The sequence below is a fragment of the Camelus bactrianus genome, chromosome 3 (assembly GCF_048773025.1).
Source record: "Camelus bactrianus isolate YW-2024 breed Bactrian camel chromosome 3, ASM4877302v1, whole genome shotgun sequence".
Taxonomy (NCBI): domain Eukaryota; kingdom Metazoa; phylum Chordata; class Mammalia; order Artiodactyla; family Camelidae; genus Camelus; species Camelus bactrianus.
The window spans coordinates 105,540,959-105,794,031 of record NC_133541.1 but is presented as its reverse complement, the minus strand read 5'-3'; the positions used below and the strand labels follow the sequence as shown (position 1 = coordinate 105,794,031).

Sequence of the window (253,073 nt, the reverse complement as noted above, 5' to 3'; positions counted from 1 at the left end):
TGCTGTGGATGTAAGCCCTGAGATGTGCACTTATGTATCACCATGGCTAGGTAAGCTAGTCTATTCTTACCAGACTCAGGTAAAATGAGGGAGGAAAACAGAAGTTACACAAAGTTCAACAATTCTAGTTGTCAACAAATATGCAGGTTACGAAATGGCCAGAATCAAGACAATCTTCACAGAGGAGACGACAGTTAAAATTATGTAAGTCAGGAAATAACCAGGAAAGAGATGCTTGGAACAGAGACAATGTAATGCACAGAAATGATCTGACAGACAACAGGAGACCTAAAAAATCAAACAGGTGATGGTGAGGCAACCTAGAAGTTGATGACGGCAGGAAATCCCTAGACCCTCAGCTGGAGAGACAATGAGGAGATGGTACAAGCAGAGCCCAGGAAATGGAGTCACCTGGCAAAAGTTGCAACCCACACAGATCCATCTAGCAGGGCTTGGCGGCTCAGACATAGTGCAAGCACTTCCAGAGACTTCTCCCAAAGGGAGACAGCAAGGAGGCCACACTCTGGCCTTGCCCCTTTTCCAACCTCCTATCTCCTGCCTGGGCCTCACAGCCCAAAGCTCAACTGACCTGGGAACCTGAGGAAAGAAACCTGAGGGATCAGCATCATGTCCCCTCCCTTTGCCCAACATTGAGCTGAGCACGGGGAGCACAGGGAACGGACCTGAGGACAAATAGTCCAAGGCTGGAACAAGCCCCAGGTTGGAGGCAGACCCGGGACGACTTTCCAGGAGGGAAGAAACTCGATTGTTTGTTAAGGCATGAAAGTATTAGCAGCAAATAGATTTAGTTATCTTTTCAGCACGGCTAGAGCTGGAGCACACATGAAGAAAGGAGTCTTGATGAGGCTAGACATGGAAGCAAAGGCCAGATCTGAAAGACCTCGGATGCCATGCTGAGGAGCTTGAAAACTATCTTCTATGGGGTTGTATAGGGCTAGAATTATGTCTTGGAAAAGATAATCCTGGAATCACTGTAAACGGTAGCATGGGGGAAGGGAAAGGACATTTCAGAGCCCATTTGCCGGAGAATGACTGGTAGCAGGGTCTATGAAGCCTTGGAGTGGCCCTAATACAAATGCAAACTTAACAGGAACCTGCATACTGGGGATGTAGACTACGAACCAGTGAGGTTTGGAAGAACTTAGTCAGACAATACTTTGAAAATTCTATTCTATTTCATGTTTTAACATTTCTGTAGGCAAGGTCTAATAAGTCAGACAGAGAAAAACAAATAATGTATGATATCACTTATATGTGGAATCTAAAAAATACAACCAACTAGTGAACATAACAAAAAAGAAACAGACTCACAGATGTAGAGAACAAACTAGGGGTTACCAGTTAGGGGAGGGAAAGTGGGCAGGGCAACATAGGGGTAGGGCCCTAAGAGAAACAAACTATTATGTATGAAATAAATAAGCTACAAGGTTACACTGTACAACACAGGGAATATAGCGAACATTTTATAATAAGTATAAATGGAGTATAATCTTTAAAATTATGTATCAGTATATTGCACCCCTGAAACATATAATATTATATATCAACTGTATGTCAATTAAAAAATTTTTAAATGTCTTCTGAAGTAGGGGAATAGGCATGTGAGGAGTTTGGAAACAATGTCAGATAAAGAACAGTTGATGAAAATGGAGATGTTCGAGTTAGAGACAAGGGGAGGGAAAGAATGATACATCTTACTGAAAATGCGAGTTCTCTAGAGTTTATGACCCAAGGAAAAGATTATCTGGTTATCCCCTTCTGAACAGAGCCCCCCAGATGAAAACAGGACAAACTGAAATCACTTCATTGCTTTATTCATTCTCTACGAGGGTCACTACATTTGAAGAAGGAAGGAGAGCGCCATCCCCTCCCACCTCCGCTCCTGCTCTGTTCCGCTGTCACACCAGATACGAGAGGGCCTCCTGAAAATCAAAAGGACAGTGGTAAAAACAAGACCAGTTTACCTGTTATTAGCACCTTTCCAGAAACAGTCACTATCCTATTTCACCACCATGTCACTGACAAGGAAAGGGAAGCTCTGAGTGGTTCAGTCCCATCCAGAACCACAGAGCTGGGAAGTGGCCCACATTTCACAACTAGAACACAGGTCTCTCTCCTTCCAAAATCCCTTCTACAAGTGTGGACACTGAGCTTTCCTTGAGATTCCAGGACATGGAAATTTTGTGTGAGGAGAGTCAGCAAAGGGGAAATACAGGTTCACAGATGAGGACAGGGTTGAGTGGGAGTCAGGGGAGACGGTGGGCGTTCAGGGTGACTAGGTCCTGCCCTTTGACAGGTTAGCCTCACAGGTCATAGTTACCAGCAGTTTCTTCACGGAATCCGCAGCCTCTGGTCCCAGCTCATTCACACATTTCCTCAGCCCGTCCAGAAGATGCTCAACAGAAATGCCCAGAGTTTCCAGAAGTAGCTTTAATGGGCTCAAGCTGGGGAGAATTTTGTCCACAGGTAAAGGTACGACATCGTTGACAGGAGCTGCCAAACCACTGAGGAGGAAGGCGGTGGCTGCAGAGCAAAAGAGACCCCGCGTAAAATAAACTTCTAGCTCCGGTGACCTCAGCTGGTCCACGCTGTCCATCAGTGGCTCCATCCCAGCCCCACTCATCTTGATCTTCCAGGAAAACTTCTGCTTCGGGACCTTTGCACGTGCCATTCGATCCGCCTAGAACGTTGCTTCCCCAGATAGCTACACATCTTTCTTCCTCCCATCATTCGGTCTCTCCTCCAACGTTACCTTCTCAGGGACGTACCTACAAGAGCATCACCTGTCACCCTCTGTCTCCCTTTTCTCCCACCACTACCTGAAATATCAAATCTTTGGTTATTTCTGTATTTTGCTTCATCCTGCCACTGGAATGTAGACCCATGAGAATAAGGAATTAATGTTTTATTCACCACTGTACTACATGCCTAGATCAGACCCTGGCATGTGGGAAGCACCAGGTAGATACTGGAGACTGACCGGCCAGGGATGCACTTTGCACGTGGCTGTCTTCACGGCCCACAAGTTTGAAGCCAAAGGGGAGAGAATATAATGAACCTCCACTTGCAGACAGGTCTTAGCCCCCCTGCCAGACTGTAAGAACCTTGAGAACAATATTCACGTCTGATTCAGGTCTGAATCGGCCAGTTTCTATCCAGCGCCCAACAGGTTATAGCCATTCAGTCAATACCCACTGATTGTGTGAGACATGTGGCCATGTCTCAAGGCCAGGTCACCTTGGCAACCTGACTAGAGATGAGAGCAAGAACGACTCCATACAGTTACAGACGCATAAAGGAAAGAAGGTACAAAGTCAGATCCAGACTCAAAATTAAGAACAATTAACGGTGACCAGTGTTCACTAATGAAGGGTTTGCTGACGCTCAGCGCGAGCTGGGTAACTTCTTGTGTAGGAGCCACCAGGGAGACTTGTACTGGGTTAGAGCTTGGAGCTGGGAGTGGGGGCAGCTGAAATCCCTTCCAACCTTACCATTCTGTGGTTCTAAACTCCCTCCACCATGTTCCACTGGGAGCCGAGGCTTCCTAGTTGTGTTCCTGTTAACAGAAAAGTCGAGAAATACCGTATGTTCCCGGCTACTTACCAGAGTAACTGCAAATGCTGATGGCCACCAGCAGGAACACAGTGACCAGCTTCATGGTACGTTACCTGGGCTATTTACCTGCAGTTTAAAATTAAACTGGAAAACCTAGTGAACCCACCGAGCCAGTGGTTCCACTTGCTGCACCAAGTGTGGCAGCTGCTCTTGCACACACACATATTTATACGCCCATCGAGGGCCTGAGTTTCAATCACAACCACTTGACTCGCCCCAGAGTTGAAGAGCGTGAAGGTCACGTTTCTCACTAAACAAATTGGCGTTTTTTTCCGCTTTCCCTCATGTTCTCATGAGAAATAAAGCCCTAACTTACAGCACTCTCAAGGACCTCTGGCACAAGCTCTTCCCCAGAGATGACGGTGGGAAGCAAAGAGCATTAAGGCCTTCTTTTGGAAGAATTCTGAAAAGAAGGGAAGGTTATATTGCGATTAAAGGGAATGAAAATTCTGGTGCTTCCTATTCAAAGTTTGGAGAATCACACGACCTGACAGGCTGCCCAGTTGCAGGATCAGTCCCGAGGCCCCTTCAGCCCTGAAATAATACAGACTCAGCTTAACGGCATTTGGTGCCATGTCTCTCTGGAACTGACCTCTGCCCACCCCATCCCTGCTCCCACATCTACTATAGCAAGACTTTTACCTTTTCTAGTGTCTCCCATTTTTGGGGGGAAAACCCAGGGTCATGTTCTCATATAGAATAACAGGGTCAGAATTTAAAATCAAAATGTCTTTTTGAAAACGTGGGATTCAATATTGACTCTGTAAATTTGAATTTGACCTTTTTAATCTATAGTATTGTTCTCCTCATCAAAAAGAGGTCATTTGACGGCTAGAGGCAAAATGGTCCCAAAGGTGTGTGATGCTAAGAAAACAGGTTTTTTTTAACAAGACCTCATCTCTATAATCTGAAAATATGAATTTCAGAACCCTTCTGTAGTCCAATCCCTTGCATTATGCAAAAGATATACTGTGCTGGCCACAGGAGCATTCTGCTTACAAGGCTGCCCTTTTGTAAACAGCCTTGGGGCCCCAGGATGACACTTTTTGAAAGCCCTTGGGGTATCTGGTGCAAGAAAGAGAGAAAAAAATGAAACTTCAATGCATCCCACTATTCATAGCAGGACTATATACAATAGCCAAGACACGGAAGCACCTTAAATTTCCATGGACAGATTAATGGATAAAGAAGATGTGGTATATTTATACAATGGAATACTACTCACCCATTAAAAAGAATGAAATAAAGCCATTGCAGCAATATGAATGGACATAGAGATTATCATATTAAGTGAAGTAAGTCAGACAGAGAAAGACAAATATGTATCATATGTGAAATCTAAAAAAAAATTATACAAATAAACTAATTTACAAAACAGAAAGTGACTCACAGACACAGAAAACAAACTTATGGTCACCAATGGGGAAAGGTGGGGGGAGGGGTAAATTAGGAGGTTGGGATTAGCAGACACACATTACTATATATAAAATAGATAAACAACAAAGCCCTAGTGTATGGCACAGGCAACTACATTTAATGTCTTGTAATAAACTATCATGACAAAAAATGTGAAAAAGAGCAAGTATATATGTGTGGAACTGAATCAATGTGCTGTACACCAGAAACTAACACAACATTGTAAATCAACTATACTACAATTTAAAAAAAGTAGGAAGGAACGTTGAAGGGGAGAAATAGGGATCAGGGTCCAGGTGGGTCCCAGTCCCAGCTCCGAGCTCCCTGACCAAATGGCACTGCCGGCCGAGCACCCCAACCTCTGAAGACGTGCTCGGAACATTCTGAGGAAGATCCATCGAGGTGCCAGGCCAGGAGCTGGGGCCACCCTGGATGGTGTGCTATTGTTAAGAGGATTTAATGTAATTCTGTAGATGGAGGATGAAACTGTACCAAACCAAGATTAATACATGCTAAGTGTCACCTGCTGTTAATTTCTATACATCACCGAGTTGTAACTGCCATTCCTTGATTTTTCTGCTGCTTTATAAACGGCATGAAGGAGCTCACGTATCACCCCCACACGCAGACCATCCTGCCACTTCTACTGCTTTCTCTGCTAGAGGTGGGGCTTCGATTTTTCTGGAGAATGATCACCTCCAAGGACGCTGATGTGCCAAAACTCTCAGGGGCCAAGGTTGGGTGGTGGTGAGCCGACACCATCCTTCATTTCTGTGCCGTGACCTTTTTAAGGGGCCAAACCAGCACTGCCCTCTCTCTGCTCGTCGTTCCCACTTTGCTCTCCGATCCTTTCCGATCCTCTCCATGCACGACCCCCGCTCTGCTCTGCACTAGAGGAAGCTGACTTTCCCAAACTGTGGTTTCCAGACCTCCTTGCCAACTGCGATCTGGTTAGGATCCACTCGTGGGAGGCCCTGGTAAACCATCAGATGGGAGAGGAGAGAGAAGGAAACATCAGGGGAGTCTCCCTCCGCCTGCTTCAGGAGACACCTCGGGCAGTGACTGCCGCTCCTCCACGGTTCCAGCTCCTTCCAGAACAGCCCTTCGTCTGCGGTCCCACACCAGCCAGGCAGCCCCACCTTTGTTCGGCTCCTACTGCTCAATAAATATTTGTTAAACGGCTAATTCAGTTTCAACGCCTGATTATAAATTAAATTGCCACAAAAATTCATTTGAAAAGCACATTGAAAAATTAATTTCCCCCCTGCTCCCGCGCCCCACCTGCTCTCCCTGTCCTCCCAGCCAAGAAAAAGTAGCAGCTGCTTGCATTTCCCATCTCAGGCTGGACGCACCTGTCCCCTGGTTGCTGTCACTGAACTTCTAGCACCTTGTAAATGATCCTTCAAGTTAAATTCTTCCCATTTGATCATCTGGTATGGTTTTTGAGTTTCTGGCTGGCCTGGACTCTAACACCTACGAAAACATACTAAAGTAAAGCATCCTAAGATATAGTAGCGCTGTTGGTAAAAGCAGATCTTTCAGTTTTGAAACGCAGGCTCTCTCTCACAAGTGCCACGTTGTGAGTCCACGAGGGGCTGGACCAAGATCCAAGAGAAACAGAGGGACACACACAGACACACGCCTCTCCCTTTCAACCCCAGAGAGTGTGGTACCGGTTCCAGCTTGTCTGCTGGTCCCAGAGGTGAGTTTTTTCCCAGGAAGCCCCTCAGACCCCCGTGCTAAGAGAGTTCTGGTGGGCCCGCATAGTAGCCGGCCACACATGCAGTCTTGACCAAAGCCTAGTAGTAAACAGCTAGAACCTCATCCACACAAAACTCACACACACACACACACACACACACAGACTCTCTCTCTGTCTCATTTACACACACAAATGTCCACATGCTTACACATATGTGAACAGTCATGTGTCCACATGCACAGACACAGACCACACATAACCATCAAGCATTACTGCTTTCATTCTTTTTGTTCCACAAATATTTATTGAGCCTCTACTGTGTGCCAGGCACTGTCAGGAACGAAGACTAGAGCAGTAAACCAGACAAGCAAATTTGTTGCTTCTGTGGGGCTGACAGTGTAATGGGATAAGCAGACAAGAAACAGGTAAACCAAGAAAACAAGCAGTGGTAAGAGCTATGAAGAAGCAAGTCGGGTGCTTTGATGGTAGAGAACAAGAGGATGGGGCAACAGTCAGGCTTGAAAAGAGACTCAGACGTGGCTACTTCCACACCTCCTGCCACCTGAATTTAAGTATTGACATTTTGCGGCCTTGCTGACCCTGGAGGGACTTCCCCTCTCAGGGCTCGCTAATCCTAGAGATGGCAAATGCTCACCTGGGAGTGCACCTGCCGTATGCAAACCAACCATCCCCACACTGCCAAGCACCTCCTTTAGGGAGCCCTTACACTAGGCCACTGTCCATCTGCCTCAATCACCCCCAGGGCCCGGTACCAGACACCTCGGGACAGTCCCTACAACCGAGCCCAGTAGAATTATTCAAACCAGACTATTCTAGTCCTGTTTACCCGGTCTTCCCATCCCGTCCCATGGAAACCACAGTAAAGTCTCCTGCCCACACCCCTACCCCACCCTCCTGACAAACCTGGTGCTTCCACGTGGCTCTACTGCCCTGGGGTGTGACGTGCCCTGTTCTTGGGATCTGGGAGTATAACAGACTGTCTTTACAACGACACTCATCTCCTGGTCTGCTGGCCTGAGTAATGAAACATACTTTAAAACAGCCATCTAGCCTTCTTCCCTTGTGCCTTTGTTATGCTACTGACACTGTCTTTCTTTGCAGCATAATTATTTGTATTAGTGTCTTCTTTTCCTGGACTAATTTGCATACATCTCAAGGGGGTCTGTCCTGTTCACGTTTGGATGCTAACAAGAGAGTCCTACATACTTGATAATACTATTAGGAACTACCAACCGGTGCCAGGCATACACTTTGCATATGGTTTCCACTTCATGCTCATCAAACGCCTGATGATAAGAGCCTTTATCCCATTTTATCAATAAGGAGTCTGAAGCTGGAAGCAATAAATTAATTGCCAAGATCACTCAAATAAATTAATGTGGCCAGAATTTAAATCCTTTCAAATTGTCAAAGTCCTTTTTTGCTGATTTGTATTTCTTTAAACACTTAATCGATATGCATTTCCAGTAAGCATTTGGTAAATAAATTAATTCATGAAAAGAAATGAAATGAAAAGGAAATGAGTGCCAGTCTTTCTAAATTAATTTTTCAATGTGCTTTTCGAATGAATTCTTGTGGCGATTAAATCTATAATCAGGAGTTGAAATTGAATTAGCCGTTTAACAAATATTTACTGAGCAAGTTTGGTGTACCCAGCTCTCTGGGGGATTCTGGGAATACAGCAGGAACAAAGCAGGCATGTCTCCTGCCTCGTTTTTGTTATATTAAAGACAGCTGGTAGAAACAAGTCAGTTTTTTTGTTTCTGTGAGGAGAATGACAGTTGTAAAGAAGCCAGCTGAATGTAGATACAAGGCATAGATAGAAAAAGAAAGAATCAGCCTGAGAGTTCATCTCATACTGTTCCTTCTGGCTCAAAAAGAGACAGTTTCGGAGAAGTCACATTAGAAACGTCATACTCGAGCATCACTGTCTTCTCTCTTCTACTTCCTGCAAACTAGAGGGTCAAGAGTGGCCTAGACTGGAGCCCATGTAAGAAGGAGAAATAGTCTTCAAAATTGTCTTGAAAAACAAAAGTACATAGGAATCAAATGTCAAAGCATAGAGTTTGGAGAAAACAAAACAAAACAAAAAAATATGTTCCTGGCTCCCTTCCCTTCTGATCAAATCCTATTTAGTGAAAATCAGTCCATTGTTATTTAAGGTTAACTTTCAGCCCCCTTTCCAGGCACTGCAGGGAAAGCCAAGTGGAATATTTCACCAGGAGGGTGAAGCACAGGAAATGACAGGAAATCAGGCCAAACTGAAGCAAAAATCTAGGGAGCATCAGAAGGGGAGGATAGCAGTCTGTCCAGGCTGGGTTTTTCAAAGAAGACTTCATGAATTTAAAGATTTGGATAAGCAGATAAGATGAGATAAAACTAGAATTTGTAAAGTTTTGTTCAGAAACCAAACTGAGACAGGCAGTTGAACTAAAACGAAAGATGTGTACATGGTGTCTCTTCCATCCTTCTGTGCCCAGCACTGTTAGTTCACAGGGCCTGACCCCGGCAGGTTTCAAACAAATGTTTAGCTTACAATCAAACAATCAGAGCTGTGTCAGATGAGTTCGATGAGAAGGCAGCTATAAGAAACTAAACAGATGGCCTGAATGAGACTAGCACTTTATATGGTAAGACTTGATCAATAGTGAGAAATACAGGTTCTTGAGTAAGGGCAAACCTGGTCATAGGTGTTTCTAAAGCAGATTAATGAAAGGGAAGCAGAAAGGCCTTTCAGCAAGGAGGACTCTGGACCTAGATGGCCCCATCCTCCCAATCCATGGCCCACCCCCACATGCACAGGTAATGTCACTGTCGTGTTAGGGGACCAGAAGAGCATCTGATACACCTTCCTTCCAGCCAGGATGTCAGCCCTCCCAGAGGGCAGCTCTTCAGTGTCCAAGAGGCATTCTCCATGCCATGATCCTCTTCTAAGTCCTGCCTTTCAACTGCCCTTTGTAGAGGAACAACTTCACCATCTCACTGGGTAAACTTGCAGGGATCCACACAGGCAACGGGTCAAATCACAGCTTATCTGAATCTTGGGGGAACACCTTGTGATATTCCTGGAACCTGAGAGGATGGGAGGCCTGCAGGAGCTGCTATGAGCCATTTCCCATGTGCCTCCCCATCTCTCCGGGGAGGCTGTCATAAGACAGTTTCTCATTTCCTCCCTGGTCTTATGAGGTGTGGGACTTTCTGCCCAAACCCTCAGAATGGAGCTGCAGAGTGTGAAAAACCAAAGCCTCTCAGCTGCAGTCGAGAGCTGGCTCCCCAGCAACAGGATATTCCACTAGTGTCACTGGGGTCATCCAGGCCCTCCTGTTTCAGTGTCGTCCTTTTTCATGTGCAGGACGAAGATGACAGGGAGCTGACACTTTCGGCCTATCCTCTTTGCTGTCTATGTAAAGTGATAAACTGTCTGAATCTGAAAATGGCTCATTATATCTTTAGCAAGTGAATTGGTCAAGGTCTTGGCCTTGCCTTCTCTTGAACATGTGAGCTGTTAACACCCTTCCAAGAAACAGCCAACTTGCACGTTCGCCACGTCGCACCTACTCAAAGAACATGGAAAGTTCATGGCACAATTTGCCAAGTCACAGGTCCTCACTCAGTGCCTCCTTTTCAAGTGTTTACACTTCTGACCAGAAGTACAGGGAGGGATAGGCCTTTTTATTAAGATGAGTGGGTCCCTGGCAAGCCTCATACAAATGCGAATAGTCGATGATGTTTGTTCAATACTGTCTCCAACTTCTCCAAATCTTCCCAGCTCTTTTGTTCCTTGAAAGCCCTTATTCTTCCTGTAGCAAATAAGAGCATAGGTCCTGGGGCCAGCCTGTGTGGAGTCACATCCTGGCTCTTTCACTGGGGAGGTTACTTCACCTCTCTGCACCTCAGTTTCATCAACTTCTAAAGTGAGGCTAACAAATTGACTTCCTTACATTATTGTGATGAGAAATAATGAGTTAATATATGCAAAATGCTTACAGAAATACTACTTCAGGATGACCATTCAATATGTTAGAGATTATTATTATCATTATTGTTATGATGATCCTCTCCCTCTCTACTATTTGTTTTCCAGTTTCGTAACTGTAACTTTAAATACAGCAGCCACCATTACCAACAACCTCATAAACACCACTTCTCAATTCTTTAATTTTGAATGATATTTGGGGATTTTTATTTAAAATTTTTCCTTTAAAGAATTCCACATTTCTTTTGGCTTGCTATATAGAATAGAAGGAGGGTAACTGGGAATCACTGCATCCAGTAAACAAATAATGGAGGTTTTTTAGTAGAAGGTGTTTAATTTGAGACAAATTCAGACTTACAGGGAAATCTGAGTATGGTACAAACAATTTTTTTGGAATCATTTTTTTGAATCATGCCTACTATGAGCAAAGACATCCTCCTACATGATCATAATCAATAATTTAACATGGTACATTACTACCATCCAAGACTTAGACCTAACTCAAGTTTCATTGATTGTCTGAATACTGTCCTTTACAGCAAAAGATTGCAGTTTAGAATGATGCACTACAATTAGCCAATATGTCTTTTTAGTCTTCTTCAGTCTGGAAGAGTGGCTCAGTTTGGCTTTGATTTTCATGATCATGACATTTTTGAAGACCAAAGACCAATCTGTTTATAGGAAGTTGCTCAATTTGGCTTCATCTGTTGTTTCCTCATTGCCAGGTTCTGGTTATGCAAGAAGTCAGGCTGTGTTCTCAGTGGACCCTATCAGTTGGCACATAATTTATTCACTTATAGACTTTTATTATTCATCTTGATTCTTTGATTAAGGTGAAGTCTGCTAGGCCTCCACTGTGCTCATTTTCCTGTTTGCATGTGTGTTTAATTGAAGTATAGTTTACAATGATGTGTTAATTTCCAGTGTAAAGCAAAATGTTTCAGTTATATATATATATATATATATATATATATATATATACACACACACACATACACATATTCCCTTTCATACACTTTTTCATTATACGTTACTATAAGATACTGAACATAGTTCCCTGTGCTATAGAGAAGAAACTGGTTTATCTATTTTATATATAGTAGTTAGTATCTGCAAATTTCAAACTCCCAATTTATCCCTTCTGACCCCTTTTTTCCCCTGGTAATTATAAGTCTGCTCTCCATGTCTTTGAGCCTGTTTCTGTTTTATAAATAAGTTCATTTGTGTCTTTTTCTTTAGATTTCACATATAAGTGATATCAATATGGTATTTTTCTTTCTCTTTCTGGTTTACTTCCTCAGAATGATGCTCTCTAGGTCCATCCATGTTGTAATGAATGGCATTATTTTATTCTTTTTTATGGTTGAGTAGTATTCCATTGTATAAATATACCACAACTTCTTTATCCAGTCATCTGTCTATAGATATTCAGGTTGTTTCCATGTCCTGACTATTGTAAACAGTGCTGCTATGAACATTGGGGTGCATGTATCTTTTCAAATTAAAGTTCCCTCTGGATATATGCCTAGGAGTTGGATTGCTGAATCATACTGTAAATCTTTTTTTTTAGTCTTTTGAGGAATCTCCATACTGTTTCCCATAATGGCTGCACCAAACTACATTCCCATCAACAGTGTAGGAGTGTTCCCTTTTCTCCACACCCTTTCAAGCAGTTATCTTTTTGTGGACCTCTTAATTATGGCCATTCTGACTGGTGTGAGGTGATAACTCATTGTAGTTTTCATTTACATTTCTCTGGTAATTAGTAATATTGAGCATTTTTTCATGTGAGTATTGGCCATTTGTATGTCTTTATTGGAGAACTGCTTGTTTGAGTCTTCTGCCCATTTTTGGATTGGGTTGTTTTTTTGTTTGTTTGTTATTAAGCTGAATGATCTGTTTATATATTCTGGAAATTAAATCTTTGTCAGTCACATCATTTGCAAATATATTCTCCCATTCTGTAGATTATCATTTTATTTATGGTTTCTTTTGCTGTGCAAAAGCTTATACATTGAATTAGGTCCTACTTGTTAATTTTTGCTTTTATTTCTATTGCTTGAGTAGACTGCCCTAGGACAACATTTGTCAGATAATATTTTGCCTATGTTTTCTTCTAAGAGGTTTCTAGTGTCTTCTCTCATGTTTAAATCTTTAGGCTATTTTGAGTTTATTTTTGTGTATGGTGTGAGGGAGTGTTCTAACTTTATTGATTTACATGTGGCTGTCCAGTTTTCCCAACACCATTTGTTGACGAGACTGTCTACTTCATTATGGATTCTTGCCTCCTTTGTCAAAGCCTAATTGACCAAAAGTTTGTGGGTTTATTTTTGGGCTCTAGATTCTGCTCCATTGATCCATGTCTGTTTTTGTGCCAATACCATGATATTTTGATTACTGTTGTCCTGCAATACTGTCTGAAGTCTGGGAGGGTTATTCCTCCAGCTTTGTTCTTTTTCTTCAGTATTGCTGTGGCAATTCTGGGTCTTTCGTGATTCCATATACATTTTAGGATTATTTGTTCTAGTTTTGTGAAAAATGTCCTGGATAATTTGACAGGGATCACATTAAATCTGTAGAATGTTTTGGGTAGTATGGCCATATTAACAATACTAATTCTTCCAATCCAAGAACATGGGGTATTTTCCATTTCTTAAGTCATCTTTAATTTCCTTAATCAATGTTTTATAGTCTCTGCACATAAGTCTTTCACCTCTTTGGTCAGATTTATTCTTAAATATTTTACTTTGTTGGATGCGATTTTAAAGGGGATTATTTCTTTACTTTCCTGCTCCTGATATTTCATTGTTAGTGTAAAGAAATGCAACTGATTTCTGTATGTTAATCTTGTATCCTGCTATCTTGTCAAATTCTTTTATCAGCTCTAGGAATATTTTTGTGCAGAGCCTTTAGGGTTTTGTATATAGTATCATCTGCATATAGTGACAATTTTACCCCTTTTCTTCCAATTTGGATCCCAAATAAATAAAATAAAATTCTTTTTCTTTGCTGATTACTACAGCTATGACTTCCAATACTATGTTGAATAGAAGCGGTGAGACTGGGCATCCCTGTCTTGTTCCAGATTTTAGTGGGAAGTTTTTCACTGTTGAGTATTATGTTGGCTGTGGATCTGCCATAAATTTAAAAAGCTTTTTCTGTCATAAAAAGCTTTTATTATGTTAAGATATGTTCCCTCCATACCCACATTGTAACAGTTTTTATCATAAATCAGTGTTGAATTTTATCAAATGCTTTTTCTGCATTAAGTTGATCATGTGATTTTTGTCCTTTCTTTTGTTGATATGGGGTATCGCACTGATTGATTTGCATATGTTGAACTATCCTTGTGTCCCTGGGATGAACCCAACTTGATCATGGTGTATAATCTTTTTCATGTGTTGTTGGATTCTGTTTGGTAATATTTTGTTGAGGATTTTTGCATCTATGTTTATCAATGATATTGGCCTGCAGTTTTCTTTTTTGGGAATGTCTGTCTGGTTTTGGTATCAGGACGATGGTGGCTTCAAATAATTAGTTTGGGAGTATTCCATCCTCTTCAGTCTTTTGGAAGAGTTTGATAGGTATTGGTATGAGTTCTTCTTTGTATGTTTGGTACAATTCCCCAGTGAAGCCATCTGGTCCTGGACTTTTGTTTGCAGGGAGATTTTTTTTATTGCTGATTCTTTTTCACTTCTAGTGATTGGTCTAGTCAAATGATCTATTTCTTCTTGATTCAGTTTTGGTAGAGTGTATGTTTCTAGAAACTTGTCCATTTCTTCTAGGTTGTCCAGTTTGTTGCCATATAGTTGTTTATATTTTTCTCTTATGGTTTTTTGTATTTCTGTGGTGTTGGTTGTAATTTCTCCATTTTCCTTTCTTATTTTGCTTATTTGTGTCCTCTCTCTTTTCTTCTTGGTGAGCCTGGCCAGAGGTTTGTTGATTTTGTTTACTCTTTCAAAAAAACATCTCTTGGTTTGATTGATTTTTCTATTGTATTTTCAATCTCTGTTTATTTCCTCCCTGACCCTTATAATTTCTTTCCTTCTGCTTACTTTAGGTTTTGTTTGTTCTTTTTTTTCTAATTTTTTTTAGGTGGTAGCTTAAGTTGTTTATTTGAGATTGTTCTTGTTTTCTGAGGAAGGCCTGTATCGCTATGGACTTCCCTCTTAGGACTGCTTTTGCTACATCCCATAGATTTTGTGTGGTTGTTTTTTTCACTGCCATTTGCCTTGGGTATTTTTTCATTTCTTTTTTGATTTTTATCATTGACCCATTGCTTTTTCAGTAGCATATTGTTTAGTCTCCATGCAGTCGTTTGTTCTCTTTTTTTTCCCCATGATTGATTTCTAGTTTCATGCCATTGTGTTCAGAAAAGATGCCTGAAATAATTTCTATCCTCTTAAATTTGCTGAAGCTTCTTTTGTGTCCAAGTATGTGGTCTATCCTAGACAATGTTCCATACACACTTGAAAAGAATGTATATTCTGTTTTGGGAGGGATGTAATGTCTTACAAATACCAAACAAGTCCAACTGTTCTATTGTGTCATTTAGTATTTCTGTTGCCTTATTGATTTTCTGTCCAGCAGATCTGTCCAATGATATTAGTCGGGTGTTAAAGTCCAACTCCAACTATTATTGTGTGCTCATCAATTTCTCTCTTTAAGTCTGTTGGTATTTGTTTTATTTAGGTGCTCCTACATTGGGGGCATTTGTATAAATGAGTGTAATATTCCTTTTTTTGCTCCTTTTACCATATATAATGTTCTCCTTTATCTTTCTTTATGGCCTTTATTTTAAAGTCTGTTTTGTCTGATATGAGTATTGCTACCCCCACTTTCTTGTCATTTCCATTTGCATAAAATATCTTATTCCATCCTCTCACTTTCAATCTGTGTGTGTGTCCTTCACACTAAAATGGGTCTCTTGTACGCAGCATATTGTAGGTTCTTGTTTTATTATCCAATCTGCCACTCTATGTCTTTTGATTGGAGCACTTAGTCCATTGACATTTAGGGTAATTATTGATAGATGTGTGCCTATTACCATTTTAAACTTTGTTTTCCAGTTGATTTGGTATTTCTTACTTCTTTCTTTTTGTTTCTTTTTGTTTTTCTTTTTGTGTTTTGATAATTTTCCTTTGTACTGGGTTGGTTTCTTTTTGGTTTTTGTGACTCTACTGCCTGCTTTTGATCTGTAGTTACACTGTTTTTCAAGTATGTTAACCCATTACTATATCTGTTTGCTTTAGACTGGTAGTCATATAGGCTCACACACCTCCAAAGAAGAAAGAAAATAAAATTTACATTTACTTGCTCCCCTCTCACACATTTTATGATTTTGTTGTCCTCTTTCACATCTTCATGGTTATTCTCTTGCAGCTTACTGTAGTTATTGCCTTTCCAATTATGGTGTTCTCTTTTTGATAGCTTCCTTCTTTTCTACTTAGAGAATAACTTTCAATATTTATTTTAGGATAGGTTTAGTATTGCCAAATTCTTTTTGTTTTCACTTGTCTGTGAAATTCTTCATCTCTCTCCCTATTTCAAAGGATAGTCTTACTGGGTGGAGTATCCTAGACTCTACCTTGCCATCCCTTCTGGCCAGCAGTGTTTGCATAGAGAAATCAGCTGAAAGCCTTATCGGGGTTCCCTTGTAACTCACTCTTTGTCTTTCCCTTGTTGCCCTTAGAATGTTTTCTTTATCTTTAAATTTGGCCATCTTAATTATAATATGTCTTGGCGTGGGTCTCTTTTGTTTTGTTTGTTTGGGATCCTCTGTGCTTCCTGTACTTGGATATCTATTTCCTTCTTTAGGTTTGGGAAACCTTCAGTCATGACTTCTTCAAATACCTTATCAACCCCCTTTTGCTTCTCCTTCTGGGAACTTTATTATGCATAGATTGGCACACTTTATATTATCCCATAGGTTTCTTATATTGCCTTCATTGGTTTTGATTCATTTTTATGTCTGCTGTTCTGACTGGGTGATTTCTACTATCCTCTTTTCTAAATCATTTATTCATTCTTCTACATGATTAGTTTTTGACTGCCTTTAGCTCAGCCTTTATCATAGCAATTATGTTTTCTGATTTTAATTGGCTCCTCTTTATAGTTTCTATTTCCTTATTTCATTTTTTGGTATTCTGCATTTCTGTTCATAATCTCTCTTATTTCCTTCAGTGCTCTTATCATCTCCTTTTTGATGTCAGGATCCAGTAGACTGTCAAGGTCTACTTCATTGTTCGTTCTTTCAATGGACTTCTCTTGTTTTTTTTTTTTTTTTTTTTAATTGGGCATGGTTCCTCTGCTTCTTCATTTTACTTATATTTTTGGCTCTGTGAATTTAGGCATAATAGTTATCTACCATGGTCACAAGGGCTGTTTTTTTTAAAGTGGGAGCATTCCTTCTTGATTGTGCACGTCTAATAATTTTGTCACGAGGGCTGTTTTCAGTATATATGGTTGCCACGTATTTCTTCCATGTGTGCTGGCTGTTATTCCCTTGATTAGGGGTGTGGCCTGTGTTGTGGTGACCAGAGCCTGCCCTGGTTGTTGAGAGGGGCCTCTTCTTTGGTCTGTGGATGTCATAGCCCTGACAGGGGCCGGGTTTGCTCCCCTCTGCCTTTGGAGTGCGGCTTCCAGTCCTATTTCTGAGCTGTAGAATGCGGCAGACAGAACTGGAGTGCTTTCACTAGAAGAGGAATCGCTGAGTGCTCTTCTGCAGGAGATGTCCACCATAAGTGTCCTCTGAGATGTCTGCCACTTGTTATGCGGCTTACAAAGTACACTTTGTTGACACTGCCCTTGTTCCTGCCCCAACTGTGGGAATATAGGCAACATGCTCTGGTGTCCCCCAGGTTCTGTACTTGCAGAGCAACCAGTGCACATCCATTGACATCAAGCACTAGGACTTGCCATAATGCACATGCAGCCACACTCTTGGATTCACCACACACCAACGTCAGCCCAGTCCTCAGTCCAGTGTCCTTGTATGGTACACAGGGCCATTGTTAATGCCAGACCTGCCTGCACCTTGCACCAGAACTCTGCTTGTTTGTCTCAGAGGCACAGGTCCACAGAGGCACGAGCAGAGCAAATCTGTCACAGCTGCCTGGGGCTAGAATCAAATATCAGTCCTGTCTACAAAGTTGAAGGACCCCATGGGTATGGGTTTAGTTTTCAGCCCCACCTCCACCTGGGAGCCTCGTACCAGCAATTGTGCCCCTCTAGAGCAAGCTGAGAAAATGGCTGTTTCTGAACCTGGCCTCTCTTCTCACAAGAATTCACACCAACAATGGTGCTGAGCAACACCTCCTGGGCTAGTGGAGCTGGCTGCAATGGCTGAGCTGCATTGAACCCCTCCTTGCACGCACACCAGCATTGACGCTTCCTATGGAGGGGCTCAGGCTTATTTGCCCTCTGTCCCAGCCTCAGCCTGCATTTACACTACAGCTGTCTGAGGCTGCCTCTGTGCAGTCAGCCCTAGTCCTCTTGCCATGCTTATCTGTGGAAGCCTGGGCTCCAACAGCCAGTCCTGGCTGCTCCTGCCGGCTTGCATCTCAAGCTAGGGATTGCAGGGACTCTCTGTGCTGGTTTCTCCCAGTTCTGTCTGCCAAGTCGGTGCTGCTTTCTCTTCCGAGTCTCAGAAGCTCCCCTTCTGTCCCTGCCGAACTCCCTGCTTGAGAGCGGGCTTCCCAGAGCAAGGGTGCTGTTCCTCCTTTGCCCTTTCACCCTGGGGGACAGGTCTCTCACTGATTTTCTTTCTTTTTTTCTTCCTACAGTTTTCTGAGGATTTCCAATGTCAAAGATGTTCTGATAAAAGTTCAGTGTGTTTTCTGTGTGAATGTTCTGTATGTAGGTGTAGGTTTTGCTGAATTCATGGAAGAAGGTGAGCTGGGCATCCTACTATACCACCATCTTGGCCGAGCCCCTGAATTAATTTATTTCACAAATGTTTACTAAAAATGCATATCAATTAAGTGTTTAAAGGTCAAGAAAAAAAATCAGTAAAGAAAGGACACAAATTTATTATCTAAATGACCTTGGTAATTAATTTGTTGTTTCCAGCTTCATACTCCTTATTGATAAAATGGGATAAAGGCTCTTATCATCAGGCGTTTGAAGAGCATGAAGTGGAAACCATATGCAAAGTGTATGCCTGGCACCGGTTGGTAGTTCCTAATAGTATTATCAAGTATGTAGGACTCTCTGTTAGCATCCAAACGAACAAGACAGACCCCCTTGAGATGTATGCAAATTAGTCCAGGAAAAGAAGACACTAATACAAATAATTATGCTGCAAAGAAAGACAGTGTCAGTAGCATAACAAAGGCACAAGGGAAGAAGGCTAGATGGCTGTTTTAAAGTATGTTTCATTACTCAGGCCAGCAGACCAGGAGATGAGTGTCGTTGTAAAGACAGTCTGTTATACTCCCAGATCCCAAGAACAGGGCACGTCACACCCCAGGGCAGTAGAGCCACGTGGAAGCACCAGGTTTGTCAGGAGGGTGGGGTAGGGGTGTGGGCAGGAGACTTTACTGTGGTTTCCATGGGACGGGATGGGAAGACCGGGTAAACAGGACTAGAATAGTCTGGTTTGAATAATTCTACTGGGCTCGGTTGTAGGGACTGTCCCGAGGTGTCTGGTACCGGGCCCTGGGGGTGATTGAGGCAGATGGACAGTGGCCTAGTGTAAGGGCTCCCTAAAGGAGGTGCTTGGCAGTGTGGGGATGGTTGGTTTGCATACGGCAGGTGCACTCCCAGGTGAGCATTTGCCATCTCTAGGATTAGCGAGCCCTGAGAGGGGAAGTCCCTCCAGGGTCAGCAAGGCCGCAAAATGTCAATACTTAAATTCAGGTGGCAGGAGGTGTGGAAGTAGCCACGTCTGAGTCTCTTTTCAAGCCTGACTGTTGCCCCATCCTCTTGTTCTCTACCATCAAAGCACCCGACTTGCTTCTTCATAGCTCTTACCACTGCTTGTTTTCTTGGTTTACCTGTTTCTTGTCTGCTTATCCCATTACACTGTCAGCCCCACAGAAGCAACAAATTTGCTTGTCTGGTTTACTGCTCTAGTCTTCGTTCCTGACAGTGCCTGGCACACAGTAGAGGCTCAATAAATATTTGTGGAACAAAAAGAATGAAAGCAGTAATGCTTGATGGTTATGTGTGGTCTGTGTCTGTGCATGTGGACACATGACTGTTCACATATGTGTAAGCATGTGGACATTTGTGTGTGTAAATGAGACAGAGAGAGAGTCTGTGTGTGTGTGTGTGTGTGTGTGTGAGTTTTGTGTGGATGAGGTTCTAGCTGTTTACTACTAGGCTTTGGTCAAGACTGCATGTGTGGCCGGCTACTATGCGGGCCCACCAGAACTCTCTTAGCACGGGGGTCTGAGGGGCTTCCTGGGAAAAAACTCACCTCTGGGACCAGCAGACAAGCTGGAACCGGTACCACACTCTCTGGGGTTGAAAGGGAGAGGCGTGTGTCTGTGTGTGTCCCTCTGTTTCTCTTGGATCTTGGTCCAGCCCCTCGTGGACTCACAACGTGGCACTTGTGAGAGAGAGCCTGCGTTTCAAAACTGAAAGATCTGCTTTTACCAACAGCGCTACTATATCTTAGGATGCTTTACTTTAGTATGTTTTCGTAGGTGTTAGAGTCCAGGCCAGCCAGAAACTCAAAAACCATACCAGATGATCAAATGGGAAGAATTTAACTTGAAGGATCATTTACAAGGTGCTAGAAGTTCAGTGACAGCAACCAGGGGACAGGTGCGTCCAGCCTGAGATGGGAAATGCAAGCAGCTGCTACTTTTTCTTGGCTGGGAGGACAGGGAGAGCAGGTGGGGCGCGGGAGCAGGGGGGAAATTAATTTTTCAATGTGCTTTTCAAATGAATTTTTGTGGCAATTTAATTTATAATCAGGCGTTGAAACTGAATTAGCCGTTTAACAAATATTTATTGAGCAGTAGGAGCCGAACAAAGGTGGGGCTGCCTGGCTGGTGTGGGACCGCAGACGAAGGGCTGTTCTGGAAGGAGCTGGAACCGTGGAGGAGCGGCAGTCACTGCCCGAGGTGTCTCCTGAAGCAGGCGGAGGGAGACTCCCCTGATGTTTCCTTCTCTCTCCTCTCCCATCTGATGGTTTACCAGGGCCTCCCACGAGTGGATCCTAACCAGATCGCAGTTGGCAAGGAGGTCTGGAAACCACAGTTTGGGAAAGTCAGCTTCCTCTAGTGCAGAGCAGAGCGGGGGTCGTGCATGGAGAGGATCGGAAAGGATCGGAGAGCAAAGTGGGAACGACGAGCAGAGAGAGGGCAGTGCTGGTTTGGCCCCTTAAAAAGGTCACGGCACAGAAATGAAGGATGGTGTCGGCTCACCACCACCCAACCTTGGCCCCTGAGAGTTTTGGCACATCAGCGTCCTTGGAGGTGATCATTCTCCAGAAAAATCGAAGCCCCACCTCTAGCAGAGAAAGCAGTAGAAGTGGCAGGATGGTCTGCGTGTGGGGGTGATACGTGAGCTCCTTCATGCCGTTTATAAAGCAGCAGAAAAATCAAGGAATGGCAGTTACAACTCGGTGATGTATAGAAATTAACAGCAGGTGACACTTAGCATGTATTAATCTTGGTTTGGTACAGTTTCATCCTCCATCTACAGAATTACATTAAATCCTCTTAACAATAGCACACCATCCAGGGTGGCCCCAGCTCCTGGCCTGGCACCTCGATGGATCTTCCTCAGAATGTTCCGAGCACGTCTTCAGAGGTTGGGGTGCTCGGCCGGCAGTGCCATTTGGTCAGGGAGCTCGGAGCTGGGACTGGGACCCACCTGGACCCTGATCCCTATTTCTCCCCTTCAACGTTCCTTCCTACTTTTTTTAAATTGTAGTATAGTTGATTTACAATGTTGTGTTAGTTTCTGGTGTACAGCACATTGATTCAGTTCCACACATATATACTTGCTCTTTTTCACATTTTTTGTCATGATAGTTTATTACAAGATATTAAATGTAGTTGCCTGTGCCATAGAGTAGGAACTTGTTGTTTATCTATTTTATGTATAGTAATGTGTATCTGCTAATCCCAACCTCCTAATTTACCCCTCCCTCCACCTTTTCACATTGGTGACCATGAATTTTTTTTTTATATATGTGAAGTCTGTTTCTGTTGTTGTTTTTTTTTTTAATTGAAGCACAGTCAGTTTACAATGTTGTGCCAATTTCTGGTGTACGGCATAATGTTTCTGTCATATCTATGTATGTATTCATACATGTATTCATTTCATATTTCATTTTCATATTGTAGATTACTACAAGATATTGAATATAGTTCCTTGTGCTAAGAACCTTGTTGTTTACTGTTTCTGTTTTGTAAAAAGTTCATTTGTATCACTTTTAATTCCACATGTAAGTGATATATATGTCTTTTTCTGACTTACTGCACTTAGTATGACAATCCCTAGACCCACTGATGTTACTGCAAATGCCATTCTTTCTTTCTTTTTTCTGGCTGAGTAGATTTCCATTATATATATGTACTACATCTTCTTTATCCAATCATCAGTCGATAAGCATTTAGTTTGCTTCTATGTGTTGGCTATTGTAAACAGTGCTGCCATGAACACTGGGGCGCACGTAAGTTTCATTCTTTGTTGCAGCAGATACCCCAAGTAACTGTAGAACTTGGGCTTACAAAAAGGGCCATCCTAGGGCCTTCCAGGAGAAGGTCTCAGCCCTCTTTGCTTCCCACCGTCATCTCTGGGGAAGAGCTTGTACCAAAGTTCCTTGAGAGTGCTGTAAGTTAGGGCTTTGTTTCTCATGGGAACATGAGGGAAAGCAGAAAAAAACTCCAATTTGTTTAGTGAGGAAACGTGACCTTCACGCTCCTGTTCCCTGAGGCAAATCAAGTGGTTGTGATTGAAACTCAGGCCCTCGATGGGCGTATAAATATGTGTGTGTGCAAGAGCAGCTGCCACACTTGGTGCAGCAAGTGGAACCACTGGCTCGGTGGGTTCACTAGGTTTTCCAGTTTAATTTTAAACTGCAGGTAAATAGCCCAGGTAACGTACCATGAAGCTGGTCACTGTGTTCCTGCTGGTGGCCATCAGCATTTGCAGTTACTCTGGTAAGTAGCCGGGAACATATGGTATTTCTCGACTTTTCTGTTAACAGGAACACAACTAGGAAGCCTCGGCTCCCAGTGGAACATGGTGGAGGGAGTTTAGAACCACAGAATGGTAAGGTTGGAAGGGATTTCAGCTGCCCCCACTCCCAGCTCCAAGCTCTAACCCAGTACAAGTCTCCCTGGTGGCTCCTACACAAGAAGTTACCCAGCTCGCGCTGAGCGTCAGCAAACCCTTCATTAGTGAACACTGGTCACCGTTAATTGTTCTTAATTTTGAGTCTGGATCTGACTTTGTACCTTCTTTCCTTTATGCGTCTGTAACTGTATGGAGTCGTTCTTGCTCTCATCTCTAGTCAGGTTGCCAAGGTGACCTGGCCTTGAGACATGGCCACATGTCTCACACAATCAGTGGGTATTGACTGAATGGCTATAACCTGTTGGGCGCTGGATAGAAACTGGCCGATTCAGACCTGAATCAGACGTGAATATTGTTCTCAAGGTTCTTACAGTCTGGCAGGGGGGCTAAGACCTGTCTGCAAGTGGAGGTTCATTATATTCTCTCCCCTTTGGCTTCAAACTTGTGGGCCGTGAAGACAGCCACGTGCAAAGTGCATCCCTGGCCGGTCAGTCTCCAGTATCTACCTGGTGCTTCCCACATGCCAGGGTCTGATCTAGGCATGTAGTACAGTGGTGAATAAAACATTAATTCCTTATTCTCATGGGTCTACATTCCAGTGGCAGGATGAAGCAAAATACAGAAATAACCAAAGATTTGATATTTCAGGTAGTGGTGGGAGAAAAGGGAGACAGAGGGTGACAGGTGATGCTCTTGTAGGTACGTCCCTGAGAAGGTAACGTTGGAGGAGAGACCGAATGATGGGAGGAAGAAAGATGTGTAGCTATCTGGGGAAGCAACGTTCTAGGCGGATCGAATGGCACGTGCAAAGGTCCCGAAGCAGAAGTTTTCCTGGAAGATCGAGATGAGTGGGGCTGGGATGGAGCCACTGATGGACAGCGTGGACCAGCTGAGGTCACCAGAGCTGGAACTGCCTGTTTTACGCGGGGCCTCTTTTGCTCTGCAGCCAGTGCCCTCGTCCTCGGCGTTTTGTCACCTGTCAGCAGTGTCTCACTTGTACCTGTGGACAAAATTCTCCCCCTCTTGGGCCCGTTAAAGCTACTTCTGAAAACTCTGGGCATTTCTGTTGAGCATCTTCTGGAAGGGCTGCGGAAATGCGTGAATGGGCTTGGACCGGAGGCTGCAGATTCCGTGAAGAAACTGCTGGTAACTATGACCTGTGAGGCTAACCTGTCAAAGGGCAGGACCTAGTCACCCTGAACGCCCACCGTCTCCCCTGACTCCCACTCAACCCTGTCCTCATCTGTGAACCTGTATTTCCCCTTTGCTGACTCTCCTCACACAAAATTTCCATGTCCTGGAATCTCAAGGAAAGCTCAGTGTCCACACTTGTAGAAGGGATTTTGGAAGGAGAGAGACCTGTGTTCTAGTTGTGAAATGTGGGCCACTTCCCAGCTCTGTGGTTCTGGATGGGACTGAACCACTCAGAGCTTCCCTTTCCTTGTCAGTGACATGGTGGTGAAATAGGATAGTGACTGTTTCTGGAAAGGTGCTAATAACAGGTAAACTGGTCTTGTTTTTACCACTGTCCTTTTGATTTTCAGGAGGCCCTCTCGTATCTGGTGTGACAGCGGAACAGAGCAGGAGCGGAGGTGGGAGGGGATGGTGCTCTTCCTCCTTCTTCAAATGTAGTGACCCTCGTAGAGAATGAATAAAGCAATGAAGTGATTTCAGTTTGTCCTGTTTTCATCTGGGGGGCTCTGTTCAGAAGGGGATAACCAGATAATCTTTTCCTTGGGTCATAAACTCCAGAGAGCCTGTTCTGATAAAGAGAACTCGCATTTTCAGTAAGACGTATCATTCTTTCCCTCCCCTTGTCTCTAACTCGAACGTCTCCATTTTCATCAACTGTTCTTTATCTGACATTGTTTCCAGACGCTTCACGTGACTATTCCCTACTTCAGAAGACACTTAAAAATTTGTTATTGATGTGTATTTGATGTACTATATTGTATGTTTCAGGCATACAATATACTGATTCACAATTTTAAAGAATATACTCCATTTATACTTATTATAAAATGTTCGCTATATTCCCTGTGTTGTACAGTGTAACCTTGTAGCTTATTTATTTCATATATAAGTTTGTACCTCTTACATCCCCACTCCTATTTTGCCCCTCCCCCTCCCTTAAAGTGTCATTTAAGCTGGGACTGGAGGTTGTGAAGAACCCATCTTGGCCAATGAATATTCTGGGTTGAGGTTCCTGAATATGCAAATATCCTGAGGACAAGGAGAATTTGATTTCTCCAAAGAACTGAAAGCGCATCCCTGTGGCTGAAACCCATGGACAGGCACAGAGGGATGTGAGATGAGGCAGGATGGGTAGGCAAAGGTGGAATCATGCACTGGGTGTCATGGGAACAGGCACTGGTTTTATCCTAAGAGCCAGGAGAGTCCAGTATCCCCATCTCCATGAATGGCACCACCACACATCCTCTTATATTAGTCAGACACCTGGGAGTCATTCTGAAACCTCCATTTCCCTGACAAGTCATATCCACCTCATCACCTCATCCTATCAAGCTCATCTCCTGATATTTTCTTGAATCCTCCCCTCAGGGCTCCATCTGCACCAACACTCCCTCATCCAAGTCTCTCCAATCAGTTGCAAGAGCTATTTAACAAGCTTCTTATTTCTACCCTGGACCCCTCAGTTTTGTCCTCACAGCAGCCAAGCGATCATTTTCATTCTAATGCTTACAGAGGTCATATTGAACCTTCTCAAACTGTTCCAAAAGAGTCAAGAGGAGGGAATAGTCCCAAACTCATTCTATGACGCCACTATCACTGTGATAGTAAAACCAGAAAAAGGCACTGCAAAAAAAAAAAAAAAAAAATGATAGGCCAATATCATTGATGAACATAGATGCAAAAATCCTCAACAAAATATCAGCAAGCAGAATCCAACAACACATACAAAAGATTATAACCATGATCAAGTTAGGTTCATCCCAGGGACACAAAGATGGTTTGACATATACAAATCGATCAATGTGATACATCACATCAACAAAAGAAAGGACAAATACCATACAATCATCTCCATAGATGCAGAAAAAGCATTTGATAAAATTTAACACCAATTTATGAGAAAAACTCTTACCAATATGGGTATAGAGGGAATATATCTCAACATAATGAAAGCTATTTATGACAAACTCACAGCCAGCATAATACTCAACAGTGAAAAAGTGTAAGCCTTCCCACTAAAATCTGGAACAAGACAAGGATGCCTACTCTCCCCAGTTCTATTAACATAGCCTTGGAAGTCCTAGCCACAGCAATCAGGCAACAAAAAGAAATAAAAGGGATCCAAATTGGAAGAGAACAGTTGAAATTGTCACTATATGGGGATGATCTAATACTACGTATAGAAAACCCTAAAAGCGCCACACAAAAACTACTAGAGCTGATAAAAGAATTCAGCAAGGTAGCAGGATACAAGATTAACATACAAAAATCAGTTGCATTTCTTTACACTAACATAAATTAGCAGGAAAATAAAGTAAAGAAACAATCTCTTTCAAAATTGCATCCAAAGCAATAAAATACTTAGGAATAAATCTGACCAAGGAGGTGAAAGACTCACACATAGAGAACTAAGAAACACTGATTAAGGAAATTAAAGATGACTTAAAGAAATGGAAAGAGATCCCATGTTCTCAGATTGGAAGAATCAGTATGGTTGATATCGCCATACTGCCCAAGGCCATCCACACATTTAATGCAATGTCACAGTGAGATGACAGAGTGAAGGGATCCTAAAAGAAAAATCCTATGAAGTTGCAAGAGATTCTTGATTTCCAAAAACAGGTGTCCCTGCTGCTGCAGAGAGGGATCTGTCTTATTGGAGGGTGGGAAAAGAGGTAACAGCGTAGGGAGAGGAAACATGCATAGTAAAGCCACTAGGAAATCTTCAAAATCTCTCTAGGTCAATGGAGATCTCAGACTGGTATTTCTTGGAAGTGCACCAAATCCTGTACTGACTTGGTACCAGCTTTTTTGTTGTTGTTTGTTTTGTTTTACTCTATCACCAATATGCAAGAGTGATTTCAAGTTGTACAATAAACAGATGAAGATACAGACAGAAGGTCTGGTAGGGCGGGTCTCTCTCACACACCTCCAAAATCTGCCTGCTGGTTTTGGAGGGTCCCCTGGGGAGGTGGGGGGTGGCTATGGCTTACTCCGGGGACATGAAGGATAGTGGCAGACATTCCGAAAGTGTTCATCTATATGAGCTTTCCTGGAGGCTGACATCTTGCTTGGGTCATTGGCACCAAGTCCTGGCCCCACCCAACAGCCTGTAGGCTAAGTGCTGGGAAGCCTCAGGCCAAACAACATAGTGAGTGGGAACACAATCCCACCCATCAGCAGATTTCCTGAGCCCACAGCCACCTCCAGACACCCCTAGGCACAACCCTACCCACCAGAGGCCAGGACCCAGCTCCACCCAGCAGTGGGCAGGCATGACCCATCCTGCTAAGAAACCTGCACACCAGATACCAGAAGTAAGAAAATAAGAATCCCACAGCGTGTGGAAGGAATCTGCAAATGCAGGCCAGACTGTACCCTAGGACCAGCTGGACCCTGGCCTTCGGGTGACAAGAGGGGACTGCACTGCTGGGACACACAGGACATCTCATACAGAGGGCCACTTCTCCAACGTTAAGAAATGCAACTAACCTACATAAAAATACAAAGGCAACAGAGGAGAAAAATCTGCCCCCGCTGCCTGGGGCAGAATCAAATCTTGGTCCTACCTACGGAGTTGCAGGACCCCTGGGTATGGATTCAGATTTCAGCCTCACCTCCCCTGGGGGGCAGGGGTGTGCTGTGCACTAGCCATTGTGCCCCTTCAGAGCAAGGCCAGAAGATGACTGTGTCTGAACCCTGCCTCTCTTGTCGCAGAACAATGGTGCCAAGAAAAACCCTCTGGGCTAATGGAGATGGATGCTATGCCCTGGCTGCAGCTGAGTTGTGCCCCTCCTCCCATGCACACCAGCAATGGTGCTCTCTATGGAGGGACCCAGGCTGATTTGCCTTCTCTTCTAGCCTCAGCCTGCATCACACTCCAGCCATCCGAGGTTGCATCTGGGCAGTCAGCCCCAGTCCTCTCCCTAGGCTCATCTGTGGAAGCCAGAGCTTCAGCAGCCAGTCCTGACCTGTCATTCTTCATGCATTTGCTTACTTTCTGGTGCTACAAGATGGTCCAAATCATCTTCAGTACTCTTCGCCCCTGCCCTGGAATGAACCTTTCCTCCAGGGAGTGACCCTCAGTTCTTTTTTAGAAAAAGAGTAATATTGTGGAATCATCCAGCCACTAGGTTACTCATTTCAATCAGGGTGTCCTGCTCCAAGGCCCTCCCAGTGGACAGAGCTAGAGAATCTATGTACACGCATGTATGTAAATGTAGATGCCCTCGTCTCTCTGCAAGGGCTCTGACCTTCTGACTATTAAGCGGCCCCTCGGTGGATACTGTTCTTACTCTCCCTGGGCCTTGACTCCCAGTGCCAGGCCAAACACCATGGATGCCCTCACCTCTCTCAGTGAAATCAGTTCTCCACTGAAAAAAGTTGTTCTGTTCTTATCCTGTGTTCGTGCCTCAGTTTACGCGCTTCGACCACTTTTATTGTTGATGAAACAGAACAGTTGCCTAGGGTCAGAGAAGTGTTAACCAGGCCCTATTTATTTCACTTAATTCCCCTAGGAAATCAATTCACCTCTCTGATTCTCAGTTTATTCACTTATAAAGGAGAATCACATATTAACCACACATGGTTGTGTGAATTAACTGAGAGTGAATGTTCAGGTCATTGTTTTACACACAGGTTTTACAAAAATTAAAATAATATTTGTTATCATTCCAACGAATCTAGAAAAAAAAATCAGAACTCACTCCTTGATTTCCAGAAGAGGGAACTGAGAAATAAGACACAGAACTAATTTCAACACTCTTCCTTTATAAGTCAGCATGAGCAAAAAGTGTTCCGGTCTTAGAAATCATTTCAAACTCCATAGGCTATGAAAATACAGCTGTAAAAATCTACCAGAATTATATAAATATGGTAGAAAAACCAAAGAAGAAAAAAATCTGATTTCATTACTCATTATTACTCATAGTCAACATATTTAGATCTGAATTTAATACTCTGAAGCCATTTGCAACCTGGACCTATCAGTTATTTAAGGCTATGTAACAAATTACTCTGAAACTTAGTGGCTTGAAACAACCACAGTTTATCATTCTCATAAGTCCTTGAAATGACTGCATTCTTCTTCTGCTTTCTGTTTACTAGGGCAGTGGATATACAGAAAATCAGCATTTGTCATTGGCTTTGGTCAGAAGCCCAGCGCAGGCTGTCTGCAAGAGACCTTTGTTGTCCATGAGTTCAATAAAGTATATTCCAAGATATGAAATTCAAAACTGTAGATGTCCTAGTGATTAGCCTCAAAAGATACAAAGCATTTTTCACACTGCATTCTATTGTTCCAGTCAAGCCATAAGACCACTCCAGATCTGAAGGGAGAGGAAACCCACTCTACTTCTTAGTGGAAGGAACTGCGAAGAATATTTAATCCTCAACAAACCCATGTTAAAAGGGGTATCCAGGTTTTTGAAAGATCATATGAGAGACAATTAATGATTATGGGAACATGAGCCTAGAAATAAGATGAATTAAGAAGACTTTGAGATATTGTTCAAATACTTGGGGACCTATAACAACGAAGGAAGAATAGACTTGGATATAAAAAAGAATTTGAGAGTTCTTTTGAAATGTGATTAGTAATGACAAGAATGTAAAGTTTAGTGATTCAGTACTGAAACCCACAAACAAAGGTTAGCTAATGTCACATTTACTGTAGAAAATTTCTTATAATAAATAAGAGGATGGATTATATCACCTTTCACCTTTATTACCCTTTCCAATTCTGTGATCAGAGACTCCAACATCTTCCTTAACCTAAAGCTTAATTCAAGAAGAAAGTGCTCAAGATTGCAATAAACCACTTTAAAATTAGTTAAGCTTTCTTACCACTATTTCTAGGACTCTATCACACTCCCTGCTTTAGAAGCCCCATAACTGTGTGTTTTATTTCTTCTAGGGAGGAATAAGTCCAAACCAAGGGAAACCATGAGGGTTTGTGAGATTTAATGTTGAACACAAATCAATTTTCAGAATGGTTCACGAGTGCCCCCTTGTGGCCAATTCAAAGATTGTGCTACAGTTTGTCTATGAAACAAAACAAGGCAAAACAACAGGCAACAGATTAGTGAATACCTTTTTTATGTAAGGGCCTATGCTAGAGGAAAATAATGAATTGCAAAGTTAAAGGTGGGAGAGGAAGTCGGGGATTATTTTTTCTGTTTTTTTTTGTTTTACTTCTCAAATGATAAACCAGCTAAAAGAAACACTATCTCAAATGTAACAGAAGGTTTGGAAACTATTATTCTGGATTTGGGAATATGGATAGGTGTGTGTGTATCTAGCGGAGAAGTGCAGAGTGATGGCAGAGAAGTCACTCTAACTAATGTCCCTGGAAGCCCTGAAAGCCTCTAATTCTCAGAGATTTTTACAGCATCCCTATTTAGCAGTGTAGGGCCATACCTTCAGGATTTTTCTGTCATGCCAGAACGTAGATAAATAAACAGGCACTTCAGTGAACACAAACTGCATTAATATTCAATCCTCCCTCATTCCTTATTCCATAGGCGCCAAATCCAGGATTTACAAGATAAGGCCATCAAAAATAGTAGAAAGCATTTAGAAAAGCTAGAGCTGTTTTCCAATTCCACATATAAGCTTCAAAGTCACTGCTCTATTCTAACAAGCAAAAAGCTGGACAGACTAAAAAATCAACAACACTTCTTGGATCCATAGGCAAAATGCTGCCCCAGGACCAGAGAGACAGTCAGGCCGTTACAGGGAGTCATGCCGACCAGCACAGACTCATGGGTGGAAACCACCTGGAAAACCAAAGCTGGGGCAGAAAAACCTGAACTGTAATCGACGAATTGCTGGAAGCTCGGGGTAGACAAGTCTGAGAGTTAAACGCTCCAGAGGGACTCAATCATGGAGGTGGAAGGGGAGGCAATACTGTGAGGTTTAGCTCTAGGAGCTCAACAAGATTCCCGGAATGAATGTCAGAGAAAAATCCCTGACACTTGGCAGAGGAAGAAGGAAAAGGAATCAATTTGAAATACACCAGACCACTCTGTTCTTAACAAGGCTTGCCCTCAGAGAAGGTTAGTTAACCTGAGCCTAACCAGCTGGAGTAGCATCAGAGCCTAACTGATCTGGGGAAGAGAAATACTCAACTCCAGGACACTCTAGCCATCCTGTCCCTCCTAAATGGGGAGAAAAAAAACTAAGAAACACTTGTGAGGTTCACAGTCCGGAGGCATAAGCTCACTAGTCTGAGACCTAATCAAAGGACTACAGTACATTTCCTCACTCAGCACCTCATCACCACGGTACTAACGGACAATTTACAGCAGTTCCCTTTACCCAGTACATCATATGCAGCTATTAAAAAAATTACAATGCACACCAAAAAACAAAAAACACAATTTGAAAAGACAGAGAAAGTATCAGAACCAGACATGACAGGGATGTTGGAATTATCAGACCAGGAATTTAAAACAACTATGATTAATATGCTCAGGGAGCTAACGAATAAAGTAGCATACAAGAACAGATGGACAATGGAAGCAGAGAGATGAAAATCCTAAGAAAGAACCAAAAACAAATTCTTGGGGCCAAAAAAACACTGTCAAAGTGAAAAGAATGCCTTTGATGGGCTTATTAGTAGACCAGACATGACTGAGGAAAGAATCTTTGCGCTACTGGATATAGCAATACAATCCTTGAAAACCAAAAAATAAAGACTGAAAAAACAAAAAAGCAAACACAGAGCATCCAAGGACTCTAGGACAACTACAAAAGGTGTAATACACATGCAAAGGGAATACCTGAAGGAGAAGAAAGAGAAAGGAACAAAAGAAATATTTGAAACAATAAGGACACAATGTCCCCAAATCATCATCAGACACCAAACCACAGATCCAGAAAGCTCAGAGAACACCAAGCAGAATGAATGCCAAAAAATGACACGTAGGCATATTTTCAAATTACAGAAAATTGAAGACAAAGAAAAAATTCTGAAAGAAACCAGAAGGAAAAAAAAATCTTACTTAGAGAAGAACAAAGATAAAAATTATATCAGGCCTCTCCTCAAAAACCACACAAGCAAGAAAGGTGGACTGAAACATTTAAAGTGTTGAGGGAAAAAAAATCTACCAACCTAGAATTCTGTACCCTGTGAAATTATCCTTCATGAGTGACTTTTATCCTTCATAAAGACTTTCTTAGACAAACAAAAACAGAGAGAATTTGTGGCCAGTAGACATGCCTTGCAAGAAATGTTTTTTATTGTGCTCTACACTGGAATTTGACACAACATTGTAAAATGATTATAAATCAATAAAAAGTGTTTAAAAAATGTTTTTTGAAAGTCCTTTAGAGAGAAAAACAATAACATAGGTCAGAAACTTGGATCTCCATAAAGTAAGGCAGAATATCAAAGAAGGAATAGGTGAAGGTAAAATAGAAACTTTTATTATTTTTATTCTTAATTATCTAACAAATAGAGGTTTGTTAAAAATAATAATGGCAACACTGTATTCAATTATGTATGCTTATATCCATATATACTATATATTTATTTATGTATGCTTGTATATATATATATTTATGCTTATCTGTAAGTGAAATGAATGTCAGCAGTCATACAAGAGATAGGAGGGCTTAGAATTATTTTGTCATTATAAGGTATTCACACTACACATGAAAAGGTACAATGTTATTTAAAAGTGGACTTAGATTAGTCATAAATCTATACTGCAAACTCTAGGGCAATCATTAAAAAAGTAACAAAAAGAAGTATAATTCATATGCCAATAAATGAGAGAAAATGTAATCATATAAAATGCTCAATTAAAACTCCAAAAGGCAGAAAATGATTGGAAGACCAAATAGAAACAAAAAGAAAATAGAAATGAACATGGTAGATATTAATCCAATTACATTAATAATCACTTGAATATCAATGGCCTAAACGCACCAATTAAAGGATATGGATTGTCACAGTAGATCAAAAAACATGACCTAATCATATGTTGCTCACAAAAAACCCTCTTTAAATACAAAGACAGTTATAGATTAAAAGTAAATGGGTGGGGGAAAATGTCCCATGCTAACATTAATCAAAAGAAAGCAGGAGTCGCTATATTAATTTAATCAAAATAGACTTCAAAGTTAGAAAAATGATCAGAAATAAAAAAGGGTATTACATAATGATAAAGGGGTCAATTCTCCTAGAAGACAGAACAATTCTTAATATGCATGCATCTAACCACAGAGTGTCAAACTATGTAAAGCAAAAACTGACAGAAGTGCGAGGAGAAATGGATGAATCCACTATTGTAGCTGGAGACTTCAACATTCCTCTCTTAGAAATGGACAGATCCAGCAGGCAGAAAATCAGTAAGGACATAACTGAATTTAACAACACCATCAATCATCTGGATATAATTGACATCTATAGACCAATTCATCCAACAACAGCAGAATATATATTTCTCTCAAGCTCACATGGCACATTCAACAAGACCACATTCTGGGCCATAAAGAAACACATTTACAAATTTAAAGGAATAAACATCATACAATGTCTGTTCTCAGACCACGATGGAGTTAAACTGGAATTCAATAATAGATAACTGGAAAATCCCAAAATATACTTCTAAATAAAGCATGGGTCAAGGAAGAAATCATCAAATCTAAAACTATTTTGATCTAAATGAAAATAAGAACACAACTTATCAAAAATGTGTGTGATGTAGCAAAATAGTGCTTAGAAAGAGATGTAGAGCATTGAATGCACATATTAAAAAGACGAAAGTTTTAAAATCAATAACCCGAGTTTCTGCCTTAGGGAACTAGATAAAAAGAGCAAACTAAATGGAAAGTAAGCAAAAGAAAAGAAATAACAATTAGAACAGAAATCAATGAAATTGAAAAAAGGAAGTCAATAGAGAAAAATCAATAAAACCAAGAGCTGTTTCTTTGAAAAGATCAATAAAATTGATAAGCCTCTATACAGGCTAACTAAGGGGAAAAAAAAGAGCAAAGACACAAATTACAAACATGAGAAATAAATGTGGGGGCAGCACACAATATAGAACAATACAGGAATACTATGAATAACTCTATACCCACAAATCTGATCACTTAAATGAAATAAATCACTTGTTTGAAAGCCACAATCTGCCAAAACTCACACAAGGAGAAACAGATGATCTGAATAGGCCTATATATACTAAAGAAACTGAAGCAATAATTAGTAACTTTCCGAAACAAAAAACATCAGGCCCACTATGTTTTCCTGGTGAATTATACCAAACATTTTAGGAAAAAATGATAACAATTCTCCACAATCTCTTTCAGAGGATAGAAACAGAGGGGATACTTTCTAACTCATTCTATGAGGCCAATATTACCCTAATACCAAAGTTAGACAAAAATATTAAGGCAAAGAATACTACAGACCAATAGTTCTTATGATCATACATGTGAAAATCTTCAATAAAAGGTTAGCAAATCAAATCCAAAAAAAAAAAAAGTGTAAAAAGAACTATACAGCATGATCAAGCAGGATTTAACTCAGGTATCCAAAGCTGGTTCATCATTTGAAAATCCATTATTGTAATTCACTGCATGATGGCAATTTCTCAAAAAATTAAAAATAGAACTACCATATGATCCAGCAATTCCACTTCTTGTTATTTATCCAAAAGAATCAAAATCAGGGTCTTAGCTATATTAGCTCTGCCATGCTTACTGCAGCACTATTCACAATGGCCAAGATGTGGAAACAATCTAAATATTTATCAACAGATGAGTGGATTTTTTAAAATGTGGTATTTAACTACAATGGAATATTACTCAGCCCTAAAAAGGGAAGGAACTACTGCAATATGTGATAATGCATATGAACCTTGAGGACATTATGCTAAGTGAAATAAACCAGTCACAGAAGGACAAATACTGTATGATTCCACTCACATGAGCTATCTAAAATAATCATACTCTTAGAAGCAAAGAATAGGAGGTGGTTGCAGGGGCTGGAAAAAGGGGGAAATGGGGAACTGCTAATCAGTGGATATAAAATTTCAGTTATGCAAGTGAGTAAGTTCTAGAGATATGCTGAACAACATTGTGCCTATAGATAACAGTACTGTACTGAACACTTAAAAACCTGTTAGGAGAGTAGATCTCATGTTAAGTGTTCTTACTACAGTAAGAAAAAATTTTTTAATTTTTTAAATAAAAAAAAAAAGTGTGATCCCTTAGATGTGTAATCATGGTCATTTGTGATGATGTAATGCAAAAAGCTTTGTACAATATAGATTATTCCAACCTGTTGCTAATAGGAATATGCCAGAATCACATTCATAATTTATAGTCATATGTTTATATTCAATATTTAAATTCAGATTTATGTTCAACTTTTTCCTTCAATGGTATCCTTTCCTCTCTCTTCTAATTTTAACACTCATCCTTCAATCTTCCCACAAAGTTACCCATCCCATCTTTGGGGAGGTATCCAGTTCTGACTTTCTGCACCCAGGGTAGGTCCCTAGATGTTCCTACGATGACAATGAGTGAGCCATTCCAACCGCACCAAGACCAGTGGGAAGCTCTCTGGGCTTCAGTGTTTTTACCTACCCAAGTGTCCCATGAGGATGATCTTTCCAAATACTAACATTACATCCTTATAATGTCAAACTATTTTAAACCATAATAATTCATATATTTGTATTATATTTTCTCATTGTCAAATTACCTTCATTAAGCTAAACTTACTTAAGCTATAAGAATTTATATTAATTTCATAGCTAAGGATCAGTGAAGTCAAGGTCATTTTACAACTCGGTCTGAAAATTAGGACTCAAAACTAACCCCTTGAAATCCAATGACTTCGTTGCCATCTGTGATGAAGCAGTCAGCCCTTCCAGTTCCATAAGACATATTCTGATGACATCTTTCAGAATGCTATTGTTGCATGTTTCTGACGCCAAAGTAAAGGACAACAGAGAGGTTAAAGATGCCCTCTACCAAGTCCTCCATGAAGTAACAGGTGAAAGGCGTCACCTATTAATCACTTCAACCAGTACGACCCATGGAATGAAATGCAGCAGAGTTATGAGCTGTGGAGGGAGATCATCATCCCACAGACCGAAAGCTGATCTCCAGCCATTTTGTCGTTGGCTTCATTCTGCCTCTGACCATAACCACCTGCTGCTCATCCTTGTAGCCTTGAAACTAAGCCAAAGCCAGCTGGCCAGGTCCAGCCCACCCTTCTGGGTCCTTGCAGCCATAGTGAGTCTTCCTCTGCTGGTTGCCCTTGCAAGTGTCCCTGTCTGGACTTTGCCTCCTCTCAAGAGAACAGAGGGGACCTGTACCGGGTGGCCTTACTCAGAAGCCCTCTCACCTGGTCACCTGGTCTATGGCTTTTATCAACAGCTGCTTCACCCCAGGTCTCTATGTCTTCAGTGGGCATGATTTCAGGACCATTTGTTTCACCCCCTGCCAGCTGCCTGAGAACAAGTACTCTGTGAAGAGCCAGGCAGGCCTGAATCCCAGCTCCCAGACAACAAATACTTCGTGACATGACCCAGTTTCCCAGTCCAGCTGTTCACAACTCATTCCATCTTCTTAAATAGGTCTACAGAAATCCAAAATCAAACAGAATTTTACAGAATAAATCACACCTTGTAAATGGGCTCCAGTCCTGGACTGTGTTTCAGAACTAGAACTTGAGGTGCCTGGGAGGCAGGAGCAAGAAACTGGACTCATTTATAAAAGGAAGACACATTGAACATGTCGAGAATAATGCACATGGATAAATAATAATCCCAAGGTTAGAGCCTATGCCAGGATTGATAAAGTCTTAAAGGATAAAGATTTGCAATACATGATTTCAGAGACTAAGGAGAAGAGTTCCTAGTGCAAATTAAGTAGACTAACTAGCAGATCATGACAGCTGTTTCCAGTTTATTCCCAATTCAGAGTTAACTTATTGCTAATAAAAACCAGGAAAGACTATCAGGAGCCCTTGACCAGATAAAGGACATTTTTCAGAGGGCAACAGGAGATCTGCTACAGGCAACACCCCTAACAACACTAAAAGAGGGTGGCGCTTGGAATGATGTTGCTACAAAAGAGAAAAGCAAAATTATGTTCATAGGTTTTTTCCACAGACAATCGCTTTTAAGGAAATCAGTGATAACCAGTTGCATAGGCAATCTTGGACACAATTCAGACACTTAAGTTACAATCTAGATAAATTCTTTGAGTGTTTGTAATTCAAAGTTGCAGAGACAGAACGAAATCCTGAAGAACTAGAACTTGGAAATGGAGCACAGCCAGCTGTCTGTGCTGGGACGGGACTCTGCATAAGTGGCCCCCCGGGGTGGGAAGATGAGGAACACTGGTAATGTCTGGGGAAGTCTTCATGGAGAGTGGGCACTGAGGCTGGGCCTAGAGGAATGGGCCCAACCTAGGAATTACAAGTGGGTGAGGGCAGGTGGTATGGCAGGAAGAAGCCAAGGAAGGGAGAGAAAATTCCAGCAACGCTATCTCAATAAGCTTCCATGGAAACATCACCAGAAACTCAGGTCCTAGTGGGGTCCTATATTCTGTCCAATTTGTGCCAGAAACACCTGAACAACTAAAATAATGGTATTTGGTAACCAGAACACTGGCAGGGCTGGTATTAGGGTGAAACTAGTAAGATACTCACCTCAGGTGCAAAATTTAAGGGAACACCAAAAAACTCAGCTTCAAGATAAACAATACCTTGATGCAATAATTACTTACAAATCATATTAATTCAGAAAAGTCCATGATAAAAAAAATATAAAATTTTAAATAAAGACAGGGTCTAACTCTGCACTTGATGATTTGACCTCACTCCCCTTACCCTGATTCCAGTTTCAAACAATATTCTAGTGTTTCATCATCAAAGAAAGAGGAAACTAAGCTCATTAAACTCTGCGCAGTAAACAGGAACAAAGACTAATGCATTTTTTTAAATACTGTTTCAACAAAGTTTGAAAAATAAAAATATTAAAAGAGATAACCAGCATTGAAAGGTCATGTGTCTGTCAATGAGTTTTAGGAAACAGTTTTAATGGTGATAAATAAATGCTTAATAATAAATGCAAAAGAATCATCAGTTAAAATGAGTGCTATGAACCATGACACTGGGCATTGTGGCAAGCATTATGCCAGAGGACCGGGGGTGGGAGTCCTTGCCTCTAGTAACTCACTGCCTGGTAAGTCAATGTTCAACTTCTCAGATGCAGAGGGACAGTGACAGTGGTGGTGCTAAAGGGCTAAGAACCCAGGAAGGGAGGACTAACTCCATCTGGGGACAAGAAAGACTTCATAGACAAGGCAGATCTAAGTAAGATACGAAAAGTTCAACAGGACTTTCTTCGTTAAAAAAAAAAAAGTGGGGAAGGGCGTGAACATTGGCATGGAGGTCAGCTTCATGAGAGACTTGAGATTATTAGAAACACTGAAAATTCTAAAATTGTAGGAGTTCAAGGTTTTGGTGGAAAATGATAAAAGAGGAAGAAAGCTAGTCAAGGGCTGTATTTTATTTTTGCAAAATTATCATGTTATTCATGGTTTGAATAATATAAAAACGTTTATTTATCCTTTGAGCACTTCCTTATGTAAATAAGAGCAAATACAAATACATTATTTGATTCCCTCTCTTTCATACCCAAACAATGGCATGCATCTCTTTTTCCCTCCACTTAGCAATATACCCTGGAGCTTTTCCCTGTTGATACACAGAGAGTTTCTTGACTGCCCTTTCTTCAGTTGTGTATTTTTCCATTTGGGTAATTCCAGTTGTGTAATTTAACTATTAAGGGCCAGATTCTGGATATTGAATGTCTTAATTAGAAGTTCCCACGATTTTCTTAGAGGCAGTAAAGAGCCATGAAAAGTTTTTAGATTTAAGTGGTACAATGAGAACCATGTTTTTGGAAAATGTACCTAACAACACTGTGGCCTGCAGTGGGGTGGGGTAGAATGGTGGCGGTGGTTAGAGACAGCATAAGACAGACAACACGATTAGAAAAACGCTCATAATTTCTAGCTTCATACTCCTTTGAGTCAGGAATTGGATGATTTAAGTGCTGTGCATCCATGAGGCTGCATGATGCTGTGGAAAGAACTTGGGAGGCAGGGCAACTGGCTTTGAATCCCTGCTCTGCTTGACAGTAGCTGAGTGACACTTGGCCAAGCATTCTTTCTGGGCAGAGGATTCAAAGGAGGGGTGTTTAATTGATGATTTCCAGTCTCCTTCCAGCTCTGACACTCTAAGTATCTACAGTGGTATCTTGACTCCCCTGACCCAACACTCCTTCCTCTGAGCTTTTCCTTTGGGATCAAGAAGATGGGAGGCCTCTCAAAGGAGTGAGTCGTGCCAAGGCAGAGAACCAGGAGCCACAGGTGCCTTGTGGCAGGTAACTGCTGGTGGCAACTGCTAACTTCTAAGTTCCTATCAGTTTTTGTTCCTGCAACTTTCTCCAAGATCAGCTGCCCTGCACAAATTTTCCCCACTGAGACCCATTATTTCATAAACTCTGGACAAAACACTTGGCAGCAAGGCTGACATGCCTATAACACTTCTAGAATAATTACTCCTAGTTGGATAAGAGCAGCTAGGCTAGTCCCTAAATTCCCGCAGCTGCTCAAAATTCACCAACTCCTTGAGTTTCCTTGTGGCAATACACATAAAACATAAAATTTACCATTTTAACCGTTTTTAAGTACACGGTTCAGTGGCATTAAGTCCCCACACACTGCTGTGTAACCATCATCACCATCCATCTCCAGAACTTTTTCATTTTCCCAAATTAACAATTTGTACCCAGACAAGTTATTACTCCCCAACTCCTCCTCCTCCCCAGCCCCTGGCAACCACCATTCTTTCTATGTCTTATGAATTCGACTACGCTAGGTTCACACAGATGGAATCATACAACATCTGTCCTTTTGTGACTGGTTTAGTTCACTTACACAGTGCCATCAAGGATCATCATGTTTCAGCATATGTCAGAATGTCCTTCCTTGCTAAGGCTGAATGATATTCTGATGAACGTATATACTAGCTTTTGCTGATTCATTTATTTTTCAATGGACTTTAGGTTGTTTTCCCCTTTTTTGCTATTGTGAATGCTGCTATGATTCACAAGACAAATATTATATTGGGTGTACAAATATCTGTGAGTCCCTGCCTCCAATTCTTTTGGGCATATACCCATAAGAGGGATTGCTATATCATCTAGCAATTCTATTTTTAATTTTTTTGAGGAGCCTTCATATAGTTTTCCAAAGAGTCTGTACCATTTTACATTCCCATTAGCAACAAGCAAGGATACTAATTTTTCCACATCCTGCCAACATTTGTTATTTCCCATTTTTTTCCACATATTCTCTGGATCACTCTTAAACCTACTACATCAGAAGCTCTGGCCTGCAGGCCAACAATGTGCAGGTTAGTAAGCCCTCCACGTGACTCTGATGTATGCTAAAGTTTGAGAACCTTTGATGTAGAAGAAAGAACACTTGTCTTAGGATCAAATAGACCACAATTCTAGACAACTTGTATTAATAATGCTGTCTTTGTGCTGGATACTTCATTTTAGTTGCTCTTTATTCTTTAAAATTGGGAAATTAGAGTCTCAGTGTTGGTGAGACTTAAATGAGTCATGTATTTGAGGACATTTTGTATGTAAAAGTCTTTCAGGAAATGTAGAGACTCATGATTCTGCTGGATAGACTGAGCCTCAGGATGGCTGACAGACTGATGGAAGGCGGCTGCCTCCCCCACAGCTCCTGTTTACTAGATGCCCACGAGTTTCACCACAAGATCTCAAATCACTGACTCTAGAGGATTTATCCAGGGACCAAGCACCTAGCTCCAGAACAGACAAGCTACAGGCTGGCATGAGAGCTATGAACTATGGCATGACCTGGGGCGTGCGGGTACACACACACACACACACACACACACCATGAGCTAGGTCAGAATTTGCATTTTAGAAACATGAAAGTTAATACACGAAGAAGAAGTAGTGGGCTGCAGAAGCTGAAAATTAAAGACTGCTCTGAGTCAAGAGGGATCATGGCAAGGGGAAACTCAAAAGAAGCAGAAACTTTAAGGAAAATAAAGGAGAGAGAGAAGTTGCTATCAAAAGAGGAAGAGTAGAGCAGAGAGAAAGCAGAGAGAAAGCAGAGTCACCTTAAAAGAACACAACCTTGTGACCCACAAGAGGGGAAAGAGGAGTTGATCCTGAAAGAAAGCACTCTCAGCCTCTGATGGCGTTCTAACGCCCATCTGGATACCTTCTAATGAATGACCTTTTCCCTTGAGTCGGCCCATGTTCCTTTAAAGCCAACATCCTCAACTCAACCCAGTTTCATTATTACTACCACATAAGATCCAGCCTCGCAAGGAGGTGGGCGAGTGGGTCACTGCCTTCAGTTACATGATGGGTTATCATAAAGATAAGGTAGCAGGCTTGTCCTGTATGTCTCCAGAAGCCTGAGTCAGAACAAACAAATAGAAGTTACATGATCCATGAGGGCTTAAAAAGGATGTCTTTTCTAACAACAAAATTGCCTCTTTATACTGCTTTTCTCTAACCAAATGTATCATGAGCATGTTTTATGGTTTAAAGTCAAAACCCATCTTAAAAAATGTTTTTAAATGTTGGATCTTTCCTGTGAACTTTAGAAAAAAGTATTTCCTTTGGTAAACATTGTATTAGCAGTCAGTGTTTGTTAAAAGTCCCAGTGTAAAGTCCAGCAAATGACTTACGGGATTTTAAGACTTTAAATTGGCCCCGGTCCCTAACCTGAACTGAGTGGACACTGTACTGTTTGACCAAGGGACTTCCCCGGGTGCTCAGATTCCAACCTAAGGAACATGCTGTTCTTTAGCGATTTCCTCCTTCATCTGTGTCTAGTATAAAAAAGAACAACCTGCTCACATGCTTAAGGTATATCCTACTTTCCAGAGACACACACAAATGTTTCATCTGCACCAGTTTCTTTGATGGAGCACGTAGGTGCAGAAGATGGTTTCTAGTGTGTTTAAGAATGTGATTGTGGATTTACTAGGATCTGTGTTTAACTGTCACTGCTCACAGTACAGCCTCAGTGTGACAAGCAGGATTCTAAACCTACACAACCTCAAGTTTTCTCATCTGTTAAATGGGGATAGTAACAGCCCCTAACGTGTTTTGTAGCATCAGATGAGTTTTATGGTGTACAGCACAGTTCTTGGTAGACAATGAGTGCTTTTCATTATTTATTTTGTATTATTTATTATAGATTTTATTGCTATTGTTGCTTTTATTAATAATTATTTTTGGCTTTGCCATTCTTATTGACTGAAGAAAAGTTACTTTTGCCTTCTAGATTAAAGAGTTACCAGTAATGCAAGCTCCTTTTTCAATCCTTCTGCCTGGTAATAACATACCCACAGAGCTAGACATTTTCCAAAACTCACTATATGTGATGATTTAACTTTGATAAAATCTAAATCAAGAACTTTACTAGCTTCAGAGACCACCAGTGCCAGAGAACCATTCCCCCTTAACTCTGATAAAACCCAAATTTAGGGGAGAAGCCAAATGAGTGGAGGTTGAACATATAGCCAACAAAAAAGCTCCAAAACCTTTCAAAATTTACATTTTTAGGTACATCCTTTCTCTGCATGTTTCCATCAGCTCGAAGGGGAAAATACTCTATTGGAAAAACCCTTAAGACCTTAATCCAATGTCTCATCCATACTCCTGTAAAATTATTTTTGTCCTGTGGCCACCCATCCCATCCCAAGTACCTCAGGCAGTCCATTACATGTTTGGACAGTACTGGCTATTGCCAAGTAATTTTAAATACTTGCCTAATAATCTATCTTCTTTTACTCATTGTTCCTACTTCTACTTTCTGGTGACACAAAGGAAAATGGTTTTCCATTTTACTCAATAACCCTTCAGCTATATCTTCTATCCTCTCATATCATTCTTGCATGTTTTAAATTATTACTTATTTATTCAATTCACGTAGAAAAATATATTTACCTTCTACCCTGTTAGAAGCTGTCCTTGGCACTAGGAGAGTGTAACAGGAGGGAAAATGATGCAGTCCTCAACCTCTTGAAGCTCACATTACCGTAAGCCTTTTCTCCAGGTCAAAATTTCTCATAATTGTTTTATTTTCAACTCAATACCAAAAACAAAACAAAACAAAACAAAACTCCCAAACAATCCAATTTAAAAATGGGCAAAGGATCTGAATAGACAGATCCAAAAAAGATATCCAAAGAGCCAACATGTGCATTAAAAGGGGCTCAACATTAATAATCATCAGGGAAATGCAAACAAAATCACAGTGAGATATGACCTCATACCTATTAGAATGGCTCTGATCACAAAGACAAAAGATAACAAGGTTGGCGAGGATGTGGAAATAAGGGAAGTCTTGTGAACTGCTCGTGGGAATGTAAACTGGTGCAGACACTATGGAAAACGGTATGAAGCTTTCTGAAAAATCTAAACATAGAACCACCATGTGATCCAGCAATATCACTTCTGGTATATATCCAAAGGAGATGAGGATAGAATCTTGAAGAGATATTTATACCCCCATATTTATTGCCATATCATTTACAATAGTCAAGACATGGAAACAACCTAAGTGTCCATCAATAATCAATGAATGGATAAAATATATATATATTTTTTTATACACACACACACACACACACATATAGGAATAAATATTATTAAGCCATGAGAAAGAAGTAAATTCTGTCATTTGTGACATGGATAGACCTTGAGGGCATTATGCTAAGTGAAATAAGCCAGAGAAACACAGTAAGACAAATATTGCACAGTATCATTCATTTGTAGAATCTAAGAAAAAAAAATCAAACTCATAGAAACAGAGTGGAGAAGTGTGATGCCAGGGTTGGAGGGTGGGGGAAATATGGAGAGGTTGGTAAAAATGTGCAAACCTTCAGCTATAAGATGAATATAAAGTCTGAGGATCTAATGTAAAAGATGGTGACTATAGTTGATAACACTGTAACTATAATCAAAATCTGCCTAGAGAGTAGAACTTAAATGTTTTCACGAAGGAAAGAAAGAAAGCAAGAAAGAGAAAGAAAGAAAGAAAGAAAGGAAGAGAAAGAAAGAAAGAAAGAAAAATGTGAAGTGAGAGATGTGTTAATTAACTAGATAGAAGGAATCCTTTTGTAGGGGAACAGAATTTGCCACCCCAAAATATATCTCTTTGTAATATTATAAGCTGGTTATTTTCTAAGAAGCAGGAGACATGGGGAAAACTGAAAGCCAAGTGGGAATTATCTTTTGTAAGAAACATTTACATTTGTAAGACGAATCTCCAATTCTAAAGGTATCTCTCTCACTGAGTCTGCAAGAGGAGGATGGCCAAACCTCTAGGAACTCTTATTAATGGAGAAGTCAGTGACTTAAATCTGTATAACAACCTTACCCTTGTTCACTGTGCTTTTCCTGGTAGCCTCCCTCTTGTCTTTAGCTGAGGACAGTATTGACGGTGAGGGCTTTGGCCATTTTGTCAAGTTATTCAGTTTTCCTGGGTCTCTCCCATGTATACGTGTTATTGAACTTTGATTTTCTCTTGTTAATCTGTCTCCTATCAATTTAATACTTGACCAGCCAGTAAAATCTATAGAGACAGAGGGAAATTTCTTCCTCCCCAACACTTTCACAATGTATACACATATCAGATCACCACAATGTATATTTTAATTATCTTATAATTTTATATGTCAATTATACTTCAATAAAGCTGAAAAAAATAGTTTTTTCCACCAATTACTTATTTAGCACAATTTCATTCCTCTGTCCTCCTTATAGGACTCCTTTCTGAATGAGCTCTAATGTATCTGTTTCTCTTCAGGTTGGCATATAGACTGGTCTATTTATGGTCTGGTCAATGTAAACAAGTGAACATGAGCGGGTCCACTTCCTCTCAGTCAGTTCCTCCTCTGACTCTTAAGTTCTCTGAGGGCTAATCACCAAAGCATGAACCCCTGAGAGTCTATCCTATCCAGATTCAATTAGTGACCACATCTTTTTTGGGGTTTCCTTTTGAGATAGTTCTATTGCTTTCTATTCCTATGACATTGGCTCTAGTTCAGATGCCAATAGCCCTTGTTACATTATTTCTCATCTGTGTATGGTCCCTCCTAATTCTAATCCTGTCAAACTACCACCAAAACATTATTCCTAAAACATAACTTTCATCAGGTATCTCTTAGGGGAAAAAAAGAACAAAGAGTGTCACTCATCACCCCCTAACACAAAGGGTTAGGTCACAACCCACTGCTGTCACCGACTAACAGTGCACTCTGAGGGAATTCAGAATGGAAAAAAAAGCATTCTACGCTTTGGATACAAGGGCTTCTAGATAGTTAAGATTCATATCTAAAGAGGAGTTTCAATGACCCCAGATTCTTGTATCTTCCTATACACAGAAAAGCACTAAAATCATTAACTTGAGATATCTGTGCTTTGTGATTGTAAGTAATATTTTAAAGCTTGACTATACATATTTCCCAGCCAATTAATCTCTATATATACTATATTCCTACCCTTGGAGCAGTTCCTCAGAGCTGTGTGAAAGGCTATCTCCCAGGCTATAGTTCAGTAGGTTCTCTGGATAAAACTGAAACTCACAGCTCTCCCATGGTGCAGTTTTATTTGTTGACAGTTTTGGCAACCATCAGGGGACCCAGAGCAGTCTTCTCTCCTTTGCCCGAACACTACGAGAATCTGGAGAGTTTGTGACTGCAAGAGCCCCTTGTACCTTTCTGCCTCCTTGGTGAATTCAGACAAATTTGGGTTAGTCTCTCCTGATCTTGGATCTCCTGTCTTGGCTGACAATTCTGAGTTTTATTTGGTGGTGAATAAAAAAATATATCTGACTTTCCAGGTGTCAGATATTGAGAAATTTCAGATATTTTCAAAATTCTGACTCTAAGGAAACAGGAGTCCTTCTAGGAGGAGGTTACATTTCTCTTCCTGTGCCTTTGAGATTTAAGTATTTTACCAGGGCTCTTAGGAACTCATCTCACTCTTATCTAGACCATCTCCAATTCCTGAGGCTGAGGGGAAAAGAGGGGAAAAAGATCTTTTTAACCTCAAGCAAGTAAACTTGGCTTATTCCAACAGTTATTTATAAACCAGTGACTTTTATATTGTAATATTGATTCATGACTAAAACTTTAAATGAAGCTATGAGATCTGTGGTTGTGTCTGTCTCTATGTCTGTGTGCATGTTAGAGATATGATATGTCTCAAACTCCAGATAGTATTTCCAAAATTAATTTTTAAATGAGCTCTATTTAATTGGCTTAAAGGAAATTAAGTAAGCACTTACATAAATTCTCAGAAATATAAAAGAAGCTAGAATGAATTTCAGGTTCACACCATCTGGGAAGTATTTCAATATTAAACCAATGTTCAGTACTAAAGCTAATTTAAGTTGTTGGTTTAGTATAGGCATGTCTTAAGAGTTACCAAAATTTCCCCTACACCATACACAAAAATCAACTCAAAATGGATCAAAGACTTAAACATAAGACAAGATATAATAAACCTCCTAGAGGAAAATATAGGCAAAACATTATCTGACATACATCTCAAAAATCTTCTCCTAGAAGAAATAAAAGCAAGAATAAACAAATGGGACCTAATGAAACTTACAAGCTTCTGCACAGCAAAGGGAACCATAAGTAAAACAAAAAGACAACCTACGGAATGGGAAGAAATTTTTGCAAATGAAACCGACAAAGGCTTGATCTCCAGAATATATAAGCAGCTCATACGACTCAATAAGAAGAAAATAAACAACCCAATCCAAAAATGGGCAGAAGACCTAAACAAGCAATTCTCCAAGGGAAGACATACAAATGATCAATAGACACATGAAAAAATGCTCAATATTACTAATTATCAGAGAAATGCAAATCAAAACTACAATGAGGTATCACCTCACACCAGTCAGAATGGACATCATTAAAAAGTTCACAAATGACAAATGCTGGAGAGGCTGTGGAGAAAGGGGAACACTCCTACACTGCTGGTGGGAATGCAGTTTGGTACAGCCACTGTGGAAAACAGTATGGAGATTCCTCAAAAGACTAGGAATAGACTTACCGTATGACCCAGGAATCCCGCTCCAAGGCTTATATCCAGAAGGAACCCTACTTCAGGATGACACCTGCACCCTAATGTTCATAGCAGCATTATTTACAATAGCCAAGACATGGAAACAGCCTAAATGTCCATCAACAGGTGACTGGATAAAGAAGTCTTGGTATATTTATACAATGGAATACTACTCAGCCATAAAAACCAACAACATAATGCCATTTGCAGCAACATGGATGCTCCTGGAGAATGTCATTCTAAGTGAAGTAAGCCAGAAAGAGAAAGAAAAATACCATATGAGATCGCTCATATGTGGAATCTGAAAAACAAAAACAAAAACAAACAAACAAAAACAAAGCGTAAATACAGGACAGAAATAGACTCACAGACAGAGAATACAGACTTGTGGTTACCGGGGGGTGGAGGGTGGGAAGGGATAGCCTGGGATTTCAAAACTGTAGAATAGATAAACAAGATTACACTGTATAGCACAGGGAAATATACACAAAATGTTATGATAACTCACAGAGAAAAAAAGTGACAATAAGTGTGTATATGTCCATGAATGACTGAAAAATTGTGCTGAACACTGGAATTTGACACATTGTAAAATGATTATAAATCAATAAAAAATGTTAAAAAAAAGTGACAATGAATATATGTATGTTCATGTATAACTGAAAAATTGTGCTCTACACTGGAATTTGACACAACATTGTAAAATGATTATAAATCAACAAAAAATGTTAAATAAATAGATAAATAAATAAACAAAAAAGTTACCAAAATTAAGTAAAATTAAAAGTTAAATAAGATCATGCTATCTCTTATAAAATATGTCAGAAAGAAAAGTAACTTGGGATGAGAGTTGACTTTGTCTAATGTCTCATGAAGTTTTTATGGGTAATCTAAATATAATTTTGGGAATAAGTGATTTCAATAGATACAAATGGGGTAAGAGTTTTTCAGGTGAACTAGTAAGAATAATTATGTTTTACAGTATGTCTACTTAAAAGTAATTTCTCCAGATTTTTGGCGACCTGAAAATTTAGAATTTTACTAAATTAAGTTAAATGATGAAAGTCTATTGAATATCTAGTTCATTCCCAAATAAAGTAAGATACTGAAGTATTACTGAACACAGACTTCCTCTCATAGAGAAACTAAAGATATTTAGTTAGGACTATTAATAAAAATGTTTGGTACCACACAGACATTTTTGCTATAAGAAAGCACATGTTTTTAGAAATTATAAACAGCATTTTTAAGTTTGTCATTCTACAGAATGCTAATGTAGAAGACAGTTCATAATTGCTTACTTTTTAGTTTTTTTTAGAAATTAAGGTTTTTAAAGGTTAAGGATTCTAACTAAACATGAAATTAATAGGAAATAATACGGAAAACACTATGCAAACAAAAGGAGGAGTAAGGAATGGAAATGCATTTTGTTAAGGGAAAATAAGGTGATTTTGTTCTAAAAAGAGGTTAAAAAGAGAAAAAAAGAGAAAAGGATGGAATCTGAAGGTGAAGAGGGAAGTTACGGAAGTTTTGGGGAAAAGAAATCCTGTGAAAGGAATTTTATTTGTGATCAGAACTGGCTAGGACTGGAATAAATTTTAATATTAAAAGTAGAGTGGTATAAAATTAGAATTAGGTTTTCTCTCTGTTAAGAGAACGAAGTTTTCTTGGACTACTGATCTGCTTTTGATAACAGAATGTAAGGTTTCTTTATCGTTTAAGTAATCTTTTATAATTTTCTGTATTTGCCTTTGAAATCTTTTATTGTCACTAGGCTAAATGAATAAATATTATTTCACAGTAACATATGATCCTATTTGACCAAGTGTTTTAAAACCTTTTGATATTTTTGATAAACTTCTTTAAATTAAATTCTAAATGAAGATCTTTTGACCTCCAGCTAACTTTGAGATGCTTCAGAAGCCACTGAAGCATCCCAGAGAGATGTTAAACTAATTAGTCTTATTTAGTATATTAAATTACATGGGACACATTGTCAAATGCACGGTAATAAACCTTCTTAGGTTTTATTTTATGAGTAAATATCATTAATATAAAGGTTCTAGAAATTATACGGAATTTCTAATAATTGTATGTGTCCTGGTATAATGTTATCAGTCATAATTCTACCTAATATTTTAATATTGTATGTCATAATATTGTATGTCATAACCAAATTCCTTTGACAATTGCATAGTAATCAGCTCTTTAACCATGACTTTTTAAGTCTTTTGTCATTTATAGACAGTTACTATTTTACTCTGATGATTCTGCAAAAATGCTTCATCTTGAAGAACCATAGAAAGGACTTTCTGATAAATACTGGTTTCTGATAACTTTCAGATCATACTTCTGAACTTGGTGATAAATTAAAGAATTCTAATGGAAAACCTGGTGGCTTCATAAAACTGTTAACAGAAGGTCAAGATCAACAAGAATTAGTTACATAGGGCTGAATGATAATTTTTATGACTTTTTTCCTGAAATATTACTGGCTTTAATCTTTGTTCCAGATACAAGGAAACCTTTCCCCTTAAGCTAATTATGGCTTAAAGCAATTTGGTAAATTACACCTCTGTAAGCAGAATTGAAACTGTCTTTTCTCTCTACCTGATACCTCAACAATTTAGAAACTGTTAATTATTTTCATGGCAATACAGTTATTTGCATAAGTTTAGCAAGAATCTGTTTTCCTTATAACAGGACATAACTGGAAATATTGGTCATATTACCATGGCTTTGACTGTAATGTCTTATTTGAGAATGTGCATAGAATCAGATAAGACCAGACAGCTTTAAATAACTAAAGTGGATTTTATGGAGCCATAAAGCCTGTTGGAAAAACAGCCTGGCACATTGCTTACTGGGTTCCCAGAAACCTTACTAGGTAAATAAGAAAGGTTACTTTCCGGCAGGTGCAGGAACCTCAAAAGATTTCGAGAACCTTGAGAAGAGAGGAACTCACCCAAATCTGTAGAAGTTGCAGGTGAAATCTGATAAGTCCTTGGCATGGCTCTCCAGGACTTAAGAGATCTTTTAAAAGTTCAATCTGAGATTCCTTATGAAAAGTTCTAGCAATTAAAAAGAGCCTATATGATCAATTACACTTATGTAAATAATCAGACCAAGTTTATTAAAAGACAGAATTATTTTGCAAACAAATTAGTCTTATATATAATCCTTTAATTTTCTTGTAAGGTTAGTGATTATGTCTCATCTTTCTTTTTGGGGGGGTGGGATTAGGTTTGTTTGTTTATTTGTTTGTTTTAATGGAGGTACTGGGGATTGAACCCAGGACCTCGCACATACTAGGCAGGCACTCTACCACTGAGCTATACACTCCCCCACCAAACAAATCAGTCTTAATTTGGCTATATTTGGTAGAAATGAGGGTAATTTTAAAGAGAAGAAAATTATGTTTCAGTGGATATTAAATTCTAGTTTTAATTGTCTTTGAGAGTTTATCTGCCTATGGCTTACTTCCTAGGTAGTTTCTTATTCCTATGTTGTATTATTGTAAAGTTTAATTGAATTATTGAAAGGACATTCTGAGCTTATTTCTGAAGATTATCACATTAATCAATCTTTGGATGAAGACCAGATGCCCCACAACCTGCAACCAGGAGATTATGTGCACTGGAAAAGGCATCATTTAAAGGAATGTCTTCCACCCAGATAAAAGGACCCCTTATCAGGTACTCTTAACTAACTCACGAACAGCAAAACTGAAGGGAATTGACTCATGGATTCAAATTTTTCACTTAAAAAGGCCCCTGCACTGGACTGGTTTATAGAGAGGACTGATGACCTCAAACTCACATTGAAGCAACATCCATACCAGGATGAGAAGATAACATCAAAAATAGACAGCTATCCCAAGGTGTTGGACCTGAACTGTACGACCATTTAGACTGCTTTCTTGACTTTTTGGAGAAAGATAGAGAGAAAGAGAGAGAGAAAGGAGACAGCATGCCGTAGAGCTATCGGAGCCAAACTGAAATTACCCCCAATGGCAAAACCTAGAACGATTTGATGAACAAAATAAATAGCATATAGTATTGGATTATAACCAAAATATAACATAAATATCCTTGAGACTTTGTACTTATTTATATCAGTATTTAGACTGTTGGGGCTCAGGGCAGGTCATCCCAAAATATGCCATAATGGCAAATTGATTGTTTTGAATTACAGTTACTTAAGAAATGGCCATTCAAGAAGAACACTTTGACCCTCCTCTGTCTCCCTGAAAGCAGGAAATAATCTCCCATGTGAAAGGTGCATTTCCAGCATCTGGAAGTAGAAGGACACCCTTATCACCAGAGATAGGGAATTTGGGCCGAGAAGCCTATGTAAATAAACCTCGTTACTTATTTACCACCCCAAGCCCAAGCTCTGTTTAGATTCTTCACTAATTGGGTACCCAAGACCTAAGTTTCTTTGTCTTGTCAATTCTTCACAAATTTATTGTTTCTTTGCCTAAAAAGTATAAAAGCTGCCTACTTTGGCCATCTCTTAGGTTCCATTTCTATGAGACCTCCATGTACATAAATTTTGTTTCTTTTTCTCTTGTGTCAATTTTATTATTGGTCCAGGCATAAGAACTCAAAAGGGACAGAGGGGGAGATTTCTCCCTCCCTGACAGTACTGATTTAAACTAATTATAGGATACACAAATGAAAAAATATGAGAGAAGAAACAAATATTCCTTATAGAGGAATTCAATATAATTTATATAGATTATTCCCCTTCAAAAAAGATCAAACTTCTCTTCTCCCTGTTGTGGGCTGCACTTAATGACTTTGTTCCAAATAATAGACTATGAAAAGGGGGTAAAAGATAACTTTGTAGTTGAGGAAATTGGCAGGCACTGCCTGAACCAGGTGACCATGTTCAACATCACGAGCAGTAAGTCATGTTAGTAGCATGTACCCACAATATGCAGTATGTGGTGAGAAGGGTATCTCTGTGATGCTTTCCCTAAAATCCACAGCTCCAGTCTGACCATGAGAAACATACAAACGAACCCAAACCGAGGGACATTCTAAAAAATACCTGGCTAGTCCTCCACAAAGCATGGGCAGGAATAAACCAGGTATACTAACAAGGAATAACTGAGGAACTGTCTCAGACCAGAGGAGATCAAGGAAACATGAGTAGTAAATGTAATGGAGTATCCTGGACAAGACCCTGGGACAGGAAAAGGACATCAGCAGAAGAAAGTCGTGAAATCTGAATAAAGTCTATAAAGTTCAGTTAATAGAAACAATCCAGTGCTGTTTCTTAGTTTTGACAAATGTATCAAGATAATGTAACAACAGGGAAAGCCAGATGAGGGGTACACACGGACTTTGTACTGTCGTTTCAACATTTCCTTATGTCTACAACTATCCTAAAATAAAAAGTTTGCTTAAAGAAATAGCAGGATGTATTGGGAACAGTGAGGAGACTCTTTCAATGAGTTGATCATGGTCTGAATTAGGGATGTCTCCACAGAGAGACACAGGGTCAGAAGAGAACAGAGTCAAGATTTGGAAACTTGGTTCAACATGGCTTGGTAACTGTGTTAGGGGACAAAGGAAACTGGTAGGACAGAGAGGGGAAAGAAATTACATTTTTTTTGTTTATTTTGTTTTTGTTTTTTTGTTTGGTTTGGCTTTTTGTTTGTTTTTTGTTTTTAACTGAAGTACAGTCAGTTACAATGTGTCAATTTCTAGTGTAGAGCACACAGTCCCAGTCATGCATACACATACATATATTCAGTTTCATATTCTTTTTCAAAAAGGTTACTACAAGATACTGAATATAGTTCCCTGTGCTATACAGAAGAAATTTTTTTTAAATCTGTTTTTATATATAGTGGCTAAAATTTGCAAATCTCAAACTCCCAAATTAATCCCTTCCTACCCCTTTTCCCCAGAAATTACACTGTTGATGAGTGGATAAACCAAGTTATAATCTAGGTCCCATACTTCTTTAGAACCATTAGTTGCACAGCATGCAGCAAACAGGAGAGCCCATATAAAAGGAGACCCGGGAATAACCCAGGCATGAAGCAGAGTGATAGAACAGAAACAGAAAGAAGGATGTGGCTAATTGGTGGTTGATTAGATCAAGGGCCACGGGAGATAGGAATCAAGGGTTTGAAGCCTAGGATTTGAAATAATGATGATGGTGCTCTCAGGAGAACAGAAATAGGGAAAAGGCAGGTTGACAGGAAAGATGATCAGGTGTGTTTGGTAAAGTGTTTGAAATGATGTCAGGGCATCAATGGAAAAGTTCCATGGTAGAATGAAGCCAGGTAAAGTCTAGAGACATAAACCATGTACGCAGAGATGTGGAAAAGACTAAGTAAAGGTTATTTGAATTAGCAAGAATGAATTCATTAATAAAATGTGAGAGGTTAGTTTGAGAGTAGTAGGACCAGAAGCCAGAATCTACTCCAACTGTTTTCATTTCCTTCACATTCTCTCCTTCTTCCTGTGCTTGTTCCATACCTACCCTACGTTTCCTTATTTGAAAAGTGGTTAGTTATGTATTGATCTTGTGTCCCTAGATACATGTATCTACCATTAGCTATAGCTTTTTCCTTTGGTTTCCATGTATCACAAGAACATTTTCTTCTCTTCCGGTAAGCATTTACATTTTTCAACTGGAATGTTTCCTCCTCTCTTACCTGAGCATTTAGTTAATTACTGCTGGAGAGGAATCAATTCCAGGCTGGGAGAAGAGCAATGCTGCAGAAAAGTGAGACTCGGGGCTCTATCAACGAGGAAACGTGGATGGGAGGTGGTCACAACCACTCTGGGCCCAACAGAGGCGGTCTCCAACACTGATGGCTTGCCTCTTTTTAAAAAAAGTTAGTGCAAGAGCAGTTCAGAAGTTTCCTATAAGTTGGAGATAGATTTTACCAATCATAGAAAAGAGAAAGGGTGAGAAGTTGGCCCCAAGTTTGAGGTGAGCTAGCGTGGAGGCAGCAGTAGTAACAGTAACCATTTACTCAGCCTTTAGCATCATGATCTGAGCTGAGCTTCACACGCATTAACCTCTTTATTCTTCACAACTCCATGTAGGTATAGGTCCACAGTCCCAAATTCATAATTCCAAACCAAACAGAGTTATGAAAATCAAAAGTTTATTTTTTTTTGCTTTACTTTGTAACTTATGTGACAGTAAAATCTGTCAAGAGATGATTTCAGGCTATTTATTTTCTTTATGTGTTTTGCTGCAGGATTACTAGTGGGCTTGACTCGAGGGTGCTGCTCCAGACACCACTGAGCTTTCTGTAATGAACAGTAAGTGCATCATAATGACTCTCCTAAAATTAAATAAAAATTCTGAACTCCAAAACTCATCTGGCAGTCAGGGGTTTTGGAGAAAAAATTGTGAAAACTGAGGGTGATAGATGTGAAGTTTAGCTCAAAGCCACACAGGCAGAGATTTGAAATGAGGTCTGTCATTCTCCAAAGACCAGAATCTCAATCTTTACGTAACATTCTGGAAATGCGATTATCTTAAGAGCTGGCACCAGAATTTATCTTAGCAGAAAAACTGTCTTCATCGGGAAAAGAATTTGCTGGGTGTGTATCTTAAGGATCTAGGTGTCATTTGGTCCTGTTTTAACCAAGGAAGGAAGTTGGTAGTTTTGTTCTTGAGTAGAGGGGGTAGAAAAGAGAAGGAGCAACCAAACACTTGTGGATTAGGCTTCTGTTTGGGAGAAAATGGCCAAGAAAGACACCCGAGTAAGGCTGGTTCTAAAGGCCTATGTGTTGTTTTGCAGCATTTTGTCGTCTGGTGTGTGATGTGATTCCCTCTACCCTTCCTTTGCAAACTTATGCAAGTTGACTAAGCCCACAAGGCTTAGCGTGAATGGATTAGCCCCGTTTTATCAGGTGCTTCTAGACTGAACAGTGTGCTTGTCTCTGGAGACAGGGGGAAGAAAAGAAGTCATGACCTCCAGGAGTTTAGTCTAGCAGGAGAGAGAAGAAAAATGAAAAATTAGAATTTGCAGTGTAATGTTCTATAATAGACGTGTGCATAAGTGCAGGGTTTGCAGAGAAAAGCGAGCAACTCTTTCCGCCTAGCAGAGCACCATTAATCTAGCTATGTATCCACAGTGGCAGCCAAAGCAGGAAGACTATTCACACGACACTGAAAGGTGCTTCTTTAATAACTGTTATTTAGAAATATCCTGCTAGGATTCCCAGTGCTGGAAGAAATTTCCTCTTGAGTTCAGAGGGCCTTTTGATCTAAGAAGTCCTTTATCCAAAAATATGATTGTCTGGAAAGTTGCTAAGAGAGTAAATCTCAAAAGTTCTTACTACAAAGAAAAAAAAATGTGCAAACATATATGGTGACACATGGTAACCAGACTTACTGTGGTGATCATTTTGCAATGTATAAAAATGTGAAATCATTGTGTTGTACACCTGGAACTAATATAATGTTGTATGTTACTTACACTGCAGTAGAAAAAAGATTATCTCAATTGTTATTCTTCCTTTACTACCCAACGCTAAATACTTATCACTTGCCTTTCATGTGTTGAATACTGGAAGGCTCTATTAGAGGGTTTGTGACATTGTTTTCTTGCTATTCTGGTAAATGATTTAAGGAACTAATCTTTTGAATCTGCAGAAAAGAGTGTTCAGAATGGGCCTGATAGTTGTATTCAGAAATTCATATTTAAGTACATTATTTCCAATCTTAAAATCTTTTTGACCCCGTGTCCACTTTCAGGAACAGCCCTATCTCCTACTCTATTTAATGCAAAACTTCTTGAGATGTCATTCTCTTTGTCTCCATTTTTCTCACATTCTGCTCACTTTTTAACTTACTTTAAATGGAATTTACATATCCCTTCTACCAGCACCTAACACATAATGAATTTACAGAAGTATTTGGTGAATGAAAGATTATACCAGTTATAAAATTTCAATGTGCTAAGGAAGTGGTGAGATTTTCCCCAGATGAACTGATAGTCTGAGTGTCAGCCAAAGGACAGCCTTTTTTTTTTTTTTTTTGAAAAAAGAAACTTAGAATCCTATGAGGGGGGTAAAGATTCAGGTAAATTTTGTGTGGCAAAGTAAACAGAAGTATAACTTTGAGTTGGAAGGTAACCAACAAGACTTTAGACATCACTGTGTCTAGCTTAGTGCATAGAGTGAGAGGGAGGTAGCAGTCCCACAGGCCACTGCAGTGGTTAAACCACCCTGGAGTAGCGTTCCTGGTAACCCCCTTTAAAAAGCACACAGACAAAATGGAACCATCTGGAGGAAGAAAAATGTGAAGCAATACCAAATGAGTAGTTGATGGACTGGGTTATCTCACGGAAGAGAGTATTTAAAGTGGACTACAGTCAGTATTAACAAATATTTGAAGGCGGATTATGGGGATAATAAAGCAGAACTGATCTGAGGTCAAGCAGGAAGATAAGTGGAGGGAAATTCCAGAAGAACAGGTTTCAGCCCCACAGAAGAAACTGCAGATCCCTATCTGTCACCTGAAGTGTTTAAGCATTGGCTAGATTCCCATGGGTAGAGAGACGAGATTTAAACATCAGCGTGAGAGATGGAACAGGTGTTCCTTACCCTTCCCAATCCATGAGGAAGATGGTTATTCTCAGGAACAATTACAAACCCTTAAAACACATATTGAGATAATCAGCTGACATTTACTTTGCCTTAAAACTTTGTTAAAAAAAAAAGTATTCATGCTCCTTAACTATGAGACTTTGATGATGATGATGTTAAAAAACCAGTTGACTGGAACACTGAGAAGTACGTAAGATCAGTCCCTCACTGATGCCTAAGCACCAAGGTTTTATCTCCACGGCCTTCAACATTCTTTGACTATTAAAAAAAAAGCCCAAGAAAGAGAAGAATATTTCAACTCCAGTTAGATGCTCAGTGGTATCAGTTAAAGACCTATTTCAATGAGACCAAAGTAGCGTGAGAGATGGGTCAGGGTGGATTTCCCTCAGCTATAGGATGGGTCTTTACAAAGTCATGAAACATTACCCAAGAACAAAAACAAGACATAACAGAGTGGAAGACTGCCATCAACTGTGCATATAGAAAACAAAGGTATGCATCTGTGAGGGGCAAGCAGGTGTTCGTTACATAGGGAGAAAAACACATTACATAAAAAATTCAGTCTGGTATCTAAGCAAGGATAGACAGAAGAGAAGAGGATACAAAAACTTACCCACAATGGTTTCTGGCCAATAAGAGTGACACTGCATTGTGATGGGGGAAATGGTAGTTTCAATAACTGAAAATGGGCTGCTGTCCACAACAAACACATGAAAATAGATCGAATCTTGATGCCTAGTTACATCATCCACAAAAATTAATTACCATGGATTGTAGAGCTTCTAGAATTGTATAGAATATCTTCATAATCTTGGGGCAGGTGAAATGTTCTTAAACAGGAAATCAAAAAAAAAAAAAAATCCAAAACAAAACCCCACTAACAATAAAGGAAAAGATCATTAAATTAGATTCTGGTAAAATAAAGGACCTTTGTTCATCACAAGATATCACTGAGAGGCTGAAAATATTATACACTCAGTAGGAGAAAATACTTGTATATCTAAAGGAAACTGAAGCTAGTAGAGTAAAGAGACCTTGCAAATCATACAGGTTGTTGGTGGCAATATTAAATTAGGAAACTAGGAACCGAGGCCTCTTGAAATTTAAGCTAGTGCTCTAACCATGACACTAAGCTCAAATGCACAAGTAACTACTTCAAAGCGAGAAGTGGTGGGACATCAAGAAGTGTATTAGGAAGAACGAACGAGATTTTAAGCCAGATATCAGATATACATTATACACACATATATATCTACACATATACATATACACACAGATACATAGATATACATGTGAATATATATAGACATATATATGGTAGTATTTGATCTCTATGACCAGAAAAACTGAAATTTCTGTGCCTCGGTTTTCTACTTGTAAAATGGAAATAATAATGCTGTTGGGTTTTTTAACAATGGAAATAAGAAATACCACAGTGCCTGGCATAAAAGTTTTGAAAATTTTCAGCCACGGTAGTTATAATTATACTGATGATGATGATTTAATTTTTAAAATTATTAAGTGATGGCTTTACGAATGGCTGTGAAAGATAAAAAGAGGACAGAGAATCATTACTGGTTGAATCAAGCATCCCAGATATTTTAGCCAAGCTTTAGAGAATGGGTACAATTAAAATCATCAGAGCCTGTATGGAGAATAAGCAGTAAAAGGAAAAGAAGGGATCATTTAAGAAAAGTCATAAAGGCTGGGTAAAGAAGATGTGGTATATTTATACAATGGAATACTATTCAGCCATAAAAACCAACAACATAACACCATTTGCAGCAACATGGATGTTCCTATAGAATGTCATTCTAAGTGAAGTAAGCCAGAAAGAGAAAGAAAAATACCATATGAGATGGCTCATATGTGGAATCAAAAAAAAAAAAAAAAAAAAGAACATAAATACAAACCAGAAACAGACTCATAGATATAGAATACAAACTTGTAGTTGCCAAAGGGGTGGGGGGTGGGAAGAGACAGACTGAGATTTCAAAATGTAGAATAGATAAACAAGATTATACTGTATAGCACAGGGAAATATATACAAGATCTTGTGGTACCTCACAGTGAAAAAACAGTGACAATGAATATATGTATGCTTATGTATAACTGAAAAATTGTGCTCTACACTGGAATTTGATACAACATTGTAAAATGACTATAACGCAATAAAAAAATGTTAAAAAAAAAGAGTCATAAAGGTCCCTGAATAATAAAAAATAAGATTAAAGAGTTAAGATGCAGCTAAGTCAAAGAAGTCTTCAAATGTCAGGCTAAATATACTAGACTGTATCTCCAGTTTCTGTCGTTTTTCTTATTAGTCAAATCTTGGGCATAAGGTGTGAAAATCAACAGATGCCCAACCAATACTGCCATTCCAGCAAGTATTATCAGCACCCATTAGAATAGTTGTCTTACAGTCTGTTACCGCTCTTTATTCAGGTGAATAATTAGTCCTTGAAACAAAGGGGAATAGGTCATAATAAATTTGCTTGAGTTCTTGATGGATGATATGCATAGAGATATGTACACAGAGAGGTAGAAAGAAGGAAGGAGAGATTTACACAAGACTAGGCCATGTAAATACATTAAGTATGACTAATAGTTTAGCTCAGTAGCAGAGTTGTTCCAGCCAATGCCCAACCATCCCCCAGGGCAAGCAGTATTTATTCTGTCAAGACACTGATGACATGAAACCTAAATGTATTATCCATTATTCCCATGCATGGCAGGAATAGTTATATTATTACCAGCTAGAAATTATTATTCTGGGGGAAATGGAAGATAATATTTTTGTACAATATTTATTTACTTTTATAGGTTTATGATCACTCCAAACAAATATATTCGGATATGCATTTTCATAGCTGAGGAAAATGCTTTACCCAGAGCCACATCACAGTTGAAATGGCAGATCTGTCCCTGGAGCCAGGTTTGTCTCTCCACGTTCTCTTCAATTTGTTGCCTCTGAAGAGCCATTTCCCATCACAATTTTAGGACCAGTTTCTAACTAGAATTTTATCCACATTTTATAACAATTAAAAAAAAAACATGATTGCATGGGATCCACAGGATCTCACCACACACAGTGAAATGTTTTTCAAACTGCAAGTCAGGATTGAGGAACCATGAGAGAGGACAGAATAAAAAGTACCAAGAATCATCACATATAATAAGGTTAAGTTTTATGTCTTAACAATCTTATTCGTCTACACATATGTACACATACACTAGGCCATAACACAAAATTTATTTTTTACTTTGGGTCCACAGTCAAAAAGTTTAACAAGCACTGTTTTAGAAGGAGCCCAGACTTCGGCATCAGATGGATCTAAACCCGAATGTTTTACTGCTGCTATTATTATCTAAATATTTCCTGCCACAAGATCCCAGTCAATTCCCTCTCCTCAGACTACTTGCGAAACCAAAGAAAAAATTTTTTTTCAAATATTAACCTCCCCGCTCCTTTACAGTGGCTACCAGAACCTTCCTATTAGCAACAAAACTACCACTTAAATTATGATTTGAGATGAAAAGGGAAAAAACTCCATATGGGCAGAAATCATATCAATTTCCCTAGCACTGAAGCCAGAGCTTTTCAATAGTAGGGACTCAATGAATATTTGGATTATAGCAATGGTTGAATAAATAAAAGACTGAAGGAACCAATGAATGACCACAGTAGGCACTGGAGACACAGAGATGAACAAGGTGTAAATCTGGGTCTTCAAGAAAACCAGTGTACACGTGTATTACTCAAGTCATGTTTTCAGTAAATACTGACTTAGATCCTACTATTTTCCAGACACTTTACTAGCCACTACAAACAACACACCCATGTTTGCTCCCTAAAGGTAAAGATGCATTCCATAATAATCATACAAACAGCTATGGGATGAAATTTAAATGCAATGCAGGGTATCATGAAATAACACAAAGGCAAGGCCTCATCTAGATGCAGAAGAGGATGAGGGACGGTTCCGAAAAGCAGCTCCCAGAGAAAATCCGATGTAGCCTGAGTCTTCGGGATTAAAACCTGGATGCTTTTTTTCCCTCCATGAAGAAGGAACAGAGCAATGACCAACTGCAGCCCCACAGGTGAAGCAAGGAGGAAACTGGTGGGGGGTAAAGCTAGAGAGGTAGAAAGGAGCCAAATCATGAGGAGCCCAGACCCCTCCTGAGGGCTGTGGGCCTTGGGAAACTGGAGAGTGCTGTGACCACATTTACACTCTAGAAAGATCACTGGACCGTCCTACGGAGAGTAGTTTGAGAAAGAAATACTAGCAGATGTTGTTGGGAGAGTACTTAAAGGAAATTTTAGAAAACCAAGGTGGAAATGATGGCATCATCTTAGACATGACAGTGTACGGTGACAAGAAGTATCCGGAACTGAGGTCACTTTGGACCCAGATTCAAGAAGAGAACTTGGGAAGGAAAATTAAGAAGGAAATTACTTAAGAAGGAAAGATGGTGCATGGTAACGGCTGAGGGGGTATCAGGGAGAAGACTCAGGTTTCGGCTTGACCAACCAGTTGGAAGGAAGAGAAGCAACGGGGAGACTGAAGAGAAAAATATTTGTGGTGATTGATTAAAACAGTTACATGGAACAGAGTCAGTCTGAAGTGCCTGGAGGATGTCCAGACTGTCAAGAAGGTGCTTAATATCTGGTCTGAAGATCAGAGGAGAGAGCTAGGAAAAAGATACATGTATTTTGGAAATAAATAAATGTGTGCATAAATATGTATCATCTGATATCTTTTATAATTATTTGATTACTTTTTCATGGCCTGTCTCCCCCAACCAAAATGCAATGGAAACTCCACAAGGGCAGGAGCTGTCATTTTTATTCACTATTACATCCCAAGAGGTGAGGACAGTTCTTGGCACACGGTAAGACCTGGGAGGGTCTAGGATTTTACCCTCTTTGGAAGCTGACAGGTCAGCCTGCCACAGTTAAAGGGATGCCAGCAGAAGACACAGCCTCCTGAGTCAGAGGAATGAGATGCAACCATTCAATAGCATGCCAGAGTGTCAGCATTCGCTCTGGTTCTCGAGAACCGGTCTCCACAGGGGCACTGAGGAAGGCTCAGGGTACCTGTGCAGGAAGGCCAGTGTGTCATAAGGGAAGGAGGCCAAGCTTTTAAAAATTCCCTATCTTTTTAAAAGGGCACTAGGCCCGCCTGAACTTTGCCCTGGTGAGAGATTATCTTACTATAGCCAACGGTAAACAAACCTCCCCTTTACTTCAGGCTTTCTAAGGCTGTTTATTGTACAAAGGCTCTTGAGAAGATTGATTGAAACACAGGCAGTCAGTGTCTTTACCCACAAGACGGGCAGAAACACGAGAGAGAGTGAAGAATTGCCTCCCCAAGCAACACATGGCGAACCCAATGTGTATTTTGAATGAAAGATTAACACTCTGAGGGAGGCCCTAGTATTATTTCTGTTCTTAGATAAACAAACTGAGGCACAGCTGAAGTGAACTTCTTGTAAAAGAACCTGGAACTATTAGTTGTCTCTAGTGAGCCCACGCCAGCCCCCGAGCACACATACTCGTTAGGGAACTGAGTCCTCCCTGTCTCTAACCTGTCCCTCTGTTAGCCACTTCGGGCTTTGTGAATGGGTGATAGAAAAAGAGAGAAATGAGACAGAGAATAAAAAAGGGGGGCTTAAGAGTGGAGAAGGCTTTTTGGATTTCCACACCTGTTCATACATCCAGAACTACAGAGTACAAGGAACTCTGAGTTCACCTTACAGATGAGAAAACCAGGCCTCGAGGGAAACAAAGGGGGCCTTTCAGTGGTCACAGAGGAAGTTAGCCGGAGAACCAACTAACTAACCAAGAGTGATCTCTTCCTGACAGTCCTTACCTGGCACATCTCTGGCCCGGCTATTCCTCTTACCTTTCTGACACAGGTGACATGCCCCAAACCTGGGGGCAGGCTAGGCTACAGAGTCAATCAATAACCAAGGGGATCTGGGCCGCAGGGCAGCAGGTGGAGCCTGGCATCCTATCCAGCCTATATGACCCCTCCAGTCTCAGGGTTCTGGAGACAAGTGGCAAGTTTAGTGCAGTTTTCGACTGAGCTCTGGACATAGAACTTCAGCCATGAAGATAGCAAGCATCTTTCTTCTCAGTGCCTTGGCCCTGTTGAGTTCATCTGGTAGGTGTCTTGGCATATTTTTCTAATTTGTGTGAGACCTTTTTGACCTGTTACTTTACTGAGCACATTACCTTCTAGATTTAGAGTCTAATCTTGGTCAGCTCTTTTGATCCTAATAAGATGAAATAAGACCAGTGGATGAAAATTTTACATAGAAAGAGGGATTGTAACATCACACAAGGAAAACAATGTTACTAGTGAGAAGTGCCCAGAGGTGAAATGGTTTTCCCCAGGCAATAAGCCTGACCCTTTGTCAGAGATACGGCAGAAAAAAGAAGGGATTATTTCAATCTCAAGTACCTTTTTAACTCTGTAAATGGTTAAGGCCAGTTTACAAATTTTAAGTTCTCATGGAGCCACATAAATAGATAACAATGGTTTACTAAAGGCAGAGTTTGATTCAAAATTTTGACCTACAGATTATTTCCAGAAAAATATTCTTGAATAGATGGTGTGTGTATATCCCCCAAATGGCTTGACAACGTTGACAAAATGAACCCACAGGATAGAGATCAGCTTCCTTTTTGCCACTGGAAATGATGAACACTTTTAACTTCTTATCAGATCCAGCAAACACACCTGCTGACAGGCAAATCGGCACTTTAAGAAGACAAGCAATATTGTTTGTTGTATTCGCTAAATATTTATGGGAGCAATAGTCCCTTTTCCCCATCTCATGTGTATTTATTAATACAGATGGACACCTGTAGTGACCACCTGCTCATCCATTTTCAGACTCAACTAGATTCTGAAATTCTGTGGGGACCTTCTTCTCCAAGCCCATAGGTGTCTCATTATTTTTCAAGACATTTAGCTAGGAAGAACTACCTCCTTACCCGGATCACCTCAGAGATTGTTAATATCAAAACCAAATCTCACCAGCATTTCTTCCTTTGGATACTATCAGATTAGTTCCCCTTCCCTGAAATGAGCTCACCCACAATCACCATTCTCTACATGATGTCAGCAAGACCTGCTATTTTCTGGGGAATGAAGTGTGGCAACTTTAAGCATCTAGTATAAATTCAAGAAATGTGAATTGTACTAATAGTGTAATGCAATGGAGGGAAAGAGCTCCATTTTGTAACATTTCTTACGAAAGAAGACATGTGTAATTGCTAAAAGTTAGTTTTGCATCAGAACACCTGGTTAATGCTAGTGGTAACTGTTTCACAGCTAGTTATACAAACTCTCCATAGTTTCATCTATAAACTGAGATCAAGATACTTTTAACTTTCCACATTACTAACTGTGAGATTAACAGTCTGGTAACTGGTCATTACTAGTGGGCATTCAGAAGACATTTGCTCGGCGCCTGATACATTTCAAGCAGTAAGTACATCATTTCTATTTTCAAGCAAATGGAAATTGAGATACTTTGGTCACAATCAAATTTTTGCATAATTTTTTGAGGTTTCAGCATGCAGGGAGTAGACACCAATGAGATGTCCTTGAAAAAAAGGCAAAATAAGAAGGGGTGGGTAGTGGCCAGCAGAGAATTCACAGATTTAAATGGAAGCAGAAAATTCTGAATGACCCAACCTCACCTGTCTGATTTACGTTTTCTAGGTAACACTAATGCTAACTTCCTGGGAAGAGAGGTAAATACAATTTTGTAATTTCTTATCTCTGGGGCTAGGACTGTTTGTTCCAACCAAAGCACAGTCTGTCACTTTTTACTTTAGCCTGAACTTAATACGAGGAGTATAAATGCTGGTAAGGCTTAACCTATAAATGTGGGTAATAACTGTAGTTCCCCCACAGGCGTTTACGCTGAAGGACAAATTCACCAATACCTAAACAGTTTCTATGCAGTCAAATAATGCTTGTTGTAAAGGGGTTTTTATATATACGAGGGCACTCTGGTAGGGCAAGGATGTTCAGTGGAAGCCTTCTTAATATCACTCCACGTTGCCCTTCCTCCTTACAGCCAGTTTGACTACATTGGCATAAATTTCTCCCCATCAACAAGATGGAGCACTAATTTATAATGAGCAAAAATAGTAATAAACTCGGTTCTTTCTCTAGAAGTATATTCTGTATCTAACTTTTCCATTTTTCTTGAAATTACCATTTATAATGTAAATTTCAGTAACGTTGGAGACCAAAGGAAGAAGTGTCCCTCTCTCATAACATTTATATCTAGTGGGAAGGCAGATGACAAACCAAAAGTACGAGTAAAATAAATTATTATATTTGTGACGTGTTCTAAAGAAGTTCTGGTACCATTAGAAACCTAGCTTAGTTAGATCAGGGAAGGTGCCCTAAGTCGGTGAGCTTTATTTTCAGCCATGAAGGATAAGTGGGTGTTACCAATATATCACCAGCGGGGAGAAGCAGTAGCATGAGGCGGTTAGGAGCTAAAGCTCAGGACCTAGACTGCCTGGGCTTGAGTCCCGGATCCAGGAATCATCAGGTGTGTGGCCCTGGAGGATTCAGTCTTTCTGTGTCTCACTGTCTTCACCAGAAGAAGAGTACAGTACAACGCTCCCAGAACAGTTGTACAGTTTAAATATAACACAAAAAAGCACTTAGGACAGTGTCTGGCCTCTAACAGGCTGTCGATAATTACTAATTCTTACCGATGGTAGAGGAAACAGGCTGTGCAAAGACTGCAAGGGTGGAAGGAAGCACCTTGCGTCTTTAAGTGATCTGGAGAAGACCAGGGAGGTGGGACTACGGTGTGCTGGGAGGAACATGCCCGCCAGCGTGGCTGACCAGACGGACGGGAGCCAGCCCCTGCAGTAATTGTCAACTTGAACATTAACCCACTCGCCTCATTCACACCTCACAACACTGTGGGCCAGATGGGTGGGGGAAAAGACAGCATCATTGCCATTCTGCAGATGAAGTGACTGTGGTTCAGACACGCCAACAGATTTATCAATGTCACACAACTTGTAAATAGCAGAGGCATTACTTTAAACCAGGGTTTCTGACTCCAAATCTCGGATTCTTCCTCTTGGAACACTCAGTATCACTCTCCCAATTATCATCATGCTTCCATCTTTAAATCGATCGACTCCAGGAAGGTTTTAGAGATTTTGCTATAAAGTCAAAGAAGGAAGAATGATAGAAAATGATTCTGTTTCATTCCATTTTTAGGCTAAATGTAGCAATGAAGTGAGTGGATGTTCCAAGATTTATAACCCTGTCTGTGGGACTGATGGAGTTACTTATTCTAATGAATGCATGTTATGTATTGAAAATACGTGAGTATACACTTTAATTTCTTTTAAAATATATATTTTAAGCTAGATGTATTCCAATATTTACATATATTATTCCTCTAAGCCCCAGTGAATATACCAATAACATTAATCTTACCATGAGAGAAACAAAATATCTAGTTTTCTTCAAAACAATTCTTGATCTCTTTTTCTCCTTATTACATATCTGTTATGATCATATATAGAGGTGTGAGAGTGTGTGTGTGTACTTGGATAGAAAATAGTATTTACTATGTCAATCATTGTGTGAAGCACTTAATTTTCACAATGACTCTATGAGGTAAATAATTCCAGGCTTATTATACACAGGAAGAAATTGAAACACAGTTTAAATAACTTGCTCAAGATCACCCAGCAATGAGTGGCAGATTAGGGACAGAATCCTTGCTCTTTTTCCACTACCAGACTAAGCATTTCTGAGATCCAGGAGAAAATCTAACAAGTGGTGTCTCCCAGCTTGCGTACACTCAAGGCTGCCACCGTGTGGCCGATGGTGGTATAAGCAACTTTTGAAAGAACTAATTCTGCCTGCTGGGATTTGGAGAAGTCTGGAGGCTTTCTCTAGGCCATAAAGGAGAGAGACGCATTCCAGTAGGAAGGAAAAACTGAACAAAAGTGAGAAAGGAATTAATGGTATGGTATGGTATCAAAGATGCTAAGGAAAGGACAATGGAACAGAGGACGGAAAGCGTTTGAATGGTTCTCACGATTTTTAAAAAATCATTTCTATGATAAAAACCTAAGTAAGCTTTCATAGCAGACAGTAGGTAGTCTGGATTTTTTTTTTAACCCATACACCCAAAATACCTTTAAACTTCAAACATTTTCCTTGGTGACAGCAATGACTGTGTTTCCTAAAGCCCTCAAGTATGCAAACCCAAATTATCTGGATTAGGGACCAGAAACGTACTTTTACAACACGTTAGTGTATGGATGTGAGAGCCAGCCTCAGTGGAGTTTCTGACCTAACAGTAGGTGGGCAGGTGATGGAAACCAGACTCAGGTACTCAGAGACATAGATTCGCTACAGATTTTCTATCTTAGCCAGCTACTGAACACTTACGTGCCAAGCATTCTGCTATCTCCTCTGCTTTCTTTGTGGCTATAACTAAGAAAATAGTACAAATAAGGTAGCTTCTTGGAACTTATGACAAATGCAATCAAATGAGATGTGAGCAACATGACACAGCAGTGAAGGAGACACACAGATTGCTTGCTACTGAAAGGGTTAAGAAAGGATTCATGAAAAGGATGTCATTTAAACAGGGGTCTGCATTTTGATAGTATCACAAAAACATCCCAGGTTAAATAAAGGTGTAGAATGGTCAAAACCAATAAGAGATTCCACAAGTGACCCAGAGAACTCTAAGTTATCCTGGAAATGACTTGGTATTAAGACTTTGATTTAGGCTCAAATAACTACATACATTTCCACTACTCCACTGCTTAAATTTCCTACACCATGAACCCTCTTTCTGTCTGCTTTAAATCATTTCAGAAAATCCTCAGTACTTAACAAGAATTGTGGAAAGATGTCCCCAGGGAGAGAAATCTAATATCCTAAACTTTAAGGCCCCCCAAACATTAGGTGTTTTGCTTTTTAAAAATTTTCCACATTAAAGACTTGTAAAAGGAACCTGAAACCACTTGTTAATTTTCTCATGGCCTATGTTGTTGACATTAAAGTCAAACATTTCCATCTAAGGGGAGGAGAAAGCAACAGAACAGCCTTGAGACTTGGGCAACTTCCAAGTGCCAAGATCAAAAGGCCCAATACATAGAGTGAAACATTGGAAAATATGAGCACAGAGCTGGGACGCCCTGTTTCCTTATCCTTTAAAACCTACCAGCCCTACCAGCTCCTTCTGTTCTTTCAAACATATGTAAATATGTGAGCAACATTTGAATAACAGAAAATGTAACTTCTCTTCCTATATTTCCCTGATAAGAGAACAGGCCTAGTGAGAAAATGTGGCTTTTTCAAATGCAACATATTGTCAAATGTATCATCTTGCCTTTCTCTCTACTGCCTATTAAAAGCTCCAAATAATATAGTAAACTAGAGCCAGGCTCTGCCGCTAGCTGTTGGGTTCTGAGACGGGACAAACAAGGGCCTGCATCACCTTGATCCTTATGTACTTGACAGATATATTCAGCGAGGGCTTTTTTCTTAATTCTTCTGTGTCTTCTTAGGGGATCTATACTGACAAATTCTTTTCTGTAGACGAGCATCTTCCCGTAGAAATTTCTGCAGTGATGGAAATGCCGTCCAACATAGAGGCCTCTCGCCATGACACTAGCACTTAAATGTGGCTACTACAACTAAAAAGCTGGATTTTTAATATTAATTAAGTTTAACTAATTTAAAGTTAAATAGCTATATGTGGATACTGCCAGCTAGCATAAACAGCACGGACGCAGAAAATAGGTCAACCTGTGAGCTCTGTTTAGTTGTTAACTATAGCAGGTATCATATGGGGTAGGGATAAGATATCCTTTTGCAACATCTCACAGATGTGAATATCCACAGTTCTAAGGCAAAAGATAAATCAATTAGAGGGTCCTGAAGTACCCTGGGCACCGGCTAAGATGGAAATCTGGTGGCTAGGACGACGACGCCAGAAGCAAAAGAAGCAACCATAAATTAAAGATGAATTTCAGAGGGTTATTACAATGCCCCACTAGATCTGGAAACTCTGCAAGGAGAGCATTTTCCCCTTCTGTTGTATTCCTAGTGTATGTAATGGTTCTCTATCAGTTATTTGATGAGCTAATGAATAAGTGAATAAGTAAATGAATAAGAGAAATCGAAATGGGAATAAACCTCAAACTTCTCTATTTTACATAAAGCTGATCTTTTATCCTTGTCTTTCTCCCATAGTCACATTTTTGTCAGCAAAGTTTAAGCTGATATTTTTTTTCCATTCTCTTCTACAGGAAGCGCCAGGATCCTGTCCTCATTAAAAAATCTGGGCCTTGCTGAGAACCAAGGTTCTGAAATCCCGTCAGAATACTATGACGTGTGGCTGGTGTGACTGTTGAATAAATACTTCCTGTTGCATCTAAATACTTACTGTTGCTCCCATATGCTTTTACGATTTTACCTCAAAGGCATGTTTGATTGTACTGAGGACAGAGAATGGAGGCAAACTCAGAATAAACCAAGTTTTCCAAAACACAGCAATCCGATAGTTTTGGACAGGGTTTCCTTCACAATGTTTTTCCCTTCCCCATCTTCCTGACATTCTGAGGACTCTGTTGCAGGGAATGTGATTGCAGATATTAAGTGACAGCACACAACTGATCATGAATACATGATATCCCATGAGGACTGGACTGGCATTTTAAGAAATAGCTGGGAAACTCTCAGTCCAGGAACATGCTGCCCAACACCTTTCACCAACTGAAATAATCCCTTTAGGTTTCCTTGGGATTTAATTGAGCATCTGTTGTGCCTGGCACTGGTCTAGGTACAGAGACATATGATTTCAAAATGTTACCTGTCTGGTAGAATAGAGTTTAGTCTTAAGGTTTTCCATGTATCTCAGAACGTAGATTTCAGGTTAGACACAATTTTCTCAAAGAGGCTCTGAATCATTGAGGAAACGAAAAAAGCTACATTTTCTCAACTATGCTGTGGAGGAGCCTCTGCATTCAGTCTTCATTTTCCCCCAGCAGAGGCCACTCCCCAGTAGTTACCGAGATGAGTAGCAATGGTATAGAGCTGCCCGCTCTCCCTGGTAGTCTGAGGATTGCATCTAGGGCTTGACCTGGAGATCTGCCTCTTTGAGCCTGACAGGTTTGTGCTGAGATGACCAGAGGAACAAAGACCTGCTTCTGAACTAACTTTTACCACCAAACCAACCCCAGATGATCTGCCATGAAAGGAAGGGACTATAGACCAGAGGAACTGACTATGAGGCCTTTGTGCAGTTCACTTTGCTTTACATATGAGCCACAATAACTCTGAAAGGTTATCCTTATCTTGTGAGTAAACTTGGAAAAGTTAAGTAACCCAACTAATAACACCAGCAAATAAGGTGGTAAAGTTAGGCTTTTAATTCTGGGCTGCCTCCAAACCTAATGCTTTTTAGTCTAAACCACATTCATTTAGGGAGGACTTTTCCTTTCCAATTTCTTCCATAAGAATATTAAGCACCATCCTCATACTGAATGGTCTATGTGTTTACAGGCAGGGACAGCAAATAAGGTAGAAATAAGGAAGGGCCTCGTAAGGGAAAGAAAGTATCTATAATCACTAATAAAGAGAAGGAAAAGCAGCTTGAATTCCTAAGTTCTTACAAAAAAGTAGCCCTCAAGTAGCCCAGAACGGAGAAGTGGACAGAGGAGGAAATGACCCTGAGATGTGTCAGGCTTCCTGATAAATAGTGGAGAATACATCACCGACTGAACCAGAAGTAACCCATAAAATCTGTCCCACACTTGCAAAACACAGTTGCTTGACACTCTATGGTTTAAGTTAATTTCTTGTGATAGTCAGAATATGTCTTGAGGTTTAAATCTGACCACTAGAGGATGCTGTGGTCTGCCAAGTGATTCAGCCAAACCCACACCTGGCAGCTCACCAGATAAGTTAGGGATGCAAGATGGCTTCCAGCATCTTGTTTGTGACGCCAGAGGACATTTCAAGGGCATCTCTAAGCTTAAGGAACTTTGCCACAGTAAACAGATTTAAACACTGAATGCTAGAAATTGTCTTGTCTAATCAGACCATTTTACAGTTCTGGAGAAAAAAGTTTTGGAGGTTATATGTAGAGGCAACACATAAACCCAGACTGCCTTTTAATGGTTCTGCTGACCTGTTAAAAGATAAACTTAGGCAACCCACTTTCTGTCTGGCCGTATTTTGGGGGCCCCCAACCTGACTGATGCCAAGCCAAATTCTCAGGACACAAAACAAACAAGAAGGCAATAGCTGTCCCGAGGAGAGAAAGGATGGACAACCAATGGTACCAGAAAGCAAATTCACGAGTCACAATTCAAAGATCTGAAACTGAGCAGGACTCTGTGAGACCTGTCCCAGTACAAATCATTTCCCTGTCCCCTGTTTCTTGTTTGCAGGAAAAAGGCTTCAGCCTCCTGGACCATCCTGAGTTCCAAAGGGAAGATTCAAACAGTTGCAATGAGGGAAGTAAGGGAATGAAGAAACAATGGAGGAGGAATCAAGAATCTATAGTGCAGTGATTAAAGCGGGGTCCTGGCTCCTCCTCAGGGAATATACATAGTATCTTTGAGATCTTCTGCAGGAACTAAGGCCCCAACCCCTGGTGGAGGATGGCAACTTCAGGCTGAGCACAAGGTTCCTGGAGCACCGGCCTGTTACCTCACCACCAACCAGTCAGAAGAAAGTCACACACCCTGCTGCCTTCACCCCAAATTTTGCCCATAAAACATTTTCCCTGAAAACCGTCAGGGACTCCGGGGTTTTTGAGCAGGAGCCATTCATTCTCACGTGGCCCTGCAAACTTTCTCTGCTCCAATCTCAACGTTTCAGTTTGTTTGGCCTCACTGTGTGTCGGGCACACGAACTTGTGTTGTGAAACAGAATTCTTACAAATGTTTTTTCCTGTCAATCTGAATTTGGAAAGGAAGGGACAAAATGAAATTTTACCTTCCTCTCTACCAGGCATCACAGATAGGGACTGAGACGGACGAGCTGACTTTGGTAAAGATTCTTACCCTTCGTCGACTTCTGCCAGGATTTCTTGGATCCTGTGTGCTGGCTTCAGAGAGAGTGGGGTGTCCCAGCTGGTCTCATCCTGGTCACCAGGAACTTTAAAGAAGGAAAAATAATTTTCCATCCACCCTTCATGGTGAGTGGCTGAGACGCGCTTTTCTCCAGAGATCATCTAGGTTAAAAATCCTCCACTGTGGCCAAGGTTATTCACCATTATCTTCGGTAAGGTTACTGCTTGTTCTCCCTTCAAACAATATTTTTATTCGCCCAAGGCCTCCCTCACGCTGCACCGAGAACAGCGGAAGTCGGCCCCAGTCTGACCTAGGACCGGGTCGGACCCCAGAACAGGTCTGGTTTCTAAGTCGGACCCAGTCTGATGGTGGGCCCGGCCTGACCCTGGACCCGGTCTGGTTTCTAAGTCGGGCCCGGTCTGACCCCGGGCCCGGTCTGACCCCGGAACCGGTCTAGTTTCTAAGTCGGACCCAGTCTGACCGCAGACCCAGTCTGACACCGGTACTGGTCTGCTACTGGACCCAGTCTGACCCCGGAACCGGTGTGACTCCTGGACCCGGTCTGGTTTCTAAGTCGGACCCAGTCTGACCGCGGACCTGGTCTGACCCCAGAACCGGTCTGACCCTGGACCCGGTCTGGTTTCTAAGTCGGACCCAGTCTGACCGCGGACCCAGTCTGACCGCAGACCCAGTCTGACCCTGGACCTGGTCTGGTTTCTGAGTCGGACCCAGTCTGACCCCGGAACCAGCCTGACCCTGGGGTCTGGTTTCTAAGTCGGACCCTGTCTGACTGCGGACCGGTCTGACCCCGGACCCGGTCTCACCCCGGACCCGGTCTGACCCTGGGCCCGGTATGGTTTCTAAGTCGGACCCAGTCTGACCGCGGAACCAGCCTGACCCTGGGGTCTGGTTTCTAAGTCGGACCCTGTCTGACCGCGGACCGGTCTGACCCCGGACCCGGTCTGACCCCGGACCCGGTCTGACCCTGGGCCCGGTCTGGTTTCTAAGTCGGACCCAGTCTGACCGCAGACCCAGTCTGCCACTGGACCCGGTCTGACCCCGGAACTGGTCTGACCCCGGAACCGGTCTGACCCTGGACCCGGTCTGGTTTCTAAGTCGGACCCAGTCTGACCGCAGACCCAGTCTGACACTGGAACTGGTCTGCTACTGGACCCAGTCTGACCCTGGAACCGGTGTGACCCCTGGACCCGGTCTGGTTTCTAAGTTGGACCCAGTCTGACCGCGGACCCAGTCTGACACCGGAACCGGTCTGCCACTGGACCAGGTCTGACCCTGGACCCGGTCTGGTTTCTAAGTCGGACCCAGTCTGAATGCGGACCTGGTCTGACATCGGAACCGGTCTGCCACTGGACCCGGTCTGACCCTGGACCCGGTCTGGTTTCTAAGTCGGACCCAGTCCACCACCGGAAACAGACCAGTTTCTATGTCCCACGCAGCCCAGCTCCAGCTTGTTCCAGTTTCAGAACCTAGGCGGGAGAAAGAAATGCTCAGTCTGAGAAGTCTTAACACAGAAGCTGTGGATGGAGGATGGAGGGAACTTACCCACCAGCTCCAGGCGCGGCGAGAAAGCAACTCTCTGGGCTCTGCAGGTACCTTCCCTGCTGCTGCTCGTTGCTCCTGGGGGCCCCGGGGGGACTCTGGGTTCCCTCTCCTGTCACCAGACCTGTGAAAAGATACACTGAGGCATATTAAAAATTTTAAGAGTTTATTTGAGCAAAAATCTATTCGAATCAGACAGCATCCAAACCAGCAGATAGGAAGGAGCTCCGGAGGATCTGTGCAAAGTGCCCTTTACAGCCAGAAAGCAGGGAGACAATGTGCACTAGACAAAAAGCAGGATATTTATTGCAGGGTCACTTTCCTTTAGGGGATGGCTGATACGTCAGGCTGGTTATTTAACTAATGCTGATTAGGCGATTTCTGATCAATTAGTTTAAGATTCCATTTCTGGGAGACATGAAACTAAAATTAAGTCTTGGTTTGGTGACACAAAACTTAGCATAAACGACTCCATTTTGGGCCTGTTGTCTTATTTTTAACATGTCCATCAAAAAGCGTGTAGTTACTGCCTTTGTCTGGTGGGTACATTTTTTAAAAGATACTTATAAACTGGAATGTGTTTAGAGAAGAGAGACTACCACAATAGATAAGAATTTGAAAGTTTTTGTCCTATGATGGCTGAAAGAAGTTTTCCTTTCCTTTGGTCTGAGGAAAGGAAACCCTAAGAAATCTGGGGAGTCTTTTCAAACAATTTAAGGGACAGAATGTTAACATCGTGAAAGGAGGAACTTTGTTCTTTTTTCACCGCTGTATTACAGGCGGGAAGACAGTATCTAACATCTAAGAGGTGCTCAATTAATATTCTTTTTGTTACATAAACGAATGAGAAGAAGAATTAACATGTTCTTATTGTCCCCAAAGGGTAGAATTTAGACTAAATGGGTGTGGGATTAAAAGGAGATGGATTTGAGCTCAATAGGAAAGCGTATAGTATAGTTACTAAAACGAGGGGCTCTGATACAGAGTGTCTGAGCTGGAATCTGATTTTTCCCACTACCCAACCATGTGTTCCAAGTGAAGTCAGAGAATTTCTCAGTGTCAGTTCCTAATATGGGTTAATAATAACAATTCCTTCTTAGGGCAGTCAGCACAATGCCTGCCATACTGTAAGTGCTCTAATACACATTCACTATTATTGTTGTTGCTGTTACTTATCTCAGAACCCTTCGAGCTCACTAAAAAGGTTTCCTGCTGCTTTTTCCTGATGGGAGGAGCTTTGCTGCTTTAGGTAACAATTCATGGCATTGTTGAATTGTCAGGGATTTAATGGAAAAGATTCCTCAACTGGATACAAGGTTGGACTAAAATCTCTCTGCTTTTAACTGTAAAAAAAAAAAAAAATCCAGAATTATAAACCACACCCTCAAAAGAGGAACTCAAGAGTAGTGGCTGAGAATGAGTTTTGTGGATTAAGAAGGGTTTTGTGGGCCCCAGTAGAGAATAGGGTAGTTAACCCAGCTCTCACTGTTAGTTCCTCATCGCTGGGTGAAAGTAAGGTCTGCAACACTCTAAAAATAAGAAACGCAGGATAGTTTCTTTTATTGGTTTCAGAGTATTTGAAATATAAAGTTATTGGAGAAAAGAATATACCCAAAATTTTTTTGTCACATTGGAGAAGCAACCTTGTTTGAAATTAAACATTTTTTAAAAATAAAGTATTTTTATAGTTGATGCAGTTTTTTATAGTTTAGGAGCCTCCTGAGAAATAGGACCATGAGGAACATTGAACTTTTATTTCCATTTCTCTGACCCAATTTATCCCCCGTTAACCTTTGCTTATTTCAACTAAGCAAAAATAAAATGTATCTGCATAATAAAGGAAGAAATTACATAAAAGGTGCCAAGCTCTTACCTTTCAAAGCCTTAGCACTGTCAACAATTTCCTTTGTTTTCTTTCATTATTTAAGCAGTACCTAACCGTTAGCTAAAAATAGGAAATACGTAGATAATAAAATGATGTTCATGAAAAAGGAATAATATACACTTTTGCTTTTTAACAAGTCAATATTCATTGGAAAACCAACAGACAAAAATAAAAAAGGCTGGTTGACGATCAGGTCAAAAGACACTTGGTTTGGTGGAGTGTTGTTTGTGGCCATGTGTTTTTTTTTTAGATGGTGATAGGTGACTATTCTACTTTTGCATGTGGAGTCATGAATAAGGCATGTAAAATAAAATTAATACTATTTGAGGGAGGGGGTTATTCTCTGTTGAAGGAAGAAAAAATGGCAGATTAGGAGTCACCAGTGAAACTGTTGTGTTGGAAACAGAAAAGTAAACACAAAGAGAAAACTACTGAGAAAAGGAGAAAAATGCATACCTGCAGAAGTTAGAGGGGCAAAAAGCAGAAGGAACCATGTGTGCTATAAAAGTAAAAACAAATAATCAAAGAAAAACAAATGAAAAACATAGAGCCATAGACACCTGAATAGAAGAAAAATGAGAAGCAGAGAGAAAGAGTGCAAATTTAGAAAGTTTTATAGTGAATATGATTCCGGAAGTCCACAGTCACAGTACATTATTATATTTTAAACTGGGCATGCTAAATTTCAGGGTGTTTTTAAGTTATTTTATTTACTGAAATATATGTACTTTTTTAAAAAAAAACTTACAGCTATATTTTAGAAATAAGATTTTGGAGTTCTAGAGAACTTTAAAATATTCAAAATTACAACTTAATATAAATTAACTTTCAAGCCTTAAAGATTTAAATTAGCACCAGGTAAGTTACTGAACAATAATAGGGGTTAACCTGTACTGGGTCACTAATTCTATGTGCTAGACCCCACGTCAAATGCTTCCCTTGTGATGTTCCGCACAAGGACCCCGGAGATCCTCATTTTAGGAATGGGAAAACAGATCCTCACTTACTCAGGGTGAGCACTAGTCAAACTACAGAGCTCCTTGGCTCATCTCCCACGTTAATGTGTCTGTCCATCTCTCACTCATAACTGCTCCTCTCTCTGCCTCCTGTAACAGCGTTCAGTAGCCTCTCCTTTAAAAATAATGACTCCAGGTTTCCTGCAACTACCTCGCTCTCTGGTCCTTCTCTGACTGAGCTGTCACTACTGTTTAACCTCCCCACAGCTCACATACACACATTCGTTATTCCCACGCACTCTGTCTAATTTTTTCTTGGCTTGTCAGAATGAAAGTATGACCCCTGAGAACTCTTTCTTAGCACAACTCTTCTTAAGTGCCCCTCTTTTTACTCCTTTTTTGTGCTTGCTATTTTCTCAAACATCTTTCTGAGATCTCTGCCACTGCAGAAGCGCTGGTTTCCCCAAAGTTTTCTAACTTTTCCTCTTTTCTTGGTTTTCTAGGCATCCTCAATACTCTCAGATATTGGAGCCCTGTCAGTAAATCTGTTTAACAGCTAAACACTACATCCCCTTCCCCAACCCATACTCTCCAGAAAAATCAGTCGTGTCTAGTAGAGCTAAAAAGTGAAGACCAACAAAGTTTTCCGTAGAACATGGACAATAGAATAATTCCTAAAACACACTGTCCAGTCCAACCCTCTTCTCTGCTTCCTCAAATATTGCCCCAAGCCCAGCACTACTCCTGATGTGACTTAGTGTAACTCACGGGCTGCTCTCCCTGTCCAAGGTTATTCAGCCTGTCTGCCCTCCAGCATATGCTCCTACTCTATGCACTGCACAATGCCAGCCCTTCCTGAACCAGTAAATGCTTTTTTTTTTTTTTTTTTTTTTTACAGTAAATGCTTTTAAACCACAAAGTAGTTAAGGTAGTATTCTGATGAAAAAGCTGTAATGGCGATACCTTTTCTACTATAGAAAGTCCTAACTTCGCCTGGTGGTTTTAAGCCCTGAGGAATATGAAACCTCACATGTTCCTGCCTTCGCTAGGAATTCTTCCCGCCATACTGTCTTTCTGCATTCCTTATTTATCTGTCACTTTTACCTATTTAATAAACGTCACACAGACACACAAGTGCTATCACTTAAGGTAGTGCTTGTCAAACAGACTCCATAAGAATCCCCTGGAGATCTTCTTTACGCTTTCAGTGGCCATGCTTCAATCGCCACATATTTTAGGTCAGTTGATTTGGGGTGGAGCCCACTGATTTGTCATTGCTCTTAATGGTTAAGTCTCCCATGAATTTTTCCTGCCTTTCTAAACTGATATCCTTCAAATTCCCACAATAATTTGTTGGTTCCTCCCTTATTGTAACCACTGTCAACCTTGAAACACAAGAAAGTGTGTTAGTGTTTGTTTTTTAGTTTCCTAAGGGGAGTAACTGAGTCCTAAGTATCTCTGTATTCTGTATTATACAATCGCAGCACATTCTCAGTCTACAGACTCAAGTTAATTTCATATCAAAAATCTGGTTTTGGGTAACATTTTTAAAGAATTGGGATTCCTTTCATATTATGTGAAAATTCCTGTTTGAAAATTGATGTGTGGGGAAGGAAAACTTTTCCTCTTCCCAGTTAGATTCAGTGTCTGGGGGCCTGCAAATTAAATGGGCAAATAACAGATTAACAGGAGAAAAACGGCTTATTCCTATGCATATGAAAGCTAACGAAGTAACTAGCTTACTAAATGGTTAAACTTAGAGGCGTATATACCTAACTCAGTAGGGGAAAAGGAGGGAGAAGAAAAGGCTTCTGTGGGAAGACAAATAGAGTCAAATGGGTTCTTAGGAAAGCAGAAGATGGAAAAGTTTCTGACGATGTTTGTGCAGGTGTGGTTGGTCTTTCTATCTAGTTCAGGGCCTTATTTCCATCCACAGTCGGTTTACTCTTATTCTTACTTCTCCCTGGAGACTCGTCCCAAAGAGGGAAATAACGGCAGCCTAATTTCCCAGAAGTTGCTTGTGTCTCTGGATGAGCTGTTCCTTCTGCTCAGTAGATAAAATTCTGCACATATTAGGTAGGGAGAAAGGGCCACTGCCCAGGGAAAAAGATAGCAAGACCTTCACAGGAAGTAAGGTCGAGAGACTGGGAGTTGCTGCCTGTCACCTTCCCCACCTCCTGCTTTCAGTGTAGATGGTAATGAGAACAAGGCTTCATAGCCGGGAGAGGAAAGAACATGTAAGGCACTGAGAAACCCACCTAAGCATCAAGGCAAGTTACTTTTAAGGAAAAGATGATCACTGTTCTCAGAGATATCATCTCCATGCTAGAGTTCTCACTCATTTCACACCCACACTACCAACAGCCTTCCAAACTCTGCCCCAGGGTAACTTATCCCCTTCCTTCTCTCATGCCCACCTTGTGTGTTCCTGCCTTTCCCTATCAGTCTTTACCACGTTTAACTAGAGTTCTGTTGGAATAGAGGGACCGTGTCATCCCTACAGATGTGTCTATAAGGACAAAAATGGGTATTTTGCACACCTGACTAGGAAGGAGAGGTTTATTAATAGATGATTTTGGAAAGCAAGATAGAGTTTTCCTTTTAGACATTCAAAAAGTCAAAGCCAAAGCTTACTTACCTGATATAAAGTACTTCCAATCAAACGTAATTGAAAGAGACTGGTAGCAGTGATGGTAAGTTCTGAAAGAGAGAAGAGGGCTAACTTGGCTTATTCTAAGGAATCTGCGTGAAATACTCCATTTGAGTGTCACTGGAGCAGAAAGAGACTGAGGCTGGGACACAGAGCAAAGTCCCCTAACACCCCAACAGCCCCTGTTTCTCCCGATAACACTGGCTAGAAGTCAGTTTCAGGTGGTAGGCAAGGAACTAAGAGAAAAATTCACCCCTGTCGCAGGACCCTTTTAGCAGTGAGAGGTCTGTGCTTTGGTTCCAGGAGAGGAAATTGTGAAATTCCCTAGAAGGGATGGAAGGAAAAAGCAGGAGCAGGTACCTCTGCTCTCTCCACTCTGACCTGTGTGCCCGCAACAGTCCTGTATTGTCCGACCTGAGGTTCCTCAAGGAACTCAGAATACCCAGGTGGGAAGACCTGGAGGTATTTATAATCCCTAGTGGGGCCCCGACACCTGCCAGTAAGGTTGCTGTGTAATTATCCATGCATCCTTTCAGAATGAAAGTTGCTGCAGGAGTCACTTGTTTAAAAGGAAAACAGTGGGTCAGGCATCAGGTAGAAACGTCTGACTCTGTCCTCCTCAACTTCCGATTTCCACCCTTCGGTAGTCACCAAATCCCCACCTATCTAATTCCCCTAAAAACACAAAACGTAGAGAGGGGTATATATTTCTGTTCCTTCCCCGTGACGTATCCATGTTACAGAAACCACTGAAGCATGTGCCGAGATAATCATTTGAAAGTAGCTTTGAGTGAGCAAGGTTCGGGAGGGTCGGTTACTCCCCCTGAACTGGGAGGGAGCACTTTCAGTGTGAGGGCAGGAGAAACACAGCTGTAAGGGACATACAGGGCAAGACTGGCCAAAATGCGTCAAGGAAGGAACAGAGCAAAACCAAATCAAGCCTAAGAATAGGGTTTCCTGGGGCTCGGATCCTGCCCATATCATATGCACATCAAAACGATTTTTAGGGTTCCTTTCCTTTCATCCCAGCTAAGCTCTCCAGTTTACCAAGTCCCATATCAACATAGCCCATCAGCTGACCCAGCTTCTAAATCTGATTTTTACCTGTTTATCCTACTGTTCTCTCAACACTTTGGCTGGATGTATCTTGCCCCAGGCAGGTTCGGTGTAGGACACATCCATCAGTCTCCAGAGATCAACTTAATTTAAATGGGCACATCTTCCTTACTGCAAACAACAGGGGTTTTTATTGATGTTTCAGGAAAACTGGGATGGAGTCATTCTCCTAAGATAGAGCATTGCATTTACTTACTCAAAGCCACTGGGAAAGAATGATTGATGAGCCAAGGTTTGCATTTCACCAGTGTAACCCAAGGAGTCTGTATTCAGTGTTGCTGTGTCCCTTGGTATGTAGTCAGTGGAAAATATATTTGATTGGAGCAGAAGAGAGCTGTTAAAGTGACCTCCTTTATTTTAGTATTAAAGTTAGGTTACAAATAAATCAGATCTTCTATATAAAAACTCGCATTTTCAGAGTCATTAAGTAAGTACAAAATTACTAATGTTCAGCTCTTAAACCAAGAATGATCTTTGTACTGAAGCACATGACAATTTTTAAAATCAGATAAACTGATTTGCTGGCCTGTGAGACTATTATAAATGCAAATGGGAGATTCCAACTAAAAGATTTCTCTGTAAAGATTTGTGTGACATTCTATGGATGATTATCTGGATCCTGCAGTAAACATGCCCTCACGTTGAACTCCCTCTTGTCCTGTCTGCTTAGCTTGACTTTCTGATTTGTTTTGCTCTGACTTTCCTTTTCACCTGGGATTTCTTTCCCAAATGCTTCATTGCACAGAGCCTCCCCCTGTTACAGAGAATATATTTCTAATGCTTTTTCCTGCAACACATTTGAGACATTTCCTTGTATCACAAACTGGCAGAAAGTCAAATCAGTGCCAGTGCGGCGAGATTTGTGAGGGAGGAGGATGGAAAAGGCAGAGTTCGGCTGTTTTTAAACTCCCTTATGTAAGCAGGCTCTACGCGGTGTTGGAACTCTACTTCCTTGAAGAATAATTGTGTATATCATAAAATTGGTCAACCGTGAAAATTATTACTAGACCAGAGACAGGGCCAAGATGATTCCCCAGATGTTCAGAAGCTCAAGGAGCACTCCTGTCATGTGAGAGCCACGGGGCAGAACCTCAGGAGCCAAAGGGAGGAGACAGAAGATTCCACTTCATTCTACTTAGTTTAGAGCTTCTGTTTCACTCGTTTGCTCTAAACTAAGTCATTTGTTGGCTGGCTTCATTATCTTGGGAGAGTCAACTGAGAGTCAAATAACTGAAGGAGAAGGAACATTTCATTGATATTTAGGACCCTCCTCAATCTAGAGCCTTGAGGGGCAAAGAAAAGTGATTTCCTGATCATGCCTAGTTATGTCAAAAATCTTGGCAAATTTAAGCAAGATAGTCCCATAGGAAGCCTTCAGGCATCTCCTTATTTAAGACTGGTTCAGTCTCCTGGAAGAGAGGGGGTAGCAGATGCCTATAAAGGAACCTGCTGTTTAAAAGTTTAGTGATTTCAGTGTTGCTAGTGTACAACCAGGAAGACTGGTAGAGATTTGGGGGGGGGGGAAGCAACTCAACTTGGGGCACAGAGTCAAATCCAAACATTCCACTGGTAATTGAGAAGGAAATAAGGTTTACACAGTATCTCTAAGTTTGAGAAAACAGAGATTATTAGGGGCCAGAGAAAAGGAGAGAAAGGGTAGGAGGTACCTTCTCATGTCGTGATAGAAATGAAATGAATTATAAATGTCTGGGTTCAGAGACATTGTGAAATAACAGTTTTCTAAGAAAGGTAGACTAGAGGGAAATGTACCTTAAATATGTTTCCAGTGCTGGCTCAGAGATTGTCCTTAATGCAGGAAGCCTGTTCAAGGCAGCTCTTTGGAAGGGGAGATTTGATTTACTTAAGAGGACTGCCTGGAGGCAGAGGCCCAGAACACTGATGTAAACCACCTGCTGGGAGAGTCATTAACTCTGTGCATAAATGCAGAGGATGCTTCAAGCAGTTGAGCTGTGAAGACGAAGGAGAAAAAGATAGCCAGTAATTATAACTGACTATAAGGCTCGGCTTGAATTTTAGGTGAATATTGTTTGTTTCATTTTGCATCTCAGTGGCCTGACACATAGGAGGCCCTCCCTAAAGTAATGAAGAAATAACCATAAGATTTGCTCCTTGAAGGAACACTAGAGAAGGATCCAAAGAGAGGCACTGAAGTGAGTGTCCCATTGGACCCAAGTCCCACCATCAGCCTTGGTTTCTCAGACAGGCTCTGGGCCCCAGAGACAACACGTAGGCAGCACTGAGAGCTGCACAGAGGCTTCATGACGTGCCTCCTTCCCTTGTCCTTCTAGGCCTCCTCCTACCAGGTCCCTACCACAAAGAAAGGGTCTGAAATGAAACCCAGCCTCCTGCTCTACCTCTCTCTGACTACGTTCAGGGTAGGACAAACTGGGGAGAATGGGAACATGCACTGGAGGCACACAGGCTACTGTGCTCCTTCTCATTCTACTTGCGTTGATCTGTTGCCCATGGGAGGCTGTGACCTACAGCACCTGTCCAGTAGTTGGGGCGCTTAGGACAGACACTAGAGCAGGGACTCTACAGAGCTCACATGCTTCTGGGTGCAAGAAAATGAAGACCTCGTTTCTGAATTATTTTTTTTCTGGGTCACAAAGACCCTTCTTAGACAATTCTTGGGGCATAAGAAAAGGCTGCTTGAAACCATCATTCACTAGCATCCTCTCATGTCTGCCTGTGGTCCTCTGCCATGCAACCAAAGTACAGGAAACTCTGGGAGAGAGAATGGTTCTTCCTCTGTCCCTTTCTGGTTCACAATGTGCAGTGACTTGAGCCTGAGTGGAGTCATCTGGGAGAATGCAGAATAGGTTAGATATACAGCACGAATCTTCATTTCTCCTCATTTCAGCTAATTTCTTCCTGATGCAGGAAAACGGATGTGGAGCGTGAGGAGGGCCGAGTCCCAGGTCTTGGTTGACATGTCCCGCCAAGTATGCATCCTTAGCTTTATGTACGAAAGGATTCAAGTGCGAGCCATGGTTGAGTAAAGGTAGATTTATTTAGAGAGATACAAACTGCATAGAGTGTAAGGCAAGAGAAAGGCAAGGAAAGATGTGTAGGGATTGGTGCTCGGGTTAAAGTAAAAGTAGGTACACACTCCACTGTCAGAGTGCGGGCCGTCTCCAAAGAGGAGGGAGTGAAAAGGGCCACTAGGCATGGTGGTGTCAGTTTTTATGGGCTCAGTAGCTTCACACACCTACAGGTGGGACCATTCCAACTGCCCTGGGGAAGGGGCTGGGATTCCCAGGAATTGGGCCACTGCCCATTCTTTAGCCTTTTGCGGTTAGCCTTGGGGCTGTCATGGCACCTGTGGGCATGTTACTTGATCACGCTGTTACAATGAGCATATAATGAAGCTCAAGGTCCGCTAGAAGTCAAACCTCTTAATTCTCAAGGCCAACTAGTAGTTGAATCTTCCACCATTTTGGTGAATCTTCCACCATTTTGGTGTTAAATTGCTGTCATTCCTTGAGTGGCTGTGCCCTGCCCTCTTCCCTCCTGTCTTATTCCCATTGCTCTGACTTGTAAAACATCTCCAAGGTTTTCATTGGAGAGACTTTGCATTCATGCTAAGAAGTTAGAACTAGCCCATCTAGGAGGAAGGGATAGAACTGGATACACTCTGAGTGTCCGTGTGGAACTTGGGAGGCTCTGACTTGCCAATGCCACCCACAGCAGAGATGATGCCTAAAGGAAAATTCGGCAGGTGATGACAACCACAGTGATGGTGTATGACACTCAGAGTCTGACAGGCTAATGTGCTTCCTTAAATTTAGCAATGGAAAACCTGGACGTAGATAGCTTCAAGAGTCTTCGTCACAGACTGGGTCTCTCATGCTAAGGACTGGCTTGTGAAGACCCTCCTGGACAGCTCTGATGGGCTTGGAGGAGGTTGCAAGAAGCGAGCCCTTCCCTGACATCTCATGGACTCTGCGTTTCTCTGCTGTTAAGCATGGGTGTAAAATAGACAAGAATCTCAAGGACTAAGGATATTACTCGAGGCACAGAATCTTGTTTTTTCTTTCTCCTCTAGATGTCAAGCGTTAAAACAATGGGGAAGAAACCTGAGAATTTAGGAAGCACAATAGAAGACTCAGTATGAAGCTTTATTCCTCCAATTCTGCATCACTGAATTTGCTCCCAAACTGTAGTTGTAAAAGTCCACCCTCAATTCTGTGATATTAAACAGAGAGCAAACCACACAGCTCACTGATCTACAATTTGATATTGTTCCAGAAAGCATGTTTAAAAAAATAAGAAAATAAACAAAGCCCTGAAGGTCAAATTTAGAGAGATCTGGTTATGCTATTGGGAGGAGAGACCCTGATGATGCAATGGAAGGATCTTACATTTCATGAAGGCTGGGGGAGAGAGGTTGATTATCTTTAAATGTTCTTCCCTGGAGAAGGAACTCATAATAATCGATTCTCAACTAAGGTCCCAGCACTAGTGAAAAACTTACTTAGAATTTCTAACCACAAGAATAAAGCATACTAAGGGGGAGGGGATAGCTCAGTGACAGAGTGCATGCTTAGCATGCATGAGGTCCTAGGTGCAATCCCTAGTACCTCTATTGAAAAAAAAAAGAATAAAACATATAGCTTACTTCCTATGAAGTAGAAGTGCTCCCTTTAAGAAAATGACACTAGGAAATGTGAGCATTCGTGGGTCAGAGTTGTGCCTACCTAAGAAGCAACATAAAGTTTCCTCTCCAAGGCTCTAACACTCAAGTATGTCATGAAGCCATCTCCTAGAAAGCTCTGAAGGGCTAAGAGACAAGGAAACATTGTCTCTCAGCTTCAATTCTACCCTTTAATACTTTGATTTACTGTATTAGGCTGGGACTGTGCAAACCCCGTTGCACAGCTTGGCCAATCAGCCAACGCTGCCAATAATGGGTACCAGAGGGAGCCTAGAAGACTGCAGGAGGGAGAAGAGACTGGTTCTTTCCTATTTGCATCCTGTGTGATTGAGGTTCCTGTGGGCATCACCGCAGCAGCCCTGGGAGGATGAGGAAGGGTGGGGGAGAAAGAGAGAGAGAGAAAGAGAGAGAGAGAGAGAGAGAGAGAGAAGGAGAAAGAGAAAGGAAGGAAGGAAGGAGAAAGAAAGGAAGGAAGGAAGAAGGAAAGGAAAGGAAAGGAAGGAAGAAAAGAAGGGGAGGAAAAAGAAAACTTACTGAGAAAAATTCAGACATCATGTTCTTTACCCTAAATTCTTTCCTAAAAACAAGGACAGTTTCTTTCACATCAAGAATTCAATGATCAAAATTAGGAAATTAACACTGATATAATCCTAACCTATACACCTTATTCAGACATTACCAATTATCCTGTTAATGTTCTTTATAGCAAGTTGTTTTGTTTTGGTTCCCCAGGATCCAATCCAAGATTCCAAAGCATTTAATACTCATGCCTCTAGTCTTCTTTAATCTAGATTTTCTCAGTCCTACTTTGCCTTTTGTTACCTTGACAAATGTTTAAGAGCTCAAGCCAGATAGTTTGTAGACCATCTCTCAGTTTGGGTTTATTTGCTCTTTCTCATGGATTAGAACTGATAGACAATGCATTTGGCAGAGATTCCTCAGAAGGCGTGCTGTGCTCTTTTCAGTACATCATATAAGCAGACACCTGAGTTCTGTTTGTCCTACCCTTGAGGCTGTTAACTTTAATCACTTGCTTAAAGAAATGCCAACCAACTTTCTCCACTGCGAAGTTACTATTTTTCCCTTTGTAATTAACAGGGACCTTGTGGGGAGATAGTTTGAGACTCTGTGAATGTCCTCTTCCTCCTGAAACTTTAACTCATTACTTTTAGTATCCATTGATGATTCATGCCTAAAAATATTGTTACGATGTTTGCTAAAGGACGATTTGCCAAATGATGGAGTATTCCTTTTACAGTTGTTCATTGGCATTCTCCTGCAAAAGAGAACTTTCCCTTCTCCCCTATTAATTCCATTTTATTTATTTATTTGTGACATTATGGACTCATGGGAGTCTAGTTTTCTTCTATATATTGTCTTCCATAACTGCCATTATTCATTCTGATGCTCACACTTCCTCAGATTTTGCTAGTGGGAGTCCTTTCGAGCTGGCTCCTTTGAATTTGAAATGTCCCCATCATTCTTTGAGTACTTCTTTACTTTTCGGCATGGCAAGATGTCCCGGGCTCATCCTGTACTTTGCCTCCCCAGCCCTGGAATCAGTGATTTCTCCAAGGAGCTCTTGTTTCTTTTCTTTTAATGAAGTATGGGGTTTTGAGTTCATGATCTGGATACTGGTGTGGCACTGCTGCTAGGCCCTCTCAGCAGACAGAGCTGTCAGACAGGTGTAAGAATTTGCTCTCTCTCCTCCATCTCACCACCAGTTTGCATTCACACAAGTAATGTGCAAGAGATCTATTTTTACATAACCTCATCAACAGAAGCTGTTTTCAACATAATCTGATTTTATAAGACAGTTTCCTATGGTTTGTTCTAGTCATAAAGGCCAGATTCACATGGTTCTGGGAAGGGGCAGTTGTTCCCTGTGCCACTGAAAAGTGTATGCTGTATCCCAGCCTGGGGACACAGGGTGATTGGATGTCTCCAAAGGGCACCCATCAGTGTGACCGTCTATGGCTGAAGTTCTGCCTGCAGCTCTCAGTAGAAGGCAGGCTAGATACTTCTCAGTCATCCCTGTCCACCTGCTCCCTTGTGTGTGGGGGACACAGTAAGCATGATCACAAATTACAGGAAATGCACAAAACCCTGATTCAAAGGCTAGTCCCTGATATTAGACTTGGACTATTTAGATTCCTGCTAATTCTGGAGTCTTCAGGGGTATCTCAGTGGAAAAAAAAAATCCTCTCTTTTGACTTTAAAGGCTACATATAAAAACTGGCTACAAAGACAATTAAGAGCAAAATGGAATATTGGGGAGACAGGTACAAGTCATAAAGCAAAGCATTCCATTTCTGCTCTTGGGCCTGCCCTCGATGCTAAGATTCTTGGCCATAGTGGAAAGTGACTGAGAGCAGAAATAGGATAAAAGTGTTAACATGAAGCTCTATTCTACCTGATTTTGCCATAGCAAATTTGTTCACCAAAGTATACATGTGAAAACCAACCTTGGGATATTTAACAGCATAAGATATAAGATGTACCCATGACTGCCCCACAGCTTAAATGAGGTCCTGGCAGAAGGAATGACTGGAAAGATCCTGGTCTTGAAGGCTAGACTTGACAAGTTCTGGGCATGGTCCTGGGAGGTGAGAGATTCAATGTTCTATCGATGAATTTTTAATCAAGCCAAGACTGGAGGAAGAGTTAAGTGAGATGTGTTCTAAAGGCTTTTCACTGGAAAGGAAAGTACAATTCTTGTACTTTTTGCAACTGTAGCTCCCATGCACAGCTACAAAGACTGAGAGTTTTGCAGGGACAGTCATGGACTCATTCTCCTATTGAGGGGCCGAGGTGGAGGGGAGATGTCCATACTAAATGAACACTAGGAGTGTTGGTGACGCATCACTCAAATACTTGTTAAAGAAAATGGAAAGAAACAGCATCAGGGTTCCCCTTCAAGTTTCAATCTCTCAGACTAGGTTCTGAACAAAGAAATTACTATCATGTACTTGGAATTGTTAGTCTCAGTTATGTTTATTTTCTCATCCTCTGTTTTATACACGAATCTCTGACCTGAAAATCGGGTACCGAATGGAGGAAAGTAAGAGAATTGAGGACATTGCTTCACAATTTTGTGATATGTTAGCTAAAGCTTAGATGAAAGAAATGTGGAAAGCCCAGGAGATGTGAGTAGCCAAAGTATGAAGCTGCTTTTCCTTTGTCTCAGACCATCTGCTTCTAAAATTCTATTTACAGAGCCTTACCCAGGTTGATTTGAGAAACTGAGGCTCAAAAACTAAATTTAATATCTACTACAGGCTTTGGTTCAAGAGACGGAAAAGATAGTCATTACAACCTATAAAAGACCAGGACTTTGACTTAGTCTAACTAGATCACAGAAGCCACAATAAGGCATCAAATGTTGTTTCTAGGCTTGGTATCTCTTACTGAGGTCTGGGACCTCCTTTAGGAAGGTATGTGAAATAAGCCTACTCTTGTTCTATAATATTTCCATACAGATCTGTATATAAAGTCAGATAGGACATTTTCCAGAAAATTCTGGAAAAATAGGACATGACATGATTCACAGCACTTTGCCCTTCCTCTTTGACATCCCCATGCTATTGTATATTAGAGCCAAAATAGAAGTGGTTGGAAAAATTGAGGAAATCTTAGGCACTCCATCACCTCTGATACACTGTGGATTTTTTAATCCCACTAATTATGTATTAAAACAGATAGTCATTAGTCATTCCACTGTATCAAAAAAAAAGAATACAAGATCTAGTCTCAATTATGAAGGGCAAACAAATCTTAAGAGTTACAGAGGAATTTGCATGAAGCACAGTATGCCCCATCTCCTTTTGCTCTTGTGTTTAAAAATCGTTCCCAGTTCCAGTGGCAGATTACAGCTTGCTGGGAACCTAGGGGACATAGTCATGAAGCAGTGTGGCCTCCTGCCTGGATCTCCAGTTATTCAGTGACCAAAGATAAAATAAAGAAGGCTTGGAGATCGAGCTGTTTGGAGGTTTAGAAAGAATGGACATTTTTCTCACTCACTGTTGACTTGCTCCTGATGCAGTGACTTTTAAAGTCTCACTTAGGACAACAGAGTCACCTGAAAGGGGAGGCTAAATTCACTACTCGTGGCGTTCTTACATCTCAGGGCTCTCAGGGGATGAGAGGCTGACCTAATACAGTACTGTCTGGGATTCTACCACTAATACTCCGCTCTCATGTTGAAGGCAAAACGCCCCAAACTCTGGAGAAGGTCCTGGCCCAATTTCCCACATTACAACATTAAGTCTAAATTTGCCTGGTGTTGGGATGATGTAATGACCCTAATTCATTGACTCTCTGCATTGCCCAGAAGCACAGCTGTAACTCTATAGGGAACTGTGGCTACATGGTGTTAGGCTTTCTAAGAAGAGCTTTCATTTGAAGGGGACACTAAAGAAGTAGGGTCCACAGAGTTTACAGAGTGAGCAGAAGGAGAGGCATGAAGTCCTTTCTCTGGGCTGAATGTCTCATCCTGGCACTGGGCTATTAAGGCTTCCACCAGACACTAGATAAATCAAGGGAAACTCATGAAACAGAATTTCCTCTCTTCTCGTGCTTTCAAGAAATTCTCTTTCATAAAGACAAGCAGTGAGAGTCTCAGTGAATTTGGGCACGAGCAAATTGTGCAAATTAAAGTGTCTGTATTTTCTGTCCTGTACTCCGGTGTGGAGACAGCGAAGCATGAAGTCAGACATCTGACACTGATGTAGCATGGCGCTGCACTGCGTTTCTGTAGCTCACTCTCTGTTTACTTGACTGAAAAGGAGATACAGGAGACTGGAGAACGAACCTAAAAATAACTATTGTTGTGTAACCAAAATATCCTGACCCCTAATTTGTCTGGGTGAACGAACGAGCCCCAACCTACTCACACTGGAAGGTCACATTCCTGCCAAATACTCCCTGTGCCCTCCACATCCTCTGCTTCAGTAGTTCTCTGAAAGCCCCCAAGGGGATTAGTATGTGAGTTCAAGAATCAGCACGGCAGCCTCCAGTCTTTGCTTCCCAGGACCAGGCCTTCCTCAGAGCCAGCAGACACGCAGACCCCGCTGCTTCCGAATGCCCCGCGCACATGGTCTCCTGTGCTTCTACACTCTGCACAAGCCCCGGTCTCCTCCACTCACAGGAGCTGACCAGTTCACCCTGCCCGCGGATGCCCTCCCTCCTTGTCAGGCAGGCGTGCTTGGCAAAGTGAGGAAAAGTCACTCTCAGCTGCATCTTTTGAGGAAGGAGAAAGCTCTTTCCCTTTACATAAAGCTTTTTGAGTGAGATGAGAATAATTCTCTGCCTTCTTTCGAAAGAGCTGTCCAAGCAGGACTGCTTGGGCCCCCGTGTGTGATGGTGTTGGGTAGCAGGGCTCTTTCAGTGTCCACACAGAGCACCGTGCATCTGACGCCCACCAGTGTGATGGGTCAAGATGATCCAAGCACCAGCGCCAGTCTGCTGAAAACATTGTTTTCATCCATTCTCCTTTTTTTCCCTCTATTTTCTGTTATTTATCTCTGCCATAAATTTTGTGGCAGAGATAAATACATATATTTATATATATATACATAATACATATATTTTGACATATAGTCAGTTTACAATGCTGTGTCAGTTTCTGGTGTACAGCATAATCCTTCAGTCATACATGAACATACGTATATTCATTTTCATATTCTTTTTCACCATAAGTTACTACAAGATATTGAATATAGTTCCCTGTGCTATACAGTACAAACTTATTGTTTATCTATTTTATGTATAGCAGTTAGTATCTGCAAAATCTCGAACTCCCAGTTTATTCCTTCCCATCCCCTTTCTCTGCCATAAATATTGTTGTAAAATGGGAGGATATTGTGAGAGATGAAGACATTGCATGTGTCGACTGAAATAAATGCACAGCCTAAAAGTTGAGAGTTATGTTTTATTTGGCGGACATTTCTGAGGACTCGAGCCCCTTCGAGCCCAGGATGACAGACAGCCTCTCAGATCTCTCTGAGGGACTGCTCCAAAGAGGTAGGGGAGGAGCTAGGATATATAGGAGTTTTACAACAAAGACCAGGAAGTTGGAACATTAAAAGATTACTTGTTAAATAAAGAAAACCAGGCATCTCAAGTCAGAATTTAGTGCTTTTCTATGTGTGGGAGGAAACAAACATTTGAGCTCATTGAATTTATTCCTTTGACCAGCACCTAGCTATCTAGGGCCAGTATCCTGTCCTTTCTTATTCTGAGTCCCCTCAGGGTGCACCATTGAGAGTGGCTGCAGAGGCCGGGCTGCAGGTTTGTCTTCACTAGAGGGTGGCAGCAGCCACTGATGACTTGATGGTTTCAGCATTCTTTATTTACTGATATGGTTTGCAGTATTTTTCATTCACACATGAAATGAGATCCCTCAGATTTTGGGCATGTTGTGATTTCACTGGATGAAGTTTAAAAATTATCTGACAAGACCAAGAACATTTAGGAGAAAGGACACGAAACTCCATTTCTCCAGACCCTTGTGCCCTTATCATCCTGTGTAAGGTCTCTCCCAGGAACAAGAGAAGAGATTAATATTCATTCTATCTGTTGATTCAGGTGGTAAAAGGCCTGGCTGTTATGACCTACAAAAGATCAACCACTAGCTTAGTTTATTCATGGTCATAAAGATCAACCCTGTGCATAAAATGTGCATCTCAAAACTTGAAGCTCCAGCTGACTGCATAAGAAAAACCACTTTGTCCTTTCATTTGTATATTTTCTATAAATATCTAGCTTCTCCAATGCTCTTTAGGCCAGTTTTAACATGTCACAGGACCTCCAGTTAAATAAATAAATAATAAATAACCAACACCATTGATGTGTGCACTTTGCATTTGCCTAAGGGTCCTGATTCTACCATTTTGAAAATTAAACTTCCATGAGAGTTGAGTTTACAGATTTACTTGAGAGATGGGTTGGAGTTTCGTTAAGAATTGAGAAATTTATTAGAAGGAGAACTAGATGCTGGGAAAAGAGAAGGAATTTGGACTTAGGTTTAAAAAAAAGAGGTTTAATAGAGTTAAAATGTCTTGTAGTAACTTATGGTGAAAAAGAATATGAGACGAATATATGTATGTTCCTCCATGACTGAAGTATTGTTCTGTACACCAGAAATTGATACAACATTGTAAACTGACTATACTTCAATAAAAATATATTTTTAAAAATAGAATTAAAAAGAGGAAAACTGCTTTCTTGAAATTTCATTCCCTTCTCTGGGTTTGGTCCAGCCTTCCTTCCATCATCCCTGTTCAGAATCAAACCCTCTTGGTCCACAGCAGTGGTCTCCAGCTTGCAGGAAAGACCTTTCAGCTTGTAGCAGGAGCTAGAGCCAGAGACACATTAAGCTGGAGTGCCCCGGGGAGAGACAGTGGGCAAACGCAAGAGATCTCCAGGATTTCCTGGCAGAATCTTGTTGTTCTTGGTGGGGAGAGAAAAACCCCATGAAACTCAAATTTCTTCATTGTGCATTTTTTTTTCTAGCATGGAAGTGTTGGCAAGCTCCAGGCTCCCAATTTCACACTTCAGATCAAATATAAGAAAAAAATCAAATAGTAATAAAATGTAAATGCAGGAATTAATATTTAAAGAAAGTTGTCTTATAAATATGTGAGACAGACCATGAAATCTATAAGTTCTACTTTTAGACAAAGCTTTTCTCTCTTCATTCCCTCTGCACCTGGCCTGCCAGAGGAAAATAAGGACTCAGCCATTTAAAGGATCTAAGAAATAGTATGGGGATCTTGAGGTAGGAGGTATTAGGGAAATTGTTCAAAAATTGAGGGGCTGAAAGGAAAAAGTTGGGGCTTTAAAAGCTGTAATAAGAAGGGTTCAGCTCTGGGGGAGGAGATGACAGGACAGCTGGAACTCATAGAGATCCTTCCACCTGCCAGGCATGTGCTAAGGTTTTTACAAACATAATTCATTTAGACCTCCACTTAGTAAGCAAGGGCAATTTTCACCCTGGCTTCATAGATGAGGCACTGGAACTAAGAGAAGACATGGTTTCAAGGTCTCATCGTTAGAAAGAGGCCGAATCAAGACTGTAAGCCAGGAAGAAGTCAAACTGGTTATGGAAGAGAATGTGGTTTAGGGTGCTCTGAGCAGAGGAAGGCCACTTCCTGCTGGCAGTCCCCTTCTCAAGGCTTGGGGATTTTCTGAGTCAAAACCATGGGGTCCTTCCAGGCCTCGTCTATCCCTTCCAGCCAAGTTGCTTCCCCTGTAGTTGTGTAAGCTTAGTGATGATTTGCCCAATGAACCGACTGGTCATTAGCACCTAATTCTCAAGAGCGCTAGGCTTGGGGAGGGAGGAGGGACCCCTCTAAGTTGGGCACTTGGATCTCCTTCAAGTTTCCCCACACTCTTTCAGAGTCAGAGCCCTGAGGCCTTTCATCCCCACAGAAAATAAAACCCAAGCCTCTTCCATTTCTTCAAAATGGAAGAGTTAATTGCTTCTTAGGAGTGATCTTTGATATTTACCTCTTTTTCAGCCCCAGCTGCCAGTCCATCAGCAAGTCCTCACAATGCCCTCTCTAAAATGTATTCATTTGACGTAGTCGAATTTTCTCCGTATCCACTGCCCCCACCCTTATCTTACCCCCATCATCTCTAGCCTAGGTGACCACAGCATCCTAACTACATCCACTTTTGCCCACCACAAATTCATTCCCCACAATACTTCATTCTTTTTTTTTTATTGAATTACAGTCAATTTACAATGTTGTGTCAATTTCTGGTGTGCAGCATAGTGATTCATATATATCTATATGAATTCCCTTTCATATTCTTTTTCATTGTAGGCCATTACAAGGTATTGAATGTAGTTCCCTGTGCTATACAGTAAGACTTTATTGTTTATCTATTTTATATATAGTAGTTAGTATCTGGAAATCCCAAACTCCCAGTTTATCCCTCTCCACTGTCTTTTCCCCACTGGCAACCGTAAGTTTGTTTTCTATGTATGTGAGTCTGTCTCTGTTTTGTAAATAAGTTCTTTTGTGTTGTTTTTTTAGATTCCACACATGAGCGATCTCATATGGCATTTTTCTTTCTCTTTCTGGCTTACTTCACTTAGTATGACAATCTCCAGGTCCATCCATGTTGCTGCAAATGGCATTATTTTACTCTTTTTTTGGCTGAGCAGTATTTTATTGCATACATATACATACCATAACTTCTTTATCCAGTCTTCTGTCGATGGACATTTAGGTTGTTTCGATGTCTTGGCTATTGTAAATAGTGCTGTTATGAACACTGGGATGCAGGTGTCATTTTGAATTAATTTCCTCTGGATGTATGTCCAGGAGTGCATTTCCCATGATGTCTTAAACCAAGTTTAAACTCTTTGGTGATGCTTCATTGCATTTAAGAAAAACTCCAATTGCTTGATATTGGGCTGCAAGGTGCTGCATAATTGATTCCTGCCCACCTTCTCAACTTCCCCTCATGCTACTTTACCCCATGGTCACCATATCCAGCTGTTCTGACCTTCAGAAAAATCCCTCCTCCTTGGTTTTTCCTCTCCTCAGAACTCATCCTTCCATCAGAAACTCTCTTTCCTTTGCTCTTACAGGACTGGCCTGATCCATACTTCATCTCTCATACTTTCAGTGTCACCCCACAGTGAGTCATTCCCTCTCTCCCCACCTCCTGTCCTCACCTTCCTCTCAGTCGCTCATGGCTTCTTGGCACTTGTGAAGATGTGCTATTGTTTTAGCAGTTTGTTTTCTTGTTTTTTGGCCTCCCCACCCACTAGACTCTAAGCTCCACCAGGACCAGAACTAAGTCTTTTTGTTCACTGCAGGATGTGTGTGCTTACTGGACCGCCTGGCTCACATCCTCTACTCTGAGTGCTGTAAGTCATAAAACACTGTGAGTTCCTAAGCTCTGTAAAAATCATGACAATTATAGTGCCTCCCACAGTGAAAACCATATGAAAATTAAAACTTGCACATATACCAAAATTAAACCAGCTTATTTATAGTTTTTCTGATTACAAAATTTTGGAAAAGTTCATGCAAACAGAGCTTTTCCCATTTCTTTAGTGTCCTTGATTTGCTGGTCACCTAAGCCCACGTGCTGTCTGCCTTTGGGTAATATACAATTGCCCAGGACCTGAAAGGAAAAACTGTTTCTTGTTTCAATATCAGAGCAAAGGTGGTCTTATCACGTAAATCTGACTTAATAAATCTGTAATGGAGCAGTGGTCAGTGTTCACATTACACCTCTTTTTCCACCGTTAAGAACAACAATTAATCTTTTGGCTTCTCTTCATGCTTTCTCATCCCACACAGCCTATCAGCTCCTTAGCTACTGACAAACTCTAATCCGGCAAATAAATTAACAGAGGGAAAACAGGGAGGAAAGAACTTGGTCGATTATGTGTTAGGAGGAAGAGGAGACAGATTCTTTCAAAAAACACACGCGTGGCACACAGTGTGCACAGGTGCCGCACTGGGTGTGAGCATCGAACAAAAACTGAGTAGCGTGCCACGTTCGTCCACACCTCTGGACCAGCATACATTTCCTTCCCTTTGTCTGAAAACACCCGCCCCCACCCTTCTCCGCAGTTCCTCCAGTAGTAGCTTCCTGGGCTCTCAAACTCAATTATACTCCCCCCTCATGTGCTTTCAGAGCTGCCCGTAGTTCTCCGTCGTAGCCTCAGTGTCTTTCATTTAAGTAATTATGTGGCCCCTCTTTCCTTTGAGATTATAAACTCTGTGAAGAGAATTGACATGTTAGCTTATTCACAGCTACCTCTCTGGTACCTAGTACAGCACACAGGAGCAGCTAGCAATAAGTATCTGTTATATTAATGCATCAGTAAATGAATGGATGAACAGTATCCCTGACCTCACAGCGCGTACAGTCAAGTAGGAGAAAAAGACAAAAAAGTATTTACCATTCAACAACTTGAGTGTAGTAAAAAAAGATGTGACAAGGGACAACGGGACACTCAGTTCTAATGCGAATTTGATGTTAATCTGGTATCAGTGAAGAGTACCTGAAGGAGATGTGGATGAAAAACACTGCCTGCCATATCAGTAAACAAAGGATTGTGTGGCCATCCAGTCACCAGCTACCTCTGACAGTGAGCAGAGGGAACTCAGGATGGAGACAAGTAGGCAGCCTGGCCTCTGCACCCACCCCCAATGGTGCACCTCAGGGAACTCAGGACGGGAAGAACAGGGCACTGGCCCTAGATGGCTAAGGAGCTACCAGAGGAATGATTTCAGTGAGCCCAGGCTTTTGCACCTTCCCACACATAGAGAAGCACTTAATCCGTTAACTTGTAGTATCTGGTTTTCTTTAATTAACAGTAGTCTTTTTGATGTTTTGATTACCTGGTCTTTGTTGCAAAAACTCATATATATCCTGGCTTCTCCCCTGCCCCTCCGGAGCAGTCTCTTAGAGCTATCTGAAATGCCACCTCCTGGGCTCGAGTCCTCAGAAAGTCTGCTGAATAAAACATGACTCTCAACTTTTAGGTTGTGCATATTTTTTCAGTCAACAGTTTTGATGGGTAAATCTTGAAGGCTGAATAATTGGGTCAGAGGAGGGGCTTCCAGAGGACACAGGGTGAGCAAATGCAGAAGTGTCCACCTGTTATGTAGGGAGTCATCCAAGGGTGGTTGGCCCTAGGAGTACAGCGTTCAGGGGGAGTTCTTTTAATACCCTTGCTTCCTGCTAGTGATGATAAAGGACATGCAGTGAGGTCAGAATGATATCCTCACTCTCAATAACCTCAAGAAGATCCTGACTGCTTACATTTAATGTTCTCTGTAAATAGACAGTATGTTAATAACCTCTTGCAGAGTAGATAGGGAATAAACAACAGCCACTTCTGACTCTAATCCCTCACTTTTTGCCCCCTTTTGGGGGGGAAGTCAGGACATTGGCCTATCTCTGATATAAACATCTCCAGAATTCCTCATAGTCTGCTGGTGGCTGGTCTGCTGTTATAACAGCAAGTTCTTAGAATAATCTGGAGTGGTCTGAGTGTTCCGTAAACACCCACAGTTCATAGTGCTATGCCTACCCCTGGTTATTAAAAATTATATTGATATTAGTCAATATTATTTATTTATTACATGCTGGCTCTTTGCACACATGATCTTTGATCAGTTCAAAGAAACTGAGGCACAGAGAAATTCAGCAACTTGCCCAAGGTCACTCAGAAAAAATAAAAATGGTAAAGCATGGCCTCAATCCAGGTAGCCTGTCTCCAGAGCCCACACTTTGTAGCTTCCTCCCATTATGCTGTGGTTTCTCCTGAAAATTTAATGTGGCTTTTGGAGCCAAAACCCTGTACTTTTTCAGACATCTCATAGAATTCAGGAGTCAAATTTGGAGAGGTCCCAGGAAAGGTGAACAACCTGGTCACTATTAGCCTTTCTAGAGAAGATACTTTTAGACCAAAATCAGCGTTTCCCAAAGACTACCAGCAACATGCTAGATGACTCTGAATATGCATGGGCAAACGTTTCCACTTTAATAGCTATAGATTTTTTTTCGCCTCTTTTATTTATTTATTTATTTTTATTTTTATTGAAGTACAGTCAATTACAATGCATTGATTTCTGGGGTACAGCACAATGTCCCAGTCATGCATACACATACCTGTATTCATTTTCATGTGTTTTAGACTTTATAGGTATGTATTAGATATGTATCATGTTAATATGTATGTATGCTAAAAAGATAATTACTGCAACTATTTACTCTTTTAATTTCTAGGAATATTGAAAATATTTCTCTCGACGAATATTCTCTGGACAAATAATGTCCTAATAATAACTTTTATAGCTGTGATTTGATGCAGAAGTTGTTGATATTCTATTTATTTGCTGGTTTGTTCACTCAACAAATATTTATTGAGCATCTAAGATGGGTCAGGTACAGTTCACAAATAAACATTCCTGCCCTTTCATAGCTTACATTCTAGTGGGGAGAAACATAAAAATTTCAAACACAAGTAAATAACCTAGTTTATGAGAAGACAAGAGATACTATGGAAAAATAGAGCATGGTAAGAGAGGAAATGGAAATAGATGGAATGAAATTTTAAATATTCTTTTTTTTAACTAAAAATTATTATAGATAAATTTGAAGTCTCTGTTTAACTAAAAAAGAAAGAGAAAAGTATTGTTCTGCATGAAGTTCCTTTCTCTGGGAACATTCTCTTTACCAAGCCTAATTTCACTAATGTTCTACTGCAAATAAAGTAAATACAAAGAAATACCACATAATTAAATATCTAAAGAAAACTATTATTAAATAATGGTGACAGTGCTGCAGAGATATGGCAAAGAAAAGGAAGAGTACTATTTGAACGGTTAAATTAGGGAGTTGTTTAAAGAGAGAACACCAAACACTTTTCTCTCCTCCAGTTAACTCTGTCTTTGTTGACAGGAGGAGAGAAAACTAGAACCACTCACCCCAGCCAAATCCGCTCTTGGTACTCAGGATGAAACGCTTCCTCTCAAGGCCCGTGAGGAGGATTCTGTCACCTATAGTTTTTCCTCTCTGCTTGGTTACATGACCATTTTTGTGGAGACAGCAGAAGATGAAATACAGAGAACGCAAAAGAAGCTAGACTATCACCGCCCATTCCTTTATATTACACGACTACACCTCCATGATGCTGACGTGGAGGTGCGTGTGGACTGTGTGATTGTTCAGATGCTGGTGGGGGCCAGGGGCACTAGGCACACAGAGCAGGATGCAGGCGTCCCCTGGGAGAGGACTCAACGCCAAGGGCTGAGGGTGAGTTGCAACCCCTTTCTTTGACCAGCTCTATTAGAATGAGGCCTTGGCATCAAGTGTGAGCCCATGCAGGAAAAAGTCCTCTCACATTTTCATGGTAATGACTTAAGAATGTGTAACACAATCACAGCTAACATTTATTGAACACTTACTATGTGCTGGACACTGTGCTAATGCTCTGCTTGCATCATCCTATTTCATCATATTTGATTTTCACAATGACTCTGTGAGTTTATCTGATTCTTTCCATTTCACAGAGAAAAAAACATAGCTTCAGGGAAGTTAATTAACATGTCCCCGGTTATACCTGGAGCAAATCAAGCTCAGGCTGTCTGACTCTGAACTCTGTACTTACCCTATTTGAATCTGTAAATAACCCAATGGGTTGAGAAGAATGAGGATCTTGGGTCCATGAAGGAGTGGCAGAAAATGTAATGGTCAGGAGAGCAAATGCTGATGTTCGAAGCATCAGAATTTTAATTCTGGCTCTTCCATGTTTAAGCTATGTGGACTTGAGAAATTTATTTAATTCCTTTAAGATTTACAACATATGCAATTATCACATTTTAGAGAAATTTTAATCTCTCAGGGCCTCGCTGTCTTTGTCATCATTGTCATTGCCATCATCACCATCACTATCATCATAGCTATCATGTCTTAAGTGGTTTCTCACCTGAATTTTTTCCTGTGTCTGAAATTGCCATGCTGTTCCTTTAGTCCCTAGGATTAAGAAGTGGCTATAATGTACTATCGCCACTACTAATAATAGTAGTTTTAACATTTATTGTATGCTAACTACATGCCAAGTGCTTTTACTGCATTATCTCATTCGATCTTTACAACGACTGCCTGAGATAAACACTATTGTCATTTATAATTTATAGTCAGAAACAGAACTCATCAAGAACTCAATACTGCTGGTTTCACATCCTTTTTTCCTACCTACCATCCTGACTACCAGCTGGCTTGGGGTCTCCTACAGGGCATTCATGAAATGGCATAGAATTTCCTGCAGAAAACTGAACACTCCAGGAGTTTGACTCTAAAAAGATTTGGAACTCAAGGAATTTCTCTTTCCTCTGTTCCAGCTTCCTTTTCCACAGAGGAGTGCCAAACAACTCTGGACTTCTTCAGAGGGGGAGCTGGAAAAGCAGTAAGTAAAACCAAGTGACTCACCTGAGAAAAACAAGCACAGAGTAGAGCCAAGGAATCAAACGGACTCTCTTTATTGTGAAGTCCAGCTACTCATTTCCCTTGTTAACAACCTTGAGTGGCACTGAGTAAAAGATGCTATAAAGGACAAACATAAATGGAGTGATAATAATCTATTACACGACATAACTTTCTCCATATTTGTTATTAGTTTTTCTGATTGCAAATTTAATACATTGTATTGGGAAACCATAGAAAATGAACACAATAGTTTATGTTCTGTTAATGTTCTGTATGGTTCAGTCTAGATTTTTATTAAATTGGAATTATTCTCTTCTCATGGCTATGGACCCATGCCCCATTTTTTAAAGACCTGGAGTCCAGAGTGGGAGAGACCCAGAGCATCTCAGAGGGCAGCGGCACAAATTCACTCCCTTCCAGCCCCTGCAGCTCTTTTCACCCATCTCCCCTCCCCCTTAGTCTGGTCGCTTACCATTGGTCGTTGTCGTGACAACCAGCAGCTGCCAGGGCAGGCAGCCTCTACCGCAGCAGGGGTGGGGCTTTGGGGGAGGGGGTAGGAGAGGAGGAGCCAGAGGAGGTGTCTGCTGCAAGTTCCTGGCTGCTTCTGAGCTCACCCCATCCTCCGAGAGGGAGGAGGCCAAGTGGTGATGCTGCTGCTTCTGCTGATACTCTAGTGGGTCTGGAAGGGTGGTTCCTCTTCGCACCATCGCCAACCAGAGAGGGAGGGGAAAAAAATCCCGGCAGCCGCTGCTGATGTTGGGTTCGGAGGCTGCATCCGACTCGGTCGCAAGGAAAATGGATTCAGTTTGCATCTCTCCCTCCTTTCAACAGCTTCTCCGGGTCTCAGCATGGTAAGTAGCAGAGAGCGGGTTTATCCTCTCGGTTTAGCTGACGGTTAAATGACCTGTGTGTGCATTTGTGGCCTGCACGTGAACAATGACTCCCTCAGAGGAGAGGAAGATGTGGAGACAGTGATGGGGATGAGAGAGAGGAAGGTTGCCAGCAAGAGAGAAGTAAGAAGGCATCTGCTTGTGTTGTTTTTAAAAAAATGGTATTCTGGCTTTATCTCGAACTGGCTCAGAATGCAGACGGAGCCCTTGGGTTCCTTTCCTTCCAAGCTTAGCAACAGAATCGGAGGATGGAAAAAGAGCTCACAAGAAATGGGTGTTATTGAAAGGGATCATTTCATTTGTAGCTCTCACATATAGGGTTGGGCCTTCCTCAGAAACACATTTGGTGCCCCCCTAAGCTTCTTGGCCTGATTATAAGGTGATTTTGCTTATTTCCTTCATTGCTGAGAAGCGGTGGCCCCAGAATTTAGCATTCTGTTTCATACTCTAACGCACTTTTGTTGAGAAACCATTTGCCGTGTTGTGGTACACAGATTCTATGGTGAATATACAAATGAATACCCTGTGGATGTGCATATCATACATACACTCATGTCACTTAGCACTGATAGTGCATTTATGAAACATATTTATATGCAGAGTGTGCTTTGCAATCATTTTAATGGGTTATAAATGTCCTTGCATGCTTAGAGGTAATTGCATATTTTTGAAACTATGCTTCTGGTTTGTATTATTATTCATTGGCTTCATCTGGATTAATGCAAGATTTATTCTTGTTATTGTCCCTTAGTTTCATTGTGACCAATTAGAACAATCTGTACCATAGCTCTAGATGTGAATTCATAGCCTGCCTCTTTTCTTTATTTTTAATTGGATTTGTGGGGGGTGATTTGAGAGCCCTGAATTTACAATGATAGGAAAGGGAGGTGCCTTGTGGTATCATTTTGTGTCCAGCGTCTTGCCAAATAAATGCTGAAACAAATCAGTTTTCTTGAAATTCTACCCCAGGCCTTTCTTGTTTGTGCCTTGTGTCCCAGGAAGCACAGATGAGCTGGAAGGTGAAATGCATTCCTTTTATTTCATAGTGCTGCTGTTTGCTGTTCATTCCTTCAGTATCCAGGCACCATTTTACAGTTCCCGCAAATGTTGTATCATGGGTCTGCCTCTTTAACCTAGGTGGTTAAGTAGGAAAGTGGGATTATTTTGAAAATCTACATGTTCCCAAGTACCCTAGCCATCTCCAAATCAGCCTGCTTATACAATGAAGTGAAATGAAACAAGAGAGTGAGCAAAGCTCAGCGGGTGAATGTGTGGCTGGTAGGCAAAATGGGGGGGCTATTGTAGTTTGCAAATGCTTAGTGGGATCTGCTTGACCTTTTACTGTGTCACAGCTTTAAGGCAGCTCAGTGTACTGAAGATGACTGAGGTGAGTAGGGTAAAGGGCTCCATTACCTCCCAGGATAAGGGATTTCATTGAATCAAAGCCAGAAACATCCTTGCAGGTAAAACTGTTGGTAATACTACATTCATCGTATGGACTGTTTGTATCCATCTCTCTCTTTAACAGTATCACTGTCAGTGCAAACACTTTTTACAATGTAAAATAACAGCATTTTTGTTTTCATCTTGCATTTTATCTTATCCCTGCTCCTGGAATATAGTAAATGTAACTATATCTCTGCTGCTGGGATATAGTAAATAGAACCATATCTTTGCTGCTGGGATATAGAAAATGTGAAAATAATGCATTTGATTTTACACACTGCCCCTCTTCATTTATTTGAATCAGGTTTACAGTTTAATTTCTCTGAGAATAAATGTCCTGTTTGGTTTCTATATGGGAAGGCTCCTCAGTGGGCTTAATGGGAGGAATGGATTTAATATGCTCATGGCATGTCATATATTACATAGATTCACAACTCTGTCAAGTCCTGCTACCGTGTGCCTTATTGTAACAACTCCATAAAGTAGCGTAGGGGAAGAGGTACTGGGCTTGTATGTCATATCCAAAATTTTGTAACACGCTGTGTACTGAATCTTTAATGATAACTTTTGACTTGGACAAATTAAAATTTCAGATATATCTATAGTAAGCTTTAAGAAATCAAGAGATGTCATAGTTGACCCTGTTTCATGCAATGAACACAGGTATCTTGGGCTTTGTTTTATTTCCTTTGTGTTGAGTTTTCATTAGGATGTGGTTTTATAGGTGAGGTTGGTACAGTTTGAGCAGAGGCAAATCACTAAGTCATGGGCATAGAGCTGACTATGAGTAGCATGTTTCAGCTGTGTGGTCAGACCCTGGTGGGAATACGGGTCTGGTTTTTGATTCTACAACTTGAGACAATTATATAACCTTTGCTGATGGCCCACAGAAAGTGAACTATGTTTAAAGGACCACAAGTTGAACTCTCTGAGAAGAGATAAAGAAACCAGGATCATTTCACTTGAAGAAGAGAAAACTGAGAGATGACAATCATTTGCTTCAAAGAGCTGAGGATTTTACATAGGGCATTGCTTCTTGCTATTTTGGGGACCTAAAATAGGGTCAGTGGGCTTCAACTTCATTATAAAGAATGAAGATTAGAAATACAAAATGTAGAACTTTCTGAGAGCAAATCTGAATTGTCAACTGTGTAACCAGATAAGGCAGTGCATCTTTTTTTCATCAAAACCTGTAAAAGTATGCCGTAAACATGCATTTATTTGGGATGGACTGGATTCTTTCTTAAGAACTTCTCTGGCTTTTTCTAGAGTAGACTGTCCATGTAAGAGTGTGCTTTAGTTGTTTAACATTCAGTGCTTCTAGACCTGGGACAGTAAGACTCCATTTTATAATGAGCTTCTAAATTACAGAATCTGGATATTTTTAAAGAAATCAATTGACCATCTGCTTAGAGGAATGTATATGTTGTCAGGATGCAGGGAATTGAACGTTTTCCTCTTCGTAAGAATCCTTTCTCAGCAACTTAAAGGAATTTGATGCCTAATAGCCATATTAAAATTACTGCCTTTTGTGTGGCTATTTTGAAAACTGAAATGAGGCTTAGTGGGGTCTAGATACAAAATAATACAAGAGCCATCACTTTGATGTCAGAAGAAAGCAAAATATATGCATGATACATACGTATTATTTAAATGTGCTGTTTAACAACAAACACATTTAATTATCTTTTTCTCAAATGCTATCTTGAAAATGTCATTCTTGTTGGCATATTAAATATTTTGACTGGTATTTAAACTTTAGGAAAACTTGTTTTAGTTGGAATGAACCACACTTCGTGGTAGGATGTTCCTTATTTCTTCAAGTGACCTCATAACATATTTCAATTTTACATACATCCTTCTCAAGTCCATCAGGGTGGTTGGAAAATATCTAGAGTGTCAAAACTGTTTACATTTCTCATAGATTCATAAAAAGATTGTTGCTTTGTTTTCCATGGTTGGAACCTAAAAGAAAACCAGATTTATCTTGAAAGTTTCAACTTAAATTACTCAATTGGTTTTTCCTGAAATAAACTAGATTTATACTTGGTGTTACTCTGAGAGTTCAGTTACAGTTCCCTGTATTTGCACATCCCAACTGTTATTCTACCAAGTGAAAATGAGTTTCAAACATTGTGAATTAATAATTGAAAAACACCTATTTGTAGACCTCTTACATGACCAGCACAATGTGCGTATGCTAGCAACGTAGAACTTCCTTGGTAGGGAGGATACAGGATATACACTCGTGAAATACTTAATGACAAGAACAATATGGTTCTAATCTGCACCATCATTATACCTTACCTTGATATAATCTTTTGTGGGTCTCCAAGTCATTTTACATTCTTTACTTTTCATATTATATTCCCCTAAATTCTATCATGCCAGTAAAGCTAGTGTCACCATAATGATTTTAAATAAGTGGAAAGAGTCTCAGAGAGGTTAGCCTTGTCCAAGTTTGGGACTGGTAAATAGTCTAACTGAGCCTGAATTTCACATCTCATTAGCCCAAATCTGCCATACTAGAAAAGTTATCAAATTATCTTGTTGATTTGAATTTTAAAATATCTAATACAGTAAATCTGCATTAAATGTAGCGCATCTTTAATTGGATTTTTATTTGAATATTTCAAGTGCCATGATGTGTTCTTTGGGGGTATTGAATTGCCAGATAGACTAAGTGTATTCTTTAGGTGTCAGCCAAAAAAAAGGTAGACACAAAAATTATTTTGGGAAAATTTGGAATTTATGATACTTCACAAAAGCGTAAAGACATTTATCTGGGGAAAATCGAAACCTTCTTGGACTGATGTGCACTAATTTTATGGCTAAGTATTTCTATTTTTAATGACATACAAGTTGGGAAGTAACACAATTTTTTTTCTGTGGTTAGGACCAAATTAATTCCTTTAGGTCCTAGACCTTGAAAAAAGTTAGCCATACCTCCTACCAGTATGTCCTAAGCATCCTTCTACCTACATGTTCTTAAAAATTTAAATGATATCAAATCATAAATAAGTATACATCAGTTCAACAACTTTCTGATATTCTCCTTGGACACATACTTTTATACTTTTTTGAAATATCAAGAATCAAATACTTTTCTCCAAAATATTCTAACTGTTTGGTGTCTCCCTTTCTTTACTGACACTGTAGGCACGTACCTTGTCTGACTGGTAATTCAGTGCTGGCCAAAGAGCAAATCATGCCAACTGAACTATTATTCCACATTTGTGAAATGTCCTTTATAAATAGTTAGCTTGCAGTACAAGCGAGATCCATCAAACATTTTTTACTTTAAATCAATATTCACCAGTACAATTAAATTTTCTTGTAATTTTTTTTTTTACATTGAAAAAATATATATCCTCATTGTGAGGGGAGAAAAAAGTGCAGAAATGTATAAAAAGCAAATCACCCAGAAACCTACCATCAAGAAATCATTACTGTTAGCACTTTGGAATATTTCTGTCTAGATTTTTTTCCCTATATGCCAGTATAAACAACTCAGATGTACAGTTTCATAAATGGGCCCATACTCTAAGCATTGTTTTATAGTTCTTTTACTTTATGTAAGGTGGCCATCTTCCCATGTTAATGCAATATGTCTCTGCTAAATTTTTAATCTCAGGGTGCATTTTTCTTGATGATTCAAGATATTTTTTCCTCACTTTGGGGTCTTTACACTTTGCTTTAAAATACTTCTTATGATACAGTAGATCTCGCTTGATTTACAGCAGCTAGGAGTCAAACATTATTTCCAGGAAATATGAGATCTGTAATTCTGAGCTGACTCTCCGTCTCACAATGGGCATTAAATTAACCTTGGTCATCCCTTGTCTGCTGATAATGTATGAGTTTTAAGCCCAAGTCAGTGTTTGAGTCACTAGGAATTTCACCAGGTGCACGTAAAGCGGAAATTAAAAAAATGAAACCAAACCAAATCTCTTCCAGATTCATGTTATTTTTCCTCAGTACAGTAGTGGCATCCTGTAGTCTTAACCTCTGTGACCAACTTGAATCCTTCATGAAAACATTTAAATAACATACATTAACTGTCATATCACTTCTCAAACTAAACTGAGATACATTTTTGGCATCGGTGTATTTCTTAACCCTGTAGATAGTTTTTAAATGAAAGACCAGTCATCTGACTCTTCCCCTTTTAAAATGTGAGTGGCTGGATTCTTCTTACACTTTAAGTTTGAGCTTTGACTATAACTCCTTGGAGAGGTTTCCTTAAGTACATCTCCACTGTTACTCTCTGGACCCTCTGTGTTTCCTTCGTAGCATTTGTTGAAGTTGTGATTATAAAGCTGTTTATTTGCTTACTTGATTTCCCCTACCCTTCGCCAGATGGTAAGCTCTCTGAGGGCAGAAAATGAAACTGTTAATTAATACTGGTTGCCTTGGTACAACATATGTACTCAATAAAGGCTGGTTGAACGAGCGAATAAATGGATGGCCCCCTGAAGGACCTCTGGCCTCCGACTGTAGAAGGGCTTTCCACCAGGCGTTCTTTACACTGTGACTCTCATCCTTTTATTTTGCCTGTAAAACCAAAATGGATTGTATTCATAAAGGTGATATTCTCGGGATTTTAAGATTTTGACAAAGGAAAAGCGAATTCTTAAAGGTAACAAATCACAGCATTTAACAATCCATCGTTAAAAATTGTTCACTATGTGCTATGACATAAATAAGAAGCTATGGACATTTCTGTGGCTCCACTGATTCCCTTTCAAAACTGAATTGCAAGTCAGAAATAATGACACTATTAAGGGAGTACCTTTGTTTTCACTGTAATTTATTAAACTAAGTTAGTAATTTAATTATCTTTTTTTAATTGAAGTAGTCAGTTACAGTGCATCAATCTCTGGTGTACAGCATAATGCCCCAGTCATGCATATATATACATATATTTGTTTTCATATTCTTTTTCATTAAAAGTTATTACAAGGCTCTGAATATAATTCCCTGTGCTACAGTGAAGAAATTTGGTTTTTTTAATCTATTTTTATATATAGTAGTTAACATTTGCAAATCTCAAACTCCCAAATTTATCCCTTCCCACCCGCTTTCCCCGAGTAACCATAAGATTGTTTATTATGTCTGCGAGTCTGTTTCTGTTTTACAGATGTGTTCATTAGTGTCCTCCTTTTTCTTTTTTTTTAGATCCCACATATGAATGATATATGGTATTTTTCTTTCTCTTTCTGGCTTACTTCACTTAGAATGATGATCTCTAGGTCCATCCATGTTGCTGCAGATGGCATTATTTTATTCTTTTTAGCATCAAATTATATGATACACACTCAAAGCTATTTTGCTTTCTAGAAATACACTCTGCTAAATTCTATCATAGACAAATCATTCCTTCATACCTGTATCCCAGAATTAGGCTGAAACAGAAACAGAGGCGATAATGATACTCAAAAGATAAATTAAGGCAAAAATCTTGCTTTCATGAAAGCTTTGAAATTAAAATGTGAAGAGTGACCTGGAGCAGAGGGGTCTGCTTGGCAAACACAGAGAAGTGTCTTCAAGTTGCTGGTGGCAGCCATCTCTAGAGGTGCCTGACCTGCTGATGCACTGAAACTTCAGTATGGGGAAAAAGTTGTTGTTCCCTTTCTTTATTTGGCATCTAAATCAAGATCATTTACCACAGGGCTTGAAGTTCTGGAGTCAACTGAAGTTAAAATATAGATAGAAAACCAAATCTGACTAAGCTTAGTTAACACTTTCATCAGAAAAAAATTCATTGGTATTATTTTCAAGAAGGAAATTTTGTTGAAATCATTATGACTCTAAAAAAGCCTTGTGAGCATGTGCTGAAGAAAAGAGCGTGATATCTTCATCATGCCTTCTGGTCCAAACTGGAAATGTTCCTCTGAAAAGTGTGACCCAGTATAACCACAATGAAAATGTAAACCAAGCGTTTCTCACTCACGTTCTTCCTTCTGGTGCAACATTTCGTGGAGAGAGGTGCCTTCCAAAAGTAAGCTGAGCTCTTACTCCGTACTCCTAACTGATCCATATTTAAGGGCCTTAAACTATTCATAGATCAGATGTACCTAATTTGAACATATTTTCCAAAACAAAAATTGTTTTTTAAATGCAAGAATACTGATGAAAACAGCTAGACAGAACATTTTAAGTGAGTACCATTCTGTAAAGTCTAGGATATCGTGTCATTCTACCAGTAAACCATTAAAGCCATTGAAGGAATTGCAAGACACTAATTTTTTTTTATAACAATAGCCTATCTAGAGAGTTGAAATTAAAAATTAACACTTTGAAGTCATATGATAAGCCACAGACAATGATTCTGCTAATTGACAGTGGTAAGACAGAGAGAGGGACTTAGGTGTTTTGAAGATATTATAGATCCCAAACTTGCTTTCTTATGAATTTCTTAGATAATTCCGTTTATGAAAATGGGAACTCTGGCATTACTGAAATTTCTCCATTGTCTGCTCTGCTCAGGTTACCTGGACCCAGAGGAGGGAAGTACTCCTGCTCCACTGGCTTAGTCTTTGTCTCCTGCATCTCCTAAGGAGGAATTTAAGTGGTTGTTAATCAGTTAATTAAGCAGAATTTGTATTTCAGAGAATATATGATTTTTTGCTGTATTAAGGAAAGCATTTGAATTATGACTTTTATTTTTAAAGCCTTTTGTTTACTAAAAGCGTCTACACAATTTAGAATTTACAAGATATTGAGCCAGATGCCTAAAACATTAGCAACCATTCAAAATAAACCCTCGCTTTTAGAAAGTGAATTAACAAGGAACCCCTTACCCCTAGTTAATTTACACAGAAGGAGCATTTTAGCCATCCTGTTCTCTTCTCAGCTAGACTGTCCACATTTGAGGCTCCACAGGGTGCAGTGCCACACTCTGAAATAAGAGAAAGGAAACTGTCCGCCTGCAACAAGGGAAATTGATTCTTCCACGACTGTGTGACCTTCTGGGTTTTATCCTCCATAGATTGAAAAGAGCCCAGTCTGCAAACACATGCTTAAACATGCCCGATTCACACAAATGCTCGTATCTGAACAGGTTTAGCTACACGTCTTGTCCACTCTCTTTTAACTGTGGTGTGTGATTTTGTATTTTTCTCTTCACTCTATGGGTTTTGAAATCAAGTCTAAATGGCTTAGCCAAGACCCGTGGAAGGTGGTAAAGAGACAAGGTTAATTTTTCTAGCCATTCACTGGCCATTTGCTTACTGAACTTTCACTAACATTTCTGTAGTTTGAAAACATCAGGTATCTTAATTTATTTTATATAATCCTTTGCTTTGAAACGCCAAGCTTTGTATATTTAACTGTAATCTAAGCAGAATTGATCCATTCCCAGTTCACATGGTGCTATCGCTAACCACTTTCTTGATGTCCTCAAATGGTGTTTGCCGAACGAAAGGCTCTTTATGACGGACAGTAGCTGATGAAATAGTAGAAAAGCATTTTGTTCAGGAGACAGGCATTTTGCAAAGAAGCACTCTCCCTTGGGTCAGTCTGAAAATTTTTTCAGACTTGATGCTGACTTATCTCTATTCTTTAGAAACATTGGGGACATCTAGAGTTTCGAATTTTGTTTATACTTCAAGTAAATCAATTTATTCCAACAACAAATGAGGTAGCCCTGACCCTCATAATAAAAAGAATATCTGACATGCTCTGAATGTAACTAGGATAAAAAAAAGAAAACAGAGCAACTTAACTTTCCTCTTTTTCCAGAAAAAGAGCTAAATTCTTGGAGTACCTATTATGTACTTATTATGCTGTTTTCGTCCATGTCCATTTTTGCAGCCCGCACAACAGAGGCATTGTGCCTCCCACTTTGCAAGAGGGAAGTGAAGCTTGGGTGGGTTGAATTTCTTAGCCAAAGCCATTCAGTTAGTGAGCTGGGAGCTAAGACTGAAGTAAGATCCATCTGATTTTATAGCACAGTGGTTGAAAACTGGAGCCTTGCTGGGTGGACCCAGCTCAAGGGAGCGTTTATAAACATATATAAAGTGTTTATAAGCAACAGTATACGCTCCCAGCACAATATTTTTAAAAACACACTTTTGTTCAAAATTTTATAATTTTGACAATTTCAAAAAATATCTGAATACTTGCCTCCTCTTAGAAAATAAGAAAATCTGGCCTCACAAGGCCCACATCTCATGGCAGCACATCTGGGGTTGAGTGATGGACGTTCCTCCTGGTGGTCCTGTGCTCGTCAGCATGTGCTCCCTCGACACCCCATGCCCCCACCCCCCAGTTAATTCACATTAACTCTCTGGTCTTTGAAACAGTAGGGGTTTTGACCCCTGTTTAGCCCATTTTCATTGCACCACACCATATACAATTTCCTGGTTAAGCATGATTTTTGTTCTTTAAAGAAACATTCAGGTTTCGTTAATATGGAAGCTGAAATGAATTTAACAGCAGATGAGCATTTGATTAAAATGAGGTATCTGTATGAAATTTAATGCTGTTGATCTGGTTTGGGGGCAATCCCAATTACATTTCAACTGGATAATTTGCAGCTTTTCAAGTTTTTCTTCTTATGCCCCATCAATTTTTTTTTTATCTCTTCCTTAATCAGTAAGCAAAGGCATTTTTCACAGTAAGTAATGTGTTTAGTACTTTATTTTACAAGTTATGAAAGACTTTTGATACTTTAAGTTTTCACAAGCGTATAGGTAGAGAAGATACTATATATTATGTTGTATTATATTATATTACATTACATTATGTTATGTTCTATCACTTATAATCACCCTCCGGGTAAAGTTCAGAGTACCTACCTGTGTCCTGCATTACATAACCACTAAGTGAAATATCGGGGATTCAAATCCAGATTTCTTTACTTCGAAATTTTTTTGTTCTACGAGATGTGGCCCCACACAACCAAATGATCCATCAGTGATGTGATTCAGGGCCAGAGAATTAGGACATGATCTGACCTGCATGCTAAGTCCTAATTCAGGCACTAAGGTAACTTAGGCCACTTGGTTGTCCTCACCAAGTCCTTCCTTTCATGTACAATCGATGAGTGTATAGTTGTGTATGGAAACAACTAAATAGACCAAGAGCTATCAATGGGGGTTTTGGGGGGTGGAGGAAGAACATATAGTTCCCATATGTGTATTATCATCATCACCAATACCACAGAAGCCTAACTGAAGGTCCTCAAAATAGAAAGCATTCATAGACTCCCATCATTATCCCTGGTCCCCGTCCGAAAGGAACTTCCGTTTTTACAAGGAAAAGGGGCCAAATTTAAATAGAATATTAATATATGTAACATGTAGATGGAATAGGTAAATAGCACCAGAGTTTTCCGCAGAAGTCTTTGTTTTTGTGAAGTGACCACGATGGCTTCTAGCTAACTGGCCTCAACGATTAGTGCACGTGTTGACGAGGATGGTCTTGAATCAGTATTCAATCCTGTTTTTCTTCTCCGAAGATAGATCTTTCATTTGATGAGCCAAACATAATTTTTGTTTACAATAATAAATAGGGATTATGAGGCACGTTAATCTACTTTTTGGACTAAATTCAGGTTAAAAAGTCTCTGAGAAATTTGTTTCAAAACACATTTGACATTAATGTTGGTTGTTGTTGTGACGTTGGTTTGTGTTTGTTTTGCCACCCTTCCTAGAAGCTAGCATTGCCCTGAAGTCATTGCACACATGCACCGACACGCTTTGAAGAAGGTAATGGTATCCCTATTTTATGCATAACTCAACCAAATTTATTGAGGTAAATCAGTTTACTGTTTAGTCAAGATTATCTAACTGATAACTGATGGTACCAGATTCTGAACTCAAGTCTGCCTGACTCCAAGATGGTCTTAACTAATACACTAAGCTATTTCCCCCTTGTAGTGAAAACTTGATTGTGCTCCTGAAAATTAAAAAGAAAGACAAATATATTTTTAATGTTATTATTATTGTTAAATATTAATCAAGACCCAAAAGATAGCAACACTCTGTTAAAGTGACGTTCAAGAACAAAGCCCACACAACCAGTTTCCTCAGTAAGGAAGGACAACAAAGAGCTGAAGGAATCCCAGTCTTCACATAAACCATTTGGAGATTTTTGTGTTTAAATAACCAATAGGAGGTCATTGGTGAGCTGTGTGCATTTGTACAATATAATCCAGGGTTCCCTTTTTAAAACGAAAGGTATTAAATATATTGTAATAAAAGAAAATTACCTAGTTTTCCTTCCTGCTTTTTTTTTTCAAGCCATAAAAAAGCAAGAAAACATTTTACACTGTATTTACCACAATGCTGTAAACTATGAACATTTTCTTTTTCTCTGAAGATTCAGAGAGCAGTTTTACAGAAATTTCATCTCTGGGAAAAATTCTCAATTGCACAATAGACTCAGCAGCATGAATCCCAGAACTCAATGCTATGGACAGTATAGTATCTGTGTTCTTATCGCTTCTGTGGTTCTAAATTCATGCAATGTAAGACTTTTTTGTTTCCTTTTTTTTTTTTTTTTTTTTTTTTTGCTTGTAGTGAATAGCAGTTTTGACAAGTCAGGTTTGAGTGAGAAAAGGCTGAATCCTTGATTTGTCTGTCCATACATATAGATGAGGTATATATGATAAATCAGTTGTGGCCTGTGCCAAGCATAGAATATAAGAAAGCTCCAGTATTTTGTAGAAGAGGTTCAGTAACACAGAAAAATATGCAAGATAGGTCTTTTCAGATAGAAAAAAAAAGTCAAAAATCAAAAGATTGGATTTAACACCAATTTTGTGAGAAAGGAAGAATTATACACACACACACACACACACACACACACACACACACACACACACACACACATATATTTTAAAGGACCCAAATACTGCAAGTCAAAATATTAGCAGGAATTAATTCCGGGTGGTAACTTCATGAGAAATTTCTTCATTGACTTTTTTATGATTTCCAAATTTACTAAAATGAAATTTACTTATTAATTAGCAAAATGTGGTGAATATTTTTAAATGAAAGATTTGGTCATCAAAATTTCTAAATTATTCAGAAATCAGGTAGTTGACTATCCAGAGTGACCCTGCAGGGCTTCTGGAAGATAGAAGTTTTGCCCTTTGTGGATCAGAGGTTCCAAACTGTTTTCCATAGACAACCACAGTGTCCCTTGGTTGTGAGCTGGAGAGAGAAGGAAAAGACTGGGAGGTTAGGATCCAGGCTCTCTCTACACACACACACACACACACACACACACACACACACACACCCCTTTGAATGTCCTCCTAAAGTTTTGAGAAAGAAGATCCTTTCACAAAATTGTTTGAAAACCCTACGATATATAGCTGTAATTGATATTTTGTGTGCCAAAATATCTAATTTCTTTAAAAACTAAAGATTTTATTTTCATTTGGATAGTCATCATCTTATTTTCATCAGCCTCTAGTGGTTTTAGTCCACAGTGTTTACTGGAATCGATGTTAATAAGACAGAACTCCAAGCTTACCACCATGTGACTTAGTCATAATTCATTTTCACTGAAGATCTCAAGCAAGGATTATGTAATGAGAGAGCAACCTCCCCCCCCCCCCCAAGTCTTCAGAATTCTGACCTTTTCCCTTTAGGAAGTAGGCACGTTTATCTCCATCATGAAGGACCTGCTTACACTTTTGCCGCCCTCTGTGTAGTTCAGATGCAGTGAAATTTTTAATGATGACGGTGGCAGTGATGCTATTGCCGATGACAGTTCACACTTTGACAGTAGGGTCTGGGGTTGCATGGCTCCGGGGAGGACTCTGAAGGATGCCTCCCAGAGCTGTGCTGTGGAGCAGCACCGAATGAGCACCTGCCGGATGCCCTGTGAGTTCTGAACACTTTACAAGCGTAAGCCTTGGAAGTAGGTACCATGGTACCCCCTTCTTACTCCTTCAGCTGAGGAAACTAAGGCAGAGAATGTTCCACGAGCTAGTAAATGATTTACGGAGTGGTTCCTAAGTGCTTGTCTTTATACTAGGTGTACGAGATCAGAGCCCTCTTCTCAAAAGGCTTATAAAGTAGCAAAGGAGACAGGTCTATAAACAAGAGTTAATGATAAAACATGCAATGTGTGGCCACCAAAACGTAATGCTGTGGCTTTCCCATTCAGCTGCCAAAGGACATGGCCTCTAACAAAAACAAGTACCGTAAATTTGCCATCAAGATACAGAGTTTTATTTTAGCTGAATTATATTTGATCTTTACTGAAGAAATAAAAACAGAATGTGAATGACTTTTTAGTGACCATTTCCTGTTGCTTTATATTACACATTGTAATACTACACATTAGCTCGTATATTGTAACACTACCTGACCAAACCCATCTAATTGATGAGTCTTAAGATAATCCAGATATCTTATTTCTTATGTGAATGACTAACCAAAGGTTAGATTTTTCTCTTTATGACATCACCTGGGGAAGAAACTAGGTATATATTTGAACATTTTGAATTAAAAGAGAACTTTGGTATATTCTTCAAACCACATACAAAAACGTATTCTTTGCATTTGTGGTCCTGATTTTAAAGGAAAATTATGTTTAAAAATAATTCTAACACCTACAATGTGTTCTTCTAAGGTGTATGTGTGGAGAAGTAGAGAGTGGGGAACATACAAAGATGAGTAAGACTCAATCCCAGTACAGTTAGCAGTAAGCGTTGAGGCGCTGAAACTTTGCCAAGAGACATGGGGGCCTTTATCGGGACTGAAGAACATTGGCCAATTCTGTATCAAACATGTGAAAATCTATACAAGAAAACTGAAGAACATCAATCAACAAACATAAATGAAGAAAAAGAGTAAATTTGTGAAGATGGAAGATAGAGTTTACCACCTGAAAGTAGGGGAGGACACTGTAACCTGTCTGGCCTTAAAGTTAAAAAGGAATGTTAGAGTGACATGGAAGCAAGCCACTGATACTGCCTTTTTTTAGAATAATGCAGAATATGGATTTTTAAAACAAAACCGCACGAAGAGGTCATTTGGCGGCATGCATAGTTTGCTGTGCTCTGAATTTCTGTGTACTGGATGTGTATTAGAAAACAGACCATAAGACTGAAGTAAGGAATGACTATTAAATCCTAAAGAGCAAATTATGAATGGCTTCCTGCAGTTTTTTTCCCCCTTCAACCTTCCCTGGTGTGTGAATGTAATGAGGCCACATGCACAGTAAGTATTGGAAAACATGTTAGATACATTGATTCCAGTTGCAGCCAAGGGACTCTTTCAGGATTATTTTTTCTGTATTTAATACATACACAGTAACCCAGAAAGTAAGGGAAAATATAAATCCGGAGGGGAAAAGGTAACTGAGTGTTTAATGAGCGTATTGATCCTGCTCCGCCTGCCTTCGCCTTGGTGTTTTTCCCTCTTTGAGCTGTGATTATCAGTACTCCAGCCTCTGAATTAAATAATCGGTACACTCTCTGTGTCTCTGTGCGGTCAGGTGACGCTGAGGCAGAAACCTGTAAAGCCCGAGCAGATCTCTTAAACTCTCTATTTCCTTTTAAGTAAAAGGAAAGTCTCGGGCTAGTATATCTACAAGAAGGACCCTTCCAGCTGTAAATATGTTCATGACTCTGTGACTGTCATCACATTTTTCCGTCAGTCTTGTGTCATGATAAATACTTCCCAAGGTAATAGCAATGTTGGCTTTTTCATCACTGTTCTCTTTCAGTATGTATAAGTGTATGTGTTTGTCTGTTTGTAAGAAAGAGATGTTGCCTCAGTTTAGCAAAAAGGTTATTCATTCATTCCAAACCATACATCTAAAAAGGCATACATACAGTGTGGTAGACTGCAGGGCTAATTAGTCAGTCCAATGAATAAAAGTATTGAGTTTACTTTTTCTTGGCTTCAGCCCAGATACTGCATCCATAAGCGCTCATGTTCAAGCACCAGGTGACCGATTGATTGACAGAGTTATTATTAAGAGGTTTTCTAGTTTATTGAAGGGGCTGTATTAGATTATATTCAAGGACTCTTTCCCCTCAACATGATGAACGTGTGGAAGCAGACCCCCAAGGCAGGAGCATTCTCTGCCCTATAAAATATTTGCTCTTGCGCGTTCAGAAAGTCACTTCACGATTTCCCTTTTTAGAGGCCGTGTGGGGAGCCAGCTTGCCATATGTGTGATATTTTCATCAAAGTATGCACACATCTCTGCTTGATAGAAAAACATCAAATGAAAGGAGTCGAGATTGTCTTTTTCATTCTTTCCTATTTCTCAGGACAGGTTTTACTGTTGTATATCAGGTCAATAGAATTTCTTGTAAAATCAGAGAACCCCTTGACTTGACTAGTACTCTTCTTCCACAGACTTTATCATGGAATAAGTTCACTTATTCTAGCTGCAGTTTTTTTAGGGTGAACCCGTGTGACCCAGTGTGAGGGCACACAACTGGGATTCAGAAATCCTGGGTTTAGTCTTTGTTCAGCTGTCAACCAGCTATATGACATGAGCAGGCCTCCTGTCCTTTCTTCTTTTTTTTTTTCTCTAGTGTCCTGTCCATTCTTGATTTTTTTGAAACTATAAAAGGAGAGAAAAAGATACAGCTTTTTTTTTCTCTCGTTGCTCCCCTTGAAAGGAAAAAAAAAGTAAATGTGTCTAGAAGGATCTTTTCATTCCTCTGCCATCAGATGTGTGGGCATATTTGCAAACTGATGGAAGAAATCCTTTCTGAAATCCAGAGTCCTTTCATTTGCCTATAGTAGTGATTACAGTTATTTATGGACCTGGCTTATTTTTCCCATTAGCCTGCAATCTCCACAAGGGAAATGAGGTAGGGGGAGGCGGGGGGGAGGGAAGCACAATCTAAGGAGTAGACTAGAATCCAAGAAGGGGTGAGGGAATTGCAGATGGCTCAAAAATGCATATTAATTTAACCTTTCATTTGTAATAGCGAACTGTTAAAAATAAAATTGCATAAAATTGCCTTGACTGATTGGAATATAGTGAAAATACGGTGAAAGAACATTGCAGGAGGCATGCACTGTAAATTCTTTAAACACTATTACAGATTTTAAAAATTTAATGACATGGAAAGACATTTAGAATACATTCAGTGAAAAATCTAGACTTAAAAACACTATGTTGAAAATATGTTCACATGTGCATAGATAAAAAAACATGAAGGCAGTATAAAAATATAAAAAGTGTTTAGGTGGTAGAAATATACGAATTTTATTTATTTTAAAATTTTTGTTGATAAGGTTTTCTAGGTTTTTTCCAATGGACATATATTACTTGGTTAATAAGACAAGAAGCAAACCAAAAAGAACTTTTTTTTTTTGTCTTCTTTGGTTTATTTTGCTCTTTTTTTCCCCTGGTTTCCTAATGTGAAAGCTCAGATTATTGGTTCAAGAAGTCTCTTTAAAAAATTGACATATAGTTGATTTACAATATTGTGCTAGTTTTAGGTGTATAGCAAAGTGATTCAGTTATATATATTTTTTTCCGGACTATTTTCCATTATAGGTTATTATAAGATATTGAACATAACCCCCTGTGCTATACAGTTAATCCTTGTTGCTTATTTATATGTATAGCAGTTTATGTCTCTTAATCCTATACTCCTAATTTATCCCTCCACCCCTCCCTTTCCCCTTCGGTAGTCATAAATTTGTTTTCTATGTCTGGGGGTTTCTTTCTGTTTTGTATATAGGTGTTTGTATTCATTTTTAGATTCCACATGTAAGTGATATCCTATTTCTTTCTCTGTCTTACTTCACTTAGTATAGTATTCTTTAGGTCCATCCATATTGCTGCAAATGACAGTATTTCGTTCTTTTTTATGCTGAGTAATATTCCATTGTATATATATATTCCACATCTTCTTTATCCATTCATCTGTTGATGGACACTTAGGTTGTTTCCATGTCTTGGTTATTGTAAATAATGGTGCTATGAACATTGGGGTGTATCTTTTTAGAGTTTTCATCTTTTCCAGATATATGCCCAGGAGTGGGATTGCTAGGTCATATGGTAGCTCAATTTTTAGTTTTTGAAGGAACCTCTATACTATTTTCCATAGTGACTGCACCAATTTATATTCCCATCAACAGTGTAGGAAGGTTCCCTTTTCTCCATACTCTACAGCTTTTAATATTTGTAGACCTTTTGATAATGGCCATTCTGACTGGTGTAAAGTAATACCTCATTGTGGTTTTGATTTGCATTTCTGTAATAATTAGCAATGTGGAGCATCTTTTCATGTGCCTCTTGGCCATCTGTATGTCTTCTTTGGGGAAATGTCTATTTAAGTATTTTGTCCACCTTTTGATTGGGTTGTTTGGATTTTGATAATGAGTTGTATGAATTGTTTGAATATTTTGGATATTAACCCTTTGGTGGTTGCATCATTTGTAAATATTTTCCCCCATTTTGTAGGTTGTCTTCTTGTTTTGTTGATGGTTTATTTTGCTGTGCAAAAGCTTTTAAGTTTGATTAGATCCCATTCATTTTTTTTTTTTTTTTGCTTTTATGTCCATTGCCTTGGGAGATTAACCTAAGAAAACATTGCTACGATTTATGTCAGATAATGTTTTGCCTACGTTCTCTTCTAGGAGTTTTACGGTGTCATGTCTTATATGTAGGTCTTTAAACCATTTGAGTTTATTTTTGTATATAGTGTGAAGGAGGGTTCTAATTTAATTGATTTACATGTAGCTGTCCAGCTTTCCCAGCACCACTTGTTGAAGAGACTTTTTCTCCATTGTGTGTTCTTGCCTTTGTTGTCATAGATTAATTGACCTAAGTGTGTGGGTTTATTTCTGGGTTCTATTCGGTTCCATTGAGCTATATGTCTGTTTTTGTGCCAATACCACACTACTTTGATAATTTCAGCTTTGTAGCATAGTCTAAAGTCTGGAAAATTATGCCTCCAGCTTTGTTCTTCCCAAAAGAACTTTTTAAGTTGCCTTTATCTGAACATTTTAGAAAGTTTCTGATGGATATTTAGGGAAGGAAAAGCAGGCTTTATATTCTTTCACCATTAAGATAAATTATTTCATTGTTCTCTTGTTTGTTTTTTTAAAAATCTGAATTAAAATAATGATCAACCGTAAGTATATGTAAGAAATGAAAACCCTAGGATTTAGACAAGCCAAATGAAGACCAGCAATGCTCTCCTGCCAGTTTTAAGCTGTTCTGATACTGAAGGACAAGCCCCAAGGTCAATTTAAGCAAGCCAGAGTGACTACATCATCACTGTCAGCAGAAAAAAGTGAGCTTTCTTGATGTTCTATCTACTAATAATTTTGCAAAGTAAGATCAGGGTTCTTTCTTTTCTGGAAAATATGACCAATTGGTTTTTATTCACGGATCTTTTTCTTAATTTCCAAAATGAATTCTGATAAACCCTGATTATTATCTGTTAGTATTTATTTATTACATCATCATACTATAATCCTTCATAGTCATTCTAGTTATTTTTTTAATGTATGTGTTATGAGCATGAATTGCTTTTTCCATAAATTATAAGTCAGTTGAAGAGTTGATCACTTTTGATTAATTTCATTCAATGTCCCTACCATTTATTTGTGTCTGCTCCAGCATCCCCCACCTCTCCCACCCCCCCTCAATATCCTCTTTCCTCAGTTTGCTTCTCTGTTAACTTATCCCGGACACCCAGTTTGGAGGACCCAACAGTTAGAAGCATCTCTCACTGGCAGTGTCCCATGCACTCAATTCTCCTTTTGTCTGAATTCCTGTCATGCTTGTGATCACTACGGCACTGTTTACTGCATAATTGTTCTCCTTGTTTCAAATGTTCTCATTTTGTCTCCACAACTAGACTGAAAGGCTCTTGAAGAATTTACAGTCCTCCTCCATTTCCCAGAAGTGGAAGGAAACCTCTGTTTTACATGTGCATTCTCTATGCCATGTACTGTCCTGGGTGTTTTGCTCGTTATCTCATTTAAGCTTGTTAACTCTTCTGTTAAGTCGGTATTAACATCCTCATACGTTATGGGAGGACACTAAATTCAGAGAGGTTGCTTACTTTCCTGAGGCCACACAGCTCATTAGTGACCCAGCTGTCTGCCTCTGGGTCCCTAATTGTTTTCCATTCCACCATATTGTCTGGTTGATAACAGGTCACTTTAACGCGGTAGCTCATTTATAATTTTATTTAATTTTCTACTCTTGCTTTGTATTTGACCTAACAGATAAAATGTTGTGGTAGAAACATTAAATATAATTAGGTCTTGGTTATTTGCTTTTAAATGGCCTTTCTTGTTCATGCCAAGTTTTCCTTCCTCTCTTGGTATCTTCCCCATTATATTTTTTTCCACTCGCCAAAATTACATTAAACCTCAAAGTGTCCAATTCATTAAAATGCTCCTGTATTCCATGAACAATATTAAAGACAATAATACATGGATTAGCTCTCTCTCTTCCCTGCGTGAAAGAACCTACCTTGTCTCTATTTCAATTTGAGATTCCTGCCCCCTCTAAACTGGGGTATTCTCCGGGTTGTGGAGGCAGCTCCCTTGAGACAAAAGGCACTGAAGAGGCGGTAGTGATTCTGAACTTAAGTCCCTGCAGTGCCTCTAGAATATTCAGAAGCCTAGAGTAACCTGACCCCTGCAGGAGACAGCAGAACGGGATATGTACAGAGAGTGCTGAGTAGGGAAAGGCTCCCTTTCAACTGTGATAACTTACAGGAAGCTAGAGAAGTCAGCCTTCCAGCCTCCCCCGAGTTAACTAGCATGTGCCCACACTTCTATCCTACCACGGTTCTGTTTGTCAGAGAGGACCTGGGTTTTTTCTTCTTTTTTTTTAATTGAAAGATAGTTACAATGTGTCAGTTTCTGGTGTACAGCATAATGCTTCAGTCATACACATACATAATACATGTTTTTATCTTCCTAATGCAGTGTGAAGAACTAAAAGAGGGTAATTTAAAACACAGGCAGCAAAGATACTAAAAGAGACTCTCTGAATACATCAAACCAGGCGCTTCTAACGCTGTGCCTTCCTCCTGAAGTTCTCTCCAGAATTCAGATGGGACTGCAGGAGCAGAAGACTGACTGCCAGGGGTCTGGTCTTTGAAGCCATCACAGTCTGGGGCCACCTGCCCCATGACATAGGCAGTCCAGAATCAATGGCTTGAGCTGATATTGAGGTGAGGGCTAGAAAATATTGCACATGGATTTTGTTCTTTAAAATGGTTGTGTTGTCATTCTCATAGTCTACCAGCAGAAGTTCCAAGGGAAAAACATTTCCAGAAAACAACTTGCAATTCATACCAAAAGCCTTAAAATGGCACACTCTTTGCCCTAGCAATTATGCTGATGGGAATAGATCCTAGAGAAATGCCTAGATGACAATCACCTTATCATTTATCATCAATATGATGTATACTACCAGAAAATTAGACACAGTCTGTTATGGGCTGAGTTCTGTGCCCCCCAAATTCATATTTTGAAGCCTGAACCCCAGTGTGACTATATTTGGAGATAGGGCTTTTAAAGAGGGAATTAAGATTAAGTCAAGTCATAAGGTTCGGACCCTAATTCAATACAACTGGTGTTCTTATAAGAAGCAGAAGGCTACCCCAGGAATGTGCATAAACAGAGAGGAACGGCCCTGTGAGGACACAGTGAGAAGGCAGTTATCTGCAAGTCAAGAAGAAAGGCGTCACCAGAAAACAACTTTGATGGCACCTTGGTCTTGCACTTCCAGCCTTCAGAACTGTGAGAAAATAAATGTGTGCTGTCTAAGGCATCGGCCTCTGGTATTTTGTTTTTGGCACCCCAGCGAACTAATACACAACCTAATCATCCAGTAATAGGAGAAAATTGCATGACTTAGAGTACAAGCCAACAGTGGAATATAATGCAATCACAGAAATAACGATTTATACCACGCTTGTTGATGTAGACAGTGCTCCCAGTATGGTTTTAGTTAGAATAGAAGGTAACTAGAAAGCACACATAGTATGATCCTGTTTATATAAAAATGTGTTTCTCTGTATGTGTGTGTGTGTGTGTGTGTGTGTGTATACAGTGTCTAGAATTATATGCAACAAACCTTCAGATCTTTTCCAGATTTGGTTTTCTTCCTCCTTCCGTCTCACCCTCCTTTCCTTCCTTCTTTCCTTTTTTTTTCCCTTGTCTGTAAAGCTTATTTTTTCAAGTGAACATGAATTATTTTTAGAAATATTCATATAGGCATATATATTTTATCCTATATTTTTAAAGCGACTTTTATGTGGAATAAAATGTGTCCAGATTGTAAAATTCTTGAACTTAGTAACTACAACTGTCTTATAAACCCATGCATATTGTATCATTAAATATTGAATTAAGCTCATCATCACTTAATTTAATCTGTTTTTATCCTGTGATCAGAAAATTCCCTTTCTACACCACTCATCATATATATTTGGCATTTTTGATTGATAAGACGTCTAAGCTTCTTTCTTTGTCTGTTTCTAAAAGTTAATATATTGTTAAGTGCTGAGAATACATACTTACAGAAAGAAAGATCCAGATTGAATGCTGGTCCAGCCACATGAACAGTATAATCTTGAGGAAATTATTTAACCTTTCAAAGTCTCACTTTTCTTAGCTGTTAAATATATAATAATAATATACTTTTCTTAAAATTTTGTTGTAAAGATGAAATGAGATAACATATCCAAAGCTCAGCAGAGAGGTTCAGGGCAAAGATTCTGGCATCAGAGTGCAGGGGTTTGAATCTCAGCTCCTTGACTTGTTAGCTGTGTGATTCTGGACAAGTTACTTAACCTCTCTGTGCCTCAGACTCCTTGTATGGGAATAATGATGCTACCTACACAGTCAGTGTTATTTTAGGCATTGATATTTATAAAATTCTTACAACCGTATGGCGTATAGTAAGACTATACAGGCATTTATTACTCTATGAAGAATTAATGCAGTGGTGGTATATAGTATTACCATCAAAAGCACCACATTGTTAAAATATAATAGCCAAGGTGTTTTTTATATATCAAAACAACTGTATATTCATCAAGTCTTTTCTTGCCATATAATTTGTGAGAACACTTTGATTTAGGAACTATTTTGAGAATTTATTACTTAAAAAAATTCTATTTATTATAAAAATATATTAAAAGACAAGAAGGAGAAAGATTTCCCCTTAGTGTCCTCATTTAACTCTTCTAACACTCATATTTCCTGCCCACCTGGCTAATACAAATACGAGGCCATAGTTATCATTAGAGTGTATATTTGCGTGTGGGCCTCATACTTTTCATAGCGGAAGAGACTCCCCGTCCCCATCAAAGCCAGAGGGGAGCCTGTGGGTTCTGGATCCCATCCCATTTCACCTTCTCAAGGTCTTTCCTCCTGCAATTGTATCCACTTCCCCCTGAATCATCCATTTCTTCCTCTCAACTCACTTACATCAGCATGTCATATGCTCTTGTATCTCAAATCTTAAAAAATTCCTCTTTTGACCTCAACACCCCCTTTAATCATTGCCCCATTTATAGTCTGTGCAGGAACACCTGTTGAAAAAGCTGTTCCTCAGTGCAGTCTACACCCATCACCACTTTCTCCTTAACCCACTCTGGACGGGCTTGCATTCCCATCACTCCCATGAGACTCCATTTTTCAAGTCCCCAGGAACCCCCGTGATGCCAGATTCTAGTCGTTTAGTCCTTTTCTCATCTTGATCTTCTCTTGCCTTGACCTCTGTTGACCAGTCCCTTCAGGTTTCTACACTGTGCTCTCCCTGACGTTCTCTTCTCTTTCACTGGCTCCCTCGACTCCATTCTTCTGGCTGGTCCCTTTTCTACTTTCCACCTCCAAGTATTTGAGTTCGCCAAGGATCAGTCCCAGAATATTTTAAGCTCTCTAGCTACACTCTCCTAGGTGACCTCATACATTCTCATCCAAAGTATGACAACATCCATTTCCAGTCCTGCCTTCCCAGTGAGTCCAGACTCAGGGTTAGTCACCTATTCGACATTTCTGATAATATGCTTGCTAGTCTTTCAGACTTAACTGGGACAGAGTAGAGCTCTTGACTTACGTGCACATGACACCGAGCACGAGCTCACCCTTCCCCCGTCTCTGTCTTAGTAAATGGTGTGGATAGCCTCTAAGCTATCAGTAACTTACTAGTGGGATTGCCTGCTTCAGTAGATTCTCCTCCCAGAAAACAGAGCAATCCTTTTAAACATAAATTGGATTACAACTTTCACTTCAAAATCATTTAATAAATACAACCTCCTTATCAAAGTTCACTAGTCCTACAAAGTGACCTTGCATACGTCTCTGATGTCCAGTTCTGGGGGAGGGTGCAGCTCAAACGGTAGAGCACATGCTTAGCATGCATGAGGTCCTGGGTTCAATCCCCGGCACCTCCTCTAAAATAAATAAATAGATAAGCCTAATTACCTCCCCCCGCACTCCTCCCCCCAAATTCTTCAGTTCTGCTAGTCTCTTCTGCGTGTGCTCCTCTTTCTGTACCTCACACGCTCTTCTTGGAATACTCTTCTCTCTTACTTGAAGGAGTTAACTCCTTCTCATTCAGATCCCAGCTCAAGTGTCTTCTTTTCAGAGAGGATCTCTCAGATCATCCAGTCTAGACACTCCCATCCCCTCGCTCCATCCTGACAATCTGTATGACACTTGTCCCTGATATTTTGTGTAGTGACGTGTTTGTGTTTTCACTGCCACCAGCGCTTTATTTGTTCATTTCCATATCCCTGAAGTCTCACACAATGCCTGAAGAGCAGGCACTCAAGTGTGTGTTGAGTGAATGCTCTGGACTAGAGCTCGTGGGAGGAGACTAAATTCAGAGAGGCTGCTTACTTTCCTGAGGCCACACAGCTCATTAGTGACCCAGCTATCTGCCTCTGGGTCCCTAATTATTTTCCATTCCACCCACCATATTGTCTGGTTGATAACAGGTCACTTTAATGCGGTAGCTCATTTCTAATTATATTTAATTTTCTACTCTTGCTTTGTATTTGACCTAACTGAGGTAAAATGTCATGACTGCATGGTCCACAAAGCTATCTTTAAAAAAATAATAAATCTAATTGATATGCCGTCTCATAGGACATTCAGGGCATTTCCTTTTTCCTTCTTTCCTCCTCCTTTGATTTCCTCCTTCTCCCACTCTCTCCTTTCTTTCCTTTTTTAAAAAACAAATCCTCTGTACCTTCCTTCTGTTTTTTTTTCCTTTTGTTTTCCATGATTAGATAACACTGATATGAACATCTTTAGGTATGCAGTTTTATTCTTCTTCTCAGTTATTTTCTGGGGATAATTTGCCTGTAAATGGAAATCAGATCAAAGAGTGACTTTGAAAGTCTGTTACCTCTCTCCCCAACCCTTGAGTCCTTTATCACCAAAAATGAGAGGAGGCACAATGGTATTCAGAGATAGAGAGGTGTCCAAGAGTTAATAGAGTGGACAGTGAACACTTTCCAATATGCAGTAGAAGAATTAGTCAGTATGTGAAAGACCTTAATGATGCACCAGAACTACACATAGCCTCATAAATTGTACTCTTGTTTTCCTTTTTGTTTGTTTGTTTAGTTTTTGCATGCATGTATAGTGCCTTTCTGTGTGTTCTACAGGGATTTTCATTGTATAAAAATCTAAAGCTTTTATACTTAAATCTGTTGGACTTTTTGTAAAATAGAGTTTCCATTTTTTCAAACTTGAGGAAGTTATTGAGCCTTTGAAGTTCTGATAGTCCATTTTAATTAGGTTTTTTTGAAAGTCATAGTTAACTTATTAAGCAACCTGAAGCTTATTTTGATGTATGGTATAAACTGTAGGTTATCTTAGTTTTTTAAAAATATTTTTCTTTGCTCTATTTTATATTACATTTCTTTTTAACTAAGTTACCTTTACCTTTCCTGAAATTAGCTTTCATTTTTTTTTAAACCAATGTATTTTATTTATTTATTTATTAACATTTTTTATTGATTTATAATCATTTTACAATGTTGTGTCAAATTCCAGTGTAGAGCACAATTTTTCGGTTATACATGAACATATATATATTCATTGTCACATTTTTTTTCTCTGTGAGCTACCATAAGATCTTGTGTATATTTCCCTGTGCTATACAGTATTTCAAAATTGTAGAATAGATAAACAAGATTGTACTGTATAACTTTCATTTGTATTTTAGCAATTAATCATTGTCTTTCAATTACCAATAGAAAGTATTTACATTATTTGTTACAGTGGCATATAGATTTCTATAACTATTTAAATAAAGTTGTAAAATTAGGAAAAAGTGGCCAACATTTTGATAACCTCAGTACTTCTGTGTTGTCATTATTGTCTTTGCACTTTAATTGGTGGAATCAAGCTTTAGGGACCCATATTATTTTCTGAATCTTTATGAAACTGTTTATTACAGCACCTGACTATCTTACCTAAAATAATGTTGCTGATGAATAGCTTTTTAATAGATAAATTTGTCCTTTAAAAGTTAAATAGCATATGGTGTAGCTTATGCATGAGTTAAAAAATTTATGGCTCATATTTTGAAATGAAAAACAAGTTAATCGACATTAATTCTTGATGTATTCCAGAAAAGAAGGAAGAAGGTAATCTTGTGGATTGATGTATACATATAAAATTTTATACTGACTGATATATATATATATAAATCAAACATTTATATCAACATTTTCATCACACATATTTATAAAAAATCTTCAGAATTCTCCAAAAATGGTATAGATTGACATTAAGCCTCACAAGTAAGTACATTATCATCCCATGATTTTAAAAAAATTGCTACCAGCATAAACTAATATGTGTTGAATTCTTACCACATGCCTGGCATTTGTGCTAAATGTCCACATGCCTACCACATTTCATTACGACAGTCGCCCTGAGTGTTAGATATTATAGATATTATTGTTATTGCTCATTTCATAAGAAAGGAAACCAGGGTCCAGAGATTATGTAACTGGGCCCAAAGTAAGCAGCAGAAGCTGGGTTCACAATTAGGTCTGTCGGCTCCAGAGCCATTGGGCTCCTATGCCTGCCTTGCTTTCAGTAGCTCTCTTTTCTTTGAAAGCTATAACTTTTCAAAGGTCTTCTCTGGATTTTATAAAAATGTAAGGATCAAGTTTCATCCTGTGGGTAGAAGGACAAAAAGGATGTCTCCGCAATGCCACAGCACAGATTCCAATCTGCTAGCAAAGAGTTCACTTGTGAAGAGTTCTCTGCTAGAGGAAAGACCTGTGGGTAATTTGTATTCTTTGTGCCAATGGCTCCTTCTGTCCCTTGCCCCCTGGCTTCTTCACTTTTGGTCGTAGTGTTTTATGTGCACGGAATGGGTCCTACCTGGTGTCATCTCTGTACAGAGTGTACGCACCACCCTTGACCCAACGCTGCATCTGCCCTTTCCTTCTGGCCTTCATGCTCTGACGCATAAATTAGCTTATTTCATAACCAGCAGTTTTAATTCAGGGGCATTCTCTTTTTTTCCTCTACAAATACCAGTTTCCTTTAATCAGAGCATAAATTATGAGAAAGGGAAGGATTCAAGTATGGAGAGCCTGCTGTAAGTGTGGCAATATCTAGTGCAGTTTCCCAAACACAGGGAGCACTCCGAATTGTTCGTCTTTCTTGTCTTCCCCCTTTCCCTCCTACCCTCTGCACTTCTGGTCTTTTGTTCGCCGTTGTTCACCTATGTTAACAGATGGCAAACTCTGGAAAGAGCAGCTACCACATGGGAAGGGTAGAGCGCTGGCTGTTTATACTGACAAGAGCAATCGGAGGACATATGTGTGCAGCCCTGAACCTCTTTGGTGACTGTAGATGACAGTGGGCGCCTGCTTGCCCTCCTTTTCTCCTCTCTGTCTCTCTTCTCCCCTTACCTGTCTGCCTCCGGTCTCCACTGAGTGGCCAAGGGTTCCCACAAACCGCTGTCTTAAAGAGATTTATTAGATATTGTTTGTAAAGCTTTTTCAGTTCCTCAAACAAAACGAAATATAATACAGCCCATCACACTCAGCAAGTTTTTTTTTGTTTAATGTTTTATAACCATGAGAACTTTTCAGGAACAAAGTCTTTCTGAATAGCTTAGAAAGTGAAGTATGCAGTAATTCCAAGGCTAAATGGTTAGACAGTGCTAATCTCTGCACGTAGCAGGGTAAGGAGGGAGGGCAAGAGCCTCCTTGTCGGTTCTGTTGACCTTCCCTGACAAACCATTTCTCCTGTAAAGACAGCACAAATGCAAATTGTCTTTGATAGAATGCTTTTCTCTGACACTTTTGTCACTGCATACAAATATCAGGTGCTTTGAAAAGTAATTCTTTCAAAGCTTTGTACTTTCATTTAATCCACTACAGTTAGAACATGAGTAATCACAGTTCCTTCTTAAAAAAGATTTTAATATTTATGTTGGGCCTTTCCTTTGGCACTGATACGCGCATCTGTTTATGATACTTTCATTGCATTTTTGGGGGGAGGGGGTAACTAGATTTGTTTGTTTGTTTATTTATATTTTTTAATGGAGGTACTGGAGATTGAACCCAGGACCTTGTGCATGCTAAGCACCCACTCTGCTACTGAGCTATAAATACCTTCCCTTTGATACTTTTATATGAATGTTTATAAGTAACCTGTGTTCCTTTTGTTAAAGCAATAAAGAATAAACACATGTACATAGATTGAATCAAATTAGCTCAGTTATCACTATGGATCCCCAGTACACATGGGTCCATATGTTTGGCTCACTGATATCCTAGTATCGGTGAATGCTCGGACTTCTAGCCATTAAATAATTAAAGATTGATTACTTGTACAAAAAGAAAAGTAGGTTGATAAAAAGTAACTTGGCTAATTCTAAACAATTAACTAAAACAATTTACAGAGGCCCTGGGAAGAATCTTGCTTACATCAGGTTCAACCTTACTGTGAACATCCACGTATAACTGTTGGTGTTGCTGTTGTGTCTTAGGTCTTTGTTTCCTCTCATTACCCCACTTCACCTGGATATAGGTGATCTTCCCTTTTTTGTGGCTCCTAAATCTATGTTTTCAAGACAGATTTTCTATATTTCCAGTTATTTCTGGACTTACCAACTTGAACAGCCATAGACCTTTCCGTTATGTTCCAAATTTCCCATCGACGCCCACTCAGTTATTCAAGCCAGAATCCCGAGCATCACCCAATATTCCTCTCCTTCATCCCGCCCATAAATCCATCCTGAAATCATGTTGATTCTCCCTCCACAACATCATTGTGCATCCTTCTCTTCTTTTCTGTCCTCACTGCCCGTCCCTGAGTTTAGACCATCATCATCTTTTGTCTAGATTATTTCAGTAACCCTTTAATAGGTTTTCTGGCATATGGTTTCTCCAAAGCTGCTTCAAGGCTCCTGGATTTATCTGATGAGCTCATTCTTGGTCATGTGACTCTGAATCTTAAAACATCCAAAGAGCATTTGCTGCCTGTGGAGCGAAGCTCCAACTTTGCAGTCTCAAAGTCTGGACCCAGTTTACAAGCCTTATATTGAAAGACTCACAGCTGCTTCCTCCCTATAACCCCTCATCATAACACACATCAGTGCAAGTTACTACCCATAATGGACTAATCTCTATTCCTCAAACCAAAATATTTTATACCCACATGCTTCTTACCCTTTCCTAGTGATAAGGGATAGTGTTAAAAAGCCCAGGCTTTCAAGTCCCATGGACCTGGAATAAAAATGTAAGTTTTGCTAATGACTAGCTGTGAGGCCCTGACTGAAGTATTTTACTTTTCCAGACGTCTGTTTCTTAATCTGAAAAACGGACATTTAAAACAAGTTAACTCATTGGGTTGTTAGGAAGAAGGGAGTTATCAGTGCTCAGTGCAGTACTTTATTCATGGCAAACATTTGATAGGCAATAGCTGTATTCCCCAGAATGCACCTTCTCTTACACCTGAATCCTGAAACTCTGGCCATCTTTAAAGTTACAGCTGAGTTGTAACCTCTCCTGTACAGGTTTCCTTGACCTAGACTTCTTCCAGCTCTGCCTGCATGAAGTCATTATTAATCTTCTTCGCATCTAAGTTCCCAGAGCATTTTGTAATCTTTCTGTTATAGCCTGGGTTTCAATCTATTATTATTTGTGTGTCTGTTTCCCCCACTGAAACATGAGTGCAGGACAGTGACTTGTTCATTTGGTGTCTAGGACCTAGCACAGATCCTGGCGTATAATAAGCATTCCGTAATTGTTCACCAAATTCGATTTGTTAGGTACTGAAAACATCCTGTGTCCCTCCTCACTACTCTATTCAGGGGTTGTTGTGCTTAAAATTGAAAAGATAAGTCAGTGACAGCATTTTCTAATCTCCCATTTTTATGAAATTAATTTAAGTGGGAACCATCAGTATGATATCCGGTCTCCAAAAACCAAACTCAGCAACCAGAAATGAATCTTTTTTAAAAAGAAAAAAAAAAGGGAAGCATTTGATATCTTTAATTGTAAAATTGCAGGGCTTGCTGGCAGTGAGGTCAGCACAGTTGCATCATTGCATTAGATGGGCTACAGGAATTCATTAGCCACTCAGACAGTATGATGGGGGGTTTCACTCTAGGCATCAGGCAGATGTTCAAACATCAAAGAATAGCTGCAGTGTTCTAGACGCAAAAAGCAATTGCCTAGTGCAACCCTCAGCCATTTTAAGAAACATCTCCAATAAATAGTACATTTGGCTGAGCACACAGGGACAGTGCGTTACACCAGATTCACCAATAACATTTACTGAGGAGTAGATTAACGTTTCTCCCCCCTAGAAAGGCGGTTAGTACACAAAGGAAGGTGTGAGAGGTGTCTGCCAGGACTGGGTTCTAGACTGCTTGCTCTAGGACAATGTCTTCTTTTATTTTAATTGAGAGCTTTCATATTTATAAAATAAACTGGGTTTCCAGCTTCTCTTGAAAAATCAGCCGTGGTAATATTGGGTGGCTGTTTTTGCACAAATCGAGCTTCAGTGGCAGCCAAGAAGTGGTTGCTCATTTAAGGGAGGCTGTCATCCTACAGTATATCCAGCTACTACATCCCATGGGTCAATACTTGTCCCCCTTCACTCGTTTCTGTCTCCTGATTCAGCTCTATAGGGAAGGCATCTGTGCTTTGATCCCTTGCTCTAAGACTCAGTTTCTAAATCTGTAGAATTGGTATAGCAGCAACTAGCTTATAGGATTTTTTGTAAGGATTAAATGATATCATTTATGTGCAGTGCCTCTCTGAGTTCCTGATGTAAGTTATCCGTGAATGGTTACTGACTGTTTCTTCAGTTCAGTTTCAAAATCTTTCTTTATGATGCTTATATGTGCCAGGTACTGGGCTGGGCATGAAGATAGAATGATGTGCAGTGCAGGCATGGCTCCTGCCTTCAGAGTGTTTATGGTTTAGCACCCAAGGAAATGTCTAATCATTCTGCTGGCCATGTGCTTTTGTCTGTGTTATGCAACAAGGAGGAAAAAGTAGCCATTTGGTTGCTTTGGGAATCACTGCGCTGAACTGAGAAAGAAAAAATAGCAACAGAGAGGCTTTAGAAAAAGACATTTCAAACTGAACATTCCCCAACAAGTCTTTATTCTTACTGCTTCCCCGAAACTGCTCCTCCGTGGGAACTCCCTGTCTCAGTACGTGATAACCTTGTTATCTACTCAATTGTTCAAGTCAAAACACTAGAAATATTTTGGTTCCTCCCTGTCCTCTCCTCTATCCCCCACCGTGTTTAACTCTTGAGCAAATCCTGCTAGCTCTTCTTGCAAAGCATCCGTTCACCTCCCCGCACCTGTACTGCTACCAGCCACTCTGGTCCAAGCCACCACTGTCTCCACTGGACAGCTACACCGCCTCCTGCTGCTCCCCCTGCTTCTACTCTAGCACACTTTTTCTGTGAAGGGCCAGTTAATAAATATTTTAGGTGTTGTGGACAGTAGAGTCTCTGTCACAGGTGTTCAGTTCTGCCCTTGAAGCACAAAAGCAGCCATAGACAATAATTAAATGACTGGGCATGGCTGTGCTGCAATCAAACTGCATTTACAAAAACAGGCTGCAGGCTAGATCTGGCTTGTAGGCCATTGTTTGCAGTTAGACTCACTTCACTTAAACCCTTGCAGTGGTTTGTCAAAGCACTAAGAATCCCCAGCTCTCCTGATCATGTTCTGTGTGGTCTTCTTGATCTAGGGCCCCATTTTTTGGCCAGCCACATCATCCTTCATTCTGATTTTCAGACACACCAAGCCTGTTTCTGCCACAGGGCCTTTGCACCAATTGCCCTGAATTCTCCTCTCTCATGTTAGCATGGCCTGACCATAGTTCAGACCTATCCAAACGACAATTTGAAGTCATCCATTACTATCTTTTATGATCTTCTCAGTACTTTCCGCCATCAGAAAATACTTATTAATTTGGTTAACGACTTATAGTCCTCTGTATTTACGTACTAGTTTGAAGCTGAAGGCAAAGACTAAGGCTGGTGTTTCCCTGCTCTGTCCCCAAAGCCCTGCTCAGTACCACACACAAAGCAGGCCCCAAAAAATATTTTTTGGAAGAAAAGTAACTAAATAAATACTCTCAATCAGTATAAATCACAGCACCACATGAAGCCTGCAGAATCTTATCAGTCAGCGCTGGGCATGGCTTTATTCTGCCCTCTTGACCAACAATTGCCAAGCATGGCTGACTGAAAAAGATGGAGTTGTAACATCCCTTTCAACTGGAAAGAATTTAAATTTCAGAAGGACAAAGAGTCACGTCCACATAACAAAGAGCCTGTGTTGTCGCTAAGTTTATGCTGACTCCTACCCTGTGGCTGGTCTCTGTCTCTCCCCAGGCCCTTGCCTGTGCCTGATGTCTGGAGGGGGATACTTAGAGAAGAGATTTCTGATAGAGATACTTTACAAAAGGAGTGTTCTGGGGGGGGGGTGTTAATATCATTTCCTTTTTGTCTGAAGTATGAAAGTCAGAAGATCTAAGCTACATTTCCCCAACGGACTCCTTGACTTGAAAGAGACACAGAAGTCCTTTGTCTGGTCAGCCATCCTGATTGTTCGTCGGAAAAATACAACCATTATTATTATAGGAGGGTAGGAAATAGTTTGACACAACTATTAGTCAGTGTATTAGTCTGCTGGATTGCCACAGACTGGGAGGCTTAACCAACAGAAGATTCGTGTTCTCATGGTTCTGGAGGCTGGAAGTCCAAGATCAAAGGTGCCAGCAGAGTTGCTTTCTGGTGAGGTCTTTCTTCCTGGCTTATAAAAGGCCACTCTGTCACTGTGTCCTCACATGGTCTTTCCCCTGTGCACGTGCACCTGGTGTCTCCTCCCCAGGTAAGGACACCAGTCCTATCAGATTCAGACTGGATTCTTATCCTTTCATTCAACCTTAATTACCTCCTTAAAGGCCCTGTCTCCAAATAGAGTCACATTGCAGGTAAGGGCTTCAACATATGAATTGGGGGGGGGGGGGGAGCACAGTTCAGCCCATAATAGTCAGGAACCTTCAAATGCTACATTTGAAGCATTTGATTCCTTTATTGGTTAAAGGAAAAAAAATATATATGCACATATAAGTATATGTATATATATTTTGCATAGCATTTGCTGGCAATTTGAGTGGTATCTTCCTTGGGAAATCTATGCGCTCACTAACCTTTACACCCAGTCTTAATGTTGCAACTCTTAACAAATTGGAGATCAGAGTTTCCAAATAAATGAGTTCTGCACGTGAAATTCACTCTTTCAGTGAGACTGGAGAACAAAGGAAAACCTTCACCGTGGGACCTTTATCACACATATAACAACACAAAGGCACCCAGTGGGGATGGAGTCCCTTGGGTTAAGAATAAAACTGTTTACCACAAAATGGTCCGTCTTCCTGCCAGTTCCCACATGCTTGGCCCTTTCAGGGCACCTCTCCCTAGAAAGTTATTTATTTTCTGTTCACTCATCTTTGCTCAAGTTTATTTCACAATATTTCGGGTCTTCCCTCTAGAAGAGTTTAGATCTGGACAAGAGCAGTTGCATGAGTGATCAAGGAGCTATTCTTTAATTACTTGACTTTTAAAAGTATGTGTTTTTGTTTATGAAGCAAACTTTGCTGAGTGCTTACCATATATGAGGCACAATGCTAAGTTGCTTTATGAATGTTTATATTTAATCCTACCAAAATCTCTGAGGGAGTATTATTTTTTAACTGAAGTACAGTCAGTTTACAATGTGTCAATTTCTGGTGTACAGCATAATGTTTCAGTCATACATATATTCCTTTTCATATTCTTTTTCATTATAGGTTACTGCAAGATATTGAATATAGTTCTCTGTGCTATATAGAAGACACTTGTTGTTTATTTATTTTATATATAGTAGTTAGTATCTGCAAATCCCAAACTCAATTTATCCCTTCCCATCCCCTTTCCCTGCCCCGGTAACTATAAGTTTGTTTTCTTATGTCTGTGAGTCTGTTTCTGTTTTGTAGATAAGTTCATTTGTGTCCCTCCCCCCCCCCTTTTTTTTAAATTCCACATATGAGTGATATAATATGGTATTTTTCTTTCTCTTTCTGTCTTACTTCACTTAGAATGACAGTCTCCAGATCCACCCATGTTGCTGCAAATGGCATTATTTTATTCTTTTTTATGGCCAAGTAGCATTCTATTGTATAAATATACACAACTTCTTTATCCAGTCATCTGTCGAGAGACATTTAGGTGGTCTCCATGTCTTGGCTATTGTAAATAGTGCTGCTATGAACACTGGGGTGCAGGTGTCTTTTCGAATTAGAGTTGAGGAAGTATTATTCTTTTTTTATATATGGGAAACTTCCTGGGTTCAATCCCCAGTACCTCCTCCAAATATAAATAAACCTGATTACCTCCCCCCTCCACCAAAATAAAATAATTAAAATAATACAATAATATATATGGGAAACTAAGGGTTAGGATGGATAAATAAAATAAACAAAAAAGTTAATAAACTTGGGGCTTGATTCCAAATCAATCCAATTTCAAGGCTGAACCTCTTAACTAATGTGAAAGTTGTTTCTCATTCACTAGCCATTCTTAGAAGAATTGGACTCAAGCCCTTTGTGATTATAATTTGAAATGTCAGCATATATGCAAAACATATTCCCTGCAACATTTGACTCTTCATGATCCAACTTCCAGCATGAAGTTCAGTTCAGTCCAAGATTTATTCAGCATCTACTACTTGGAAGACACTGTTAGGCAGGCGGTGTGAATGGAGCAGAATCCTACTTTTCGGGCGGTTGACTGTTCATCAGTGGCGTCTTACAGAAGCACAGCTAACACAGTACCCAGTGACATAGGAATAGCTTCCGCTAAGAGAATTGGAGGAACAGAGGAATAAGGGGATGATTTCTGCTAAAAGACAAGCAGGATATCGTTGCAGGTAAGAGCCTGGATTTGAGTCCAAGCTCTGTCACTTAGAAGCTGTGTGACTGAACAGGTTTCTCTAGAGCAATTTACTCCTCTATAAAATGAGGATAAATGAGGTCCCCAGTTGTCAAGTGTGCTGTGAGAGTTGATGAGATACTGCCTGAATAGTGTGGAGCACTGCCCCTAGCAAACAGGAAGTATTCGATAAATATTAGCAAATGTTGTTGTTACTGTTTACCCTCTGGAAAATCAACTAGATTGAAAACAAAAACAACTAGCCTGCCTGTGTTGCAGAAAATAAGGTTACAGATTTAGAGCTGACAGGTTTACGTGTGTGTTCTGGATCCGTCACATATTAGCCATGTATCTTTAGACATGCGTTCAACCTTTCTAAGCCTCAGTTTCTTCATCTCTTAAATGGGAATAATGAAGACATCTACCTTGTCCTTGCTACTATTGCAGCAGTAGATTTTATATTGTAATTACAAAGTGCCAGGAATTATATTCTAAGAGCTTTTATATGTATTCCACACATACCCCCATAATAACTCTGTTAAACCTTAGCTATGTTATAGATGTGCCCATTTTACACATGATAGCACTGAACACGCAGAATGTAAATAAATTTTCAAGTTCATCAGCAAATAGATGGGAGATTCAGGATTTGAACCCTGGCATTCTGCACTTGCTAGCACTTAATAGTTTTCCTCACTTGTTACATAAGTGTAGGAAACCTTTAGCAGACTGCCTAGTGCAGTGTAAACATTCAGTAAATGTTCCCAGGTATTTTTATAAATAATAATTTACTGGGAAATGGCTCCTCAGAAGAGGTAGCCAGTAAGATGCACTTGGAAGAATATATGTCAGCAAGTAAGTAGTTAAGCAAATGCAGGCCTTGAGGAAATTTTTGCATTTAGATATGCTAGACGGAGTAAACAGCTTATGCAAAGATGCAAAGGCAGGAAGACACAGCACTTACATGGAGAATAATGAGAGATCAGTTTGGCTGGAACACAGGATGAGGGAGGAGGTCTTGGACAATAAGCCTGAAAAAGGTCATCTGGAGTTAACCTTTGGAGTGGTTTAAATGGAATGAAAGGCATCTGATTTTGAGTAGAAAGAGAAACTTTCAGGCAGTACCTTGATGGCACCTTGAAGATGGGTTGTGGGAAGCCGAGTCTGGAAAAGGGGAGACTGGAATTAATTCATGTGCCTTGTGATGATGTCCTGAAGTAGACTGAGTGGCCATGAAACTACATCAGAGTAGAAAGTCGGTCTCTGTTTATTTACGTCTCTGTTAATTACCAATTTTTATTGCTAGAATTTTTAATGTCACATTTCCAAGCCAGCTGCATGCAGGGTTGTAATTTTTGTTCTTCAGCTTTTTAAATTTACCCTCAGAACAGAAACTCTTGGTAGCTAGGCAGAAGTATATTTTAAGCAATTTTTCTTGCAGGGACATTTATATGTGTAATGATTTCCAGCCTTTATCCTCAGTGGAGAAATCGAGAGCAGTTCATTTCCCTGTGGTTGCACAGCCTTCTCTTCTGTGGTGTAACCCCAATTTAAAAGGACCTTGTTTTTTAAAAGAGGTTCTAACGATTCTATTGGGTAAAAAATGTAGGCACCATGGCATGTGAGCAAGGGGCATTTGCATTTACAGGGAGTCTTTCTGTTCTATGAATTGCAATGCTGCCTAATTGTTAACAAGCATTGGGAACAGCTTTTTCTGCACGCAGGGTCGGTCCTGGGAAAGACTAATAGGAGAAAAATTCAGTCTCCTGCCTTAAAGCACTAACTTATGGGCACTGGCTCATTTGGTGACTTCATTTTTTACTAGAATAAGTGGCTTACAAACGTTCAAAGATGTAGAAATCATGAAACAGATCATGGTAAAGCAAACCAGTGGACTTCTGGGTTACCAGTTATTAAGTTAAATATGTGAATAGCAGCAATGCCTCAGATCTATGTAAGTGAGAATTTCTGAGAAATAATCATTTTTATAAAAAATGTATATTTTTATACTAATGAATGGATAAACATATGTAAAAAAATGGAGGAAAATACAGAGTTGTAGAAACGGTTGATTTTTTTTGACAGGTATTTAATTCTGCAATACTGGAACTGGCTAATGTTTCTTGAGTATTTTACATGTGTCAGGCTCCATAATAAATGCTTTGCATACATATATATAACATAAAATATAAATGTATAAATTATATATTTTATTTCATCTATTTATTGTTTATATTTCCTATATTTATTCTATTTACACATATTCATATATCTATGAATAGTTTATAAGGTATAAATTCTCAGGAGAGCAGTTGATTTTGGAAGATTGTTCTTCTGACCGACTGGAGGTCTATCTTTGTGTTAATTCTATTATTATTTTTTTATACATGGATACAACTTAGGTCATCAGGCTTTTTCTAGGGAAGATTAGATGAGGAAATATTTCTTCCAGGCATATCTGAATGAAAGGCCATTAGGCTGTGCTTGGAGTTTGGTGAAGCCCTGCTCTCCAGGATAGCATGGGCACTCCGAAGAGTCCTGAGAAGCTTACCTGCCTCCTCTGGCTGAGTTTGATGCATACAAAAGTCCACTTCTTTCTCACCATATATTTATTTTGGATTTTCTCAGCTTGGATCCTGTACTCTTATAATTTCAAAATTTGCTATCACCTCCCCAGAATTCATCTTTCTGGAATCCTCGTCTCTCTTTACCACAACTAATGATCAGAAATAATAGTCACTATAAATGCCTGCATATATTACTATAAACACATGATGTATGTTTTTGTTACACTATATGACTATATTAATACTCACCAAAATCCTGTGCACAATTTTATGGATGGTGAATCTGAGGCTTGGAAAGTCTCTTAATAAGCAAAAGAACAAAAATAAATTCACAAATGTTCAGGTACTGAAGTTGATGCCCTGTACTTGAATTTGTAATAACATCACCCCAAGGCTGTTTGTGTTTTTCTTTCTGTTTTTAAACACAGCCAACAAAGTTGGTTCTTTAATCTTTAAGCTCTTAGGGGAAAAAAAAGTGTAGGGCAGAGGAGAGTCTACTTTTTTGCAGATGTGAGAAATGTGATCATTAACAATAAACGGGGAGAGTACGAAAGGCCACATAAACTGAGCCTAAGAGCTGGAACGTCAGTCTGGAGTGATGAGGGAAGGGTGCGTGTTCTTGACCTCCTGGGTGGACACCAAGGGAATAGCTTGGCCACAGCAAAGACAATCGCTAGTCATTTTACCAATGATTTAGGAACTATAAGCCAAGACGTTGTTAGTCTTGGGGGCCGCTATTTAATCAAGCAGAATATAACACAATTCAAAACTTTGGGAATCTAAAAGAATAGGTCTTGAGTTGTCCAAATCATTGCCAAACAGTTCTAGCCTTCATTTTCCTGCACTGGTAACTGTTTTGCTAATGTGCTGTCCTCAGGTCATTGGTAAGCGTTTGTTAGTGTAAATCTAAGTTTGATCCCCCAGGGTTTGTCTGTGTGTGTGTTTCCCACAGGATCTGTTGTTCAGGGAGCACTCAATGGGTCTATAACAGGGGCTGAGGCCAGATCTCATTTTCAAAGAGAGTCCGACGTTGAAACTTTTACGCTGTGTCCATGTGAGGATCTGTGTGCAGTCACAGAGCTACCTTGACGGGATTGAAAAACATCTGCCATAAAATCTAAAATTTTTGTCCTATTGCAATACCTTACAGCCTTTAGTGAACTATGATTAATTTTATATAATAAATGCTGTAATTATTTTTGTGAAGAGTACAGTTATTTTGCTTTGTTATCTTTTGCTTTGAAACAGTATTGATGGCTTTAATAGGCTTAAGATCTATAACAACTTTTGAAGAATTGTTTGGACTTTTATTCATTTTTTTAATACAGCTAGCCTTTGAGAGCCTTTGGCAATGTATTTATAAACATGATAGAATGCTTCTCCAGTGCATTTTAAAGAATCTTAGCATGTTCTTAATAATGTCATAGAAAGGGTCAAGTTGGAGCCTGGTGGCTCCTTATCATACACAGATAGAGTGTCATCACAAAATAGGACATGACAAGCTGAAGAAGACTTGTTTTCCTCTACCAAGCATAGTTGGGAAAAAATTTCATTAACCATCCTAGGTCTTTGATGTCTCCAGCTACCTTTTGGAGACAGGCCAACTCCCTGTGTTGACTCATTTACTTGTCTTTTTTTCCTTTGAAAAACAAAGGAGGCAACTTGCAGTTTAAAAAGAAAAAAGGAAGGAAAGAAGGAAAAAAAGAAGGAAAGAAAGAAGGGAGGGGAAAATAGCTGCATGGTACAAGGACAGGATATTGAACTCAGTCTTTGATTCACCTTGGAAAAATGCCAGCCCCTGCAGAGGAGCAGAATTTTCAGTTCTAGTTTGTAAGGCTGAGCCTTTTGGAGCAGAGCATTACTGTGAGGTCAAGGGCTTCGAGGGCCTTCTGGTAGCTCTGGAGAATTCACAAGGAAATCAGAGCCAGCTCAAAGGTAATACCCTAGACCAAAACAAGAGAAGGAAAATAAATCCCTTAGACAGATTCCTTGCATTCAATAGGATAGTAGGTGCTACAGACATTCTCAGATAAACACTGAGAGTAGCTTTGGACTGTCCAACCAGGTAGCTTATCCACGAATTATTTTCTAGGATAATGGAAAGACAATAAGGATACTCTGCTAATCTGGGTTTCTGTTTTACCCAACCTCAACTTTATCTCATGAGTGAGCAGAAGAGATTTTTTTTAACTTTTTTTTATTGAATTATAGTCATTTTACAATGAGCAGAAGAGATTTTTTTAAGTGATCTGGGATATAAGTTTCCTTTGAGGTAAGAGTCTGATGCCTGCATTTTATTGTGAGGAATACACAGATTCCAATTAGAAAAGCTTTCTCCTCCACATACTCACCCACCCAGGTACTATTATTCGAGTACCATAAGCGATTTTTGTACTTTACCAGATTAACCAGCCTTCTACGTGAAAACTGTTTCAAATTAAATGGATAATATAAGGCTTGTTAAGACAATGTGCATGAGAGTGATGACAAACTCTGATTGCCTTGGCTCCAAACCGGTCCTACCTCCTACAAGCTGTGTGATGCAGAGGAGGACACCTAACCTCTCTGAGCATGTTTCCTTTCATAGGGGGAAGAATCCACGAGTACCTTCCCTCATACTGTGGGTGTGAGGATTTATAAAATGATAGTCTAAAGGATTAACACAGCCACACATTTATTTGTCACAGCAAGCACTCAGTCAAGTCTATAATGATTACGATTATTATTTGAAAGGTTTCTCACACAGTGAAAACCAAACATCGAGGATTGGGATAGTGTGTGGAATTCTAAGGGGGAGAATCAAAACTCAGTCCTATTTCAGGTTTCTGTTGCTATAAGTCAACAAGCCTTGTAATAATATAATGACACTAGGTCAAGCATTGTGCTAGATGTTTTTCTAAGCTATTGATGGTCATATTTCAATAATTAATTTGCTCTTAACACAAAAATAGTATAGGGATGATTGACAACTCAATTAATTAAAAAGGAACTGCCTGGGGGTAGGAGGTGGTTACAGAGTTAAGTACAGGCTATCGTTTCTTGAAGGACCAGCTAACTGAGCGAGTGTAGGTTGTGCACAGCTGTGCTCCTGCACTTACTCAGCAAGCACTTGTTGGGCACCACCAGTGCACCTTCTTGACCTTTGCTGTGTGAATAACCCCACCTCTCTCCCTCCCTTATCCTGTTTTTAACTTTTTCTTCTTAGCATTTATTATCACCTGCCATGCTGCAGATGTATTTTTGTTTTGTTATGGTCCGCCTTCCCTCGCAAGATTCTAAGTGCCATGGGACTCAGGCTCCATTGGTTGTTTGCCCTATGCCTAGCGCATAGTAAATGCTCCATCACTATTTCTTAAGTAAATGAAAGAGCGAGTGAATGAAAAAACTTGCTGCTGCCACAGAAGAGCTCAAGAATGAGGTGACTTAACGAAGTGAGCAAGATCTCCGCGGGCATAATGCCCGGAGGCCAGGGATCGGGGGGGCTGCTCTGCACCCTGGTTGTGTCGAATGAGCAAGCAGCCGGGTAGGGTACGCACTGCTGTGCCAGGGGTTTAGCACCAGCCGTGCTTATGTGACAGCTCAGGGTGTCTCTAATTATCGTCAGGGACATGTTGCAGTCCCACCAGAGTCCTACCGGAAATTCACTAAAAAAAATACAGCAGTATAAAAATATGTGCGATCCACATGGCTTGTGGGGAATCAAGAGAGACAGTCACAGATGAGGTGATATCAAAGCAACGAGACACTTTGGCAGTGTGGTTGGGTAGTGGCGAAGCTGTCGTCTTCTAATATCTCGTGCCTGTGTGTGCGTCTGCATGAGTGCATTCAAACGCAACCTTGAGCTGGACCTTTTATAACTTGGTCAACAGTGACAGGGTCGTCACCTTGATCGTTCAAGTTAGGTGATCTGGAACAGCAGCGGGAGTTCATCTGGAGTGCTGTTCCTTTTTGGCGGTTTTGCTGATGCCTGTGCTCACATTTCATTCAGGCTCAGGTATTGACTGTACTGACCATTGATCCTAAACCAGGAGCATTAACTCCATATTTAATTACAGCTCACAGACTTTCCCTGAAGCAAGAAGAAAACACTCTCTTGTGCATTGCAGAGGGGAAGTTATTTCCCTGTAGTTAATGTCTAGAATGGGCACTGCCCGTCTCGATCTGTTTTCTGTAGAAGTGTGTTCCTTCATGGAGTAGCATGTGTATTATCAAAGTCAACAGACAGTTACAAAGTAAAACAAGGAATTCTTCATCTTCTAGTGAATTAGTCAAAGAAGTGAGCACAGTTCCTTGCTTCTAGGAAAAAGCTAATATACTCACAACTTTTACTTATATATGAAACAAGTTATATGTGTTCATCTTAGAAAATTTAGAAAATAAAGTAATAAAATTCAAAGGGCTAGACACACAATACATGCCAGCCACAGTTATACTCCCTAAGAAGTAGCATTTTGGCAATCACCTTCTGAAGCTGGAAAAGGTATATTTTGTGAAAAGTGTATATCTGTTATGTTTTTTGCAGTGTAGTTATCATCAGAGTTATTTTAAATGTACTCTTTGCAAATGTTTTAAATTTATATTTGGAGAAGTGCTGAAATTAACATTTAGGTGAGATTAAAAAATTTTTCATATGATAGCCTAACAATTTAGCTTAACAAGTTTGTGTTTTGGTTAATTAGGTTTTTTGCAGCAGGCTATAGATCTGTAATGGACTTCCAGGCCTGGATGGACTGAGTGTTCTGAACTGATCAATGCCGTCATCCTAAGAAGTCAGGCCCTTATGAAGAGTTAGCTGTGGGAGGCGGGAGGATGTAGCTCAAGTGGTAGAGCGCACGCCTAGCATACACAAGGCACTGGGTCCAGTCCCCAGTACTTCCCCTAAAAATAAATAAATAAGTAAACCTAACTACCTCTCCCACCAAAAAAAAAAAAAAAAAGAAAGAAAAAAGAGTTAGCTGTGGGATGGCATGAAGGGCTGCAGTGAAGCATCCCACTGGGCCGTCCAACTCTAGCAATTATGATTTCACTCCAGGGCTTCCGCACGTAAAAGAAACACACAGCTCACTTTGGAGGCATGTTCCTCTTCACCAACACTACACGTGAGGTTTGCTCTTCAAGCTGGGTTGCAGTCATGATAACAAGTACTTCATTTTCCAGTTGTCATTTATTAAGCATGTCCTAGGTGTCAATAATGGTGCTAGGGTCTGGTGGTGGAGACAAAGTCTGATATCGGAGCTTTGACTCAAGCCTGTTCATTATGCCATGCAGGTCCTAGAAGACGAGAGAGGAACCAGCAAGATGAGATTTCAGGATTATTGTGACCATCCCTTACTACTTCTGAGTTGGCCAAGTTTCTGGAAATGCAGATATGCTGAGCATCAGTGGGGAGAGACTCGGCATTGAAGGGAAGGGTCATCAGGACAGCTTCCGGGTTCTAGCCTGGGAAAGGCTCTTAGTCAGGTTGGCAGAAGAAAGGAAGTTTGTGAAGGTGGCTTATCCTTTAGAAACAAGACTGTGACCAGAACTGTGTGTCACAGCTGCCATGGTTATTAGCTCTCTGACCCCCAGCAGGTGCAGTCTGGCTTCAGAGTGAGCTGACGATATATATATATATATGCATGTATGTCATGGTAATCAGTCTTCAATTTCTTCTCTACATCTGGTGATCAATGTATGCCTTCCATTCTTTTTTAAATTAACATTTAGTTGATTTAAAATGTTGCGTTCGTTTCTGGTGCACTGATTCTGTAACTAGGCATTAGATCTTAGTGATACCTACATTCCTACTTTACGTTTTATTTGCCCTTATATGACCTTGTGTAAGTGTAGCAAGAACACTTTTTCCATGCCAGTATAGCCGGCTAGGAGTGTGACTCAAGATAAAGCACCGAGAGGTTGCATGGAAAAGGGTCTGGTGTCCAGTAAATAATGTTTTCCAGTTGTTAAAAAAAGAGAGGGAGCTACTTATACCCATAATCAGTTGTTCTTTGAATAAGCACCTCTCATGGGACACATTCAAAACACTGTATTTTTATTTTCCATTGCTCCCTTTAAAACTTATGTTCTCAGCCCGGTCTTTCCATGACCTTGGGTGGAAAATGGACAGGACTATGACTTTTCTGGTCAGTCTTAAGTAATAGAAAGTCCTGTGATTTCTTTAAATCACACATTGTCTTATATTTTAAAAATTAGACTATCTAGTCCCAGAGGATGATTATGACTGAACTTGATGTGATGTTGGTTTTTCTTCACCCAGCACTGGAAGCCATCCCCTTGCAGTGTGTGTGTGTGTGTGTGTCGGGGGGGGGGTGTCCTTGTCTTTTTCCCTCGGAGATTTGGAAAAGGAAAGGACAGAGGAGCATACGGGAGTTCTTTTTACTTCATCTGGTACTGTTTTAGGATGTCTTCGTGCTCTCTTCCCATGTGTACCATTTTTCTTTTTCTCCACAAGAGGAAAGAGCACGAAGCTGACTCTGTGACTTGATGGACATTTTCAAGGGTTCTTCGGAGGCTATACTGTGGGCCCTGGGGCTGTTACTCTCATGAACCAGGCACTGTTGGTCCTCTGGCTGGCCACATGCTCACTCCACTGCCACTTGTCTGGGGGACACTCCAGATGGACTCCCATGGACAGAAGCCCATTCCCCCTCCAGGTGGTACCCTTGGGCAGAAGTGAAACACCCCCAAGGCCAGCTTTTCCTCTCATGGGGCTTAAATTTGAGGGTAAGCTCACATACTCTTTGGTCTGCTATTAGAGGGAATACAGTTGCAGGAGGAACCCTTTTCCCAGTAAAGCAGCTTGCCAGCCTCTCTGCTGCCTTCCAGATTTCCTCGATGGGAGTCAGACCGAGCCCGCTGCCTTAACAGATCCGGGAGACCCACATCATGCTCTTCCTGTGGGCACATTAAAGCCCCTCATTCGACTTCTTAGTGAGGATGGGCACCCCTCATCCCTTCCCTGTGGTGAGGGTTAAGGAGCGGGTGTGCCATACCATCCTCTGAAGCCTCTTTTCCAAAATCAGCTAAACAAAACCCTCCTCTGTTCTACCCTCAAACATTTCATATCCTTCGTCTTGTTTTAAGATCTTTGGCTGAAGACCCAAGGGTCATGAAACTGGTTCTCAGGACAAACGCTGAAAGTACTGTATTTTGATCTGGTGTCTCTCTTTGTCCTGCAACACCTGTTGTATCTTCAGCCTTCGTTAATACATTATAATAATATAATGTATATTACTATTATATATTATTATGTTATATAATTTAATAACATTAGCACTCTTCTTATGATCATCTCATGATCTTATTAAATCCCAGTAACAGTCACATGAGGAGGCTAAAATTCTTATCACTCTTTTTTTCCGCTGTAAAAGTTAAAACTCAGAAAAGTAACTGGTTCAAGGTCACACACCTGGTAAGCGGCAGAGCCAGTAATTGACCCTAAGTTTTCTCGCTACAAGGCCAAGCTATTTATCATCAACTTCGTGTTTGCTAACACACTTGTAAATCTAACAGCTCTGTAAAGGAAGTTCTAAAATAGCATTCAGTACTAAGTAATTGCCTGACCTGTACATTGAATTTCCATACAATGAATTTTCCTTTCCTATAAAACACACAGCCTAAAATTCCCATCTTCAAGGCATTGCTACTTAAACCTGTCATATTAACATTTTGGGGAAAAAAATTGTGTGTGTGTGTATATATATTCCATCAGACACTTCTGTTAACTGCGACATTTAAGTCACTCGGCTTAATCAAGGAGAATCCTGACTAACTTTAATGAGAGCGTTATTTTCTAATAGAACGAGCATGTTTCATGAGTGGAATCTTAAAATCAGTCAGCAGCTATTGGACCCAGTCCCGTATAATTTTTAGATAGCTAAAACCAGAGGTCTATCACAGCTTAAATTCATCCTTGGTCGGAATGTGTACCTTAAAGATTACAGAAATAGGAGAATTTGGAGAAGAGCCTGTTCAGTGTGACATTTCCAACCTTTGAGAGCTTCACTTCTAAATTTGTATCATTACCGTCTCCATTAAGAGAAATTAAAATCTCAGTGCTGTTTATTAGTGAATACTTTCTTCTTTATTTCTCCCTGTCTCCAAAAAAAGGAAGAAAAACCTTGATTGTCTTGATCTAAAAATGACAAAATAAGAAGTTACATCCTTCTTTATTTACAGTCCTGATTTATAACACCAAAAGAGCAGAGTTACAGCAAGGCTGGAATCGGGCGCAGAGAAAAGACTTAGTGACAATCATAAGCCTCAGCTCTATGATTAATTTTATTAGGGGGTGTTTTGACGTGAAAGTGGGAGGTATTTTCATTGTGCAAAATCAGGCAATCCTTAAACCTAAGAAATTAAAATTAGACACAGCATTCAAAATGTCTATTATGACAATAAATATTTCTAGACATACTCTGGCTTTATCTCTAAGTTTGTGTTCTTTAGTGGCGATTGCTGGGCCTGACATTAGGTAGTCAGCAAATATCTTATCTGAAAGGACACATGCCCATCCTGGTAGTAAGAGAGGTACATGAGCACTTAGGGGGTCTTAGAAATCGTGTGTCTCGTGTAATAATAGCAACTAGGGACACCTCACATCTCTATCAGGCTTAGTGTCTCTTCCATCTTGTCCAGTAAACTTCTCTCTTCCCTTGGGAAGTAATAATATTCAGCAAGTATGTGTGAAGTATGTTTAAATTCCCTGAATTGCTACCAGTTACTGGACTACCTCCGGTATTTTAACACTGAAACAATAGAGGGCTTAACATAAACCCTGTGTAAAACAGCCACATAAATACGCAACATTGGAAATCTTTAACATCCAGGGTTTTGATGAAATGAACTTGAAGATACCCCTTAGTAGCTACTGTTCTTGAAATCAGATGGATTAATCTTCCTGGAATGTTTTTGGTAGTAATTGAAACAAAATTTTAATTTTAATTAATCAGAAAATTAAATGTACTAGAAAACCCCATCTCTTGAGAATTATAGATGAGAAACAGTTTACTGTATTTCTTTTCTTAAGCCAGGTTAAGGAACAAGAGGTGGGAAAGAGCCTTAGTTCACAGGGATTGACTCATTTAATCTGCCCTGAGGCTCAGAGAGGAGAATGACTTGCCCAGAGCGGTAATAAGTTGGACTCCAGACTGAGACCAGAACTATCAAACTCCTAACTTCTCAGCCAATGCTCATTCTAGTCGGCTGCACTGACCTTATGTCACAGAGGTGGTACCTAACTGAGTTACCAACAGCAGTGTTTGCTAGAAAGTGCTGTAGCTAGCAACAGTCAGTACCATGCTTAACAGAACAGATGAAATTTTGAGATGGCCAGTTGTTAACTAAGACTTATCATTAACAAATATGAGAATTCAGTTGCTGGAAATGCTTGGAAGATAATTCCAGCAATAATAAGCAACACTTGGAGTGGGCTTTACTGTTTGAAAATCACTTTCATATTCTGTGAGTTGTTAATGTGAAATTCACACACCCATTGTTTTTTCAGACAAGGGAACTAAGACAGTGTAGGTCATTTGAGCAAGGTGACATTGTTGGCAGAGCCAGTACTCAGATTGAAGTCTGGCAGGTGACAAACACATTGAAATAGAGACACCTGAATAGCAAGGATTTTCCAGGTGCTGACCCCGGCATATGCAGATCCCCAAGAGTCCATTTTCAGGGGATTCCCACTTCTGACCATGTGTGTGGAACCTTGTCAGATAGAAAGGAATTCTGCCTGGGAGAAGGCTGTTTGCTGTTTCTTGCAATCGAGCATTTCCTTCTCACTTAGACGTCTGCAAGGGCCCTAAGGGTGCCTCCCCTACACCTCCTCCTTTTACACAGAGGATAAATCAGACTCTGTGTTCACGCTCATTAGAAACAGAAAGCAGTTTATTAGCAGTTTGTTATGATCTGCATGTAGTTTGTAAATCTTACCCCCAAATCAGTTTCTGTTGTTCTTCTTGGAAAGCAATCTGTTTTGTCAATAACCTTACTTACAAAGATGCTGAAGCAGCAGCAGCAGATGGAAAGTATATCAAGGATAAATAGGAAAACAAAAGGGCATAGGGAGCAAGATGGAAAACACCAGCAGAAAAGGACAATAGCTAGGAAAGGCAAGAGTAAGGTAGTGTGGTAACGTTATAAACATAAAGACGGGTCTTCTTTGTTCCGTCCCTCCTTTGTCAGACACAGAGCCCAGCAAGGACTGAAATTGCCCATTTCAGTTTTTCTATGCAGAGCTGCTCTCACAACCGAGGTGAGTGGTATTATCATGAGTAAAGTTTTTTTTTCCTTTCTAATTTGCATTTATTCAATGAGCATTACCTGGTGACCACCACGCGTCCACGCTCGTGCTCACCCGTGGGGGGTGAAATGATTAATAGCCGCTCTCACCTTAAGAACCTCAGAATTTCATGGATTAAAAAAAAAATCCTCACCTAAACCGTGATTTAGTTACAAGCAACCGTTTTGCACAGGCCATCTCTTATCAATTTTAGGTCCTATATGCATCATAAAGATTTTAATTTTAGATATTTCCTGGAAGGTGCTGGGAAGACGGCAGAATTCTAATATAACGTTGTGAGATCAAATGGCAGGATGGTGTTAGGGATGTCAGAAGTTCTTATTATGAAGGAGAAATATCATAGCATGAGATTAAGAGCAGATTCTAAAGCCAGACAGATCTGAGTTTAAGTCCCCATCTCATGAAGAAGTACCAGCTGTGTGACACTGGCAAGCTACTTGACCTCTCTAAGCCTTCATTTCCTCACTCAAACAATAGGGGTGCTAGGACTTCCCCTCATCAGTGAGAATTAATGACATGATGCAGGTAAGATCTTCAGCACCTAGTAAATGTTCAATACAAATTTGTTTTTATTAGTAGTAGTAGTAGTAGTAGTAGTAGTAGTAGTAGTAGTAGTAGTATCACTCATTATTGCTATTGTCTGAAAGGTAACAGTAAGCCCTGTGTTTTCTCCTACAACCACCATCGAGGCAGACAGAGAGAAATGGCCATATTGAAATTCTAACACACTCCACTTTTTACAAGACATGGAGTCATCTCTTTTTTCTGTGTTGATTTTAGCCACTATGAATAGAACTCTGGTAAAAGAGGACAGTAAGAATTACTCTAGCAAGATGGGGGAAGGGCATAAAAATGGCAACGATTCCAAATGAAGCCACTAATCTTTTTTATAGTTATATTGGGTGTTATGGGAAATATCTGGAATCACCTGACCTGTTTTCTTAGCTGCCATTTAATCAAAGCTTTATACAAAGTCAACTAAATGTCCTGAAAATAATTTACTAAACAGGGACTGGAAACCCATGGTGGTAGGAATTTGGAGCTGCAAATCAGGAGTCTGCGTTAATCACCTTTCTTAGAAGAACAACTCAGGGACAGGGAAAACGATCACTCATGCGGAATATAATTTAACTTGCAACTGCTTGGCAGTATTTCATTTTTAAAACCCACATATTCCAACATGTTCCAAGATTTTCTGAGGTGATGCTTTGTATGCACCACACACGGATCCTAATTGAAATGCTGAGTAGTTTGTTTCTCCGAGGTTCAAATTCTTGATACATCTTCTGAATATCAAATACCCAGTACAATGCCGCAACACTGGCAGATGTGCAGATAAATGTGTTATGTCAGGTTTCAGCCACGATACCAAGAACAGCTCATTTCAAAACCATCCTCAGCCCCAGATGGCTCGAAACAAAAGAGTTTGGAAATCTAGGTGACCTATTTCTCAAAACTATTGTGATGATCATGGAGCAAAATAATCTAGATAAAAAGAAGAAGAGAGCATTGCTGTGTTCTCTGGGACTGTAAATCTGAGGCTCTTTTTCCTGGTAAACATGACCACGAATTTAAGAGATGATGCAAAACCTCTAAATAACAGATCATGTTATTCAAGGATCCACTGTTTTACCACTCCTGTGAGAACCTCATCCAGAATCCCTCCAAATAATCCCCCTATAATGTCGGGCCTCAAAAGTGTCAGGACTGTGCGTAATTCCTTGTGCAGACCTGGGCACTTTTAGAGCACTGTGGAGAGTGACACCAGAGAGTCTGTCCCGCGTGGACGGGAATATCACCATTGCTTCACTCCGAAGTCTAAGTGATCTCACATCCCCAAAGAACTTCTTTCGTCATTAATAATTTCTTTCCCTCAAAATTCCAAGCAGTGCCCTTTGTTGTCAAACTAGATCTCCCTGCCTTTAGTGACCTCTCTCCCCTAGTCCATTCAACATGGAACTGATGTGATTCTCGGTTCTGTATCACGTTGTCTCTGTGCATCTGGCCTGAAACACTCACCTTCCGTCCCTGCTCCTTCCCTTTGTTCTAGTCTAACACACACGCCTGATTCTTCCTAGCACCTCTATGTGCTTGCATTTCCTGTTGACTTAAAATGGCCTGAAATCACTCAGGCTTGGCCCATAGTTCAAAAAGCAAACACAAGTACATTGGTAGCAAATCACCCAATATACCACTCTGCAGAGACCATTTATTGAGCATTTTCTAGGTGCCAGGCTCAGTGCCAAACATTTTGCATACATTACCTGTACTTAATTTTTGCAACCATATTCTCAGATAGCTGTTATTATGGCAATTTTATAGACAGAAACATGAGGCTTAGAGAAGTTAAACAACTTCTATGGTCTTGTAGATGATGAACTGGCCGCGCCCATTTCAAACCAGGCACAGCCGACCTCTAAGTCCCTTCCCTAACCACTGTCCTTGCTGCTTCCCCTTCAAGGACTAACTCTTGTGTTTTTCTCCCTGCTGGGAAAGTTTTTCAGGGAATAAATATTTCAGAGAACAAAGGTTTTTACTTGACAGCTTCCAACCCTGCCCTAGCCTTTTGAAATTATAACACTTTAGAGAGGAAAAGCTTGGCAGTATTTCTGTCCTTTATTCCCCCTCCTTCCAGTTTTTATTGATGACACTTGAGCATGTTCCTTCAGTTTCCAAAGTGCTGTTGGAAACATCCTCTCACTTTATCCTCCTGAAGGTGAGGAGGCAAACTAGGCGGGGATGGAATTAAGACTTTACAGATGAGAAAGCAAACATGGAACTGTTAAATACATCTGCCAAGATCCTGCATCTGTGACTAAAACTGATGTTGGCCAACTCTTAATTCAGGGATACCTTGACTTACCGTATAGGAGTTCTATCTATCTATCTATCTACCTATCTATCTATCTAGACAGTGATTAGAAAGGAAAAGAGAACTTCTGATCCAGCTCTTTTAGAAATCAGCTTTAACTGCCCCAACTTGTGAAGATGTCATGAAGATGAAGTGGGTCCCAGCAAATCTTCCTTCTGTGTCACCACTCCATGCAGCAGACCTGAGTTTGAGTTTGAGCTGAGCTTCTTACCTGCCTGGATAACTCAAGGGATTTAATAAATCACTCTGAATCTTATTTCTTCTCATTAAAGCAAAATGATGATAGTTCTTGCCTGGTAGAGTTTTTCAGATGGACTTAAAGTGGTGATGCCCCTGAGGCACATGGCACAATGCCAGGCACACAGTAGGTACACAGCACATTAGATGCTGTTCTTTTTATTGTTGTTATTGTCACTGAAGAGCAAGAAAGACATTAAAAGACACTTCTCTACAACACCTTGTCTCATTAGCTCAAGCTGCAGGTGTGACAACAAACAAGTAAGAGAAAGATGACAAAAATAACGGTGCTAGAAAATCTGTTTGGCATGTTTATATGGGGCCTTCATTTATGAGCATATGGTACAGTAGATGGTAAAAGAAAACTACCTTGCATTGTAAGTACTCTAGAATTGAAAAAAAACAAACAAACAAGCTGATAAAGGTCAAGTGTCTTGTATCCTCAGGACCTAGCTCAAGGCTTAACAAACAGTGTTTTAAAATAATGTAGAATTATGAATAAAGGAATCATTTGTTTGATTAATTTATTTATCTTTGAAACCCTATCATCTTGCAGGGTGATTGTCTCAAAATAAGGTTTTAATTAAGTATCTGGTAAAGTGGGTTGTTCTTCTAATAAGAAACAGATCTGCTACATACTGGATTGAATTGGATTGAAGCCCTTTGGAGATGCGAAAATGCCTTCCCACAGGTATTGGGAAATTACAAGATCATTTTACCACAATATCTTTCAGATATGTCGTACACCTCTTCTTTGGGGTTTTAGATCATTCATTCTATTTGTAAAATAGTTAATGTGTTTAAGGTCGTTATCCCCAGGCTACTGTGAAGAGACAACTATATAGCCATAGCTGGTGGATAAGATAGAATGAACACTTTTTAAGCCACGTGCCAATCTTTCCTGCAATGTCTAATGATGGTTTAAACAGACTGCCTAATGAATGAGACGCAGGCAGAGCTGTAATTGCTAAAAATAACTACGACAAAAGGCATAGCAGAGTGAGGGAATCATCTTGTGAATATGAAGGAGGAGTGTCAACCTCTCACTCTGTTTGGCTCAATGATTACCTGTTTTTAAAAATTCCCTGTGTTTGAACACCCAGCGTTGAGAGAAAAGATGTTCTTTTTTTGAGCAGTGATAAACTTTCATCCATGGCACTGCCCCAAATTCATGTTAATAACCCAAAGGGGCAATTGTAAGAGGACATACCCCCTAGAGGGTACAAAGTCATGTTAAACTCTTCTCCTACCCTGTTTGAATAATTTTGTTTAAAAAAAAAATCACACAAGAATTTCCTATTTGGGGAAACTTATTTTATGTGGTCTCCATATCCCAGTTAACATATGTGGGAGGCTGCTAATTTGTCGAGGTTAATTGTATTTTATTCTCTAAAGATGAAATCCGCTCTCGCAGATTAAGTGCAGACACGGAACTGTTTTGTTTCTTAAAGATTTATGTAAGCTAGAAAGTGGGTGTTAAAAGTCACAGAATGATATGCTGGTTTATAACATGTTTAGCTAGGATACTCAATGCCATGTAATTCAACATACTTACAAAGTACATGCATTTCTGGATTTTGTGTATCTGATTACATGGGATGTATGATACTCTTTTTCTCTATGTCTGATAGTAAAATGGGAGTCACAAGGCATAAAGCCCAAGTAGCTTAGAAAGGCCAATTCTGCTGAAACAAAATTTATGGATTACATTCTAAAATTTCCACCATTTCCTTTAGATTCAATACTGTGCAAATGATGCATGGTTAAATTTTTCAATATTCATAGTATAATTAATCACATAATATTTATTTTTCCTTCTCCCAGGAACACTTTGCTGATGCTGTGTAGCTAACTAAACTAGCGTCATAAAAGTAACATACTCTGTCCTGCAATAGCCACATGAAATGAGGTTGCAAGGGGAAAAAAAGGGAAAAAAGGAAACAAATGGAATTGCACTTTTTTTCCACTTTTAATTTTTCAAAGATAATTCTTGGAGAAAATTAGTTATTGTGGTATTAAAAGAACAGTAAATTACAGATAAATTTGTTTTATCGGACAAGGCAACAAACTTGACATCTTCAGCATCAGGTGATTTAGTTTCTTCTTTTTCACTTCTAGTATAACCAAAACATTGTCACCATTCTCCTATCACTAACATAGGCCCATGTTATGCTTTCACTAGTGACACTTTGCTGGGGCTGGTCACATCCTTAAAAAAAAAAAAAGGCTCAGTTCAAATTCTCTTCACTCTCTAAGATAAAAAAGAAATAAGAAATTTCTATCTATGATATTCTTGAGCTCACTGGTGCAAATCCTCATGGATTTAGAAATTTGAAAAATCATGGAGACGAATTTTCAGGAAACAGCCATTGCTTATACAAGGAACCTCCCAAGTGCAAAGCACATAATCAAAAACAAAGGAAAAATAGAAGGGGTAGAGGAGAGAGTGGAAAGGAGAGAGAAAAGAAGGAAGGGAAGGGAAGGGGAGGAAAGAAGAGAATAGCAGCTAAAAAGAGCAAGGAGACAACCCCGAAATATGTGACAGCAAGTTATAGCAGCGTCCTTAAAAGATCACACAGGTATTTATAAAAACATCAGTGTGATAATTGCAACAAGCAGCAAACTACTAAGATTAGTCATTTGCAGGAAAGTTGGGTAGAGAGTACAAATAGCAATTAGCAATTAAAATGTTAAGCTATGGGGGACCCTTTAGAAATCATTCAGTTCATTGGCTTTAAAATGTTGCACTGCACCTTTAAATATAATGTTGTATGTCAATTATACTCCAATTTAAAAAAAAAGAGAGGGAAAGAACTATTAAAAAAAGTAGCTTTGAGAGGCTTGGCAACCTATGCTCATTCTAAATCCGATTTTGTAGATTTGTATATTCAAATAAATCCAGAATCTATCTAAGTTTAAAAAATGTTCCATCTTCAAATACTTTTTTGTATTGTAAACTGTGAATATCCAGGACAAAGAGAACCTGTTGAAAGTATGGTGAAGTATGCTGTTCCATAGTGATTTTTCTGAAATATTTATCATCTCTAGGGTAAATCCTTCCTAAGAGGTCTCAGTGCTGGGAAAAATGAGGAAAGTGACATCCATTTCTTCCCACATTTCACTACGGAAGAAATATGATTTAAACATAGTAATATCACTAGATGTCTTGAAGGGCCTATCTCTTACTCAGAGAGGAGTGTTTTAACAACAAAAAAACCCTCCCACTATGATTATGGATTTTTCCCTTTCTCTTTATACTTTGGTCAGTTTTTGATTTGTGTTTTTTGAGGCTGTGTTGATAGATATATACAAATTTTGAGTTGTTAAATCTTCCTGGGAAATTTGAATTTTATCATCAAAAAGTTACTCTCCTCGTCTCTAGTAAAATTTGTTTTTTCTCATACTAATGTAGTCACTACAACTTTCTTTTTTTTCTTTTTCTTTTTAACATTTTTTATTGAGTTATAGTCATTTTACAATGTTGTGTCAAATTCCAGTGTAGAGCACAATTTTTCAGCCATACATGAACACACATCTATTCATTGTCACATTTTTTTTTTCACTGTGAGCTACCACAAGATCTTGTATATATTTCCCTGTGCCATACAGTATAATCTTGTTTATCTATTCTGCATATGCCTGTCAGTATCTACAAATTTTGAAATCCCAGTCTGTCCCTTCCCACCCTCCGCCCCCTTGGCAACCATAAGTTTGTGTTCTATGTCTGAGTCTGTCTGTGTTTCACTACAACTTTGTTTTGTTTTTATGATACACAAAATAAATTCACATAAATATACACATTTTAAAAACTATTTCATCCTTATATTATAGATAGGAGTCTTTAAATTAGCATATGATTTTGGCTTTTTTTTTGCTTTTCCCAGTGTGCCGATTTTATCTTTTAACTGTTTTATTCATCCAAATTTAATGTGGTTAGTGATATTTGAATTTACATCTACTACTTCATTAAATGTTTTCCATTTGCTCCAGGAATTCTGTATTAGTTTTTTCCCTCTCCTCTCAACTTCTTTTGGATTTACTGGAATTTGGTAATCTCTGGATTTCTTCTTTTTATTAATTTAGAAGTTATAGATTGTTTGTTCTATTCTTTTAGGGTTAACCCTAGTAATTATAACGTATTCTTAACTTATCTTAGTCTAACTTTAATTCATATATCTATCTTCCTTCTTGTCCTTAAAACTATATTTATTCTTCTTGTTATAAAATTATATGCTTTTATTTTTGTGAGATAGTTACATAGATATACCACAAGAAATAGTCATTTTTAAAATAGTCAGATTTTTATCACATTTTCTGCTTCTTATTCCTTCTTACATCATTTTCCTTCTGCCTGTGGAATACCCTTTAGAATTTTCTTTAGTGTATATCTAAAATGTCTCTATTTGACCTTTGTTCTTAAAGGATATTTGGGGTGGATACAGGATTCTCATTTGGGAGTTACTTTCTTTCAGCTGACTGAGCATATCATTTGTCTGTCTTCTGCTGCTCCTACTGCTGTTGAGAAGTTAGCAGTCAGCAGTTAACTGTTCTTCTGTAGGCCAGCCATCTCTTTTCCTCTGGCCACTTTTAAGATTTTCTCTTTATCTTTGATTTTTGCTGGTACTTGTGGGACTTACTGAGTCTGTGGATTGGGATGTTTTATCAGTTCTGGAAAAAATTTAGCCATTATCCCTTTAAATGTTGCCTGTGCCCCATTCTGTCTTTTGGTTCCTTCCATGACTCTGTTGAACATGTGCCAGGCTTTTATGCAGAATTCTCTGTCTTCTCTTGTCTCTTGAGTCATTTTCCATCTTTTGATCTCTCCATGCTTTTGACCTAGCTTCCTATTTTCGTTCACTGAATCCTCTCTTCTGTTGTACCTAAATTGCCAATGAACTCAGCTACTGATTTCTTTATTTTGCTTACTATTCTTTTTTCAGTTTAATGCTTTCTATTTTGTTCTGTCCCAAATCTTCTCTATCACTTTTTATATTTTCAGGTTGCCTTTGAAAAATTTTAAGCTTGACTTTTATCTCCTTGAATTAAGTATGCATGGTTGTTTTACAGGCCTCTTCTAATAACATTACAGTATTTGAAGTTGTCGTGTGTTTCTGCTGACTCTTGGTTCTGCTGCTTCTTACACGTGCTGTCTTGTCTCCCCATAGATTTGGTCCCCTTTGATTGTATGCTGAGTGTGGTACTTCAATAGTTGTTCATAGGAATCATCTGGTCTCCAAGTCCATTTCCTTTTGCCTTTCCCAGACTCCTGCGGGTAATAGCAATTTGGGTTTACCTTAATCTATATTTGGGCCTTGAGATTTCCTGGGTCATCCAGATGACTGACAGCCAACCTGGAGTCTTTATGAATATTCATTTGTTTATATTTGATCTTTTCTTTTAGTATGTAGCACTCTGAGGTCTCAACCCAAAACAAGGACAGTTTACCTAGATTCCAACTTTTTTCCTCTAGACCTCTTAGTCTATCAAATTCAGCCTCTCAGCCATTCTCTCTTGGATCAGTAAATACCGTCAGACCAAAAGTCCCAGGATGCTCTGTATTCTTAGCCCTGGGTTCCTATTTCCCCCGCCTCCCCATCTCAGACTGGTAATTTTTTATAATCTTATTTGGTTTTTAATGCTTTTTAAAATTCGGGATTTTTCCCCAGCCTTTTAAGTTGTCTTTATTGATTGAGGTTTGACCAGAATTATCCAGTCTGCTATTAAGTAGAATCCCCAATGTGCTTAAAAATTTACCATTTTTTCATACTATTAGTTTTCTCATAAATGAAAAAGGATTACCTGCTTCTTTAGACTGTTTTAAGTGGATAGATGCACACAATGCCCCAAGATTAGTGTATGGTACTTCATGAACATTCAATAAAGTTTAGTTTATGTTGTTTTTCCTAACATTATTGCTATTTGTTAAAAATATCTCATGTAAAAAATGGAAACTTGATGTTAAGGAAGGCTCACATTTGCAAAAGGAGTTCTTAGTTTGTAAACCGTCAAAAAATCAAACAAACGTTAAGCAGTTTTTATTAGTATAATAAAGATATACTATAATCCACAATCTACAGTAGTTTTACAGCATTCTGCAATATATAGTCTACAGTCCTTGAAGTGAAAAAAATTTGAAGTCTGCTGCATTATATCACTTCTGGCTAGGAATATCATAAATGTAAAATGTAACAAATTAAATCTGTACAATGGATTTTTAATATTCAGAATGTAGGTTGTCTTTGGAGATTGCCAGTTTCGACAGTTTCCTTTAATCTTACTTTGCTCCCCTCCTTGTGCACATATCTAAATTGTTAGCTGTATTCCTTAAAGGGACTCTACCTAAGTAGAATTACTTGCATTTCTGAACTGAGCATAACAAAGACTATGTATTCTAACCCGTTGCATTCTCAAAAGGGTTACTGCTTAAGCCTTGACTTGAAAAGGAGAATGGGAAGTGTGTGTTTGAAGCTGGAGTACGTTCTCTTCCATTTTTGCTTTTAAACATTCATAGACTTGCCCGTTACTTCCATCAGAGTGGAAGGGGTGGATGCTGGGCGCTGTGTGGTCATGGTGTCTAAATTAAGATGGATGAGGGAGCAGCTGAGTGAAACATCCAATCCTAGTTTTAAAATGCCCCTCCCCCCTCCACTAACTGATATTGGCAGAGCAATTTTATAATGTGAGAAAGCCACACAAAGCAATGAGAATAAAGCCCTGAGTGAGTATTATTAGTGGAAAGACTCCAAAATTCGCTCCCTGGCCTGCGTGTTCCTACTGTTTCAACAGATTTCATAGGATTTTACAGAGGACTATATGCAAAATATGATCATTTTCACACCATAATATAAAGGAAGGAGAAACAGGAACTTATAAAATGATGGCTACAAATCTTGTCATTTAACACATGCAGAAAATGAGACCTAGGGAGCATAATTTGCTCTATTTCAAATGAAACTGACTAAATACCTTCCCCAGGGTGGGGCGAACCAGGTGGGAATCTTGGCCCTATGAGTCCATGCAGTTATTACCTGGAGTAGGTGCAAAACATGACTTCTACAGATGAGTGTGGCTTGTAGCCGAGAAGGGAAGTCCAGAACTGGAGGAGCAGTTTCAGACACAGGTCTGATGGTAGGTGTGAACTTGGAGGCCGGAGACAAAGCCAAGGGTCTGAACTCACAAGCTCATATCAGAAAACCAAGTTCAAAGGGCAACATGCCGTACATTTTAGAGATCTAAATTATGAATAAAGCAAGGTTCCTTGTAGAATATTCTAACATGACATAAAGTCTACCCAACTTTAAACAGCTGGATAGCTGGTGAGAGATCTTTATCAACACCTTAAAGTCTATCATTTAAGAAGAATTTATTATGTATTGCATGCTATAATTTACCTCCATCGTTCCATTTACTCTTCTAAAATAATCATGACATCAGTGATAGTATTGTTCCATTTTTATCTGTAAGGAAAGTGAAGCTTAAGAAAATTAGGTTGCCCCCGCAGTTCCCATAAGTATCTGTCTCTTTAGGCTGTCTGCCTTCTCACCAGTATCCTACCCTGGTCCAAGTTCGTTAACGTTTGTTTTCCTCTGCCTGATTGAAAAGTGTGGGAAGGAAAGAAACCCATCCTTTTTATTCACTACTGAGTCTCCAATTTCAAGCATAGCACCCAATGCAAAATAAATACTTGTTGAAAGAACTAATAAATGAGTCAATGAATAGAATATACCATTTCTCATCACTCCTGCAGACTGGAAACTACCTCATTATGACTCTAGGAAATTGCAGGCTCTGGGTTTGATGTATGCTTCCCCATATGAGGCACAAACATCTTTTTCTTGGCAGCAGTAGTCATATTCTCTTTGTCATCAAGCCCATGTTCTCAAAGTCCCTCTGAAAATAAAAATAAGAAAGCTTATTTTTAAAGGTAGATCCATTTATATCTCTACCGTCATAGAATATTGTCATTTAACATCTTTCCAACATGAGTGAATAATTTTCAGAAAAATTTAAGAGCCTAATTAAGACTTTTTGAGAAATAGTATAAAGATGTCTATTCCTCTCTGTTCAGATACATTAATTTTTTAATGTTTTATTTATTATTGTGTTGTTTAATTGGGGGGCGGGGGTAATTGGGTTTATTTATTTTGTGGGGAGGTACTGGGGACTGAGCCCAGGACCTCATGCATGCAAAGCATGTGCTCAACCACTTGAGCTGTACTCTCCCCCCACATTAATTTTTTTTTATCTCAACCTGTACTACTTGGAATGTGTCCCTATAACTGATTCAGAAATCTGCATGAAGATCTAAAATAATATTATTACCTTACATTTGCATAATGTAATTAAGTTTTCAGAGCTGTTTCCCATCACATCTGTCATCTTATTTTATGTTTCTCTTTAGCAGAGCCTTGGCGCATTTTGGATTCATGGCACCATAAAAATATACAGCTGAATACCATTAAAACATTGGTGTTGAGGGGTAAAACTACAACCTTCATATTCACAGCACGGTATAAAAAGTGCTTTCACGAATATTACCTTAATGGATCTCACAACAACCCTGAGCATGAGATAGAGTCAGTATCATCATCTTTATTTTACAGACCAGGAAATGGAGCCTCAAAAGTTAACTGACTTATTTCTGAAGGTCACCTAGCTAGTTAGTGGCAAAACCCAGACTAGGTGGTAGGATTTCTGACTTTTAAGTGAAATAAGCTATTGCAAAAGAACACGTACTGTGTTTTTTACTTCTCCTTGACACTTTGCTGTATATATAATGCATAGCTGTTGGTTTCAGATGTTTTATTTGCATTTTCCTTTGACAGCTAATATATTTAATGGAAGAATGATAAAGTTAGATGTCACAACAGAATCTATATATCCCTATAGTGTTATAAAGCACTCACAGTTTTTTTTGAAATTTTTAGAATATGTGAAACAAACAAAACCTCCCAGGTCCCTTGGAGGATAACTAAACCAATTCCATAATTGTAAGTATGAGTAAACTGGGTTCCAAGGAAATTAAATGGCTTGCTTAAGTTTAAGAAGGTAATTAATAAAAGAGCTCAGAATAGAGCTCGTGTTTCCTGACTCATCTATTTATTTAGTGCTCCTTCAGATTTTATTAAGTCTCTGTTATATGCCGATCACTCTATTAGGCACTGAAGGATGCAGAGACTAGTAAAATATCATTGCCTTTAGAGAATTTGTAGAAAATATTTAATTGCATTTTTAAAATATCTTGAAATGCATACTATATACATCAGTGTATATGTACCTATTTATATAGAGAGACTTAGATAGATCCATGTGTATATGTACAGAAATGCTTATATATGTACTTGTAGGCATGTGTACATATATCACATACATATAATTATAGATGTGTACATAAACATTTGGGGTGTTGTATGGTTTTTTTTTCTGTGTACAATTCAAATTTTTTCCAGTTTTATTGGTATATGATTGACATATAACATTGTATAAACTTAAGATGAACAATGTGATTTTATATATATATACATACACACACACACATATATATATATATATATTGCAAATGATTACCACAATAAATTTAGTCAAATTCCATCACCTCTCATAGTTACAATTTTTTCCTTGTATTGAGAACTTTTAAGATCTACTCTCTCGGCAACTGCCAGATATACAATGCAGTCTTGTTAACTATAGTCACCATGCTGTGCATTACATCCCCAGGACTTAGTTTTCTTACACCTGGAATTTTGTACCTTTTGACCCTCTTCACTCATTTTGCCCACCCTCCCTCCTCCACCCCCCTCCTCTGGCAACCACCATTCTGATTTCTGTTTCCGTGAGACTGTTTATTTTTAGATTCCACAAATAAGTAAGATCAGACTGAATTTGTCTTTCTCTGTCTCTTGTGTGTGTGTTTTCATACATAAATACGTACATGCAAGTATATATAATGGTTTCATAATGTAGATCCTTAACATTCTCAGCAAAAAACTGAGATCTTCTCAACTCTCCTAATGTAATTCGGTTTTCATAACACAGTCATAAAATATCATTTAAATGTTGGACAGCTCCATGAATCTAAACTATTTATGTCATCCATTTAATAAATCTTATTTGCTGCCACAGTTCAAATCCTCAATTTTTTTCAGAATACCTCTTCGTAGATTAAAAGATCATTCTTACCCTTTCTACACCCATCACCAGCACCACCGCTGGCAAACTTTGGGGGGTGATTTTCACAAGGAAACAAAATGTCCTGTTGTTGATGTGGTGATGGTCTCTTCACTGCTCAGGAGAGTCACTGCATTTCTAAGGAATAGGGCTGCCTTGGGATCTTGGGCTCACTTTCCACAGTCACCTCAGCTGCACACTGCTTTCAGGGTACTGACAGTTCAAACCCAGGAATCCACAGTATTCCACATGGCCTCCTGTCGCGGACCTTTGAGGTCGCTGCAAATGTTGTATTTCTTTGATTAAGACACAGTTCATCTTGTTATGTAACATCTGATTTGCTAACATCTTTTCGGGAAAAACATGTCCATAATAAGAAGCATCTTGGTGTCAGGAACACGGTAATGTGAGGGCAGGGAGGGTTCATATTAGAATGGAAGGAATAGGAGTTAAAGCTGTGAATGAAAAATGACGAGTTTAAAGAACAACTTATTCTGTAGGTTGATTACTAAACTCGTCATCATTAACTGTGTGTTGGTAATCATAACTCCAGCTTGTTCCACCTCCCACGTGACTAGCTGTCCGTTAAGTCAGTGTTTTGCAATGTGTTGTGCTTCAGAATCACCTGGGAGCTTGCTGAAAACGAGATTCCCAGTTTTCACCCCAGAGCTCCTAATTCAGAATTTCTAGGGGTGGAGCCTAGCCTCGGGGTGTTGAACAACCCCCCCAAGGTGAGACTAATTCTCTTCAAGGTTTGAGACTCAGTCTGAAACCCAGTGTTGAGGGAAATGAGAATCTTTCTTTGGTCCACATTCCTTTTTTTTTTTTTTTTTTTTACTTTATTTTATTTTGGCTTTTGTTTTATTGTTTTCAAGTTGCCACTCTTCTTCCATTGTCTCTTGAACCCTCGTTTGTTGCTAGGGTCCATGTGCTACATACACATTTCACCATGTGCATTTAAATGCATAAAATATTCTCATACTCTGACTCAAAAACTGCACACTTCCAAGAATGTCTCCTAAGGAAATATTTGTTGATATGTATATAATACACATTTAAATCCCTCTTTATAATCTTGGGAAACCTTGCTCAGAAATCATTCTCAGCCTGAGCTTTTTTCTGACCTTTCTCAGACCAATCAATGTAGTCGCCATCAAAACAGCCCAATTTCTGTTCTCTGGAAGTGCTTGGTTTGGCTCATGGCTTCTTGCCAACCACATCTTGTTACTATTCCATTTTTCTTCAGAAGACTACTTACTATTTCTGACCTGATTTACATATCAAACATTGACTCATAGCAGATTCAGTGTTGCAAAGCCACCGTTACATATCACATCAACAGTCTGAGTCAAACACTTGAAGGAGACTGCACTATGGAACATACATATGTCCGTTCGTGGAGGTATAGCTCAGGGGTAGAGCATTTGACTGCATATGTCCGTTCATTTTGGAGTGGGATACATCGCCAGGGAGGATACACCGATGCTCCCGGAACTCTGGTACCTACACGTCGCATTTCTGTGAGCAACAGCATCATTAAGACTGAGTGAGAGAAGCTCACAGGGCCTGGGAGGGGCACAGTCACTCTGCCTCAATCTGGCATTGATCCACTACTTCCCAGAATGTTTTGTTAGATGGGACATGCATTGATTTTTTTTTTCTCACAGTGATACATTTATTGTAGCACACACTAGAAAAATATTACTAGCATACCACAATTTTGGTTTTACTTAGATTGAGGCTAGAATAGATAGACTTTAAGGGGAAAAGTGAGTGAATTGATTTAAAGAAAAAATTTTAAAATATTATTATAGTTGGTGCGTAAATATAGTGAAACTAGGGAGGGATGAAAATGCCTGAAGTTTAGGGAGCACTGCATTTATCAATGCTGGTTGCACATCTCACAGGGGGCAGCCAGCATCACTGAGAGCACGTGTCCGTTTCTGTCCTTTCTAAGACTCTACAGCTTGACTGCACTTTGCCAAGGACTTAGCACCGTGCATGGGACACAGGATTAATATGCAGTAAATCACAGTGCCTTGTTTAAACTGTTTTACTTCCTGTATGAAAAATCATACACTTGCCCTCAAAGAAAGCCTAGGAGTACAACACACAGGTAAACACACATAAGCCTTCACAGAAGAAAGAAGTACTAATTTCAATCCCTTACTGACTGTCATTCTCTGAGTAAGTTACTAAACTTCTCAGAGGCTGAGTTTTCTCCTCTGACAAATGGAGATGATATTAAGGTAGATCATAGGTTTTTGGATAAGTGGCAAACGCTACATACATTTCTAGTCATGCTGCATGGCACACTGTAGGGACTCAGTATTGAAATTGTTATGATGTTCATTTTATCAGGTGACTATTTATGACCAAAAGTGGTAACACATGGGCATCACTGGGAAGAGAGCACCACAAGAAGAGAGGTAAGACAAGGAAGTCACCATAAATGGATACCTCAGCCCAAGTCCTCAGACCCAGTCCTTACCACTGGTAGCTGAAAAGAGTGGCTAGTCAGTTCTTCATTGGAGGAATTGCTGGCCTTAGACCCATTCCTGATACTCAAGTCTTGAGGAAGATTTTTAAAAAAAAATCTAGTGTCACCTTTGAGCTTTTCCTTAATCAGTTAGCTAAGGTAATTTACCTCTACAAGTCTTTCTGTATTAACATCTTTTAAGATTTTTCTGTCAGGTCTGCTTTTTATTTGTCACAGCTGCATGATATTTCACTATAGTTTTTCTCACTTACATTTAGGTTGTTCTAGTTAGTGTTTTGCTTTTTACAAACAATGCTATAATGACTATCCTTATACTAAGGTCATTTGGCACTTGGGCAAGTGCACATCCAGCATAAATTCCTAGAAATAGAATGTCTAAATAAAAAGGCATACGCATTTTCAGTTATTAAATAGGTTGCCATTTGCTCTGCAGAAAGGTGCTGGTTTGCACCCGCACTGCATTATAGGAGTGTTTCCCCCACATCCATGCCCAAACAGTGCATTTGAAAAATGTTTTCTTCTGATAGGTTAAAAATGGAATTGTTGTTTGAAATCGCAAGTCCTTGATCATTCATGAGGTTGAGCTTTTTCTCTCTTTCAGTGTTTTGCGTCAAACCAAATGACCAACCTCCCAACCACACGCTTTATCCTGACATTAGAGCCAGAGCATTTCTGCCCTCGAATTGACCATAGATGTCACTTAATCCAACTCTCTCACTTTGCAGCCCTGAGAGTTGAGGCCCAAAGTGGAGAGGGTTTTGCCCAGTGTTGCACAGAACCTCAAACATACTCTTTCCTTAACAAGTGACCATTCACTGTCTCTGAGTTAAGGGCTCTCTGAATTCCCTTGTAGCTTCAATAACCTACTGCTTAAGGTGCAGAAAAGAGAAATCACATATAGTGAACTCGTATGTGGAACTCAGATTCAAACACAGCTTGAGCAAGACACATATTTCCATACATTCACAGTGGGCTTATCTGATGCAAAAGACATTTCAAGGAATCAAGAAATCAGAAGACAATTATCCTTTAGCACAAAGAATATTCCCTCTTCTTCCTCCAGTAAACGCTGCGTGTTTCAGAGAAGTGAGCAAACGCGGCTCCAGTGGGCCTCCGACTGCCTTCACACGCTGTCACGCTGCAGGGCTGCTTCTCCGGAGAAGCTCCCCAACTCCACCCCAGAGCCTTTCTTCAAAGTCAGAATCATCAGCAGTATCAAGGACAAAGGATGACGGACAGCCAAAGGTGCTTAGGAGTTAAGGAAGAGAAACCTCTGCCAGACTTCGCTATTGACAAATGACTGTCTTAGTTATCAAAGAGAATCCAGCTGGTTTTCCACTGTGAAGCTGATTGGTTATGAATGGATAATTTAGCCCCCAAGAGGAGTGAACCATTCCTCCCTGCTTGTCTTTCCTTACTTTGCTCCACCTCTAATGTTGGAGACGCCTCCTCTTGTCCTCTCTCGCACCAAAAGCCCCAGTCGAGGGAGGCAAGGAGAGAAAGGAAGGTGTAACCCCATAACTCCGTAAGGGGAGACAGTCTAGGGGACCTGGATTTTAGCAGTGAATCTACTATGAACTGACTGTGTTACTTAGAGCAAAGTCAAAACATTTCCCTGGGTTATCTTTTTGATCTCTGAGGTTCTGTACTACTTGGAAATTCTGGGACTGGCTCTTTTTATGCTTTGTGAAGCTCCTGTTTTATTGCAAATTAATTCCATCCATTTCAAATTTTGCCAAGTGCATTTGTCAGGAGTTATTCTTTTGCAACTGACAGAAACACAACTCATCCTGATGTAAGCAGTAAAGATGATGTATTATGTCATGTAAATGGAAAGACTGGAGAGAGAGCTCTACTCACATATGCTTCTATCTCAGGGTTCTGTCTTGCTGACTGATTCTGTCTTCCTCCCTCTTGGGTTCTACTGTGTTCTCTGTGTGAGCTCTTCACTTGTGTTGGTAAAGTAACCACTACCAGATCCAGACCAACGGTCCTTCGACTCAAGCGAAGTAATTCCAGCAAAAGTCTGGGAATTTTCACTAGACATCCTAGAACCAGTTGCTGTGGTCAGTTCTAGATCACGTACCAGAGCTTGCCAGGCAAGTAGGAGAGAGGCAGGGGGGGAAAGCAGCTGCCTCTACTGAAGTCAGCTGAACTGAGAATGGAAGCGGGATGTTTCCCCGAAGGAGGTTCTGTTGTTAGAAGAATGGGGAGGTTGTGGGCAAGGAGCATGAGTGAGCAGTATGTTTCAGAGTCTTTGAAGCCTAACTTGTGCTAATAAGAAGATTCTACTTTTCCAGTGGACTGCTTTCATCTTACTTGCACTAAGACGGTACGATAAAGGATTAGCGTTCTCTTTATCTTCCAAGTACTCTGCCGTTACCGCTCAACCACAAACCAGTCCCTGATGGCAAAGTGACCGTCTTCTATCTTGGAACTTCACCTGGGATAACTTTTTGAGCTCTGTTAAAGGTATGTTTCTCCAAGAGGTTTTGAGTTTGCTCCTCTCTGTTCACTTGGAGCACTGGTTTTTCAACCAGCATGTTTTTGACTACCACAGGTGGCTAAGCACAGGAAGCATACATTCCGGCCACCCACCCATCCGCATGAAGGATGACTTGTGGCTGTGTCTCAGGGAATGGTTTTTCTTCTTCTTCACACATCAGCAAGTTTGAAGTAGGCATTTTGCCTTAGTATTCTTTTAGCAGAGCAGGCTGATTTTTACCTCTCTTTGGAAATTTTACACAGGCTCCTTCATCCAAAAGTAAGGCCTTACTTGGGGCAAACACTAGGGTTTCTTTCCTGTCTCCAGTGCCCACGAGTCATCGTATTTTGACACATGCCCCTAGGATGAAGCCGTCTGGGGCGGTGGTTTACGTTGCTGGCGTCCTGTTTTCATTCTGTTATTGGCTGCTGCTGTTGTGGTTAATCTATAAATTTTAGGTCATTTTTTAAGTGTGTAAAATAGTTAAGAAAACTAGTTCACTGTATGGATAGAAAAGAAATTCCCTTTAATTCCGCTGCGTCACCCAAGCCCCTCAGCCCTGTTTCCACCTCACTTGTCTTTCTACCTACTCTCTGTGTCCTGGTTTTATTCTTAGAAGACTGCTCTAATTATTCTCTTTACCAAGGTAGACAACTTTCCAGAATGTGTCTGTCAATTATCTTTTATTACCTGGAAATCTCTCTACATCTGTCCTTCTTCATGTCCACTGAGGCTGGATCCTGACTCTGTCTTGTTTAACAGTTGCAATCAATTTCTTACCATAACTCATTTGTCCTAGTAATACGCAGCTCTGCTTATGTCAGGCACCTATTCAAACCATGAGCAAACCCCGTGAACCCTACTAAATACAGCCTTTAACTGGCCTAAATTACCTTTCCAGCCCTGTTTTCTTCTATTTCCTTTACCAACAGCACAAGCTTGGTATACCCTGGTGTTTTCCCTACCGTATGTAATAGTTGGGTGTATATATATATATATTATCTGCTCTGTATTATCTGCTGGGGTCGCAGCGTGAGCAAAGGCAGGAGGGGTGGAAGAATATAAGATGATTACAGCGAAAGGGTAGCAAATAGATCCTATAGAGCCAAATCTTAGATTATACAGATTTTGATAAATGAGATTTGGACCAGATTGCGAAGAGCTTTTAATGCTGAAACGTAGTCATCATTCTATGGGCCACTGTGCACCAGGGAAAGACTGTACTGTATGTATTTTTGCAACAGCACTTTGCATAGCACTAGGGAACATACATGAATGACATCCTCTGAAGCTGTGCAATAGTCTCTGTAAATCTCATTTCATATGGAAAAAAGTCTTGAGCATCACTGACATTTGTTATCTGCTTACTGAATTTTGTTTGACGTCCATAGGGATTTGTCTTAATGTTCTTTGTGTAATCACCTAACCTTTGTTGGGATAAGGAAAGTTAAGAGAGGTAGTAGCCTGTATATTGGGAAGATCTCCATAGAATATTGTTTTGTTTTCATCTCTCCTTTGAAATGGAAGCAAGTAATATATTATACTCAGATGTTAGATACTGGATCCATTGTGGCTTTAAAATGTATAACATAATAGAACCTTGTATTATTCAGCATAACTTTGTCAGGAAGAAACTGTTTTGAGTTATATAATTTATGTCTTAGTCTAAGTCTAGCAGCTGTGCCAAAAGTTAGTCCTCAATTCCTGTAAATCAGTATTCAGTACCTGAGCTTAAATGAAGACAAAGGTCCCTGAGCTACTTCTCTCCCTGTCTCTCTCCCCTTTCTCTGCTCCCCCTACCCCATCACACACAAAGGTACATCCTCCACTTCTGTAAGGACAGGGGAAGAGAGAAGCAAGCCTTGCTTTGCAGGTCAGAAGCTGGGGGGGGGGGGGTGGGGACCATAAACACCTAGGCCTGGGGCACAGGCTAGGGCTGCTGCAGTTGGAAAGTGCTGTTTCTGTTAGGTAGTACCCTAAGAAGGGATACTACTCATCTGGCTTTCTCTAGAGAGGAAATATGAGAACTGGTGTAGCCAAACTGCAAACTAGGGGAAACCATCATAAGTTTTGCCCACCTTGAATCTAAGGGGGAAAAGCCCACATCCTTGAGAGTCTTTTCCATTGTGGAGTGAGTGTGGAAGGAAACCTGGCAACTGGTGCCATTTTGCTTTTCTTTTATATCCTTTCAACCACCATACAAGCTTTTCTTCATTTAAGCTTGTGTTAAAGAGCAGTTAATTTAATCGAATTGGTAACTATCTATAAACCACCCAATTTAGTACAAAAATTACTCCATAAGTGTCTTGAGTGTTGATGCGGAGAAAAGGGATCCCTAGTAACACTGTTGATGGGAATGTCAATTGGTGCAGCCACTATGGAAAACAGTATGGAATTCTCTCAAAAACTGAAAGTACAACTACCATATGATCCCGCAATCCCCACTCCCAAGTATTTATCTGAAGAGAACAAAAACACTAATCTGAAAAGATACATGCACGCCCATGTTCATAGCAGCATTATTTACAATAGCAGAGATTTGGAAGGAAACTAAGTGCTGTCAGATGAATGGATAAAGAAGATGTGGCATATACATACACATACATATATATAGTGGAATAGTACTCAAACATAAAAAAGAATATGAAATTCTGCCATTTGCAACAACATGAATGTACTTCAAGTTTGTTATGCTCAGTGAAATAAGTCAAAGAGAAACAAATACTGTATGATATCATTTATGAGTGGAGTATAAAATATAAAACAAACGAATGACTATAACAAAACAGAAACAGACTCGCAGATGTAGAGAACAAATTAGTGGTTACCAGTGCGGAGAGGGAAGGGGGGAGGGACAAGATAGGGGTAAAGGATTAAGAGGTACGAACCACCATGTATAAAATAAATAACATACTGAACAACATGGGGAAATATAGCCGTTATTTTATAATAACTTTAAATGGAGTATAATCTATAAAAATATTGAATCACTACGTTGTACACCTGAAATTAATATAATATTGAAAATCAACTGTACTTCAATTAAAAAAAAAAGAGTTCTGAGTGTTAATACTTCTCATGTCTTCAGCTTGGTTTGATTCTAACTTGATCACGAGTGCTCATCCTCAGTCTAAATTTGAGGAGGGGAGAAAATCGTTCTGGTGCTGTATCTAAGAGTGGTCACGTAATAAAACAACGTGGCTTGCTTGCCCGTCCTTCTGTTTTATACTGTGCCTTCAAGTTACTCAGCCTCCATTGTAGAACCTTAAACAAACACATTTGTCACAATTTGATAAGCTCTGAGCCACGTATATGCATTACTTTGGTCAAAAGACCAAGAAGACTTAAAAATTAACTTCTGCGCCAGTCAAAACAATTTAGTGTTTTGTTTTCTTTCATTGAACCGTTGTTTCCATCTTTACTGTATTTTTTTTTCAAAGTTGAACTCTGACTCTCAACGACAAATAAGAATGAATTTGAACAAATACTAAGAGATTGGAAAAGCTTGAGACAGAGGCAGTCTCCAGAGGAGATATAATATGAAGGCACATTCAGGGAGGCACAAGAGGCCAAATGACACACCAGACTGCAAAAGCTGCAGAGGGAGTGGGGGAGAATGACAGACAGTGGCTTTGACCAGCAGAGCCTGTCCATTTTCTAGACAATGATAGGGTCCGTAGGCATCTTATTGGGGTGGCTCATTTTCCTGCCATGCCCTCTTCATCTCTCAGGAAGTTGTGGCCTGGGGTAATGACTGCTTATGATGTAGACAGCCCACTGAGGAGACCTGCTTCTATTTTAGCTGCCCATAATCAGAATGTAATCCCAAAGTTAGCCACAAAGGCATGATGGGAAACAGCTTTCAAAATAACGAGCTGCTGACATCCCTCTCGAATGAACTTTATCTTCTCTGGTCAAAATAGAACACTAAAGGAATTTTATTTTTTTAATTATTATTTTTAACGGAGGTACTGGGGATTGAACCCAGGACCTCGTGCATACTGAGCATGTTCTTTGCCACTGAGCTGTACCCCTGTCCCTCAGGGATTTTTTAAACCTCAATATTTTTCCAATGTAGGTGGTTGCAACTGCAGCGGACAATTCAACATTAAATCTGAGATTCAATGAGGGTAATCTTACTTGGCATCAAGAGAAGAACTAAATTCTAGTGTGGCTATTCTGATCATCAGTTTAAATGTATTAATTAATTGACCATAGAATTCTTTAGCAAATGAATTACTATAAGTGGTGTTAGAAGAAAGTATTCCTTTGAGAAGGAGCAAACACCACAGATAGGCACTTAATGGATTTGATTTTCTACTGAAATCTGATTTGTATGTTTAGAAGTTCAACCCTCAAATTAGTTGTAATTCTGAGTCTTTAAACCATTTAAATCATTCTATTAACCTGAGTTTTTAAGTCCTTTGAAATTTTGACTTGACAGGACTGTGACTAAAGTGCAAAATTTTGAACTTAAAAGATTACCATAAAAATAAATTAATGGCTTTAGAAGAATGGAAATAGGGTTTACTAATTTTAATTCCGTTTTTGAAATTTTATGCCCCGTGCCCCCTTGGCAAAAATAAAAAGATTAATTAAGCTTTCAACACTTTTTATTACAAAGAAATGTGTTTGCAAAGTCTCTTACCCATCCCTAACCCCACGCATCATTCACCAATTTTGTGCATTGCTTTTTAATTCTGAAAGATGAACAAGGAAAATGGCTTGTAATTTGTAGCTATGACATAAATGGATGAGATTATTTCAATGACTGCTCGCCATGGTCTCATCAAATGTCAGCTGTCTAACAGTAATTATAATGCTAAAATGTATTGAGTTTTACTATGTGCCAATTACTCTTGTATGTATTTGCATGTATTAGCTTATTTGATCCATCCAACAACCTATGAGACAGAAATTAAAAGCTGGGCGGAGAGAAGTTAAGTAATGTGTCCAAGGTCACACCCTAAGTGGTTAGAGCTGGTCTTTAAGCCTGAAGTCTGATCCCAGAGCTCTTGCCCTTAACTGTAATGCAACATCACTTTTCTGTGCTTGTTAAGAAATACGAGTTTGTGATTATGTTTATAAATAGCTATCACTAAAGATAGGAAAAATATATATGACTTTTACTGTTTTCATTAAGTAAAAGTTGTCTGCCATTTTAGACTGTATACAAAATTGATGGTGCAAATAATTATTACTGAACTGTTTGATACGGCAAGTGAAAAAAAGCATCCACTTTAACTTACAGAAAGAAATCATTTGTGCTCATTTTCCCACAGTTTTACAGTATTTGTCATCAATGTTGGTGTTGACAGTTTTCCCTGTTATCATGAACTGTATTGTCAATCTTATCAGTCCCCACAGACTTTTAAAAAGACAAATGTTCTGAATCTAACTTGACAGCAGCAAGAAATCAGAGAGACAGAGATCGAGAGAGAAACGGAGAGCTTTGTTTTGCTTTCAGATGGATGCCTTTCCTATACTCCCAGGCCAGAGTTACAAGTGCTGTCCTCTCTTTTTGCTATTCAACAATCTAATCATTCATTCACTCTTTTTTTTTCATTTAAAAAATATTCATTGTATACTGTGCTGTTCTTATGCTAGTCACTTTGGTGAGCAAAACCCAACGCTATCCGCTTTCATAGGGCTTCCATTTTAGTGGGGGTTAAATATTGATCCAAAAAGTCAAGCAAATACATAACCACAAGCTGTGATACAATGCTGTTTAGAGAAAAATAGCTGATGCTATGGAAACATGCGTGAGACGAACCCGTCCTGTTCTGAAAGCCAGGAAGGCTTCCCTAGGACTGCCGTGATGACCACAAAGTTGGTGGCAAAAAATGACAGAAATGTATTCTCTTATAGTTCCGGAAGCCAGTGATCTGAAATCCAACTATTAACAGAGCTGGCTCGCTCTGGAGGTTCTGAGGAGACTTCTTGACACCTCTCTCCGAGGTTCTGGTCGTTGCTGTCAGCCCTTTGTGTTCCTTTGCTTGTAGGAAGCATCACTCCAATCTCTGCTTCCGTCTTCCAGGTGTTCTTTCCTTTGTGTGTGGGTGTTTGTGTGTAAATATTCCATTTTTTGGAAAGGACACCAGTCATTGGATTAGGGCCCACTCGAATCTAGTATGACCTCATCTTAACTTGGTTACATTTGCAAAGACCCTGTTTCCAAAAAAGGTCACATTCAGAGGTACCAGGAGTTTAGGTTTAACCGTATCTTTTTTAGGAAACACAGCTCAATCTACAACAGCTTCCATGAGTCAGTTACGCTTGAGCTGAGATCATTAGACTCTAAGGAAGAGAGGACCCTGCAGAGGGAGTGGGATGTGTAAAGGCCCTGAGGCAGGAGGGGGTCTTCTGTTCAATGGCTTGAAAGAAGGACACAGAAATAGACGCATGTGCAGGGAAACATAGGAATGAAGAGACACAAGGATGTGCAGAGTCCAGAGGCACGGGTGCAGCACATCAGCATCCTCTCACTCAGATGTGGACCATCACAAGGCCCTTGTATTCACTGCAGCCCCAGTGCCCCTTCCTCCACTGATCAGCCAGCACCGTCCTGTGTCCTTGAGCAGAAAGAGGGAAAAACACTCCCCTCTTCTGGGTGAGGCTGTAGGAGAAAAAGTCTATGTGGCTAAGCTTCGGTGGTGATACATCAATACAGCGTTTGGCTACATCCCAGCTTTGTAGCAGCTTGGGTAACTGGCTTCATGTTTCTGAGCCCCAATTTCACATCTCTAAAGTGGGGAGCGTAGTATCTGTCTCAGAGTCTCTTTGTGAATTTTACATGAGATAAAGCATGTTCAGACACTTTGTGGACTTACCAACTTGTGGAAAAAAAGGAGAAAGAATGTTAGGCAATACCAGGAATAGGGAAGATTAAAAATCCTCGGCCTTTTAAGCTTAGCACACACAGTTCATGCAAATATCTTCCCAGTGACAGAAGGAGCAGGGCTCGGGGAGGGGGTTTATTAATAGCATTTCCCAATCTGTATACCATGGAGGAGGTGAGAAGGTTAATAATAACAATAACGTTGAATCTGTGTACAGTGGAGAAGGTAGGAGAGTTAATCATTTTAACAACTGAATTTATGTACGGTGGTTTACGGGTAACGCTAGTTTCCTCAGATAAAATCTCATGCAATGCTTGTGTCTCCTAAACCCCTTTTTAAAATAAAACTCACATATCAGGGGGGTGGGAGAGTCTGTACACACAGACCTTATCTGCTAGCACGTTGGCAGCGGTGGTTTATCACATTTACTGATCTTGGGAAGGCTGAGAGGAGTGAGACACTGGGCCAGATGTTGACAAAAGAGGGGGAGGAAGGTGGCCAGAATGAGGCTCCAGTCACCCCCAACCCCCCATGGGCATCCTGGAAGGCAGAAAAGAGAAGAGATCTTGTTTTCACCCAGGACCGACCTGTCCACTCCGAGGGTCTCAGCTTTTCCAGAAGCAGATCAAGGTATGTCGTCGTCAGAGCTGTCATCAGGGTGGGGCTGATCACACAGAGGATGCCCCAGTGTGTCTTGCGGTGGTGCCCCTGCCGCAGCTTCGCAGGATCACCTGCACGCTGACCCAGGGTTGAGACGGGAAGGGTCAGAGCAACATTCCCCAGAGGGTTTGAAGTAAATGATGGGAAGCATCTAGGAAGACTTTTTTTTTTTTTTGAAGTATAGTCAGTTACAATGTGTCAATTTCTGGTGTACAGCACAGTATACAAAGCATTTTTGATCCCGGAATGAGGTGGAACCCTTCACCCATATCTTTACAAAATATGCTGTGGCCTCGTGTGCACATAGAGTGCATATGTGTGTAGATACAAAAAATTACTTGGTATTTCATTCCTCATCTTGCTCTTTTGACTCAGTAATATGTCTTGAAGTACAGCTAGTCTCATTGGTTCATTATATTCTGCTTATATATTATTTAACCATTGCATACCACTGTGTAGACTGGACACACCACTTTATTAAGCCAGTTTCTTTCACATGGACCTGATATTGTTTCTAATTTTTTACTGTCACAGTGTTGAGCAGATACAGGGTTGACCTTTATGGAGTCCCTCGTTGTTACCTTTTGGTATGCTATATAATGTATATATTTTGCTTGCTAATTTTTTGTCTTGCTCTCCTAGAATATAAACCCCATGAGAGCAGGGATTGTTGTCTCTTCTGTCCACAGCTCTATCTCCAGCACTTAAAACTGCACTCAATCAATATCTATTGGAAGAATGCCTGTGGCCACGTTCTGCCTTCACATCGAGCTGTGCTGTGTTGTCCTCCTGATAGAGTTAAGCTCTCAAAGGGGCAGTTCACCCTTGTCTCTTTCATCTACAGTGCCTGGCATAATGCCTTTCTTAGAGTGCGAGCTTGATAAATTTTAGAGACAAACACTCTAGCACAGGTTTAATACTTCATTCAGGCCTCTCTGACTTTGTATCTTAGCTCAACAATTGACTGGTCAGAATTTTGGCCAAACAGCAACTTCAAAAGGATTACAGCAGCTTATCTCTGGCCCCTCCCACCATCTGCACAGCTCCCTCCCTGACCTAAGCCACCACCACCTCTAAAAAAGCTGTATTCTTGCAGTGGTTTCCAAACCAGTCTCCTTACTGCCACTCTTACTTACTGCAGATTCTTCTACAATTATCATTGCAGTCAGTGCGATGCTAAAACCTCAGTCAGATCAGGGCACCCCTCCTGTCACAGCCTCCAATGGAACCTCACTCTGAGTAAAAGCCCAAGTGGAGGTAAAATGTCCTAAAAAGCACAATGTGGTCTGCACCCACTTGCCCTCCCACCTTGGCTTCTGTCCAGGCTTGCTCATCCCCTCCAGCCTGGCTGGCTTCCTGCAGTTCCTAGAACTTGAATGTCTGTGCCCACTGTGCAGCTCTTGGACCTGCCCCAGTGCTTCTGGAATGCATTTCCCCCTAGGCATCTGCCTGGCTCACCCTTTTCAGACTTTAGCCAAATAGCACCTATTTGGTGAGACTTTCCCTTATCTAAAATCTCAGCGCCACCTGGACCCTTCACATCACTGTCTGTGCTTTATTATTTTTTTTCCATAGAACTTTGTCATAATCTATCAGAATACTTATGCATGTATTTATCATGTTTATTGTGTACCTCTCCCAGCAAACACGTTACCTCCACGAACCAGAGATCTATGTCTGTTTTCATTTATTTTTTCAGTGCCAAGAACAGTGCTTGGTAGCTGTTAAGTGTTCAATAGGCATTTGGCCAGTGAACTGATTTTAAAACAGATCTCTTATTTGATGCAGACCTTGCTAAATCCTTTATCTTTGTTATTCCGAACTTTCACCACCACCCTCCGAGGGAGGCACTATCATGAAAGAGTGAAGGCAATGGGCTGGACAGTCAAAACAGCTTGGATTAAATGTTCACCCAGTGCAGCACTTAACAGCTCTGGTCTGACGGTCAGTTATTCATCCTCACTAAGTCTCTGTTACCTCATCTGCATGAATACAAGGGAAATGTTACTGGTTACTATTTACTACTATTGGCTATATTTTGTCAGACTCAGTCTAAAGTAACCAGGTCAACAGTATAGGAAGTTTTTCAATCACAGCCGTAGATTCAGGCTTCAAATCCCGTCTTATTTAATTATCCATCTCATGTGATCATTTAAGACTTAATAGCTATTTTGTGTGCACCGTTTTGCAGGAGTAAAGTACTCCGTTCTCTTACCCAATTTTACACAGGAAAAATGTTAACTGCTAGGTTTTAAGTGCCCTGAAAAATGGGATTTATCGGTGAAATGCTCTAAGCGATGAACTCCGTCAGGTTTCAGAGCATTGTTGCAATAATGATACACAGCCTTGTGTCAGCTCTTTGTAATGCTCTGGACAAGAAATGTGTTTGTGGACTTACACTTTGATTTCTATAGAGCAGGAATTGTTTTTGAGTCATCTGAGAATTTTCAAGCTAATAATAGATATCAAAACTGGGGGAAAAAAAGATATTCCCTTTCTGATCCTAAAGAAGAGACAAAGGCTGAGTAGTGGTTAAAACGAATGTCTTTGAATCAGGCTGACCTGATTTTAAATTTTGACAGATACATCATAGGCTCTCAAGAAACAGTTGAATCGATGAATGGCTCATAAACATATAAGCTGTGTAACACTGGGCGAATTTTAAAATGTTAACGTCTTCTCTTGCACAGTGGGAAAAAGATACCTACATCAAGAATATGTTTTAGATGTGGAATCGAAAAAAAAAAAAAGACACTATGAACTCATCTACAAAACAGAAACAGATTCACAGACATAGTAAACAATCTTATGGCTACTGGGGAAAGGGGGTGGGAAGGGATGAATTTGGGATTTTGAAATTTACAAATGTTAGCCACTATATATAAAAATGGATTTTTTAAAAAAGTTACTGCTGTATAGCACAGGGAACTATATTCAGTATCTTGTAATAACCTTTAATGAAAAAGAATATGAAAACGAATATATGTATGTATATGCATGACTGGGACATTGTGCTGTACACCAGAGATTCACACATTGTAACTGACTGTACTTCAGTTTTAGAGAGAGAATATATGTGCATTGGTAAATACTGTGCTTGATATATAGGAAGATTTCAGTAGAATTATTACTGAACAATTTTTCAGTCTACAGCTCAGAATATGAAACCCTCCTCCCCCAGATTTAATGTTTTACATAAGGTGTAAGACTAGAGATTAGCTTAATATCAGATATAAAGATGAGCCCTTTCCAAATTTTCTCCTCTTCCTCATGCATCCTCCCCCCAACTCCAGTTAACCAATCGTCTTGGTACGTCCATAATTCTTACCAAATCTTCTTATAGAACATGTCTTCAGTGCTTCCTTATTTCCTCAACCACATGACAAATCCTCTCTCATCTTTCAAAACTCCACTCAGCTGACCCCTCTGTTAGATGCCGTCCTAGTCCTCCCCAGGGAATTGGATCTCCCCCTAGGTACTCCAGTGGTGCTGGGTTTTTCTTCTCTGTTACAGTGCTCGTTACAGCTTCAAGCCTGCAGGTCATTATTTACATGGCAGTCTCTCCCAGTGGGGAAAGTTGTAAAGAGGGTTCATAATTCATACCTTTGAGGTTGGACTAGATGACTTGTACACCCACCTCGGAGCATTAAAAATATAATAATAATAATGATGATCGTGATTAGCAGCCGTAGTAGTAGTCATCTGTCATGGTACATGGTGAGTAAGCAGTTCGTGTATATATAATAATTATCTGTACGAAGTCTGTGATGACCTAGAATATTATAGGACAGCACTCCAGGGCTTTGGAATACCAAAGATTGCTTCCTATACAAAGAGAAATGACTGGCTCTCAGAATCTTCCTTGTGGGTCTGTGTGGAGACAAAACATTGGAGCCTTTGAGTTTGCTCTTCCTAAAAAAGTTGTCTATAGAAATCGTTTTTAAAATCTTAAAAGAGAAATTGTAATTCCTAGTTTCTGTGCCAAGAGGTAGGTAGGAAGTCAAAGAAAATACTGGGGAAAAACATATTTCTCAGATGTAAATTGTTTACATTTGAAATTACATTAGATGCTATACTTCAGAGTTTAATATGGAGTAACAAGAACATTATGATTAACTCAATGGTAAATTACACCTCCTCTCGTAATAGTCTATATTTGGGGAGAACAACATTAAGATTTTGTGGGTTTAAGGAGTTCTTTTCTCTTGCCAATGAAAATTTCACGTTGGCTCCATTCACTTACTTCAGCAAACATTTGACTTCTGAATATCTGCTGTCAGGTACAGTGCTAAGCACTGGGGGCCAAGTGGTAAACCAGAGAAATCCCTGACTCTGGACAGAAAGAGATAGAGATACTGAATGGGAGGAGTTAATTCCATAAGCATTGCAGTTAATTTCCCTAAGTCATCTGTACTCTTGAGTCTGAAAGATACTCATGGGAGAGGCTGGCAGGCAGTGAAGGTTTCCCTGAGAAAGGTGGATTTGATAGAAAACAGTGCCTTGCCATCCACCAGCCCCAACCAGTGATTGCCAAAAAATGACTTATTCAAACTCCAGTCTGATTGACTACATAGTCCCTTCATGAGAAGGGGCCCGGCATACATTTTGAAGGAGTTCGCTCCCATCCTATTGATTTCCATCGTCGGATTTTATAGAGTGGACAGCTGTGCCATGACTCGCTGTGCCTAATGGCTGGTTCTCTCTTCAGTGGAGAGGAGGGGGCGTTTTGGAGTCCAGGGCATCTCAGATTTAGGAACAAGGTCTCTATGTGTGAGTTAATTCCAGCTCTTCATGATGTGGTGGTGAAAGCGTGGCTACATGTTCCAGCTTCACTTCTAGCTTCAGCTGGTTATCTAGCCTTAATTTCTCTTGGCTCCTCTTTCCTCACTGAATTCTTCTTTGTTTTTTTTTTTTTTCTCATAAACATTATTTCATACAGATTATAGAAATTATTATTATTATTAATTTTTTTAGGGAGGTACTGAGGATTGAACTCAGGACCTCATATATGCTAAGCATGTGCTCTACCACTGAGCTATACCTACTCCCCTCCCACCCAGACTAGAGAAATTATACAACAATTATTATAGAAGTCTTGGGTGTGGGAAAGAAAAGCCTTACTAAGTTTAAATTAATACGTCTTACCATCTGACACTCAAAACTATTGCTATTTGAACACCTAGCTTTCTGTGTGCACATAGGTACTATTTCATTTTAAATGTTGTGGAAGTCTATTTCCATAAAATGCTTGGAAATTGTTTTCAGATAACTTGTGGAGTACATTTTGAAAGTGGACAAATCAGTCAACCAATCAATAATAAAAAGATGGTACTTCTGTCCCTCACATGTGATTTCCCTAAAAACACATGGGGGTGTCTCTGGTACAGCATCATCACTGAGTTTATAGACTCTGCAGTGAGACTGTCCGTGTTATATTCTAACTTTGCTGTTTACTAACTAAGTGATACTGCACAACTCATATTTCTTTTTTAGGTGCTTTTCCCCTTATCTATATACTTACAATGTTGTAGATTAAATGAGAAAATGAATATATATCATTTAGCACAGTGCCTGACTTATACTAAGCACCCTGAAATTATTAGCTCTTGTTACCTGTAAGTGCATGTATGACTCCTTTCATCAGAGTGAGTTCGTTGATGGCACCCACATTCTTCCAGTGTCCCGCACGCAAGGACTGGGTGTCATGGTCAACCTTCCCATCGCTCTCTCACTACTTCCCAATGATCAGCACATGTGTGGATATTAGGTGCTCAATAAAGAGAAGATGTTGAGTGATGATGAAGAAAATGATGATGTGAGATGAATAAGAGTTGCTTTTGATTAGGAAAGGAAAAGGCACTTCTCCATCCTAATCCAAAATTCATCTCTACATCTGAACATTGGTAATGGATTCCTACCAGGACCTCTAACTTCTGGTTTCTTTCTGTTTCATTCTGCCTGGCACATAACGTCAAGATTAATTTTCCTTTTAAAAAAAAATTTGCATCATGCCTTATCTCTTAAAAATATTTATCAGATTCTCAGTAAGTTTTAAACAAAGTGTAAAATCAGTATCCAGGCAGTCAAGACATTCATAATTTACCCTCCCCCCTTTTTTCCTAGCTGCACATCCATTGGTTCCCCAGAATGAACCTTCCACATTGGACATTGCAATCTGCAGTTTATTCCCCACACTTACCTTCCACTTGTCCTACCTTTCTGCCCTTCCTTAATCCCTCCTGTTCCTCCCTCATGTTCCAGCCTTAACCATAAGGCCTTCTCCTTTGGTGAAGTCATTTATTTGTTCTGAAATATTTATTCAGAATGTACTTTGTGCCTGGCACGGCCCTGGGCACTGAGATTAAACAAGGAACCAGAGAGACATAGTCCTTGTCCTCGTGCTTCTGTTCTTTTGGTTCTCCTGCATGTGTGTGTGTGTGTTTCCTCACCCCTCTGGCACATGGCATATGCAGCTTTGTCTGGCAGGTACGTGCTGTATCATCTTCAACTCTCACATAACACCCGGCACATGATTATGGTTCAAGAGATAGTTGTTGATCTGCTTTTTGCAATGATGATCCTATGACGTATGGCCCACATGGTGGGGCTAGGTTGACTGCTTTTCATTGGTCAGCCTCACAGTCTTGCTTCCAAGATCCCATCAATTGGAAAAAAATGTAGTTAAACATTAGCCTCTGGGACAAAACTCAAAACAGAATCCTAAATGATAATAAAATAATAATCTGTATTATTCTGTAATTTATTTTACTCCAGGTAACATATTATAACATAGGGAAGATATTGATAGCCAATTTCTCTTTGGTAGTGTGAAATTAAATGCAATTCTTTATAATAGAGCCAAGTAATACATCCAAAAAGTAGTTTATTCAAACTTCATATGCTGTTACTCAGTTAATGATCTATGTAAGTCTTAATAAAGAAGTTGTCCTGCCCCCTTTTTTTTTAAGTAGCAGGTACACATTATTCACCCCATATATATAGGAATTTCTGCTCATGTTTGACACTTTGCAAAGGTGCTTTTATGGTTTTTTTTTTTAATTCAAGGTCTTTGAAAGCAGTCACCAAGGAAACGATAGCGTAAGTTAGACGTGCTTCACTTACACCTAAAATGGAAAGGCTTGCCATCACGTATAAATACACTTCTCTGAAGCCCACTCCCTCCAGTGATCTGTCTTGAATTTTACACACCGGTTTGTTTTTTATAACAGCATACACCTAGAGCAAGTGCCTACTTTAGGCAGGGGCTCTGAAGCATGTTTCTTCTCTGTCTGACCTTGAATACACAAGCATCTCCTGGTTTGAAACTTCTCCCCCAGTCCAATGAAGTTGGTCCCCATCACTCTACAGTAGCTGTAAAATACTTTCAATCCAGAAAGAAAGGACAATAAGAATGTGTAGCTCTGGTGACTTCCTTTGCTAAACCTACCCCTATGAATGCCTTCTAAACCCAGACAAAAGCCTTGACTCAGTGCTGCGTGAAATGACGCCTGGGATGTGAGGCACAGCAGCAAGGATCGTGAGACCTCCGAATATGGCTTAAATAAAAATGTATTTAAATTATTGTTGATTTAACTGTTACACCAAGCTTTAACCTGTGCCCAAAAATCAAAACAGCCGCAAAGGGCTTCCACAAAGTAAAAGGAATGTCCCATAACGAACCCTGTTGTAAATCATCTTTGTTGAAATTGTGAAATATGTTTCTCATTCTCAGTGTGTTTCTTGGATCTGGGCCAATGTTAATTAAATTGAACTTCATGGCGGTCATTGTGACAGGTACTGTGAGTACACAGATGAATGAGACAGTTTTCCCCTTAAGTGGGACTCATATAGTAAAGAGTAACTATAATGTAAATGAATCATGGCCACAGCCTCCAAACTGTTCTTCCTGCACCCGTGTTTACCCCGTTAGTCCATTCCATCCTCTGTTGCCAGAGGACTGTTACTAAAGCCAAAATGTAACCAAGGCACTCCCAGCTATGAAACTCTGGTGACCACACATTGCTGGGGGGACGAAGTCCATATCCCTTAACAGAGTTCATACATTTCTCTCCTAGCTGCTCCTTGCCTGCCTCTCCAAGCTCATCTCTTGAAATTTTCCCATTTGTTCAAACTCTGGCCTATATTTTTCTCCGGAGCATCATTTATATTCTTTTTTTAACCCCTGGACCTTCCTATTCAGCACTCCTCCCTGGAAAGTTCTTTTTTCCTGCTCTAATCCTTAGCTGGCTGATTCTTTTTCATCTGATAGATCGTTGTTATATGTCACTTTTCCTGAGGAGTCTTTCCTGACCCACCCACATGCCTGTGGTTCCCATCTCCCATCACGTGTGCAGTTACCACGCTGGATGAAATTGCAGATTCTTCCACTGGGAAGGACAGGGACCCTCTCTCTTGCTTAGCACAGACACCCCCCCCCCAACTCCAGAGGTTTCATATATATTTGCGAATTGATGAATCAACAAACTAAGGAATGAGTGGCGAATATTACAAGAAGTGTCTTTAAAGTGAGAATGGAAACCCAGATGAGGGAATAATTTATTCTGCCCAGGGAATGGTGAGGAGGTGTGAAGGAAAGTGATATGAGAAGACATTGGATCTGGCCTCTAAAAGATGAGTAGGAGGGAAAAGAGAAGCCAAACAAGGAACTGCATGAGCAAAGTGTGCAGAGTAGATTAGATCTGGAGGAATCCAACCTGCTTTGTATGGTAATTTAGACGTCACTTCTACCAAACCTTCCTGACAGCCCCCCTTAGAGAGGTTAGATGTCTCTTGTATGCATGCTGAGAGCTCTCTTACTTACATTTCATGGAGTATATTTCTAATACAAAGATTTAAACCTGAGATCTAAAAAACAAATCCATCAGGAATAATCAACTTTGGTTCCATTCATAAAGCATTCTTTCATATGAAAAATTGAACATGTTGACTAAATAATTTGTAATAATAAAATAATTGCTATTATTATGTGATACCGAAGGCAAGTCGGTGGAAGAATAGGAGACGGAGAAAATAACAAAGTGCCATACCAGCTTGCCCCTGACAATCCTGAAAATGCATAGTTGCTACCATGTTGGATGTTAGCATTTGAGACTCATTTTCTTCCAAGAGGTGGGTAAAGGGTTAAAAGACTTTTGACCCCACAGCCCAACCACCACATTCCCTTTATACAGGGAAACTAGAACTCTGGAGTTGTGTGTGCTTAAATAGCAGCTCCGCCTTTGTATTCGATTGCTGTGTCAAGTTCATGGATGCCCAGGGAGACTTTTTTCCTGCATAAAGAAGAGTTTAACATGTCTGTGCAGGTCACCAGGAATAAAGTAAGTTTAATTGATTTGTTTCAAACACTAGCAACATCTGACTCTACAACAGCATCTTTGGAAGAGGGAGAAGGGCTGAGAGAAGCTAGCAAGGCTTTGGTGGAGTGGGCATCGCCAAATGTTAATTATGGAGAAGTGTTGCAGAATTTAGCTTCATACACATGCACTCTAGCTCTTTGATATTATAGTTGCTTTTCAAATCATAGCTCAGAGGCAACAGCCTTATTGGAAACTCTTAAGATTAATAACGACTTTATTCAGCTTATAGCTTAGGGCAGAACCAGCTACAAAGCCAAGACTCCTGGGAATACTGACCCTGCCGATGCAGGTCTCATTTCGCCAAAAGCGTAAGCATGAATTGCTTTAGTCTTTTCAGGGATCTCTGTGCTTTTCTCGGTCCATCTTTTAATACAAAGGAGTGATAAATCATTTCTTCTCCCCTTAAAATCTCAGCTGGCTTTTTGTGGATAGTTTGGTCCTGGAAAAATAGTAACAATGATAATGATAATAATAATAATTTTTAATCATATACACACTTTAGTTCATTTTTTTTCCTTGCACGAGCTCAGTGAGGTAAATATATCCCTTTTTCCATTTTACAGTAAGGGAACAGATGTTTAGCGAGTTTACTTATTTATTTGTTTTTATTGATGGTTAGTTGATTTACAACATTGTATTAGTGTCTGGGGTACAACATAGTGATTCAGTTATATGTGTATATATTCTTTTTCATATTCTTTTTTATTATAGGTGATTACAAGATACTGAATGTAGTTCCCTGTGCTATATGTTAGGGCCTTGTTGTTTATCTGTTTTATATACAGTAGTTTATATCGGCTAAGCCCTGACTCCTAATTTATCCCTCCTCCTCCCTTTCCCCTTTGGTAACCATAAGTTTAATTAATTTCTCAAGTATATACAGCTAGGAAGTTTGATTCAAACCAATTTTTTTCTGATTTCATCTCCCAAACTAACCACTACATTCCACGATTCTCTTCTGTAAGCCCCCAGCTGATGTTTTCATGCCTCTGTCATCTCTTTAGCCTACCCACAGCCAGTGCTGAATCCTGCCCTTTCTTCAAGTAAGTGTTCTCATAGCTAAGAAGCTTTGGAGACTGACAGATGTGTATTTGAGTTGTGGCTCTGCCATTTCAAAGCTGTGTACTTTTTTTCCAGTTAATTAACTTCTCTGAGTTTCAGTTTTCTTATCTAAAAAAATAATAAGAGTACATATCTGAAGGGGTTGGTTGGGGTAGTTCATTGAGATAAGTTTGTGTACTTGAAGTTAGTGTTCCTGGCACAGAGCTTGGCCCAGAATAAGAACTCAGTGAAGCAGGTAGCATCATTCAGGCTGAGCTCTCGTGCCACCTTCTCCGTTGGCTTCATGGTCTCAGTCCTTTCTAAAGCTCCTCCCACAGCATTTACCAACTATATTATTCACTGCTTCCTAGAATTTCTTTTTTACAGATGTTTGTCTCCTCTTACAGGGTAGGAAGTAGGAATGATGCTCACAGTTTTTAACATCTACAAAAAACCAAGAACATTGCCCAATAAATAGTGGTTATATTTTCTTGACCAAATATGTGGCCACATTTCTGATAAAGAATTGCATGGTATTTTAGGATATCAGGGGCAGTAGAAAGTTAGATGGACATCATATTAGGATTTCTAGGGTATTTTTACTCTCTTGGGCAGACTGTGCAACCAAGGGTATAACCTAAGATCTAAAGAGTAGATTCATCATATTTAAATACTGATGAATTTATTTAATAAATGTTTCTGATTTCTTGATTTTAATCTTGAAGTGTGTGTGTCTTTAAAAAAGAATAATGCTGAATGGAAATGTTTAAACCTGGACATTCTGTTGTAAAAAATAGATGCTCAGGTTCCTGAAACTCTAAAAGACATAAAAGGGCTACAGCTGGGAACAGATGATTCCAAGATTACTTCAAACACAGCATCCTACTTCTGGTCTCCAGAAGTGATACCCAGGGATAAATCACGGTGGGGAAGAAAAGAAACTTCGTCTGCTCGTGTTAACGTCACTCCCCACTCTCTGCAGTTTCTCTCTCAGGGGTTTTGTGCCAATGCCTAGATGAGTCTTAGAGAACCAAGAATAAGAATGGCTTTTTAATATTTGAGATCTTCCACAGCGTGACACTTGAATTGTCATGATTTTTGTGTATCCCCTGTCATTCTTACTCAATTTAAGCACCCTGAGGACAGCACATATAGGCTTTTGTGTCTCCAACACCTTAGCCAGTAGTCAGAATTGAAAGTACTCAATAAATTGTGCTCTCGTGTGTCCTGAGCTGTGTGAGAGTACCCCTTACATTTTTTATGTAATTGTCAAACAATCCAATGCCATAGTTCTATATATTTCCATTCCTCTCACACCCATTTTAGAGATGAGGAATATTGAGACCTAGAGAACTAATGATTTATCCAAATCTGTATTGCATCTACTAAATACATAGGTAGAATTTAAACTCACGTCTGTCTGACTTTATACTCTTTTTTTTTTCCTTTTTTTCTTTTTTAATTGAAGTGTAGTCGGTTTCCATAGCCCATACTCTTAACCAGGAGTTGTCAAAGATGCCTGTGCATGAGAATCACCCAGCAACTACTATATCAGAATCTCCAGAATGGAGCTCCAACCACTAAAGCTCTCGAGTAGATTTTTAACACAACCAGACCAAAGATTTGGGGAGCTCTACTCTCAACACTACACTATATGTCCTTCTCAGTAAATGTCTATTGAATGAATGAATGAATGAATGATGGCTATAACTCTTCCACTGATAATATATTCCTGCATTAAGGTTGGCTCTCAAGCAGTGATCCTCAGCCTTGGTGGCTGTAGGAGATACCTGATTAAGGACACAGTAGGACCAGAAGGATATGCTAAAAGTCACACCTTTAGTGCCTCACCGCTTTGCTGGGGGCTAGCACTGCCATCAGGGCAGCTAAGAGCTGGAAACCTCGCTCTCGCTTAAAATTCCTTCAAGTGTTTTAAGTTGTGAAGCTCCCTCCTCCTCTCTTCACCCTCAGGATTGGCCCTCAGTTAAATAAGGCTTATGTCCCTCCTCCAGATCATCTGCTACATCAGACATTATCAGTGATGAGGCCTCTGAGGGTGGCCCAGAAACATTCCATCTGCATGCAGTGATGCCTTCAAGCACTCCTTTATGCTCTGGAGCACCCTCCTTAAAGGGGTGGTGTCTCTCTGCATGGCTGGCAGCTTCTCTGGAAGGTTGACCTCAAACTGCTTTAGCAAAAGCAGCACAAGTGTGCCTCGACTGATGAATGGAGAAAAAAAAATTCAGTTTTAGCTCCCCAATGGACTATTATTCAGCAATAACAAGAAATGAAATACTGATACATGCTATAGTAAGGATGAACTTTAGAAATACTATTCTAAAGTGGAAGAAGCCAGTTACCAAAACAAAAAAAAAAAAAATCCACATATTGTATAATTCCATTTACACCAAATATCCAGAAGAGACTAATCTATAGAGACAAAGAGTAGATGAGTGATTGCCCGGGCTGGGCGAGTTTGGTGAGGGATAGGAAATGACTGCTAATAGGTATGGGTTTTCTCTTTGGCATGATGAAAGGCTCTGAAACTGACTGGGGTAATGGTTGTGCAATGTTGTGAATATGCTAAAAACCACTGAATTATACACTTTATAAGTATGAATTTTATGCTATGTGAATTATATTTCAACAAAGCTGTCCACAAAGGGAGGGTTGGTGGGCAGCACAAGGCAGAAGAAGCATTTCGGTGAAATTATGTATAAGAATTCATGCGATCGCCAGGCAGCCATCACAAATGGGAAAGACTCTGGAAGATTGCCTTCCAGCAGAGGCGTATATAGGACCATAGTTATGAGCAGCTGGTTACCTTAAGGTATCTATAAATTGATTCCATCCTTAACTTCCTATGATGCTTTTTTCCTCTCCTGAGCACGTTACTAATTTATTAATCCTATTCTTTTTTTCCAGCCTTATGGGACTAAGTTCACAGTAATTCCCAGGCTGAAAATACACGAAGTCAGGCACATATTTTATATTTTTTGAAAAGGATTATAAAGTAAAATGTAAAACACGGCTGTTGCTTTGCATATTTTTGCTGCAAGCAACATCAGAGAGCTGGTATTCATTATTTACAATGGGAGAGAAGAATTTAATAATACTGAAAAGTAGGACATGATTCTATCAAAGCCTCCACGTATCAGAGTTGTCACCTCCTTTTTCATCCCCGGGGCCATGGCCTCTCCGACCGTTGAAGCAGACTCACGGATTGGCTGCCTCCAGTCTTTCCCTCCTTAATAACTCAGCCTCTGTCAAGCTGCCAGAGTTACCTTTCTAGAATGCAGTATAAGGCAGGGCAGCCCAGGATGTATAGCTTGGTTCTCAGTTTCAAACCACTTGGATTTGAATCTGAGCCTCAGCACCTATCCACTCAGTCACCTTAGGTAAGTTACCTAATCTTTCTGTGAATCATTGTATGTCCCCCTGTTTTTTAGTGAAGATTAGATGAGAGCTGTTATGTTAAGCTCTGAATCCAGTGACGGGCTTGTGGCAGTCAGTCACTGTAAGCTTTTATTATTATTGCACTTAGATCCAAGTGCTGCCATGTTTCTCCATTTCTCCCATAATGAAATTGAGTTGTTATGAATTAAATTTAATTATCGATCATGGTGGAACCTGGGAAATCTAACCCCAGGTCTGTCTTCTCCCAGTTCACAACCTTCTCTACATGCATCAGTGTGTGGCTCCAAGTTTTTCTCCAGCTCCTTCCTCTGCCATTTGTGTATCTCCCATTAGAAAAGCCCATGCTTCACTCAAGAGGACAACATGATTAGGAAGTGACTCAGGCTTTTCCCAGAGCTTTTGCCTCTTTCCTCTGTGCTGTGACAGCATCAGAGGAGTTTAAGAGAAGTTGACCACACTGAGTCATACTTTATAGGTAAAACAAATAGGACTTCTTAGTGGACCAGATAAGAGAAATAAAGGATTGAGAAAAAAAAGAAAGAGTGACTTTTAAGCTTAGATCTGGAACAACTGGGCATGTGCTGGTGCCACTTACTGATATCGGAAAACCTGGGGAAGGTAGGGTTTTTGAGGGACTAGTAAAAAAGACATCTGCATTAGCTATGTTAGGTTTGAGGTGCCAATCAGATATCCAAGTGGATTTGGTAAAGAAACAATTGAATGTATGAGACTGGGGTTTGGGAAATGGTCAGGGCTATGGATATAAAACTGGGAGTCACAACTCTATAGGTGGGGCCAGTAGAGATAACCTGGAAGAAGCCCTGGGGACCAGCAACATCTGGAGATCGACTAGAGGAAGAGAAACCTGTTAACCGTATACGTGAGAGTTTACTCACCCAGAACCCGCTCGGAGTTAAAGTACTGTCTTATTTATCTTTGTGTGTAGTGGTGTTTGTCATACAAATTTTCAATAAATGCTTGTTGAATTCATTTCAATTCTAAAAGCAAAGAGTGGTAGCCCCTTAGAAATCTCCCAGCCATACACTTTCATGATCTGGAAACATTTGCAGAACAAGAATGAAGGACAACTTCAGCATCTAGTCTAGAGGGGAATATGATCGACAGTTCCATGACTGCTGGAGACAGGCTGATCCTACCTCATAATCTTTCCCTGTCCCCTTCCCCTTTCCCTAGGGACCCTCTCCAAAGAGCACAGCCTCAGTGCTCATGAGGGGATGCCAGAAAGCCCAGGATCCCAGCGTGGTTCTCAAGGCTGAATACCAGGGGTCTTGATAGAGCAGCAGCTGCTGGAACATATGTGTGATCAGTAGGAATTTCCTTTAGTTCTGGACTGAAGCACCTAGAGATACACAATTACCCAATTTTCTGAAAGGATGCATGAGAAACTCTGTAACATCTTCTTTATCTTTGTCATGTTTTTTGCATTGATTTTAACAGTTTAGTATTTATATTTTTTACCTCCTTATTCCTATGACAGATTTAAGAATTTATAAATCAAGACATATCTCCTTTTTTCTCTTCTCTTGCTACTGTTCTGATGAAGGCAACATCGTCCTTCACCTTGGCAAGTTCAGTAGTCTTTTGTCCAGTCTCCGTGTCTCCATTCTCTCCCTGCTCTGCCACCAGAATAACCACTGCTCTGTTAGGACATCCAGCTGCCAAGAACTTCAACAGCTTCCTTGCTACTTGCTTTAAAAAAAAAATTCCAAAATTCTAAGGATGGAATACCACGTCTCCTAGAATCTATCATTTCCAGGCATCCTTTCCAGCATTAGTGCCCATCAACCAGATCCTGAGTTGTAATAAATCAGGCCCCTATTTCCCCTTAAAGTAGTTACTACACTTTCTCTTTGCTGTATCTTAGCACCAGCCATTTCTTTAGCCAAGTTGCTTCACCTTTTCTCCATCTGTTACCATCCTACTCACACCGTCTTCAGGGAGACTTCCTTACTCACCCCATGGGAAGGAGAAATTCTTGTCTATATTTTTGAAAAGACTAGTGTTTATGTTTTTAAAGGCAGTTATCAGATAGATGATGGTGATTATGATGAAGATAGGTAGGTAAGTAGGTAGGTAGATAAAGGTTTGTTGATTTTGCCTTGGAACATTTTCAATTTCAACATACTATACTTCGCATGACTTACAGAAGGAACTCTAACACTATTGACTAAATGAATAAGTTTGTGACCCAATTAACCCAGTATGATTAACTCCCACTTCTCACAGTTTATCCATTGTATAATTCTAGGTCTTTATATATTGAATTTTCTTAAAGTTGGGGCTCTCTATGGGGCAACCATAGGTCATCACATAGGTGATTTCATTTCACAAATACTAATTAAGGTACCCGGATGTCCCAGGTCTTATCATGGATTCTGAGAAGCAAATTATAACTATGAACCACACACTCCTGCCCTCACAAAGCTTACAGATTCATGGAGGTGACTGCACTTAAATAACAAGGGCAGGTAATAACCCCGGGGGAGGGGTGGCTTCCAGGAGGAACCTATATGCCAGCAGAGACCTGAAGGATCCACACAAGTTAGTGGGACTAAACTGTGTGTGTGGCAGTGTGCGAGGATGAGGGTACACGGGGGACCATGTGAGGAGGCTGGGCAGAGAATGGAGAACAGTGAAGCCAGTAAGAAAGTCCTCATGGGAAGAGAGGAAGAATCAGAGAATTACAAGGCATTCCCCATGGGCAGGATATAAGCGAGCGAAGTGGAGGAGGTAAGGCCGGGAGAATGGGCAGGTCCGAGATGTGAAAGGTGTACTCGCACGTGTGCCTGTGGGTCTTTGAAGGATTTTAAGTGGGACGTTGACATGACCTGACCAGCCCTTTGGAGAGCCGGCTGTCGTCCACGTGCCAAGCGGACGGGAGCTACGCCAACAGGAGCCCCCAGGAGGAGGCGCTGGCGGGCAGCGCAGGCTGAGGGACCGCTGGGCACTTGGTCCAGGCCTGGGTCACAGAGTAACTGCCGTCTCTGCCTCTCCCCAGGGCTTCCAGGGCAGCGGCTGAGGAGACCTCCCCGCGGGGCAGCACGCAGTAGCTGCACTCCGGAGAAGCAGCAGTAACATGGGCGCACCTGTCTGAAAGGCATTAAACACCAACAGACCCCATTCCGAAAGGAACCATGTCCAAGAAAGGGCGGAACAAGGGCGAGAAGCCCGAGGCGCTCATTGTCGCCCTTCAAGCTGCCAACGAAGACCTCAGGACCAAGCTCACGGACATCCAGATAGAGCTGCATCAGGAGAAGTCCAAGGTGAGTGGGGCTCCCCGAGGCCGCGGCCTGGGAGGCTCTGGCCGCCCCCGTGGGCCCCTGTCCGCCGGCTGCCAGAGAGGACGACGACCCCTACACGTGCGGAGATGCTCTGGTAGGGAAAGGAGGGGGCTGAGCACGGATTCGCAGAGAATGGGACAAACCTGCTTGGCTCGGGCGGCTGGACTCCGCCTCCCCAGGAAGCCAGAGAGGAGAATTAAGACCCCGCCCCGCCCCACCTCGGGACACTTACATAGGGAGATCCCTTTGGGCAGGTTCTAACCGTGTCCTCTATAGTTATTCCCCCCGGAGCATTTAAAGCAACCTTTCTAAAATGAGTCCCTCCACTGCTCAGAACCTCCAAAGGCTTGCTGCCTCTCAGTCACAGGTTCCCACCCCACCCCCCATCACTCTGCGCCAGCCTCTTCACTGCACCAGGAGAGACACATTGGTCACACTGGGGCCTCTGCCCTTGTTCTTCCCTTCCTCCCCTTCCTCACCCTCTTCAGGTGTCAGCCCGAGTCCCTCCCATCTGACCACAGACTCTGAAACAGAGCCCTTCCCAGGCCCACACTCCCTCTGGCCTCTTCGCAGTTCATTTCGTAGCAGTTTTTATGTTTATTTACTTATTTCATGCTTCTCTCTCCCAAGTGTCCCCTCCATGACAGCAGAGTCTCACCTCCCCTCTGTATCCCTAGAGCCTAAATAAGTGTCCAGAACTGGAAAGCTCAACATGTATTTGTTGACTGAGCAGGGGAATGACTAAAAGGTGATTCCTTGCTTACATCTCAGTTTCTTCGACAGTAACATACTACTATCCTGTAGAGCTGTGATGAGGTTTCAATGAGACAAGTGCAGAAAGGAGTAAGGAGGAATAAAAGGTTCATGTTGAATGCTCAGAGAGCTGCCTGCTACAATGGGGAATGCTAACAAAAATCATTTGTGGGAATATGCCTTCTAATATGCTGTACGCTTGAGTCTGTTGCTAACTAGACTAGGGAAAGTCTCTTTACTTCTCTGGATCTCATGCGTTAAATGAATAAGTGCTAATACTTGACCCGTGTGGTGTGGATATCAAACAGGGTTCGTGGATAGGAAAACATTTTGTTTTGTTTTGTTTTGTTTTGTTTTGTTTTGTTTTGTTTTTATTGAAATATAGTTGATGTACAATATTATAGAAGTTGCAAGTGTGCAGTATAGTGACTCACAGTTTTAAAGGTTATGCTCCTTTTACAGTTATTATAAAATATTGGCTATATTCCCTGTGTTGTACAATGTATCCTCGTAGCTTATTTTGTACATGATAGTCTGAGGAAAGCATTTGGAAATACCCGACAGGCATAAGACATTTTTGCTCCCTGCAATCCAGACTCAACCAAGTCAGCATAAAGTAGCCTTAAGGAGGTAAATCTGTGCAGTAAAGAAATGTTCTTGCCATCAAGCTGCACATCACAAACCAGCAGATCTCCTTACTCTTTTCAATCAACCTCTCCTTCCTTGACCTTACTATTAAATTGTGATCAGTTATTTTCTCCCAAATCTATGTCTCCTGGTTTCAGCAATAATAAAGCTTGGATTGGCCAAAACTCCTGGCCTCGGGTCTCAGCTAAGCCTTGGCCTCAGATAGCCAGACCCCAATGTAAAGTTTGTGAAGGAAATTTTTTATTTTCCATGAAGCTGAAAGGAATGTGATGTTATAAAACAAAAACAAAAACCAAAACTGAAAACTGCTGTGTGGGAGTCAGAAGACCAGAATATGGTCTTTCTCTCTCCTCGGGGACGAATTTCAGTGTCTCCGTTTCCCAATCTGTAATTCAGATGACTGAACCTGTTTTTCCATGTCTGTGTCTCTCAAGCATCACTGTGTACTAGAATAACCTGAGGGAACTTATTAAAAACTGAGATCCCTGGGCCTACAAGCCAAGGATTCTGATAAAGTAGGCAGGTGGAGGACCAGCACTGCAATCCCAGCAAACAGTCCAGGCAGCCTTCAGGGAGGGGTTTCTCCACCTGCGTGTTGACAAACACTTCATTCTGTGATTCCTGCCAGGTTGACAGTCTCTGAACATTTCACTGGTTTTAACTTTCCTTGGGGCAACGTAACATTTCAAGGGAAGCAGACTCCTTTAATTGTAGTAACAACAGAATGACAAACTACATTCCTAGGGAGAAGCCTGTCTGTCTGGAGACTGGGAACCATGCCCTGCTGCTGATTTACAGAGAGCCAACTCATGAGATTTTAAAGAAACAGGCCCTGCAGATCCCACACTGCCAATTTCCACACATTCAAGCCTTTTAAAAGGGGTAGCTCTCAAACGTGGACAGAGCTGCCTGTTTATCCAGGGTCTAAGCCAGCAGGGCAGGCGTAATCTCCTCTTCCTCTGACAAGAAACTAGAAGCCAGACTTGAATAAAAGCACTGCCCTCACCCTCCCCTCTGCTGCCACCCTCCCCAGCCTCCTCTCTCCCTGGCAGTTAATTACAGTCCCAGCACAGGGGCTACAGCAAAGCCTCACCGCCTGTCAGCTGCACTTCCCCAAAGAGCAAAGGGAATTTAGCAAGCAAACAAGTCATAGAGCAGTTTTATTAAAATAAATACAATCGTGTTTCCAAAGGCCCAGGCTTTAAGAGAGAGAATATGAACAATGCTGGCATGTGAATTCCCACTGTCAGTTTGGCTCCAAGGCTATGATGATAAAATGACAATTTAGCCACTGGGGAGTGGACTCGTTAAAGAGTGAAACCTTTGGAGTGATGGCGCATTACTCATTTTTCCAGAAAGACGAATCATCCCATTGACATTTGCAAAACGCATTGCAGGCAGAGCAGAGTCATAAATGCTGTACTTTATTGAATGTTTACTGTCTGTCACACTCTGTAAGAAGTGCGTTTCCTCCTGACAGCATCCCAGCATTCACCTCGCACCTGAGTGCCCCTGAACAGGTTATGAAATCCTTCTGTGTCTTCCTTTACTCGTCTGTTAAATGGGATCATAGTAGTGTCTACATCCTAAGTATGCGTGTGTTATTTTTTGGGCAGTTAGTTTGTGGCAGACACGTTAAGTGTTATAATTCTGTTATCTCCTTTCATCCTCGCTACCATTCTCTCAGGGGAACATTGTTGCTTTGTACATTTTACAGACGAGGAAACTGAGGCTGGGAGAGGTAAAGCAGTCACCCAGAGTCACAGAAGGTGGTGACAGAACTGGTTCTTCAACTCCCTTTTTAGCTCTTTTTTTTTTTTTTTTTGGAGTATGTTTTTTCCTAGTTTTATTGAGATATAACTGACATATAACATTGTATTCATTTTAGGTCTGCAACACCATGATTTGATGATGTATGTTTATACTTTGAAATGATTACCACAATAAGTTGAATCAGTATCCATCACCTCACAGAGTTACAGCGATTTTTTTACTTGTGATGAAAACTTTTAAGATCTGCTCTCTTTGCAACCTTTAGATACTGTTAACAGGATTGCTAACTGTAGTCACCATGCTGTGCATATATCCTCAGAACTTATTTATCTTATAACTAGAAGTTTGTACCTTTGGACCACCTTCATCCATCTCCCCATCTCCTACATCCTGCCTCTGGCAACCACCAATCCATTCTCTGTATTTGTGAGCTCTATTTTTATTTATTTATTTTTTTTAAGATTCCACATACAAGTGTGATTGTACAGTATTTGTTTTTCTCTGACTTATTTCATTTGGCATAATGTTGCAAATGACAGAATTTCCTTCCTTTTTATGGCTGAATAATATTTCATTCTGTGTGTGTTTGTGTGCGTGCATGCATGTGTGTGTGATGTCACATTTTCTTTATCCATTTATCCATCAATGGACACTTGTTTCCATGCCTTTCAAAGCCGATGCTCTTAAAAAATGTGAAGGTCTGGAAAGTACTGAAACCCTTAGGCAGAGGACGAGAGGATGTCAGCATTTTTCTTCCACTATTTTTGCAAATTTCAAATGGAGAAACAAAGTGGGAGGGGGGTGGGAACATACCCGTGTCCTTCTCCCATAGATGCCTGCATTTCCACTGCAGGGAAATGAAACAAAAGTGTGAGACACAGTCAAGTTCTAGTGAATAGAAATTATCTCAAAGTCTTGCTGAGAGAGATAAACATACACATAAGTAGGTCACTTAGACCAGACTCCAGGCATCAGGGCCAAGAGGATGTGACGATGCAGGGGCTGTAGTGGAGAGGAAAGAGCACAGAGTGAGGTCTTTATGCCAGACGACCCTGCATTTCTGGGCCTATGTTTTCACATCCATAAAACAAGCAGATTGTGGACTAGATAAAATAGCTAAGGTCCTTCCCAAATGGTAGGGATTAGTCAGGAAAGGAAGCTGTCTGCTCTAGCCCTTAGGGACCCCTCAGGTGTCAGACCTTCCCCTAGTCCCGTGTACTCCACCACATCACCCTATCTTATTTGTTATTTGCTTGTGTGTTGCCTGCTCCCCCCACCCCAATGAAATGTACACTTTTATGTGTAAGAGACCATGTCTGTTTAAGGGATCCTCTAAGGAAGGGATCCCCAGTGTTTGCAATGCTGCTGGGCATGTCGGAGACACTCAGTCCTATTTGTTGAATGACTTTTCATGATTCTTTTTTAAACAACCCCATGGCGTAAGTACGTTATAGTATTTATTTAGGTGGGAAACCTCAGGCTCCAGTGGAGAAAGTATTTCCACCCAGGTCTGTTTTCCTTGGACCAGCACTCTGAACCATTGAGCCATGGTATTTTCCTATTTCTCTGCTCCCTATGATGCAGGAAAAATGGATGTGGGGCGTGAGGAGGGCCATGTCCCAGGTCTCAGCTGAGCCCCTGGGACATGCCCCGCCAAGTGTGGGTCCTTAGCTTCACGCGGGAAAGAATTCAAGAGCAAGCCACAGTTGAGTAAAGGTAGATTTATTTTGAGAGATACATACTGCATAGAGTGTAAGCTGTTTCAGAAGGCAAGAGAAAGGCCACGAGGTGTGGAAGTTGGGTACTCAAGTAAAAGTAGATACACACTCCATAGACAGAGTGGAGGAGAGAGCAAAAAGGGCAGTGAGGGTCAGTGTTGCCAGTTTTTATGGGCTTGGTAGCTTCATATGCTAAGAAGTGGGAAGACCATTTTAACTACCCTGGGGAAGGGGCTGAGATTCCCAGCAAGTTGGCCATTACCCTCTCTTTGACCTTTTACAGTTAGCCTTGGAACTGTCATGGCACCTGTGGGCATGTTATTCACCATGCTAATATGTTATAATGGGTGTATAATGAAGCTCAAGGTCTACTAGAAGTCAAATCTCCCACCATCTTGAGCCTCAAGGTCTACTGGGGGTTGAATCTTCCGCCATTCTGGTGTTAACTGCTGTCATTCCTTGAGTGGCTATGCCCTGCTCCCTTCCTTCCCGTCTCACCTGGACACCGTGATCCGCTGTGCAGGGTGTCTCAGCGCACCAGGGATGGTGGTGAGACCAGACCGGAGTTGCCACCCTTGAAACAGCCCTTCAGAGTGCAAAGTGCTTTTGCAGTCTTCACAGTGAGCCTGGGACAAAGGCAGGGTGTGATGACTATTCTGATTTCACTGAGAAGTGAGTTCTAACCACGTAACTCATTGGCTCCTGATGACACAGCCAGTGGAAGAGCCAAAATGGGAATTCCTATCTTCTCTAAGGGGGCGGTCAGGGTCATGCTATCTTACCTCACTGCACTCTGTTGCCTCCAGGGCACTCTCAGAAAATCAGCCAACCTTCTCTATCCTCAGGTGAGTGCTCTAGGGCATCCTGGTTCAGTGTCTTCATTGGGCATCCAGTATTTCTTGCTTTCTGCAAATTTTGTTTTCAGGAAACCTCAGTGCTTAAAAGCAAGAAATGAAATGAGAGAAGCTTTCGTACTTCCGCAGGTTGTAGAAAATCTCCCTTCTGCGTGACCTTCTTTGGTGACAGCCTTTCCGACTTCACATCTCCTGTTTGAGAGTTACTTGGCGCCCCTGAAAACCCCTGCCAGCCTACTGGGAGTTCAGCTCTCCAGCAACATCCGATGCAGATAATCCAACCTGAGCCTTCTGCTAGCCTGTCTTGTCCTGATAACCTCTCAACCCTCCTTACCTTTGACAGGCTGCCCAACGTTTAATCCTAGATTTCTAAGATCATGTTAAAGCTCAAACATCACTTTCTTCATCTTACCTGAGTTTACGCTGGCACTTTTCAAAGGCCAGACTACAATGAGGGCAGAAGAGGAAAATATAAAATATAATATGAGGCCATGGGGGCTAGTCGTGCATTTTCTTCCTTCTGTCAGAGGGTAAGCTTTCCCCAGCAGGACAAATTTTCCTGATGATCATTTTTTCCATAAAACCTTGGTAGAAGGGATAAGGGTGTGTATCATTCCAAGCCCAGTTCAGTGCTCACCCCCTGGCCCTGTCCCACCCCTCACGCCAGTCCTTCTGCATATGCATCATCCCTATGTCTTCCAAGTTAAGATCAGATGCCACCAGGGAACTCAGGACATCTTGACGAAACCCCATTTTATCTTTGAACATCTCTTCCTGTTAGGAAAATAGTTGTTATGGCCGTTATGCTGATAATGGAATAATAGTAGCATTCGTCTTACCACGAGAATGTGAGTGTTCAGATTTATGTTGTTGGTGGTATTTGCATAGCAATGCATGATATGATAATATGCATAATATCCATCAGAATTAATACTTAGTATCTACCATGTGTTAATGACTAATCTCCTACGTGTTCCAGCCTTTCCAAAGTGCTTTTGTTGCATCGTGGAAGTCAATCCTCACAACAATCATGTGAGAAGGATATCACCAATCTTAGTTTGCACATGAAGAAACTGAGGCTGAGGCAGGGGTAGCAGCTTGCCCAAGGTTTCACAGCAAACAAGGAGATCTGGGGTCCGACCTGACCTGGCTCCTGACCCACACTGGGCTCAGCCTTCTTTATGCTGTGCTTACGTACAGCCTAGTCCCCACTTTTCTCATCAGAAATTCAGGTGCAACAAATACTACCTACATCATACAGCTGCCTAAGGAGGTTAAATATACTGATAGGTGTAAAGCCTTTAAAAAAAAGGGCCAGAATCATACATAATAAATTAAGCCTTCGATAAATGCTTACTATTGTGATTGAGCTGGAATTCTTCTCCATAAAACATTTCCACTAATCAAAGTTGATTCTCTCTTCAACTAAATAATATTTTTCCAATTCAAAATACTATCATCTTCACATATTTTCACTGTTACTGAGGAATAGTTCGTCATTTTCTTGTGTACTCATTCTCATGATTTACATTAGGATATTAAAATCTATTTCCTTAGTGGTGCGATCTAAGCTGCAAATAATTTTCAGAAATGATTTTACTACAAAAATTTTATTGGCTCTTTTTCCCTCCCTAATGTCGGTCACATCCATTGTAACTCCTTCATAGTGGGATCCCTTCTCCCAAGCTTAAAAAAAAAAATCATACCTAGAAATCCTGCCAAAATTGACAGTTTCCATGACAACCAAATAAGTAGCCATGAAAAAGATGCCAAATGTAATCCAGTATCTTTGAATTTTCTGTGAGTTCTATGGATTCCTTTAAGTGAGGGATAAAAAGGCCAGGGTTTGTTTCTATTTGTTTTGTCTTCAGGCTGGAATATATTTTCCATACACCTGTGTTTTCACTGGTTTTTCTTTTTCATTTATCTCCTCTCCAGTCTACACACAAAAGATTAATGTTTGTAATTTGAGGGAAATTACAGAATCACAAAGTGGTATAGTCTAATGCACCTGCAGAGAATCTGATGTGAATAATTTTAGATCATCAGTATCTCCTCTTATATCCAGTAATAATATTACCTTACATTTCATAGTACTTTACAGCTCAAGGTACTTACCCATTTATTATCTAATTTAATCCTAAAAATAATTCTTTGCAGATATTTTTTAAGTGTAATCAAAGATCCTCAGGATAAAGCAACTTTCTTAGAGACAGCTGATTGTGAAATCAAAATACAAACCCAGAATTCATGACCCTTTATCTATTTTTACTACAGCTTTTCATTGTTTTAGGAAGAGCTGCTAAAATTTCCCTTAGAACTTGTTACTCATCAGCTCTTGTGGTCCTGATACTGTTCCAAATGCCGAAGGAACGTAAATACATCCTGCTGAAATTGAAGATGACCAGTTTCGTATCACTTGAGCTAAACTTAACTTCCCGAAGGTCCTAGATGGAAGATAAATTATCTGAGTTTCTAACTCAGTGAAAAATAAGGTCACTCTTTTCAAAAAGTGCATTACCCAAAGGAATCAGCACACATTTTCTATGAAGGGCAACATAGTAAATATTTTACGCTTTGTGGACCAGGCGGTCTCTGTGAAACTACTCAACTTCATTACAGCATGGAAACAGCCCTAGGCAACAAGGAAATGGATGTGCATGGCTGTGTTCCAATAAAACTTTGTTCACAAAGACAGGGGGCAGGAGAGATTTGGCCCATGGGCTATTGTTGGCCCACTCATGGCCTGGAAGCTACTTTAGTTCTTGAGGGAAAAATGGAAAGTAAGATTTAGGTTGTCCTTACTGAAGCACTGAGAAAAACATCAAGCAGAGGGCAGGCAGACATTATATGTTAGGGATGTTTTTGTTCTGTTGTTTTCTTACAAGGAAGGGATGGATGAGGGCTGCTCTGGGTAACAGTACAAGCCTATGTTCTCCACACCGTATGACAGGCTATATTATTCTTGCGTCCTGTTTCAGGCTAGCCAGGGACGCATACTGGCTTTCATTCTTTAATTGCACACATGCTCCTTGTCTCCTTACCACGTATTGTGCTGGCAACCATTGGGTAGATAAAGATGAGATAAAGATAAAGTCTTCTAGGACTTTTCAATATGAGATGGGGTAGGAGAGGGGGTGATGAGGACAGACAAGTGTATAAGAAAACACAGCATAAAGAAAATATGTGGAAGGGACTACTCAGGACATATGAGCAAAATACAGGGAGAAGACAAAGGCAGGAGAAATGAGCTTGGTCCTGGGTGATCGGGGTGTCAGGCCTGGAGAGGGTGACATCCAGCTGGGTCATGAGGACTGAGAGGATCCCAAAAGAAGCAGAGGGAAGGGCAGATCAGGAAGGGGAAACTAGGCAAACAGCTACAGAGATGCAGGGCATGTGCAGAAAACAGGAGAACCCCCCTTGCAGCTGGAGAGGTGGAGTGAGGAGTTGAAATGGGAGCTGGAAATCCAACCAAGTCTTCTGAGAGCTGAAAGACGCAGCTGAAGTGTTGGGGTTTCATTCCACAGCAGAAAGGAGCCCAGGGTAATTTGGGGGCAGGCATAGAAATCAGATCCTAACCCAACTTTACTAAGAGAATGTCCATTAAAGCTCAGTTCATTCAGTGAGCCTCCAAGAACTTGAGCAACACTGCCCAAAAGAAAGATAACACGAGCCACAGATGCAAGCCACACATGTGATTTTAAAATTTCCACCTTAAAAAGTAACCACAATAGTAAAAAAGTCAAAAGAAGTAATTCATTCCAATAATATACTTTATTGAACCTAATTTACCCCAAATATTTATAGTTTCAGCATATAATCAATACAGGAATTATTAATGAGATATTGATATTGACCTCACACTAAATCTTTGGAATCAGGTGTGTATTGTATGCTTAGGGCAAGGCTCAATTCAGACTTTCATTATTGCAAGTGCTCTGTGTGGCTAGTGGCCACCGTATGGGACAGCACAGCTCTAGTGCATATGAGCCATTAGGCATCCGGGAGGGGACCTTGGCCAGACTGCTTATTTTGCCAAGTCTCCTTGTGCCCCGAGTTCTTTTACAATAACCAACATGGGAATAATTGCTGTGCCTTAACAGTATAATACTCAAAAAATGCCGTGTGGACTTGGAAAATCCTGTTCTAGCTAACGGTAGGTGAACTGTCAAGGTAAGTAAAATCTCAGATACTGCATGTATGTTAGAATTACAGTGGTTTCAATAAGTTTAAATCTTAACATTTTTCAGCTGGAAAGGCTCTTGATTACTTTAGGAAACCTTCTGATTTTACAAGTGGCAGAGACTCATCATCATTCAACTAGTCATTATTCCTGGGGTTGCCCAATTCTTCTGTTTTTCCAGGTGACTATGTTGGTGTGCGTGTGTGTGCACGTGTGTGCACAAAGGGGACAGAGAAACAATGACAGGCAGCAGAGATGAGGAGGGGAAGGAGGACAGTAAAACAAGTGTCTAGTGAGGCTTTTTCAAGCTCCAAATGCCAGGACCCCATCCTGATCTATAGAATCAGAGTCGGACTCACAGCCAAATTAAGATAGTGTCATGCCTCATCTATAAAGAAAACTAGATTATCTTTGGAAAGATTACAAACCAAAGGAGAATTTTTAACCAGAATACCTGACAGGTAAAAAGATTAGAAGGAATACTTTATTAAATTACTTGGAGTGTTGGCTTAGGGGAGGAGAGAGAGGGATTAAGTGTGGAGGAAGAGAAGGATGCAGACAGATACCCATGTAGCAGACCTTTAACACGGGGAGGCCTGCACTGCAGGGTTTTTGGTTGCTGTGTGTATATGTAGTAAGTTGGGGATGGAGCCAAGCTGCCTTAGTAAGAAAAGCAAGGCTGAGGACAAAACAACTGTCTTCATTCCTCACCTCCCCCTCAGCAGTAGTTATCTTCTCTTCCAAAAAGAAAGAAAGAGGGGGAAAGGGAAAATATTTTATAGTATCACTTTAGGTGCCAGTTTATTAGTCTGATCATAATACTGAACTAAGACTACTACCCTGGGACACCCACATTTATCAGTCTGGACCTACCTAGGGACGGGTAATCGAGGAAGCCCTCCAGGTGGTCTGCTCTGAACACCTCCTCACAAAGGTGAAAACCATTCTAGCACTGCTTCCTGAGTTTAATGTGGGTCCTTGTCCCCTGGGGGTTGTTAAGACGCACGCTCTCATGCGTAGGTCAGGGATGGAGCCCCTGCGTTTCTGACAAGCCTCTGGGTGAGGTCTGTGCCGCTTGTCTGCGGACCACACATCAGATAGTAAGGTCCCAGAACGTCAAATATTTGTCTGAACAGCCATGAAAGCATCTGCGGGTATTTCCTCCTTTCACACGCTGTACTCCTAGCATTAAAAGACCTGCGGTTCCCTTCCCCCCGAGCCCACAGGCGCCTGAAATTTTGAAGAGAGATGAGGCATTAAAAGATTGCAGGGTCTGAGCTGCCCATCCGACCTAGGAGCCCACCTTTTTGATGCAGCTGACCTTTCATCCGTTCACCTCTCTGCCTTCAGGTTTCCAAGCTCGAAAGAGAGAAGACTCAAGAAGCCAAGAGGATCCGTGAGCTGGAGCAGCGCAAGCACACGGTCCTGGTGACTGAGCTCAAAGCCAAGCTCCACGAGGAGAAGATGAAGGAGCTGCAGGCCGTGAGGGAGAACCTCATCAAGCAGCACGAGCAGGAAATGGCCAGGACAGTGAAGGTGCGGGACGGGGAGATCCAGAGGCTCAAGTCGGCGCTGTGTGCACTCCGGGACGGCAGCAGCGACAAAGTAAGGACAGCGCTCACCATCGAGGCCCGGGAGGAGGCCCGGAAACTGTTTGATGCCGAGCGCCTGAAGCTCTTACAGGAAATTGCGGACCTGAAAACGGCCAAGAAGCAGGTGGATGAGGCGCTGAGCAATATGATCCAAGCAGATAAAATCAAGGCTGGGGACCTCAGGAGTGAGCACCAGTCCCACCAGGAAGCCATCTCCAAGATCAAGTGGGAGTCGGAGCGGGATATTCGGAGGCTGGTTAGTAACCCAGGGCAGTCAGCCGGGGCACAACCATTCTCTTTGCAGGCTTCAGGGCGCCGTGGGGTTGGTTTTTCAGGTATTTTTTATGAGTGGATTATAAACAGTGCCTTCCTTCTGTCTAGTGCTCTATCCAAAATACAAGATAGGTCAATAGATAAAGAGGTGCACCCAGGCCTTGTAAAATTGGCCTTGTAAAGGATTTCAGAGTCAGCCCTCTCGGAAAACCTGGGTTCTTCCAGTCCTACACGTAGGGAGAGTGTCTATGCAATGACTCCCGTTTTCTTGAGTGTCTATAAAAGTATTCTGAATTATGAACTCTTCCAAAATCAGCATGTTTTGTAGGCTTTCCATTTATCCAATGTTTTGGGGTCTTTTGCAAGGGCGGGGAAGGTTTCTATGGCTTTCAGATGTCTGAAAATGGCAGCCCCTGCGAACACCCTGAGTAATTTGCCTCACTTTTTCTCCAGGAACCATGTCTGAAAGCAAGAAAAAGAGCTATAAAACCCCTAGTCATTTTAGAAATGAAAATGGATCTTTTCCAGAATAAACAGGGGCCATTCAAAACAGGGACCTTTATAATTCTTAAATTGGAGACCATGTCTAAGTAGCTTATTTGCTGTTACCAATTTCCAAGACTTACTTCAGCCCCTACAGAATTGAGTCTTTCTTTTTAACATGTATGACCAAAAGCCACATCAGTGTCTCACTATGCTTAACAGTAAAACAAATACAATGATTGTATGAAGGCTATAATATTGCAGGTTGACCTCATCTTAGAAGAAATGTTGATATGTACCTATACTTAGAGTCTTCAGCATTATTTATATCTTGGTTATATCTTATCAAATTAACTATTATCTGTTAGAGTGTACTTTATGCTTCTCTAAAAATACTTCCTTCAAAGTCCATGCTTATAACCAGTATGCAGTAGAGACTCCTACACTTTCCTTCTTGTGTATCTGTTGATTCTAAGCATTTATATTCTAAGAACTCCAGTTCTGTGCCTTGGATGATAGCTCTAGGATTTCAGTTTTATGTAAAAAGTGGTTACCATAGAACATTTTAGAAAATTAAACATGTAATTTTCTTTGCACTGCAATACAGTGTGACTGTAAAATGTTGCCTTTGCCACACTTTCAAATTATCTGTCTGCAATTCATACTTTTGCACTGATTGACAATGAAGACCAAGCGCAGTGCAGAAATATTTGTCTCTGCCCTGCCTTTGGTGTTTCAAACAACAATGACTGATGAAGAAAGAATCAAGACTGTGAACTCTGAAGTCAGCAGGTAGGTAAATGAAAAGGAAGCTTTACTTTAAATATTTTCGTTTGTCAATGGTTTTCAGTGTGAAGTCTACAAGTATATCCACTTGTTGACCTGTAATTTCTTCTATGACTTCCTTTCACCAGCGCATTGCAGAAAGTGACATGAAATCCCTCCTAATAAAATGTAAAATCTAAGCTATGTGGAGAGTGGTTAAAAAATTGGGAGCCAACAGACTAACATGAGAATTTTTTTTAATAATACAGATGTGCTTGTCTTCATTTTTACCTTCTTATCCTGTTCTTACCCCAACACCCAATTCCATTTTTGGAACTGGAAGGGAGAGAAATGGGAGCCATTCTGTCTAGAAAACTTTCCCAGGGAATTCTGATATGCACCCCCTCCCCATCCAAGAACCAGAACTTTGGAAGATTTTCAGTATCCTGAAATCTTAGAGTCCGTGCTGAGAGCCACTATGCAGTGGAGACTCCTTGACACTTGTTACTGGATGTTCTACAGAAACCCACTTTGGGAAATGCTGGTAGCGTAATCTTGGTGTCATTATAGCATCGTGCCTTATAGAATGGGCTCTAGAGTCAGAAGACGGTATTTTAAATCAGGCTTCATCATTTATTAGCCATATGACCATGACCAAGTGTGTAACCCTTTGGGTCCTCAGTCATCATCTGTAAAATGGTGCAAGCAGAACCTACATAATAGGATTGTTATAAAACGAGATAAGGTTTGTAAAGCTCTGAATACAGAGAATGTATTTTACTTTGAATGAAGTAAAAGATCAATAAATTTCAGTTATGAGGATGGTGATGATGCAGATGATTCTGTGGCAAAAATGGGCTGATTTCCCAGCAAGTTGTTGTGTAGGGCACATCAGAACCAATTAGGAGAACGCAGACCTGGAGCTCTGGTAAACTGTAAATAACACCGTGGATGGCAGATCTAACAGAAGAATGTGCTACTTAGGTAAAAATAACACCGAACTCAAATCTTCTACAAGGATATAGAAATAAAGACAGTGCTTTTACTCCCAAATTAACAGGACAGTGTTTGATTTTACTTACCGAGTGATCAGATGATGTCACAGGACCATGCCCTCCCACAAATGATCTAAAATTTAATCATGTGACTTGGAGGCTGTAGCTCACAGATAGTTACATGTGGGAAAATGTAACTGTATAACACAATTTCTGTCCCAAATATATGTATATAAATATATATAAATAAAAATACATTTAGATATATTTATTTTTATATATATATATATTTGTGTGTGTGTGTGTATCTTAGGAATACAGCAAAGAAAGATTTATACAAAGTGATTTATTATATATAAGGAGATTTTTTTTATAAAGAGGAGAATAGCATAATATTGTTTGTTTTAAATGCGCCTATTTCCGTTTTGAATATTCTCACAGGATATAATGAGATGAGAAGAAAGATTTCACCCAGTGGCGATGCTTTCTTCCAGGATTTTTAATAGGCATTCACATCATTCACCCTCATCTGGGGGTGGCAAAAAGTTTTCAGTCCAGTGGAACTCTGATTAATTGGTATCAAATGTTTTTGGCCTTTAGTTGCGAAATATTTCTAAGGCTGTGCCCAGGCTTAACGAAACTGAGTACTGGAATCAATAAATACATCCCACAGATAGAGGTGGGGAAATAGTGACTAATATTACCAGGTATTTTCCATTCCTGTTCTTGTCCCAACCATAATTTTCTGACATTAATAGTTAAACAGTGGTTAAGAACTGGCTGCTCTGAAAAGTGAGTAGGAGTGGAAAGAGCCCTGTGGCATGAACCATGGAAGTACCTCGCTCCAGACTCTCCACCTACATGCACACATGCTGGCCTGAGGAAATGAGGAGGCTGCTGGGAAGTCTGCAGCTTCTTCAGTTACTAATGACCTGTTCGTAGTTGTTATTGCTATTTAAAGTGAACTCAAAGGTCATTCCCCCAAACCGGAGGTAACATCACAAATTGTCCTGGGAAACATTGCAGTAGAATATTTAGTATCTGTCTTTGTTAACACGAATGACCCATTTTAAAGTGAACTTTTTCCTTTCCATATCTACCAACCCAGACCATTTCAAACAATATATTGAATCACAGCATCTACATAGGATATACTAGGGAGAAAATAATCACTCTCCTTGACACCTCGTTAAGTGTAGAATGGCCTTCATTACACAGCCTTGCCTTGTCTTATTCATGAATTCAGTCTCCTTGTCATATTCATGACTTTTTTTTCCTGTATCAATCAGCAGAAAGAAGTTAAGCTCGTACCATTGTAAAAATGCATTTCTTTGCAGCCTTGTTGAATAAAATGTCCTGGGTGTCATTTAATTCAGATGGATGAAATCAAAGCCAAGGACAGGATCATCTTTTCTCTGGAAAAGGAGCTGGAGACCCAGACAGGCTACGTGCAGAAACTCCAGCTGCAGAAGGAAGCCTTGGATGAGCAGCTCTTTCTGGTCAAGGAGGCCGAGTGTAACATGAGCAGCCCCAAACGGGAAATTCCAGGAAGAGCAGGAGACGGCTCCGAACACTGCAGCAGTCCGGTAAGTCTCTCCATGCTAAAGTTAAGAACTCAGGAGTCATCTTTTATTTAGTTCCCAAGTTTTACTTTTCACTTAAGCTCTTTTCCTGTTTACTACAGAGAAATCAATTCCACCTCCTACTAGAAAACCAGCGAGTATCTTGGGAACAGGGCTTTCTAAACTCACGGACAGCAGAGTGGTCTGCATTGCATGAGGGGATCACAAGAGAATTACAGACCTTTGAAAGACCTTCATAGAATTTTTCTAGCCGAGTGATACCGAACTGAAGTTTGATACCAAACTTCAGCCTATTATAAGAATCAAATTAGATGAAAATACTTAGCCTCTTGCCAAGACTGGTAGTCTTTCCTTGTGTGAACAATTGGGTTGGAAACTGGTAAAATCGATTACCATCTACAGGGGTCAAAATATAGTAACTGCATGAAAGACTTAATTTTTATAATCATTAAATGAAAGCTTCAAGTCTCATTGAATTTGATACTTATTTCCCTGGATTGTCATCATTTTATATGAGAAATTATTTTCAGAAGTTCAGCGATAGATATCAGCTTATGTATAGTTTACTTTCAGATCTTATACCTTTCAAAGTATGTAGCTGCTGAAAGATGAAAATGTATTATTTAGGAACAGAGGTAGGTTCCAAAATAGTACTTAGATCCAAGTAATGAAAAATTTATGAACTGGAATTCAGGAAGGATATTTATATCCCAGTAGGTGGCAGAAAGAGTCCTGGACTGGGAATTAGCAGACGTAAGTTTTAGTTCTTTCACTGACACTTCCCTGCAATGGAACAAAATTGTCAAGACAATGGGCTATAGAATCAGACCCGTTAGTTTAAAATCCTGGATATGCCATTGACTGTGTGACCTTAGGCAGATCATTAGCTCAGAGTCTCCTTATCTGTAAAAGAGAGACAACAGGGGTAATCCATGGGCTGGTCTAAGGTTTAGAAGAGACGGTGATGTAAAATGTTGAATGCAGTGTCTTGCATACAGTTAGCATTCAATACATACTAGTTATTGATCTATTGATAGTAGCCGCAAGACCTTGAACGAGTTACAGCCTCCCTGACTCTTACCTGTCCTGCTGACTCCTCTGGGATATTGTGAATCTAGGGGTTTAATGTGCATGAAACTGCTTTGTCAACAGTACAGCACTATCAGATGTAAGATGATAATGGAATTGCACGTGTCTAATGGTCCTGTGGACTCTAGAGCGTAGAATTAATTCATGGCTGCTGCGTGTAAAGTGATTCCATGGCACTTAATGTCAGTGAGGAAGCCAGTTGCTCTGGGCAGAACCTACAAGTGACGTCTGTGCTATAGTCTGCTGCCTTTTATATGTGGAGATAATGTGCCAGCTTTCTGTTTCTGACCTTTTTCTCCAGGAGTGTGCAGGAATTTGCAAAGCCCATCCGTACCTCCTACTCTGTCCCCTCTTTGGCTAAGTGTCCTAGTGGGTCATCCGTATAAGCTGGGGAAGCAGTGTGCAGCCACGACACAAGGGTTGCTCCTTGAACCTCGTGCAATCACAGCGTGACCTTGGTCTCACAGTTCGCAGATCTGATGAGCTGATCCCATTATTTACCACTCCCATCACCAGGAGTCAGGGCTCCAGGGAGGATCTGCCACATAGAATTCATTTGCAGTTTCAATCAGGCTTGATCTGAAAACTCAAGCAGGGAATCTTGGGGGTTGGAATAGGGTAAATATTTACTCTTCCCTGAAGAGAACATTTTACCCTCTCTTCATAAGCCAGATGAAAGGAACTAAGCCGGTTATTTTTATGAGCGGTATTCTAGAACTTTGTGAAAAGTATTGGTGAAGAAATGGCCATTTTCATTTTCATGTGTAGGATTTGCGAAGAAATCAAAAGAGAATAGCTGAGTTGAATGCCACGATAAGAAAATTAGAAGACAGGAATACATTACTTGGAGATGAACGAAATGAATTGGTGAGTTCTAAGGAGACTTTTTTATTTGATTATTTTATGAAGCAGTTTGTTCTAGAAGTATATATGATGTTGCAGAAGTATAATAAAAGCACACAAGTAATAAAAGTGCAGCTCAATAAATATGCCCACTGTGATACACCCATATAAGCACCACCCAGGTGAGTAAGTGGAAGATTACTAGGATCTCAGAACTCCCCATCTTGTGACCTCCCTCAGCCACCGTCTCTCTAAAGGTAACCAACCACTCTACTGAACTCCATCACTATAGGTGTCTACTGCCATTTTTTAAATGCACTGTGAATGGAATCCTATGATAATTACTCTTTTGTGTCTGACTTTTTTGCTCAGCTTTACATTGGTGAGAGTCCTCCATTGTGTTGCACATAGAATTCATTCATTTTCACACTGTCGTATTCAATTATATATAATTATACATTTAGTATTATAAATATACACAGTATCTGATACCATATGTATATACAATCACATATGATAAATATATACATTCAGTCTTCTATCATTGACAGACATTTACGTTGTTTCATAACAGTTTCAACTGTTACTGGTGCTGCTACATGTCCCAGTGAGGAGATGCATTGCTGTCTGGGGGGCACTATCCCAAGGAGCAGAATTACTGGCTCACAGAGTATGCACATAGCCGTCAGCTTCAGCACTGACCCCAGACAGCTGTTTACAGTTGTTACCATTCCATTCCCTCCAACAATGTGTGAGAGTTGCAGTTTCTCCTCGTCTCTGCCAGCATGCAAAGATAAATGATCATTTTAGTCATTTGGTGGGTGTGAGGTATATTCTTATTGCAGGATTTTAATTTTTATTTTCCTTCTTACTAACGAGGTGGAGTAACTTTTCAAGTATCTGTTGGCCTTTTGGGTGTCCTGTGGGATTCGCCCTTTGTCTTTTGCCCATTTTCTTTTGTGCTGCTCTTATTTTCTGACTCATATTAGGAATTTTTTAAATCATTTTTGGACAGTTGTATTTAAAATATCCTGCTTTCCCTTCTGTATGGTGGCTGTTGGTGTCATGAAGTCATTTTCAGCCTCTAACCCAAGGGTCACATTGTCTGATGTCTTCCCAGTTAAAACGCGTGCGGGAAACCGAAAAACAATGTAAACCTCTTCTGGAAAGGAACAAGTGCCTCGCCAAGAGAAACGATGAACTGATGGTGTCTTTGCAGCGCATGGAAGAGAAACTAAAAGCTGTTACCAAGGAAAATTCAGAAATGGTGTGTATCATAGATTCTGCAGAACTGCAGCCTCCTTGTTTATATTACTGCACTCACCTGACTTACTGGTCTTTCTTAGTTTATTTTTAAAATACAATGCTATTGGTGAAAGTTTCAATTTTCCCTTATGTAAGCAAGGCGCCTTTAAGGAAGAAAGCCAAAGAAGGTTGCTGACTCTGAATTTTATGGACTTTCTAAATTTTGCAGAACAATGGGAGTGCTTGCAGGAATCTGCACACTCTCCAAAAGCTCCGAAATAGAGAAGCAGAGTTTCAACCTGGTTCCCCAACCATAGATACCTCCTTGCAAGAATTTCACTAACATGCTTTTTCTAGAACCATACAGTAGATACCCCTCATCTCCTAAGATCTTGCACAATAGTTGGAAATAGATGCCATCATTTGCATAATGTATGAACAGGTGTTAGGCTCATGTCCTCCTTAACAGACTGCCAATCCAGTAGTAGAGATCTGCACACCTTCCCAGCGACTGCCACCTGTTACAGCAGACAAAAGGCACCTGAGGGTGTTAGTTGGTGTGTGTGTGTGTGTATTGAAACTGAGCAGTTTTCAAATTTAGCTGGAGCCTCATAAAGTTTCTACAGATACTTTACATTAACCACCAAAGTTTAGGATTTTTAAACTCTCTACCTACACTTTTTTTTTCCCCAACCCAGAGAGAAAAAATTACATCCCATCCACCCTTGAAGAAATTAAAATCGCTGAATGACCTCGATCAAGCTAATGAAGAACAAGAGACAGAGTTTCTAAAACTTCAGGTCATTGAACAACAGAACATTATTGATGAGCTCACAAGGGTAGGTCTTGGTTTATCTATAAACCCTAAGCTGTTCCCGAGGACAAGTAGCCAAGAAATCAACATACACTAGCAGCACTTAATAATTTTGGATTAGCCCCAAAGGCCCAAGTTCCTATGTTGAATATATAAGTAGATTCAAGAGACTTTATTCCAAAAATACTGGATATTATTTAACTGCTTTATACCTTTTCAATTATAATTTTTTGCTGACTAATTTGATAACACAAATAATAGCTGCAAAGCACATTAAAAGAACTTTCAAATGCACTGTAATGTGAGTAGGTAGGTTGTGTGGGTGTATCTTGTAACTGCCTTCCAATATCAAGATTCTGAGGCTCAGAGATTAAATATTTTGCCTCCTACAAGACTGTTGACCTCTTGTTTCCCAACACCTAATCCAGTCTCTAGCTACATAGTGGCAGTTTAATACATATGTGTAAAATGACAGCTGAAATTCCAGTCCAGATCTCCTGACCACGACTTTAGTACCTGCTGAAGCAGGTAAAGGAGTTGTTACTCTCATTTGCATCTGGCTGAGATCTGTGTTAACGACAACGTTGGACTAACACCTGTAGATGCCTTTGGGTTTTCTTTTTTGCCTCTCTGTCTTTATTCCATGAATGATACCTGTGGTTGCACTCCATTTAGAACCAAGCCAAGACCTACAGAGTTGAACTAGTGATGGGGGAGTGGCAGGCAATAGTCTTCAGAGTAGGATGAGCGGGATGATTTACTGCCATTGAGGGAAGAAAAGATTATAAATTCTGTTTATGGTTAATTATGGCTCACCCTTTTAAAATTTTCTATGTTGAGTATATGTTACAATGCATATACTATATTAGGAGGGTCATCTAAGTATACTGTAAAACTTTTGACTATCTTAAGGTTGCATGATCAAATTATTTTTATTTATTAAAGGTGAAAATCAAAAAGGTTAACACCACTGGCTTAACCCAGATTACTTCTTAAACATGGCCTTTGAAGCTCTCTGCCCCTCACTTCACTTCCACATCCTTAGTAACTCATAAATCTCAGATTCACTAGTCTAGGAATTTGAATGGCTTTGAGTATCAGGAGTTTAAGCTAGTTTCTTAGGAATTCTGAGACGTTCACACATGTCTATCAGACTTCCAGGGAGGCATAAATATCATTTATTCCATCCACTTTTGAATTTGTACACTAAATATATGGAGTACTATACAAATGAGCATCGAATTACCAAACTATCTCCTTTCACGAAAATAATAAATCAAGAAATCTATCATTATTTCTAGATATTCTTTGAGTTTCCCAGAACATCCTAATGAGAACCACCCCCACCGAAAAGGAAAACACTAGATGATTCCAACCAAGTAGGTACTCTGTTCTATCTTCAGAGGCTACAGGTGAGAACAAGGATCCAAGAATAGTCAGAAGGTAGCTTTCTATGCTTTTCGGGTGATTTAATGGAAACAATAAAGTTTTTCTTTATTGTGAAATGATATTTTTCAACACTTAAAATAATTTGGAATCTGAGAAAATTGAAGAGTTGCGCTTTGGGAGAACATGACGATTTTATACTTGACCTTCAAGTATAAAATAGAAGATGCCAGTTAGGAACGCATTATACTTTCTGGTTGTGAGGCTTTCAGATCCACATAGATTATCAGGGACAGTCAGTATTCAAGGATCAAACCCGAAAGATGCCACAATTTACAAAACATAATCGTATTTTAAACAGAAATATGTAATGCTCTAGGGGAAATACAGCTCTGTCTTTGGAAGAAAAAAAAACCTGTAGGAGAATAGGCACCAAGCCATGATCTGAAAAGTCTTTCATCTGTTTTCCAGGATCGGGAAAAGCTCATTCGTAGGAGAAAGCATAGAAGAAGTTCGAAGCCAATTAAGGTAATGAGAGAACTAGGTTATCAGGCTTCTGCCACACACAGACACAGCGGGAAAAGTGAGGCTTGCCAAGGAACCTTCCTGTGAATATGTGATAAATCAGATGTTCCTGAACTGCAGAAAACCATGGGGTTTATTTGCCAGAAGAAATGTCTTCCCTTGACAGTTCTCAGAAGTCCAGAAATGATTGTGTTGTGGATTTTAACCTGAAAGGGTTTGCTTTCTGAGTGAAGAAGCCACTAGGTTTCACGTAGAGAGGGTTATCTGACAAGTCGGAGAGTCACACTCCAAGGACATGCAAGAGATACATACAATTTGACGTCTCCCTTGAATATTAGCCTCTGATACCCATCCTATAATTGATTAATATATTTTTATTATTCACTCGGGCAATATTATTGATAGTGATACTATCCACCAATATCTGTGTAGCCTCTTAGAATTCATAAAGTTTTATTTTAATTTGTCTCTTTGTTTGATTTTTGTTTTTAACGATTGCATCATTTGATTTGAATGTGGAATTAGATGATAGAATTTGATAATCCCCTTTACACGAATGCCCGGACTTTCAGAATTCCTTGATTGTATTCTGAATATCGGCCAGAGTAAATCGCATAAACTCATCATGGCATAAAATGTAACGTAAAAGAGGATCCAGTGTTTCTATGAAGAGAGCCAAACATTAATGACTCTTCCTCAGAAACATCAGAAGTGAAATAACATGGGCAAGCATTTATTGGAATTACTGTGTCCACGCCTAATATTTTTATTTCATCAAAGAAGCATTGAAGGACCCATGTCTTCTATATTTGCATGCATGCCAGGCGACAGAATTTTAATAAGAAGTTGACTTTCCGCACTTTTAGCTTTGTTAGTAACCGTGTACTTTCCCTCCATTAGAGGCCTGTTTTGGACCCATTTATCGGCTATGATGAGGACTCTATGGATTCAGAGACGTCATCTATGGCCTCATTTAGAACAGACCGAACGCCAGCCACTCCTGATGATGACCTGGATGAAGTAAGCCTTTTCACTTCTCTAATCTTCTGTGATACTGTCATCAACTCTCCCCTTGAAGGAGGAGGAAGAGCACTTCACTTTTTATCTCCTTCACGAACAGCATGTCATCTCATAATAGTGACCGATTTCGAGGCCATGCTTGACTTCGTTATGTCTTGGACAGTAGCTTCACCTAAGTCGTGCAGCCCTTTTAGAAACTTCTCTGAAGTTCAGCTCTGTAACCTCAAGACTTCTTTCAAAATGAAAGTTACTCTCCCACATTCTTCATCCAGAGAAGGTGTAAACCAAAGAACAAGCTTTTAAATACAGTCTAAGACAGTGTTCAGCAAAGTATGTTCTGTAGACCACCTTCATCAGAATTATCTAGGGGCTTCAATTACAATGAGAGTTTTCGGACTCACAACTCCTGACTCAGGATCTTGAGGGTGGAACCCACAAATCTTCATTTTTCACAAAACTTCATGGTGATTTTATAATGCTCTGAAGTTGGAGACTCAAAGCTGCAAAACCATTTTTATAATTTATCTGGGGAAGAAGTTGCTTGGCTATGTATGTATTGAAAAGAACTGAGAATAAAACTGATAATCATCTCCTCAAATTTGGATCCAAAATCTAGGTGTAAGTTTTTCTCCTTTGGGTCCAAAATTTTCTATAATCCAAGCCCAAATAGGTAATAATCAGAAATATATAAATAAGCAAATGCTTCTTTTATTAATAAATACCTAAGTACTCCTGCAGTGTCCATCTTGAAAGTGTTACAGTATTTGTGCCCATACACATACTTGAAAATTAAGAATAAAATCGCACAAAATCCAATAACAAACAAACCTTTACTTCTCTTCAAAACATGGACACAAGTTAACATTTCACATTGAACACAGGACGTAAGCATAACATAATAATTCTTTGGCTTTTTTGTTTAACCTCAAGAGTTTAGCAGCGGAAGAATCTGAGCTACGGTTCCGACAATTAACAAAAGAATACCAGGCTCTCCAAAGAGCGTATGCCCTCCTGCAGGAGCAGAGTGGAGGCATCCTCGACGCTGAAAGAGAAGCCAAGGTTAGTGTACATCTGGGAGAGGGCCCTGAATTGGCTTGCAACAGTCGCAGCACAAAAGTACCATGGACATGAAAGTGTCAGTAGGATAGCTTGCCTGGTACCCATCTCACCACTGCAGCTTTTGAACTGTTTTATCTTTTATGTCAACAAACCTTGGATCTGGAGACATTAGAACCAGCTTAGATCAATGCTTTTGTTCCTTTAAAGATAGTGGAGTATATAGTTCTTATTTGTGCTGTTCGAAAACTTAACAATTTCAAAGCTAGACAGTATTGAATTTTGATAATCCATTTTTTTTTAGTTTCTTGCTTGGGAGAAAAAAAAAAAACTTTTATCTTTCAAAAGCAATGGGTAGCCAGTTCCTTTTCTTAGTTAATAAGAGCATTACATTGACAGCTTACTGAGAACTGTCACTGACAGTATCTCATTTAACCCTGGGGACAGCCCCCTAAGGTGGGTATTTTATAAAAAAAGGAATTTGAGGCTCAGAGAGGTTAATTGAATTACCCACGATCACACAGCTAATAAATGGGAAAGTGGGATTCCAGCTCACATCTTGCTGGATCAGATGTTCTTTCTGTTATGTCACAATTGCCTCTCATTCGTCTACTTCAAACAAGAAAAAGAAACACATACAGTACTGACACTTAACATTTATTGAGTACTTGATGTATTCCAAGCATCGTGCTGAGTACTGTATACACATTATCTCATGCAATCCTAAGATAATCCTGTGAGTTAGATGCTATTATTAACTCTTTTTTTAATAGGAGAGGAAATAATAGCTTAGTAGGAGTTAAACATATCTTAGGTAGTTTAAAACCAGAATATGTAGCTTAGTTAGGTTAAAGCTAGGGGATGAACCCAGAACTGAGTCCAGTCACAACTGCCTTGCTGTAACTGCCTCATACATTAGTTTACAAAAGAGCAAGAGAGAGCGTGACCACTCAGCGATTTTACCCTGCTTCCGATTTAGAGGGTCTACAGTTCATTGAGAAGTATTATAGGAACTACTGTTAGTGGCTTAGTAGGAAAACATAGATACTATAGTTATGTATTTTTAAATATATACGTTCATGCACGTACACATGCATAAGTGAGTAAACATGTTAAAAAAAAAACCCCTATAGACAGGCAAGCAATCATTAGGAAGGATGTACGTGTGTGCTTTCGTGTCTGTGCCCTAATACTGGAATAGTTGTGGTTTTCACTGTCAGTGTTAACTACTTATTCTTACCAACGTGGGGCTGGTCAATGAAAACAGTAGCATATTGTTTTTTGGAGAGGTGACGATGTAGAAACCAGTTCTCTTTCTCTTGTCTCACTCTCCCATCAAAATACAGGTTTAGCATTATTTATGGCCTTTAGAGTAAGAAAACTTACCATGCTAAGCAAAATAGTCTAAGACACATCAAGATGTGAGAAAGAGAGCAGTAAAGTTGAAGAAAGTAGAAGTGCAAAAATGGGTAATACAGATGAAAGGATATCAATGAAAACAAACGATACAATCATTTCAATAGAGAAAAAGTACGTTGTACTCAACACCCATTCAAAGTTACATAATTCTTAGAAAAGCTAAGCTTGGAGTTATTTTAACCTGGTAAAGGTAAATATAGTATTTAGCAGTCCAAAAATGTATTCTGCTCATAATGAATAATAAGAAAAGGACACCAGCCATTTCCTGATTTTGTTCGACTTTGTACCAGAGGACCTATCCAGGTCATAAGACACGAGAAAAATGTGGGTATGGGCAGAAAACAAAGTGTTTCATGGAAAATAGGATTGAATCTAGAGAGAATACAAAAGAATCTGGAAACATTACTAGACTAAATGAAGTAAGGTTGTTCCGTGTAAGATTAGTGTCCCAAACATGCTGATACGCACACACACACATACATACACATGCACACACACATACACATGCACACACACACGTAAAATTCTTCCTATGTACATACACAGATTTGGATTTAGATTTAAATATAGGGCACAGAGTTGGCTGTGAAAGAATGGGGAGATTTTGGAAAGAGAAAATGGGATAAGGTTTTCCACAAGGGGAACACGTCCAAATAAAGAGGGAAGTGGAGAGGTACAAGGCGAATTTTAGAAACAAGGAGGTCACCAGTGGGTAGAGGTGGACTCCATGTTGATGAGCGGTGGGAAAAGATTGGAAGGATAAGGGGAGATTTTGAAAACCTGGCTAAAGGGTTTGAAGTCTTAACCTGATGCTAAAGGGAGCCACTGAAAATGTTAAGCGAGAATTTAGATTATAAACATAGTTTTAAAAGACCCTTTGAGCATAGGAGATTCTTTTTTTCTCACTTGCTGAGTTCTAAGCAGGGAACATGAGGGGAAGAGAAATACTGACTTCTTCTCAGTTCTACTTACCGAGTTCTGGAATTCTGGTCTCACTAGGCTCAAGAGCAGCTCCAGGCAGAGGTGCTAAGATACAAAGCCAAAATTGAAGATCTGGAGGCGACTCTGGCTCAGAAAGGACAGGTAGGCATTTGGTTGCTAGCCCGTCTGCAGATGCGGGTGAGTCAATATGACCTTCCCCTCGATCGCCCCGTGCATGGGCCCACCCAGGACACGGCTTGGCTCTCCGCAGTGACCTTTCTCAAACTGTGTCAGAATGTTCAACCCTCTGTTTCTGTCCCTGGTGTTTGGCTGGCCAGAGTGTGAACCCAGCTACAGCAGCCAATGAGGCTGGGCAAGAGAGAGGAAGAGGAGCCTTGTACACATAGCCTAGAGTGGTCATGAGCTGCTGAGACAAAGACCCGCCCCTCAAGCTGCCTTCTTTGCCTCTCTGCTACATTTATGGTTCTGCATTTTAATGTTTTCCATCCATACGTATCTAGCCTGTGTGCATTCTGACCCTTTTCACTTTTTGCCTGTGTGGTCACTTCTGAGTCCCCAGAAGGCTGGTCCTGGATTATTCAGATGGGAAAAGACAGGGCTAGTGAGTGACAATGAAACGGGGGTTAAATTTTCCTGGCAACTTTGGCCCCATTGTCTTGGAATAAGGAGCTGGCCGGGGTGGGTGTCGTTTCTCAGCCGTTGGCAGGCAAATAAACCGGGTGGAGAGAGGACAGCTCTGGCCAAGTGGTTTGAGGACACATGCTCTTTTGTGCCACTCTGAAATGCTGACTGCACCATATTCTTTGTCAAACAGGATTCACACTGGGTAGAAGATAAACAACTTTTCATTAAGAGAAACCAGGAGCTTTTAGAAAAGGTATGTGGGGGCACAACACCCTAGTGGGGCAGAGGAGAAAACGATGAGAGATCCAGGAGCAGCAGGGGTTCCTCTCAGGAGTGGCACAGGGGCTAGGGGACGGGAGGCTCTTCCAGCGCTGTGCTCCCCTCTGCCGCGTGCCCGCCTGCATCTCTGTCACCGCCATCACCATCAGTTATGTGGCACGTGGTGTGCATGGCTCTGCGCTGGCATTGTGCCGACTTGAAAGGATGTGATCCCTGAAACCTATCGATTTGTTACATATATATATATATATATATATATATATATATATATACACACACACTGTATGTGTACTGTATATATATACATACACCCACACGTGCACACATCCTGTGTGGGCGTCCATCTACAAAAGCACTCTGTGAATAACACTCGTTACTTTGTGAAAGGAAATGACTGCAAGGCCATGCTGCAACCGAGCACAGACTGTGCTCTCACTTAATTTTTTGCTGATCTTGCTTGTTTATATATACACACACACACACACACACACACACACAGATATATCCATATATATATATATATTTATTTATATTTTAATGAAAGAACTTTTTAAAAGATGCATCCAAAGCACAAAAAGAGCTTGTACGGGAAGTTGTTCAACAAATCAAGATGCAAAAGCATGGCTTCGGCCCAACAGATAGAATGAATTGGAGTTATCTGAGCACAGGCTTTTGATTTGGGGCAGTGAAATGCAACAGATTATTTTCAGTTCAGATGTGGCTTTGCCTTTGGTCTTTACCATTCATGATGTGAAAAGATTACAAGATAATCTTACGTTATTCTTGACAAAAACAGAATTTGAAAGCCCATTTGAATAAGGGAAATAATTCTGCAGGGCAATCCAGAATTATTTAGAAGTTAGTTTAGGACTGTTTCTACCAATATTCACTAGTTTTGACAAGTAATAAAAATTAAGCACAACACCCCGGTAAGCGTGGAAAGAGAAAGAAGCTTGTCCTCCCTCCCCTCTGGTCTGGCAGAGTTGGGACATCCTATCTCGCTCTCTGTATGATGGGAGACAGAGTTGATGTATAGAAGGTGGGTGGCGATTCCAAGATTGAAGACTGGTACTCTCAGAAGGGTTAGGGGTCCCCATAAAGAAACTTGATGGACATTGGCCCTGGTCTATGAATTCAACCACCTGTGAACCACTAATGCTGTTACTACTGCTAACCACCAGAACCAGGAATCTCCCCACATGTCCCATCTCTGGTCCCAATCCAAGATTCTAGGAAATAGAATCTCTTTTGTGATCTAAGTCAACTTTTAAAAACTTTTGAAAGTTTACTAGACCACAAAAATCTAGTGTAAAGATCTTGAGAGTTTGCTATATTAATTAATGTCACGTAGTATCTAATTTTTCCCCATCTTTATTTTCCTATGAGAAAAAGGTTTTTAGTGGTCTCAGGGGTGCCCAGTAATAAGTGTTATTACATTTGTTTATCATCTAAAAAATTAACTCCCATTATGTCTTCTGTCTGATTTTCTTTGGGCTCAAAGGGGAATTTTTGAGCTCAGATTTCTAAGAGTAAAAGAAAACTGAATCACAATAAAGCTAAGCATTCTCCTTCGAGTGTGTATACTTGAGAAAGAAAGATTCATCCCATATTGAAAATCCCCTGGTTTTTTATTTCTAAACTCAAGATTTTAAGTAGTTACTGTGCAGAAGGCCCATGTCAGAGGCAGCCCCAAGCCCTTTGCAGATCATGACAATTTTCTGATCCCTGGTAGACGTGGACCCTGTCTACAGGAAGAGGCAGGTTTGTACATGACCAACTTAATTTCATGCTTCATCAGGTTATACTAGACACCTTCCAGGAAAGCCCTAAGGGAAAACAAAGAAAGAGGTGTCACTTTGGAATGGGGAGACAGGGAAAGCCTCTTATGGTAGGAGACGTTAGAGCTTGGTGTTCAAGGAAGCGTAGGATCTCCTCATGTAGGAAAGGAAATGGGGGCACCCTTCTCAGGCAGAGATGAGCTCCTGGAGTAATCAGACAGTCAGGGTTTCCAAATTCTAGTGTGTGTGCGATCACATGTGAGTGTGTGCATGTGTAGACATGACAGTGAAAACATTTAAATCCAGGAAGCAGATTATTAAGGGTTTTGAACTCCATGTTGAGGAGTTTGGCCTTATTCTGCAGGTAAAAGGAATTCAACAAAGTTTTGTGTAGGATCAGAGCTGCTTTTAAAAAATTATTTCTCTGACAACTTGTAACTCCAAAAAGAAGAGGTGTCAGTCTCCATTATTCGCCCCATTAAATCTAGTTCTCGGACACTGTCCATGACCCACAGCAAGGGCGTGGTGAGTACACTCAGATTCAGGACTCACAGGGTCTCTAGACTTTATCTCAGTGAATGGAGGTATCCTCCAGCGTTTTTTTCTGTGACCCGAAAAACTCAACCAAAGGATAACTGGAAGGAAAGCCAAAGGCTTGTTTTATTCACATCTACTTGGGATTTGTTTTTTCATGGTCTAGATGATTTATTCACTGAGTAAAAGAATGCGGTCCATGCTTGCTTTGCAAAGTTGTAGATGCTTTTCGCAATGTCCATCTAACTTGAGGATTTACTTTATTAGATAGAAAAACAAGAGGCAGAAAACCACCGGCTACAACAGGAACTACAGGATGCCAGAGACCAGAATGAGCTGCTGGAGTTTCGAAACCTAGAGCTAGAAGTAAGGAAATGATGATAATTCTGATAATAAAAATAATCATAACAATTAACATGCACTGAGCCTGACCTTCGTGTGAGGTGCTGAATTAAGCCTTTCAGATGCATATTCTCATCGGACCTCACAGCCACAACCAAGATTTTCTAAATGAAGCAACTGAGGTTAAATAATTTGCCCAGGTCCTATGACTAGTAAGTGGTGAGACTTTAATGCAACTCAGAATTGTCTGCTCATGCTCAGATACCATACTTTTCAACACTGTTGCCTTCATGAACAAGACTAATGAATCATTTTTAAATAATGTAAATAGTAGCTTTCAAACTTCATCAATACGTCATTGCTTTTAAATGATCCTTTTCATCCTTCATTGAATTCTGACTCAGAAGAATATTACTCCAAGAATCGTATTTCAAAATGTACTCTATACAAAAATATTTTATTGTTAGACCCTTGAATTTATAAGCAGACTTTTTATTCTATAATGCATTTATGCAAAAAGCTAAGAAGCAAGGTAATTTGTTTTAGGAAATACTTTGGCTAATCTGAATAAGTTTCCATCCCTTTTTAAAGTTAATGTCAGTCAAATCAGATTTTGATTATATCACGCAGAAGCTGGCTTAGGGTCTGGTTGAACATATGCTGATATGCAGAGGATAAGAAGATTTATCATTTGATTTCTCTGTTATTTTGCCAGCAATTTCTTCTTGAGGTTAATTCACATTAGATTCGGATAGAGTTAGCAGTTGGTATGCTTCAGTAAAGAAGAGTTAAGTCATCCTTGGTAGCCCACATATCTTACTTATAAAATTTGTGTGGATTGAATATGCAGGAGGCCTTGAGCTGCCATAAAACTTCATGGTCGGAAGAATGTTCTTTGTGACACCTGAAAGCTCTAAATATTCATATAACTTAAAATGGAACTCCACTTTCTGCATTTCCCTGATCCAAAAATTTGCAAGACTGGATGACACCATCCATAAATTCTTCTCCTGCACCTTAGTTGACTAATCAGTTCTTTTCCATTAAATTCAAGCATGAACATCCTGTGGGGGTTTTTTGGGGGGGGGGGGTTGGGGTTTTTGGGTTTTTTTTTTTTGCCAAATGGCATATTGATGAAGTGCTGAAATACCATAGAGAGAACACTGACAACTGGTTTAGTGATTAATCAGTTGTTGCTTTTTTTTTTTTAATTCCCATATATTCTTCACTGTATTTCAAGGAAAGAGAGAGGCGATCCCCTCCATTTAATCTGCAGATTCACCCATTCTCAGATGGTGTGAGTGCTCTCCAGATCTACTGTATGAAAGAAGGTGTCAAGGTAGGCAGACGTTTCCTCGTGTATGTTGTAGAAAGTAGAAAAACTGGGAATTGGAAAAGGGGAGGTTGCTTGTGGCTGTTTTGTCTTCCTGTCACTGGGTGTCATTTTGATACAAACTATGTAGGCACTGAAAATTGTGACATGGGGATTTCGCTAGAACGCAAACAAAACATGTGGCAGATGTATGAATGGTCTCAGCAGAAAAACACAGGAAGCCATGATTGTTTAGAACAGAGTAACATAAAGAGTGGTACAGAATCAAAATATTTATGAAGATGGTTACCCTCAGTTCTCTAGAGGAAATAGTAAGTAAGTGTAGTACTTCAAGAAACATAGTACGAGGATGCCAGATAAAAAAAGTATGTGTTGAGCCCCTTTGTTGTGCTGTTCTCAGTGCTGCAGAACTCAGTCTTGGAATTTCAGTATTAGAAGAAACCTTGAAATCATCTCGCCCACCATCTCTTTTGATATGGGTGATTTAGGGAGGATTTCTCTTTTGGAAGGTCTTGGGGTGTAGAACATACGGCTCACTTGGACAGAATAGAATTTTATCTTTAGCGATACTGGAATACGTTGGAAATATAAAGGTCAAATGGAGGTGGCTCTGTCTCCCGGAAAGTATATTGTCCTTCAATATAGTGAAATCACAGAGTGCCTGTCTCTCCCAGAGGTAAAGCTAGGGAGCCCCCTCCCTTCCTGGTCCCCCCTTTACCTTCTGCATGGCCTTCCTGCTCCCACTCTGAGCTGCTGAGTACACCTGCTTTAGTTGCCTCCTCTCTACCTGTGAGGATGAGCTGGACTTTTGTGTTCCTGGCAGTGGGGATCTGCTATAATGCTATCTGAACATGAGTAAGAGGAGAAAGTGATGCTAATGAGGTAAAAAATGGGGGGAGGGGAATTAGGTAGAAAATTGTGCTTTCTTGTCTTCCATCTTAGACCACTTTCATGATGTTTAACCTTCTGGCCTTTCTGGCCTGCATGAAAATTTGTAAACTGAAGCAATTATTTGATTCAACTCTAATTGAATGAAAAGCACTTTGTCTTTTCCTTAGGTTTTTTTTTTAGGTAAATCACAAACAACTTATGCCAATGCGTGTAATTTATATCCAAGGGAACTCTTTTAAATGGAGTGCTGCTTTAAACTGACTCAAGGAATGTAGTAAAAATCAGCTGTTTCCATAGGATGAAATCAGTGCTCGAAACCTAAAAAATGGAGCTGCACTGTGGCTTTCTATGTGGCAGTTAAAATCTCAACCAGATCAGAATTCCATTAATTAGAATGAAATTGATTGGTTATTTATATTTATTACTTGTTACTTTTTTTATACCTCAAATTTATAAAAATTGAAACAACTTTTTGACAATTATAAGAAAAAAAGTTAATGAACAAATTCCAAATCCTTACAGCATCCTAGACTCTTTTGTATACAATGTCTTTATCCTCAAGATCAGCCTATGAAGGAGGTATTTATTGTCTCCATTTTGCAACTGGCGAAATTGAAAATATACCATTAAGTAGTTTTCCCAGGTTCACACAGCTTATAAAAAGCAGACTGTAAACATAAAACCAGCTGTTCCTAAATGAAAACAACCCAAGGAAGTCGAGGTCTTAAAATGCCCCATCTAACTTAAGGCTCAGGCACTGATAGAATGGTAAGTCCCATTTGTGTCTTTGACTTGAATGTATCTCCTTGATTTTCCAGGATGTGAACATCCCTGATCTCATAAAGCAGCTAGATATCTTGGGTGATAACGGGGTAAGTAATGAATTAAGTGTAGTAAAGATATGAATTTGCCTAAAGAGAAGCAAGAAATACTTGCCAATGTATTGTGTGTAAAATGCCATCTTCACTTAAGCATGTGACTTCCTGAAGAAGATCAACGATTTATCAGACCAGTCGGCTGAGGGATCGTAAGGCTCTCTGGAAGGTAGTGGCAGAAGTGGGAACTGTTTTGGTGCTATTCCTGGGCAGGTTTCAGGTTTGAATGCCGACCACATCTGCGGTGATTAAAGCTAATTACCTTTCTGACTATTGCTGGGAAGCATCTGGCGTGAAAGTAATCAGTCGTGCATTTGCAAATACTGCAAAATAGTAGGGTTGGTGGCAGCCCCATAAAAATGGACTAGGAAACTGTCATCCCTCTTCTTTCTAAAAACACCCTCCAGGCAGGGTCAAGGCATATCAGTTCAGGGGGAGGACCATTCATTGCAATCCTAGATGAATGATGCATGTAGGCTGAAAGAGTCATGCAGTTTTTTCCCTTGAAAAATTATCAAAGGAGAGGCAGAGTCAATTAGATCACATCAAACTGCTATGAAGAGATTACTCTATTTCATTTTGGCTTCTGCTTTTCTTATGACAATGAAGTATGCTGACAGTGAAACAGATCAGGTCAGTACTAGAGAGATTTAAAAAATCACATTTAATGTACTTTTTACAGGTGTTGAATGAACTCTTTGTTAAGAATTATTACTAAATAGAATAGACCATTTGTGATGTTCCTGCATACATGGCAGGCAAGTTAGGCAGTATTTTCTGTTAGTATAAATATTAAAAAATATATCAAAAAGTGTCTTCAGCTTATTTTCTTTCTTTCTTTTTTTTCCCCACAGAATTTAAGAAATGAAGAACAAGTGGCTATAATTCAGGCCAGCACTGTGCTGTCCCTGGCAGAGAAGGTAATAAATTATACCAACATTTAGATCATCATCTCAGTGTCTGGCTTAACACCTAAAGTAGCAGGGTCAGGCTGAAGGACATTGTCTTTGCATGTGATTTTGCATTACTGAATACCTAGTAAATATTTCATTCCTCAGAGTGATAGAATCCAGATAGAATGAGAGCATGCAAAAGAAGTCTACACACTGCTTTAGGGTGGGTGCATAATACTTGCTTTAAAGTCTCTTAAAAATATAATTCTTAAATAGTGGAAACCCTGGATTACATTATTTAAGCCCTTCTTACCCAGCTGGGACACTGATAAAGAAGTTTTGTTGACAGATGCTAGCCTGGAGCTTGGCTCTCTTTATGAGCTTTTCCTTGGGCACGTACCTACCAGTTGTTCCCATCTGATTTTGTTAACTTGGTGGCTCCCTGCAGCCTCATTCAGAAAGCCCAACCTGGAGACCGGAAGAAGAGCAACAGTGAGGGTGCACTCGCCCCCTTGTGTCTAAACTTAGTAAATGCAAGACAGAGAAAAAAGGAGAGAGCCAAGTCAAGAAGCCTGGTACCTGGCTGTAGTGAGGAAGCCTTGAGAATCAGCACATAATCAACAGTCCTGTGAACATGGTTGCATAAAATGAGAACTGTAATATAAATTCCTTGAGATGCTTTCTAGTTCCTAAATGTATAAACAGCTTGTTATAAATTAAATGAAACTGTGAGCAAGGATTCACCTTGCTCCAATCTAAAATTCTACAGGTCAGATGACCCAGTTAAGTTACTCAAGCAAAACAATGACATAAAGAAAAAATGGCAGAGGGAGAAGGAAGGATTGCTACAAAGTAAAAAGATACTTAAGAAATAGTGAATGATCCATTTTTTTGCATCCCGATTCAAGTAAACCAAGTATTTTTTAAAAAAAGGGATTTTGCTGACAACTGGGGAAATTTTAATATGGGCCAAGGATTCAGATGACAAAAAGAACTGATGTTAATTTTACGGATTCATGGATAAACATTTCTACCTCCAAGTAATTCTAAATATCAACCTTGAACTTCTCTAGACCACGATTTTGAATAGCACTCTACCATCTGGAGGTGTGATCTTTAGCCAGAGGTTGAGCCTAGACAAATTTCCAACAAGCACATCCTATTGTGACTTTGTATTAAAAGTAGTAAGAGCAGTGGCCTTATGTGAGAACACGTTGTGGGCCAGGCACTGCGCTAAATGCTGCCTGTGCATCGTTCGTTGTTCCTCACAACCGTCCTGTGTTCATCCACTGTTTTCATTTCATCCGTGAGGAAGTTGAGGCGTGGGCTGTTCATTTCTTGTCCTGCATCATACATATGGTAAGGCTCAGAAGCCCGCTTATGCACCTGTATCTTCAGCCCATGACCGAACTACTTCAATGTCTAGTATTCCTAGAAACATGATGTACAAGAGAATTTGTTTCTCCGTGATAACCAGGCAGCAGGAGAGAGGAAGCATTTTAATAAAGCTGGGCGGTACACAATTGCAATACAAGGCTATTTACAAGAAATCCATGACTTTCCACTGAAATTTGTCTCATGGGGGGAGCCGGGTGTACGTACAAGAGCTGAGAGATTAGCACCTCTCCAGTCTCCCCCTGCCTTTCTTTCCCCATGTTCCTTACAGCCAAGGGGCTGCTGGACATGGTGGCACCTTGTGAATATCAAGGCTTTAGTATGTAGAAGAATGCTCAGTGCACCACATAGTTTTTCCCAGATAAACAAAAAAGAAAGAGCTGATAGTGATGCAAGTTTCTAATAGTGTAGAAATATAAAAATAAATCTCAACCAAAAACTAGAGTGTATCGGGTACCTAGTACGTGCAGTACACTGTCAGTAGTGCCTTAGCTTAATCACATCCTTTAATCTTCCTATTATGATCGGTCCCATTTTTCAGATGAGAACATTGAGGCTTAGGGAAACTAGGTAACCTTTCAAGGCCACACAGCCATGAAAAGCTAGGATGGGGATTAGACAAAGGTAGGTTGGCTTCCAGTAACCACACACTTAATTATTATGCTCAATTGACTCCCTAAGGGACAAGTTGATGTTTAACTTGGTAGACACCCATTATAACATTTTGTTCCATTTAACCATATATGTGGGTAGGCTCACATCGTATGATTCAAAGTCTAAATTCATTCAGAGGGTGTTGATCATTTCTGATAACAATGCCAACTAACGGAATGATATATTCTAAATGTTAGGAGAAATAAGTTCTTTATCTGTGATATAAAATGTCTCCACTCAGCAAAAAATGATTCCTCAACATTTAGCTGTAATCAGTTTCACATAGTGAAAAATGGCCATTTCTCCATTCTCACCTGGCCCTCTTTCTTTCGTCATGCTCCCTCTGATCACGGAGAATTAGACATACCTTCCGCTTGGAACTTGCCTCTCACTTTTGCCTAATCATCCCTGATCCGTTCTTTACACTCAGTGCAATTGTCATTTCCAAGAAAGTCTCCCATGATGTCCTCCAATAGGATCAAAAAACGTGTTGGTCCTAATTCACCATCACAGCCCTAGGACCTGGCGCATTGCCCACGTGGTAGACATCAGTGAAGATGTTTGTTGAATGAATGAATGAGTGAATTACTGGAAAATTATAGTCTTGTTTCTGAACTAAGAGAAAATGCACCACATTTTCACTTCAGTTCTTGGTGTGCTTCCTGAGATTTAAGGGGTGGAGACTAAGCCCCTCAGTAGACAGCACCATAAACACCACATCCAGCGATCATGTCAAACATGAGTGTCTTTTTACCCCGTAGTGGATCCAGCAAATCGAAGGAGCGGAGGCTGCCCTGCACCAGAAAATGATGGAACTGGAAAGTGACATGGTGAGTAAAGATGAGATATCAGAAAGATGAAGAAAAGGTGACAAGGTAAATGGAAAATGACTGTTTTCTAGCAGTTTATCTGGCATGGATGAAAGTTTGTAGCCTTGCCATTATTTTGTGAACAGACTGTGGAACAAAATTCTCAGAAGTATCCAACGGTTTTTAGTTATAGTCTCCAAAAATATCACGCTGTATTTTTGTAACATTTCTGAAGCTGATGCTGAAGAAAATCCAGTTAGGTGTTTTTTTTCTTAGGCTCAATAATTTTTCCATAATATAATTATGGTAAAAAATTACAGAAATGGTGGGTATAACTTTGATATTGAAGATCCCCAAGCCACCTCACTCCCCTTAGGATGACTACTATCCAAAAAAAAAAGGAAAGAAAAGAAAGAGCATAGCAAGCAATGATGAGGTGGAGAAACTGGAACCCTGTGCACTGTTGGTGGGAATGTAAAATAATGCAGCCGCTGTGGGAAACAGGATGGTGGATGGTGGCCCAAAAAGTTCAAAATAAAATTACCATATGATACAGCAGTACCACTTCTGGATATATACCCAAAATAATTGAAAGTGAGCTCTTGAAGGGATATTTGTACACCCATGTTCAGAGCAGCATTGTTCACTGTAGCTTAAACCTGTCTATCAGTGAAGTGGATGCATGAATAAGCAAAATGTGGTGTACACATATGCTGGAATATTATTCAGCCTTGAAAGAGGAAGGAAATTCTGACAGATGCCACAACATGGGTGGACCTTGAGGACATTAGGCTAAGTGAGATAAACCAGGCACAAAAAGACAAATGCTGAGTGATTCCGTTTATATATGATACCTAGAATAGTCAAACTCACAGAAACTGAGAGCAAAATGATGGCTGTCAGGAGCTATGAGGAGGAGAAACGGGGACTTGTTTAATAGATAGAGAGCTTCAGTTTTGCAAGATGGATAGAGTTCTGGAGATGGGTCACATAACAATGTGTATGTGCTTAACATTACTGAACTGTGCACTTAAAAGTGGTTACAATTATAAATTTTATACTGTGTGTATTTTGCCACAATTAACTTTCTTTAAATCCCCAAGCCTGGGAAATGGTCATTACTAATTTACAGCAATACACAGAATTTTATAACAGTACTGTCATTGGTGTTATCGTTATTACTAAAAATCAGGTAGTGACTCCTATCAGGTCAGGGAATCCTATAGTAAAAACAACAACTTGCATTTATATAGCACGTCACAGCTGATAACTCATTTGCTTGTATTTTTACACGGGGCTTACATTTTACCAATAGGTTAAGCTCTAAAGTCAAAACATAACAGGAACTGTTTATATTCAAATTACCCTTGAAAACTCTTTAAATGCATAAATATTAATTAAGCAATCAGCCTGTCCCAGGCACTGGAGCTCAGACGTTATCAGGAAAGTTACCAGCAAAACTGCAAATAGACATATCCTCTCTCAAAAGTCATTGCTTAATGCGTATAAAATAAAAAAACCAACAAGGACCTACTGTATAGCACAGGGAACTATATTCAATATCTTGTAATAACTTACAATGGAAAAGGATTTGAAAAAGAGAATATTATATATATAACTGAATCACTTTGCCGTACAGCTGAAACACTGTAAATCAACTCTTTCAATGAAAAATAAAAATAAAAATAATTTTTTAAATTGATGCCATTAAGTTTTCCTTCAGTGTTGGACAAGGTCCTTGTTCCTTCAGTTAAGCATACAAAGAAATAATTGACTTGTGCTTGGGGCTATGTTCTATACAAAGATATATTTTTCAATGCTAATGGCAAAATGCTTGCAGTAGGAGGAGCCCACAGAAACTAAGGACAAGTAAGGGAACGTAAGACTGACATCTCCCAGCTCACCCGGGCTTTGCAGCAAGAGCAGACACTCACTCATTAAGGCGCATCGTGGGTGGAGTCGCCCCCACTCTCTAAATCGTTACCTATCCTTTGTGTCTGCTAATGATACCCAGATGAGTTGGAGTAAGTTAAGATTTTTATCATACAGCTCTGCTTTATTACATTTCACAACATCCTTACAAAAATTACTGTCAATATATTTACACAATTATACTTCATAGTTAGCATCCATAGCATTTATCTTATCAAAATCTATCTTTAATGACATACTCTTTTTTTTCCCTTAATGCCATACTCTTAAATTGGTATAAAAAATTCGTGTGGATTGTTTATTTTATCTCTTATGCTTCTTTCCACTGATTTTTATTTTCCTTATATGAAACTATAAAAGTTGAACTCTTTCCCTTTAAAAGACAATTTTTTGTGATTTGTCTTATAGTAGAATTAGAGAAAACATTAATCCATACAATTAATATATCACTTTCTAATTAAGTAAGCTGACTCTCTTTATTAATATGGCCCTTTTTCTAGGAACAATTCTGCAAAATCAAAGGCTATCTGGAGGAAGAGCTAGACTACAGAAAACAAGCTCTCGACCAAGCATACATGGTAGGTGCCCCTGGCAGGGGAGACACGCAGGGTGCTTATGACTGTAGGCTCCTGAGTGAAGCATCCTGCTTGTCACGCCATGAACTTGAATGGACTGTGACCTGCAGCTCATTTCCTCAGTGGTTTCCAGTTCTCATTTTAGGACAGATATGTCCCTAGCTCTTTGCCATTATAATATTCTTATAATATTTAATAAATATTTCATGACACTTCATTTTTGTAAAATAATGCCTGTTGTTAAATACTATTTAAGTGAAAGAGTGTAGATTAGAGAGAAATTTTATTAAGTCAAATCTGATTGCTGGGAAGCCTAATTTAGTGGCAGAATAATAATGTATTTGATGTTATACATATTTTATAATACATTTATTTCTTACAACAACCCTATGAGGTAGTGGGAATATTATTATTCTTGTATTACACGTGAGGAAGTGAAGGCTCACAGGGAGAAACTTTGCCCAGTTTGGTAAGTAAGGATTAGCATTTAGATCTGACCCCAGACCTTGTGACTTCAACTACCATAATCCAGCCGCGGTAAGAGTATGTGGGTGCACGGGCTGTGCCCTTTTCTCTCCCGCAGAAGGTGGTGCTGACTGAGGAGCTGTGCCAAATTCATGATGCATAGTGCCTAGTGTTGGACCACACCTTGCATGTCTTCTCCCCACCCCTCACCATAACACACAGTAACGACTCAAGAAGAAATGAGGAAACTTAAAAGAGGCACATTTCAAGGAGTTGCTAGTAGAGGTTTTTCTAAGGCTTTCCTGGAAGCAGCCTGACTCACTTTTGGGAAAAGAGTGAAGCACTTAGCCCCTGCTTGTGACAAAGACGAATTAGTACTCCCCTTCCAAGATGAGCAAGAGATTCTGAGCACTGCTTGATGGGGAAGGGAGGGAGTAAGAGTCGGCCGTTCATTAGAGAATAAAGAAGGCAGTGGTTTTTCCCTCCCTTCCTACCCTTTCAGCCTTGCCTCCTCTATCTACACATGATGAAATTAAACTGTGAGTGTATGTGTCTCCCAGGACTGAGTACCCATTCAGACAACTATGTTTAATTTTTAGAAGATGAGATCTGTTTAGTGCAGGACAAGAGCTTGGAGAACACCCCTCACCAGGGCATGTGCGTTTACCTCTGTCAGAGTCACAGGAAATAAAACTGTAGATGTTGGTAACAGTATCTGAAACACATAAAGGAAAAAAAAAAACAGATATAAAGAGCGGTAGACTCCATCTAAAAAAGAAAAGCCTCAAGGACGCATTTTATAGCTAGAACAACTATAAATCTCAGAGCATTAAAAAAAACAGACTGAGCCCACAGACTCAGCTGTATTTCCCGATTTTTATTTTAAGGGGAAAAAATGGAGGCTGTGAAAGCCATCTTCAAGCACAGAGGTGTGTCATGTGGAAGAGGATGGGTTTTGTGCATGAAATCTATCTCCAATTTCAAATATTTTATGTCAGTTTAGACCACTTTTCAATACTTATTTCTAAAAGTATGGCTACCATGATAGATGTCTGTAAGTTATCTGTCAAATTCAAGACAGAACAAGCATTCTCAGCTACCGTTGAGAACAGAAGGATACACGGTTATTATAACAAAAGTAAGGAGTTCCCCAAAATGAAAAGTGTGTGAAATGGAAAGGATCCCAAGAAAAAGAACAACTTTCCCATCATCAGAGAAGTCCACATGTTGGCTAGGTGACTCTTACAGACTCTTATAAAGAGGATCATCAAAAGGGTATTTAGACTGGATAAGCTTTGAAACTTATTGCTATGATCCTGCGAGACTAAACTAGTACACCCCTCCCCATATACACACGTGCGTGTACATTCGCACGGCACACGTAAGATGCTCAGTTCCAAAGTTAGACTTGTCTCATTCCGTTTGCCAGAGAATCCAGGAACTTGAAGCAACCTTGTACAACGCCCTGCAGCAAGAAACCGTGATCAAGTTTGGTGAATTATTAAGCGAAAAACAGCAAGAGGAGCTGAGGACCGCAGTGGAAAAGTTGCGGCGGCAGATGCTGAGGAAGAGCAGGGAGTACGACTGTCAGATCCTCCAGGAGAGGATGGAGCTCTTACAGCAAGCCCACCAGGTGAGGCTCGAGTCACGCCCCCTGTGCACTGCGGCGCTGAGCACACGGGACTCAGTGCATACGCAGCACACGGTATCGAGTGTGGGTACGGACAAGCCTGGGTGCGAGAAGCTGTTTTTATTTTCAGAGGGTGAAATAACTATTGTCTTCCACCTACACTCAGAAACGAGATGATGGTTTTGTAATGAATTAATCGTAAGAAAATCGGCACTGGAGAAGCATCGCGTAATGTTGCTATTTTTGCAACTCCTTTGTCATGAAGCACCCTTTCAGTCTCATGGAGCCTGACTCTGTCCCTTCTGCTGGGAAGCAGGACTCTCTCCAGGACAGAAGTAATGCTTCCCTGCTGTTACTCATCTCAGTCTGTAACCTAGCCTGATTACACAATCTGAGCAGTTGAAAGGGGACAAGGGCCCTGCTCCTTATTCCCAGAACGAAGAGCAACAACGTCAGAGCGTGGACACTGCCTCTCACTTACTGGCATTTGCTATATGTCAGGAACTAAACTAAGAGCTCTACTTACATCATTTCACTCAATCTTCACAATAGCCCACTGCGGTCTTCGAAGTATTCTTCTTATCCCAACTTAAGAGTCAATGATACCTGACTATACTTCAATTAAAAAAATAAAATAAAACAAAAAGAGTTAATGCTACAGAAGATAAGATACACTTAAGTGATTTGCCCAAGATGACAGAGAGTAAGCAACAGAACCAGAATTACAACCCAGATCAGCCTGGCTCCAAGGCCAGTGCACGTAACCAGTGCATCATACTGTCTTACACAGCTTGCATCATCTATCATTTATATGATTTATCTAGACAAGCAAGGCTCAAAATAGACATCCAATATTAACATATAGCCAAAATTCTTAATTCCAACTCTTTGTTCATGTCATAGCTTAATAGGCAAAGATCAGGGTCCTGGTCAAAAAGCAGACTCTGTAATAAATCCAGAGTTGAAAGTTTCAGGCTGTAGTATTTGGTACTCACAAGCTGTCATAACCAACTGGTGTAAAATCCAGATGGGCTATACGAGAAGTAGGAATATGTGGTCATCAGAGGTCAAGGCGAGTGGAAGAGGAATGGGGTTATCTTATGACACTAAAAAGAACAATTTATGGGGAACATTTAGCACACTTCAGATGTAGCCAGGAACTTTGTGGATCTTGCTAGGTTAACAAGTTGCCCAGGATCTTGATAGGTTAACAAGTTGCCCAGGTTAACAGGAAACTCTGAAGCCGTCGTGTCCCAGAGACGACAAACACATGCATGTTTGTTTCAGTAGTTCTTGAGATTCCATCATAAAGATTTAGACTTTGGTCCTGGAAGGAGTTTTTAAAGCCTTTAATAGTAGACTCTATGGTATCATTGCGTTAATGCAGGCCCCCTTTCCTTCTAGACAGGAATGAAAGCATCGTCTGCACAAGTTTCTTCACCTGCAGTAGCATTTAATTAATTTCAGCAAATCAAGAGGTGTGTTGTGGAACTGCAGAAGTGTTTAGTTTTGAGATGGAGAAATAGTTGTCTAAATTTATTTATAATTAAAACCCTGTCATGGCTTATAAGTGTCTCTTCAATCAGCTGAGGTACTTCACTCCCAAAAGAGATGGTCTTGTGTTTCAAGTTATCCAGTCTGAACTGTTAAGTATATTGTATTTCTGAGCTTCAGAGAGTTCCATTGACATTTTCTGTCTCCCAAACAAATTGTTCCTTAGAATATGCCTTTCCAGTTAGTTCTTGCTCTTTGTTTTCCCTTTTAATCAGTAGCTTTGATTTGAGAGAAGTATTCCAGGAGGCACTGGCCAGGAACTTATCATGCATAGATTCTAACTAAATTCTAGAGCGTATCATTAACCATTTATTAGAGATTGTTGTTTGAATGTTTCGGAGTGTGAGAGTAGGATTAGCCACTTTAAACTGGCCCAGAGCAGGCCTCTCTGAAGATGTCGAAAACCCAAGGGATCAGCCACATGAAGGTCTTGGCAAAGTGTCCCAGGAGTTAAGGACAGCGGGGGTTGAGTCTCTATTGTGGGAATGGTTGCACTGTTCAGGGAACCGAGAGAAGGCCAGGACGGCAGGAGTACCCAGAGCCAAGGAGAGGCTGGTAGGAGATGGATCTGGAGACATCAGGCAGGGCTGGGTCATGTTGGGGCATGAAGGAGGTTGGTTTGATTCTCCCTTCTTCCTCTTCCTCCTTAAAACTCAAGACCTGCCCTGATCAGGTCACATTCTAAGAGTTCAGATGAGTGTAGAAAGAAAGGACATGATTAGAAGCAGGAGGAGCCAGCAGGAACCTCTCGCACCAGTCCTGATGGGGGATGACGGTGACCTGGTTCACTTGGTAGCTGTAGAGATTTAAAAAAAAAGTTAGAAAAGGGGTGTATTTTGGACCCAACAGAGTTTCCTGTCTGATTGGATGGCAAGGTGACAAGCCGATAGGAAGGAAAAGGAACAAAGCCTGCAGCACCCAGCGTAGCATAACCAGCTCATTTACTAAATAATATTTAGTACAGGCAGCTTCTCTGTGCCCAATACCGCACTGGGTGCTGGAGACGGGTGATGGAGCCACACGTGGTTTTGCCTTGTTTACCTCTCTACTTAATTTGTTATCCCACGTGTTTCATATTTTGTCTCTCCTTCTGGATCTGATAGTTCTTTGAGACCGGAAACTAACTGGAGTCTTAACTATATTCTCCGTTAATCCCCCGCAATCCTGAACACGTCAGGAGGGGCCCGCCAGGCACAGACTTGTTGGCTGAATAGAGTCCGCAGTCATCTCACGTGCCCATGACTTTACTGAGCTAATACTTGTCTCCACATCCCGCAGGCATGTCCAGGATGTACTTACACGCTCAAGGTAGTAATATCTAGCAAGTTTATTCTTTTGCTGTATAGCTTTGGAGCATGAGTGGCACTACGGAAAGACACACAAGCACACACATCACACAAGTATACACATACTGTCCGCATTCATTGTCACGCACATTCAAGGTCAGCCTTGATGGTCTCTCCGACAAAACACACCCTCCTCTCCTGCACGAACCTCAGCCCCTTTCCTGGGAAGCAGGATTTCTCAGTGTCTGCACCTACTGATAGTTGGGGCCCGATGATTCTTGATGGTGGGGGCTGCTCTGTGTATTGTGGGATATTTAGCAGTGTCCCTGGCCTCTGCCTACTAGGTGCCAGTTACACCCCTCCCCTCAGCTGTGACCAGTGATCACATGTGATTGATTCAAAATGTCCAGACAATCGGTGATCATGGTTGCACAACTTTGTGAATATACTAAAACCACTGAATTGTGCACTTTAAAATAAATTAACACACCTTTTTAAAAAATGTCCAGACATTGCCAAATGTCACTTGGGGTGCAAAATCATCCCCACTTGAGAACCACTGTTTTAGAGAGAGGAAGATACGATTTCTAAGATTACGTGTTCTTTGTTCTAGCTTCCCCTTTTTCTCCCCACCTTGCATTGTAAAAACCTCTCTTTCTGTTTTATTATCTCATGTCTCTTCCTTCGTTTTCTTCCCAGACTCCTCTTCTCTATTTCCTAGTTGTCCTCAAAAGAGGCATTAAATTTCAAGCCTCCCCTCTGTAACCCTGTGCTGTGAACATACAAAGCTTTAGGTGGCCAGAAAGAAATTTGAAGACTTTTTTTCACTTTTAAATAATTATTTCTGTAATGTTGATTTCAAATCACTTTGATTACTTGTGCTATTTTTGTTATATTCGATTTTTTTTCCTGCTTTATCATTTCCCTCTTTCGAATATTTTGGAAGTATAATCTCTACTTTGTTTTATGAGAATTGGTCAGTCTTGTTTTGTGAGGAAATGCCACCCTGAAACACAATGGAAATAAGGTTTTTAAAAAATGGTAGAAAAAAAATGAGATTGTTGCATTTATGTGATCCAGCTTTAGCCATTTTTTTTTAAATGTGGTAATAAGCAACCAAAAATCTTAATCCAAATGGTTTACAACAAAGTTTGTTTGTTGCTCACTGGTTCTGGGACACACCGCCGTCTCTGCAGGGATGTGGCTTTCTCAGTAGCACTGCAGCTCGTGTTCCGCTGGCCACATCCAAGCCCCAGGACAGTGGGGTGAGGACCTTACCTCTCTCACTGGGAAGGGGTCTGCAGGGGGAGACTGACTCAGAACAAAGGAGTGGCAAATAGTTTTTTAATACAATCGGAGTGGGAGGGCATAGCTCAGCGGTTGAGTGCCTGCTTAGCATGCACGAGGTCCTGGGTTCAATCCCCAGAACCTCATTTTTAAAAAATTAAATAAAAATAAGTAAATAAACCTAATTACCTACCTTCCCCCCCCACACACACACACAAAGTTCCTTTTTTAATACAATCAATGACAGTGATTTTCACTATGAGTTTGGGTAACTTTTGAAACATGCAACAACCCTCTGGGTATAGAAAAATGTATATGTAATGTTTCCAGATATTAATGTTTTTATTGAAACTTCTGCGTTTTAGGTCAGTGAACAATCTTCTCGTTTAACTTAATGCCCTCTCAAGCTTTTTTTTTTCCCCCTTTCTTTCAGAGAATTCGTGACTTAGAAGATAAAACAGACATTCAGAAGAGACAGATAAAGGACTTAGAAGAAAAGGTACGTGTTTAAGTTCAATATGTATTTCAGTCTTTATTTTTTAGATCAGACAGTAATATCGGCTTCACTCACTGTTTTCTTTCTTCTCAGCTGCTGTGTATCTCACGTGGGTAGGGTAGTTACAGTAAACGTAGACTCTGCTGATACATAGTCAGGCCCCAGGATTCCCGCAAAGCTTCTGCCTTCAGTCATATTTTTGCCTTCTGTATTGATTCCTATTCTTTTCCATGTATGTTTTTGTTTTCTCAGTTTTCCCCTTCCCCATCTTCACTTCTTTTCCAAAAATTTCTTCTAAGTTTTGTTACTCTACTTTGCTCTTTAAAAAAAAAAAAATTGTTTAGTCCCTTTAAAAAAAAATCTTTCCCATTGCTCATAAAAAGCCCTTTCCCCCTTGTGCTGCAATCTCACCTCAGTAATACATCCAGTAATTTAGACTGACACGTGATAATTATGCTCTCCTGTCACTTCCCCAGTGGTCCGAGAGAGTAACTGCTTCTTCCAAGTCAGCCAACACTTCTCGGGGGTAAAGAGGGCATTTGGAAACGTGTGTGTGCTGGGGGAAGGGAGAGGGTGACGCAGGGGTGCTGCCTAGCTGCAATGAGTTGACAGTCTCACATAACCGAGAGTCATCCTGCCCGAGGTGCCAGGAGCACTTGGCAAGAGGGAGTCTCTAGAGTTCCAGTCTCGTAGACTGCAAGCAGCTGCTTGGATCCCTGTGTTGCAAAAATCAATGGTGATTTTGCAGTATCTTTCATGGGCACCCCAGAAGCAAGTAGCAAATCATCTACCATTTCTGAGACAATGATTAGAATTTGGTTCATCCCAAATTGCTTCTGTATGTGAGCTGTCCATGTATGTGAGCTCAGAGGGCGTTGGTAGGATCCAGTAGCCAGGCAGTCAGCCACCTGGATTCTCATGGAGGCTGGGTCTTCATGTACTTATCTGACCTTGGGTAAGTGACTTCATCCCCTGTGTCTAAGCCACATTTATAAAATAAGGGTGATAACGGTCGCCCTCACCTCCTCTCATGGGTTCCATGAGGAACGTATGAGGTCACTTAGATGAAAATTAGGAAACACAGAGAAAGTGTAAGTCAAACTAAAGTACAGTTTTTAAAATTTCCAAATGTAAAGCATGTATCTTACGTAAATTTTTAAAATTGAATTTTCTTGATGTCAGAAGTGTGCTGTTTAGTTCTGCGGGATTAAATGAGGCAAAGGTAAAAGTGCAGTAAACCAAAAACTGAGTCTAATTTCCCAGCGTTTGTCAGGAAGACCCACAGAAGGCAGGGATTGTTTCAGAGCTTCCCTGGTTGTCAAAGGACGCACCCAATGTCTTCCACTTTCCATGTTTTTGAAGGGCTAGTTCTTGGTGCTAGTCGTCCTCTCTGCTAATTCTCAGACAGTCCTGGGCTGGCTCCAGGCGGAAGTCACAGTGAAGACAGTTCTGCCCTATTCACCTGAGGAAAAGCAGACAGAGGAACTTTTTTATATCTAGTCATACCTCCTCAACCCCCTGATATTCTCTTACTAAATCCCATGGAAATTTTGGAAGGAAAGGGATTAAGATTTTGTTCACTGTCAGAATTAAGGGTGAACTTTTTTATTTCACAGTTCCGAACTTCCTAAACATTTATGAAAATAGGTTAATGTACTTAACAGAAAATAAAGATGATTTCGCTATCAAAGAGCACATTCCATGTACAGTGCTAAACTAAGCCATTTCAAGAACAACCCAGTTGGTCTGTGATTAGAGATGTCAACAAGAGATGAGGTTTATAAAGCACCTTCTGTTCACTTGACCTCAATGCTGCTCGCCCACAAGCTCAGTAAAAAGGCTAAAGATCACTTATGTCAGGGATGTTCTTCATTCTTTCCCCAGCGGTACTTGAACACCCCTGCAGGGTACATACAATAGTCCTTCCTTGTTCCTAATTCCCACGCACCTGGGTGGTATAAATCAGGTGATGACAACAAACGTAGCAAAGTTGCTTCCCTCAGGCAGCTCCTCACCATTATCAAAGCACCCCTGCATTCATCATCTCATTTGATTGTCCTGATTATTCTGAGACAGACACAGCAGATATAATCCCCTTTTATACAAGTAATAAAACAATGGCTCAGAGAGATTAAGCAACTTTCCCCAAATCATATGACAAGACTGGCAAATCAAGGCCAGAGGTCAGGCGTCTGACCCTGAGATCTACAGCCTGCCCACCACATGGCATGGAATTAAGACTCTCATTGCCAGCTAGGTGATGGGCATCCGCTCGTGCCCAGAGAGGTGTCTCCAACACCTGACCTCCTCACAGGGACAGTGGAAGCCTTCCAGTCCTCTCCTCCATCCACGGCTGCTACAGGTGCCATCCTGTCACTGTCCATCTTCAAGAAATGAAAAAAAGGGACACAGTTTCTCCTTTTCGTACTGCTACATCAGTCACCCATACGGCTGTTCATACCATGTTTATAACTTGTTCGTGCAGCCTTGGCACACTGAAGCAAGTGCCTTCTAAGTAATGGCGTTAAAAGAAATATGTAAGGGGGCAGATGCAGCTGAGTGGTAGAGTGTGTGCTTAGCATGCACGAGGTCCTGGGTTCCATCCCCAGTACCTCCATTAAAATACGTAAGTAAATAAATAAACCTAATCACCTCCCCCCCCACAAACAAACAAAAAATAAATAAATAAAATATAGAAAAAAGGAAATATGCAAATAACATGCCCAGTATGAGACGACCACATAGGACCCTATTCAAAGATGTCGTGTCCAACAGAACACCCCTGAAGTGTGATAAGGCCAAAGACTTCGTGGCTCCAAGAGTAAATCACCAAGGAAGCCAGTATTTGAAAAAACTGATCTGGCCTGTGATATTTTATTTAGTACACAGTTGGTTTTATACCAGCCCTCCACAAGTGTGTTTTCCATCCAAGTTATCTGCTTCTCTGGTGAAGGGTCTTGGTGACGAGAGACAAGTCAGACTCCATTTAGCTTCTATGAGTCAGACAAGGAGAAACCTCGCTCAGAAGCGTGACAGGCTGGGGTAGCGTCATCCTGTCACCACCTGGAGTGTCCATTGCTGTTAAAAGCATATTTCATACCAATAGGATGACCACATAGCCTCACTCATCCGGGACAGACACAGTTTATACCTGTTGCCCTGATGTAATTACTAACACTGTTCCAGTTCCCTCTCAGGAGGACCCCCTGAGGAGAGTTGAGCATGTGTTTACCCTGCAGATTAATATTCTTCCTACTGTGCCTTAGTCCTAAAACCTAACACATTAGCCAGACAATGATAGCATTGAGTGATTTAAGTGTATGCTGTGATCATTTAAAAAGATTTTAATTACCCTCTCACACATTAAAAATAGAGACAATAGCATGTAATAGAGTAGGACTCAGGAGGTGTGAGCACTAGGCTTCACTGTACCATGAAATTAAGTCTGTTGATTAACTGCTCTGTGCTTATTTTTCTCTCTTATAAAAGTAGGAGCTTAGACCAATCACCTGTAAGGCCCCCTCAGAATTCTAAAACGTATGAGTCGATGTGAGTTGAACACTAGTTATTCACTGCATTTCTTTACCAGTGGAAAAATAAAAGGTATGGTTTTTTGAAACAAAGGGTACTTGGTGTGTATATGAGAAATGGTCAGATTTGAGCAATGTGGAAAAGCTGAGGTTTTGTACTACCTGAATGGCACTGCAGAAATTCAGATTTACATAATCTTCTTCTTTTTCTTCTGCAGTTTCTGTTTCTATTCTTGTTCTTCTCTCTTGCCTTTATTCTATGGCCTTGATGTCAAGGTGCCTCTTACAGGTAAGATTCCATTTACTTCTCAAAATGTGCTTCTAAGAGATATTGGATAAGGATGCTGCCTGTGGTTTCTATGCTCGTGTTTTTAAAAAAAAACAAATACAGTTGGTTTGGTTAGCTTAAATGTGCCATAAAAATGAGAAACAGATCCAGTCAGTTCGGATGATGATTAAAGAAATAAAACAACTATGAAGAATGAGGGATATCAAGAACTTTTTTCTAGTTAACTGCCTTGCTTTGGGGAGTCATGATGTCTCTGGATCTGTGTATTCTCACTGTAGTCTCATTACATAGAATGAGTTGCTTTTCTATCTGCAAAGTGAAGAAATATGAACATATTTTTGGTGTATCTTCCAGCTTGAAAATTCTGCTTCTGTAAATCTAACAAGTTAAAAATGACTGCTTTTTTAGACCCTTTCTCCTAGTCCCTTTTCATCAGGACTCAGGAAAACAGGCTATTTAGTGAAATTGGATCTTGTTTTAAAATAAGGTAACTTGCAATGTCAACTTAGAACAAAAAAGAAGAGTCTTATCATTACTAAATTGTCAAACCCAGGTCTCACAAATATATGTATAAAAGATCTTAGACAGTGATTCCCAATGCTATTAAAAACACAGATTCCAAAGCCTTACCTCCGATTTAATGAAGCAGATTCCTGGCCGTGGGAACGAGACAGAGGGTGAGAGAGGTGGAGGGCAAGGATTGATCTGTGTCTTTACTGAGCGCACCAGCTGATTCTGACGTCTTCCCAGGTCCAGAAACCACAAACCTTAATACCATTATTGTAAAATGAAGAAGGCTGGCTGCTCTTCCAAGTCCCTTTCCCGTGGTCTGGGTCAACTTTGGTTATCCTCTTAGGTTCTATTATACAGGGATGTTTCCTGGACCTCATGTTATGTGACATTTTCTGTAGCAAGTTGAAAAATGGAAGAGGAAACTTTCTCCTCCGTGGGTTTCAGCTCTGTTACCTGGGTGTGAAGCAGACAAGCAAAAGTTCATTAGCATGACCTGACACAAGGAAGGGGTTAAGCAGACACGCCCAGAAAGTCTGCCCATATAACCAACTCCCTGGCTTATTCCTTCCTCCGAGAATTTTCTTTTTGGACTGAAAGTGATCCTTTGTCTGACAAGAAGGGTAGCCTTGCAGCCCATCAAGCAGAGGACTTAGTCTCTTAAACTGAATAAGACTATCTAAAGAGAAGTGGGCGAGATTCTCTAGGAAAGGAGCAACATGGCCGGAACCTCAGAAAACCAACAGCCCTCCCCTACAAAGAACCATAAATAAGTGAGGCAAATAAAACTCAGTTAGGGTGGTCTAGGGAAGAAACCTCAAACCTTACAAATACTAGCTAGCAAATGAATAGCTTTGAACATTAATATCAATAATGATTAACATTTAATGCTGTGGGTGCTGTTTTAAGCAGTAGATACATTAATCCTCAAAAAAAAAAACTTAGAAAGTAGGTGCTATTTTTATTTTTTATTTACTTATTTATTTTTTACAGTTAGAGAAATTGCAGCATGTGACTTTCCCAAGACCACACGGCTACAATGGGCAGGACTAGGATTTGTACCCAGCCAGCCTCACACCAGAGTCCACTTTCAACCTCACTAATGAAAGAGGAGGGCCTTTCTCTCACATTTTCAGCATCACTTATGTGCATATAGATCAGCTGTCAGAGGTGTCCTCTATGATTTGTGTAGTCCTGCTTAGCTCTTGGGATTAGAAATTGCAATGTGCTCATTTCCATACTTTTTCCCATTTTTTGTAACTCCTTGAGAGATGAACAAAATGTGATTTGCTTTTCCCTCCAGAGTAGCACAATAATTGACACTTAGTTATGGTCAAATGAAAAAAACATAATTGTAATTAATAATAATATAGTAAATTAACATGACTGTGAATCTGGGCAGTGTAAATTATGTACAGGGAAAAGGCTGAGTGGTGTAGCGTGTATGGCTTTGCAGTTAAACATCCTGTTACATTTGAATCCTCCCGTTTACTAGTTGTGTGATGGTAGGTTTAGCCCGAGGTCAGTTTTCCTATTCCATAAGATGGTTATGATTAATTATATTAACTATAGCATGGTATTATGTTGAGAGAATTAGATGAGATTATGCATATAAAGGACTTACACATGGACTGGCACATGGTTCAACAATCAGCAACTCTGAGCTAGTAGTATAAAAAACAAGTTGGCTGTCACATTTACTGAGTTTGCAAATATACAGGTTTGAAAATAAAACCTCTAGTACTGCCAAGTAGTTTACCACCAAAACTAAAATGTAGTTACCGCTTTATCTCCTCTTTTCAGAGAATAATTGGGATTATTATAAACAATTAAATATGTAACTTTATATAGAGACATATAACTTTATATAGATATATAACTTTATATATATAATATATATTTTTATATGTAAATAAATAATATATAATACATAATATATTATAATCATATATAATAATATATTTATATATAAATATATAATGATAAATATTTATATAAATAAATAAATATAAAATACCCGGAATAAGACATTACCAGAGAGTGACTAATGCTATGTATATGTCCAAAGCAGGCAAGAGAGAGACAGGAGGAAGTAAGGAAGAAAAATGTGTGGCTTCTTGGCAGGTAGTAAAAACATACTGCAAATAACTGTACAAATATTTTTCCTACTGAATTAATGATTTATGTTCTACTCTTAAACCAAAGACTAACTTAAATTATATATAAAGATACCCTCCTTAAAATGCAGTGACTCATGCTTCTTTCCTTGTAGCATTTACCGAAGTCATTTTTGTCAATGATCTAGTAGCTGCTAAAGGCGCCCGAGAAAGCACGCTGACTGCTCTCGGTGGTTGCTGACTAAATAGCTCAGTTCCGTGCGTTCTAGTGGGACTTTTACTGTAAGCAGGGGAACCCCAGGTAGTTGTAAGAGATACCATCTGCCCACGCATTCATCTTTTTCTTCCAGTTTTATTGAGATATGATTGACATTCAGCACCGTGTGACTTTAAGGGGTACAGCATGATGATTTGACCTACATACATCGCAAAATGATTATCACAATAAATTTAGTGAACATCTATCATCTATAGATACAAAATTCAAGAAATAGAAAGAATTTTGTTTCTTGTGCTGAGAACTCTTAGGATTTACTCTCTTAACAACTTTTATATATAGTATACAGCTGTGTTAATTATATTTATCATGTTGTAAGTTACATCCCCAGTACTTATTTATCTTATAACTGGAAGTTTGTACCTTTTGACTGCCTTCATCCAGTACCTTTCCCCCCCCCACCCCTTGCCTCAGGTAACCACAACCTGGTGGTTGTGGTTTTCTATGAGTTTGTTTGTTTAGTTGGTTGGTTTTGAAGTCTAATTGACCTACAACATTATGTTAGTCCCTGTTACACAACCTAGTGATCAATATTTCTGTTCACTTCAAAATGATCACTAAGATAAGTCTAGTTACACTCCGATCTGTGGTGACACAAAGATGCTACGTAGTTATTGACTGTACTCCCCACGCTGTACATTTCATGCCCATGACTCATCTATTTTGCAACTGGAAGTTTGTACCTCTTGATTTCTTTCACTTGTCCCTTTCCTCCATACATTCTGTACTTTTATGCTAATAAATTGTGTACCACTAATTCTTCCATGTTAGACATCTACCGAGGAAGACAAAGGAAAGAGGAGAATGGAAAGAGTACAGAAATAGCTATCAGCAGTTTTAGCCATTATGTGCAGGTTACAGTGACCCACTGAAAATCCTCCTCTTCTTAGGAGGGTTGGATCAGTGAAGAACACCACAGCCCCTCTGGTCATTTTGTAGTTGGGAAGACCAGACAGATAACAGGTGACCATGATTCTGCATCCATGTACTAGTCATTTTTGATGATACATCTCTAGTGTCAGCCATGAATTCTTGAACTGGCTAGCTCAATATTTTCACTTCCTACCTAGTAACTATAAACCATGTTAAAAGGCACCTAATACTGTATTGTTGTTCTGATCCCCCAAAAACTTAACAATAAATGCTGTATTATAAAAAACCGCCACAGTGACTAGTCACAAATTCTCCATTAAAATAGACAAATGTTTATTTCTTATTACATTTACATTTTTTTCGATCCGTCTTCCCACTAATACCTGTCTGTAGGTGACCTATGGGTTAATGGCTTTATGACCAATCTCTGCAGTATGCGTTCTTTAAGAGAATTTTGCTCCTATTCTTTTATATTGGTTAAAAAAAGAAGTCCATTTGATGCATCATTATATGCTAATTAATCGGCCCTTCCTTTGTGTAAATATATCCATTAGCCTTTATCTAGTCGTATATTGTATCTTCGGAGTCTGTAACAGTGCCTCATATATACTAGGTGCTGAGTAAATTTTTAGTTGACGGACTGAAGTATGGGTGGATGAATAAATAAATACCTGGGTAAATGAATGTGAAAGCAGATTTGTGACATGTTAGAGCAGAGCCCTGGATAACATAACAATCTAATACCAAGATAACTATCCTCTCTGTTCTTTATATGTCATTTGGAGAATAACTTAAAGAATGAATGAACAGAGGAAAGAATATATTCACAAATATATTCTCCCCCAGCGCCATCATGGGGACACCTTACTTTCTGGAGTCAGTGCTTCCCCTCAGACACTCTTATAACTCATTCTTCACACAGCAGCCCAAGCAAATTTTAGGAAACACAAATCTAATCAGCCCCCCCTTCCTTGGGAAGGCATCTCCTTTAGGGTCAAATCGCAGTTCCTTAATGTGGCCAAGAAAGCCTGTCTGGTCAAACTGCAAACAGCCTCTCAGGTTTCCTGTTGCTCCAGGATCTGCCATGAGGAGCCATACTCCCCCTGCCTCCCACAGGGGTCTGTACCCACAGTCCTTGTGCACAGAATACAGTCAGCCCTCTGTATCCACGGGTTCCACATCCTTGGATTCAACCAAAGGTAGATAGAAAATATTTGGGGAAAAATTCCATAAAGTTTCAAACAGCAAAACTTGAATTTGCCACATGCAGGCAACTATTTACATAGCATTTCCATTGTATTATGTCATCTAGAGATGACTTAGAATATACGGGAGAATGTGAGTAGGCTATATGCAAACAGCTCACCATTTTCTGTAAGAAACTTGGACATCCTTGGGTTTTGGTAAGGGGTCCTGGAATTAATCCCCCGTGCCCCCGTGGATACAGAGGGACAACTAAACTTTCCCTCCTGCTTTATCTAATAAACACCTGCTCGCTCATCCCCCAGATCTCAGCTCATTTGTGATTCCCTCAGGAGAGTCTTCCTAGATTTCACTTCTGGTCAAATTTTATATGCATTTCGGGGTTTCCTTTTTGTTTTTTTAATTACTATATCTCTCCTTCATTGCATATAAAATTCATGAGGGCAGAGACCTTACATGCTTTCTCCACTCTTGTACCCCAAATACCAAGACAGTGTCTAGCAGATAACTGACAATCAATAAATACTTTTTTAATGAAAGTGATGATATTACAATAGAAGAGGACATCTTGTTTTATAACTGAAAAAGCACATTTGGTGTCCATTATTTTATGTAATACTTAAACAACCCTGCAGAATAGATACTATTATACCTCTCCAAACATTAATTTCCCAATATAAAAAATTAGCAAGTCATAGCATCTACTGTTTTTCTAATGATTAATAAGTGATATTATATAAGTAAAGTAACCAGCATCGTCCCTGGCTCATAGAAAGGATCGTTAAAAGCCAAGTTCCTCGGACACACCAAGCATTTGTTTTAGATAATGCATTCGGAGATGTGCTCTCGTCTACCTGGACCCCGTTTCGCACAGCACCGTCAACTAGTTAATGTCCATTTGTCCTTCCCATCTCAGTGTAAAATTAGGGACGCAGGGAAGCCTCCCTTGGTGCTCTGGCTTCAGGTAAGTTTCATTCCATATTATTTGTCTTTTTCACTAGGATTCTCATAGACCAGTTATCTAACAACCCTCAGTATCAGCTTCCTCATCTGTGAAATGGAAGTAATAATACCAGCTACCATTTATCGAATACTTTACAATAAATTGTATATAAAGACTGATAGATTGAAAGGTGTTGGGAAAGGCCCTTCGGGTCCTGGGTGGTGTAAGTGGTTGGATGGTCGTGCCCTTTACCGTGAAAAGCATGGATGGAAATCAGGAAGAAGGGACTGCTGTTCATGATTTTGGGTTATTTGTGATGACTAGAGAACAGGGGTTAGCTACAGTTTGGGGGCTTTTTTTTTTTTTAACATTTCTTATTGATTTATAATCATTTTACAATGTTGTGTTAAATTCTAGTGTTCAGCACAATTTTTCAGTCATACATGGACACATACACACTCATTATCACATTTTTTCCTCTGTGATTCCCTGTGCTATACAGTATAATCCTGTCCATCCATTCTACAATTTTGAAATCCCAGTGTATCCCTTCCCACCCTCCACCCCACTGGCAACCACAAGTCTGTATTCTATGTCTATGAGTCTATTTCTGTCCTGTATTTACGCTTTGTGGGTTTTTTTGTTTGTTTTTGTTTTTGTTTTTTAGATTCCACATATGAGCGATCTCATATGGTATTTTTCTTTCTCCTTCTGGCTTACTTCACTTAGAATGACATTCTCCAGGAGCATCCATGTTGCTGCAAATGGCATTATGTTGTCAGTTTTTATGGCTGAGTAGTATTCCATTGTATAAATATACCACATCTTCTTTATCCAGTCACCTGTTGATGGACATTTAGGTTGTTTCCATGTTTTGGCTATTGTAAATAGTGCTGCTATGAACATTGGGGTGCAGGTGTCATCCTGAAGTAGGGTTCCTTCTGGATATAAGCCCAGGAGTGGGATTCCTGGGTCATACAATAAGTCTATTCCTAGTCTTTTGAGGAATTTCCACAGTTTTCCACAGTGGCTGCACCAAACTGCATTCCCACCAGCAGTGTAGGAGGTTTCCCCTTTCTCCACAGCCTCTCCAGCATTTGTCATTTGTGGATTTTTGAATGACGGCCATTCTGACTGGTGTGAGGTGATACCTCATTGTAGTTTTGATTTGCATTTCTCTGATAATTAGTGATATTGAGCATTTTTTCATGTGTCTATTGATCATTTGTATGTCTTCCCTTGGAGAATTGCTTGTTTAGGTCTTCTGCCCATTTTTGGATTGGGTTGTTTATTTTCTTCTTATTGAGTCGTATGAGCTGCTTATATATTCTGGAGATCAAGCCTTTGTCGGTTTCATTTGCAAAAATTTCTTCCCATTCCGTAGGTTGTCTTTTTGTTTTACTTATGGTTCCCTTTGCTGTGCAGAAGCTTGTAAGTTTCATTAGGTCCCATTTGTTTATTCTTGCTTTTATTTCTTCTAGGAGAAAATTTTTGAGATGTATGTCAGATAACGTTTTGCCTATATTTTCCTCTAGGAGGTTTATTGTATCTTGTCTTATGTTTAAGTCTTTGATCCATTTTGAGTTGATTTTTGTGTATGGTGTAAGGGAGTGTTCTAGTTTCATTGTTTTACATGCTGCTGTCCAGTTTTCCCAACACCATTTGCTGAAGAGACCTGTCTTTATTCCATTGTATATTCTTGCCTCCTTTGTCGAAGATTAGTTGACCAAAATTTTGTAGCTACAGTTTGTTAAATCTATATGCCTCTAGTTTTGTGGTCCATAAAGGATCTAAACCACCTTCCAGCAGTTAGAAAACCCTGAAGAACAGTGAATGTTAAGTAGCCTATCAATTGATCTCAACATCTGTTTGCTAAGTATCCTCTGTGAACCAGGCAATATGACAGGTACTTGGATACGAGGATCATAGTCAGAGGTGACATCACCGCATTCGTTGACTTGGTGTCTAGTGACGTGTAGTAAACTCTCAGAAGTGATGGCTGCAATCACTGTTTGCAGAGGAGGAAACTTAGAGCTCAGCGCTGTTAAGCAACCCATTCAGAAGAACCCCTGAGGTTCTGTAATATCCAGAAGGTCTTCTGAATCGAAGGTGAGTTTATATTCTGTACAGTTTTAATTGTAGGGTGCTGACCTTCAGCTTATTGAAAATGGGTCATCTGTGGTGGACTCACTGGATAACCCTTCAGTTATTCAGAGTGCCAGTCTGAATAACTTCAGCTTTGCTGTGAAAATCATAGTTCATTTTACAGATACTCAATTTGCAGAAATTGAACCTTCTGGGAGACTGCCTGTAAGTCCATTTGTTCTTTAAAACCGCATGGTGTTACTCAAACGATGGGCTTTGCTTCAGCTGTGACAGGCAGAAATGATGCATGTGTGCTTTGAAACAGAATTTAGGATTTATCTCTCAGATTATAAAAATTGAAAGTTTGCAAGTAAAACTTTTTTGCTTATGTATTTATATATAAAAACACACTATATATGTGTGTGTATATATATCTAAAGAGAGAGAGGGAGAGCACATATAAACACACACACACCTTAATGCATCTTTTATTCAGGTCAGTTCCCTTCTTTACCAGGGATTTTGGGAGTTTTATAGTTGTGACTGGTTCTTTGGGTCTCTCATCTCAGTGGATGTAAATCTGAATGCAGTCTATTTTTAGCAAAACAAGGCTTTTGCTTATTTCCCTCTCTCATCCTTTAATTAAATCTTAGATGGTTCCCCAGTGTTTTAGTCTCTTCCACTTCTTGAAAGTCTAGCCTAATTTAACTTCAGTATCAGACTGTGTTTCATCTCATTTCTTCCCTCATTCCCAGTGGTGAAGAAGGTGGTTCACCACCCGACTCTAAGAGGTCCCTTCCTCTGCCCTCTCCAAGGTTCAGCTCTTCTGGAGAGCAGGGAGGAGGAGGAGGGGAAGTGATCCTTGCCTCTCACCTCCATGGGCAGTGGTTGTGGCCCTCTCCCTGGTGGCTGATGCTGTGTTTCTGGCTGTTACTGACCAGCTCTTGATGTATTTTCTGTGAGAGGTGATGAAAGACTGGCCATTTGTGGGAATGTGTATGTGAGGTCTTCAGAAGCTGTGCAGGGCATGCCCACTGCACTATCCCCTGCCTGGCTGGGGCCCAGACTCTTCCATTGCCACTCCGGATCCCATCATTGGTGGTACCAGCCACAACTTCTTGCTGGGAAGGAAGTTACTGCCCCTGTCTCTGCCGTGCCATCCTTCTCCAGTTCTCTGCCCAGAAAGACAAAGGAAGATGAGCAGCGGGTGAGCATGGCTCTGTGTTTGAGCAATAGAATGCGAGTCTCCTTTGTGCCAGGACCATCAATCTCTGGGCCTTTTGGTCACCCCCCCCCCCCATTCCCTACCACAGTGTACTCTCATCCCAACCATTGTACTTATTTCCCACTAGTTCTCCTCTGTGACTCCATCACTCTTTCATCTCAGTAAATCTACTCTTTGGGAGTAGACAGAGTGGCTCTGCAAATATGAACTCCAAATGTTTCTGACTTGCACTTATGGCGGCAATTTCTTTGAATCTCAAATTTGCCTCCGTAAGGTAGACTGGAAGCATCCTTAAGGTACTGTGTTCATGTCTACTTTCCCACTACTTTGGATCTTGGTCACCACTTCTGGGGTGCTAGTAAAATCCTGCTACAGAATTAGTATCTTTATAGATGGGGAAATTAAGGGTTGGTGAAGATAAATAACTTGTCCACGGGCATAAAGTGGAAATTCCATTTTTCTCCACCCATGTCGTTCAGACTCTCAAGGCCGTATGTTTAGGCAGTACATAATAACATGTCCTCTGCGCCATTTTCTGGCTTTTATTGGAAGAGAATGTTATGTCCTAAACTTCTACCCAAGTGAAAACCCAGAAGCATGGACTTAAAAAAGAACAGGGCTAGGAGTCCTGACTGGCATAGCCCAGGGAAGCACCTTTTCAGGGGTATCTCTGGGGCCAGCAGGAAATCTGGGTGGCAGGATTCCCAAGGACTCCTCAGGTCAGGACCTTGAGGTAGAGACCATCTGCCATTAAGTAACGTTTGTTGGGGAAGAAGTGTGACATAAAAGTAAGTTGCTGAGAGGCACAGACAGACCTGCTTTTAAAATAACATCTTAAATTGATATTTGGGGGCATGGTGAGCCCCAGAGAAAAGGGCAGTCATGATAATTGCTAGTATTTCAGGCCACTTAGTATGAGACAGGAACTGTTCACTGCTTTACAAGCATTATGTTGCAACAACCCTTGAAATAGATACTTCTCGTTTCTCCTTTTAAATGAAAGAAATTGAGCTTGGAGACTTTCTTTATATAACTTGCACAAGATCATGCAGTTCAAACAGGTGGTAAAGAATACAAAATGTTTTTTCTTTAAAGAAAAAAAGAGTTTGTGTTTTTTTCTGTTTCAGCTGTTGACAGCAGTGATGATTAAAGACTTTCTCCTTCTGTTTTACAGAGAAACCGAAAACACGGATGAGACCCCAGAAAAGCAAATGCTTCTAAACCTTCCAAGATGGCAGAAATGTTTACAGCAGTGAAAGGGAGATCAAAAGCTGAGAACTACCCTGTGGCCAGGACTACAGCTGTGTGTTTTAAAGCCATTATTCAAGGTTTCTTACTTGACAGTTGCTACACGACCCTGTTGAAAATCGACAATATATGCTGCATTTAATGAAACATGTATACGTCAAACCAGAAGGAAAGAACTATAAACATATATCGTGTGAAGGAAAAAAGTTCAGCAATGGAACCATTTTCAGCTGATCAAGCAAAGATGTGTCTTGGGCATGGAACCAAAGTTACAAAGAAACATTCTACCCCTGCTGTGCAGGGGGATCATTTTAATGTAACACCACACCCCACGGAAACACTAGTCCTGAAATAAGCATCATTTTAAAAAATCAAAAGGAAAAAAAAAAGGGTGGTGGGGGTTGAAGCACGAGGAATACCTATGAGGAGCTCTTTACAATAAAATGTTTCATTTGAAAAGTCTGGTTTCTTACTACAGGGATTTGCTTTTCGGTCTTTATTATTGTTTAAAACTCAGGAACAGAGGCATCTGCAGCGTGAGTGGGAAGAAAAGCAGTGTCCGGTGTGTTTTTCTGCAAACGGTGGAGCTTGTGGAAGGCGCTCCGCACAGGACTGATGAGAAGTGGATCTCCGTGACCCTGGCCGGACTGGCAACCAAGGGGAAGGACCCAGGCGCACACAACATGAGAAAGAAAAGCGGATGTTCATGCTCCCCTGGCCTCCTGTCACACCTGTGGTCCGCCACTGACGACAGACTGATCTCGTCCGTACTGAAGATTAAGAAGACGATGCTCTGAATCACAAGCTCCCTGACGTAGTCCTGTTTAGAATGCCAACGACCCTAGGGCCAGAGAGCATCTCTGAATGTTTCCATTTCCAAAGTACTGGTTTTCAAATGGCTGCTTAAAATTGCCTGCGAATAACATGTTATATGATTTGATACACAATAGAGGCGATAAACTTCTACCAACAGTTGAGTTTGCCACAGAGGTGTGACTATTAAATGAAATCATGATTATTTTTAGAAGTATCCTGATATGCTTAGAGCATTCTGACCTCTCGTCATTTAGACTGATAATGATTTTCTTTCCCCAGAGATCTGACCGCAACAAGATAGCTCTACTTTTTTATATAAAAGTAACATTGTGTTTCAGATAAGGTCATTTTCTACCAAGAGACAATTAGAAGACTGGTACTCTTCCTAAGTTATGTAATACTGAGTCTTGGATTCAGTTCTGAGAGCAAATAAATGTTCCTGAAAAGCTAATTTTAGCCTCATTTACTGTAGATAACAAAACAGCCTCAATTTTTCAGATTATCAAGGTTTTATTTACAGGGCTAGCTTTCCAATGCAGTAACAGTGTGTGTAGGGAGCCAGAAACTCTTTCTATGAGATGCTACACAAATCCTTCCCTACATGGGTTCAGTATCTTCCTCTGCAGTTTTAAGCGCTGGCATCTTCAAAGCCAGAAGGATAACTGAAGAATGTACAAGAAAAGCTACAACTGGGTGGGGGGTGGGGGGGAACCACTTTTTGTTCTTATATTTACTGCTGACCCAGGTATCTTTGGCCCAGTCACTTCACCTCTCTGTGCCTCAGTTTCCTCATCTGCAAAATGAGGTTAAAATGCTTTTTCATAAAGGTTTTGTTTTGTTTTGTTTTGTTTTGCAATTCTGGAACAAGAGGTGCTTAAAGTAGCACAAAGTGCTTTGTAATTATAATGATGGCTAGATTTGACTTTCTCGTGTTGAGAAAAAGAGTTCCCTGGCTA

At 40.2% G+C, this 253,073-nt stretch overlaps 4 protein-coding genes and 1 long non-coding RNA gene across 8 annotated transcripts; 3 read left to right on the top strand and 2 right to left on the bottom strand.

Moving 5' to 3' along the window:
- Positions 1-1,819: 1,819 nt before the first annotated feature.
- LOC105069849 (secretoglobin family 3A member 2) lies at positions 1,820-3,784 on the bottom strand. Its single transcript, XM_010956067.3, has 3 exons — positions 3,625-3,784; positions 2,342-2,544; positions 1,820-1,943 (listed from the first exon to the last, which is right to left on the bottom strand). Exons 1-3 carry the CDS (start codon positions 3,677-3,679, stop codon positions 1,920-1,922), a joined length of 282 nt encoding a protein of 93 aa, XP_010954369.1. The 5' UTR covers positions 3,680-3,784; the 3' UTR covers positions 1,820-1,919.
- Positions 3,785-22,682: 18,898 nt separating this feature from the next.
- Positions 22,683-24,677, top strand: LOC105072616 (secretoglobin family 3A member 2). Of its 2 annotated transcripts, XM_045520072.2 has the most exons (4): positions 22,683-22,795; positions 22,921-22,985; positions 23,956-24,155; positions 24,554-24,677. In XM_045520072.2, exons 1-4 carry the CDS (start codon positions 22,698-22,700, stop codon positions 24,575-24,577), a joined length of 387 nt encoding a protein of 128 aa, XP_045376028.2. In that variant the 5' UTR covers positions 22,683-22,697; the 3' UTR covers positions 24,578-24,677. The 2 variants fall into 2 exon arrangements, with proteins under 2 accessions (XP_045376028.2, XP_010957924.2); XM_010959622.3 differs by lacking the exon at positions 22,921-22,985 and having other exon boundaries at positions 22,714-22,873.
- A 38,313-nt stretch (positions 24,678-62,990) lies between these two features.
- Positions 62,991-69,440, top strand: SPINK1 (serine peptidase inhibitor Kazal type 1). Its single transcript, XM_010959621.3, has 4 exons — positions 62,991-63,143; positions 64,713-64,744; positions 66,249-66,355; positions 69,311-69,440. The coding sequence occupies exons 1-4, from the start codon at positions 63,089-63,091 to the stop codon at positions 69,354-69,356; spliced, it is 240 nt and encodes a 79-aa protein (XP_010957923.1). The 5' UTR covers positions 62,991-63,088; the 3' UTR covers positions 69,357-69,440.
- Positions 69,441-72,073: 2,633 nt separating this feature from the next.
- On the bottom strand, positions 72,074-81,745 carry LOC123618225 (uncharacterized). Of its 2 annotated transcripts, none has more exons than XR_006726632.2 (5): positions 80,238-81,745; positions 79,122-79,183; positions 73,646-73,766; positions 73,422-73,569; positions 72,074-72,167 (listed from the first exon to the last, which is right to left on the bottom strand). It is a non-coding gene; the product is annotated as an uncharacterized LOC123618225 (long non-coding RNA). The 2 variants fall into 2 exon arrangements; XR_006726633.2 differs by having other exon boundaries at positions 73,519-73,569.
- Positions 81,746-100,500: 18,755 nt separating this feature from the next.
- JAKMIP2 (janus kinase and microtubule interacting protein 2) lies at positions 100,501-252,568 on the top strand. Of its 2 annotated transcripts, XM_010959618.3 has the most exons (22): positions 100,501-100,745; positions 191,128-191,392; positions 202,690-203,187; positions 206,824-207,033; positions 208,888-208,986; positions 210,083-210,229; positions 210,906-211,046; positions 212,879-212,935; positions 213,833-213,952; positions 214,883-215,011; positions 217,427-217,510; positions 218,184-218,246; positions 220,852-220,950; positions 222,167-222,265; positions 223,969-224,022; positions 224,880-224,945; positions 227,729-227,797; positions 230,209-230,286; positions 232,178-232,381; positions 236,939-237,004; positions 240,750-240,820; positions 251,228-252,568. In XM_010959618.3, the coding sequence occupies exons 2-21, from the start codon at positions 191,264-191,266 to the stop codon at positions 240,798-240,800; spliced, it is 2,463 nt and encodes an 820-aa protein (XP_010957920.1). In that variant the 5' UTR covers positions 100,501-100,745; positions 191,128-191,263; the 3' UTR covers positions 240,801-240,820; positions 251,228-252,568. The 2 variants fall into 2 exon arrangements, with proteins under 2 accessions (XP_010957920.1, XP_010957921.1); XM_010959619.3 differs by lacking the exon at positions 240,750-240,820.
- Positions 252,569-253,073: the final 505 nt, after the last annotated feature.

What these genes read in the sequence shown, in the direction of transcription:
- LOC105069849 (XM_010956067.3), bottom strand. Translation starts at nt 3,679, where the DNA reads ATGAAGCTGGTCACTGTGTTCCTGCTGGTGGCCATCAGCATTTGCAGT. An exon ending in CAGCATTTGCAGTTACTCTG is followed by an intron (nt 2,545 to 3,624) that starts GTAAGTAGCCGG and finishes TTTGCTCTGCAG; the next exon opens with CCACCGCCTTCCTCCTCAGT. An exon ending in ATTCCGTGAAGAAACTGCTG is followed by an intron (nt 1,944 to 2,341) that starts GTAACTATGACC and finishes TTTGATTTTCAG; the next exon opens with GAGGCCCTCTCGTATCTGGT.
- LOC105072616 (XM_045520072.2), top strand. Translation starts at nt 22,698, where the DNA reads ATGTGTGTGTGCAAGAGCAGCTGCCACACTTGGTGCAGCAAGTGGAAC. An exon ending in GAGTTTAGAACCACAGAATG is followed by an intron (nt 22,986 to 23,955) that starts GTAAGGTTGGAA and finishes TTTGCTCTGCAG; the next exon opens with CCAGTGCCCTCGTCCTCGGC. An exon ending in ATTCCGTGAAGAAACTGCTG is followed by an intron (nt 24,156 to 24,553) that starts GTAACTATGACC and finishes TTTGATTTTCAG; the next exon opens with GAGGCCCTCTCGTATCTGGT.
- SPINK1 (XM_010959621.3), top strand. Translation starts at nt 63,089, where the DNA reads ATGAAGATAGCAAGCATCTTTCTTCTCAGTGCCTTGGCCCTGTTGAGT. An exon ending in GGCCCTGTTGAGTTCATCTG is followed by an intron (nt 63,144 to 64,712) that starts GTAGGTGTCTTG and finishes TACGTTTTCTAG; the next exon opens with GTAACACTAATGCTAACTTC. An exon ending in ATGTTATGTATTGAAAATAC is followed by an intron (nt 66,356 to 69,310) that starts GTGAGTATACAC and finishes TCTCTTCTACAG; the next exon opens with GAAGCGCCAGGATCCTGTCC.
- JAKMIP2 (XM_010959618.3), top strand. Translation starts at nt 191,264, where the DNA reads ATGTCCAAGAAAGGGCGGAACAAGGGCGAGAAGCCCGAGGCGCTCATT. An exon ending in CCGAACACTGCAGCAGTCCG is followed by an intron (nt 207,034 to 208,887) that starts GTAAGTCTCTCC and finishes TTTCATGTGTAG; the next exon opens with GATTTGCGAAGAAATCAAAA. An exon ending in CTCTGGCTCAGAAAGGACAG is followed by an intron (nt 217,511 to 218,183) that starts GTAGGCATTTGG and finishes TTTGTCAAACAG; the next exon opens with GATTCACACTGGGTAGAAGA.